Source organism: Gopherus evgoodei, chromosome 7, assembly GCF_007399415.2.
Source record: "Gopherus evgoodei ecotype Sinaloan lineage chromosome 7, rGopEvg1_v1.p, whole genome shotgun sequence".
Taxonomy (NCBI): domain Eukaryota; kingdom Metazoa; phylum Chordata; order Testudines; family Testudinidae; genus Gopherus; species Gopherus evgoodei.
Window position 1 is genome coordinate 49,427,242 of NC_044328.1, and position 267,668 is coordinate 49,694,909.

The 267,668-nt window shown below is 40.3% G+C and overlaps 1 protein-coding gene across 2 annotated transcripts; it reads right to left on the reverse strand.

Moving 5' to 3' along the window:
* Positions 1–50,335: 50,335 nt before the first annotated feature.
* Positions 50,336–195,472, reverse strand: ARID5B (AT-rich interaction domain 5B). Of its 2 annotated transcripts, XM_030570593.1 has the most exons (10): positions 195,318–195,472; positions 194,701–194,955; positions 176,312–176,537; positions 132,700–132,930; positions 93,669–93,781; positions 86,225–86,429; positions 83,636–83,688; positions 74,328–74,425; positions 60,708–60,906; positions 50,336–56,279 (listed from the first exon to the last, which is right to left on the reverse strand). In XM_030570593.1, the coding sequence occupies exons 1-10, from the start codon at positions 195,336–195,338 to the stop codon at positions 54,117–54,119; spliced, it is 3,564 nt and encodes a 1,187-aa protein (XP_030426453.1). In that variant the 5' UTR covers positions 195,339–195,472; the 3' UTR covers positions 50,336–54,116. The 2 variants fall into 2 exon arrangements, with proteins under 2 accessions (XP_030426453.1, XP_030426455.1); XM_030570595.1 differs by lacking the exons at positions 132,700–132,930; positions 176,312–176,537; positions 194,701–194,955; positions 195,318–195,472 and adding an exon at positions 95,161–95,252.
* Between the last annotated feature and the right edge of the window lie 72,196 nt (positions 195,473–267,668).

The window sequence follows — 267,668 nt, forward strand, 5'->3', positions numbered from 1 at the left end:
TCAGTAGCGATTCTACAAATACCATGTACAGAGTCATATTTCCTTCCTACTTCTACTTGATATTCCCAAAGGATCACATTGTCTTTTTGCCACAGCATTTCACTGAGAGCTGACGATGACCAAAGTTGTCTTCAGAGTCACTGCTTTCAAGAATACAGTCCATCATCCTTCAATTATGACCTACATTATTTGTTCCTAGACCTTGCATTTGGCTACATTAAAACACTCAAGTCCAACTGAAAAAAAATCTAGATTACTCTGTAAAAGTGACCCGTACTACTTCACCAATCTTTGTGTTCTCTGCAAACTTCATCACTAGAGATTTTACATTTTCTTCCAAATCATTAATTAAAAATATTGAGTAGTGTTGGGCTAAGAACTGATCCCTTTAAGATGTCACCCACTCTGATTGAATCCCTATTAATATTACATTTTGAGATCTTTCCGCTTGTTTTTAATCCATTTTATAGGCCATATTGATTTTATATAACACTGTATTTTAATCAGAATTTTGTGCAACTAATTCACCCACCTTACAAAATTTTTAACTATATTATATCAGTTCTTTAACCTTTATCAACTAAACTTTTTCATATCAAAGGTATAAAGCTCATTTGACAATACCTATTTTCCATGTAACCACGTTGACTGGCATTAATTACATTTCCATCTTTAAATGAATCCCATATCAGCTGTTCCATTATTTTCCTTGGGATTGGCACAGCATTGTTTTGTTTTTATTGTTTTTTTTTTTTCAAGACCTCTGGAACTTCCTGACTGTTACAAGATGTATTAAACAATAATTTCATTGGTCCAGAGAGCTCGTCAGACACTTCTTTTAAAATTCATGGGTACAAGTTATCTGGATTACCTGTTTCAAAAGTATTCAACTTCTGCAGATGATTAATGTCGTCTTTATCTACCGTTGGAATAAAAAGGGTTTCAACGTTGATTATGAACTGATATCACATAATATCCTTTCCAAACACAGTACAAAAATAGTTAATGTTTTTTGCATCATTGGTAATTTTATCATCTCTATTAATGGATTTTTGCCATTGTTTGAATTTTTTTGTGATTTCTTTTTAAAAGAGTTGTCTTCATTGCACTTAAATCTATGGCCATAGATTTTTTTATTCATACTTTTAGCTTGTCTTGTCAATTGCCTACAATTTAACTTATATTTATAGCCATCAACTTCTATTTCCTTTCTATTATATATTGACTTTTTTATTGCTGCTTTCACATCCCCCTTTTAATCACATTTTTTTAATTAAGTAAACTCTGTGTGTGTGTGAGAGAGAGAGACTGAGGAATTGTAGCAATTTGGGCATCTAGTAAAGTGTTTTAGTATTTTTTCACATTACTTTTGACATTATTATTCTCAGTCAATTTTGTTCACTTGCACTTAGGCAAACACTGCTTTTTATTTCAGTGATCAGTTCAACTTTATCTGTCAGAATAAGGTCCAATATTTTTTAAAGAAATTAGCGTCTAATTGGTAAACTCCAAGGTCATTTTAGTACTGGCAGGATGAGTCCTCCAGCATTTATTCCCCCAGGTTGTAATCGCTCATGGTAAAGTCTTTTTTTTTTTTTTTTTTTTTTCTTCTTCAGGTTGTAAATGCTTACATCCTGTTTTCTAGTCTGATTTGACCTATAGCTTCCCTCATGAGTATTTAATCTTGTACTTTATGAGTGGAAAACAATTGATGCATAAACATTTCAAAAGCCTTTGCTTCCATGGTTCAATTCTAAAACAGGGAAGGTCTCTTGTGTAGAGCACCAACCCTCCTCCTCTTTCCAATATAGATTAGCCAGTAGCTAAGGTATGTCTACACTTACCGTGGATTGACGCTGCAACAATTGATCCACTGGGGGTCGATTTAGCGGGTCTAGTATAGACAGCGCAATAAGTCGACCTAAGCTTCGCAACTCCAGCGACGTGTATTCATGTAGCTGGAGTTGTGTAACTTAAGTCACTTCACCTGTAGTGTAGACCTGCCCAAACATTGCAATCTGTGAATCTCCTCCATTAGATTTCAGTAATAACAACTATGCAATCTCATTACTCCTATTCGACTATTTTACCAAACAGATTTTTCTTCATTCTTAGCCCACGTCCACACTACAGGGTAAAATCGATGTTATTAAAATCGATTTTATAAAGCAGGCTTTATAAAATCGATTTTGCGCGTCCACATAGGGCTACTTACATCGATGTTGAGCGTCCATGTTCCCTGGCGTCCATGTTTTCCCTGAGCGTTGCACTCTGGGTACCTATCCCACAGTTCCTGCACGGGTCCCTGCCCTTGAATTATGGGTTACTAGCCCAGTGCATGATGGGATCAAAGTCCCCGTCCTGGGTGGTTCTGGATACAGCCCCCCCCTTCCTGTAAACGGCACACAGTCAGTTCGCGCTGTTTTTACTGGCTGCAGTGAGGGAAACGCCATTTTGCAGCAAGCATGGATCCAGGTCTGCTCTTGTCCTTGATCGCGAATGCTGTAAATAATTCACGCATTCTCGTTCTATCACTGCTGACCCATGATGCAGAAATGCAAGAGAGAATGCTTGAATGCGGGGACGACAGCGATGACGAACTGGAGAACGAGTTTTTCTGACACCCCGGGGCCCCTGCACGTTGAGCTCCTGACGGTTATGGGTGAGGTTCTACCCGTTCCGCGCCACTTTTGGGCACGGAAACAAGCACTGACTGGTGGGACCGCATAGTCCCTGCAGGTGTGGGACGATTCGCAGTGGCTGCGGAACTTTCGCATGCGTAAGAGCACTTTCTTTGAACTTTGTGACTCGCTTTCCTCCTGTCCTGAAGCGGCATAATACCAGGATGAGACCAGCCCTCACAGTGGAAAAGCGAGTGGCAATAGCCATATGGAAGCTTGCAACGCCAGACAGCTACCGTCAGTCGGGAATCAATTTGGAGTGGGCAAATCTACTGTGGGGGCTGCTGTGCTGGAAGTATCCAAAGCAATCATTAAGCTGCTGCTTCGAAAGGTTGTGACTCTGGGAAACGTGCAGGCCATTGTGGATGGCTTTGCTGCAATGGGATTCCCTAACTGTGGGGGGGCCATAGATGGAACCCACACCCTATTTTGGCACCGGAACACCAGGGTGCCCAGTACATTAACCGCAAGGGTACTTTTCGATGGTTCTGCAAGCCTGGTGGATCACAAGGGACGTTTCACCAACATCCACGTGGGATGGCCAGGAAGGGTTCACGACGCACGTGTCTTCAGGAGCACTACACTGTTTAAACGGCTGCAGCAAGGGACCTACTTCCCTGATCAGAGAATAACAGTTGGAGATGTCCAAATGCCTATAGTTATCCTTGGGGACCCAGCCTACCCCTTGATGCCCTGGCTAATGAAGCCATACACAGGCAGCCTTGACAGTGCTCAGGAGTTGTTTAATTACAGGCTGAGCAAGTGCAGAATGGGTGGTAGAATGTGCATTTGGCAGGCTTAAGGCGAGATGGCGAACGCTTCTCACTCGCTCAGATCTAGCCAAACCAATATCCCCTTGTCATTGCTGCTTGCTGTGTGCTCCACAATCTCTGTGAGAGCAAGGGGGAGGCCTTTATAGCGGGGTGGGAGACTGAGGTAAACCACCTGGCCGCTGATTATGCGCAGCCGGACACCAGGGCAATTAGAAGATCTCACCAGGATGCTGTGCGCATCAGAGAAGCACTGAAAGTAGCTTCCTCATGGGCCAGGGTACAGTTTGACTGCTGATTTTCCTTTCAATTGATTGCTGCCCTCCCCGTCTATGCGGTGTTGCTGCTGCAAGATACTTTGCCTGCAGCATTCCTCAATTGCTTGCTTAGGTTACTTGCGAGAGCTGTCCATTGGAAAACAAATAATTCTGTATTTCCCAATTATTACCTACCTCCACCATTAGCTGCTTCCGTCTGCTGCTAGGCACAGGACCTGCAACCTTCCTTAACTGCTTTTTTATTGAAAATAAAGTTACTACTATGTGTTACAAGAATTGTGTTCTTTATTTAAAATCAGATCCTTTCAATCAATCAAGCATCATGCTTGTTGTTACAATACTGTGCTTGAAATTTCATAACTCAGCGTTCTATGGGGGACGGAGCGAGGGAGGTTTGGAGGAAGGGGGAGGGGAGGTTTGAAAGAAGAAAGTGCATCAGAGTAGACAGAACAAGAATTCTCATGGACCAGGGTACGGTATGGCTGCTTTCTTTGTTTCCCTTTATTACCCATATCCCCAATTGTCAAATCCTGATGCTGATAACTAGCTTCCATGCAGCTTTCCAAAGCTGCTTGCTTCAGTTCATTACCAAACTACAGTCACACTTCCTTAATAGCATGACCTGAGAGTAAAAATAGGCAAAGGTGCCATGGGAGAAGTTTGGATCATTAGAGGAGGGAAAAACAGGACACAAAGGGCTTTTCAATCTAATGAAAGCCTTCTGGTTGGAGTGTCCGCAGCAGTGGAGGGGGCTGGTGTAGAGAGCCTCCCCCACGCGTTCTTACACGCCTGGTTCTGGAAGGTGTGGGACAGGGTGAGTACTGAGGGAGGTTATACACGGGCTGTAGGGGCATTCTGAAACCACGGAGCTCTTGCAGCATATCACGGAGGATGTCAGTCTGATCACGAAGAAGATCCAGAGTTGCTGTTCGCCAGCGCTGATCTTCCTGCCACCTGACATCATTTTTTGGCGTCCCTCCTGTCTTCGCGTTGGTCCCTCCTGTCTTCGCGTTGACTGGCAGCCTCCCTGTACTTTGCGACCAATTGCTTCCAGTCTCCCTGCTGAGCTCTCTCTGTACGGGTCACTGCCATAATTTCGGTGAACATGTCCTCAGACGCTCCTCCTTTTCCTCAGTCTTCTTATGATACCACCCCCACGTGGATGAGAAGCGAGAGGGAGGCTGGAGAAAATGTGCAGCTGTGTGTGGGGGGGTGGGGTTTGGAAAGAGTGATAAAAGAATCATGAGACACATTTCACACAACCATTCATACAGTCTTTCTCCTCACTGACCTGTGCCTGTTACCGAATCTTGAACATTTTACTTTACCACAAGGTCACCTTAGGATTCCTTTAATACTTATTGCTTGTGGCTGAGGACAGAGAGTTCTGCTCAGACGCAGGTCAGGGAAGCACACAGACCTTGTCCGGAGAAAATGGGAAGTTAATAATGGCTAGTAATCCCTGTAGTAGATTGTACTGGTAATCAAGCTACTGTCCTTCCCTGCTTTGCTCTCGCGTTCCCCGAACAAGCAGGTCTCCTTGCCTGCGGTTTGCTGGGTGGTTCGGGGAACGGGAGAGCAAACCGCGGCGAGGCTGCTCTCCTTCCCTGCTTTGCTCTCGCGTTCCCCGAACAAGCAGGTCTCCTTGCCTGCGGTTTGCTGGGTGGTTCGGGGAACCGGAGAGCAAACCGCGGCGAAGCTGGTCTCCTTCCCTGGTTTGCTCTCGCATTCCCCGAACAAGCAGGTCTCCTTGCCTGCGGTTTGCTGGGTGGTTCGGGGAACGGGAGAGCAAACCGCGGCGAGGCTGCTCTCCTTCCCTGCTTGCTCTCGCGTTCCCCGAACAAGCAGGTCTCCTTGCCTGCGGTTTGCTGGGGTGGTTCGGGGAACGGGAGAGCAAACCGCGGCGAGGCTGCTCTCCTTCCCTGCTTTGCTCCTCGCGTTCCCCGAACAAGCAGGTCTCCTTGCCTGCGGTTTGCTGGGTGGTTCGGGGAACGGGAGAGCAAACCGCGGCGAAGCTACTCTCCTTCCCCGGTTTGCTCTCGCGTTCCCCCAACAAGCAGGATGGAGACTTTTCTAAAAACCACCTCATGGGTCAGTGTTTTAGGAAAGGTAAAAAAAATTACACTCACCAGAGGACGGTCCCTCAGCTTCATTTTCTGGAGTACTGCCTTGAGATGGCTGGCAGGGAACCTCAGTAAGGGTGAGGAAAAGATCCTGGCTGTTTGGGGGGATAAAATGCTCTGTGCTCTCTGCTGGAGCCTCCTCCTCTTGGTCCTCATCATCCTGATCATCGCCATCAAATAAATCTTCCGTAGTTGCAGGAATCACGACGCCCACCTCTGAATCAACAGACAAGGGGGGGGTTCGTCGTTGCGCTGTTCCCCAATATTGCGTTAAGCTCGTCGTAGAACCGGCACGTTTTGGGGGCAGAGCCTGACCTGCCCTTTGCTGCTTTGGTCTTCTGATACGCCTGTCTGAGCTCTTTCACTTTCACTCGGCACTGTAACGAGTCCCTGGTATGTCCCCTCTCCCGCATGGCATTAGAAATTTTTTCAAAGGTTTTCTCATTTCTTCTGCTCGAGCGCAGTTCTGAAAGCACCGACTCTTCTCCCCATACAGCTATCAGATCCTGTAACTCCTGTGTGCTCCATGCTGGAGCTCTTTTCCTATTTTCAGGAGACTGCATTGTTCTCTCTGCTGCTGAGAGCTCCACGCTGTGCAAGCAGGAAATGGAATTTCAAAGTTCCCGGGGCTTTTCCTGTTTACCTGGCCAGCAGAAGAGTACCTTTACCTGTGTAGAGCGGCCACTAGAGCACTGTGGGATACGTCCCGGAGGCCATTAACTTCGATGGCCGTCCACACTATCATAAAATCGATTTTAAAAAATCGATTTTGGGGTTACTCCTCTCGTTTTGATGGAGTTCCAAAATCGATTTTAGGGACCCTTAAAATCGATTTTATGCACTCTGTAGTGTGGACGGTTACAGCTTAAAATCGATTTAAAGCTCTTTAAATCGATTTAAAGCTCTAGTCTGGACCTGGCCTTAGAGAGGCAGACTCTCCTTGTTATCAAGGACTCAATGGTGGGTCAGAATGACCTGCTTATCACAGAAGTAGTGTGGAAAAAGGAAGATGGATGGAGAGATTATTAAAAAAATGCACAGGTATTTATTTCACCAGCAGTTGACTTTAGTCACATTTTCCTAGTAAGTTTTCAGGTCTTTGACTGTGCCCCAAGCATGCCCAAAGTTGATTCTCCCTCTTTCCCGTGAGGAATTTTTATAGTCTCTTTAAGGAGTCAAGTCCTGCCATGTGTGTCCAATGTCCCAAATCCAGTATCTTCATTCCAGGTGCTTTTTTTTTCATTTTGATGGCACACTTTGACCTTAGAAATAAAGCCATTTCCAGGGAATAAAGTTGTAAACAAAACTTTTGGTGCAGGAGAACAGAGGGGAAGGGAGGGAAAATAACTCTAAACAATGTTTTGAGGGGCTTACTTATTAAGTTTTGTCCATAAAAGAGAACAAACATTTCAGTAATACACCTGAAACAAAGTTTTTGCAACATTACTTTAGTTAAAAATTTAGATATGGAGAGGAAATGTTTATTTGTTCTTCTACATTATGGATGATTATATACTTGGTTACCAATACTGAAAAAGTTGCAAACTTCTCTTTATCATACATACACTTGCTAGAAATCTGACCTTCCTCTTTCTTCCCCCTTGCTTTTTCTGAGTTTCACTTAAATGTCTTGAGTGGTTAGAATTGTAACGTGAATGTTTGTTTACTTTTATTGCTTTTTGTTTTTAATATGTTGTTCAACACCTCAAATGCTCCAATGTCCTTTAAAAATGCAATTATATTGTATTTTTAATTTCATCATTTTACTGAAGTTTGGTAAGGTACTATTTAAGATATTTTGTCAGTTTATTTCTCAATATGTGAATATATGGTACAAAATACATGCTGAAGCTTTTACAACAGTAGTTCTGGATTGGAAAAATTGTAATCTGCTTTCTTGTTTACCTCTATCTTCCAAGTTGTTTGTTGAGGAGTAAAGCATGTAGCAGAGGGATGGTATTACTTAAGTTGTCTGATACCTGAATGAATATAGTGGAATTCTCTTAATTGGCACTTCCTAGTACTCAGACTTTGCCAGTTCATTTATCTTGTCAGTTATGAGACTCATAATACATTGTAATGATATTTGCTTTTATTTCATGACTTGAACTACAGGTAAGCAGTGCAGAAAGCATTAAAAAAAACAACCCTAAGTCATATTTGATTTAACATCCATAACTGAACAGTAAAGCAACATGAAATAAATAAAGGTCCACAAAAGAGGACATTTTTTAGCTAATACAAATTCACACATTTACTTCTGTGACTAGGTTTACTACACAGCACCAGGCATGCAGCTTATCCACAGTCACTGAAATTCGTTATCCTGTATTTATTTTTGGGCAGTCAAGCAAGGGTGCTATCTATCAGGGTGCCTATTAAGTGGATTCTACTATCCAGAAAACAATACAACTCATTTGAAAACACGTGAACCTTTGTGTTTTAATGTATTGCCAAAACATTTTGAATGTAGCACAATGAAAAGAGAAATGGATGAGTTTTATGCATCTCATTTGTCACTTAATCATATTTGTATTGTCTAAGCACTAAGTCATTTTTTTCAGGAACTTTAGCTTCATGCTTAGGTTATGTTTACGCTATGAGTGCTACAATGACACAGCTGCAGCCCGATAGCGTAGATGCTTCCTATGTCAATGGAAGGGCTTTTCCATCATTGTAGGTAATCCGCCTCTCCGAGAGGCAGTACCCTAGGTCAACAGAAGAATTCATCCATCCACCTAGCCATGTCTACACCAGGGGGTTGGGTCAACCTAAGTATGGTGCTCAGGCTTGAGATTTTTCATAGCCCTGCATGGCATAGCAAGGTGTAGAACAGGCCTTAAAATTAATCAGTACATCCCAATCTAGAGTTAAAGAACAACCTGGTACAATTTTATATTAATGCAATTTTTAAAAATTGTATGGTTGAGACCTTGAGGACGGGTGCTGGAAATAGTCCACAAGCCCTATATACTGTGAACTACAATTCTGATGTCAATGATAGCACAATCTTTCATTTTGTGGAAATTTACTAAAAGTATTTCTTCACTGTGATGCTTGAACCACTGGCTATGAGAAGATTAATACAGTAGTAATCTCTTGTACTGTACAGAATGTCCTAACTATTTTATGTGGGTTTTGTATGTAGGTGGAGCTAATTTTTGCAATTGTATCTTAGATGTTAGCTTAACATGTTTACATTTTTACTTGTATTGTGATTTAATTTCATCTATGCTAATTGTTTTAATACTGAATAGGTATTTTATTTTGATTGAACGTATTTGGAATTACTGCTTTAGTGTTCAGTTGATTTATAATCTAATGTAAGGTGCTTTAATAGAAAAATACAAATTTGAAAATTAATGTATTGTGAAATGTTAGAGAAGGATCTTAATTGTTTGCTGCTAAAATGTGGATTGTTTGCAACTGGAACTGTACATCCAAGATAAAACCACGTCTGCAATAAAAGGATTCTGTATTCTAATTTTCTTTAAACTGGACTATATATATAGTTCTAGGATTATAAAGAATGTGGCTCATGGCTTCTGTAAAATCCAAGAACTAATTTATGTTTAACTACCTCTTAGCAGACAGAACAGAATGTATAGTCTGAGTGCACCCATCTAGGCTAGCATTAATAATAGTAAACATCTTGATCTCAATCTAGTAATCAGAAGAGATGATAAAAATATCCACTAGCTAATGTTAATTGCAATACTAATACCCTGGTATATTCATTATGTAGATATTTATAAACTAATTTGGACATTATAACCTGACATTCATCTTGTTTGTACAGGCATGTGCTAGTGCTATATTTCCCATGATGTCATACTGCTTTCTTTATTCTGAGCGTATCCTATAAATAACACTGAGTAAACAAAGATTTAAAATAAGTATGCTCCTCAACCTGGCCTTCCAGACTTGTTTGGTGACTTTATTAGTGAACCACTGTCTTTATTAAAACTGTTATTTTTTCTTGGATGGAAAGTAAAAAATTACAGTTCTGTTTACTAAATGAAACCCTTCATGTAGCTCTGCTAATTTAAAGTAAAGTTCACTATGCAAATAGTGTACTTTTTGTCCAATTGTAACAGTTTTACATTTCTTTTATAAGGAGTTAAATATTTTAAAATTGAAATGTCTGAGTGATGGGTTAATGGAGTAAAAAGCCCATGATTCATTCTCTCTCTCTCTCTCATATGAAGAGCCAGTGTTTTTCCGAAATGACTTCATTTCCAGAATTGCTGATCAGAGGGTGGGTGGGGCATGCAGAGTCACACCTCCAAGATTTCCTCCTGGAGACCCCTGACTATTCCCCATAGCACAGGGCAGAGGTGATGCATGGGTGGGACATGCAGGGTTATATGAACCCCCCCCCCAGATTTCTGCCTGGAAACACCTGACTCCTCCCCAGGGTGCAGGGCAGAGGCTGCGGGCTGGCTGCTGTTGAGACTCGCCACCAACTTCTCCCCTCCTCACACAGACTTTGGCTCAGCAAAAACACCACCAAGCTTCCCTTGGGCAGATAGGGCACTTGGCAGTGGGGCACCAGGCTCCCTTGCCATGCTGCAGAGTGGACAACACTCATGCCTGTTTTCGCAGGATCCATAGCACCTCTCCACTGCTCACCTCCCCTACACACAGCTGCCTCCTGCTTCCTCCTTCCAGCACACAGCTGACTCTAGGCTTTCAGTGCCCAGCATCTGTCCCCCACCTCCCCTGCACAGCTGGCTCCTGCTCCCTCCCGCTAGCACACAGCTGTCCTGGCTCTAGCCCTCAGGGCCTAGCCTCTGTCCTCCATCCTCTGCACACAGCTGGCTCTAAAACTGACAATTTCCATTGTAAAAATAAAAATGTACAGTGTTTACAGACACTTAATGTAGGCTACTGCATTTTTGTGCTATAAAGGATTCATATTGTTCATGTTTGTCAATACATGTATTTTTGTATTAATGTAATATATATCCAAAATTCCCAAAATATACAGCTTTGAAAATCCAAAATTACTCTGTTTCCATTGCTGGAAGACACTGGCCCTATTCATATGGCATCTGCATCATATTCTATGGATGCAGTTGTAGGTCCATAAGCCATTTCAAGGCCTCCTCTGTGATGTGGATATCATCTAGTTGAGTTGGGGCTCTGCATTTTGATGTTTTGGATGTTCTTACCACAGTTGCACAAAGGGGAGTCTTTTTGATTTTCCATTTATGCAGTAAGTAGCCCATCTTCCATGACTTGTGCAGATGCAGTTCAATGTGGTCCAAAGTCAGTGGCAGGCTAAAAATCGGATGGATTTTGCTTGCTAGGTCAGTAACAATGTGCTTATTTGGAATGGTAGATGAGATCCAGACACTTTGTGATTCCCTGGCCTGTTCCAGACACATGACGAGGTCACAAGTGGTATTGGGGTATGTTATCTATAACTGCTGAGAAGCTCTGAGTAGTCTTCACTGCATTTAAATTCATGCTGTGGCTACATCTCGATGGGTAGCTGGAGGTTTGATGTTTGCTAATCCAGAAAGCCATGGGGCAGGTATTGATTTTAAAGTTCCCATGATGATTCATATGGTCTGATGCAGCTGTCTATCCACAGTTGAGTATGGCAGCTTCTTGTCCACAGTGGTGCACAGTATCTAATACACCAGAGCCAAGGCTGATGATCATAGCACCAAAACAGTTGATTCCTAGCTTGTTCCTGCTCAGTTTTCAATAATGTTGTACTCCTGGGGGAATTCTGTGCCAAAGAATTAAAAATTCTGCACATTTTATTTGTCAAAATAACACAGTATAATCACAGCAGTTTCAATTATTATTGGTCATTTATTTCCCAATACACTAACTCCCCACTTAACGTCCTCTTGCTTAATGTTGTTTCGATCTTGCATCCCTGCTTGATTACAGAATATGCTCCATTTAAAGTTGTGCAAAGCTTCGCTATAATGTTGTCTGGCTGCCTGCTTTGTCCACAGGTGGCAGCGCTCGCCTACTCTCCCCCTCTCCCATAGTGCCTCCCACCTGCTGGCAGACCCTGTGGATGGGAGGAGTGAGGATGCGGCATGCGGAGTAAAGTGGGGGGAGAAGAGGCAGGTTAAGGGTGGGGACTTGGGGAAGGGGGAGCATGGGTGGCCCCAGGGTTGAGCCCCCCATCCCTGGTACTTGCAGAGTAGGGAAAGCTGCCGCCGCTGCTGCTGCTGTACAGCATGCTTCTCCTAGCCTACAGCACCTTCAGCCTCCTTGCCTGCCTCATTGTCTCCAGTGCCAGTGGGCTGTGCCTGTGTGGGGTAAGACTGGGACACCTCCCAACTATAGTACTGTACTGTATGGCAAAAAAAAAAAATTCCATGGAATCTAACCCCCGCCCCCATTTATATTCATTCTTATAGGGAAATTGGATTCGCTTAACATCGTTTCACTTAAAGTTGCATTTTTCAGGAACATAACTACAATGTTAAGTGAGGAGTTACTGTACCTGTCAGTAAATATGTCTGTAACAATACAGACAGCAAAAACGATTCAGGAATTTTTTTTGACAAATAGATCCCTTACTAGGCATATTAATACAGAACTCTGAGTAATAATTCATTTAAACTACACTTAAGAACCGTATTTCCCGCACCCCACAGAAGTAGTGCAAAGGCTTGGGAGAGTCAGGGGTAAGGGAGGAGCTGAGGGAGAGGGAAGTAATTGCTGGGAAGAGAAGCCTGGGTGTGAACAGAATGGAACATGTCCTTTAGGAGGCGGGGAGGGATTGTTAGGGAGCTTTCCCCATGCAGACCCTGGCTGACTCCTAGCCTCTCTCATTCAATCAGGCACGTCTGTCCCGTCACCATGTGTCCTTGCACCCTCATCCACATGTATCCCTCTACCCCCATTCAGACCCCCACTCCCCCATCCCCATGTGATGCTGCATCCCCTCCCACTACCCATATGTCTCTGCCCCCACTCAGCCACACCCTGTTCCTATGTGGCCCTGCACCCCTGCCCCATCCCCAGGTGGCCCTGCGCCTCCACTCCCTTTCAGTTTATGGCCTAGTCTGTCCTCCTCCACTAACCCTTATGAGCCCCTGTCTGTGACCAGCCAGCAGTCCCACGCTGTCTGTCTCCCCATAAACCCTGTCTCCTGACCTGGCCCGACAGGTACTGTGAAAAAGGTACTGCAGGCTCATTCTCTTCCCTGGTTGGCTGGGAGCTGCTGCTCTGTTCTATTGTCGCAATGCCTTCTCGTGGGCAAAAGGCAGAACTGCAGCAACTTTCCATCAAAAGCTTTTTTTCTGCACAAAAAAGTTAAAATATGCATCACTCAATTATGTGTACATGCAGTGGCCCAGAATTCCCCCAGGAGTAATGTCAACTTGAATCTTCACTTTAGACGGTAGTGGGCAACCTGTGGGCTGCATGCAGCCCATCAGGATAATCTGATTGCGAGCCACAAGGTATTTTGCTGACATTGACCATCGCCCCCTCAGCTCCCAGTGGCCTCAGTTTGCAGTTCCCGACTAATGGGAGCTGCGGGAAGCAGCAGCCAGCACGTCCCTGTGGCCCACTGCTTCCCGCAGCTCCCATTGGCCAGGAAGGGTGAACCACGGCCACTGGGAGCTGTGGGGGGTGTGTGTGGACAGTCAACATCAGCAAAATGTCTTGCGGCCCGCAATCAGATTATCCTGATGGGTCACAGGTTGCCTACCACTGCTTTAGAGGTTACTGTTTGAGGTGGTCATGAAAGATTAATGTGCCTTCAAGAATGACACTGTTGCTTTTGGGTCATAATGCACAGTTTCACCACAAAACTTGATGGTGTACTTTGTGTCATTTCTGTTCTCAATGCAGAAAGTAAAGACTACCTATTTGCTCAGATTTGGTCTCAGCTGCCACTTCTGGAAGGCACTCCTCCATGATTTTAAGATCAGATGTAAAGGTCACTTCAAGTTTTTTAAAGCTATAGGCCTGAGTTGCAAGTGCCAAATCATTCACATATGCAAACTTCTGCTCTAGAATATCACCAATAATTGCAAAGTAAGCCAACACAGTTGAGTGATTTAATGAATCATGTTGCAACAAAAGTTGCTGCGGTTTGCTTTAAGGGAACATATCAAAATAAGATGATCTCTTACTATAACCATTACCAAAATTGTTATATTGAGTTCTCCCGTCTGTGTATTATATATTCACATAATCTGTCTGCAAGACATCAAAATAAATTGCTCCTCAAGGAGAAAACATCTTTCAATATTTTTATATATAGATAGTTTTCTACATGTTCTTTATGTGCATCCCCAACACAAAACCGTAGTAACTTGTGAAATGTGTTTTATACTGTAAATGCAGTATAGTTGTAGCTGTGTTGGTATTAGAGGCTATTAGTGAGACAAGGTGGGTGAGAAAATATCTTTTATTGGACCAACTTCTATTGGTGAGAGAGAAGCAGCAGGTGTCGATTTAGCAGGTCTAGTGAAGACCTGCTAAATTGACGGCAGAGCACTCTCCAATTGACTCCTGTACTCCAGCTTCATGAGAGGAAGGTGGACAGGAGAGCGTCTCCTGTCGACGCAGCACAGTGAAGGTGCCGTCATAAGTCGGCCTAAGCTATGTCAACTCCAGCTACGTTGTTCACATAGCTGGAGTAGCGTAACTTAGGTTGACTTACCCAGTACTGAAAACAAGCCCCAAGTTTGGAGTTTATTAATACGAACTTGAAAGCAATTTAATTGCCAGACTTGCATAATGCAAATCCATCAGCTTTGAGACTTGATTGACAATGTGCTCAAATGCCAGTTTCTTTTTCTTACTGAACAATGAAGACATTGGACATTTTTTCCTGTAAGAACAATTTCTTTCCTTTCTCTTTTTTTAAAAAAATTGTAAGGCCAGCCCCTCAGCTAATATAAAATGTGTAGCTCCACCAAAATGAATAGAACTGCATTGCTTTTTGTTAGTTAATAATCTGTCCCGTAAGTTCTTCAAGTGCTTGCTCATCTCCATTCCATGTTAGGTGTGAGTATGCGCATGCACCATTGCCGAAGATTTTTCCATCAGTGGGAAATCCCACCAGGCGCTTCTAACGAGAATTGCAACTAACCTGGGTCTAGAAGTTGAGGAGCTCAAGGAATTATTGACATTCTGGCTGCTGGAGCACCATCTAAGGTAAGCCTACCCATTAATGAAGCTGTAATGGGTCCAGTCAGAGCCCTGTGGCAGACCCCATCTTCTCTCCCTCCCACTTCGAAGAGTGCTGAAAAGAAATATTACGTACAAGTACCTATCCTCTCATCCTGCCCTTGGGTCCCTAGTTGTACTGACAGCTAGTGAGTGGTATAGCTAGGGCCAAGCAAGTGCTACCCCAAAACAAAAGGACACATAAACTGGATCTGTTTGGGAGAAAAAATTATTCGAATGGTAGACTATAGCTGCATATCTCAAACCAGCAAGCCCTTTTGGGGAGATATGATTACAACTTGTAGGGCTCCCTGTTGAAATTTAAAGACTCGTTGCCTTAGGACTTCTCTGCCTTTTAGAGGAGGGAAAGAATATTGCCAGAGCCTGACGACAGGCATCACAAGATGCAGAAGCCAGAACAATGGCCTCTGCATTGGCCATTAGGTGATGCTCTTCGCTGCAGTCCTCCAGGCTACCTCAGGAGATCCAGCAGTCGATTCAGGACATCCCCTTTGAGGGTTCCTCATTGTTTTTGGAGAAAATGGACACAAAGCTCCATGGCCTGAAGGACTCAAGGGCTACCCTCCAACCCCTTTGAGGAAGCATTTCAGGCCTCAACAGCTGGCCTGCTTCTTGGCTCCACCACCAAGGAGGACCTATTCAAGAGAAGGAACAGAGGTTACAAACACCATCAACTGCTTACATTCACCTCAGCCTCCCTGCCAGGGTCACATAGGTAGATCCCTGCAAATCCATGGATATCCATGGACCATTTTTGCAGACCATTTTGAATCCATGCAGGCCTCTAAACATAGGATCTCAAAGGTGGGGAAGCAGCAATTTCATCCTTCCATCCCGTCAGTGGGCGGTAGGCTAGTTTTCTCTCATGAGATGACAATCCACTTTCTTAAAGGGTTAGAGAGGCTTTACCCTCAGGTTCGCGAACTGATTCCACCATGGGATTTAAACCCAGTCTTACTGAAATTCAAGGGTGATCCCTTTGAGCTGCTAGCTTTGTGCCCTCTGTTGGTTCTCTTCTGGAAGGTTGTATTCCTGATAGCCATTACCTCAGCTAGAAGGGTCTCTGAAATCAGCGTCCTTAAGTCAGAACCACAGTACACGGTGTTCTTCAAGGACAGGTTCAACTGTGCCCCCATCTGGCCTTCCTGTCAAAGGTGCTCTCGCAGTTCCATAGCAACCAAGCCATTTTCCTGCCAGTTTTCTTCCTGAAGCACAGAAGAATTCCGAAGAGTGGCGGCTTCGTTCATTGGATGCTAGGCACACCCTCACCTTCTACACTGAGAGGACTAAACCGATCTGCAGGTCCACACAACTCTTCGTGGCAATAGCAGAGAAGATGAAAGGCCTCCTGGTTTCAGCCCAGAGAAGCTCATCCTGGATAACCTCCTGCATTCAGGCATGCTATGAGCAGGTGAAAATTCCACCTCTGGCCATCTTGATCACTCAATCCACAAGAGCCCAGGTCTCTTCAGCAGCATTTCTGGCCCTGGCCCAGGTCCAGATCCAAGACATCTGCAGGGTTGAAACCTGATCATCAGTACATTCCTTCTCCTCTCACTATGCCTTCATTAAGGCTGCGAGTCTGCCACAGTGGCCACATATCCTGGGACTTTCTGGGACCTCTGTGACTTCTGCAGTGACAAGTGCAGCTGACCCAGGGACCAGCTGAGCAGCTTGGGTAGCCCGTGGGCCAGCTGCACCAGCCACTGCTGAGGCAGTCTCAGGCCACCCTGCCCCCAGACCCGCATGAGCAGCAAGAAGTTTGGGTGTGGATGGGGCTCAGGGCTGGGGTAATGAGTTGGAGTGCAGGAGGAGGTGAGGGGTCTGAGTGGTGCTTACCTCAGGGGGCTCCCTGGAAGCAGCGACATGTCCTTCACTTGGCTCCTAGGTGAAGGTGCAGCCAGGTGGCTCTGTACACTGCCTCCACCTACAGGCGCCGCCCCTGCAGCTCCCATTGGCTCTGGTTCCTGGCCAATGAGAGCTGTGGAGCTGGCACTCAGGGGGGAGGCAGTGTGCAGAGCCTTCTTGGACATGCCTCTGCCTAGGAGGCAATGGACATGTTACCACTTCCAGAGCCACATGGAGCCAGGTAGGGAGCCTGCCAGCCCCACTAACTCTCCCCCCACAGCAGCAGCAGGGATCCTGGGCTGTGTGCCGCCATCCACCACACACCCCCGATAACCCATGGCACCCCTGGGCCACCCTCCTCCAGAGCACCCAAGATTTAGTCAGGGGTAAGTCATGGACAGGTCATGAGGCCATGAATTTTTGAATAGGCTTGAGAGGATGTCAGGTTTAAGAGAGCTGAGTTGCAAACCATGTGTCCATGAACTCTGAGCCCAGCATTTTGGATACTATTTGTGAGTCACCTAACATGGAAAGGACATGAGCAAGCACTGGAAGAAGAAAAAACAGTTACTAACCTTTCGTAACTGTTGTTCTTTGAGATGTGTTGCTCATATCCATTTCACGACTCACCCTCCTTTCCCTCTATAGGAATTAGCTGGAGGGAAGGAACTGACAGTGTGCAGAGCCAGCTGTGCCCCTTATACCGGCACATAAGCACACAGAACCAGAGGGCGCTAGAGCAGCCCGACAGATACCAGTGAAGGGAAAATCTTGGGCAATGGATCATGCAGCACGTGTACACCTAATGCAGAATGGACACGAGCAATACATCTTGAAAAACAACAGTTATGGAAAGATTAGTAAGCGTTTGTTTTTTTCCCCTTATTTGTGGAGGTCTGGTATCTTCTTTTCCTGTGCTTGTTAATTCTGTTTATCTGGATATCCTAAACACTGTCTTTGCAGGAGTTTCCTTTTTAAATTGAAAAGTATCAGTTCTATGCAAACTATTTTTTGTGTGCTGCTTCAGAGGGTTAAAATGTTGCTGAAGATATTGCTACAAGGAGTTATGTCCTTGGTGAGCATGGGAAATTGTTTTCCTGGCCTTACTTGAGGTTTCCATTAAGTATGATTCATTGGCATGGAATGTCTTGGAGCTGTGGAGAAAAACCAGTAAGATGAGGAAATCAGTACTCTTAGCTTTGAACTAGCCTCATTAGGCTCTGTATACAACTGGTGCTTTGATAGTAAGAAAGCAACAGTAGCCAATTGGAGTTTGAGTGAGGAGCCAGCTTCTCATGATCAAGCAAAAGCAATACAATAGAACTTCAGAGTTAAAAACACCAGAGTCTTGAATTGACTAGTCAACCACACACCTCATTTGGAACTGAAAGTACGCAATCAGGCAGCAGCAGAGACCAAAAACAAAAAACAAAAACAAATTCAGTACAGTACTGCGTTAAACATAAACTACTGAAAAGTATACAGGGAAAGTTTAAAAAAAAGATTTGACAAGGTAAGGAAACTGTTTCTATACTTGTTTCATTTAAATTAAGATGATTAAAAGCAGCATTTTTCTTCTGCATAATAAAAGTTTCAAAGCTGTATTAAGTCAATGTTCAGTATAAACTTCTGAAAGAACCGCCATAACATTTTGTTCAGAGTTCCGAATAACCTCCATTCCTGGGGTGTTTGTAACTCTGAGGTTCTACTGTACACAATATTCATGAAGGACTTCTAGACTCTTGTAACAGGACCAAACTCTTTGTTTGGGGTAAAAAATAAAGTCTGAACCAGTAGCTCATCAAGAAGTATTTGTATAGGGCGGCATCATTGTGGTACATGCTGTACAAATGCAAAGCAAGAGACAGTCCCTGCCTTGAAAAACTTACCATATAGAATCTGCTTTCTGTCTTGAAACTAGCTCATTGCCTATCTTGCTATATTGGACTCAGTGTTGTGGCACTTTACCTTTGCATTACTTCATGCAATTGAAGACCCTCAGTTCTGGACCCTGACAACAGCAGTCAGGTCTCAAATTAATTTAAAGTAGGATTGGAGTACATGAGTTCCTGCTGGCTGCAAAATTGGTAACGACAGTTCTGTGCATCCACCACAAGTAGGTCTTAAAAACTATTCAAATCTAATCTGTGGCATAAGGATTAATTAGAATGGGAATAAAGAGGTGTGAAAATACTGGACAGCTGAGTACTTTGATCCATCTACTATAATGAACTAAATTAGGAAGGGATTTAAAATATTTGCACACTACTCCCTTATCTCTTATAAAACATAAAGTGGGTTAGCCATTAGATGAGGTATTGCTCCTTGATCAGCATAATGAAGGCCATATTAATGTCCCATAACAAGAGGTTTCCAAATTCTAATCCTCGGTGTTGTGATGGTCTGCAGAGAACTAGCTAGTCATAAGGTATTTGCTCCTTACTTCCAGCTGCTAAAGTGCTTTAAAAGACAACTAAAAATCCTGTGAATATATTGGTATTACTTTTCCATGGTAACTGGTTTAGTTGCCACAGGGATGTTAGGTGATGGTGAGCAGGAAAGCATGGTCCACAGAATCACAATTGAGAGGGGAGGAAGCCCAAGAAAAGCTCTGCAGTAAAATTGGTGCAAATTATGATTATTGAAGAACGCCAAACAAACATAAGATCTTCCAAAATCTAAGCACCAAGAACTGAGTGACAGCATGTCTGATTTAGTTCTGGAAAGCTGAAAAAGTTGCCAAATTAACTCTAAGGTAGTAGTCTAAAGTAGACAGATATTTAGAAAATCATCAAGTACATCTTGTACAGGCCATGTGAAAAGTTTAATGCTGCTGGTATCATTGTTTTTGATTTTTTTATATTATACCCCTCTCTGCTAGACTCCATTCTAGTTGGTAGGAAGACTTGAAATAATTCTTATTTCTCTGTAGGACACAGTAAGTGGAGGCAAGAGTCTGAAGACAACTGTTGATCAACCTCACCACCCTCTTCTTTGACAAACACATCTATCCTTGATCCATTCCCTTTACACTTTGGCCATTATTATTAAGTCTAACTTAGCCCATTATAGCTGACAGCCCTGGTCATCCATCTCTGAAAGGCTACACAATTTGTCTGACAACAACATTTACCTTTAAAAGAAATATGACTAAGTGCACGCCATGCTGGGGCAGGGGTGGGCAAACAGGCTCGCAGGCCAGATCCAGCCTGCTAGCCATTTTAATCTGGCTCTTGAGCTCCCACTGGGGAGTGGGGCCTGGGCCTTGCCCCCACTCTTGCACTCCAGCCAGGGAGCAGGGTCAGGGGCTGCTCCACATGGCTCCCGGAAGCAGCGGCATGCCCCCCTCCAGCTCCTATGTGTAGGAGCAGCTGGGGGCTCTGCTCTGCACACTGCCCCCGCCCCAAGTGCCACCCTTGCAGCTCCCATTGGCCAGCAACTTCAGCCAATGAGAGCTGCAGGGGCGGTGCCTGGCCTCACCTCCAAGTAGGAGCCAGAGAAAGGATATGCTGCTGCTTCCAGGAGACGTTTGAGGTAAGTGCCCCCCACAGCCTGCACTCCTGAGCCTTTCTCCATGCCCCAACCCCCTTCCCCAGCTCCTGATCCCCCTCCCACCCTCCAAACCCCTCAATCCCAGCCCGGATCACCCTCCTGCACCCCAAACACCTCATCCCCAGCCCCATGCCAGAGTCCTCACTCCCAGCCAGAGCCCTCACCCCACCATACCCCACTCCCTTGCCCCAGCCGACAACCCCCTCCTGCACCCTGGACTCCTCAGTTCTGGCCCTGCCCTGAAGCCCACACCTTCAACCAGAGTTTTCACCCCCTCTTACACCCCAAATCCAATTTCATGAGCATTCATGGCCCACCATACACTTTCAAAAAGTTTGCCCACCTCTGTACTGGAGACTAATGGATAATAGCGGTATGGACTCTTATTCTCAAAATGGCCTCACTGTCCCCTTTTTACAGGTCTAATTTTGCTCTCACAATTAATTGTGGGCACAAGTGATACCACAGACCTCTAGCATTTCAATTTTTAAGTACTGGCAGTTGCATGTGCTATTAACGATAGGTGCAAAATTGTGTCTTTGGAAGCAGAGACTGCTTTTAAAAATCAGGGCACAATTAAGTCCTATTGCTTGGGCCTGCTCAAACTGGGAGTGATTAGACAATGACAACTTAGAAGGTGCTCAGAGTTTGTTACAATATTTTTTTTCCATGCAAGAGATGTAAAATAGTAGTTCTACTCAATAAACAAGTTGTCAAATGTGATTAGTTAATGGACCTGTAATCATGTAATAGTATAAAGGTCAGGTATTGGTAAATACTAAGTCAAAATACATATTTAAATAAAAGCCATAGGGAAGGGAGGAATTTAAATGTCACTTTAAAAATGCCCATGGCAGGAGAGATCTCACTATTGATGCTGAAATGGTCTATTTACAATTCATATGATTAGCTGTAGATCATGAATTAAAAGAAAACACAATTAATAATCATGCTTTTTAAATTAAAGATGCATTGATTATTAATATGGTACACTTAGATCCATCTGGGGATCAGGTTAACACACGGTTCCTTAACCATAAGTAGGGCTTCCCATGTAAATTGATATTTAGTGGTTAAAGCCTGTCAAAATTAAGGTCAAGATTTACTGGCAAGTATTAAGCTCCAAAAGCCTGAAATTTTATCTCCATATTTCTAGCCATCAGCTTTGTAATTCTCCATATCATTCTTAGTCAATTTCATATTAAGAAACAGGACAGGGCTGACAGACAGAAATAGGGCTCTTCAGTTAAATATTTATTTGCCAAAAGCCTAACTTCTTTGGCCAGTAAATACTAACAAGGCCTAAATGTAATTAGTGTGAATGTTTATTGTAGTTCAAGGAGTTAATTAGCTTGTTTCTTTCATCATATAACACTGCTCTACAGCCAAAATGCTTCTGAAATAAATGTAGTCCAATTCTGGCTCACTGAGAATGAAAATGATGCTTAAAATTGTTGATTGGCTCTAGTTTTCAAGATATGCTATTGGGTCAGTATATACGACCCTTGACTTGGGAATGGCGGAGGATAAGTGAGTTATAAAGGGAAGGGATCTCAGTTTAAACCAGAAATGACTAAAATAAATCTTTGACTGGATCTATGAATAAATCTATGATGGGGTTTGGACAGTACTTCCTTTTGAGGCAAAACAATGAATGATGCAATCTGAAGCTGGTATTGCGTCATACATGATATGAATTGCATCATGTTATTCCTAGAAGTCATGGATGATGCAATCATAATGAAGCTTACATCACTCTGCTGAACAAATTGCCCTATGTCAGCTCTAGAAATCATACAGTGTCGTGCTCTCTTATTTGTCAGTGTTTGATTTTGCAAAGGGAAACATTTCTGTTTAGCCAAAGTGAGCAGAGATGCCTCGTACTTGTGTGAACAGTGCAGATAACTTCTGCTATGTTTGTGATGAAGTGACTTTTGCATCACAAAAGCACAGTATAACCACTATGGTTAAGAAAGCCTATCACCTTTATTTTGGCTGCAAAATTGGAGATCAGGACAAGAGGTGGGCCCCACACATATGCTGCAACACTTGTGCAACAAATCTTGGCCAGTGGTTGAACAGGAAAAGGAAATCTATGCCTTTTGCAGTGCCAATGATTTGGAGAGAGACAACAGATCATACCAGCAATTGTTACTTCTGCATGGTGCCTCCAGTTGGGAAAGGTGTGTCAAAGAAGAAAAAGTGGACTGTGCATTATCCAAACATTCCATCAGCTATATGCCCAGTACCCCACGGAGAAGGACTGCCAGTTCCTGATGCACCAGAATCATTCTCACTTGAGTCAGATGAGGAAGAGGAAGAGATGAAACTTCTGGTCCTGAACCATCTGTGTCACAGGACCCACATTTTCTCCCATCCTCCTCCTCTGAACCACACCTCATAACACAAGGTGAACTGAATGACCTTGTCAGGGATTTGGAACGACCCAAGAGTAAGGCAGAGCTGTTGGGCTCCAGATTACAGCAATGGAATCTCCTGGCAGGCTATCAGGGCAAATGGAGCCCATAAATGCTTGCAGACTATTGCTGGACAGTGACAAGAGATGCTCCATTTAATGAATACAAGAGACAAGCCAAGAAGCGCCGAGTAGACACTGACTAGGACTAAACTATGTACATAATAGTTTTTTGCCTTTTGTTTCATAATAAATTTTATTTATAGAACCCTTTTGCTGATTTTTAAAGTGTTATATAAACAGGACAGGTGAAATATTATCATGTAAAGCAACCATAAACACATGAAATGACCTAGGTTTACAATTTATGATTAAAACGCTACTATCTACACAATATACATAGACATAAAATGTAAAAACTTAAATATCTTAGAAACAGTAGCCAATCAGTTGTTTTAATTGTCATATTTGAATTCAGCACATCAAAATACATAATAAATATCACATTTTATCTCTGAAGCAGACGACTTCTCAAAAATTGTAGACCAGTGTAATAAACATATTTTCTTCATAGTACAACCAGGACTTGGGGTTTCTGAGAAACCTCAAGCAATCCTGCAGTGGCATCTGCTGAAAGTTGAAATCCCTGCAGAGAGAAGTCTTAAAAAATGTTGCAGGGAAACTTATATCAGAATGTATCGTTTCTGGCAAGGAATAATTTCTCAAGAAACTCCACACGTTTTAGCTGCCCCAACTACAGAAGTTTAATTCTCCATTTGGGAGTTACAGGGGGAAAAAACCTTTGAAAAGGGTTATTGGCTGCCACACAGTCATAAAGAATTACCATGACTTAAACACATTTTTGTTTATGTAAATCGAGGACATTACTTTGCTGCATCTGGAGTATTCTAAGCTGCTTCATTCTTCTTTCTGCGTAGCCTCATTTAGTTAGCATTAGGCTCCAAACTAAGGTGAGATTAAAAAGTAAAGTTTAACAGGAAATAGGGCTTAAATTTGTAAAGATATTTAGGCATCATTCTGCTGAGTGTTGCAAGGCCTAGGTGATGTAGACACTTAAGTCACGTGTGAAAATAAAACTTAGGCTTTGCAACACTGAGCAGAGCAACACCTAAGATACTATGGTGACTGGCATCATGGAACGCCTTACGCACATAAAGCATAGAGATTTAGGTTCAAAATCTATGCAGCCACTTCCACTTGTAGAACCAAACCTTGCAGTCTCTAGGCAAAACTCTTATAGATATCTTGAAGATCATCTCCCCAAACCTTATGGAAGAGTCCTCTTCACTTTCCCCAAGTGCATGCATTTCAGTGCTTCAGAGCATGTGATAGAATTTTTGGGTAAGCTCTGTCTTAATCAGTAAGTGCTACTTAGGGAAACAATGTATGGACTCAAAATTATTTGACCTCCTTACTTCTTGACTAATCCAGTTGTAAAAGTAGCTAAAAGCTGGCTCTAAATGAAAAACAGATGCTGTTTCAGAGTAGAACTATCAACTGTCAATAAACAGAAAACAAAACAAAAACTCAAGTTGAAGCCACTAGAAAGTAAGACCAATAGTTCAGTTTTATCTGAATAACTTCTGTCTCCTACAGTGAACAGAAGCCAAAGTTTCAGAGGAAAATGCAAGAATTGCCAGTCCAGTGACTTCAAGACTCATTTTATGGTGGTGCACATGGGGGCCATAGGGTTCAGGTAAATGCTAGGAATGCTATATAGAACTTGAACTGCTTTTGCATGTGTGGGTGTAGTAAAATGAAAAGTGATCATCTGTGTATATCTCACTCCATCATTCTTAGTTTCCAAAAACAAAGCCCACTACTGAGAAACATTTAATATCCTTCTATTGAGTAGGTTTGTACGACACCCTGATCCCAGACTCTTACCTTAGAGCTCCATTTCTCTACCACTGAAGTGGATGGGACTTTGGACTTTTAGACAGCCATATGTGGAGAGAGTGGTGGTGGTGGCCATTTTAGACTAGCTTTGCAGATCAGATCTGATCTGATTTTGTCCACACATTAAATGGATTTGCTGCTCTCAATGTGTTTGCTGAAGAAAAAACATCTCACAATTTATAACTGGTAAAACTTCTTTTGGGGAGACCCAGCTGTGGGATAGCACTTGACTGAATCACTATATGGGACTGTGTGGGAAAACTTAATCCTTTCTATCCATTGCTCTATCTAATATTGTTGACTTCTTGCTTTCTTAAAAAGTAAATTGAAGCAAATTTGCTGACCTGCTTTCACTAATTCTTTCCTCTCCACTTATTATTCAACTGAGAGCATATTTTTGTAATCAAGTTATAAAATCTTTCAACAAAGGGTTGATAATGGAAAAGCAGACAGACCCTTAGCTATAGTGGAACTCAACAGTGCTTGCTCTTTAAATTTGGCTATTGTGTGATGCTTTCTTGAAAGAATTAAAATATGAAGTGTTTTAGAAAACACTTCATGAAATATTTTTCCAAAGGCTTTTTGTTTGTTCAAGGAAGGACGAAGTACACAGCGCCATCTTGTGGCCAACTGGTTCTATGTGTTTGTTCTTCAAAAGGAACAAAAACATTTCAGGCTGTTCCCATGGAAGCGGAGTATGTAGACTTTAACGCTGCACAATGTGAGTGCGTGCCAGATAAGATTAGAAACAAATGTTTATAGTCCTTATATTTGAAGCGCTGTACACAAGAGGACAGATTTCATGTTCGTCATTATGCAAAAATTAGACAAACCCAGAACCTTTTATCAAAGGCCTCCCCATCAGCAGCCCCTCAACTTTGGCTATTTGGAACTGTAGATCCCAGGCACAAACCTTGCCAGCTATTGACTTTGAAAACCCAAAACCAGAATGAGTCCTTACCGGCTCTCTGAAGATCAAAAGCCCTGCCATTTCTGTAGCTTTATCTAGCCTCTAGATTAATTTCTCAAGAGTTTAAAGTGATGTGAGTTTAGGGCAAAGTCAAGGGGGAAATACAAATGCAAACCATGATTGCTTGTGTCATTTTTGCACAGGTATCTTAAAGCAGCCTGATTTTTCAGAAGTTGCTGAGTACCTACCATGGAAAAACAGAACCCTCTCAGCTGTCTGAGACTGGGCTTCCAAAAACAGAGGCATCCAAAATCATTAATCACTTCTGAAAATTGATGCCTCCAATATACAGATGAGACCTCAACAGGAGATCAGCTAGAACAAAACCCCTAAATCCAGTTCAGGTCTTGATACCAACTTAATTCTAAGCAATCATCTCTGTAGTGCTCTAAACAAAAATCCTGCATCCGGCTATCCCTGGGTTTTGGAGAAGTTGAGATGCACACCTGAAACTTTTGGCCATGTTCATTTTACTGTGCAGATGATGAACGGAACTGTGCATGTCCACCATCAGCTGAGCTGAGACATATGGTCATAGATCTTCACTTGAAATTTGGGGATGTTAATGTGCCTTTTTAAGAAAATAATTGCTGAAAGAGTTACATGCTTTACATTGGAGAACAACCAGCCGCTTGGCAAGTCATATAAACATTTGAGAAGGCTTCAAAAACACATCGCTGCATTTCTACTTCCATCTCTTGTGGCTAAACACTTCAGTACAGATGAACATGCGCTAATGACATCTCAGTTTGTGAAAAGTAACACTGCTATGGAACAGATCCTTAGAGAATCTAAATAAATAAATAAATGCAGTTTTAGATCTGAATCTCTGGGAATTACTATTCTGTATTAAAAACCAAAATACACTTTTCTTCCCAAGAAATCTGTGCAGCCCATTTTAAAAACCTATTGATGTCTTTCACAGTCAGGACCTTCTGTGCTGGGTGATGAGCACCAGCACAAGGTGCTGACCTCAGGTAGCACCCATTGAAGTTAGTGGCATTGAGTTCACACTGACTTAGATTAAAAAAAAAAAAGAACAGAAGCTTCTTACATATTACAGTACAGCTTTTTAAATGTTGTTTTTTTAAAATGTGTGTGTTAAGTCATACGGGCCTGCTGCAGATCTACAGCATGAGTGTCATTGACTGACAACTTTCATTAAAGGGTGTGATCCCCAGTCTTCAACTTTCAACTCTGGCAGATCTTTTTGGATTTCTTTCACCTGTTCCATCCCATGCTGAGATGGGTGTGTGCTATCTCTTCTTCTTCAAACTACTCTGCAATTATGGGTGGACAGCACTGCCTCATCACAGGTCTGATCCAAAGCCTATCACAGTCAATGGAGAGACTCCCATTGTTTTCAGTGGGCTCTGGATCAGAGTCTGTTACCTTCCTGGCTACTGCTGGGAATGAAAACTAAGCAGGAGATAGTAGAGTGCAGCCAGCTAAGGATTCATGGCTGACTCGCCAAAGCTTTTCAGTGCATTTGCTGCTGGAAACTGAAATGGTTTAAGCTCTGTATATGGAGATCACCACTGATCTGAGGGAGGAGCAGGAGTGGACATAGAGGTCACCCTCTTTCTGGGCAGCAGAAGGACTAGAACATGAGGACATCTATAGTTGTTCTCACCGCTCTCAGGATTAAAAATGACACATTCTGCCATGTTGTATAGTATTGTTCTCTCTTCCTTGTAATGTATCCTTAAAGGTAGTTGAGCAACTACTGGCAATATGTACTCTTGGAAACATACCATAGGCCCATTTTAAAATATCAACATTTGCCACTTGGTAGTGATTGTTTTTTACATTAGAAATTCAAAGCTTGTCTAGGCTGCTTTTCCTCCAAGGCTGTAGATGTCTGGAAAATAAGTAAGATTATGACATCAACAAGGGAATAAAACCTGAGCAATTGAGAAGAGAAACAATATTTATGCAAAAAGTGACAGAGTCCTGTGGCACCTTAATAGACTAACAGAAGTATTGGAGCATGAGCTTTCGTGAGTGAATACCCACTTTGTCAGACGCATGCCACAGGACTCTTTGTTGCTGTTTACAGATCCAGACTAACACAGCTGCCCCTCTGATACTTGACAATATTTATGCAGAATGCTTAGTACTCTTGTTTTGGTTTTGTTTACTGGCTTAACTCGAACACCTAACAAACTGTTGAGAGAAAAACATTTCTAGTGAAAGATTCAACTCACCACCCTTTTAGCTGAGGACTGACAACTTCCACTCCACTTTTCTGGTCTTCTAAGAAAAGACCTTCTAAGGTCTGCAGCAAAAACAGAGAAGACAAGACTTGATACTTGCAATTAAAGTAAAAACCAAGCAGCATTTCCAGCTGTTCTACATATATATGTACTTTTCGGGGGGAGAAGGGATGAAAGGAAGAGAAGGTTTAGTTTATTTCATGTTCTTGCTATACATCAGATGGAATGAAAAAATGACACGCAGAATTTTTCCTGCTTTGCGGGTAATCTTTAACAAAAAATGTTTATAGCTGTTGTTATCTATGTAACTGAACTCTTATACTGTAGCTCTGTAATTTGGTGTCTATCAGCCTTCTTTAATGTATAATTTAATGCTTATATAACTACTCTGTTTTGGTACAACACTCAAAATTACAACTAGAAAAATTTGTATGCTAGTTTAACTACTTTTTATGGAAAGTATTACTTTCATCTTACTTTAAAGTCTTGGAGCCTGGGGACGAACGTTATGGACCACAAAATCTTGCAGGGTAGTTAATTTCTGTCTGAGATGGTTTCTCTGCTATTTTAAAAAGTGCCATCAAGAGCATTACTATTTCCTTTGGTTAGCTGCCAGCTGAATAGTATGTGATTGAAACACATTCTTGTGCTTTCATTAACGCAACCAAAATAGCAAACATTGGAGCTAAAAGTTGAACTAAACTACAGTACATGTAAATGAGGTCACATAATAACCCTGTCTCCTTATGCATTAAGTTAATATCATGATTTGAATGAGTGATTCAGTCAATCAGTGTAAGGAAAATTTGATCTATATTTAAAAAAATGCATTGGGCTGATTTTACATTCCTATGCCATTGAGCAACTCACGGCAGGGTAAAAAAATACCAACAGTTCTCCTGAACACATTCTATCACATTAACCAGCTTTGGCAAGCTTGTTGATACATCTGCCTATATCCCATCTTTTGTCTCCTAATGCTCCTCCTTTGCTCTGCTAATTTCGTCTCCCTTCATCCTACCTTTGTCACCTCCCATTCATGATTGTCCGTTTTTTCACTCTGCCTTCGAGGCCTAGAACATCCCAATCTCTCATAGGGCACTTAGCCACTCATTTACCTCCTTCATGTGCCGTCTGAAAATTCACTGCATTTGGCCTAGTTTTCCACCACTCAGCTCCATTGTGGCACTCCCAGTGGCTGACCAAAATCAAGCAAACATCCGAGAATTCAATTGGCAATTTCCCCCATGCTGGGCTACTTTTGAAATGCCCTTGGCGATAGGCAACTATTGGGGGTACAAATTGTTTCTTGTAGCCAATCTGGGCAATTCAGACAGTCCATGTCCCTTTGCTGCTACCTGGTGGCCTTTCAGATGAGCAGACACAGAGGCACGTGCGCACCTGGACCAAATCCTCATTTGCTAGCCAGCCGAAGCCACATAGCATATGCAGAGCCCCCCTGGCTAGGGCAAAGTGGGGCTTCCCTTGGCTATGATATGTATGCAGTCAGGCAGGGAGAATGACAGTGGACATCTTGGTGTTGGATATAAACCCAGAAGTGGCCCACATGTGAGTGAGCAGCTGCTGCCACCATGATGCCTCCCCGGGGCGTACAGGAACAGCCGCTCCCAGTGCCTGCTGTATCCAGCCAGTACCTTTTCTCCCCTCCCCTTGGAAATACTGCTGCTGCTGCCACCAATCTGTGCCCTCCTTACCCCCACTGCATGTCTGGCTGGCAGAACCTTGCCCCCTCAACTCCTAGCCCGGCTGCCCCATGTGGTCATGGCTGTGGATAGTTTTGGCAAGATCCAGACTGAGTTTGGTGTAGATACCAAGCGCAACTATGGTGAGTGAAGGGGAGAGGCTGCAGCCCCTAGCCCTAGAGGTGCCTTCTTTCTGTGATCTGGGGAGGCTATGCAGACAGCCTGGGGAGGGACCGGGATTGATATTTGCTGCAGTGAAGTGATGGCAGCCTAAAAACAGCATGTGCATGCATGCACTCTCTTTCTCTCTCTTTCTCACAAACAGCTTTCCAATAATTCTTCACTACACACAATATTTTGTCACCGCATTAATTCCCTCTTCCCCCAGACGCATACATTGCCCTTATTCATTGTAATATCAGTATCAATTAAATTGTGGCTTCTTCAGGGCTAGGGAACCTTACTATTACATGTATTACAGTACTGGTTTTCAACCTGGGGTCTGGGGCACCCTGGCTGGAGGGGGCAGCAAGCAGGTTTCAGGTGGTCTGCCAGGCATGGCCAGTGTTAGAGTCTCTACAGCCCAGGAAAGGAAGCCGAAGCCCCACTGTACAGGATTGCAGCCTGGGGCCCTGAGCCCTACCACCCGGGGCTGAAGTTGAAGCCTGAGCAACTTAGCATTGTGGGGCCCCATGCAATTGCCCTACTTGCTACTCCTTAATGCCGCCCTGGCTTTTATATGCAGAAAAAAAGTTGTGACGCAGCTGGGCCATGGAGTTTTTATAGCATGTTGCAGGGGCCTCAGAAAGCAAGAGGTTGAGAACTACTGTATTACATCATAGACAGTGCAGGGTTCAGGCTAGGTGAGTGCTCATAAATGCCTCTCGATGCCTTGAAAAGCACTGACTGGCTTCCTTGCTAGAAAAGAAATCTTTATACAGTGACTGTAATAATCAATCTTGCTGCACTTAAATCAGCCCCAAAAGGTGGCACGGAAGCAAATATGTGCTGGCGAGATGCCCCTGGGGAAATCCACCCAGTGCAGAAGGCTGGCATGGGCCCCTGCATCACTTAAATTCTCAAAATGAAGCATATCTGGGTCACAAACGGTGCATAGACCTTGTGCTGGTCCACGACATGGTAGTGAATCTCACCCTCAAGTTGTTCCTGCTTTGAATGTCATCTTTTTATCATGGCACTGTTTATTTTAAATGATCTGTGTAGAAAAATATTTCCCTGCATTCAGGAAAAGTGAACAGTGTGCAAATCGGCAAAAATTTCTTTCACTTCTACTCTGTAGCAACCTGCATGGAACTTGGAGACAGGAACACAAGTTGCAAGAGAGAAAAGTTTGGAGGAGGCACAGGCGTCAGGAGGAAGCCAGTCTGTCTGCACATGGCTTGAATGCTAGCTGCAGTTCCAGCACCTCTGTAAATATGTCTCTTACTAAAGAACCAGTTTAGTTTCAGAAACATGGTGTCCTTATGGTATTACTCAGCAAGTGGTACGAGAAACATGGTGGCACTAGTCAATCTAGTGAAAGCCACAGCAAGGGGTGAATGGTCATCAGGAAAACAAAGCATGACCTAGAAAGAGAGCAAATAGGCAGCATGGAAGGAGTCACACCACTAGGAATGCTAACAATGGATTTCCAAATGCACAGAAACCTTGCACAAGCATGGAGGAGGGGAAGCAAGAATTGATTCTGTATACAGAGCTGATCCTGGGGATAAAGATGAAAAAAATGAAGGTAAAGTTTTTTTACTGTCTCACTGGGGGAAAGGATGAGTGAGAGAGAGACGCTGTTGCCAGGAATAATGCCTGAAACACTGGACCAGCTGACAAAGGTTTTTGAGTATAATGACCCAGATAGAAAGAGATTTCAGAGAGCCGCTGTTAGTTTTACCCAAAATGAAGAACAAGAAGAGGGAATTGATACATTAGAGCTGAGAATTCTGGTAACTTTGGAGACATCAAAGGTGTCTAATTAGCGACAGCATAATTTGTGGGACATGTGGTTACAGGAGAGATCAAGAGCAATAGATTTAGCCCTAGAGAAATGCCTCTAAATAGCAAGGGCAGCTGAACCATCATGTGAAAGCTTCAGAACAACGATACCCAGTGCATTTTAGTTTACCTGTGAAATTATCCTGTCGGCCTGCATAGAATGAAATCAAAAGGAGGCTATGGGGAGGGGGTGCAAACAGGAAATGAAACTGGCAAGGATAAAGTGTAGTCCATAGTCCTTGAAAAAACAGTGGGGAAGCTATTGATTGGGGAATAATTCCTAGTAGAACAAGGTTTACTTTTCCTGTCCCAGAGCCTAGGATCAAAGGAGATACTAAAACCTAAAATGCTGTTGGCCTAGGGAAGACGTGAGTGATGGTTGAGTGAGTTGCTGGGGGCTACCCAGAGAGCATGCTGCAGCAGAGCAGGCTCTCTCTCCCAACACACAAGTAAGTGGACTGACTAGAACTCACCAAAGCTTGCAAGGAAAAATTAAGATTTAGGTCAAGGGGAATGTGCATATGGGCCTGTTGTTTTGTTCTGAGTGCTATGTGCCTTCAGGTGAGGGAATGAATAATACTTTGTTTTAAAGAAGCTGGTTTTGGGTCACTAATCACCTGCCATCACAGGCTCCCAGAAGAAAAGGGCTTATGGGTGCCAAAGCCTGCTGGGGTTGCCAGGTTAACCTCTTGACTTTTGCAAAAAAAATAGCTTTGGAATGATTAGCCTCAGTTTTTGGCTGACCTTGCAGCTGGGCAAAGTCGGTGTTAGACTTGCACAATTCCTTTAAATTAAGGGCCTGAACTTCATCCTGTATATATCAGCCCAAGCTCCTTGACTGCAATGGAGCTACCCCATTGTATGCCAACTGAAGATCTGACTATGCCTGAAATTCTTATTTTCCACATGCCTGAGTGAAAGGAAAATCTCTTTAACCACCCGGCACAAGATCCGAAGCAAGTCCGCCACATTCCCCTGTGCAGGGGGCAGGCCAAGATCCCTTGTGCTGCTGAGGACCATTGAGGAGACTGCAGACAGAGCAGCCAAAAAGAGGTGTCTGTGGACTCATTCTGTGCAGCGGGGAGGGCCTCCATACAAGCCCCAGATAGGCCAACTCAGAAGTCCATTATGAGGGTAGACAAGATCTAGCGGCTCCAATGGTGGCAGTAGGTGGAGAGAACAGAGGCTGTTCTTCCATCATAGCTGCAGGGCATGCTGCACAGCAGTCCATTCACTGGCTTTCATTTGGGGAAGCTGCATTTCACTTGTCCAACAGCTCTGCATTCCCTCTACTGCTGTACATAGTCCAATTACTCAGGCCTAACACAGATGGCGTATGTCTATCTGTTAGGGCTGTCGATTAATCGCAGTTAACTCATGTAATTAACTCAAAAAAATTAATCGCAATTAATCACAGTTTTAATAGCACAGTTAATCAATAGAATACCAACTGAAATTTATGAAATATTTTTGGATATTTTTCTACATTTTCAAATTACAACACAGAATACAGAGTGTACAGTGCTCACTTTATATTATTATTTCTGGTTACAAATATTTGCATTGTAAAAATGACAAACAAAAGAAATAGTATTTTTCAATCCACCTCATACAAGTACTCTTTATTGTGAAAATGCAACTTACAAATGTAGGTTTTGTGTTTGTTACATACCTGCATTCAAAAACAAAACAATGTAAAACTTTAGAGCCTACATGTCCACTCAGTCCTACTTCTTGTTCAGCCAATCGCTAAGCTAAACGAGTTTGTTTACATTTACAGGAGATAATGCTGCCCACTTCTTATTTATGTAAGGGGACTATTGTCCCCTTACTAACACTTAGTGGGGGTGTTTTGGTTGGCTAGCTCCCAGGACCAAAAGTGGAAGGGTCGATGGGTAATCAGGACCCTGAGACTGACAGGGGCAATGGAGAGAGGCCAATGCTCCAGGTCAGCCTGATTGACAGGACGGGCAGGTTAATCAGGGGGTCAGGAGACCAGGATGGGTCCCATCCTCCATGTGAGCTGAAATTGCCTGGGTCAGACAGAGTAGGGCCAAACTAAGGAGAAAGCAGGGGCCCAAGCTGAGCTGGGGAGCAGAGCTGTGCCAAATCCAGGGGGGCCAGAGGCTCAGTCCAGAGAGAGCAGACCCTGTGCTGGGAGAAGAGCTGCAGCAACCAGAACCAGAGGGGCCAGAGAAGCAGCCCAGGGAGCTGGAGACAGAGCAGCAGCAGTGCTGAGGCAGAGTGAAGCTGGAGCTGAGACAGAATGGTGGAGCTGGGGCTGGAGCAGTCCGGACCCAGGTGTGGTGAGTAGCTGGGGAGAGCCAAGGGGGGACCCTGGGCAAAGGGCCCAGCGCAGAAAGGCACCCCCAGCCAAGGGCCCTTGCAGGCCAGACTGGGAGGGGGATCTTAACCCAACAGGGGGCTGATGCTGAGAAGAAGTTTCCCACCACCCAAAGCCTGGAGGTGTGTGGCCACCACCAGAGCAAGTGTCCAACTCACAGCATCTTTGCAGCACAGCCAGGGCCTGAGAAGGAGGCCTGGGACCTACAAGGAACAGACTGTGAACTGCCCTGACATTCCAGAGACACTGTTTGTGATGTTCCCTGTCACAGAGCAGGGTGATGTGTTTTCCTTCAACCTTTCCCATTTTTCCTTATTCCTTCTTAAACTAATTGCTGATTAAATAAATTGTATTTGCTTTTAATCATTATAATCATTGGGTCAGGGAAGTGCCCAGTGCAGAGAGAATACCCCGGAGTGGGGACACCTGAGCCCCTGTGCTAGGTGACCACAGCAAGGTTGGGGGTCAAGCCCCCCAGGAATCCTGGGCCCAGCTTTGTTGGGGTTACAAGAACTCTGCCAGACAGGAGAGTGGAAGAGGAGTCCTTGAGGGCAGGGAGGCCTCTGGGCATAGGTGCCGGCTCTGTGGGTGCTCCGAGGCTGGAGCACCCATTGAGAAAAATTGGTGGCTCCCTGACACACACCCCCATCTCATTCATCTCCACTCCACCTCCTCCCCTGAGTGCGCCGCTGCCGCTCCGCTTCTCCCTGCTCCCTCCCTCTCAGGCTTGCCACGAATCAGCTGTTTCTGTGACAAGCCTGGGAAGGAGGGGGAGAAGCAGAGTGGCGGCACACTCGGGGGAGCAGGTGGAGGCGAGTTGGGGCAAGGAGCGGTTCCTCTGCACCCCCTGGGTTACTTCCTTTCCTGCTGCCCTCCCCCCTCCAACTTATCTACACTCCACCTCGTCCCCCAACCGCACCGCCGCTCCGCTTCTCCCCACTCCCTCACTCCCTCCCAGGCTTGCCGCGAATCAGCTGTTTCTGAGACAGGCCTGGGAGGGAGGGGGAGAAGCGGAGCGGCAGCATGCTCAGGGGAGCAGATGAAGGTGAGCTGAGGCAGGGAGCGGTTCCTCTGCACCCCCCTGGGTAACTTCCTTTCCTGCGGCCCTTCCCCCGCCAGCTCATCTATGCTCCACCTCTTCCCCCAACTGCACCATCCCTCCGGTTCTTCCCTCCCGTCCCTCCCTCCCAGGCTTGCCACAGAAGCAGCTGATTCACAGCAAGCCTGGGAGGAAGGGAGATTGAGGGGAAATGCGGCACACCGGGGGAGGAGGCAGGGCTGAGGATTTGGGGTGGAGTTGGGGCAGGGCTCAAGGCGGGGCGGGGCGTGAGTATCCACCGGTGCTGGGTAAAGTCAGCGCCTATGCCCCTGGGTAAAGGAAGTGGGAGCGAGGACTCAGATCCTTCTACTAGCCCATTTCACTGAGGTAGTGCAGAAGCCAGGAAAGTTCCCCATGATAGCAGGACCATTCCCCAACTTACATTTACAATGCCACCAGAAAGTGAGAACAGGCGTTCACATGGGACTTTTGTAGCCGACATTGTAAGGTATTTATATACCAGATATGCTAAACATTCGTATGCCCCTTCATGCTTCGGCCACCATTCCAGAGGACATGCTTCCATGCTGATGATGCTCTTTAAAAAATGAACACGCTAATTAAATTTCTGACTGACCTCTTGCGGGAGATTGTATGTCTCTGGCTCTATTTTATCACATTCTGCCATATATTTCATGTGGTAGCAGTCTCGGATGATGACTCAGCACATGTTGATTTTAAGAATGCTTTTGCTGCAGATTTGACAAAATGCAAAGAAGTTACCAATGTGAGATTTCTAAAGATAGCTACAGCACTTGACCCAAGGTTTAAGACTCTGAAGTGCCTTCCAAAATCTGAGAGGGACGGGGTATGGAGCATGCTTTCAGAAGTCTTAAAAGAGCAACACTCTGATGCAGAAACTACAGAACCCGAACCACCAAATAAGAAAATCCTCCTTCTGCTGGTGACATCTGACTCAAATAATGAAAATGAACATGCGTCGGTCTACACTGCTTTGGACTGTTATCGAGCAGAACCTGTTATCAGCATGTATTCATGTCCTCTGGAATGGTAGTTGAAGCATGAAGGGGCATATTAATCTTTAGTGCATCTGGCATGTAAATATCTTGCGATGCCAGCTACAACAGTGCCATGCAAACACCTGTTCTCACTTTCAGGTGATATTGTGAACAAGAAGTGGGCAGCATTATCTCCTGTAAATGTAAACAAACTTGTTTGTCTGAGTGTTTGGCTGAACAAGGAATAGGACCGAGTGGACTTATAGTCTCTAAAGTTGTATATTGTTTTATTTCTGAATGCAGTTATTTTTTGTACATATTTCTACATTTGTAAGTTCAATTTTCATGATAAAGAGATTGCACTATAGTACTTGTATTAAATGAATTGAAAAATACTGTTTCTTTTGTGTTTTACAGTGCAAATATTTGTAATAAAAATAAATATAAAGTGAGCACTGTACACTTTGTATTCTGCCTTATAATTGAAATATATTTGAAAAGTAGAAAACATCCAAAAATATTTAAATAAATGGTATTCTATTATAGTCTAAAAGGGTGATTAATCACAATTTTTTAAGTAGCGTGATTAATTGCGATCAATTTTTTTTAATTGCTTGACAGCCCTACTATCTATCTATATACATTTAACTAGAACAAAATATTCTTCATAATGAGAAACATTTTTCCTCTAAATTCAGAACTACCAATGGAAATGGATGATATGCACCAACAGTGTTTCTTTAGGCTACTTTATTTGGCGGTAGGAGACTTGCTAATTTGTTTAATTTAAAACTGGTCTGAAATTTGACATAATAATGGCAATTGGCTTAACTAGCTTTAATTTGGGACCAGACCTCACCAGGTGTAAACTGACATAGGATCATTGATCACAAGACCTTTGTGTATCCACAGAGGTACTATTGACCTCAATGAGGCCATGCCAATTTAGACCAGTTGAGTATCTGGGCCTTGTTGTTTGCAGAATTTTTTGTTACATGCATTAAGCAAGAAAAGTATTGATTTTGATGATACCTGTCCCCTGTTAACTGAATTGGACCTCCAACTCATTTCACATAGGCTAGGAGGTGGTAAAGACTACTAGTCACTACTGACCTGGGCCAAGCTTAGCCTTATGACCTATGCTTGCAGCTTGCTCCATGCATGTCAATTTCATGACATCGGTGGCTCCACAGAGCACCTGGGACTACCTATGTGGCCTTCAGTGTGGGACTCAATCCCTTGAGCAACCTGTTCCCCAGCTGTCCTCCCACATTGGCAGCCTTGGTGCCATGCTCTACAGAAAGGCCAAGGAATATGAGGCAGACTAGCCTCTTGCCTCAAAAACCAGCCCAGATCTATGAGCGCTGAAGTCTAGCAGTGGGGAAGCTTACCACAGTACATTCATTACATTATGTGTGTTCCATAGGGGGTATAGTGAGGGAAATCTGGTGCCTTTCACAAAGACCTAAGTTCAATTGAAAGAACCAATGGTGAAACAGCAGCCCAGTAATGACCATGTGGGTTTGTGTGTGTGTGTGTGTGTGTGTTCTGATGAGCATTAAAACTCCCTTGTAAAGAGAATATTGCAATACAAATGATTCACATGCATCATCTGACATCGTAATCACATCATAACTGTTCTATTAACATTGGGTGGTGGCCAATAGACCTGACACAAATCAATGGAAGGTACTTTGGTTTTCTATGTAGTGACTGGGTCTCAGTCACATAGGTCATTGTGAATTCAGTGGCCAATATGGGTCTTTTGTTTGTATTAGACCGGAATACATACTATGCATTTTAAAACAAGGCATTGGCCTTGTTTGGCCAGCCCTAGGCAAGCCTAAGTCATCCACTAAATATTCTGCCTCTTGTTTTGGAACCAATTATTTTGTAAATCTAAGGAGAAGATTTACAAAATCTGTTTGTGCTGTTTGTTCCTTGCCTACTTGGAATGGGAGGAAGGGGGTGTATTGAAACCCTTGCCTCTTACTTACGAGGTCAAGTGTTTTAATCACGAGCAAAAAAATCGCCTGCTGTAGTCCTCAGCTCTGTGTGTGTGTGAGTGCTTGCCAAGTATAATTAGAAACAAATGGCTTTATTTCTCATTTTACAGCTCTGCGGACATTTGTAAAAGCAGCTTTTTTGCAAGCCAAAGAAGCCCCCAAAACTGTAATCAGTGTGTACTGTCTGTCACCCCATATGGTTATAGGTGCCAGGCTGCTGATTTCATGGCATTAGGTGGAGCTAGTGCTGAGCACCCCATTCCCCATGCTAGAGCTGCTGCAGGCACAGGGCAAGGAGCAGCCGAATCTAGCCCCTGGCGAAGGCAACAGCAGGACTCCTGCTGATGCTACTGGTGTAGGATCAGCCCTCAGAGCAGCGCTAGTCCTGCTATTAGAGTTGCAAGTAACAAATTAATTCACTTATTTATTTTCTGTCCCTGTGGCCAGAAATAGCTGGGGGCAAAAGGAGTTCTCCTAACTCCATGCCAGAGCTCACTGTTGGTAGAGGGTGTTCCCTCCTGCCCTCTGACAGGAGATAGATGTGGAAGGTGTTCGCTCCAGCCCTAGGAAAGGGGGGAGGAGGAAGGATCCATGTCAGGCCTGAGAGGCTGTGTGCAGCACTGTTGAGTTGGTGAACAGGCACGAAGAAGAAGGAACACAATGTGCTCTCCTCTACCTGCAGGGAGCAGCAGCTGCGGGGGATAGCAGTTGCTGGGTTTATGAGGGCCAGAATTCTCCATGACCTGGGATAACTTCTAATAGTTAAATATTGCAAGAGCACCTAGTGGCCTTAATCAGGCCAGGTCCCCATTGTGCTAGGCGCTGTACAGATAACTAGCAAGTGGAAGTCCCTGCCCTGGAGCATTTAGAACTGGTGAGACAAACTAGTTGGCCAGACAGGGAGGAGTGGGATGTGGTCAGGGTTAACACAAAGTAGCAAAACTGCAATTCTGAGCTGATGGAGCGCTGCTATGCAGACAAAAGACATCTTCCCACACAATGCAACTACTGTAGACGTTAAGAGCCTTCCTGCCTTTGGGAGGAACAACAATCTAAGCACTAATCTGGTCTGTAACACACTGCTACTGACTTTTGCACATCCTGGTTAATGGTGCAGAGCCTCTTGCTTTAATGAACTGCTCATTCATTATTGGGTTGTACTCTAAAATGTCACTGTCAAGTACTTTATTGTTTTTCCTTACACCACTGTATTTGTAATCCCCTAGTAGAATCAAGAATGCTTCAGTCAACAAAGAATGTCCATTCCCAATTTACTCACATTGACGTCTCCCATCCCTCACTCTTGTACCTCTAAGAACGCTTGAGGCAGTATTGTCCAGTGGAATAAGGTCTATGACGAGAGACAAGAACTCCATTGTTTGCATTCCATTTCCATATATGAGACGCTGTTTGACTATAGGCAAGTCACCTAATGCACTCGTGCCTCAGTTTCCCCATCTGCAGCACAGGAACAATGCTGTAATGTTGGCTGCTGTGCCTCATAGTGTCTCATTAATGTTTGTAGGATGCTAAACTTCATTGAAATGCACTGTGTTTGGGTGTTTACTAGAGTTCTAATTCGCTGCCAAGTTATTTCAGCTGCCAGGCCCTTTCCTGCACTAACCATAACTAAGTTGACTAGTTTCAGAGCAGTAGCCATGTTAGTCTGTATCAGCAAAAAAACAATGTGGCGTCCTTGTGGCACCTTAGAGATTAACACGTTTAGTTGGGCATGAACTTTCATGGACTGGAACCCATTTCATCAGATGGATGGCGTGGAAAATACAGGAGCAGGTATAAGTACTTGAAAAGATGGGAGTTGCCTTACCAAGTGTGAGGTCAGTCTAAGGAGCCAATTCAATTAACAGCAGGATACCAAGGGAGGAAAAATTACTTTTGTAGTGGTAATGAGAGTGGCCCACTTCAAACAGTTGACAAGAAAGCGTGAGTAACAATAGAGGGAAATTAGGTTTAGGTTTTGTAATGACCCAACCACTCCCAGTCTTTATTCAGGCCTAATCTGATGGTGTCCAGTGTACAAATTAATTCTGGTTCTGCAGTTTCACGTTGGAGTCTGTTTTTGAAGGTTTTTTTGTCGAAGAATTGCCACTTTTAGGTCTGTTATTGAGTGACCAGGGAGGCTGAAGTGTTCTCCTGCTGGTTTTTGAATGTTATGAGGTCTGATGTCAGATTTATGTCCATTTATTCTTTTGCATAGAGACTGTCCAGTTTAGCCAATGTACATGGCAGAGGGGCATTGCTGGCACATGATGGCATATATCCCATTGGTAGATGTGCAGGTGACCAAGCCCCTGATGGTGTTGCTGATGTGGTTAGTTATGATGGTGTTCCTTGAATAGATATGTGGACAGAATTGACACTGGGGTTTGTTGCAGGGTTTGGTTCCTGGGTTTGTGTTTTTGTTGTGTGGTATATAGTTGCTGGTGAGTATTTGCTTCAGGTTGGGGGGCTGTCTGTAAGCGAGGACTAGCCTGTCTCCCAGTTGACTAGTTTTCTTACCCTGATGAGGAACAATCCAAGAGGAGAAAGGAATGGGTAACTTTGTAAATGTTTTCTCACCAACTATTGGGTATGGAAAGCAGAGCGGAAGGATGGTTTGGGCACTAGGATGGGATTCAGACGTCATAGGTTCAATTCCAAACTCTACCATGGAGTTCCAAGTTACTTAATCCCAGATTTCTAAAGGTATTGGGGCACCTACAAATCTGGTTGTTGGCTGCCTGAATACCTATGATGATCTTACTCCTTGTGCTCAGTTCTCCATCCCCAAAATGGGGATAATGGTACCTCTCTACTTTTCAGGGGTGTGGAAAGACTGACCACGCTGAAGACTGAGTGGTGCTCAGATGCTATGGTAAAAGGCAGCAGCAAGAGTCCAGGTGAGGAAAATGCACAGGAATGGGGAAGGTGACAGCACTGGAAAGAAGTGACTTGGTGGGAGGCTTGCACAGAGAAGTGGGAAGGAAAAGTGCTAGTGGTTGTGAGAACTGGATGGAGCCACAAGGAACTCAAAGAAGGAGAAGAATCTGTCTGTTGTCCATAGAAGGGGAGTGAAGATATAAGGAGACACAGTAAGATGAAAGTTGATTAAGTAGGTGGCAGTGCCTGTGCCTAATATCAATCCTGTGAAGGGTTAATGTAGCTTTGTGGTTTCCTTTCTTAGTGGTGTATCAATATGTGCTCCAAACAGGCCTCCTTTCTTCATGTCAGACTCTGAAATACACAACTGAGCTGCATTCTTAGCCAAAAGAAATGTTTAAGCTAAATTGGTGCCTTAACACAGCTTACTTTCCTTACACAGCCAAGGTGGTTTTTTTTTTATAGTTTTAGGGCAAGATACTCAGATGATGCAACTCTGTTGGAGCTATGCTGACTTTGATTTCTTTTAATTCTCCTTTTTTCATAGTCATTTAGGAAAATAAAAACAAGATTTCACTTCCTTCCACCTGTGGCCTCTTCTCCCAGTTGCAAACTTTAATCGTTTCCCTTCTTGTGTTATTTACGGCGCTCAGCTCATCCTCACTCTAATTTACATTCTTACTGATGCACTAGCAACATTAGTGTCCATGCTTCTCTGGGAATAGGTTTGTTAATCACTCTTCATTATTGCTGTGGCAGCAGAACACTAAACACTGGAGGCCCTAAATAATAGGTGGTATTGTTTGCTTTTCCATCTCAGGGGGATAGAGTAATAAAAAATATTTCGAATTCCCAACCTCACTATTTTTAGACAGAATAAATTTGGCACTTAAATTACTGAACATCACCCCTTTTATTGACTTGATACCAGACATCAGGTCTCACTGTATAAATATCAGCACAAAATGCATTTGATGGGTGGGATTAGTTTCAGACCATCACTGCCAAGTGACTTATTTTAGTCACAGAAGCGTCACTGCCTTCTATGGTATTTGAGGAATTTCAAAGAAAAGTGGGAACAGTTGCCAAAGATTCTCCCAGAGGGGTGCTCCATGAGTCGGAGGACTGGAGGCAGTAGAGAAATGAACATGAGCTCACTAGTCAGAAGGTCTTGAGGTCTCAGCCCAGGTCTGTCGGTGATATGCTGGGTGAATGGGGACTAGTCAGGTCACTTCTCAGCCTCAGTTTCCCTAGCTGTAAATAGTGATCTCCCTCTACCTTATAGGGAGGATTAATTCATTAGTATTTATAAGGCCCTATATAAATTCCAACATAAAATGCTGTTAATTTTGCAGGGCCATATAAGTGGTCTGAGAGGATATTACTTTAAGAACATTAGTTTTAAGTAAACCTTAGAAAAGCAGAATAAAATCTGCACTTTTCCAAAAAGACACTCAAGTAGCTGAGCCCCACAGAGAGCCTGGCATCTTCCCTTTGCACACATGCTCAGATGTGCACCACAGAATATCATCATTTGTTTCATACATCGACATCTCTGATGCCACATGAGATTTGTCACCACATGGACTTTTACTTTTTTCAAGCTAATGCTCAGACTTCAGGCTGTGGATGGATGAGCTATGTCTGGAGACCCATGCAAGGCAGTATCTAAGGGCACTGAGCTAGCTGGCTGGCACATGCAATCAGACCCTGAGCACTGTACATGGGTGCAGGGATCTGAGAGCTGGCAGTACCTTGGCAGTACCTTGCAGGATAGGCCCCTTTGTAAAGACAGAGGAATGATTGGCTTGAGTCTGCTAATTGTCTAATCAAGGATTTGTAAAATTCTTGTGTATATGGCCATAAAAGCAGCTGGAAAGCAGCCCAGCTGCTGTGTGATTAAGAAGAAGGTATTCTAGTTTTGCAGTCATTGATAAAATGAAACTGTTATGGATGGATAACAAATGTTACATTTTTCTTACTTTCTCTGTGTGGGAAAAACAAAGGTGGTTTGGCAGTTGCTTCATTAATTTTTTAGCACCAGTATTGTTGTATTGTCACCTACCTCTCACGTACTTTTCACCCATAGATCTCAGAGTCTACACAGGAGATTAAGTATCATCACCATTCCACAGATAGGGAAATCGAAGCCCAAAGGCGAGTTGACTTGGACAAAGTCGCACAGCAATGTCATCAGCAGAGACATGTCTCTTGACTGCCAATCTAGTGCCCTATTATCTGGACCACACTGCCAGCCCAATGTGAAGTCTTCAAGCTGAACTTCTTGGGTTTCTCAACCCTTTAGAGGGGATCCTATCACTACCAGGTGCACATGGTAAGGGAAGTGCATCTAACTACCAACGAGTCGCATGAGGCTTTCAGGGGCATCCCTCCCATAGGCCTTATGCTTGTGAGACCATAGGAGATTGGGCATTATGTGGAAGAACAACTCTCATGGGTGTTGCTGCAGCCAAGTGCCTAAAAAGAACCTACAGCAGGGTTAGCTGGGAAAGCTGATGGGAAGTGTACTACTGCTGAGGTGTCACAGGGCTGGAGTATTAGCCCTTCTCTGGCTTCTGCAGCTAACAAACAAACTCCCCTTTGATAGTCTCTAGGAGGTGCATCAGGTGGAGATGGCAGACAGAGGACTTCAACCTTCACAGAGGCCAGGCAGCTTGCTTAAAAGGCACTTCAGCTCAGCTGAATGAAATGCTTTTGATAGCTAAGTTGCAAATGCAGGGCTTGGTACTGCAGCTCTGTTTTAGTGTACTTTGACTACATTGTAAGCTATTTGGGACAGGGACCATCTTTTTGTGTGTCTGTACAGCACCTAGCACAATAGGCCTGATCCTGAGTGCAGTCTGGGATTGTTCTTGTTTTTCTGAACCAGTTTTAAAAAACTTTACTACAGGGAGGAGTGTTTAAGTTAATTTCCAATTAACTTCTGAAGTGGCTAATTCTTTTCCAAGATGTCTATAAAAAGATCATCAGCCAAAGCACTTACAGGTTCAGTCCTTTTATATGTAAGAAAGAAGGGTCAAATTATTCAGCCAATATATATATATCCAAGGGACGCTGGCTAAAATGGCATTGAGCTCCCCATACAGGGGCTTTCCCATCACATTTCAAAGTCTCATTCCTCAGGTAAAACACTAGATGGAGTATGTAACAGTTTTAACATTAAAAACACTTCCATTAATGCAGGATAAACAGAGCTAGGAGAAAACAAGCACTAGGGGAATGCATATAAAAGTTAGGTATTATGAGATCATAAGCCTAATTTTCACTGGCATTCATTTTGAGCCAGCTCTAAGGTATGTGGGAAGGTATCTTTGCCTCTCAGCTACAGAATGGGAGCAAAGCTACTCTGCAGCAGATTCTTCAGTCTCAGTGGATCTGAATAGTCACAGACCCAGAAATATATTAGAAAATAGTAGGGAAAGTTTGTTCTCATAATTTGGGTAGCATCCTCATTATTCTTAGAAATTCAGCACCGAAATTCTGCTCTTCAGAGCAGAGGGACAATATTAAAGCTACACATAGGTCTGGTCTACACTAGGGGGAAGTGTCGATGTAAAATACACAACTTCAGCTACATGAATAGCGTAGCTGAAGTCAAAGTATCTTATTTCGACTTACCTTCCGTCCTCACGACGCTGAATCGACATCCGCAGCTCCCCCGTCGACTCCGCTACCGCCGCTCGCTCCGGTGGAGTTCTGGAGTCGACGGGAGCGCGTTCGGGGATTGATATATCGTATCTAGATGAGATGCGATATATCGATCCCCGATAAGTCGATTGCTACCTGCCGATACGGCAGGTAGTCTGGACGTACCCGTAGTGACATTGACTGGCTCATAATACAAGTGCTGTTATTGTCTCTTTCCCCCCAGCATCCCATTCTTTGACATGTCTGATTCAGTTTCCCAAAAGCTGTCTCCCCCAACACTGTAAAGGTTCTCAGCTCCTCCCCACTATGCAAAGTGGAGCATGGAAAGGGGCAGAAAGGGGCCTTCAGCCAGGGATGGCCTGGAATTTACTGGAGGTGGTTTTTACTGGCCCAGTATAAGGCATTTTCCATTTTAAAAACTGTTTTGTTAATGGACACCACATTACACTTTGTTTTATTAACATATTCATTTACATACTGTGGTTACATAAAGCCAGAGCTTAATTTAGGGTTGTACAATACAAAGTAAAACTGCAGTGGGCATAATATGAGTATATGTAATTATAATACTGAAGATCAGAATGTCTGCATACATTTTGGTGCAGTATTTTCACAAGGAAGTTATACATGTCATGACTCATATTTCAGTGTTCAACGTTATGTAAACAAAAGTTGGAAACATTTGATTATAGGAAAATGACAATAATGCAAAGCTGCAGGCTCGAAGCATTAAGCAATAAAAGCATGTGGAGTTGCAGACTACCAGTCCAGGTCCATCTGGCCAAGCAGCAGTCTGTAGCAGAAGACCAACGCTGATGTAGTGGACAGATCAAGGCTATTCCTCAGTTTCGAATGGATATATCCAAAGTTTGAAAAGATTTATTCTATGCTTGCTGCAATTGCTGGACACTGATGCAAGTACTTTTCCCAGTTTAAACCAGGTTTAAGCTGGTATTTACCAATGCCCTATCCTAAACTAGTTTTTCCTGGGAAATTGTCAACCCTGCCTTCAACAAAGGACATTTTTAAAAACTCATCTTTTCATTTACTCTTTTCCCTTCTTTCCATTTTGCTTGCTTGAGGCTTCTCTGTAAGAAGCTTGAGGGTCCTCACACTCTAAGAAACACTGGGAACTAGCTAGTAGTTTCTTAAAGTAACTAAAGAGACAACAAAGATTGCATGTGAGAAAATGACTGGGCATAGCATGGTCTTACCAGCCGCGGTCTCTCACATTTCTTTGGATACTATTGCAATGACCATAGGCACAAACTACCAGATGCTTTGTTAAAAAGCAAGACCTGAGAGCTCTTAGAAATAGACTCTGATGCTATTCCAGGCAGTACTTGGGCCTATGCTGGAAACTGCAACTAGCAGTATAAGACCTTCCTATCCCAGGATCTCATCCCATACCTGGCATGATGGTGGTACTGGCTCCTGGGGTAGAACTCTGCAGGATCAGTACATGGCAGTGCCTTTGTACCGCTGGAAACTTCCCCAGTGCCTGTGTGGGGATCATCAATGTGCACTGGTCACTGATGCATTGAATGGACAATAATAAGGTTTCTAACACAATTACTTTTTATGTAAGATATAAAACAGAAAGCCCAGATCATTTAGAAAACAACCACCTCCCTGAAGGCAATGCCGCTCATTCGAGAGAGAGAGAGAGAGAGAGATATTAGGTAGACAGCATCCTTCCCTGCAGCTTCTCTGGTGGGGCTGATGAAAATGGCTAAACATGCAGAGCCTTTTTATAACCTTCCAGTCTCCTCTGCCATGTGACCTCCTGATCAGCCTCAACAGCTGTGCACAGATCTAGATCAGGTGACTTCATTGCCAGGTGACTCCTCCCCTCATAAACCAGTTCTTCTGAGCAGGTGCCTGCTTTCTGGCTCAGTGTTTGTATTTGAACAGAGGCTGACCACCAATATTAACAACACTTGCTAACCTTGGGCCAACCTATGGAGGCAAAACTACAAGAGAAACAAACCCACATTCATAATGGAGTTTGCAGTCTGATAAAGCTACATACAGAGAGTTCAGTAGATGAAACAGAATTCTTAAGCTGTACAAAGACAAAGTCCCTAGATAGTCACACTGTGCTGTCATGTCTGCATTAACTGGAAAATCCTGTTGCAACATCGATGTCCCTAACTGGACCAGGCAGCCCTAGGCCAGGGCAGTTAGACTTGTAGGCCAAGAGTTTCAAAAATGAGCGTCTACCCCTAGGCTCCAAGCTCCAGAGGTAAGCTCCAGTTCTAAATATGTTTGACCTCATTTGCCAAAGTGCTGAGTACCCAGAACTCCCACTGATACGGTGAAAGCAGCACATCTGAAAAGCAAGCCAACTTACTTAGGAGTCTAAAGATGTATTCAGGAGCCTGACGTTGGGCCCACATTTTTGAAAAGCTATGGTAACGTTTTCAAAAGTACCCAAGTGATTTAGGCGCTACACACCTTTGAGGCTCTGAGCCTAAGTCACTTTTGAAAATAGGCCTTAAGAGTCTATGCCCTATTGATTTCAATGTGAAAAATCCCTTAGGCACAGGTTTTTAAGGGCATGTAGGTGCCTAAAAATGCAGATAGGTGTGTAAGGGCATTTTCAAAAGCAGTTAGGTACCGAACGCCCATTGAAATTCAATGGGAATGAAGCTCCAATGGTTCAGCTGCTCAAAGTTATGTGCTTAAGGCTCACTGAGAGGTAAGTGCCCTGGTACCTTTAAGGAGCTGGGCCTAAGTGCATAATTTAGATTTGAAAATGGGACCTATGCTCCTAGCAGGGGTGGCTCTAGCTTTTTTGCTGCCCCAAGCATGCAGGCCACGGTCCTGTGGATTTGGCGTACTCACTGCTGAATTACCACCAAATCCATGGGACTGGTGGACCTCCTGCAGGCAAGCCGCCGAAGGCTGCCTGACTGCCGCCCTTGCAGGGACTGGCAGGGCTCCACCCCCCGCGGCTTGCTGCCCCAAGCACGCATTTGGAGAGCAGTGGCCTGGAGCCACCCCTGCCTCCTAGATCACGTAGGTATTTTTGAAACTGCTACCCCATGACCATATGTCCTTAGGGAAATGTGCTTGAGTTAGACAATCCTGTGTAGGCATCTGGGGAGCTAACATTGAGCACCCACCTGAAAACTTGGCACTGAGTAAAGGGGAGAAAAAGTGCTGTGCCCTTGCACTTTGTAACAGCTTTTAAAAACTTTTTCATGTTGAATAACCAGCCCTAGCAGTAGCGCCTACTGTCTGCCACGGAAGGCGAAGTGGTGGCACCACAGGGGCCCGTTCAGTCTGCCAACAGCCCAGCACAGTGACAGTTACAGTGGAGACATGCTCAGATTTAACTTCTGAAGGGTTGGGTTAGTCCGTCAGCAGAATGAAGCCACTTAAAGGGGAAAAACAAAAAGGAGCAAACCAGAACGTGTGCCTGTTTTTGTAATTGTTCACTGTTAGCTGCGGTATGGAAACCTTGTGCAGGAACCTTGAATAGTTCCTCTTGCTCTTTTTCTTTTCCTAATCTCCTGCTGAATTTTAACCCTGTCATTACAGCAACCCAGAACAACATTAAGCACATTCTACAAAAAAGTACTGACCCCGAAAAGAAGAATTGAAGCACCCTAATAATAATCCTCTGGTGTTCAATAGCACCTTCCATTTTTAGATTCACAAAGCAATTACCCATTAGTTACAGCTGGGGAAACTGAAGCACAGCATGGTGAAGGGGCTGACCCGTGATAATGCAACAAGTAAGTGGTGGAGTCCAGCTTTGGGCTGAAATCTCCTGCTGCCCAGTCTGCTCAAACGACTAAACATGCTGCCTTCAAGTTGACCCTAAATATAAATGGTTTTGCATCATTTACAAAGAAAAGATTTTGTTTTTCAAACTAACCTACATCATTTAATTTGTAAGCCCTACGGAAACACATGCCTTGGCTACACACAAGCGTGTGCCAGTTTACTTGAAGCAGTGTTGCCCCTGCATGGGTGCACTGATTGCATTTGAAGGGTGGTTTATAAACGTTCCGCTTAAACCACGTTAACTGGCCACACATCCTTTTGCACTGGTTTAATGATATTGCTATAAAAGCTCAATACTGTATGTAGACACGCCTTTAGTACTGCTCATATACTAACTCCTTGGTCCTGTTGGCTCCCTCAGCCTTCTGAATCAAGCCTGCATAGTTTACTGATAAAAAGGGTTCTACTAGTGTCAGCACTACCTTGGCACCATAGTGGCAGAAATTCAAACTGCAGCACAGGGGATGAGCCCAGGAAATGCAGATGCCCCTTTAGTGCTGTGCCATGCACATCTCCTGTGGGGCTTATAGCGGTAAAGTGCTTTGAAAAAGCCTTTGCAGCTCAGTCCAGCTCACCCCATATGTAAAATATGCATAGAAAAAATTTCTCCGTATTGATGTCAGCTGTTACTGCTCCCTAGGAACTGATGCCTTGAGCCACTTAGTAGCTACCAGGATAGCTCCATTGAGTTCAGTGCAACTGCACTGATCATCTAGACTCTCAGCCTTTCTGGTATTGTCTCATTTCCCTAATGTTTTTGATTATTTTCCTTTAACCGCGAGGTATGTCTGGCAGCCTCATCTGGTGCTGCTATCAATGTAATCAGTATTTGTTCTGTTGTACTGATGATTGATGAAATACCATTCTCTCACTTTCTGTGCTGTACATGGAACTAGTTCCTTTGGGTGGGAGCTTATTTTGTTCAGACTGTCAGTACGCTAACTCAGAGTTTGCAGCATGCTTTGCGCTCCTCACCTGGAAGATGGCATGTGAGTGCAATGCATCATCATCATAACTGCCAATAGCTTTACCCTATCATACTGTAGGGAAGCCCTAGCATAAAGTGGCATTGGCTCTTGGGAATTCTGATGAGTTCACGCTCACTTTTGCTTCGTGCTGGGAATTTATGGGTGTGGGGGAGGTTTCAGTGTAGTCTATGCATAGGATGACATGCAGCCTAGTTCTGAGGGCCCATGGAATCACTTAAGCCATTAATTGGGACTATGCACTGGCCCTAAGCATTGTGGAGAATTTGCCCTTAATGCTGGGGAGGTCTGGTGTATGACTGCAATGTAAATACATGCTGAAAATACACAGTAGTAATTGATGTTCTCCAGCTAGACAGGTTGGGAATGTAACAGGGTACTGGCATATTTTATTGAAAGGCAGTTTTCTTAAAGGGCCACCATGATTTTTGGATGGAGCTGGGAATATAACTAATGTGAGTTTTAGTTAGAGGTTGTTTGTCATGAGCTATATTGCTAGCTAACATCTGACTCCAGAATCTTTATTGTTGGTTGAGCCACAAAGAAGAGAGATTGATTTTCAGATGCCACCTTGAATCTGCAGTGCTAGCAGTTAGAAAAATCTCTTTCTGAAATGCAAATGGAATAAATGTATTATGGAAGTCACTGACTGAGCCTGAATGTTATCCAGTGAAGGACTATTTTTACTGGCAGTCTTCTGGCCAAAGCCCCACTTTAATGAGAGAGAAGTGCACCTATGGAGGAACATTGAAGATGCCTGTCTCTACCTTATTTAGTAAACTGTAAACTTCCAGTTCTTTAATCGAATCATTAGCGGGAGGGGATATTTTCTCGAGAGAAGCCAATATAAAAGGGTTGAAAGGTTGGCTAGGATAATATGTAATCCCTTGTGATAAGAGCTGTTTACAGAATTAGTAATCAAACACAAACAGGAACAGATAGTAGCATTTTTTATTAAATATTACAGTGGATCAAAAAGTACAAAATATCTTTTGCCTGCTATGTGATTGGGAAACTATTGACACATAATACAGTATCAAAAGCATTAATAAGTACAATTTGGAAAACATACAAAAATTGAGTGTTTATAGTTGGCTCAGCTTTACTTCTGGTAGTGTTTAAACTAATGCAAAGGTTACTCAATAACCTTTTAAATGGGATACTATATAATATTACTGGGCCATTTTGCTATATACAGATAATCACCTTACAGAGCATATAGGCTACATAACTTGAATCACAAAAAGTATACAATATTTACAACAAATGAAAGTTAAAAAAGTATAAACAGCTAGTAGATTATGCTGCCATTATTAGAACATATTTAAAACTGGGGGAGAGGGGAACAAGTGAAATATCAAACACATTTACAGCAAACACCTAGTAAGTGCTCATGATAATAGTTTCAATGATGTCAGCCTCACATAAGTAAAATAATTCCCATTTCTCATTAAGATCATGACAGCTCTGACCTGACTGACCACCACCACCACAAGAAAAAAAAAGTGACTATGTGGAACAATGATTTAAAGAAATGAACCGTTCTCTTTGAAGGCACACTGCACAAAATGTTTTAGTGACCTCACAGAAACTGCCATTAGACGCATCAACATAGTAAGATACAGTACTTAAGGACTCATGCACCAATTCAATAAGTTGTAAAGTAAATACTTAGTTGCAACAAACTACTTTGTAAGCTCTGATACAAATGGGACCTTATCTTGTCCAGTAACTAAATAAATAAGACAGATCTATTGCGAAATGCAATCATGACAGATTTTGACCCTTACTAGAAACATATTTTGTTGCGAAAGTCAGTTAGGTTCTGTTTTAATTTCTGTTTCCTAAAGTCAAACTCAGGTCTGTAACCAGAAGTTACACCAATATTGTTTTTGTTGGGCTTTTATAGTTAATTGAATCTCACAACCTTCAGAAACTGTAATGAATCTTGAACATAGTGCATTTGAATTGCAACATTTCTTGGCACTGATTCTTGGTAAATATATTTATGACTCTATTGCCAATTAGATTCCACTGTTTCCTTTACAATCCTACCAATAACAATGGTTTTGATTGCACAAAGAAAGGCTTGTGCAATTTCATTCAATAATAAGGCCCCTTGAACTCAAACAATGCAAACAAAGCCCCATTTAAGACATTTTTTTTAAAAAAAGTTCTCAGCCAATGGAGAATTCAATGGTCTTTCTGAAAGATTTCCCAGATTTCTGGTAAGAGTTTTTAAACAAATAATGTACCACTTCTGTTGGGGAGTTATGCCACCATTTCCTTTTATTTGTCCTGATGTTTTGCCCAGTATATTATGAGCTTCCTCAGACTGAAACAGCGAGTCTCCTCATGGAATAAATGAAGGAAAAAATCCCTCCTCCCCAACTCTGCACTGTGTTAACATTGTTTTAAAATGCTGTGATCAAATTCCAACATGTCATCAAAAGTGAAAGAAGAGACTTGTTGTAAACAAATGCATGAATCCAGGATGTACAGAATATTATAAACAAGTAAGAGAAATGTTCAATTTTCTGATTAAAGGACAGGCACATACATATTTGTGTTTGCTGTAGCTTTATACATTTCCTCCCAGCCCTTGATTCTTACATGATTTAGGTCTCATGCAACTTCACTAGAGATGCCTTGTATACTATGGCCTGTGACCAAATGAGCTTGTGATTTTTGTTTTCTGTACAGTATGTGGAATAGCAGAATAATCTGCATTGGCACATTTATGTTCTAGATTCTACTAGCCTGTTTCTTGATCAATTAAATCTTGTTTTGCCACAGAAATATAAAGTATTTAATTGAAGAAAGTGGATCTTTAACAGTAGATGACTTCATAATTCTGGTTTCCACCTTTAGATATTAAACATGTTCCATCATATATTGTAGTTGGCATTATATCCTGGGAGGTTCTAATAAGATGCGTGGCATGCACGGTGTTTCCATTTGTATTTGTAACAGTTTTGATCATGCTGCATTTGAATAATAACTGAGATGGTTTAAATCATAATCCATTTTCACATTGTAAAATACTTCCAAGTTTAACCTCTGTCTCAATGTCTATATTTAGCTGCAGAGTGGTGATGGCTCTCAAGTGACCATTTGCTTTGGAAGGTTCTTTCATTATGGAAACTCAAAACCTGCACTCATGGGCTTTTTATACTTACAAATTATTCCCAGTGACTGGGTTTGGTTGTTCAGCATGAGTGTAGAGGGCTATCACAAAACGTGCGCAGGCTTTAAGTCCCACCACAGCTCCTTTGACTTCAGTGGAGCCATGCAGATTTTTGCCAGCTGAGAACCTAGCTCTCTGAATAGGGTTTACTTGATGTGTAGGCTTTGTGCTAGCTGGGGTGAGTTTCACTTGATGTGAACTAGGAAGAAGGGGCTGGATAAGTGAGCATCACTGCTTGACCCACTATTCAGACTACTGAACCTTGGGCTACTATTTAGTGGTATTCTTCTTTGTGGGGGGAGGTGCCTGTCCCCAGCCCATCCCTATTTCAAGGCACAGGACTCAAAACCTTTTGATTAAAAAATAAAGGTTGGCTCCTGTTCTAATTTTTGACATTCTTGACATATTCTTACAACCCACAAATCCGTCTTCTGGACTCTATTGTTATTCAGCAGCTTGTTGCCAGTAAGATTTTGTTCTTTATTTCTCTGGTATGCAGGAGGGTTTCACAGCCTAGATAAGGTAAGTACAATTGTTAACAAATTCACAGACCAAAAGCTTCTGTGGCCAGTAAAGCAGTGTATGAGCCATTATGACAACACCAGTGGGAGTGACAGGTGCTCAGCACCTATCAGGAACAGACCTTAGAAAAAAAGAACTTTCTTTGCATCAATTGCATTGTTGTATAACCTACAGTATGTTTATAGCCTGAACCAATTGCTTCAGTTTGTAAACAATAATGTCACCACCAAAAAAGCTGCTCAAAAGTATAAGAACTGGAAAAATTACAAACACATACACAGACACACACACACAATTAGGACAGCCACAGCCTTTAAAATAAGTTGCAGATAAAATGATACTGTTTAATTTAAAAAAAAAAAAGCACAGGATATACTGGACAAATGAAACTATATAAATTATATGACCAAATGTGACACTGATAGTTCTCAAAGCGGATATGTACAGTCAAATTAAACAGTGTTTACCTTTCTGTTCTAATAGTGTTAAAATGAAGAATCTATTGCAGTTTTACTATACATTGCATTGATTGAACCTTTGAAAATCAGGAAAGTTACCCCAAAAAGCACATCTATTGATTGTATGTATTCCCTGCCTCTGCCTCTTTTTCAGATTCATCTTGAGTCCTTGACTGAATGAAACGATCTAAGGACCCTAATCCTCCACTCCCTGAAAACAAAAAGCAAGTTTTTCCACTGGCTTCAAAGAGATCAGGATCTCTCCCTAAAGTTCCATTGGTTTGCTCTGATCTTTGCTCTCAACATATGTCAGACCTTTCAAAAAACTAATATGCAAAATGAAATGATTTGGGGAGTAGGTATGGAAGCTGAAATTACAAACTGTAAAGTAGTTTTGTCTCAGTCAGATTTGAAGCATTCAGCTACATGGGATGAGACTACTTACTGGTTAACAAAAATATTGATTTCTAATTCTGCAAGACATTATCACAGGGAAAGGAATGTAGCTAACAACATTTTTTTCTCAGATACTTTTAAAAAAAGGGATTTACAGTTTTGTGCTCGGATGTACAGAAGACAGCTGGGAAGGTGGAAAGGCAGCTTGAGGATTTATAGCAGCTAAAGGATAAATGCTATTGTGCAAAAGGTCACCGTATGAACTTCCTACAGGTGTTGCTGCAGCTAAGTGTCTATAAAGTTGCTGAGAATTTGCAGGGGATGTAAGAAATTGTCTTTGCACCATGAAGGAATGAAGAGCCAAAGGCTGCATTAGTGGAGAAAGCACAGTCTGATTTTTCAAGTACTGCAAAGGATGAGAGTATCCAGCTGGGATGCGATTGTTCAACCCCGCACACAGAGTTCCTGGGTACAAGCCTGTGAAGATAGGAGTTGAGAGGGGAAATTTGTGGCTTTCCAATGTGTTGCCAGAATGTAGACCATGAACTGATTTGCTGCCTTCGCCCTCTCGGTCGGGAACCTTTTCCTTTGCAGGTACCTCCTTTGGTAAGTGCAGAGGAGAGACAGCTCGGATTTTTTTTTCAGAAATGACTTTGTCCAAACCGTCTAGGTTCCGTTTCAAAGGCCGAGCTGCCCCAATGTTTTGGGGGCTGCTTTTGCGGCTTATAATTGGATGGACCATTCCTTCCATCTTTCTTAAATTCTCAAGTCTCTGATTCTGCTGTTTTCCGGACCTGTGAAGGGATTCACCATGTTTTTTAGGTGCTGACATGGTCATCGGAGAAACACGGCAAGCTTTGGGATTACAGTCTATGCTCACCCCCTGACTGCCTGATGTATGGAACTGGGAAATACTTTTGCTTTCTTGTGGCACCATTGATGAATGCGGGAGACTGGACCCTGGAGTCTTTGCAGTCTGTTTGTGCACGCTCTTTGGAAGACTCAAATCTGTAGGCTGATCATCTGAAGAGGCTTCCACTGCAGTCTTTTTTTCTTGCTGATGCAAAGATGGGTGATAATTTAAATTAAGTTTTTCTTGGTGTTTGTGTTGAGTAAAAGTAGAAATATTTTCTGAATCTCTGAACATGTCTCGAGGGAGGTACTTTGATGTCTGTTCATTATTAAGGTGGTGTTCTGTGTGCCTATAAAGGCTGTGCAGATGAGGAGATGAGTAAAAGTCTGCCAAGAAACTGGGCACATGGGAATGCTGCAGTGCCCTTTTCTCATTCATTTTATCTTTGCAGTCCTGGATATCTGGCTTCAGTACATAAGATTCAGCAAGAGAGTTGAGGTGATGTTTTGAAAAATCACAACGCTTGGGATCTGGTTTACTTAACGTGTCAGGCTTAAAAGCTTCATTAATAGATTTCCTTTCCTCTGAATTCTTGGTTTTAAAACTCTGCACATGTTGTATTACAGATGGTCTATTAACTGCCACAGAATCAGAATTGGGGGCATACGGAGCCTGAGATATACTTGCAGACAGTTCATCTCTGCTGTTTAATTTCTTTTTGCTAATCAAAGGTGGAGGTGACCCATAAGCATAACTACATGACAGAGTTGCCCCACTGACCTGTGACAGAAGTTTTTTCTTTGCCAGTGGTGACATGATGCCTGGATTACCCTTTGAATAGATTAGTGGTGTGTAACTAAAACTGGAATCATCGTTAATGGAACCTGGAAGTTCCTTTTCTTTGAACATGTCAAAATTCTGTACCACAAGAACTTTGGGTGTTTGCTTTAGTGCGTTGTGTATGTCCTCATTACCTAACTGATCCAGTTTCACTGTGCAGTTTGCAATATAATCAGCCATCTCTGGCAATTTATCATCTTCCATGTCGTTTTGACTTGGTAACTGTACTTGTATTGCAGGGAAATTATTAAAAGGCAGTTCTTGGGGTTCACTTTCTAAACTGCCTGTAAAACTGTGATCTCTTTGTTCTTGCTTTGTGTCATCAAGAGCATCTGTTGGGGTGTGCAAGTGTTTGTTGACTGTTGGCTCCAATATGACATCCTCTTCAGGAGGCACTGAAGCACTTGAAAAAGAGACTGAGTGCTGTACTTCCTCCTTAGGCTTTTCACTGCTGGAGCTGCTTTCCATCAAGTCTATCTTTTCCAGAGATACTAGCCCTGTTGCCTCTGGCAGAAGAGACTGAGGCCCTTCAATGGGCTTCTTCGTCTCCTCCACTGCAGGATGCTCAGATAAACTTTTCTGGTCTGAAGAGTCTTGATCCTTCTCTTGTTCTGATGAAACCTAATAAAATGTTTCAATAGACAGTAATAAGAATGCAGTGCGTGTTGACAGATTGCTTATAAAAGCAAATACAGTACACAGAAGCTTCTTTTGGAAATATTCTTGTCAATCATCTTGTTGAAATCTGAAAGCTTTAATACCATGTATCAGATTTTAAACAAAGCAATCTAACTCCCCAAAATACTGGGAAATATACCCATACCCACATTAATGACACAATTAAAATAGCAGTGGCTTGTAACCAGACTATAAATAATTGGATCATCTGATGATTTGACCAGATAATTTAATACTAAGGTTGTCTTCCTTCTGAATCAATTTCCTAAATAGATAATTGCACTTTTCACAACACAATTGAGAATATAAAATATTCTCATTATTCAGTCCCACCTATGAAAATTATAGACCAGTCCAAGTTGGCTTTTCTTATTGTGTCTATATTGTAGATATTATCCCTCCAGTTTGGCTATCTTGAAATTCAGTGATTACAGAACAGATGAGCTACATTTGGTTCTACTTTAAAATGTTAAAAATTCTAGAAATAGAATGCTAGAAATCAATGCCATAGACTGAGAGATCACTGGTATAGCTTAACTGGGGCATGCTTTTTTTATTAATGGGTTAAAATGAAGTTGTCAACATTCAGTGAGTGTGTGCGCGCACCATTATAAATATAGCTTTTATAAGGTATAGTCAATGAGGCTGCTGCTCTTTATACTTCTCCATTAATAAAGCTTGTGTGCACAATTCACACTATTCATTCCATTATGTAGACGAATGAACTGTGACCCTGGAGGTCATTATAACGTTCCATCTGTGATACAGCTGGCTGACAACCCTTTTCAAAATTGCTGTCATTCTCCTCTGACATGCCTTAGTAGAAGAGAGTCAGAAAACAGCAGCATTGTATGAGCCTTTTATTATTTTTTTTTCTTACTTTCTTAGTTGTAAAGATAAGAGGCACCAAGAAAGTTCTTATCCAAATGCTGCATTATGGTCTATCATGTCAGGGAGGGATATAAAAGGACGTAATGAATCACAACCATCTTAAAGATTTATTTCTTCACAGCTGCTTTTAAATATTCCTCTGTGTTGGGTTTTCCTATTAGTTACAGTGTCTGTTAGTCTTCATAAGTACTATTTTTAAAAAAAAACTAATAGTTGCCTTTTCCAGTTCAAATACCATCATTAGTCCTTCACAAAGTACTATCACTGGTCTCCTGAGATTATACAATTACAGGAAAATACCAGACAGATGAGCAAAGCAGGGGGGAAAGGCAAATCAAATGTAATATTTGTACATTCTGCTCTTTGTTTTTGTTAAGCAACAGTTTGAATGAAGTTTTAGCTATTTGAGAGACATGCACAGTGTAAGCTAATAACATTTTTTTCTATTTCATTACATTGAACAATGTCATTAGGACTCCAATAGAATAAAGGAGTCCAAAACTAAGTGATCAGCTAAAGACTCTAGTCTCCCAGTGACATCTCTGTTCACGTTTATATCCAGGTGAGTGGTGAATGTGTATTAGGAAGGACTGTATTCTTACATCTTTTCTTTACTTTTATAACTAATCCTGGCACAGACCATCCCATTCCATGGAAAGCCAGCTTCCTTGGTGGTGGGGTTTGACCTCCAAACCCCAGATGTGTTGGATCCTTGAGGATTTTCAGATGGCCAGAGCCATCTAGTCAGAGGCCGTGTGCTTCTGCACCTGTTTAAGCTCCAACGACCTCTGACTGCCTAGCAGTGAGGTTCCTTTGCAGACATGCTACCAAGGCCTTTCCTGGCTGTGACTGCCCCCACAGGTGAGTTCACTGGAACCAATATACCCTTCAGCTGTCCTATATGTTCTGATTAATGTTGCTGGGGACTGAGAGAGAGAGATGGTGTACATATTCTCACCCCAGCTCTTGCCCAGTCCTCCCATCTCAGCCTGGACTCTAATCCTATCACCCTCAAATGTAGCTCCTCAGGAGCTGAACATACAGCTGAGCTCCTCTCTCTCATGGACACTGTAGTGGCATAATCTGGGAGCCTATGGCATGGAGCCCTCACTAGATGCAAAGCACAGATGAGTGCTGCAGCTGTGGATACTTCTATGCTAGAAAGCCCCCCAATTTAGGTGGTTACATAGTGCTTGTGCAGCTGTTCTGACCCTGCACCAACCCCAGGGATACAGTCCATTATGTCATCAACCCAGAAGGCCATGTATAGCGGCTGGTCCCTGGGTAATGTTTTCAGGGGAGGAAGAGTTTCCCCTGAATCGCTCAAGGTGGATGGATGGTTTATTGACAACTAGGAAGGCTAAGTGGACTGTACAGGCTTGGCGTTTCAGATCTGACTAGAGCTTCTTTAGGGGAGTTCAATTCCATGAGCTATTGCCATCACTGAAGACCCACCCATAGAACAGGTGCATATACCTTGCACTCCAAGTTACGCACTGGGCCCAGCCAATCTGTGGATAACTTGGCCCAGTAACATAGCCATTGCCAGAAAGAGGGACAGGATTTGGCTGTTAGTATTAAAAATATCCAAGTTACAGTCAGACAGCAGAGAATAATTCTGATACAGGAGGTAAAATTTTACCGCAGGAAACCACTGTCATTGTGCATTACAGTGTCTATGGCTCTAATTCTTACACATTTCCGATAAACACTGCTAAGAACTCTTCCTGAAACTCACATACAAAAATAACTGCAGTTTAAGCAGCAGGAAGTTTGAGATACAAAACAACAAAAGCAAGGAAATTCAAAGTTAAGTCTGACACTCCATCCTTGGCTCGTTATGTTGTGCTTAGCTGCTGCAGTACATATGGTATGTAACATAACTCACTGATCTGAGACCAGGGCAATAAATAACCAAGCACAAAGGGATGACTGAGGAAAGGAATGCTAGCCTTAACTTCGCATTTCCTTGCTTTTGGCAATTTGTGTCGCAACCTTGCAGTTACTTAAGCAGGTTTTTGTGTGCTCTTTTCTTTATATATTTGTAATTAGTAGTGGAGATTTTTACAATGTTTCTTGCTTTAAAACTGAAAGTCAAGGAAAAGTCTCTCTCTATGAAGTGTCAACTTTAAAGGCTCTGTTGATCAGCTCAGTATAAAACACTATTCTGAATCAGGCAGTCTCTTATGGGTCCATTGTAAACCTGACTTTTGGTTTTTTTTTGACATGATTGGAAAAATTCACTGTACTTGGAACTTCGCACACAAGGCCTCAGCCATGTACATATTTAGCTGTTTTGCTATTTTTAAGCCATAGAAAGGAGGATTTTTGGTAGCCACGTCAAACTAGATTTTCAGATTGGTCTAAATCCTGCACATCTGTACATGCCAGACAGCAATTGCACTGAGGGGACAATAAATACATGTCTTAAAAATTCTTTAAATATTTATTTCCAAGAAGGGTTGTAATGGCTCCAAATGTAGCAATTGTGATTTCCAAATAAAGGGGGACACAGTGTATTTTGAATGCCATAGACAACAACAGCTTGATTAGGTCAATGGCATAGCGTGTACAATATTGTATGAGAGGGAGTAGGATTTTCAAAAGTGTCTAAGAGATGTCATGGCACAAGTCTCAGTGACAGTCAATGGGACTTGTGCTTCTATGTCACTTGCGTACTTTTGAAAATCCCACTCACCGTGTGCAATACTAAAAACTCTTATGTACATGACTTAAAACAGATGAAAGTGTGTTCTAGTGACTCCTGGGGGCTGGCCTGTTGCAGGCTCTGTCCTGTAAGCTACTCCATGGAGCACCACTTAAATGAATAGGGCTCTGCATAGGTGTAGGGGTTAGTCCATTTGAGAGAGCTTGCAGGACAGGGGACTATGGCAAAACTCCCATTGACTTCACTGGGAAATCTGTCAAGGGCTGTGACCCTTGAATTTTAGATTTCAACCCAAAGGGGACATTTAGTCTTGTTAATAATCCAGGAAAAAATAGTTTTTGATGGAACTGTGAACACATCTATAAGTGTGGAAGTGCCATTACAGAGATTGCCATTAAAAAGTCTGCATTTGCCAACAGTTACCACAATGTTATCAGAGGTATTTCAGTTCCCCCTACCCTTTATTTAGTGTAGGAAATCACTGTGGAAACTGTGTGGTTTCCTGTTGGCTAGTGTTGACTTTTTAATGGTGACCACTGTATAATACAATGAACAGAAACTGTATTTCCTACATCCAGTCTTGGTATTCTGCATCATTTCTATGCAACATGGAACTTGCTGGTTGCTGTTTATAGCCCAGCACAATCATAATACTCAGAATGCCAGCACAATTGGATTTCAGCTACTAAGCAAAGGAAGGCCAACTAATTTTGAAATTGTCAGGTTTAAATGATTTATTTTATCATTGGGGTTTATATTATTAAAGCAGTACACTATTAATTGAAAAGTTAAAAAGCAGGAAATTAACTAACCTCAGATGCATCTTGGGGTTTCTGTGCATTATCTTTTTCTTTCTTGCTCTTTTGGTTTTCATTTTTGATGCGTTTTGTTCCAGACACTTTTGTTTTAGTTTCGCTCTCCTGGGAACTGTTATCCTGTTTTCGAGGTTTCACTGGAGGCAATGGCTTATCTTCCTCTCCTTTAATAAATCTTTCATATGGCAGGATTAATCTAAAGGATTAAGGAACAAATAATTGATCAGTTTTTGCAGTTCTAGTAAAGAAAAAATGTAGCAGCTCTGAGCAGTTTATTTAATAAACCTAATTTTTCTACAGCATAAACACAATTCTGTAACCTTGCCCTCAATATTTATCCCACATATGATAAAGCAACATATTTGGCAAGATTCTCAGCTGGTGCCAATCAATAACATTCCATTGATGCCCAAAGAGCATGTTGGTTATGGAGCTGAGGATCTGTCCCACAGTGTTTTCAACTGGTTTCAAAGTCAATCATATCTTTCTTTTGACGGCCTACTCCTAAACCTGTAGAGTGAATGCCAGTAAAATGGTACAGAGCTAGGGCAACCTAATATATTTCCAGCCTGGTGGTGAACGTAAAAGCTGTAAATTTACGTTTAGACTGAAAACTTGGTAGAGAGCAGAGGAGACATTATTCCACCCAACCTCCAATGGCGAGTGTAGAACAATTTGACTAGCACAGAGCTGCCTTTTCTGGCAAATCCACAAAGTGAAAGGTAGGTTGGTCCCTGTTCTGGAGGATGTTCCTTTGCTCTTCTGTCAAAGGGCAAGAGAGGTGGGGGTTGCTGCTAGAAGAACAGTGGCAGGAAGAGCGTGGCAAAGAAAATCACAAGAATTTAAAAAATAAAGAACTTTGTTGAAGAAAGTTCTGCAATTAAAGTGTGAGAATTCACTTTTTAAAAAAGATAAACCTCAAACAGTTTGAGTTTTAATCTGTTTTCCTTTCGCAATGTAGCTCTTGATCTAAAACGAAAAATAACTGATGTAATTAAAAGGGATGGATTGCATTACAAACTCAGTTTCAACTTCAGTGATTAAAGTTTTTATAATGCATTTGGTATGATTAATGACTCACTGTGGGATTAATACAAGACTCAGACTTTAAAAATATGAACTTTAATACAGCAAACATAATTTGTTTTAAAAAAAGACAAGCTGACTCAATGAAGAAAATGTACTTTGCTTATAAACAACATAAATCTGTACAAATGCTGGGAATCCTTAATTATCTTTAATCTAAGACTCCAAGGCAGAAAACTCTTTGGTTCAGATATATGTTTGTTATCCTACAATCAGTTTCTAACCATGCAATTTTGATTTAAATACTTAGATGCTGAAACACAGTCTGGGCTTTAGAGAGAAGAAATTAGATTGTTTGTGATCTTAACGTTTCACATTTTAATAAAATACAACATAATTCATTAAAATATAAACCTAATTTACGCCATATTAGAAACAAAATTTAGTAACTGAGCATGCTCTGACATGGTATGTGCAAAGAGGCGTGAATAATATTTTCTAGCCCTGAATTTGGCAGTGCTCCAGTAATGAAGCTAAGCAGAGCCCACAGGGAATATTCATCTTCAGATCCCATTACAAACTGAGTTTAAACATGTTACAGCTGCTAAAACTGGAAACTGCTCCTTCTATGCAGCCTTAGCAAAATAATATATAGTTGCCAAATACCTGCTTCCCACTGTAATATTACAGTTAATGTTTATATAATAAAAAGCATAACTAAGCAGAATAAGAAAAAATAATCTTGTTCATACTTGAGGCTGGTAAATTTCATTTGTAAAGCACAAATATTCATGAAACACTTAATATCTCCCTCTGCTGCATGCAGTATTTGGGACTTTACTAGAGAGACAAGTTTTGGTTTCATACTGGGCAATATTTATATCTTGCTGCCATGTGTTAAATATTTAAAGTCACTTTTAATAAAAACACATTTTATTGCTATAATTGTTCGCACTGTGATAGGATTGTTTGACTTTGTTTTGTTTCCATGGGAACATGTCGTCCATTTGCAATCTACATATACCATCAGTAAATGTTTCAATAGCTGTTCATAGCTCTAAATGAGATGAAGATGATATTGTACCATTAGTGGTCCTTTTAATAAAAGATACTATGTGATTATCCTTCTGGTTAAGGCAGAAATCGGAATAAGGATGGGCCTGACAAGATTAATCACTGTTAGCATTCTTTCCATTGAGTCTTTTATGGCACTTTCTGACAAAGGTTCCTCCTCTTTGTTGTCATATAGAGCACCAGGACTCAATAGGTTTGGTGCTAATTAAGAACCACAGCTTAAATTTCCTTTTCTAATCTTAAGAGTTCATGTGGGAGTACAATATTTTCATTTCAGTTCTTTTTCACTGAGTTCAGCAGTTGGCATTAAGACAGCAGTAAAAAATACATTTCACATAGCTGGTCAAAGGCCTAGAGCCAGCAGCAGGAAATCTGGAATTAAATGTTTCTTGTATTGGGAAAGAGGCATGACTAAGGTAAAACTGAATCAAAACACAAGGATGGCTTGTTCTAGAGGTTCCCCCCCACCCTTTTTTTAAATAAGGCCCAATGTGCTGCTGTTTCTCTACTGCACAGAGATAATTTTTAAGGGCATGCATACATACATACACACAGACACAAAGCAAAAAGGAAGCATATATGAGTATGCACTGTGAGGCTCTAGAGAAGCCTAACACCATGAACAATTACTGCTTCATATAGAGATTTCCGTTTGTTACAATTTACACTGAATGTTTTTTCAGTTATCCTGTCATGGTACAACACGATTACCCACAGGATATGATCTTATCATTTGATTATTAGAAGTTTTTATAGTACAAGAGTAATAAAGCTAATACGGCTTTCAGAACATTTAAACAACCAGCTAATATACCATTAAAATACACTGTACTTATCCAATTTAAGGTCAACGTTGCCCAACACAGGAAAAATGTGGTTATCTATTATACAAATAGTTTAGCAGAATGCAACATGCCTGGAACTAGCTCAAGATTTTTGTCAAATATTTGCAGCACAGCTAAGATTAAATCAATCTTTAAGCATGTAAAGGTAAAGACATATTAAAAAGATGGCTACCTAGAATGCATTAAACTTTGAAAACAACAGCTAAATTTTCAGCTGCTTTGAAATGTAGCTGTTTCTCACATGGCAGGGCTAGGGGAAAGTACCAGTGTATTCATAAGAAAAATTAAAAGAATATTTTGTGGTCTAAAGAATATTTACTCCTAAAGATTGCAAACAGCCCAAATAAAAAGGCCTTTATCATGATCAAGATTCCAATATTAAGATTAATAAAATGTATTATTTATAAGGCAATAAACATAAATAGAATATGTAAGCAGGAGTGTATTAAAAAAATCTTTCCAAAGGCAGCAGATTTTTAGCAGCATGAGTTTTTTTTCCCTTGGAATAATACAAGAATAACATTTTCCAGCCAAGAGCAGAAACAGTAGGGGAGTCTTTGCTATCACAGAGCTTCTTATTAAATTCAGTCACTGTGAAAACCGAGACTTTAAAAAAAATAATAAAGACAACTTAAAATCAATACAAGTTAGATTAACAAATCAGTGCTATACTAATCCTGATTTATTACAATCAGCAATATTAAGTTTAATCACGTATAAATGGCTAGTCTAAAAATATGCTGCTTTACTGAGTCTTGAATTAAATAATGGTGCAGAGTGTACCAAGTTTTTAGATCTGCATCATCTGATATTATGAAAAATTCAATGTACTGCTCTGCAGCAGATGTCAGAGGTCAGCAAATCTATTACAGTAATGTAAGTAATCTGGCTTTCTGCCAACTAAAAAAAAAACCCGAAAAGAAACACAGAGGCAGATAATTTTATATTTATAAATTCTAAAATCCTCCAGGGACTGCATCTTTTTCCCAACAAAAAGCAAAATTCACATCAGAGAAATGTATTTCACAGTATAACAAACGTCTTCATCACAGGCATTTCATAAAAAGAAAAAAGAAAGAAAAAGCCCTTAATCTTTATAAATCAACATTTTTTCCAGCTACAGGAAAAAACAATGCAAAATTTAATCGGAACCAGTAACCATTAATGTTTCATGTATTGATTAATGCACACACAGAATGAATGAGCTTTTTAGCCAAACTCTGCTTCGTAGGACATGAGAGAGTGTCTATTTATAGGAACAGCAATAATAATTAATAAAATGTTTAGAATAATGTATAGGGTCTGACAAACCCAGGAAGAGGAGGGAAATTAGAAGTTAAGGCTGCCAATTCTTTCTTTAACTCTCCCCACTGTGCTGGGGTACTACAGGGCTCGCTGTACACGATGTGACCATATGTACAGTACACGATGCTCTGTCCACAGGCTCCATAAGGTGAGTTATGGGCACAAAGACAGCTTAGATGCTGAAGTCTAAACCCTTTCACTATTTTAACATAGCTCATGCCTGTGTTTAATTCTTTCATTTCCTTCTTTGTGAATGGCAGTACAGAAATTCCCCAATGTCTACCCCTTTCATATCTTATTCTCTTCTCTAGTGCTCTAGACTCAACACAATGCAAAATGGAAACTTTGGATTTTTTTAGGGATGATTTAGAGGTCTGGTGACCATGTTTTTTCCATTCTCAGCTAAGGGTTCAGAAGGCTGACTGAAATTGAAGGGCAGAATATGTCAATCTGATAAATGAAACAATTTTTTTTTTTTTTTACACAAGGCATAATTAACCTGTGGAACTATTGCCACTGAATATCATTGAGGTCAAGAGCTTAGTATAATTCAAAAAGGATTAGCCATCTATATGGATAGTGGCAATGTCCACAGTTACAGCAGATAAGATTTAAAAATACAGAGAAGGGATATAAACCCTTGTATTTCATTCAAGGAATAAAGAAATTCACACTGACAGCGGTTTGGAAGAAACTTCTATTTCCATCATTGTCCACTATGGAGTTTCTTGCATCTCCCTCCGAAACACCTGATCCTAGCCATGCTTAGAGACCAGATAAACTGGACCACCTGTTTGATTCAATGTAGCAATTGCTACGTTCCTAAAATAACAGCCCCATCACATAAACAATAGCAGCTGGGTAGGGCCACCTGACGCTTCTCAGGCAAGAACCTGAGATTGGAGTTCAGAAGGTAGATTAAAAATGGGAGGAGTGAGTCTTACCCACTCACGGTTCTCTACAATAAATTCAGTACATTTATGCTATGGTATTAGGCATAACAGAAATGCCAAAATTTATATTACAGCCTCTGAATCACCCTGGCCTGATTTTGTTCCCTAAGAAGTTCATGGCAAAACTTCCATTTACTTGAAGGGGAGCAGGAATGAGCCACTGTGATCTCAATGGGACGTGTTTCTTGTTTTTTAATACGCTGCTGTTGAAATGAAAACCCATAATTTCTCCAAGCCATATGGCCTGATTTTAAAAGCAGAACTATCACTAAAGGCATAATATCATGCCACCACTTTCACTAGAGGTTTTGTCATGGGATATAGTGCTCAGCTGTTTGAATGGGTAGGAAAACTGGCCCAAGAATACAGCTCCTAATGTGCAGTAGAGGAAGGGGCAGAAGAGAAGTTCAAAACCAAAGGCCTGATCTCTGAATCCAAAAGAGGAAAATGAAGTGTGCTGGGGGAACCAATAATGTATTCCAAAAGGCTGATTTCACTTGTACTGTGCAGGGGTTCCAAAAGCAAGCGTTGCACTCTTTTGTGCAGAATACAATAGCAATCGCATCATTTGCATTTGTCTGAAGTACAAAACGGGTATGTATTTTATCAGCACAGACAAAATTTGTTTGAGTTCAGTTTTGTTCCCAGAGAACTTTCCTGCCTTACAGAAACAGATCTTTCATCTTTTCATCAACAACTTGCCTTACAGCCCACTGGGAGTTCTGCTGGGTACTTGAGTGCTCTCACACCATTGAGAGGTGGGAACTGCCTGTGTGTAAGAGAGTTCAAAAACACTTTGCTTTAAATAAACTGGAAATTAGTGATATTACAAACACAGCTATTGATTTAGCTGAGCAGTCTGAGGATGAAAGCTTAGGAACTCTCCATACTATAAAGCAATAGGGAAAGATAAAGGACCAAATCCTCTCCCCAATGACCAGCCCAGGTAGATGGGCTGGATGCAGGGGATGGGCACTGGTCCAGGGATGCTGTGGGAGAGAATCCTCCAGGCCACTCCAGAGAAGCTTCTTTAGTCTTTGCCTCTGTTGCAAACACCATCTTCTCCACCAAATGCAACAGTAGTAGTACTGGATCCACACAATTGCTCACCCATCAGCCCTTCCTGAGCAATGCCTACCTACTAAGGTGCAAGGAGCTTTGCAGGGGACAGCTTTGCAATGTGCAGCCTTTCCCTCCCCCTTCCCCATGTGCTCAGTCCACATCAAAGTCGGGTGTAGAAGAGGGGTGGCACTCAGAGGGAGTTGTTTCTGTATAGGGACTGCAGTTGGCCCTCATCCTTGTTTGGGGTGCCCAAGGGATTGAGAGAACAGGTCTTTGTGATCCCTCCTCACCATGCAAGTGACAAAGACAATTTGTCCTTAAGCATTGGAAAAGAATGTCCTACTATCAAAATACATTTACATGTAAACTATGCCTATTGACTTCAGTGCTGGCCAGTAAGTCTCTAAAACTGCAAAACAAGTCTTGAGTAAGTTCTGCAAAAACACAATGTTCTGAGATATTTTGAACGGGCAGCTAAGAATCTGTTTTAATGGTAAACAATTACATTCTTCTGTCATCTGATACTTTATTTTTAAAAAATTTTGTGCGTGTGTGTGTGGGGGGGAACTATGCTTTCTGAATTTTCAATAGTTCCTTTGTTAAAGCATCTGGTACTCACATAATTGAAAAGATGTTTGTTCAGTGGCATGCTTGAGAGTACAGTTATTTAATCTTAATGATAAAGCCCCGAGGACAGAAAATCATAAGTAGAAACCTCTTGTTATTTATCAAAAAAGAAAAAGGACTAAACACACCTAATCTAGCCTCAAATTTAAATTCATGCTTGATGGAAAACTATTGATACAATTCGCAACTTGCAAAGTTTTCTTAGAAGCTATGAACAGTTAGGATAAAAAGCAGGGCGAAAAGCAAAACAAAACAACAAAGCTAGTATGACAAAGAAAAACTGCTGTTTGGCAAGGGGTTTGGGTCAAACAAAGAACTAGCTGTAGTTTACAGAATGACATAACACTTAATTAATTTTTGCCTGAGGATGTTTTCACACTCAGTGTAAACCAAAACCTTTTATTAATTACAACTTGTATTAAAGACAACCATAAGCATTTTTATATAGATGTTATAATAGGCTCCTATTTTTCTATCTAGGAGACTGGCTGCTGTTTCTTACAGAACACTGCTGAAATGCCCACACTTTGCAAAGTGATCTAAACGCTTTAAGAAAACCAAACAGTATTTGTGTGGGAACGCTAGACTCTTGCATATTGAATTACTTTACAGTATCCTTAGAGTAGAAAGTCTTTATAGCTGTTAAAGAAAAACCTTTTAAGGGCTTTATTTTGACCTGGTTTATGTTTTCATAACACAATGATGAGGGTTGTTTTTTTTTGTTTTCTGTTTTTTAATTTTATATAAGAGCTGCCATACTGGGTCAGATCATAGTCCATCTTGCCCAGTATCCTCTCTCTGGTAGTGGCCCATAGCCTTTTTGACCACTGCTGCATACTGAGTGGGAGTTTTTGGAGAACTATCCGTGGTTACTCCAAGATCTTTCTTTGGTTGGTAATAGATAATTTAGAACTCACCATTGTATATGTATGCTGGGGGGAGGGGGGAGAGAGAAACATACATGGAAAAATCAGTAGAATGGGGCTCTCCTACTTAGCTTTTGCAAACTTCTATCACCTAGATTTTTTTGTTGTGCATAAGGATATATACTTAGTATGTGCTGCAGATCTCAGATATTATAGTGCCAAGTACAGTTTTAAAAACCAGATAAACTAACAGACTGTTTCTCAAAGTATGGGACACACCTTCCCTGGTGAGTCAAGAAGAACTACCCAAAGAGGTACGAACAGACCTCTCAGTTGTTCTCCAATGTTTCAGCATTCATTTCTTTAAAAAAGCTGTCACAAACTGTTATGGTTGTGCAGAAAACTTTCCAAATGTGAAGCGACCGTAGCCGATACCTGAGTCTGCAGAAAGTCTGAAACAATGACTCTGAGGTATGAATTGCCCCATTCATTTCAAAGGATGCTAATTCAGATGCCAATGAAATACTTGCAACGTCAACATTGTTAACTATTTCACTGCTCATCAAAGCATGTCAGGCAGAAGTATCGTATTACAAATACCAACTGCAGCATTTCCCAAGTTGTATGTGTGAATGCTCTATGTAGAGACTACTCTGGGGAAAACATAAGGGCTGGCAGTCAGAACAAGGCCTTTCCATTTTATTGCTCATATTTTACTTTTTTATTACCTTTTGTTTTGGGCTTTTAAACATATCACAAAGTGATTTTCTTGTAACCCTTATGAAAAATCCCTAATGCAACGTCACGAGCATTGTAGAAATGGAGCTTCTTGTTTACCTAGGACAATGAAAGCCGTCAATCGTTCGTTTTGTGCGAAAGCAAAAGAAACCCCAAACCCTAGGTGTGAAAACCACATCTGCGTTATTACTAATATCCTAGAACACACTGTGAAGAATATTGCTTTGAAGAAAAGTAGCCATTTCTGATTGTTGCGTGTACCAATGATCAAAGATACAGATTCTGACAGTGAACTGTGAGAAGTGTAAAGTTGTGTAGGTTGGGGAAGAAAGGCTCAATTTGAACCAGATAATGTTAATAACACACTCAGACTGAGCGTCTTTCTGTTATCACCCAAAGTAACTGCATTAAAGGATTCAAGAAAAAAAGTAATGACCAAAATAACAACAACTTGTAAGCTCTGTACAGTTCAAGTCATCTACATAGTAACAGCCCCACAATGGGAAAACATTAATGCTTTTTATATTGGTAATCATCATCTGTAACATGAGCAATTAAGAACAATACTAATGGACTATGGCCAAGAGCCTGGTACTAATATTAAAAACTGACAGAGATGAATAGGTTTGGAAGCAAAACTAAGCTGACAAAGATATTTTTATGAAGTGCTTGGGCCTATTTGATTTAAACCAATCAGAGGCAGGTTCAGACCAGTCAGGCCTACAGCGACAATAATGCATTCGTTGGCATTATATGATTCCTGCAAGGCTTTAAATAAAAACATCCATTGATTCTATTTAGCAACCTGCACTTTCATTATGACACTCATTAATAAACCAAAAGTAGCCTAACTAATACACAAATAACATGTACTGAAACACTGGCAACCTTACTTTGTTTTAAAATGAAAAAATTTACTGGAAACATGAAGCACATTACATGAAAAATGAATCACTTGATAGTGCATAATAAATCTTTCTTCCTCTTCCAGAAAAACAAAGCAGACAGACTCAGTGTTAAAAGCAAGCTATCTTAGTCATAGTGATTACTATGTGCAATGCTGAGGTAATAGCATTAGAGATCTGTTCATTCCAAGCTGTTGGCTACACACACACACTCAAAGTTCTGTGAGCTGGCATCCATGCATCCTAATTCAGACTAAATTCTGCAGCTGTGACCCCTCATAACTCTGTCTTTAGATGAGGTGATATCGTCCCGAATGCCACTGGGTTTCAGGTGATGTTTTGGCCCTCTGCCTATGCATTGTTAGTTTTAAGCACCTACTGAAAGACAACTCTCCTCCTTAGAGTGATCAGAAGATTCAGCTCTTCTCTTTAGAACAGCAGTGGGCAACCTGCGGCTCATCAGGGTAATATGATTGCGGGCCACGAGACATTTTGCTGATGCCCCCCATATCTCCCGGTAGCCACAATTCGCTGTTCCCGGTCAATGGGAGCTGCGGGAATGGGAGCACCATTCCCAGTCAATGGGAGCAGCTCACTGCTTCCTGCAGCTCCCACTGGCCAGGAATGGTGAACTGTAGCCACTGGGAGCTGCAGGGGGCTGTGCCTGCAGATGGTCAACACCAGCAAAATGTCTCATGGGCCACAATCAGATTATCCTGATGGGCTGCAGATTGCTTACCACTGCTCTAGAACCAGTTCAGAACTTTGTGAAACTCCACCCAACAGGAGGGAAGACTTCCTGGGCACACCTGGGAGCAGGCCTCCAGCCTGGGTAGACAGACTTGCATTAGCGTTGCTGTAGTTAGAGTGCTCAAAATAGCAGGGTAATGTCATGACACTGGTGGCAGCTTGGATTAGCCACCTGAGTCCAAGCCCATCCCACTCCCTGGGCCCAAGTTCAGGGCGCTAGCCAGCTCTGCCACCCAAGTCACAACATCTACACTGCTGTGTTTTGTGGATTAGCTTGAGCAGAGCTAGAGCAAGTCTGTCCCCCTGGACTGGGAGACATGCTCCCAGCTGCAGTGCAGAAATACCCCTCCTCCTCAGCATCAAGAAGGCGGGGCATTACCAGATCAATGGCGGGGGCAAGTACTATTTCATAGAATCATAGAATATCAAGGTTGGAAGGGACCTCAGGAGGTCATCTAGTCCAACCCCTGCTCAAAGCAGGACCAATTCCCAACTAAATCAGTTGGGAAGTGATCAGAAGATTCAGCTTTTCACTTAAGAACAGTGGTGGGCAACCTGCGGCCCACCAGGGTAATGTGATTGAGGGCCGCAAGACATTTTGCTGATGCCTCCCATATCTCCCGGTGGCCATTATTCACTGTTCCCGGCCAGTGGGAGCTGTGGGAATGGGAGCACCATTCACAGTCACCATTCCCAATTTCACTTCACTGCTTACTAATGCTGTCACTCAAAGGTCATTCAAACCAAGCATTTTCAATATTTTTAAGCCAGTGTGTAAACTAGTACTAACTTTTTCATCTTAAGAAAAACTAGTTAAGACAACATGACTGCCAGTGATTTCCAGTTTTAAAGAACAGCAAGGCTAAACCAAACAACAGTGGTATCAGAGAAGTCAGGGAATCATGCATTCTGTCTCTAGTAAACAGGAACAGGCCAGCAGATTTCAAAGAGTAGAAAAGTAAATTATAAACCTGTACATTTTTCTGCTGAATGTCCCACACAGCCTGAATAGTGAGGTCATTGAGTGCTACTTCCAGGCTTAACTCAATTTCCAGTTATCTTTACAGCTCACCTTTAATTTAAAAAGCATACATGTGTCCCGAATCAGAAATTCTGATCTATTTCTGTAGTGCAGCACTATTTTAGATTAAATATCATCAGATCACTTTGGCTATAAATGAGCATTACATTTTCAGCTGCTGTAGTCAGACTTACCAACTGAAACAAACCTAGGCAACTTTGTCTTTTTCAAGATTAATACCCTTTTTCTCTGGTGAAAAAAGTAGCTAATACTCTAAAATCCAGAGATTAGCCTGGACCTTCTCTTTTTGAATCAAGATTTGGTAAAGGATAGAATTTCAGTTTCATGCCTGAGGCTAAATGAAGACTAGACTTCAGATTTAATGGTGCCAAATCTGACAAGATTTCAACACCAAATGCCGTCTTTTGATGGCGTGCACATGAACTAGAAAACAGGCCTTTTCTGGCTTCAGGTTTAACCCAGAACCATAATTATAAGAAAGAATTTGAATTCGAGCATTCAAAACCAAGCCACCTGAAATATGAAGGCGTTTGGACCATAGGAGTTCCACTTAAGGCCCATCTCAATGATAAACCAAAAAAAAGTATTTTCTTCTAATAATAACTCATTGAGATGTCTCAGGGGGAAGTATATTTGTCCTTTGGTAGCCTAGTGAATGCTTGTGAATCCAAGGAGTGTCAGGAATCTAGTTCACTTTGCTATTAGTGCACTGGGTTGGAAATACACAAGGACTGATGTATTTTGCAGCATATCCTCATTGAAGTACTCAAGATGTCACATGAAAAGCATCTCTGTGTATCAAGAGCAGAATATATGGTTTTATATGCAACATAATAAACTACTAACATGAAAGGGGAAGGAAAGAAAGGGGTATTCCTGGCCTCACATTTGTGTCTGGTTCATTCATCTCTCCACAACTACAGTGGACTCTCTCTTAGCAAGCCTCTCCTTTCCACTTTTACGATTTCATACTAAAGCCCGGTAGATCTCTATGTCTTCTGGGCCCAGCCAACTGTAATGTTTAAATCTCATGTGCTTCTCGGGATTCCCTGTCAAATAAACAATATGCTATAAAATACATCTGGTGAGGGGAGTCCCAGGCTGCTGGCCCAGACACAACAGAAAGACAAGGAGCCTGTTGAGGTGCAGTAATGGAGAGGCGGAGCCTAATGTCAGTTCTGATTAGCACACAATCTGATCAGTCAATTAAGCATACAAAACATGTGTTCATTCCCCTTTCATATTAGTGGTTTATTATTTTACACATACAGCCCTAGAGTATATTCTTCTCTTGATGCACAGAGATTTACTCATGTGACTTCTTGGGCACTCAGATGAGGTTGCACTACAAAGTGTGTCAATCGGAATTTGCCCCTGTGCACTGATAGCCAAGCAAAACATCTTACCCTGTTGATCCTGCCTGTTTGGGTCGGACTCCAGAAAGTTTCTAACTCTTAACTTTTGAGAGGGTTATGAAGTAGCTTCTTCATAATAGACCATAGGGCCTTATGTTGGGGGTACTGATGTTGGAGTTTAAGATTAGCAATTCCCCCCATCAGTTATGGTTTGTATCCAGCAGTATGCTGAATATCTAATGCTCTATAGGAAGTTGCAGAACTCACGCTCATATAGCTTAATTGTGCAATGCTTTGCACGGGCAAAAACAAATGCTTTCCTCCTGACCTCCACAGGCAGCCACTTTATAACCTGGAACATGAGGTCAGATTTCCCTTATTTTAACTCAAATACACACACACACTTGAGTAATAGTAACTGTATAAAAAAGAACGCCTTTCAAAAAATTCTAGCTACAGTGTTTTATTTAATGTGTGTTGGCTTCCTAAACCCTGGAAGTTATCATCTACATTAGAAGAACAAGAAATCTGCAATTCTAACCAGCAACACTGGCTGCAGAGAAAAACAAGAGTGTTGGCAGCAGCTTCTGTGCAGGGAGGAGAGGAAGAAAGTACCGAGGAATAGAAGTGCAATGCTTTGCATGACCTGCAATATTAACAGCATCCAATAATGCGAGCCACCCCATTATTTTGGATCTTGACAACTCGCCTAATTTGTATTCCTGAAAATTTTTGAATACAAATGGTAGACTATTTAGTTGTCATTTAGTATTTTCTCTTTAATATGTTTTGTTCAATTTTGCAGCTGCTCTACTAGAAATGCTATGGTAAAATATAGGTATGAAGCAAAAAGCAATCAGCTGTGTGTTTTGTTTGTTTTGCCATTGGAGACACACACACTCTGGTTTAAATTACAGTGGATTATAGGACTATATTGTTGAAGGAATATTTACTATGCCTTTAAGAGAGCGCGCTCTCTCTCTCTCTAAAATTCTTTACAAAATGGTTTGAAGGCTCTCCAAATTAATTTTTTCTTTATTAAACAAGCATTTCATATTAGTTATCTTACCTTTCATAATGTCTGCGAGTACATGTAGCAGCACTTGTGCTTCCAGGGTTACCACCTAATTCATCATAAATATGTTTCCATTGTCGACGAGCTGTTATCTGTAAAAATGGCAATGGAAAATTTAATCTTGCATCTTTACAGATTCTATAGCATTTGAGTTCACAAATACATGTGTGGTACTTAGAACAGCATGCAATACAAATACCATAAAAGCCCTTGCAGAATGTATAGTGTTCCTATGCTTTTTTAGTAAGATTACATTATATTAATCTGTTTTCTTTTTTCTAAAATGGAGTTTTACTCCTAGTTCATTGTCAAATCACTTGCAATTCAGTCTTGCAATAAAGAATCTCAATCAATATAGGGTCATTACCATCAGAAGTTATGCAGACAAATCCCGTGGTACATTATGAAAATGAAGCTAGAACTAACCACAAATAATGATTATGTAGTTATTTTAACTGAATTAGAGAAAATAAATCTGTTGCTAAATCCAAATCCACCATGGACTCTCTAAATCCACAAAAGCATAGGCTGTAACTCTATATGTTACAAGCTGTTTATTTTTATCCATTTATGTCAGTAAAATATATAGATCAAATGGTAATGAAATCTTAACTTACTCCAATATTAATATTTGAGCTATGTATTTTATTGGACTAAGTCGATGAAAATAAACATCTTGTAACATATTGAGCTGCATTCCATGCTTTTGTTTTTTGTACAAAAATTAGGATTCTGCAGAATAACAGATGGAAGACCTGGCAAAAGAATTGTTTCTGAATACCACTTCGTTATTTTATATATTTTGCTATATTTAAAACAGGAAGAAAAACAGGAATAGGACAAACATAATAGATCACTCTCTTCTGCATGCAGCTCATAAAGAGGGCCAGTGGGAAATTGTGGGGAAAAGATTGAGACAATTGTGGGGGAATTTTGTCATTTGCTTTGGAATGCTGTGGAGCTTAATATATTCAGACCCAGAGGCTTCTTCAAAGTTACCCACAGAGCTGTCAATAGAGTTCACTTAGGAGCTAACGGCAGCAATCAGAAGAAAACAAATATCATAACTTGCAATCTGGGGCCTATAATTTTAATCTAAAGAAGAAGAGATTCATATGGTAGTTAAATATTACAGGCTAAACGGTGCCTTCTTGTGCTTTGCATAAAAGGAAAACCCTTCCTTTGCAAACAATATGCTCTGAAAGCAAAAGGATAGCTGGAGATATGTTATTTGTAATGTTATAATTTCTGTGAAGGTTTCTGACATTTATCATTTGTCTAGTTCTCATTAGAAATAACCGTCACCTACTTCTAGCTGCAGGTAAAATTAAAATGCTACAGTACTTTATTCATCAGTAGCTTAAGCTTGTCGCAGAAACTTCTGTGAACGTATTTAATGCATATATTGGGGTAAATTCAATATTTAGCTGCAATCTTCATCCAACCTTTTTGTTTTACATAAAGAAATGACTGCATTCACTCTTTTCATTTCCTTCTTCCTTAACCCACACAAAGCCTGCACGGAGGAGGGGAATAAGAGGTGATATATCGCAATTAAGGGACAAATTTTGGCTAAGTGGATGATTTAAATAGGAGTCATACCCTCAACTGAGGTCACAGTTTGGTCCCAAGTATATTTTGTTCAGATTCTTATATCAACTCACCACCATAGTATCTATTTATCACTACTGTCTGTCATCACCATGTTAAACTCGCAGCTCAAAATGCTGAAGTCATGAGTTTAACCCCATAGTGATGTGAGCATGTGAGCATGAATGGATTCTTCTTCTGCAATTAACTCTTTGTCAAGGGCCTGCTCTTACTTCCAGTGGACTCAACAGGAGTTTTGCCATTAGCTTCAATAAGAGCAGGATCTGACTTGATGGGGCAAATGCTTGGCTCTGATGAAGCTGTTTTGCACCACTTGAGCAGCACAAAACCACCTTAAATCCAGCCAAGCTGCTAGCTCTGGATTCTCCTCCTATAGAGGAATCTCTGGATAGTGTTGCTGGCCCTTTTCTAATTCCCTTAGCATAGGAGTGTGCTGTGGGTGAGTTGGAAGACGGTGATCCCAGGGTACTGCAGTGGCACCATAGAGGTTGTTGCAGGTGGCTGTAAATTAGAGCAGCTGATAGGCCTCCAGCAGCCCAGCGTCTGTCCTGAGCCAAGCACAGCTAAGCTGAATCAAAGGATTGCGGGAGTGTGGGGGGGGGCAATGCTTGTTTGGCTGAGAATATTTACACTATTTATAAATTATATGTTAAAACAGAAAGAATCAGCAACAAAAAGATTACAGGTTCCATTTTCAAAAATGCCTACATGACTTAGAAGCCCAAGTTCCATTTATAAAAGTGATTTGGGCACTTAGGAGCATAAGTCTCATTGGAAGACAATGGTAATTAGGCTCCTAAATCACTGTCACCTTTGAAAATTTAACCCTATAACTGAAATGTAACAATTTCTTTAAATTAGTAGAATATGCTTTATAGATTTCTGTCTCATGTATACTAATAAAAATATTATTATTTACATAATATGTTCATTAAATTATTTATTTCTACTACAAATTCAACCTGCTGTAAGGGTCAGTACACCACTGAAATCAATGGGATTGGGCCTTCTTATGCCAGGGCTAAATTTAGCATGCTGATGTAGCGAACACAGCATGGCACTGAGTACCTTTTGTGCTTGAAAGTCTAGTTTTTATGATTAATACATTTCAAAAAGGCCCAAAAATGTGATTATAATTTCCTTAACCAACCTGAACAAAATACTATATTGTGAAAACTTTACAAAACAGAAGCTATAGCTACTGTCATTCAGGGTAATGATCATTCAAATTTAACAATTCAATAATGAAAATTCAAATTTAACATTAATATTGACCAGGTCAACACCAAAGCTTCCTTTGGTCCTTCTCCTTTAATTGAAGTCACTCGCATCTGCCTTCAGTGATGGACATCCTAATGTAACATGGGAAAGACGCTGTTTGGTACTGTTGTTATCCAGCTACAATATATTCTACACAATGATTAATCAAGCTAGGTCAATACAAATAGTGTCCTGACTTGGAAAAAATGTTAAATGTATTCTTGAGTAAGGGCACGTCTACATTAGAGCATTAGTTAAAGCGTATTAAACCCATGTGGATGCTCTCATTCTGAAGGGAAGTGGTGGCAGTTTTTGAAGGGGATTCGCGAAAGCTAACTAAGGCTACTGGATGAGAGTGTCCACATGGGGGTTTGATGGGCTTTAACTTGTGCATTAAAATCACATCTTTTGTTAATTTGGCTTAACTTTCCTGAGTGCCATTTGTACAGGCCTACTCTAATGTTGAATGCTTCAAAGGCTGAAACTACCCTGGTGGATGAAATTTCTTGTTGGTCCTTTCTCTATGCTTCTGTCAGTGTTCTTGATAAACTTTGCTCCTAAGGCCAGAATGCTTGGAATCCCAAATCCCTACTCTACACTTCAAGGAAGTTGCATCACATGTCACCCTCACCTTCACCTGCAGTGGCTTTTCTCACCAGTGCTATATTTAGTTCCAAAATGCTTTTCAAAACTCTCCAGACATTTGTTCCATTCTATCATTCCAAGCTAATTTACAACAATGTGGCTCTATTCATTATAATGTGCCTTTACATGTTTAAGTTAAAAAACTAGTTTCCAAAATATATTCTGTCTCTCCTCTTTTTGAATGCTTGAGTTCTTTACATAAATGGCCTGATATATGCATGCAAGGTTGTGCGTGTGCAAAGATGTAAGCGTGTCCTGAAAGGTGCTGAGTCTATTGTGTATACCTTCCATGCTGGGCATCTTACAGGACTGAACACACAGAGGGCTACTTTTCAGGCACTTCAGACCAAATCTCCGTGGTAATTGTAGAAAACATTTAGGAAATCCTAGGGCAGTAAAGAAAATGAACTCTTTGCAGTATCCTACCTTCAATACCTACTGTTAGCTACCTAACACAAAGGCAGTATGTTTGAATACAATTACTATGAAACATACTTAAATAATGTTAGTTCTTGTGCTCCATTCCAGGACCTGTAGCTTTTCAAAACTCCATGACATAATTCCTGGCCAACAGAATTTAAAATTAAAAAAGAGATGAGTCTATGCAGATGCGTGAAGTCAGATTCAGATATCATAAGAACAAAGGCAGGCAATGATCAGTTACACATTACAATGTCAGCCACAGGCTGACAAAATTAAAAGCAACAACCTTATATATATAAAGGAGAAGGCTGCTTATAGAAAAGCTTTTAACAGATGCTTCTACTTTAAAACGTTTAAAAAGTCTTTTGCACAATAATCCCCATCACCAGCTATCGCTTTCTCACAAAGTTTAGCATTTGTTTATTTCATGCTGCATACCTAACAATGATTTAATGGCCATGATGCTGACCTCATGTTTGTATGGCACCTTTCCTCCAAGCAGTATCTCAAAGGCCTTTAGATACTGATTTTGCACAAAATATATACATTATATATATCTATATCTATATATCTATATAGATATAGCTTCGCATCCCACTGCTGTATAGGCATCTTTGGGGTGAAAGGTGGCAATGGTTCAATAGCATATAGCAATACTATGCGAACAGTTAGGGCACAGAGTAAAGAAGAGTATCACAGCTAATTCGTAACATAATAATTAATTATGTACTTCGGATTTTAGCCAGAATACCAGTGACTGATGCCTTAGGATCTTGGGTAACATTTTCAGAAGCTCCTAGGCTACTTAGGGTAAGTCTCATTTTCAAAAGCAATTTAGGTGCCTATGTCCCATCTGTATGATAGTACATCCAGCACCACGGTGTCTCCTTTAAATATGCTGATGTAATGCTCTAATGCTGACTCAGAGAAAAAGGTGTCACTTCCTGATTCACCAAAAATAGCTCAGTCAACACTTCAATTTCCCTGGAAGTCTCCCATCTAAGAACTGCTCCAGCCTGACCTTGATTAGCTTAGGAAGAGTGACAAGATCCCACTTCAAGGCAGTAGAGCTGCAGTGACATTTAATTCACTAGAAACTGAATAATTTTATCTTTCTCTCAGGGGTGTTGTGAGGCTTTAATTCATTTATGTTTGTAAAGTGCTCTAAGGTCTTAAGGTGAGAAACACTATGCAAAGTACTGTAATACAGTAAAAGCTTTGTTACTGAGCATGTTGAAGGAATGGGGGGTACCTGTTAGTCAAAAATTCTGATTAACTAAGTTACCAATAAAGGGAGGGAGTTCGGGTGCAAGAGGGGGCTCAGGGGTGGAAGTTGGGTGCAGGAGGGGTTTCGGGGTGCCAGATCCAGGTGGCACTCACCTCAGGTGGCTCCCTGCAAGCAGCAACATGTTCCTCAGATTCTAGGTGGAGCCTCATGCCAGCGCTTGAGGTGAGGGCAGCACATGGAACCACCGTGGCCATTCCCCCACCTAGCAGCAGCAGGGACATGTCGCCACTTCCAGGGAGCAATGTGGAGTCAGGTAGGAAGTCTGCCAGCCCCGCTCCAGCTGGACTTTTTATGAGATATCAGAAATGCCGGTTTCTAGAGCTTTCCATTTGGTAACATGCCAGATAACACAGCTTTTACTCTATTACTATGGTAGATGTTGATTTCAGCAGCTAACCTAAATGCTTGCTTGAAGGGAAGTGGATCCCCCATGAGTTTCAAAAGAGATAGTTCCATTTTGTGAGGAACTAGCCAAGCCTTTGTTTTTTATTTAGCTTGCACTATGAGCCAGGGAGATTCATATGGCACTGGTAATTCTGTGACTGTGATATTATAAAAATATTCTGACCCTTCACTACAAATAAGACACTGAGAATCTTTAGCAGAAGCACAAACATAAATGACACATTGGGACTGACAATGATCTGATGATACTAGCAAAATACCTGGTGTTATGCTGGTTTTACAGCAGTGTGAGATCAGAATCAGGCTCAATGGGCTTACACTGATGTTAAGTGAATGTGAGAGCCGAACCACATCAGTTAACTGCAGCCCATTATACTATCTCTGCTTTACCAATAAATGTGTGTAACCACTTTTAGGACTCTTTAAAAGAGTTTGCATGCTGGAATAGGGAGGGTAGGGTGGGGAACATAAAATCTGCCAGTTTTAATTATTCCACTGAATGTGAGAATGTAAACTTTACAGCTATTTCAATTAAAAAGTATCTGCACATTCTAGTCAACAGCAGTCAGGCAACTTGCCATTGTAAATGCAAAAGGGTAATTTTAATTACACTCATATTTGCTTTCTGTTTGTAAACTGCATGCTACCTTAAACCACGCCCATGTTCTATAGCTATATATATTTCTAAGTGTTCTTTTCTTTATGACAAGAAAACCCCTATTTCTAGGCAAAAGAAAGTTTCCAGTAGGAGTATTGCTAGTTCTTATTGCCCCCAAACAGAAAGGTGAACAGAAGGTTCTTGCAGCACAGAAAGCCATGGAGAATAATTCTTTCATCCAACCTCTACAATCATTTACTCTGAAGGCTCCATTTGGCCTGATTTTCAGAAAGTGTTGAACACTCAGAGCTCCCATTGACTACAGGGAGGGAGCACATGCTTAATACCATTTGGGTCATAGATTTCTTCCTGTGTGTGTGATTGTGCCAAAACTGGAGCTGTAAATGGCTAGCCTGAAATAATCCCACTATCTCAAACTCACACCACAAGTTTGGGAACATTTAAAGGTGACAAACAAAAATAAACAAATTCAAGTGGACTACTTAATAATCAGAATACAGATTTAATTTAGATCTACTTATACTTTATTTAAGGACAAATTCTGCCACTCTTTAAATTGAATAGGTCCCTGCCATGCAGATAGTTCTATCAGTGCCTATGGAGTTATTTGCATACCAGAATACTCTGAGTGCACATAGGTGGCAAAATCTGGTCCTTAAGAAATTACACTATCACTAATTTGCCTGAGATTTTACACTTGGGAGTGAATAGGTTTATCCATGATTCTAGAATAAATATTTCCATCCATCCCATTCTAGCCCCATGGGGCCTTTTTTTATCTCTCATCAATGCACACAATAGCACAATTAATTACACTTTGCTAAATTCCATGGTGATGAGTAAGGGTGTGAATGGGTCAGAAAATGACTGAAAGTGGTTGAAAGGGACAAAACACTCTAACAGTCTCCAATTTAGCATTCAGGATTATGAGTGTACTGTAGACGCTGAGGGTTTGGACAGAGGAAGAGGTGTAGTAGGAAATGCAGCTAAAGCAGCACCCCCCACTACATACCAAATTTAATTTATACCCAAACCATCCTCATCTGTCACAGAGCAAGACAGTTCTTCAATTCTGCTATAAGAAAGTATAAGTCTCACTGATTTCAAAAAGAGTGGATCAGGCCCACTGGCTTCAATGGGAGTTATTCTAGATTATGCCAGAGCTAAATCAAATATCAGAATATGAAACTTGTGTAAAAATTATATTCATTTTGCACATCCAGTTCCTAACTACGCTACTTTTGTGCTTACACATTTTTTGTGATCAGCACACACCACCGTTTAAGTTTCAGTTGAATAATCCCAATGAGCCTGTTCTCCTGGAAATGAGGAATGCCCCCATCATTTGAAGACATCTATTAATGAAAAAGAACAAGAGGTTTGAGAGAGGGATGTACTGCCACTAATTTATATTGAACAGTGATAGGCCTCATATTTCCCCTCAGACTCTCATTCCCCTTGCCCCTTTCCATTACTGATGATAATCTCACTATTTATTTTACCTGTCACCCAGGCTCACAATCTTGGTATCCTAGTCAGTGCCTTCCTTCCGCTCCACACATCAGAATTTCCCCAAATCCTGCCAGTCCACCTTGTTTAACATGCCTAAATCCATCCTTTCCTCTCTCATTCTGGCACTAAAACCCACATTTATGTCTCGCTTATCCTACTGCAAACTCCTCCACACTGGCCTTCCCTGCCGCTAACCTCATTCCCTGCAAATATATCCAAACCATTGCTGTGAAAATTATCTGCCTCCCTGAGCTTTCTGAACGTGTCACTCTCATATTCAAATCCCTTCGCTGCCTTCTCTTACATTCTGGATCAGGTTCAAGTTTTCAGTCCTTACCTTCAGCGCATTTTACAACTTGGTGCAATTACTCATAGCTCATGATTACTGTAGATGTATATCTATGGTAGCTATTTCTGCATACACACACACACACACCTGGGTGTATTTAATAAAGATGTTACATGTATATTAATGAAAGGCAGCTAAATCATAAAAGCCAAATCAGACATTTCTATTGTGAACACTAGATGCTTGGTTTCACAAAATCTCCACCACACCCACCCCAGTATAGCGATTATATTAATTAATAGAACAATATGCTTTATTGTGTGGAAAGAAAGAGTGTTTATTACATGTTGGCTCAAATCAGTTTGAATTTCTTGATTTTGTGTCTCTTGTCATTTCTCAACAGTACAGACACATCCCAGATTACTTCGTAAACAAAGCAAAAATAATTTCCCCCAACCAACTGCAGCAGGAACTGCACAACTTAATCAGATCATTGTGTGCAAAGAAAATATTTCCAATGACGACATCTTCCTATGCCAATTGGCTTTTATTACAGATGTCATCTCTATGTGCAGTATTAATGCACTCTTTCTTCTCATTTCAAGATTTTAATCTTAGTTTGTTGCTCTAATATTTTATTAGTTCAAAATACATGCTCTAAAATCCATGGCCATCAAATTTTCCTGTGAGCTAAAAATAAACTGCTCTTGTCAGATATGGTTAGCTGATAAAAAGTGTCAGAGACTTTTCTGAATTACTCTGATAACTTCCTGTTTATGTGGTACTGACCCTTGTCTAATAAAGGTCTTTTACACTAGCATAAAGGAGAAGATACAGCAACATACTATCCCTTAATGGCAATACTGATTACTTTTGAAAGCCTTTAATACATTTCCCATATTAGACATGAACAGATGTCAGAGATGTTGCCAAGTGAAATTTCTTTTATGCAATCTTGGCTTGTTGTACAATAATAGCCCTTTCTCAACATGGGAAAAAATTACAGACCCAACTAATTTCCTTGACAGGGAAGAGTTACATATGTTTTCCACTTGTAGCTTTTACGACAAGTTTACAATTTTGCCAAACCTGGAACTAATTGGGACCATTTCCAAAAATGGTCCAATAAACCCACAATGTGTACAGCTATTCTAAAATGCAGTAAATGATTGTTTGCTTTTACATTTTTTTTTCTAACAGGGGAAAGTTAGATTGCACAATTATTCCATTTAAGTTACTTAAACACTTACTGTTTCATATCCTCCCAGTTTTTGAGCAGCTTGAAACATAGTCCAAAGGTTAACTGTTAGAGGGACAATAAGTATTTAGATAAGCATTCCATTAACCAACTTATTTCAAAGAAATGTAAATTAAACAATTATTTTAAAGAAAAATAGAAAAAAATGTTCACAAACCCTGAAAAAACTTTTGAGAAACAATTTACAAAAGGTATTTACATAATTTGAAGAGTAAATGTTACTCCTAACTATATATTTAAAAAAAATACATGTGAAGGAACAAATTTAGGAGTGAAAATTACATTTAGACAGAGTTATGGAGTTTATTCTACTTTTCTAATAAGAAACACAGTATAATAGCTGCATTTTACAAGTTTCCATAACTCTGACAGTAAAAACTAGCACAAAGACTATTATTTTTTTAAAACAGTTTGAGTTATCAGTAAGAGCTGCAGCCCACGTGATATACAGCGACCATTCTCTAAACAACGATATCTTATATCTACTGTAGCTCAGATAAGGGCCTCCATAATCAATAAACCGTAGGGCCATGTGAGAATGCACTAATGGAGGGAGAATGCACAGACATCATATTTGTCCTAGCACATCAGCACACATGTACAATAGACAGCCATAATTTGGTTGCAAGTGCTGGCAAGCCCAAAGGTGGAGACAAGATAGAATTACCACTATATTTATTACTTCAGAGTTGCGGTGGCCCTGCCTTGCCTTTTGTGCACTGTCAAGCACTGACAGGACTACATGGTGGTGGAAGTGGTGAGAGGGGACAGAGGAAACACCTTCAATACAGCCTAGCAAGAACCACTCTTCTTTGCACTCCCTCCTGCATAATGCCTCCTTCCACATGACTGCCTCCCCCCTGTCCCGAGCTGAGCAGGGCCATAATGTGAAGTGTTAGTTCTTTTATTTATTTATGTATTTTTAATTGATAGAAGGGTAACTGATGGTGATCCTGTATTAAAGATCTATACAGGATTTCAGCAACACATGGTGACTTCCAGTGGCATTAATACAAATATTTCAAGCCAGAGTCAGCAATAACGCAGCAGATCAAAGAGGACAGAATTTGTTCTCTTACAGGGGAAATCTCTGTTGTAGTGTACATACTGGTTCTCCCCTCTAACCTATTTATATTGGCAATATTTACACATATAATGTCAGACAAATATAGAGCCAGTCCTGCAAACACTTACACATGTGAGTAAATTTACTCACAGGAGTACATTTACTCATGTGCTTAAGTACTTGCAGGACTAGGCCTATCCACTGTAATAATGTATGTCAAGCAACCCTATGCAGTTCAGCTAAATATTATTGATCCTATCACAGACCTGGGTATTTTGGAAATAATGGCTTTTCTTACCATTTGAACTGACAGTATCTACTGGTTTGGGGCGTGTGGGATAAAAGGAAAATAAAAAGGCACTCTTCCACATAAAATGCTCAGAAAGTCTCATTGAACCCTGAGCTATTTCAAAGCTATTGAGAGCTTTGCTTAGGCCTTGATTTAATCTGAATCAATGCATAATGCAACAAAGCTGTTCATAGTACATTAATTTTACTTCTATTTCAAGCAGCCAAAACATTGTAATCACTCAGAGTTATATAAGTTTATAATGGCTGCTAGAGGTCTGTTGCAATCAGTGCCAATTGCTATTAGGTATGTAAATTGTTATGTAAAACATACAGGTTTGACATTCATCAAAATAACACGTGGTTTTAATCTTTGGAGATAAATTCAAGTAAATAGTATTTCAAACCATGGATTTCTTACTTTGAAGTAATTTAAGTACCATTCAGTCTATATATATACACACATACTGTATATATAATGTATATGTATGTGTGTGTATATATATATTATATATACACACACACACGTAGATACACATACACACATTTATATTTAGACACACACACACATCCCAGGTATAGCTTTTGTTGTAAACTCTGAAACAGCCCTACTTACTATGCAATATTTATGCAGAATGTAGTTACAACTGCATCTTCTCTACCTACAATTGTTTTACAAATTGTGTCACTAAAAACTGTACATGCCAAAGCAATTCTAAACATTGTATTCTGTATTAAACAGATACAGACTATTTTTATAGTCTCTGAAGTCAGTAATTTATTACCTATAAACAAATTTTTAGGCTTAAAAATATGATCCCTTTTGTGCCTTTCTTGACCTCCTTTAAATGTCTCCCTTTAATATCTGTCTTTTCATAAAGAACATCTGGGCACAATAAACATACGTCACATTATTAACTCAGAAGAAAGGCATTACAGATACTGCAGATTTACAAAACAGAAAACTAGAGAGTTTTCAGCATGCCTATTTCTAGTCAAAATCAGTGGATTTAAACCTATAAATATCCTGCAGCAACTGCCCCAGAAGGAAGAGATGCAAATCTAGAAGTAAGAGACAGTAAAATGTCTGGAGTGGAAAAATGTGTAAATATAAACACAGTCACAAAACCAAAAAGGTTTTAAAATAGTCTCAGTGTATGAATGTTTTCTACAAAGAAGCCAAACAGTTCTAAAATGTCAACAAAATTTGATAAAAATTATACTTACTCTGCTTAAAACCTAAATAGGGTATTCGTTCAATGGGTGTTTTCCTTTCTTTCATGTATTTATAAAGTGCCACAAGGAAAGCCTGCTCATCAGCTCTACACTCTTCACCCACAGCAACCTTTGATTTATCTTCACTTATGCCTTTTTTACAGTTGCTGTTGTTACTTTTGGATTTGGGCAAAGCTGACTTAGCCTCACATTTTACCTGGAAAACGAAAAGATGTCATATCAGATCTGGGTCATTGGCTGACCTCTAATTTGCATTTAAAAGATGAACAAACTGCTCCCACACCTCACTTAACAAGTGTGTTCTTTAATAGGAAGGCCAAACCACACAACTGACTTGACAGTGGTAGGGGGAAGCTATTTATAGAGCTAGTGCCTTGCTCTGAATCTTAATCACAACATTTTAAAATGGCCACATATTTAAAAAACTGTTGTAACCCAGCAGCAATGTTCTCTCCAAATCTGTATTTTTATTATCATCCATCACTATTCCACAGAGAGCTGCCAGCCCTCACAGACAATCAAACAACAGCAAGATGAATAGCCACCCTCCTTTAGGGCTTGATGCTGTGATCCTGGGAGATAGTGAGCACCCTCAACTCTCACTGATTTCAGGAGGAGGTGCGGGTGTCAGTACTGCACAGGAATGCCTAGTACCTGACAGCATCATGCTCATAAAGGCCACAACTTTTTTTCTGGCCCATCAAAATATTAGGCCAAATTCTACAGGCCTTACCCAGTCAAAAGTCCAATTCCGCAGCAATGGCAGGTCTATATGATTTTGGACCTAAGGCAACAGGACTTAAGAATGTGCTCAAAATTAAATACTTTGTTGAATCGGGGGACATTTAATGTGAGCCATTTTCTCCCTTTTCCCATGTATACCATCAGCAGCCTCCAGACACACACAACTCCCACAATTGCCCATTTTCCTGCTGATACAGCCAACAATATTAGTGTGCCAATAAGGGAGTAAACAATATGGAACCATGTTTATTCTCCAGTATTGGAAACAAGAAAAACAAGAGAAGAATTAGACTAATCCTGCAGTCTTTATACAGATATGATATTGCAGCTGATGAATAAAATGTCAACCTGCTAATAGTTTATGTCTCTAGATAATGAAGAGTACAATGAACATTAAAAACTAGTTTTGGAAGTTAGCCAACCTGGGTTATTTTATAATGTGTGACCAATACTTTTCCAGCGAATACTGGTAATAAAAAAATACTCTGCTACAGGGGGTGATGATGGTTACATGATTTATTTTGGAAACTGTTTTCTTCTACAGAGGTACACGTTACAAGAGACTTTCTGATGTTTCCATTACCCGGGTGGAACTCTTCCTTGTGTCTTCAGAAAGGGATAAGGGATATTATAAACAAATAATTTCATTTCAGTGCCTGGAGGAAACAGCATGGACTAGTAGCACAAACATTGGACTGAGAGTCAGGAACCCTTGGATTTTAATGATTAACTGGCACTGATTCACTCTGTTGCTGTGAGTTGCCAGGGATAAGTTATTTAATCTTATTGTGACTCAGTTTCCCCTCTTGCAAAATGGGAAATTTACACACGTCTTCTGTTTTGGGAATAAGTGCTTTGAAGCTGAAGATTGTTAGGCAAGTGCCATGTAGAAACAGAAAATAAACTAGAAAAGAGTCAAATTATCAAATGTTTTAGTTATGTCAAATGAAGTCATCCTACAAACACTTCTGCATTTTTCTACCATTTTTTAAAAAGCACAGAAAAGTTTCTTTTCCAAAGCATTAAAACAATGATCGAGGGCAGGAAGTTTTCTTCTTCTTATGTGGGCTGAGGATGGCTGAACTGGGAGCATGAAGGAAGGAAAAGGTGGCAGTTTCCCCAACATGGTACCTATCTTCTTGGAGAAACCTCTCTGTGCAAACTCAAGGGAATAGCCTTTTGGAGCCTTACGTCTCCACAACAAAGAATCATTGGGATTAGAAAATGGGGTTTCCCTGAGACGATTTATTTATTTATTTATTTTATCCATCCGTCCATCCAGGTGCTTTCCCAGTATTGCTCAATATTCTCTGGTCTGATGTTAGAAAATATTCTTCCTATGATGAAATATATTGTGTTTTGCCTTTTAGTCATATTTACCGTTACTGATGAGATGTCTGTAAAGATCAAAGCCCCATTGAGAGCACAGTGAAACTAATGGAAGTCTTTTCATTAACTTCAATGGGCTTTAGGCCCTTATTTTTTTTGGTTTGGAATGCTAATTCCCTGGGTTGTTTTTTTTACTCTGGTTACCTGGAAAATTATTTAAAGGCACCCCCCATACAAAGCTGATATTACATTATCATTATCAGTGCTATGCAGCATGCTAAATTAGATCTTCCAGTATAATAATTTCAATAATTTCTAGGGTTTTTAAATTGAGCCATAAATTTGTTGCAGGATAAAACTTGGAATAAACATTCTCAGACTGGAAGCATTTTTAATTTTCAAAACACACTTGCTAGAAAAAAGTCCATCGGCCCATTTTCAATATGTTTTATTTTAATATAGGGTGATACAAGCAAGCAATGATGGCTTACACATAAATTAAAAGTCAGAATAAGCCTTATTCACACAAAAGCAAATTAATGGTAAGGGAAGTTATTCTCTAGTAAACAAGAGAGGATAAAGAAAATAGGATGAAAAAAATAAATTGGAAGTGGGGAATCCTTATGTAATACACAGCTTCCTCCACCTCACTACACAGAGCAGGGAGGTCAAAGTGTCTGCAGAACTCAAAGGAGCCAAAAAATGCCAAGGAAGGGCACATGAGCAGTCTTAGATTTGATGATCCCTTAAGAAAGTCTGCGGTGCTTCATAATCTCAATGTTCCAGGCACAAGCCTAGTTTCTGGAACTTCATCTCCATGTGACAGGCAATATGAATTGACCCACAGAGCCAAAATCTGTTCTTGATTAAACGGGTATAAATCCAGCATAACTCTACTAAAGTCAATGGAGTTACACCATGTTTACACTGTCATAACCAAGATCAGAAACTGACCCCAAATTCTTATCCCTCTAAACCAGTGGTTCTCAACCTGTGGCCCACCGACCTCTGGGGCTCCCCAGACTATGTCTAAGATTTCCAAAGGAGTACGTATACCTCCATCCAAAATTTTTAGGGGTCCGCAAATGAAAAAAGGTAGAAAACCAGTTTTCTAAACACAATTTTGGATCCAATTTAGTAGGTGTTTGCAAGTGTTGGCTACTTTTTTTTTTAAACTTCTCAGAAGGCATAAAGAGATGAACAAGGACAACAAACGGGGGGGAAACCCTACTTGGCGACATTCTCTGCAGCATTCTTCTCAGTGGACCTTACTGATTCTGTTATAAAACCAAAGTTATACATTTCTTCTGTAGGAGTTTAACTTCTTTTCATTATAGCCACCCTGGATAGTCTCCCCCATATCTCTTTCTAAAAAATCTGAGACATTTCCTCATACCACATTTATAGAAGGTGAGTGAAGGTGGAATCCTCACACACTTACTTTGATGTATCTCCTTCACTATATTTGAGACCAGACTCCACCTGGATGCAGTAAACTATCAGTTACTTTCCAGATCCCTGGGAAAGCTATCCCAACCCAGTTGAACCAGCTAACAGTAGTTCATTTGCATGATTGATAATGGTTGGCCCTGGGAAAATCATTTACCTTTTGAGTGTGTTCAGAGAACTTTAAAATCCTTCCCTAATCATTCAATTTTATAGTGAAGATTGGGATTTTCAAAGTGACTTTCAATTGGAATTGGGTGCCTAATTCCCATAGGCCTCTTTGAAAAATCCCAACCTAAAATAAAGCTTGATTCCCCTGTGGCAAAAATGACATCCACTGCCAACAGGACAAGGCTGAGAATAGAGAAAGTGGGTATAAGGAATGGGGATGTGTTTCTATGACAACTCTGGAAATGTCTATCCATGTCTTTATTATATGCTCTAGTACTGGATATATCACTCATGGCAAGGAGATCTTCCAATTATTGACAATGGGGGCAACGCTCATGGATAAAATCTTACAGTCATTTTGTTCTGACAGAGTCCACATATGCACCTCACAGTTCCCTTAAGAACCAGATTAAAGTATTTTAATTAGATAACGTTGGGGATCTAAGAATAACTCTCCAGGTCTGAGAGTGTGCCAGACCACCTGTGGCTTTAGGAAGAGCATATGCTGGTAACATAAACGTATTTCCCAGCCCTTGCCACACAAAAGAAGTGAGAAATTGATTTCAGCATTTGCACTACGGGATGTTGTAATAAGTACATTAATTTAGGGAACAATTTCCATGTTTAACAAATTAATCCTTCCACCTCTTGGAACTGGCAGATCAGACCATTTTAACAAATCTTATAACCTATTTTTATAGACATTGAATGGGAACTTCTGTGGCAGCACAACACCAAGAAAACAGGCTGGTTTAGTTTCAGATGAGGTTAGGTTCGAACTATATGCCAAAATTGTGGAAATCTGTACAGCAAGGATAACATATGAAATATTGAAACCTCAGGATTCTTGGGAGATTTTAGGCCACTGTTCATAAAAGAGAGAGTCTGAGATATTTCTTCCCACCTGGGATGAAATCTTGGCTCCACTGAAGTTATACGGGAAAACTTCAGCGAGGCCAGGATTTTACCCCTGGTATCTTTCAATCCAAGGATACTCCTAGTTGGTGTAAGGTGGACAAAAAGGGCAGCACAAAGATCAAATGAAAGAACAGGCACATTGCCTGGTGGATGGGTGGATTTCCCAGTACAGAACTCTCAAACCCTGGACTGTTGATATAGTGTTGTAATTCAGTTTTTAAAAGGCTGCCTGAACTGAAATTTATTCAGAACTGAAACCAAATCAAATGCCTTTGTGTGTCAAGTAATAGAAAAAGTCCACACTCTTGTTTGCTCATAGTTAAGATAAACAGGCTTAATGAAAACTAGAGCCGTAATGGCTTTGAAAGCTTTTTAATCACTCAGTGACAGCTAAGAACATGAAGTTTAGCAAGTGGTTATTACTATGTGGTCTGAGCTGGTCTTGTACATAATCCCGACAGGATCAAAACTCAATGTTCAAAATCCCAGCACTTTTCCCATTTACCTCACCTGTGGGGCTCCAGATACGAAAGAGATGAATTGTGACTGACACTGAAAGTGGTTTTTTCCCATCCACACTAGCAGTTAAACCATTCTCAACACTAGCAGTTAAACCATTTTCAACACTGGTTTAGGTGGACCCATTGACAGCTACAGTTAGATATGGGCCAATTTCCAAGGACAGAGGGGGGGAAAATCTTCAGGGGAACCCAACCTGGATCCAAATGTGACATCTGTGTTAACCAAGCATCCGACAGTAATGGTGAGAAACTGGGATGGTTTCAACCCTCTCCACAAAGAAGACACAAAGTGCTAGGCAAAGACTCAAACAGCTTAAAGTTCAATAAGCCCGTGTTTGAGTCACTCTGATTTGCTGGGCACGCATCCAGTGTTGAATAAAATATATACTCAGTCCTGCAACACATATTCATGTGAAGAGTCCCAGTGAAGTCAGTGAGACTATAGGCACGTGTAAGATTTTCAGCATCAGGGCCTATATCAAACACTTATATTATTTATAATGAAATACAATTGGACAGGATAATGAATGTTACTAATGTCTACACAATGACGAGCACAGTATGGCTAGATAAACAGGTAGATATTTCTTCTTATATGAAATATTCTTATGTTTGATGAGTAAAAGCATCCACATTGATAGAATAGTGATGATCAGACAGAATAGAGAGAATCAGATAAAGTGGGTTTTATACTGTATACACATTGTATACAGTATAGACCGTAATTACTTGTATGGTGCTACATTCTGTTGTGCTTAGAAAATGCAGTCCATGATGTGCTTTGTAGTACAGTGCTGTAACCCGCAAAGCATGGGGAATTTAGCCAAATTGGAATATTTGCATTGCAGGCATTGCAAATGTGTATATATCTAAAGCTACAAAGGTCTGACAAAGTCCTAGAATAATTTTAAGGGTCCTGAAAGTCAAAACATCAGGATCCAGTTCCTTTTAATTGATGCCTGGGCATAACAGGGCACACAAATGAGAGTAATGCTGACTTAAGGACCAAGTTTCATCACTAACTTTGGATTTCTTTGCTGTCACCATGATTTTAACATAACTGAAAGCCTAGGAGTAGGATTTACCCTCCTATGGGTAACACAGAATACAACACTTTCACTTGACCTCTTTAACCCCGTAATCTCCCCAGGATATGAAGCATGTAAAACAAAAAAGAATTTGGATGGCTCTGTAAAGGTTCACTGTATTTCCCAAAGAGATATTCACTACAGTGGGAATTCCTTTCAGATACACATGCATAGAATTTGCAGAAATGTAAAATTCAAGGAGTTGGCATGGAAATTAAATCGATGCACAACTACTTGTTCAATATTTAGAGTATCATGGTGACAGAATTTGTGCTGCAATAGGTAGGAGCCTATTGGTATGTCCCTCTCTAATTTTCTGTCTTTGCATCTTACAGCTTGGCCCTGACAATTTGCTCTCAAATTTAACTTGCCATTAATGTCTTGAAGGAGCCTTTAGTGCAAATTATTATTTTTTTTAAGAGAAAACCAAACTCATATTTAAACCACACAAACACTGAACAAAATACAAAGTAAATTAATCTATAGAAAATTAGTTTTAAAATAATGTTAGCAGATGGACTGAAACCCACAAAAGCCTAAGAGTTAAGCGTAAAATTACAGACTGACAGTACAACCTTCACTCATGATGTGTAGCTAGGTACCCCAGCCCACACAGTACACTGTGTAAGAACATATACTATTCAAAGACCCATGGAATGTCTAGGCACAATAGCATGTGTTAAAGATCCAGTCCAGACTTTTAGCTTTCATTCTGAATTTCCTTCCTAGCCTTCCTTTTAAATCAGAACCTTAACATTCCTCCTCTAATGTACTTTTTTTGCTTCTTGGAAATCATTATTTAGAGGCAGCTCTCATTTCAGACTCTGTTTATCTTCAAACGTATATTTAGAATTACACTGTAATGGTGAGAATGGCCCTACTGGTTTATTTTTAAGATGAAGATACTGTCACAAACTATTTTGTATGTCACAGAATGTGAAAACTAGCACTAGATGCCATAAAAGCGTAATTACTGCCCTTTTCCCAGCCAGCCCATAGCCTTAGATTCTGAGTGATTAGGTTCTGGGTGATTATTACTGTTAGTAACTTCTAAAGTGGAGGCAGTCTAAAGTAAAAAATACAACTTCTTGAAAAGAATCTGCACTTATTTACATGAAAAAAATATACTTTAAATTTGAGATAGTCTATTGGACAACAAAGAGGACTTTATCTTAAAAGAAAAGAGTGTAGTTAAGAGAATACTGCTAAATGATTTACCTTGGCAACAGCTTTGCTTTCAGAATTATTGTTGGAATCTTTAACCCCATTTAATGAATCTCTTCTCTGTGGGCATGGCTTCTTTTTGCGTGGTCTGCCTTTAAGATTTGGCGCTGAAAATTAATTGAGAACAATTTGAGCATATTCTTTTATACAGGATTTTTAACAGCTGAAAGGATAATAAATCATTACAATAAAATCAGTCACAGATATGTACACATCTATTTATAGAAAAGGCTCATTATGAGGTTTTCATCTTTTATGGGTTACATCTAGATATACTGTACTGTACATTTCTATATTATCTCTCTCAAGGTGTATATATTATATTTTAACATATCTAATTAATATAAAGTCAAGCATTTGGCTCCAAAGAACACGTCCAGAAAGTACAAGTATTTCTGCATGGTATCAAAAGACCAAAATAGAACATTGATACAGAACTTTGCATTAATCAGCATGATGCATCTATTTTATCCGAAGTGTAAGTACTAAGTGGTGTTTTAAATATTTGAAAATATCGGTCCTTCAGAAGAGCTTTGAAATCTTAAAATTCCCAACAAATATAACGAGTTTTAATACAATATATTATTCCTATCAAAGTTCTTTCATTAAGAAAAAACCCCAAAACTATTTCTAGAAGTACAAAAGTATTAACATAATTGATTGATGGTTTCATAAAACATAATTGTTAGATACAATACATCTAAATTAAAACGAATGACTTCCAGTTTTATCCAATACTTAAGATGTTTTGGTAAAATAGCTGTGAAATACCATACTGAATAAAGCCTGGCCATTCTGAGCTATATTTAGAAAACTAGTATATAGGTCATACAAGAGAAAACAAATATCAAACTTCTCTTCCAATTGTTATAGCACGAGACCACTCATAACCCACATACAGAAATAAAAAGCAAAGCAGATGCTTCATTCAATATTAAAAATGTCCTGCATATACTTTAAAATTTAGATCAGTCTAAGTCACTAGACAACTCCAGCAACATTAAAAATATAATAATTAACTAATGACTATACTGGAGAAGATAATTTGCTTTAAACCTTTAATTACTAGGTAACCATTGTTTTCATTACTTCAAGGGATGATTATAACAATGTCAGAAATCTAAACACCACAAATCTCTTGTGTGTCTTCTAACTGTTTCTAATCTTATTTGTTACTCAGTAAGCCAGTGATTTCAGGACATTTTACATTTAAACCAGTTTGTAAACACAATAAAGGGTGCTTCTTTGATTTTACACTTTGAACAACAGTGTCATTTTTGGTCTGTTTAAAAAAAAACAAAATATAGCAGTTCTAGATTTAAAACAAGAAGTCCAAAAAACATCCTTTTTTGTTTCAGTACCGACACACTGTAAAACATCCTCTGAAGCACATTCTGCTTATTGAAAAGTACCAGAGAAAGCAAGGCTGAAATTGTCCTCTGAGGCTAACATGCAAAATCAAACAAAAAGATAAAGAAATTATTACCCATTCCAGTCGACAAACATCTGTCAGATTTATATCTGTACTCATAAATGCGACAGCATGTGACTGCACACTACATCCCTGGAAGTCTTGACTTGGTGTGGATGTCAGTCTTACACAAAATGAGCACTAAGAGTATTTGCTCTGTGCTTACAAATCCCCTCCCCCTCAGCTGCTCCATTACTCATATAAACACAGATGAGTGACTAGCACAGAGTGTGGGATGAACTTGCTGGACTTCAGCTTTTGCTGCCAGGCTGCCAGTTAGTGCCTTACTATTCCACCTTATTTATAACTGTGGCTTGTGTTTTCATCTTAATTATTTTGCTGATCCTGACTTCTTGTACACTGTTGGGACGTCATATTGAGTTCCACAAATCCTAAGCTACGCATAGCCTTGAGCCAAGGTGTTAATATCTTGTTTAAAAGACACTGTGTAAAGAAAAAAGTTTCTTCAATTTATAAAAACTTGGCGCAAGTACTAAAATATTAATGACCACTGCAGAATTAATGGACCAAATTAATCCCTGGCATAATTCTATTGAAGTAATTAGAGTTACAGAGATGAATTTTAGCCCAATATAATTTTATTTAAACCACTTTATTTTTATTTATTTATTTATGTTTCTTTCTTTTTAGAAAGAAACAAGCAGGACTAGTGCAAGGTTTGATGTCTTTCAAAGACATTTTTTACCCTGAGTTTTGGCACTGTGCTTTTGTTTCATACTAAAAGCACTCCTAATGTTTTGTTAAAAGCTTTAAAAGCAAAAAAAAAAAATTGTTACTAAAATTCCAGATATACCGAGCTTGCATATAAATACAGTTTGAATTGGAACATTAAATGGTAGGAGTGAAACAAAACTATTATAAAATCAGGTTTTTTGCATCATTTCAGTTGCTACGGAGTTGCAGCAGAAAAATGGCTCTTTCTAGAATGCTCTAGAACTACCACACACATGACATACTAGCATTTTACATCTAATTCAAATTCACAAGTAATGGAAAAGCGTCACTATAAATTAATACTGACAATAGCTTTCATTCTGATGGCTTAGGAGAAGGCATTTGCCTCTAAGATCCGCTCCACAGAAGAAAATATTTGAAATATTTTCATTCACACTTGAAACATATACATTAACATTTGCTCCCAAACCCATTACAGATAAAGATATTGTTCTAACATTGTTTAAATTTCAACTATATCCATTTTGTGCTCTGGAGGCGTGATAACTGACTGAAGCTGAGCGAATCATGTATTTGACTAATTTAGCCTCCTTTTAGGCTTGTGGCATGTTCATGAGCAAACTGCTATTTCCTTGAAGTTGTTCATTCATAGTTATTTCTACTGCAGTTTTTAAAGTACTCTGCAGTTTGATTATGAACAGTTTTCTGAGAGAATTGGATATTCAAGATGTGTTGGCTGGTTGTAACTGATCAGATAATTCACACGATTTTTTTTCCTGATCCCTGACTGGATAATAAATTTTGGCATGAATACTCACGTATATATGTGAATGGAAAATTTGGTTTCTGGGAATACTCACGCACATGGTTTTGAAATTTACTTTCTGCAAACATTTATGCCAGTGAGATCTGATAACTTGAGTGGTCACAGGAAGTCAACACAAGCAAAACAAATGAAAGTGAAACTTTGAACAAATAGTTAAAGAAAACTGATGGCACTTATTTGTCACCATTCTAGTCAATGTGACCTGCCCTCTGTCCAAAAATGAAGGCTTGAAATACTGGGAGGCTTGAAATACTATCAGTTTAAATAAAAGCCATTTTTGCTGTAAACTTGACAACATATTCCTCTTCATCTACCTGGCTGTGTTTTATTCTCTCCTCCTTTAGCTAAGGGAAGGAAGCAAACTCAGCCACTGAAATGCCACTGGAACCCTTGGCAGAGTGCAGCACACATACATCAGCATGGTGTAATATATCTTAAGGGCTGAAAGGTGCTTGGAATCTCTCAGGAAGTGCACACCACAATGAACCCAGAACACACAGCCCAAATTCAAGCGCTTCAGTTTCAGCTCTGAACGTCACTGTACTAAGTTGTGAGATTTTCAAATTGAGATCTAGGCAGATTCTTTCTTAAAGTCCTCAGCGTCTGCACACTTGGAATCCAATTCAATCTTCAGTTCCAAATAAAATGTATTCCATCAGGTCATTCTCATCCCCATCAATAAGTTACCACACAGTTTGGAACAATTCCATAGCACTGGAGATCTCTGCTCCACAGGGTCAGGCATTAGGATAATAGATGTGCTGAAGTTCAGGATGCATGTGCATTGACGGTGCTGTGTGGTAAAACTTGCACAGCACCTGCTCACAATATGAAAGGTTCAAACCTGCTTGTCTAGGCCTTAATTCAACAAGGTACTTAAGCATATGCCTTTCTTTTATGCATGTGAGTGCCTCCACTGAAGTCAATGAGATAACTGAGATTACTCATGTGCTTAAAAGTGTACTCTGGTCTTCAAGATTAAAGTTTATTTCAAGTTTAGTAATTCAGCAAGAGGATTAAATTCACTCACAGAATGTGTATAAATAAAAAGAAGTTATCTTGACAGTTACAGTTGTAACTCAGACAGCAATCTAAAACAGAGCAGGGAAAGACTGGACTGGAGAATGCTATTTCAACTGCCAAAATCTGCCAGACATTTCAGGTATGTCCAGGTAAAACACACCCAACTGTGCTGCAAAATGTAGCAGGTATAAGCTAACATTCCATAGATTTCACTGGTGTGGCTAATGGGCAATGGCCACACAGATGAAGTAAAGGACCCATGGCAAGAGTCTTAACACCTTAGATCTATGACTTTCACATGCATTTAATAATTTTGCTGGCCACTTTTGCTAAATTAACAGAGAGAAAGGGGGCCTAGTTCATCACTCTGTTATGCCATTTTGCAACAGTGTGATTTCATTAACTAAGTGGAGAACCAGACCATTGTTTCTTAATATCTGATTTTTCTCCCTCACAAACCATCTGCTCTTTCTACTTGGTCATGCAATGAAGTCATAACACTGGCCAGAAGTCTGATGCCATGGACACAGGATTATGACTACACCGCAGAATCAAGCAAGAGGTGCAGATGAAGAAATGTCTAAATCAAACACAAATATTTGTAATAGTAAAACAATAAAAGGGAAGTATAAAAAATTACTGACAAAGTAAATGGTATATGTATTGTATGAATGATCTTGTTTTTCAGGTCACTACTTCCTGATAGTAAAGTCCTGTATTCTTGATTAGATGAAAGAGCATGAAATGGAAATAGCATGAATGTCAACAGTTACACGAGCCATGATGACAACCATCCCTTGACAACTCTTCCCATACAGGAAAACTTCTTATTACCATTTTGGCTGTAAATTCTCAAGATAAATTATTTATAGGGATCTGCTCAGAGATGGGAACACTTTTTCCCTGTGTGTGAGGTGGGATGAGATTTGGCAGCACAGTAAAAATCATACACACAGATTGCAAGAGAGTATTTCACAGAGTTTGATATCAGAGGTCAGTGCCTATGGGAAGATCACGTGATTAAAAATTTTGCCACATGGCAGGAAACAAAAAGATAGCAAGTCATTCACTGATGCTAGGGTGGGGAAGCAGAGAATGTAGACTACTTATCTCCTTGCCATTGAGGGGAGAGGGAATGCACTCCAGGGGACATTCATCTTCACGGAGGCTAGGTGGAGTTATCGTTTTCTCCTTCCTTTGGAGTTAATGTTAGGAAGGGAGATGGCTTTCATTCCCACCAGAGTCTCTATTGGAGTCCTGCCAGTAGAGGCTCCTGAGGAGATGCTCTCTATACTCACATCCCCCACCTTCCTGAGCCATACCCATCCACTTTTTGTGCTGCACTGGCAAACTCCTTCCATAATGACAATCAAACAAAAGAAACATCGCACAATCCAGCTCCTGGTAAGTTTATCAGTGCAAAAGGAAACGTTATGTTCATAAATTTCTGTCACTTCTTCCTCTGTCCAAAATGCACACAAAACATGTTTTAAAAAGAAAATTAGGAGTTAGTTCTTATCACGACTAACTAGCTCTTGGTATCTTGAAAATAAGATTTAACCATTCTGTCCTTCTAGCTAGCCCACCTCCTTCCAGACTTTGGCTGAACATTATATAGCTTTAGAAAATAAATCACAACAAATGCCACAAGAGTTTTTGTTACATAGACAGACTACAATTACCCCATATTATATGTGGCACAATAAAAGAGGGCCAAATTATCAGTTGGTGTAAACTGGCATAGCTTCATTGACTTCATCTAAAAATTTGGCCCATGGTCTGTTAGGCCCAAAGCTGACTTTTAATAGAACTGCCACAGACTGTCATGATACACATCAAAGCTCCAAAGTTCCTGTTACCGTGAGTGAAATATATATGGCCCTGTGCTCTGCCTCCTTCCACATCCTTATGAGGGTGCAGTGCATGGGTGAGCAAAATGGTAGAAAAAATATATGTTGGAGCCTCCAAAAGGAGGATAGTTCTACAGGCTGCTCCCTCCATGTGGTTACCTCTCTCCCTTCCACCATTCAGAAAAAGGAGACCTGGTAAGGGTGTAAGAGAAACCACACTTAGCAGCATGTTCTCAAGAGAACCATCGAAAAAGGGGGGCATCAAGTTAAGGCTGATCAAAGCAGCATGATCATGCTGTGTGCCTTGAGACCTTTACTCCCCCCTGCCCAGAAGGCCACAGATTGGGCCAACAACCGATGACAACACACTTCCTGGCCCTGCCGTACTGTAATAGCTGATTGGGACTGCAGAAGGAAAGTCCCTTTGCATGTCTGGCCAGAGGCAGAGCCACAGATCCCCTACCTCCATTGGCTCTACCCTCTGTAGTCTGTAACACTGCAAGTTCATCAGACCAAAAGAAGAAAGCATCAGGTTCAGACCTCACAGAGCTGTGGGCTTCACTGCCTTAATTTGTTCCTCCCCATGCGTGTTTGCGCATAAGGGAAAGTACTGGACATGGATTTTAAGAATTATTAAACGGCATTTTGAACTTTGGAACTATTATAATATATTCAGTAAATGCTATGCACTGAAGGCCTGTTTCTTGCTATATACTGAGGCAACAGAGCTATGATACGACTATGTACTACATTTATGTACTGTTAAAATTCTGATCCATATACAAACCAGACTAGTACACATCTAAGCTCTCAATCTTTCCTTTCCTCACAGCACATTCCCAAAATACTGGAGAGATCTCATGGCACCGTGTGGGTACAGCCGTGCTGGAGTGTAGGTACAGACAAAGGGATGGCAGCATGCCAGCCTTGGTGTTGGCCTGACTGGGTTTTGTAGGATAGTGTTACAGTTTAAAATATTTTTGGACATTGATTATAATAACAAGTCCAACTAGTTGAATCCTCGTGATAATACTGTTCTCTGGATTCATGTATTTTGACTGACATAAAAGACATGTTGTTATAGGGAGGGTGAGAAAAAGTGGCTTTTGCTCAGTTGAGATCCAGCAACACTGGCATTGTGTCAAAATTGGTGTTGCAGCCAAGAGTCTTTAATGAGAGTGGAATGTATTACCTCATTTGTCATACCTGGATCACTTACGCATGCTAAGTCCAAAATAACCTTGGACTTTGCTGGCTGCTCAACAAACCATGTAAGTAAACAGTCCTGTAGTAATGCCTAAAACATGTACCCTTTCTTGATCACTCTACATTACTTATTCTAGCGACTGTCTAAGCAATTGTAATGCCCATGATCAAAGTCCCAGACTTTTTCAGGGCTCTCTGATCTGCATAACTATTTCCTGATATGACTTCTCATCCTGGCCTCTACGTCTTAACTGTTTCTCAGAAATACTTTAAAAGAACAAAAAAGCCTATCACCATTTCCTTAAAAGAGGTATGTGCTAGGGTAGCTGTTCTGCATTTCAGCTTCTACTAACTTGTAGTGCCATACTGCTTCTTGCAGCTGGCGGAATTTATTTCCTTGTTATTGTGGAAGGATTGGGATGGAGGAGAAGCAACGGTACTTTTGCCTACAGCAAGGATGCTTAGCAATACCAATATAGAAACCAAGTGACTTTGTAATAATATTGAGGGCCACAGTCAAATAAGGGGAGGAGGAAGATTTGGACATCTGGCATGGGACTGAAGGGGTGATTTAAAACTGAACCTTGCAAAGAGTAGTGCAGATGCACTCAAGCCTTGAATCCCAGAAACCTCCAGAGCTGATCAAGCATGCCTGAAGGGGGCAGACAGTCACACACAGAGTAGCCTGGCAAAATGTAGCTCTTGGCTAAAGATTATTATTACATGTTGCACCTTTTAAAACATAATTACTAGAAAGCCAACCACCTTACTAAAGAAGGATCCCTACTATTCACCCCTCAAACAAGGGAGCCTCTAGCATCCTACAGTATCTGGAAGATAAGAATAAACATATCGCTGTGTTTACGTGAAGTCATAAAAGCTAGCCTAGGATTAGAATTTGTCTGATGTTATTTTGGACTCATAGCTGCCTCCTGGACTTCCTCTTTTTCTTGGCCTTCTCTTTTTATATCTCTCGCCTCATCCTCAATCCCTGTTCCACATTCCAAGTTACAGGTTTTGCATTTAATTTTTGAAAAGTCCATGTATTAGCTCCTGCCTCCTGGAAGCAGCACCCACTGCACACAGATTGATAAAAGCACAGCTTCTGATGAGCTGAGCCCATGTCATGAGGAGAGGGTGAATAGTCTGCACACAGCACAGCATTGTGCAGATGAGGGTGAAATGAAAGTGGACCACAATGCAAAGCAAAAGCTCAAATGTTAGGCTAAGGTGGAAAGTCATACCCTAGTTTAGAAAAATCTCAGTCATTTTAATTTGGGGAAACTTTTCTATAAACCAAGATATAGGGTCTCCCCCATGGAAATCAATGGCAAACTCCTACTGATTTCAGTGGGAGCCAGACTAGGCTCCTACCTTTTTCAATATAGAAATTAATATTAACCCTTCTACACAATCTTCAGAACAATATTTCCCTTTATAATATGATTTAATTGCTATTGCTATAAACACTAGTCAATATTTGTGTATGTATCCGTATACACAGACTCAAGACAGACAGATATTCTGAGTTTCCAAAAATTTTTAATACTAAAGTATTATTTTCATGTTTTTCTAATCCAAGGGCTTGCTCATTCTTTTCTGTAATTTATATACACTGTGGATTTATAATGGAACATGTCAGAATAAATCTGAAAACTATTGTGGACTCGATATCCTTGAGAGAGGCACTAAACATCTGAACAATTTTCTAACTCATAAGTATACAGAGTGTACTTGTGTAACCATTTCTAAAGGTTTTGTTTTGGAAATGAGATATTCTATTCTCAATGTGGGGAAAATCAATTTGCTGCCTCTCTAAAGAAAACATTCCTCATTTGGAAATAAGTGGAACAGACACTTTTTTGTGGGGATTAATATGGAGACATTTGACTTGTTGCAGATTGAATTTGGGTTTCCCTTTCCCCCTCCCCAGACTACCACTTAATAAAAAGCAAAGACCACCATTGTGTGGATGACTATTTTAATTATTTTGTTAAAAATAGAAACACTGGATGTATTGCACATATCATACTAGATAATTAAGGGCCTGATTTTGCAGAAGACTGAATGTTTTCAAATTCCACTGAACACAATACAAATTGAAGGCACTGAACCATGCAGGATCAGGGGCTTGGACTAATTTTCTTCTCTGCTATATGGCTAGAGTTCAAAACTTTTGCTATAAAGGCTTCTTGCTTACTTTTTGCTATGTTAGCATTTAAGAAAAGGGTGAGTTTTTGGAATATTTACAACAAGAAGATGGACATTAAACGGTAAGGCCCTGATTCAACAAAGCACTGAAGCACACACCTAACTAGCATGTAGGTAGTTCTATTGGACTTCAGGGAGACTAGTCACCATGCTTAAAGTTAAGCACATGTTTAACAGCCTTGCTGAATTGAATCCTACATCCAGTCCAATAGGATTACATTTGTGAGGAAGGGGAGCAGGATTTAGCCCACCAAGAAGAAGCTATCAGACTTAATTATAAAGTAGGACATGTCTGGACTGTGGTAGAGTATCTGACCCTTGTTCATTAAAGTTTTTCTTTCCCCCAATGTGAAACTGACTTTTAGCCGCCACACCCACAAACTTCAATGGACACTTCTGTATGTTGCCTCCAATTACAGTGGACTCTGAACTTGGTATCAGACAAAACTGTATGCAGATCACAGCACTTGCAAAAGAAAATCTGACTCTTTAGAATATTCCGTGTTAAAAACCAGGGCAAAAGGGTGAACAGGAACAACTGATTATGTAATAGCCAAGACAAAAGGACTGCAAACACAGCAGTGACAAGTGGCAATGCACTGCAAACTCATGTAAATCAACTAATCTCATCCAAACTGGGCAAAACACACAATGTACTAATAGCAACTAACTTCTCATTAGGAACCTTTACAAAATAAAAGACAAACAAGAACATACAGCACATTTTAAGGAGGTTTTCCTGGCAGCATTGCCTTCTATTCCTGACAAAAACTAGCATTCATTAAACTGCTCTCTAGCAGAGTCAGCACTACTCAATGAAGACATGACCTACATACCTTGATAATAAGATAGCTATATACCCAATCATTCCCACACAGATAGAAAGATTAGACAGATTGGATGAGCTGACAGACAGGTAAGAAATGGTCATTGTATAAGAACCTAAATAGATACACAGAGATTCACACAAGAGGAGTAAAAAGGAATGTTTCCAGGAACCTTGCTTTTGGGATTGATAGTAAGAGCTATGAAGCCATGAACACCTTAATGTTTGCTTTTGGAAATGACAAATAAGTTATTTAAGCCCATTATTGCATTACCCATTTGCATCACATCACTGTGGCAAGTAAAACTGCTTTACTTTAAACATAAGAATGCTATGGGTTCAGTTTCTCCCTTTCCTTTTCTCAGCACTCTCACTGCACTGGGATGTCATTATAATTTGCTAGAGACACTCACATTGGATAAGGATGCAAGCAGCGAGATTAGCAGGAACTATGGTATGTACTCCGTTCTTGAGATCTAATGTAACTTCCATTAGAATGAATAGGGCGAAAGGAAATCAGGTGGAAAATGCACCCAGACAGCAAGGGTGGGATTTTCCAAAGCGCTCAGCCTTGGCCTAACCCTGCCCCTATTGAAGTCATTGGGTTACTGGTGAACATTTTACTCTAGGTGCACAGTATCCCCACTGTGCAACATTGTGATCAACTGAAAAAATATTATTGGGGCCACAATGATCACAATTTTTCTCTAGCTGCTTTACGAGCCAAGTTCTAAAAAATGTGTCTATTTATGTGAGTTCATGTTGGTGGCACCAACATTCTGCCTTCTTTTCAGCAATTTTCCAGACCCACATTTCTTTCCAGTAATCTTTCTATATCTAGGTATGTATATGACCATCTTACGACAGCAGTGGTTCTCAACCAGGGGTATGTGTAACCCAGGGGGTACATCAACTCATCTAGATATTTGCCTAGCTTTATGACAGGCTGCATAAAAGCACTAGCTAAGTCAGCACTAACTAAAATTTCATACAGACAATGACTTGTTTATACTGCTCTATATACTATATGCTGAAATATAAGTACAGTATTTCTATCCTAACTGATTTATTTTATAATTATATGGTACAAATTTGAAAGTCAGCAATTTTTCCATAATAGTGTGCTGTGACCCTTTTGTATTTTTATATCTGATTTTGTAAACAAGTAGTTTTTAAGTGAGGTGAAACTTGGGGTATACAAGATGAATGAATACAACCTGAAAGGGGTACAGGAATTTGGAAAGGTTGAGAAACACTGTCCTATAGTATCCCTACACCTAACAAGTATTCTGAGTTAGAAATAACAATCCCTCACCCTCTCTTTGTATTGTCCCATCCAGTAGGAGATGGATCTTCATTAGTTTATAGGAGTTTTGTTTGTGTGTATGTGGGTAAGTGAATGAGTGAGTCTGCGCACTTTGTGTGCGCATAGTTGATATATTTATTGAGAGAGAGCCACGCCAAAGAAATTAGTTTTGTAATTTCAGTTCAGAAGGCAGAGAGGACCACAGTCATTCTTATCTCTTGCAGGAACGATTTCAATAGTCCAGGTCCAGCTCCTGTTACAGTTTGTGGCCCACTCTCATAAGCCTCCCTTGGCAGTTTCATCGAGCCCCTGTAGTATAGCTGTCATGAGAGGCCGTGATCACAGAATGAGAAATTATCTTTCAGGTAGCTAGAGCTTTGAGCCTTTGAATAGAATAACAGAGACCTTGAAGTGGATCTGCATTCCTGAGGATTCAGACTTGGAGCATGGAGAGCACTGGGGTGATGTGTCCACAGTGACCTGAGTTACTCAGCAAATGAGAAACTGTATTTTTAACCAGCTGGAGCTTTTTCAGGGAGTGCAAGAATGGAAACAGTAACCATAGACCTCACCATAATACCTGAGAGGTTTGTGGTTTTAAATATAACAGCCCTGATGGTAATCTCATTTACACTAGTGTAAACCCACTGAGTTCAGTTTAATTATTCCCAATTTACACAGGTGTAAATAAGATCAGAATCAGGCCCATCTTTGTGCGATTCTTAAGCACTTAAACAAAAATCTATATACAGTGAAATTATATTATTCTTTACATTTTAGTAACAGAGCAAGTTTTAACATTAACTGTGAAGATGGCTGTGTAATGTTCTTTTGCTGTCAGTGTTGATTCTTAGGAATTATCTGGGTGGATTAAACAGAAACACTATTAAACAGTTTACACATTTCCATGTGTTTCTGATGTCTAACTGTAGCCGTGTTTGTCTTCATCTACAGAACTGTTTTATACCACATGGTATGCATATTTCAGCATCCAGCATTATTAACTCATGACCAACTGTCAGTTGATCATTATCTAACACATGGGGTCTCCAAAAAATCCTTATTTGGGCAAAAGCAGCCTTCTCAACCACTCTGTCTATATTTTCCCTCAGAAGAACTTTATTTGGATTATTATTTGCTGTCAATGGAAACTCAGAGGTTACATATGTAGAAATTTGCAGACAGGGAAATAAATCCTAACTGAGTTGAAACACTTAGTTGATATTAAAACCATCTCCAGCTTTGTTAGTTTAAAGAAAACTCTCAGTTGCCCTCTAGCGTTACATGAATGTCATGCAGAATAGCAGTAAGAGAGAGGGAAATATACACAAATTTGTACAATCATGTTAAAAATATGCAGGGATGAACATTGTCAAGAATAAAGATCACAGAACTTATCCTAATTTAATATTACTGTGATTTACTGTACAGATAATATTTCTTATAAAGAATGAGGGGAAGTTCTAACTTTGTGGAAATTACAATTCTTTGTTTGAAACATGATGCCTGGATTATGTTTACCACTATAATTGCAGTGTATGGCACAGTGATTTTATGAGTTAGAACCTCTGAAAAGAGATCACAGTACCTACTGCATTCTATACTCCATAGTTCATTCATGACTAAAAATAGACTGGTGTATAACCTGGTTCAGCTATTATATGAACCTAGGGAACACGAGTCTGTAGAATTCCCTAACACAGAAGAGAAGTTGAGTTTGCAAAAGAATCAGTTTGTTCTGAAAATGGACAACATACGTAAAGATTTAATATACAAAACCAGGTGTATATATGGTATATATCTTCATAGGTACCCATTTTCATTCTATACAAAGCAAGAATACCATATACAGCCTGAAACTATAAATTTAATAATAGATTACCAAATTAAGTCTGCACAATCACTTCATTAAAAAAAATTTCAATGTAAAATACAGCTGTAGGGATTTGGACAATTTCCTGCATAACAGGCCCATCCCTGAAATGTAAATAACACCGGTATTAAAACAAGCCAATAAGGGTACATCAGGAAAAAAAAGAGTACATGAAAACATAAATGCATTTTCCAGCCTATCCTGCCAAATCTTTATTTAATTTGAGTGCTACTTTGATAAATCACTATTGCTTCAGTCAGTTTTTTCTTAAATGTCCTGTTATTCTTAACACAACTCCAGGGCTGATTACATCTTAACATTTGAAATATAACAAACCAACAGAGTTTTGAAATTAGAATTATTCACTTATTTCCTGTGTATCATCAGCATTCCTGAAAGAATGTTGCTATAACATTAAACAACAGTGTGATCTTTAGAAATACATGATTTGCTTGTTCTGTTTTTTTCCCAATGCAATTGTGCAACTTTAAAATCCTCTTCTTTCCCAATTCCTTTCTCTCAAACTTGATAGTGACTTATAATGTTTATAAAAAACAAGTTTGAGGAATTTTTTTTAAAAGGACTTAAAATCCACCTACAATATTACTCAATGTTTATACATTAAAAAAAGATAAATATAGCTCTATCCGGGAATGGAAATCCATAAAAAGTTAATTATAAGGATCTCTCTTTTTAGTTTGACAAGACAGAAATGCCACAAGTAGTACATATGGCAATTCAAAAAATATAATCAGGGAAAAGGCAAAATGAACATTTGAAAGATGAATAGTTTAGATTTGCATAATCTGATATTTATATAGCACATTCTTTCCAAATGGATTGCAGTGTTTTTCCATTTTTAATCTCTCTCAGCATACAGATTATAGGTATAGGAATCACCTTTTCCATCAATAAAGTGCAGCCACCTCTGAGGTAAAATGGGGAATTTGTTGAACAGCACACAGCAACACTACACAACCATGTTAGCACAGGCAAAATTACATGCCTGAAACTAGAGTGGGAATCCAGGCCCTGATCATAAATGAATCATGTATGGGTCACAGGTGGAGCCCTGCACACTTTGCAGAGCTTCAGTGGAGCTGACTAAAGGATCCAGGCTCCTCAAGGTAAAGCTGGTCTCTTACCATGTATTTACACAATAGTGGGTAGTTCCTAGGGGCCTCAATTTCCACCAAGGCTCCTAAGTATTACTGCAATAATATGTGTATAATTACCTTATTCTAAATTGCCGTTTGGCCAGATACAAGGGTTAATACCCCATGCCTTGAGAAAGATGCCATGGGATTTATAATGACCACAATGGGTGAGGACCTCACGTTTACATATCATCTGGAAGGACCTCAGCACAGTGTTTTAACACCACCTTGGGGCAATGATTCTGTTCTGGCAGAAGGAAACACAATACTCACAAATTAACCGACTATGTATCTGGATTTTCCCACAAAGTCTCCCATCCAAGTGCTCATATAGCCTGATGCTGCTTAGCTTAGGAGACATGACAAAAGTTACAGCTTAGAGAGAATAAACACCAGCAGTGTCTGTGTAGCTACTTTTCACTAGCTTAAAACAGTTTGAGCTAATCCATAAGAAACGAGCACTTCTACCAGATTTCCATGTATCGTATTAAGAAGAGATGGACTTCTGCTGAGATGAATATCAAGATTCATCAACTCAAGAGGTAAATATTGACTGAGGCAAAGCAAAGGTCAATACTGGTCCATATTTACTCAAGACACATTAAATCTAGACATAATGTTACATACATTCTGAATGGCTATCAAATCTCTGGAAGTCTTCATTGTGGCTAAGGATTTTAAAAATGTAACCGTTTCCTTTTAAATCAACATTCTAAATGAAGAAGTTAGAGAGAAACTATTATTTATCTAGTGCAAAGTGAATTATAGCTGTCACTGACCACAGCTGTAGCCAGAGCAGAGGCACATACAGTATTTACATACGCTATCTGCCTGGTTTGCATTCCAAACGTCAGTATTACTGACCTCTGAGGATATGAACAATAAAACTTTACTGATTCATCACACAACGTTATTTCAGACAACCAGGATTTTCTTCTTGGTAGGAATGTACCCTGCTCCCCTCCCAAATATACATAAATTCAGGCTGAAACTTTATCTCAGGGTTCTGCTTCCCATGAGCAAACTACTTTGAGGATGCTGTCAATCAAAAGTGTTGGGGAAGTTAGTTACAGCCCTATTATTTACTGTGGCAAGTATATTAGTCCTAATATTTATCTAAGATTTCAAGCTTACTCTCATTTCTGAACAGGTCTTCCACCTGGCCATTTTTGTTTGAAGCCACAGTGTACTCAACTAGCCTACCACAGAGTAGGAATGTTTAAAATAGAAATTCCAAATAATTTATAATGATTAGATTAGATTTTCAGAGGCACTTGAGGAAACTCTTCACATAAATTCCATAGAATTTCAATCGGATTTGGGATCCTACCTCCCTTAGGCAACTTTGAAAATGCCAGCCAAAGTAAACAACAAATGAGTAGTTCCTCCTCCTCTTTCATTCATCCAGATTCAAGTACCAAAACATAGTAATGAACACCCATTTTCAACTTTGTGTCTGTTCAAATGTAGTATTTAGTAGATCCTATGACCACTGATATCAATGGGCTTTGGATCAGACACTAATTGTTTTATTCCATTCATATTCTTATTTTGTTTTGTATTCATTCCGCTCTTCTCTCTCTAGTATCTTTCCTCTCTACTGGTGAATGGTATGACTTTATTTTGCTGTGAAGTCAAAATGAAATCAGCTATACCCCAAACCTTTGATCAGGACTGATCTACACTACAAAGTGAGATTGGCTTAACTAGATCACTCAGAGCTGTGAAAACATTCAAACTCTGTGTGATGTAGTTAAGCCAGCCTAAGCCCCGGTGTAGACACTGCTAGGTCCATGGAAGAATTCTTCCACTGACCTAGGTAGTGCCTCTCAAAGAGGCAGATTTACTACAGTGATAAGATGAACCACTTCCATCGCTGTGGTAAGTGTCTACACTACAATGTTATGAGTTGCTCTGCTGCAGCTGCGCCTCTGTAGTGTTTCTAGTGTAGACAGAGACACAGTGAGTAACAACAGTGTTCTGTCATTCTGAATCTTCTTCTTCAGGCTTGTTGAGACCAAAAAAATTCTGGAAAGATGAGATTCCAAATGGGCACAGTTCTAAACTTCAGTGATGGTGTAAGCTTAGATGTAAAAGATTCACTGTTTCTTATAAAGCAACTTTAAGTCTTAGCAAAGAACTAAAACATATCTGCTTCTAAAATAATATGGAATCCATAATGTGGACCTGAAGTTTAAATTCAAATATACATTTTAAAAAAATCAATAAAATGCTTTTCTAAACCAGGAGATACTGGTTTAGAAACTTGCAGTAATATAATATTTTAGAACTTTAATAAATAATGTTACCACCTTGATTACAAAATAATATCCTGCCATGAAAACCTAGAGAGTAGAGGTAGGAAATCATTTGACAAAAATTAAAATGTCACACTTTTCATAGAACTAAGCATTATAATTATTGGTGAAATACACTTTTCAAACTTGTTAACACAAAATTAACAATTACATACATCACTTAACTTTATAAGTGCATGTCTCTTGAAGAACCCACTAGCTAACCAGGCCTAGCTCAGTTTTAATATATACATGCAGTACTTGTAGCACGGAGGGGATATAACTATGTCAATGCTGGCACTGTAAACCCTGAAATGGCAAGTGCTATTAAACTGAGATGTAATCATGTTGAAAGGGAAACATTAACAAACAGCAGACAATTGAGAAGAAAATACAGTGTGCTTGTGTTCTACGACATGTGCTTCAAAACCTTATATAACTATTCATTGTCTATTTCATCTGGCTATGGTCCCGGTTTGTTCTATTCTATGCTATACTAATTTTACAATAATAAACTATTACACAAGCTTTATGCAGTCATGCATAGGAAACGGTTGTGGAAGACATTATATTTGATTATCTTTCTACCAAAGACACCATCTTGAAATTAAACAATAGCCTGGTAGAAATGTATAGGCGTTAGAAGGAAAAAAAAATAGATCTTTACTAAAAATTAGAGAGAATGTTAAATCTCAGAAGTGCAGCCTTTAAAAACAGAGATCTCCCCCCTCCAAAATTCACACTCCAAACCCTCCATGAGTATACTACAGATAAACACTGCTCAACTGACAATATTACATGAGAGTCAGCATGGTATTATACCATATTGAGTTGATGACAATTAGTGATGTTGGAAATACAAATATTTGTTATAAACCACCTTTAGGTAAAAATGAAACAAGGCAGTTTACAAAGACAAAAGGAATGTGTGAAATAGTTTGGGTGTAAAACAATGATTGATTGATTGATTTATGCTTCAGCATGAATCAACATGAATTGATGAGATGCCTAGGTTAACAGTTGTCTGTAACAACAAACTATAGTATCACTGACATATCTACATCCAATATCTCATCAACCATTAAGGCCAGAAATAAATGTCTTTTACCATTGGAAAGTGTGGGATTCTCAGACCTCCAAGATATAAACGATTTATTTCTGGCCCTGCCAAGTCACAAAATACCAAACTTAAAAATCATAGTATTTTGATTACCATCTTGCTTCCCCCACATACTTTGATTACAACATTTTAGCAGCTAATCTCTCAAACCACTAAATCTAGTAAACCAATGTTTTATATGGGCCCCAGGGGCCCTACCACAATGCAAATAGCCACAATCCTTGCCAAAAGCTGAGACTCAGCTTTCAGAGGACATAGGGTCTGATTCTACACCACTGAAATCAATGTCACTTTTGCATTACATCAGTGGGAGCAGGATCAGACCCAGGTAGCTTTAATGCCACATTTTGATCTAAATTACATTGGTGTAAATCCAGAATTACTTCACAGACGCCTGTGGAGCGCCTTTTGATTTACATGAGAGAATCTGATATCAGAATCTCATCATTAACCTTCACCTTTGAAGAAGAGCTTGTCAAAACTCAGAATTTCTGTCCAATTCCAGCATTTTGAAATTTGTTTCATCCCACATCAGGACAAAAAGTCAAAATATTAATTTGTTTTTATGGAACAGACAGTTCCGAAAGATGTTGGTTTGGAAGACTCAAAATGTTTTCTTTTGACATTTCCAAACAAAACAAAATGTTTCCACATTTCCAAATTGAAATATTTCATTTCGATCTGATTCAGCCATAGTTTGTATTCCCCTGAGCCGCCACTGTGCCTTGTGGGAGTTGTTATTTGAGTACCTCATGCACCAGGTCTCCTCTGCGGCTAGAGCTCCTTTGATAAACTAACTCTCCCATGATGTACCATGTCAGCTCACCAACGGGGGAGATTGTGGAATATCACGGAAGATGTAGTCTAGCCAGGCAAACCAGCCCACAGGGGCATGAGGCACCTGAATTAAAGCTCCCATGAGGCCCCACAGCAGCCAGGTGAACACAGATTATTGTTGAAATGACTGAACATGAAATCTTTCAATGAAGTTGGACAAACTAAAATATTTTGATTTGGGCCAACCCAATCCCAATTAAAATGTTTCATTTCAGTTTCACTGATGGAAAATAGAAGCGTTTCAGCAAAACTGAAATGCCCTCTGGAAAAATTTGGTTTTGGGGAAATAGCATTTTCCATAAAAGCATTTTGGTGGGAAATTCCCAAGCAGCTCAACTTTCAAGGCTCATGAAATAGGAGTAGCTAAACTCATGTCAGAATTAAAACAGAGGAGGAAAAAATACCTACCGCTAAGTGGAGAATCAGAACATGGAAGGAGAATGGTAGGAAAGGTCAAAGTCTCATAGTGAGGGTTTATTTATGTGTTTAGACTTGGGTCTAAAGAGCCCCCCGAAACCACCAGAATTTTGAAGTGTTGAAGGCTGTCCAGCTGCAGGTGGGATGTGGCACATAGGGTGCTACAGAGCCTCCCACCCACAACTGATGAGGTCTTTTGTTTAGTTTACTAACAGACTCCGGCCTCATTTCACGGTGTGTAGATGAAATCCTATATCTTGTTTAGGCTATCTTTTTATTTGGATGAAAAGACACATTGGATATTTGTTATCTCAAGACTGCCATGAATATTAACTTTTGGAGCCAAATATACAGCACAGCCTTAATGCCTTTCCTTAACTCACCTGAAATGGAAGCTCACATTTCTATTCATTCATCCTAGCCTCTCTTGCTCTCCAGAATATTTTTTGCTGGTTGCTAGGCAGCTATTGTTGAAAATATGCATGAGGTATTAATTGACTGAGCACTTAAAAATTCTTTAAAATTGAGAACATCACTATACCTAAAATAGGACATTTCCTTATATCAGGCAACTCCAGATACAATGTTGGGAATGTTGATGGCTGCAGTGTGTCAGGGGCTGGATGAGTCTCGAGAATTATTCACACACAGTACACGTCGCAGAAACAAACAAATCCAAAAAAATTAATAACCTCATTCTATAACAGAGCCTTAGTCAACAGATAAATTACTTCATGTTTTGTTAATCTTTTTGCTTATTGTAACTTTGTTTACAATTTTCCATACTTTTCCTCTGACATGTGCATTTCATATTTTCATTTTTTAAGCCACTGATGACTTCGGGCTCCTCTGTTATTACAGTTAATTTTAGAACTTGCTGAACATATCAGCCAATTATCTTCTAAACTCAAAATGGAACCAGCAAGTATCCTTATTTGCTTCACTTCAAAGAAATACTGTAGCCTCACTGCGATGCCAAGTGCTCTGTGCTTCTTACCAGTAAATGCAGATTTCACTTTATAGAGTTTTTTTTTTTCCAAAAAAACATTCCACTGTCATGATCAAGCTCGAAAGACAGTAAACACAGACTTCCATAAATTGACTCTAACTTCTAAACTAAACAACTGAAAAGATTTGCAGCTAGGTAGGTTTTTCAGTTCTGTCATAACTGAACATACACAACAGATATCCAACATAATTACAGAAACTATTTCATAATTACCATCACCCAAAAACCTTAAAGAGCTATAATTTTTGGTAAATCAGTCAAATGACTGTAGTCCATTTTGATACAATCTAATAAGGGTAACTACATTGCTGATACTTGAATGTGTTATTCTGCTACAAAAGGTTGAGGGAAGATATTCTTCCTGCTTTTCAAACTTTGATTTTTCATCCATAACTATTATAAAATAGGCCATGGGCCTGTCTTGGTATATTTTAATAGAGCCAGTACAGTTAGGGCCACAAGATCATGAGGTACACTCCATGTTGTGCTTAATTTTACCATTGAAATGAGAAGCAAAACCAGCAATGCCTAATTAAAGTACACAGACCACATTATAGTAAGGAACAGTTTTCACTGTTATATGAACTTTTATTTTATTCCCACCTTCCCTGCTGCTTTCACTGTAGCCTATTGTAATAGCAAGTCTGAAATTAAACCCACTTTGGGCTCCAACAATGCTAAGAGCTTCCTTATAGCAGTACCCCGGTCATTGGGACACCAGCTGTTGTTTGTGTATGTCATCCTAATTGACAAGGTTATTACAATTGCCCCTTTCAGTTTCCTTCTTACCCTTTCTGTAGGCTGAAGCCACCTGTTTAAAATCAAATTCCTCCTCTTCTTGTACTCAGGTGTTGCTAACACACTTTTTAATTAATACAGTCTTTCAAACTATTATACAAAAAGTTCAAGTAACTAGAGATATGCCTAAAGGATGTATAAAGAGTCACATTAAGTCTGTATGTGATTTTGGAGCATGTTATTAGTTAACATATTTAAATAAGATGCTGTCAAGTTAGATTTTCAAATCCTGCCACAACCAAAACACAATAGGGCAGTTACAACACTTCCTATGTAGGGCTAATGTATTAGGCACTATCTGTGAAATTAAAACCCAACAATTATGCTTCAAATGTACAGATCGCTAGTACAAATTGAAAGGTATGTGTATATGTCTGAAGAAGGACAGAGCTCAGTCAATTCTCCAAACTCCACCAAACATTGGACCACACTTGAATTTGTCTAGCTTCAGCCACTAGATCTTGTTATGCCTTTGCCTGTTAAACTAAAGAGCCCCCTACTATCAGAAGTCTTCTCCTCATGTCGTTACTTATAGACTGTGCATGCAATTCACCTCTTAACATTCTCTTGGATCAGGGCCGGCTCCAGGCACCAGCCTACCAAGCACGTGCTTGGGCGGCACCTTGGGGTGGAGTGGTGCTTGGTTTTGTTTTGTTTTTTTGGTTTGCTGGGACAGTGCTGGAGGGGTTGTTTGTTTGTTTTGGCGGCGTGGCGCTCGGGGGGGGCAGGGGCAGGCGCAGGCGCAGGGCCGTAGCAACAAAGAACGTGGCCCCCTCCGAACATATGTCCGGGGCCCCTTACAATGCAGAAACTGGAATGCGGTATTTATTTTATACAATATACAGGGTTCATATTATGTATACATAGGCCTACAGTGTACATGTATTCCGCATTTACGCAAAGCGCTTCTTTCGAGTCTTGTTCTCCGCAAATTGGTTAATCAATGCGTCATAGTCCAGAGATCTGGCAATCTTGTTTTCGATTGTCAGCGACAGTAACTGGTATGGTCAGAAGAATTCTGATGCAAATGCAAAGATTCAGATATATCTCCTGAAGGCTGTTCTTGTATATGTACGTTAAAAAATTGTTTGCCGTGACAAGTCCTCTCTCTTTCTCGATGACAAATAAAACGATTCAATTCCATTATGAGTTCGTTGGCATCAATGTCTCCCATTTTTCTGTCAAAATTTTTGCTGTGATTCTCCAGTTCATTTTCTCTGTGACACTGCTTCAGGCTGTTAGCATTGTACAGAAATCCAAACAACTTATACCACTCCACAAGTTGGTCAAATCGCGATGAAATAGAAGATATGGCCTGATCAGTGAGAACAAGAAAGAACTGCGATTTGAATTTTTCTTCGGCAGAAAGATGACTCGAATCATCAGCACATTCGTAATCAAACATTCTCTTCTTACGTCGCACCCTGGTTTCTGGAAACACCTGCTCAATACCCATATACTCTGCTGTTTCACTTGCATTTGTGGCCACAGAGTTATATCCTGTATTTCGAAAGTCTTCCAAAAACTTCATTGTAGCACCGACTTCTGCCTGCAGTACGTCAATTGACGCATCTGGTGACTGAATTAATTTGCTGGTTTTATTGACGTGAAATAGTATATCGTACCACGTGTACACAGTCAGAACAAAAGGCCACGTAGTAACATGGTCTAAAAGTGCACCGGCTTCTGTTGCTGTATTGCCATCTTTCTTTTCGAGCACATATTCTCACAAAGATGACAAAGCATTGCACAATTCTTCAAGGTGATAACGCAATGGCTTCACAGCATCAATTCTCGACTCCCAACGAGTGTCCAATAACCCTTTAACAGATATTGGCATATGTTCTTGAAGTATATCCCAATGTGAAGGTGAAGAAAAGATAACGTATATTCTGTTAATCAGACTGAAAAAGTCAACGGCATATTTCGATGACTTTGCTGTGTCTGAGATCACAAGATTCCAAGTGTGAGCTCCACATGGTACATACAAGGCACGGTCATTTATTTCTAGCATGCGGGCTTGAACTCCTTTATTCTTTCCTCTCATATTTGCGCCGTTATCATAAGCTTGGCCTCTCATGTCAGCAATGTCTATTCCTAAGTTGTTTGCCTTTTCAAGAAATGCTTCCAATAAGCCCTCGCCAGTTGTATCATGAACATTAATAAAACCAACAAACGCTTCACGAATATTGACACCATCCTCACCGTTGCATTCAACAAAGCGTAACACCACAGACATCTGATCTTCATGTGACACGTCAGGAGTACAGTCCAAAATAACTGAATAATATTTTGCTTTTTTAAGCTGCGCTATGTTGGCTTCTTGAATGTTACTGGCAACACGTTGAATCAGCTCATTTTGGATCTGTGGACTGAGGTACTGAACATGTGTCTCTGCCTTCTTAATCCTCTGTAAAAGTTCGCTGAGGACAGTATCATACTTTGCAAGCAATTCAAACAGTCCCAAAAAGTTGCCGTTCGAAGGATCGCCGAGCTTTTCATTACTTCTTCGAAATGCCAAGTTTCTTTCGGACAAGAAAATAACGACATCAACCATGCGTTTGACAACATTTCTCCAGAAATCTCTTTCTTTCAGAAAAGCCTGCAATTCGAGTTGGTCAATAGATGTACAATTTACTATGCCTGATCGAAGGTCAAACCACTTCACCATACAGTCTTGATGACCTTTGCCTGTTTCATGCTGCTGAAGTCTTTTTGACAGTGCTTTCCAAGCAGATGTTCCATGACGTAGCGGTATGTCGCCAGTGCCAAATAATTTACAACAAAAACAAAAAATGGCATCTTTCTGAACTGAGTACATTAACCATGAACGTCTTATTTTCTTGCCATTTGCTATGGTTCGATAGAAATGAGTACTTGTGAACCTCCAACTTTCCTCGTTAAATGGAAATTCGTAACTTTCATTCTGCTGCGGTGGGCCACGTGCAACAATGTCACACACTTGCCTGTCCGATATTATAGACGGCCAATCTCCTGGATCATCAGTCAGTGGTTCAGATTCAGATACTTCTTTCCCGGCAGCAGCTGGAATATCTGTCACAACTGGCTTCACCTTCGACCTCACTTGAAGCACTTCTGGATATGATTCGTCGCTGCTAGCGCTGTCCATTTCATGTGCCTATACCTGTACGTTGGATTGCAGCACAAAATACGTTGACAACTTTAGAATTTTCTCAAGTTCCTTCTCGGCATCTTTTGCTGCCTTTCGTTTACTAGCTCCACTCTTATACATTCTCTTAGACATCACAAAGCATGCTTCTGCATTGGAAACGATAAAAACTAAACAACTAAATTAATAACATTTATCCGCTGACCGCCATTATGAACGCAAATACACATTCTTTGAATGGGTCCAACTAAAATTCAAAACTGACCGACAGACAACTGATGTAGCCAATAGCATTATGATGCATCATAATAACTTCACGATTTTGTCAGTAAAACCGACATGGATTGTGCAATAGCGTCAATAAATGTCACTTACTTAGTTACACCTTACATTTTTTTTGCCACTTTTAGGGGCCCCCTTCTTTGCGGGGCCCCCTCCGGTCGGAGGGTACGGAGGGTGCTCGCTACACCTCTGGGCAGGGGCTTCGGGCAGCGCAATGCTGGGAGGGTGGGGGCTTGCACGGCGCTCAGAGGGGGGGCAGGGGCTTGGCGTGGCGCTTGGTGGGTGGGGGCTTCGGGCAGTGTGGCGCTGGCGGGGACAGGGGCTTGCACCACGCTCGGAGTGGCAGGGCTTTGGGCAGCATGCACTGGGGGGGCGGGGCTTTGGGCAGTGTGGTGCTCGGGGGCAGGGCTTCGGGCAGCGTGGCGCTGGGGGGATTCGGTGGTACGGCGCTCGAGGGAGGAGGTACAGTGGGGCAACACTATTCTTTTTTGCTTGGGGCGGCAAAAAAGTTAGAGCCGGCCCTGTCTTGGATAAACTAATACATTGAGCTTCTTTAGTGTCTCAATTTAAGGCAAGTTTTCCAGACATGAAATAATTCTTGAAGGTCTTGTCTTAACCCTTTCGAATTTTTCAACATCAGTTTTAGTGTAGAACCAGAACTGCACACAGTGTTCCAGTAGCAATTTCTCTAACACTATATACCGTGCTAATACCACCGGCTCTGTTTCTATTCGATATTCTCCTGCTTATACATCTAAGGATCATGTTTGCTGTCTTACCTCCTGAATCACACAGTTGGTTATCCATCATTATCCCTAAGTCTCATTCACAACAATAAGGACCAACATAGTTGCTCTGACTCACAGACAGGATGTTTGAATTAAAGGACTACGGTCAAGTTACACGTATTAAAGATCAAAAAATCATGCTTCCATTGAAGTCAATGTCAAAACTTCCATTGTTTCATTGGCATTTGGTCTTTAGTGTACAGACAGCCCTTAAAGTTTCACTGTAAAAGTTCTAATGCCTATTATAAAGCTCAGAGAAGCCAAACACCTTATTTTTTCTGCAAAAGGTAATTACTTTTTGATTTTTGTCTAGTTAGCAAAATATATTCACTACTCATCCATAGAATCCAAATATGAGAAGGAACAGTGTATCCACTGACTATTACTGGGAAGAGATCGTGGTCAGAAATGTTCAGGTAACGTCTGGGGAATAAAAAATAGGTTGTTGAGGGGTTCTTTTGTTTTTAGCTTGAATTATGAACCAGTCATAATGCCGACATTCTCCATACTTCTCTCTGATCAGGTTTGTAACGAGTGAGTTTGGAGACTAAGGCCTGATCCAAAGCCCACTGATGACAGTGTAAAGACTTCTGTTGCACTCAGTAGGCTGAGAATCACGTCTTTATATCCTAGTGCCTAATATCAGAGAGCAGATCATATCACAATTCTTTCAAGTGGTACATGGGTATTTTGCAAATCCTTTAAAAACTACAATCATGTCAACATGACATTTAAAACATCTGCAGAAATCTCAGTCTCTCTCCAGATCATATAACTAGGATATTTTAAAATATAAAAACTACTCCAATTTGCTATTAATTTTCTTCCTCTCTTAATATTGCTGGCCTATTTAAAATATAAACTACTGAAATTTGCTATTAATTTTTTTTCTTTGACTTGTCTCTACATTGCATCATCTCCCAATTACTGTGATTTTGCTGAGTATGCCAGTTTCTTAAAGGCCCAGCTATAAAATGTATGGATTAATTGTTGAGCAGAACTGAGGAGCTATTAAAACTGTAATAGTACAGCACTTCCAGTGGTAGTCTATTATTTCTACATGATTGGTTTTGTACAGTTCTAACTCATGCATTGAAACTCTTAGATAAATTAACTCCTTCATTTTGACATAAGTATCACAGAGAGAATTAAACATGAATGAACATTTTTCTTCAGATATTTTATATGTAGTATAGATAATTTTAATGCATGTTACTGAAGATTACATATTATTTGAATTGAGAGCCATTTGCTGTTTTATAAAGACTATAATAAATTGATTTTGATTTCAAAATTATCCCATGTTCCTATTTCATGTTTCTCTGTTATATACATGTTAGAGTATGTTTATAGAACTTTATGAACTATAATATACAACTCAGGCATTTCTAAACAGCCATATAAGAGTGGGTCTGAAATGTACACATTTTAAAGATTACTTTGCGAACACCAAGCTCTTTTCCCAGCTGTTTTGCATTTTGAATTTCCCAATAAATGAATAACATACTAAAAAAGCAAACAAGATCTGACATTATTTAGTCTAAGTTTCTAAAATGGCGTAACATCTGTAGCTAAAAACAATTTTGAATAACTATATTTAACTATCATCAGTATTCAATTATTCAAAACTAGTTTTCTTTACAGTCCAGCTATGTGGCTTAACAATGTGGTATTCAAATGTTTCATTTAATTGTTTTGTCCTTCCAACAGCCACAATACAGAAAAATTTAAAAGACAAATCTCCTATCTCTTTTATATATATTCATGTGACAAACCCATGATCTCAGTTAAGTGCCACAACTGTTCATTAACACGCATCACAGTCACACAGTCAGTTTTGCAAGCTTTGATACCATGCCAAAATGAGGGGCTCAGCAAATGGCACTTTGACCTTTTCACTGCTAACTTCAGTCTTTATTAAAATCTCTGAAACTTTAGGTCTGTCTCCTGCTTTACCATCTTTCATCTGCTTTACAAATACCTAATATTCACTCATTAAACAGAAAAATTTGCTACATTCTTATGTAATGCTAGATTCCCTTTCCACTCACAAGTGGCTTGTGAAATGCCTTTGATTAAAAAAAGTAAAGAATTCTAAATCTGCATTGCAGGCTCATTTCCAGAGCACTCAAGCATGTTGTCCAATTTTGGAAATCTATCAGGATACATGTAAATTTATCCAAGTTTCATAAAAGTCAGTTTTTCCTGTTGAATTTTAAGTAACAATACATTAAATGCTCTCTCTCTCTCTCTTTTAAATTATGTTTGCATTGCTGAAGTCTTCAACTTGACCATTTGGGTTGGGACAGAGACTGATTTTTTCCCCCAGCAGGACATCCATAGCTAACAATAGAGTCACCAAAACCACTAGCACCAAGGAGTTAAATGTTACCCCAAGTGAGACAAATAGAGGCTTTGATCATTTTTATGGTCCTCAAACAAAGATAGTGGGGAAAATCATGCAAATTATTTTGGCTAACAGTAACTAACTAATTACAGGTAAGAAAAATCAGAAAATGTTCACATGAGTCATTCGTGTGTTTTCATTCTTTGTGAACTTGCCGGCACACCCTGGCTGTTTCATTTCTTGCTTTAATGAAGTAAGCACTGGAAAATATGTATAGTATTTGGAACTACAGGGAATGACATATTAATTCAAAGGTTGCTTTGTATAAATTTACATTTTCCATATTTGAAATGTAGCTTTAAGGAAACTCAAGATCTGCCTACAACCTTTAATTTATACCACCCTTCACCCAAAGATTATCTAGACTGTATGAGCTACTTTTTCAAGTTACACAATGACAAGGCTTAAAAAACTGAAGCATCATCATTAAGCAACTCAGTAGCCTTGGCTGCTCCTATTAGCAGTACCATTAGGCAGCCCAGAAAGCCCTACGCTAAAAAAGACTTAAACAAGGTAATGGGTATCAATTCCAACTCCTTGAAATGTGTACATTAACCTTGGTATTAGGAAAACTATTTGCTCTTAGACACATTACTGCAGTCCGATTAAAATAATGACAAATATTTTGGAATTTCCATCTGAAGCCAAAATGAAATTATTCAAGTGACCTCAAGAAGAAACAAAGCTTTTTAATGCCTTCAAATTAACAGGTAAGTTTACAAATGGCCTATACGTAAAACAGCATTAACTAAAATTACATTTGTTTTTATTGAAAAAGAGCCTCAAGTGCTGACATGTAATGTATGACATGTGATACATAATAATTCTTTTAAACCAGTTCTGACATAAGATCTCCCAAGGCATAATAACCACAAATGACTGCTTTAGTTAGGGAACTAGCCAGAAGCAAAATAGATCCATGTAAAAGTAGCTTTAACCATAAGTACCTCAACAATATTTTATGTCACTTTGTAAAAAGTTAAAGGAGTCCCATAATAATTAACAACAAAAACTTTATGTTCTTTACTATTGTGTGGTGATTGTGAAAGGTTATTTCATAGCCCCACAGCTGCCAGTGCTGTAAATTATGCAGGCACCATGAAGCATTAAGAAGAAATAATAGCAATTTAAACTAAGGCTGACGTAATTCATGATAAACAGTCATTGGAAAATATTACAATGTTGTCTTTTTTTGAGTGGGTTTAATCAGAAGAATGTGACCATATTCTGACATAAACCACGTCTCGTTTCCATTGTACTGGCCTTTGGAATGTTGGCACTGAGACTGGCTGCAAAGTTCTCTTCTCTTCACAATAATTACTGATTCCAAGGCTTGAACACCTGAGGGAATGTAACGATGTAAATTTGGTATTCTGATTGATTGAAAACTCTTCCAAGACAAAGCTCAAGAGCTCTGGCATGCATGGTGGTCCAAGGGAGAGACTGAAATTGGAGAAACATTAAACAAGGATGCTCTAAAGAATACAGATCAAAAAGAGGGTTCAAAAACAGCCAACGTATCCAAATGACTTTGTTTTCACATTCACCATGAGCTTAACACAGTCTCTGTTTTACTACCCTGAAAATGTGGTTCTTAATATGGTCTTGTTAGTTGAATCACAAAAGCAGCAACACAGTGAAAATCAAATATGAGAATCAGTAATTTTAAAAACTGTATCTAAACCCACTTAATTAATAGAAACCAATCCATGGGTACACACAATACTTATATGATAAATTACATATATCACACACATTTGTGCACCTCACCAGTACTCTGCCCACTAATCTTTCGTTGCTGGAACTATTTCTGACATTATCATTGTCCTAAATCTAAGCAGATAATGCTTTTAAACCACATCACACTATCATGTATTCCCTAAAATAAGAGAGAAGAATGATGGTTTAATGGTTAAGGCATTGGACTGAAACTCCAGAGACCTAAATTCTTATGCTGCTGAGCCACAGACTTCCTCAGTAAAACCTTTGCAAAATAAAACATATCATGTTATGTTACAGTAGGTGATCATGTAATCAGTCTAATTGTAATGCATACACAGGCAAGGCAGAGTTAAAGGTGCATGTGAAACTTTAACTTGGGAGTTTCTTGATTTTTAAGTGCTTAACACAGCAACCTTAATGCTTCTTCACTACAGTATTTTTAAATGGAATTTCTAAGCACCTAGATGATGGGGTTTTTGTTTGTTTGTTTGTTATTCACAAGAAAGAAAGATGGGGGGTGGGAGAGGAAGCTCAAATGCAACCTCCTTAAACGATCCATAGGAGGGAGCCCTTCTTCTCCACACCTCAGAAGCTGCATAGTTTTACCTTTCAAACTGACAAGAGATTGAGGGAATGATTCCTGTAAAGCACAGAATGAGGAGACCTGCTTGACTGACAACACACTGTGCACTATCAGAGAGGCCAGGTGAGCACTGAATGGGCTCTTACAGAGCTCTGTCTCATTCAATGCACAGTTTACAAGTGTGCTTTGGATTATGCTAGCTTTCATGTCGTGGACTGATGCACACATATTATAACGTGTGCATACCTCAATGCACATTTACTAGATACTGGAGGCCCAGGGAATGAGGCACAGGTTGAGGATGTACAGTGCTGCCTACTGTACTCTGAATGCTGGTTTAAGAGCTTAAAAAAAAAGCCAATGAGATTTCACATAGCATTTACCCCTCCAATAGGCTTTACTGGGGAGGGGGAGGGCGTGAGCATATAAACCTAAAAAAATTAATTGCTCTGTAAAAAGTGACTACAATAGATATTCTATAACAAGGAAGTTTTAGATTCTGGTTTTGTTCAGTAAAAATGAATTTATGGAGTATGTGCAGAGCTCAAAAATATTGTTGCTATTGAAAAAATGTACTTAGCAAAAAAAGGAAAGAAACATATTTTGCTTCTTTTGAGTTTATATGGATCACAAAATAATAGAAATGTAGAGCTGGAAAGGACCTTGAGAAGTCATCCAGTCCAAGTTTATCTCACTTTACAACACTTTACATACTTCACTTAACAACTCACTGCTAACGATTCTGCTTTCAGTTAATCTGGTGTAAATCTTGTGTAACATCCACTGAAGTGGATGGAGTTATTCCAGATTTACACCATAGTGAGACAGAATAGTCCCATTATCAGAGCTTTTTGCTTCAAGTATACAACTATTTTACCCTTTACAATGAGTGACATAATGCAAAACTTGCAAATATTTATTTTTAGATGCGGGAAAAAAAGCAATTAGAGCTAAAACTGTTAAGAATGAAGAAATCACTTAACAGAAGCAATTAGGCTGGGCATATAAACAGCTCTGCCTTCAGATATTTTATTCAAATGCTGCAGAGCATACAAGGAAATATCACTTGTTTAAGAAACTGGAAGTATTATTTCACAACTGAAAAATCAATCATTATAAACAACATCTGGGGATCATTAATAACTTACTCTACAGTTGGATTAACAATTTTTTTTTAAAAAAAGATCTGACCAAGAATTCAAAACATTTCCAGATTTTCTCTTGAAAACTAAAGGCTTATGTTTGCAGAGATGATAAATTTATATATTATATATATATATATATATATATATATATATATATATATATATATATATATATATATATATATATATACACACACACACACACACACACACACACACACAAGATATAATTCTGTTATGCATTAATCATTACTACTCCTCTAGCTACGTCCTGTTTTTTGTTTTGAGAAAATTAAAAATTACAATATTTAGCTAAGCCACTCTACCAGAGCCATGGAAAAGATTTGCATATTTTTCAGACTGCTGAAGATGCAACTGTAAAGCTGCATCTGAGGAGGTCCCAGCATCCATGCTAATACAAAGGCTTTCATATACCCATATCACATTTTTAAGAACACATATAAATGCTAAAATGTTCTAGCCTTACCACTGGGATACTAGCAACTTTCTCTCTGTAGTACCATACTTGTGTTAAAATACAGTACTGGACAGCATACCCTGGGAACATTAAAAATGGTGGTGGAAAAAACTAAAGATTCTAAATAACATCAAAGAATATATTTTTCAAAATCCACTACATGCCTTGAAAACAAAAAATGAATTTTCTTCTTAGGGGGTTGCAGGCTTAATCTGGCAAATTGCTGAGCCTTCTGGTCCCACTCCAACAAAACATTTACACATAACCATATCTTTAAGCACATGAGTTGTTAAGTTTACACTAATTCCTGTTATACAAGCCATAGGAACAGACCAGAAGCTTCAATCCCAGCAGGCCAGGTTACACTCACTATTACAGGGCATGAGCAGGACACAGGCAGAAATGGCCTACTGTTCTCCACAATGTACACCTTTTAGACCAGTGGGTTCAAGCCCACTGGCTGTATCATCAGCTGCCCTTTTCTGACAGGGACCTGTGTGGTGCATAGGATGGGTAGACTCCTGGGTGTGGGCCTTCCACAGCCTAGATCCCCTGTGACTATATAGCAAAGATATTGGGCCTGATTCTGATCTCACTGAATGCCTAAAGTCAATGCAAAGACTACTTCTACCTTCAGGGGGGTGTATATCAGGCCTTGACACTGTGGTAAAGCAGGAATAGCTCCACTCAAGTAAATAAAAGTTACACTAGCATAAAACTGGTGTAAGATCGGAATCAAGACCATTACATTTTCCCCTTCCCTGGATGCATGAAGAAAACTGAAAGGTATCACCTCACCCACCTTGTCTCCCTACACCAGGCACTCGCACTGGTATATTATAAGAGGGTTGTTATCCATGGGTGTGGGCAAGTACATTTTTCAAAAGAGAACAGAACACTGAAGCGCTTCTTTTAAAAGAGTAAAATAATGCAACATAGAAGAGTCTGGGGAGTACTTGAGCACGAAAGAAGATGGCATCTGTTGAACTTGTCAAATCTACCAACACATTCTGGTGCTGGATACAATCCCCAGAAGACACAGAATTTGGGGCATGTTGAGGAAACTCTTGCTTTCGATCACAGTTAACGCCAGCTAATTAAGCTTCAGTAGAACTCTTTTGATTGAGTCCAAATGTTGGTGTGGTAAAGCATCCTTCCCTAGACAAATCTTCCGGATAATGAATGCAGACCATTCAGGAGAGCTGTTACTCACTGATACAGACTATGTCCAGGCTGAACCAAGAATAACATGCATCAAGCTCTATTAATGATCCATAGAAAGCAATTACTGATTAATATTGAGAACAACAAAATCAATTTAGATGAAAGAGATAAATACAGAGTGAATACAAAAAGAAGGGAAAAGACCCCCAGATACCTTTCCTGAGGAAGGAATAGCTTTTTTCATGATAGGAGGAAGGATAGCCCTGAGATTAAAATACACTCCTGGGCATCAAGAAATCTTAGCTCTAGTCCTTCCATTGAAATAAGTTACAGTGCATGTAAAGTAGCCAAATGCCAGTAACTTCAGTATTTTACTTTATTAAAAATGTTTTAGTCCAAATTGAGACCTACGTACTACGGTTAGGTTAAAAAGGAAGCCGCTTTTGAGTTATAGGAATAAAGAAGTGTCACCAACATGAAAGTTCTCTATATTTTATTGCACTGGAACTGTGCATATTTTTAAAGTAATATTATATGCCAGTTTTTTCTAAACAGTTGATTTTATCTATGAGTCACAAAACTCTGGACGTGAAGACATATATTGAAAGCAATGACAAAACTTCAGTTACACTAGTACTAATGGCACAACTGCAATTTCTACAGTAGTCTGCTTTTATCCTGCTCAATCTTTATGGAACATTAGCTAACCCCCACAGACCTCTCTACTTTACAGCCCAATCCTGGAGCCCTCATCTCAGCCACAACTTACCTGGCCAAAGAAGACCAGCTAGATACCATTATGTTTTAGGCCAGAGGGCATCGTTCCGTTACCCCATAAGCCCAGGAGGGTGATCATAATGCCTTATACGGTGATCCTAATTTTGCTAATCTAGGAAGTGAGAGACTCTGCTTTCCACATTGTTTTAGGGAGAGATGTGGATTCTTTTAAGGAGATGATTATTCCTAATGTAATTGATATACTATTGGTTTTTAAGGCAGGAGGGAGGGAAATGGGTACTGTAATGACTGTACGCGCCATTTTCCAATTAACTGTTTTTTTCTCTACATTGCTCTTTTTATGTAAAAGGAATCAGTTTCATTTTTCAGGGGAAAAATTGATATTAATAGCATAACTACATACAGCTCTTTCACTTTTTGGTATGAACTGTTTAGTAAAAGAATGTCCTTTACAGACACTAATAAAACTTTTAACTTTCTTTGGGGGGGTGAACAGGTGTTTATTGTAGCCCAGGGACCAAACAGCTTTTTTAACGGTATATTGGGCCCAACATGCTATAAAAGTAATCCAGAATGATTTACAATTTACCAAGCATATTTGAAAAATAAAGACGAAATATGTTATCCAGCTTTCTCTCACACTCTGCTTATATTTAGAGTAAGCACACTCACAAAACCAAGAAAAGTCTCCCTGTTAACTCTAATAGCCATAATACTGTATGTTATTATCCACCATGTTGTTCTGATGAAACATTCTGCACCAGCTTCTCAGCTGGTGAGGTCCATGGAGCTGTACTGATCTAAGCATCTGATCCTCTGGCCTTTAAGGCCTGGGCCCAAACATCCTTATTTTCTTGCTTGCTGTTTGCTGCTTGTACCTGAAGCCAATTTGATATCTTGTTCATTACAAGCAACAGAAGAGACATTTGAAGACAAAGTTTCCAGAAGCTAGAGGCCTCTTTTTGCATGCAAATGTGCACATTGTGTGCACATCTACTGCAACCCCCCATACAAATATGACAGTAGCACACAAACAGGTAATTAGACATCTAACCATCTGCACAGACAAGGCCTGATCCTTCTCTCACTGTCATCATTGTGCATCAGCAGTAGCTCCAGGTGTGAACCTGGCATGACAGGAGAATGAAGCCTATCCTTACCTGATGTGCACAGACAATTATAATAAGTGCACGTGCAACTCTAGGTGCATGTTTTCACCACACATTTCTGCACACTGACCTGCAACTCCCATTTTCAAAATAGCAGCCACTGAAGTCTGTACAGACAGTTTTACCTATGGCTAGTCCACTGGACTTTATAAGGAAAATTAATAGAGGCCTTTACTTTTTTGTTCATTTCTCTTCTGCCTAGCACTAAAACTAAATGACATGGCCTTTACAAAAGTTACTCAATTAGAACAACCAAAAAAATGAATCATATGCAGTGTGTACTTTACTGATGGTTTTCTGTTTAAGAGAAATTACTCGCTGGCCCATAAGTAATCTTTTCAGGGAGTTTTTTTACATTGATGTGGGTGTTTAGAGGGATGTGAATACTTGTATGCAGTCTAATCATGCATGCATGAATATACAATGGGATCAAGATGAAGAACCAGTCGCCCTTGATCCTTTTTCTCTGGGTTATTTGCCCCTTATGGAAGGATGGCGAAGAGGGAAGATGTAGCAGGGATTCTGACACTGGCCTGCCTTCTGACTGGCTGCGTGAATGCCTGTTTTCAGACCAACCTTTCTGTTGGCCATCTAGAACCATAGGGGACCTAAAAGTAGTCACAGATAGGGATCATGTCTCTTGTTTCTGCCCCGTACTGGACAATGGTGCTCCTGCCTTTTTGCTCAAGTTCAAAATTTCTCAGTTCTTTTGTTTGTAACCACTATTGCAGCTCATTTTCTGTATGGATGAAGCTTGTCTGCAAGGGTATCTAACTGATCTTCCTTGAGGGGTGGAGGAGACATGCTGTTTAACCAAGGCTGTTTCCATTTACTTTGGGTATCAAGAGATGTGAAGTCAGTTTGATGTCTTCTGTTTCCTGCACACATGCAAGCTCACAACTTTTAAGCCTGGAGTCTCTAAAGTGCCACAAGTACTCCTGTTCTTTTAACTTTTAAGCCTGTTTGCTTTTGAGAAGGAGATCCTTCAAGCCAGTTAGATAAGTTAGTAAGAATTTACCACCAAGAAGGGTGAAACTTCCAGGCTTCCTCATCATAGCAATCTTTTCCCTGGAAAATTTAAGAGAAATTAAGGGCTGGATATGAGTGGGTTCAGTCTCACACTGCAATTAAACACTGGCGTCAGCTGACCCAGGCTCGTGGGGCACAGGCTACAGGACTGTAAAGCTGCCATGTAGATGTTTGGGCTCGGGCTGGAGCTTTGGCTCTGGGACCCCGTGAGAGGGGAGGACTCCCAGGGCTCAGGCTGCAGCCCAGTCTTTGGGACCTGGCAATGGAGGAGAGTCCCATAGCCCAAATTTCAGCCCAACCCTAACATCTACACCACAGTTTTACCGCCCCGCAGCCTGATCCCAATGTGCCAGCTACAGGTGTTTAATAACAGCGTATACTTACCCAGAGTGTCTTTGGAAAAAGATATGGAGAAGAAGAAATGGATGTGTTTATACCCAGACTCAGCTTGCAGTGCCTGTGGGCATTCATTGCAGTAATTTATCTGAATTAACCTGAAGCCAGACCCTGGTGGCAATCCTGCAGGAAGCTCTGTGTGAATGTAGGGGCCCACCCATGTGGAATTCCTCACAGGATCTGGGTCTAAAATGGTGCGCAGATATTCTTCTTCCACCCATGTCTATGATGATTGACAGACACAGTCTAGCTGCCCTTGCCACTTACAGAACAATTTCCCACCTTTCTTTTTTTCATGAAGAACACGGAGGCAAGATTGTTTTCTCCCGTGTTGCTGTTTTTTTTCCCCTTCACTGAACAGAAAAAAGGATAGGAAAAAAGGTCATACATAGCAGAACAAAATGTTCTTGCTAAAAATGCATAATAACTGGGAGAAAGCTTTATGGAAGAACATTTCTCTCTATTAAAATGGTCTAATGTACAGTAGCTCCTATGTTATGGTGAATGGAGTTCTTTGTCTAAGTGTTTTTGCTATCTCACTTGTTACACACACTGTATCTAACACAAGGTGTTGCAGTTCCCAGAATAAGTGTAAGATTTTACTGAGTAGCACAATAAGTAAAGTAGCTCTTGCACCCACATCAGAAATCAGAATGGGTAAGAGTGTTCTCCTAAGGAGCTGTAAGATACCCTCTTAAAGGTTTCCATTTCCTTTGTAATTAATATAGATATTTTAGGAATGGGAGAAATATACATCTGTACCTTTTCCTTGGCCTTTTGCACCCTTTTCCCAACATTATCTTTCCCAGTGTAAGAAACATCCACGGCTGTCTGGATTTTTTTTAACAAACACCTTTTAAGAATTTTATTCACATTTATATAATCTAGTCTCCTTCTCAGATTTGACTGATAAATACCAGTGCCTTAGCTTAGAGTAATCCATTTATCTACAGTCCCACCCTGCCTCTGTTTAGATTTAGCCGTCATTACTTTACACATGTGACATCAATCTACATGATATCAGTGTAAACAGTTTGTATAACAAAGTGTTGCACATTTTATTGCCCTGCCAGGAAAAAAAAAGGCACTTTGTGTACTGCATGCAATCAAGATAATCTAACTGACACTATACATTTTACAACACAGACACAGAATTATATGTAGCCCACTTTGCAACATCCTAACACAGCAGGTCTTGAAAATTTTACCACATCATTAGTTTTGTAAATATATTTACAAAGACTGCCACTTTTTCTTTTAGTTATTTAAAAAAAAACCTGCTGGTTAAATTAAACTGAATTTCCAATACACATAATGAATTTGGGGGAAAAGATTTCTTTGGCTCTGGTTTGATAATCAGATAATTGTCTTGCAAAGGTCAAGAGAATAGCATAACTTTCAAAGGCTGAACAAAGGCACTAGCTGTAGTTCACCAAATGTGGTTCCTGTATCCCTCCAGTTCTCTTTGACTCACCTATTACTAATATTCCATGATATACTTACATTATTGGTCCAATTATTTCAACAAAGCTGTAATCAAGGAATGACTCTGATTAAAATACAATGCAGAAAAAAGATGGCATGCTCATCAAACTCCATCAAGCTTAAAATAACCTTCCTAATGTAAGAAGGATCGTCAGTTAAACCCAAACTTTATATTCCTTTCTAGATATCTCAATATAAATAAAAATGAAGATGACACTATTGTGCCATTGGATGAAAAACATGATTATGACCTAAATGGATAAACATAAATTGTCTTTCTAAAAGAAACAGATGCTATCTTGCAGAGATTTATGAATTTCATGTGTCAAAGGTATAGATGCTTAACGCTATAAATAATACTTTTTGCCATCCGCTGCAGTATTCATCCATCTGGTGATATGGCTATTAAAATGTAATTCTCACACCACAGGTAAGCTGTTCTGGAAATAACCCTGGACCACTTATTGAAGTTACCCAGTGTGTACACAGAGCATGTACTCTGCCACAAATTCAGTTGTGCATCCTCTGACACTTTGGTTAATCTGACAAAAGTGTTAGTCATCTGGCAGTCTTAATGGGCCAGATCTTACAGACTTTCCTTATGGCTTGAACTTGCAAAGTTCTGAGTGCCTCCTAGAAACTGCTGAGTATCTTCTGCTCCTACTGAATCAAGAGAACAATGCACAGGAAGGATTTAGCACTTTTAGAATCAAACTCTTAGCTTTGGCAGCACAACCATTGAAGTTACCATGACCATCATTCTAGGTTTGTAGCAATACATAGTGTATGGTTGCTATTTCTTCTATGCTCTGTTAGAAACAACTAGTGTGGGTCACGGGTTTGAGCACCTAGTTAGAAGTCAGGTGCTCCTGAGTTCTAATCCTAATCTTTTTCTTTCATATGGAACAGTGAAAGCAACAGTGTGACTACAAGCCTTGGGCAAGTTACTTGGTCTCCCCCTGTAAAACAGAGATGATAATAATATAGTTGACTACCTCCGGGGCTGGTGTGAGGATTAATTAATGTCTGTAAAGCATTCTGTAAACTTAAAGAGCTGTATCATGGGTAGGCATAATTACTATTATGAGCACTGTGATAAGAGACATGCAATAGCTGGTTTACAATGGGACACCCAGAAAGTCTTCTCTATTTTGCATTACTTAGCATGTTGCAGCAATGATTCCTTAAAAAAAAAAAAAATAACGCTTCATAAAACTAGAATCCTGAAGGGAAAGCTTAAGTATAGGTTAACTGTCAAGGTAGGTAATTTCAAATCCTAACAAGTGTCCCTTTAATTTACACTGAATAATTGTGCTATGTACTCCACCCTAATAACATTAACCTTGGGTGTGATAAATAGAAGTTGTAATATGGAGATTGCAAGTAGATAAAAGCCCATTACCAGAGCCTTCCATCTCAGAAATAGTGAGCAGCACATTTGGTACTTAGCACTTCAAATGTAAATAGCATTGCTCTTCTTTAAAGGATTCACTCTACTATCATTTTTCACTTGGAAACGTAAACTCTTAAATGGGGGAAAATGCTTTTTCTTGTCATACAAAGTAGGTAGCTGCAAAATGACTTACCAAACTCATCACATACGCTTTCATTTTCTATAAGAGTCGGGTGATCAAACGTATCCCGACAGTAAAGGATTTGGGGGTTCTTGCTGATTACTGCAATGCCACCAAGGGCTAAAATGAACTGGTCTGTTAGTATTGAAGATGGCTTGTCTTGAACACGCTTTAGCATGGAACGATATCGACAGTACTGTGGATAACTGAGGATTAGCAGATTTGAATCTTCGTCATCCTCACCTGGAAGAAAAATATATAAATTACATTTAATATTACATGAGAGATAATGCAACCCTTCCCCCAAAAAACAAATAAGGGAATGTACCGGTCACTTCTGGGGCACAATCCAGCTCGCATTGAAGTCAATGGCAAAAGTCTCATTGATTTAAATGGGAGCAAGATTAGGTCTCTGCTCTTCAAAGTTCTATCTTCTGCAGGAAAGTATTTTTCAAAAACAGAGAGGGCCAAAAATAATACAGACAATGATACATTCAGAAACTTTTTTTTCTTACAGATTTAGGTCTGGACTCTAATACTGTTATTCACAATGAGTCTGACCTTATACCACCAGAGTAAGATACTACTCGGCTTAAGTGAGGGTGGCAAAATCTGTCCTTAGTTATTCTGAAAGTGATCTCACATTTCATGTAGTTTGTTGTAAATGCTTTAATAGAGATATTTCATAACCATTTGTACTAAATTCCTAATATAGTCTTATTAAACTAGTCCTTACACCATTTAAAGTCTTTTTAAAGGCAAGTAATTGATCACTATGGATCTTCTTGCACCCTCCTTTGAAATATCTAGTATTGGCCACCGACAGTGACAAGATACTGGACTAGACAGGCCATTGGTCTGATCCAGTCTGGCAATGCCTATGATCCTAAGCAATCCTACCAGATGGAAATAACTTTCCTCACATGAACTGTAAAGGTAGTAGTTCAACAAAACACAAGTATAGTACAATGCAGTCAAATGAACTTCTCCATAGCTTCTTAACTGCAGATCCAAAATGGAAAACATCCAGAATAGAGTGTTTTCTATTCTGTTATGTTTTAAACAACATCAAGCATCAAGGCAGCTGATTTAGAAATATCACAATAACATTTGATCATCTGGTAACCAGTGGGAAATGTAATAGCAAATGATAGAACATGTGAAGCAACAGAAAGCAGGCCACTACCCAGCTGTACTTCTCTTCATGTTCACGTAGGTCCTCATGTTAATTAGTGGGATCTATCTTTCTATGCATATCTACTGAGATGTGCTATAGTCTGTAGTTTACACTTTCTAGTCTACTACTTCGTTACTGAGTAACCTAGCCGCTATTTCTGTCACCGACCAGATAATTAAATATTTAATCACGCTACCAGTACCCACATCACTTAAGAAGAAGAAAGGTTAAGAGTATACTTCAAATGTTGGAAAGAACAGTAGGTGAAATCCTGGTCCCACTGAAATCAAAGGTAAAACTCCCAGTGAGAGGATTTTATTCTTCACATCTACAGGTAATGCTAATTTTGATTAAGATTCTAAAGCAGAATACACAACTTTTTTAAAAATACGAAATGAGTGTTTTGAGTGGTTATATGGAAAAAATATATACTAACATACTTTAGACTTTCTCCAAAACTCTGCTGTTATAGATGAAAGCATTATTTGAAAAATCAACATTAAATGTTAAGCTGAAAATAGTAGTTTTACAACAGTTCTTGAAAACAATCACTTTTCTAAGCACTGAGCCTTTTCCTCTCCCCTTGAGTCAACAGAGGAAACCAAAGCCATTTCTTCTTCTACATGCATGGGTAATACCTTTTGATACACACCATCTGAATGACTGTTCTAAGAAAGGTAGACTTATACCTTTTGGTCAGTCAGGATGTGGTCATTATCTTTTTATTTATCCCGTGAGCCTATGCAACAACATGACTGTGAAAACAGCACTTTGCTGTATGTGTCTTTTCTCCTCATTCCTAAGAGCCCCTAAATCAGGTTCAGGGGCCAGAGTCTTCAAGGGACAGCAAACACATGATCTATCCTTGAGGTATAATGAAAGTTTAATGTAGGCCTGCTTCTGCTGCTCTTTCTCTTCATAGAAATATTGGTGAATTGAACCTGTCGATCAGACAGCACTTTTCTTATGCCAGGATGTGGTCAGCCTTTGTAACAAGGTGTATATAAATATGCCTCCCATAAGTCTTTGTAGCAAACCATTTGTTTCCACTAAAATGTATGATAAGTCACTACACAGAATTCTGTATGCTATTCTGGGCTTGATGAATGACATTTTAACTCAAGCTGATACCATCAATTAAAGCCAAATCACCGTTTACAGAGCTGTTATAGTACATATTTGTCGCTTTAGCTATTTTTTTTTGCTTCTTATGCAATTCGTAAGCATAAACAAACTTGTATTGAAAGCAAACCATGCAATAACTGTCACCAAGAATGCTTTGTAATGCATTTTTCCCTTCCCTATTCACAACAGGCTCAACAGATAAATCTAAGAATGAATAAAGAATGGATAAACTGCACATTTGTTTAGCGAAAGACAAACACTGTTCCTAGAACAAAGATTTTCTTTCAACCACACCCACAGGAGAAAAGAAAATCAAAGTAGCTCTAACCCTAACAAAATAGGCCCCAGAGGAAAAAAAAGGAGTTTTCTTCTAACAAAATCTAGTAGGTGTCATCTGATTGCATTAGTGTATTTGGCTGTACTTGTCTGTATAAAATAATCAGAATGAGTTTGTTTCTATAAACTGATATTTAAACTGTGATAATCACTTACCCTTAAAATACAGAAAAATAATTTTATTTAAAAAATATTTCATTAAGATCTTATTGAACAGAAGACGCTAAATTACTGAAGCTAATTTTAGTTTCAATAACGAGAACTGTACATAGTAAAAGATTATACCTACAATACATTGCTTGTAAGGCTTAACTGAAAATACTCTAATCCTATGCTTATATCATAATTACATATTTAATAACCTCTTTCAATGTCAATTTTTCATTTATTTATATATTTCAAGTTCAAAACAGATTTCTGTAGAGAAATGGTAATTACAACGTGCAGTTCCACCCATGCTTTGCAAATACTAACTATATATGTATAGATTTAATCCATATAGTTTCTTTGAAGTGGTGGGGCAGCTTTGGCATGGTCTGGCATTCATGTTGAATTGCATGTTGTTCAAGTTGTCTTTGTAAGAGCTTCAGGGAACACCAAACACAATGAATCTATGCAGCATTGACTTTCCAAATGAGTACAGCCATTTTTGATCTTTCAGATCAAAAATTACTTACAGAAAGAAAAGAGATATACAGAAACTTGCTTTTTGTTTGCTTGTTTCGGAAACATCAGACTATAATGGTTATTGCTAACCACCATAATCTACTTCTAACATCAGTAAGCTTTTTTCTTTCTTTAGAAAGACCTTCACACCAGGATTTTATAGAGTTTGATGGAAAAAGTATGCATGTTCCTTCCTGCACCTAATTGCCTCAACTGCAAAATCTGCCAAGTATTTTGCCCTTTAGTTCTTTTAATCGTATTAGTGTGAATGCATTTTGATGCCAATAGAAACAAACATTTAAAGATTTTTGCTTAAAAGATTCCAAATATGTATTAGGCCTATGTTAGAAACACAAATTCTCCATTTCCTCCCAATGTAGATATAGTTATTTTTCAAATGAAAATGAATTTGCTCTTCTCATAGGACTAAATGTCTAGTTTCAACCCAATTTAAGCAAAATAATGTCAATATTCACTGCTCTCACAATGATTTATGCTACCTTCTGTTACTTTATTATATTAGACATTCCTTTCTCTAAGCTTTATACTTTCACTGTGCTCCTAGCAACCAAGCAAAGGCTGAGCACCAACTTTATGTACATGGCACAACTCCAGATTTCACTGTTATTGATAATTCTATTGAAGTTTCAATTTAATTGCTACTCTGTTGTGACACAAAATATTTTTCATAAGACATTTCTCATTTTCTGTCCATTCATTTCTGATATTACTGAAAATGGATTTTTATTCCAGAAAACATAAGCAGAACAATGATACAGATAAGAGTACATACATCTGTTACTATCATTACCAACACTGTAATGTGAAGCAAAAAAAAAATTGTGAATATAATTTCTCGGAAGGTAATTTTCCTTTCAGTCTAAGTGCTCTTAGTCATCTTGCAGTTACTCAATGATTTCCTGTTTTAATTACAAGACATTATACAGAAAGACATTTGTAAAAGGGAAATGTGCTTGTGCATAAGACTCAATAGCTTGAATTGGCTGGTAGTATTTAAAATTCCAAACTTGTGCATCAACTTTATCAATTCTCTGTTCCAGCTTTGTGCAATGTACCCTACCACAAATCTAAATATCTCCCCCAAGGCACAAATGTATACATCAAAAAGAGGAAAATATACTCGCAGTTAAACTGCTGAAAAAAAGATCAGTTATTTTTTTCTCACTGAAGCTGTTAAATTGGAGGCAAGCCAGGGCAAGGAGTGGAAAATATTAAAAAGTAAAAAGCTTGATTAAAAAGAGACAGAGAGATTCAGTCTTAAATCTAAATGAATATGCCACAAACTATTTCATAAAAAAATACTGTGACGTAAATTACACATCAGTATTGTACTGTTGTGGTTATTTTGAGAAATGGTTTGTACTGTAAGTCAGCTGGTAAAGCCCCACCCTTAATGATTTTGTAATTCTCTACACAGCATTCAACTGAAGCAGTCATGAAATTGCAAAGAAGGAAAATAGACAGAGCTGTAGAGTCTGTAATAAAAAGATAATGTACTTTTAACATAACAGAAATAGAAGATTGGTTTTATTAACTAAAAAACTACTAAAAGGTCCCAGGCTTGCCATTTGTTTTGATAAATGTTAACACAGATCTTCATAAGATAAGCATTGAAAGTATTAGAGGAACTAAATAAAGTGGGACAATGCATTGGTGTATGAGTTGCAAAGTGAATAAGGCAGTTATTTTGAAAGCACAGCAAAAATAAAGAAAGATGCAAGGCTTTGACCATCAAACTTTTTTCCTGAATAATCTGCAAAGGAAACTATGAAGAGCACTAACACAGCTGCTTTCTTTCGCTGCAGATTGTTATGAAGAAGGCCTCATGGATGACATGCCTATCTTAACTTATTTACCGTTTTCTGCATAAATTGTTTTGGCTACATTGCCAACAAGAAGCAGAGAATCAGTAATGGATGAAAAAGTCAGAGACTTTTAATGATAAAGAATGGACAGTGCTAGCCATGTCAATGACTGGGACTAGGGCTTTCAATGGGAGTTGAGTGTAGGGTGACCAGACAGCAAGTGTGAAAAATTGGGACAGGGAGTGGAGGGTGACAGGAGCCTATACAAGAAAGACCCAAAAATCGTGACTGTTTTTATAAAATTGGGACCTCTGGTCACCCTAGTTAGGTGCCTTTCCAAATCCCAGCCAGCATCCCTACAGCCCTGCAGCGAGACTGGAGTCTTAGTTCAAAGTCACTAGCTATCACCAAGGCCAGTTAAAATGACAGGTCCCCACCTGGGGCGCCTGGACCTGCAAAGTGGATGCATCCATCCACATGATTCTCCTTTCTGGCACTGCCAGTAGGTGACACAGTAGCCAGCCTGACCCGTTATGCAAAGCTGAAGGCCCATATTTGTGCAGGAAGTAGCTATCTTACCTGCACCTACTATCTGAGAAGATGATAAAGCTTTATCCCAGGAGTGCTAATGAACCATAGAGCTGCCACCCTTGAGAGAAGGACTCTATCCTCCTATCTTTACCCCTCTGTAAAATCACACGTGTATGAGAAATGGAGACACATGTGGCTGTTTCAACAAAAACCAATGACTGTAGACCATAAAGGAAGTAAAAACAAACATACACCGTGAACGTGTCCACTACAATAAAATCCAAGAGCCGTAACACAGCTGTCCAACTGAGATAAACAAACTATACACATAATTATTAAAAAGAGTAGAACTGTGAAAAGGGAGGGAGAAGAAAGAGTCGGTACCTGGTGTGCAGAGTTTTAAACAGACTCACCAGGTGAATAAGGACCACCATTCCTCACCAGCCCCTTCTACCACCATCCAGTCACAACTTCCTTGTCCATTGTCAGGTGTGTGCAACTGATGCAATTTCAATATCAATAACATGCTAAATCTCTGAGTAATCCAGTGCGGCATAGGACATTTCTCTTCACCAAATAGCCCTTGCAGGCGAGTTATTGTTGGCTGGGTTGGGAGAATTAATCAGTACACACTGCTGTCCTTTCTGGTAGTCATGAAGTGAAAGGGTGCCATAGGGACCATTTCCCTTTGTCCCAAGAAATAGCTGTGATTTCAACTTTATCACCACGGGCTTCAATCAGCTATGCTATGAGGGCAGAGCATCTTCTGCATTCTATAGCATACCGGTGATCTCCCCCTCCCACTCACCCCCAGAGAAGAGGGAGCACATTGAAAAGAACTCTTAATTTCCAGCCTAACATTTCATTTCTGCTGTCTTCATTTGTTCTTGTAAAACTACTTAGTATGCCTTGGCTAGGTAATTAATTACAACACTTTTTAAATATTAATGTTTGAATTACTGTATTTAATTCATGAAGAAATGCAAATAAAATAATTAGTTAACCCTGCTAGATGAACCTGCAAATCTTTGTTTTCAGAATTAAATAAATTTGGGTAAATTATCCACACAACAGGGATACTGTTTTGTTGACAGGATTTTTAGGAAGAAAAGGCACCCATGTTTACATGTTCCTGTTTTATGCAACTCCCCTCTCTTTGAATCCTAATACAATCAAGAACAAAGGCAATGTATTATAGTATATGGCATAACGTGATTATTAATGTGTTTACTAGATAATGGCAACATTAACAAGTTGTCCATTACAATAATTTTCCATGGATATTTAGCTGTCCTATTTTAATTTTAAATCGATAACTTCAAATAGAAAAGATATATGGCCAATATACAGAATGAAATACAGACAAAAATCTTTCTAGAGGTGTCAGATGTTTTTCCCCCCATAAGGAGAAGAGGGGACTAATTCACAGAGTCTTATGTCATTTCCACAACCTTTCTGTTTTCTGTAAGAACATCACCAGTTCAGAGAGTTCCTAAAATTAGTTTAACATCTGAAAGAAAGAAAACACTTACAAATCTACTGGAGACTGAAACTACTGTTCAATCCTACGGCAATGCAGTCATATAAAACCCCCAGAACTATCTAATATGTACTTAAAGCCTTGGGCTGAAGAACATTATTTTATAGCTAGTGATCTGGATCTGATCTGTTCTAGTCCTACTTAACAGAGTCAAAATTGAGTATGTTGATCAACGACTGACAGGGGATCCACATAATCAAATCTTCCATAATATTTATCTTGTTAAATCATTTTGAATTCAAATAATAAATTCAATTTTTGTAGAAGATGAAAGAGATTTAATGCTGAAAAAGAGCATTATCTATACAAGTTTCCAACCATACAGTCTCATCATTTTTTATACCATGAACTAATATTAAGCTAATTTGCCCTCTCCCCCAACCCAAATCTTTTGTATATCTTGGGAAGCAGGTTATGAGGTGCTTCCAGCATTTGAAGAGGAGTTGCTGACAAGCATAATATTCAGCTCTTATATAAACTTTTCATTCATAGCCCTCAAAGTGCTTTACAAAGATGAGTAAATACCATTATCCCCATTATATTGATAGAGAAACTGAGAGAGGGCTTAAATAAAATGTATCCAAGGTCACAAATTCTAGTAAATGACAGAGCCAGAAAGAGAATTCAAGGAAGAAAACCTAGTTAATGGATGTTTTGCCATTGACTTGAATAGGGCCAAGATTTTCACCCCAGTTTTTCCCAATTCTTAGTCCAATGTACTATCCACCATTCGCTAACATGCTTCTAAGAAAGACCAAAAAAATTGGCAAAATTCCCCTTGGACATAACCGAACAACTCTATGAGGTTGTTCCTGCCTATTCCACAGGCAAATTAGATTGAGAAAATGAGAGCTGGCTCAAGACTCTCCACACTTTCCATGTCAGACAATTGCCAGCGACTCCCTCGAAGCTCACAAATCACACACGGAGAACCACAGTTTTCTTTCTTAAGGAAAAAAAAGTCTGTTTGAAAATTATTTTCTGTGTCCTATCTCACCCTCACTTTACAGAATTATATTTTGTGTCTTCTTGGTGGTCTCCTCCACACTATCTTCCTTCTCTCTTGTCTGATATTTTTCAGAAAATTTAGCTTTCGCAAAAGGTACAGCCAAATTCAGAAACGGGCTCTGATATGCTCTCCTATCACCCCCCAAGAGATTAGAGTGGTATGACCCAACCCAAACAAAAGTGAAACTAAAAATTTGTTCGCTCTCTATTTTTAAAGCTATAGGACTAGTGTTGGGAATGGGTCAACCCAAATCCTCAAGATAATGGATCATTTCAGGGAATCACACACTGTGATACAAAAGGTTCTGTCATCTGCCTTAATTAGACCTCTAAAGAGAATGTAGATGGTGGAAAGGGAGAGTGAAAATAGACCCAAGCAAAGGCTCGCTGTTCTCTTTAGCACGTTGAATGTTCTGTAATATGGAACATTCCAGTTGTATGGACATCAGCTTTGAAAGAAATGTTTATCCTGGTTGTCTTGGTTACTGATAAGACACTTTAATTACACTGATAATGAAAAGAATGAATAAAAAAAGGGGTAAAATATAATTTGAGAATATGACAAGGCTAAGAAGAGGAATCAAGTGACATCAAACAATCTGACTGACTGTAATCTAAATGTCTTTATTTTTCTGTATTTGCTTTTAAACAGTCTAATGCCCTAATATGGCAGCTGCTTCAGTTTTAGCAAACAAACAGTAAAAATCCCTTTTAATAATGAAGGAAAAATAATATATTTTGCTTTAACTGAATTCAAACACCATTTCATTTTTTTCCCGCCATGGGATCTGCACAGTGAACCAGCCAGATAATAAGTGTTATCATTCACACAGACATAACGGAACCAGCACTTTGTAGTTAAATGCAATTCACAAAGTGCAGTTTAACTGCACCATTTTCAACAGTCACTGAACACCATCCAACGCACCAGTGAAGCGCAGTTAAATGAAGGCCCTGATTCTGCAAACACTTAAGTAGGTGAGTAACTTTACTCATGTTAATAGTTCCATTGACTTGATGGGACTACTCATGTGCTTAAAGTTGTGCTTATGCTTAACGGTTTTCAAGACCAGGGCCAGACATTATACTTTAAAAAAACAACAACGTATGTTTTGGTCTCCTTCCTTCCAGGATGCAACATAGCATCTTCGTTGCCCTGTCCTGACAAAGCAACTTTAATTTTGAGGTTCTAACTCAGTGTCATGTGGCTTAGTAGCAAGGCTTTGGGAGGAAAATGGAAAACCCAATGTTTTTAAACCATCGGTCTTTCAGTGTCAAGGCATTCTGAGCATGCCCAGTGCTGTGGCATGCACTTCACACTTTCACTAGTTGCTACGGTTTTAGCTACCTACCTCAAGCTGAGGAAAGGGCACATGTATACCTTTCCCTAAAGCCAAAATCAAAATGTTTCTACAGAACCTCCTAAGCCAGTTATTTGACCAGTAACAACAAATTTCTGCCACTTCTGGGTGTCCCCGTGTACCCTGCCTTTGATGTCTGACCTGAGGAAACTGAGAAGATGAAGACCCACTACCAGTCCCACCAAATTCCATTTAGAGGTCCCAACCCTCGATTAAATAGGTTACGTTGCCCTTATTCTGCCAGTCTGAAACTGTCTGTCTGTCTCTCTCTCCATTGCGCGCACACACACAAAGAGAGAGACATTTATGCACCATTAGTTAAAAGGGACCGTTATCACCACCTTTTCCTATAAGGCATATTGAAGTGCCTTCATTTTTCAATACCCCCAAAAGTATGAGTCAAAAGCCTTGTCCTTGTTTTTCATGCAAGAGCCCTTTCACTATCACGCTGAAAAGTCAGAGGAACTTTGGCCCCCTTGAAATAGCAAGTTCAGTAGCTGTCACTCTCAGAAACACGTAATGAGGGGTGGAGGGTGGAAACAGTCCAGTGATTTAAACAGTTAAGCTTTGCTCTTGACATTTATGCCCTCTTTGAAACCCTTAATGAAATTACAACCCTGTTAATTCTTGCAGGGTATAATTTATTTAGTATACATTAAAACTGCCTTTTACATCATTTACAATTTACAACACACAGGCAATATCTGGCTCTGTATAAAAATAACAAGCTCACTAGAGTGATTTCTCTGGCACATGGAGAAGTGAGAATAATTACATTTTACTGAGTGTGTCTCATTACATTGATTTACGTAAGATTTTCAAAGCTGCAAAAATATTATTTTCAGTTTCATTTGTTTCTAGCAATTTTCTATGAAGGTGGTTAGTAAAACCTTCAGCAATCTTCATCAATATGGACCAATATTGTACCCTTCTCATGTGACATGTGACAGAGGGATAATAGGGTCTAGTAACACCACAGTCAGGCGTTTCTTTTCTATTTAATGTTTCCTTGTGTGCCAAACATAATGTAACAGACAAGTGTAAGAGAGACATGCAGGGAGGAGTATGAATAGAGAGCTTTAAAAGAGATCCTTAATAGAGACGCAGTATGCTTAATCTTCAACAACATTCAGTAGCAATTTATTTGCAGCCATTTTCTCTGTTAACCTTTCACACTAGAACAGGTAAGATAGAGCACAAGACAATTTGTCAACTGCCAGATAAGAACAAAAGAATCAGCCATAAGAAGCTCCAGTATTCTTTTATATTTGTTTTGCAACATTTTAATAACTTTTTTTGGAAGCCAATCAAAGAAAAGCAAAAAAAAGCAAGCCAGGAAGCAAAAACTCTGTTAAAAATATTTCACAGATAAACTCAAGTTATCCTTTGCAGCGTAATTACACATTTCTGCTCTTAGAGCCCATAGTGAAAAATGCATTTAATGCTGGGAAAATGTGATTGTTTTTAAAATAAGAATAATCACACATTTCCACTTGTTAATTATTTTTTTTAATCTGTTCTGTCCATCAACCAATCTCTATGTAGCAAGTGTCTGTTACTCACTACCACCTGGGAGCATCTTTCCTCCTTCTCCATGACTGAGTGAAAATGAAGATGAGATGGAAGTGGAACATAAATTCATAGATCATAGGGCCAGAAGGAACCATTGTGATCATCTAGTCTGACCTCATGTCCCAAGGAATGCCTTATCTTGAAGAAAAACAATAAAAAGGAGGAACAGAGGAAAAAGATAACTAACATCTGCCCTCTCTTAGATAACACTGAATACTGAAAACTAAGGGATCTCCAGGAAAGAGATGAGGGAGGAGGGAAAGGTACTGGACTGGGATTCAGGAGACCTGGGTTTGATTCTCAGCTGGGCTGAAGACTCCCTGTGTGATCTGTGCTAAGTCACTCTGGGACACATTCTCATTTCTTTGGGGAAAGGAACTCTCCAGGCATCCACCCACAGAGTTAGGAAGAGGCAGTTCCTGCATCTAGATTCCTTCCTCTGTCAAGAAAGGGGGTGTAAGGGGGTGTATTGGGAGGAGCAGGAGGCATGCTGGGAGGGGGATGGGGATGAGGTAGAGCAGATTTGTGCTATGCCAATTCTCGACCATTAAAGCTTATCTTTGGTAAAAGAAGAGCCCTCAACCACATTTTTTAAGGAATGTTTCTGCTGAATAAACACAACCAGAGTGTCTGATGAGCAGGCAATGAAATATCAACAACCTGGCTGGAAATCTGATAAAGTGTTAAAAAAAATGATTAATTGTATTAAAAAGTTAGAAAACTTCCTTCTAAATTTCCTTGGAAAATGTTGTGCAGGTTTTCCCACACTATTGAACTTCAGTCATCCCCTGCGAGAAGTTTTGATGCACAAATGGAGAGAAATAAGCACCTGACAAGTTCACTTGGATCAAGTCCTGGTCTCACTGAAAAAATTAGCAAACCTCTCACACTTCAATGAGACCAGGACTTGCCCCCTTCTGATCTGATTGTTAATGGCATCTTTAAGAGAAATGCATGAATTCATGGTGAGAGAAGATGTGCAAATGAAGAAAGAAACTGTTAGGTCAGCCCTAGAGGTAAAGACTGCTGGTTAAGGGATATATGTCCTTACTGAAAGCCAATTGAAATCAATGCAAAGACTCCCAGGACTTCAGTAGACTCTGAATCAGGCATATACTATACAATTCGCTGTTCTATCCAAAATCAGTTTTTTGGGGGTGTGGGGTCTTATCAGAAAGTGATAGACTGGAGGATGAACAGGGAGAGCTGGAACAGACTTCTTCTCCTGCTCTTTAAGAAAGGAGAGGTGTCCCCTTTCAAATGAGAACGGATTCAAGGTGACAGGTATTAGCCATTCACTTCAGAAGAGATGGAAAGCTTTCAGAGATCTTTCAGGCCTCATATCCTAACTGAGTACTGTTACAGTGTTACCAGTGGCACTGGAACACTTCTTGGAGTGGGGGCGCTGAGCTGCACCCGTCTCACCCATCTGCGCCCCTCACTTTCCCCTAGAGCTGGGGCCGGGAGCAGGGCCATAGCTCTGGGAGGGGGGATGTGGGACCAGTGGCTGGGATGATGCTGCTGAGCAGGAACCTGGGCCAGCAGTAAAGCCCCTAGGCAGCAGTGAGGCCGGCGGCCAGGACCCTGGGCACAAAACCTGGGGGTGCTACAGCACCCCCCCGCACCACTACTTTCCATGCCTATAGTTTTACCTTATTTCTGCAGAGCACCCTGAAACAATTTCCTGGATTGGAGGAGAGGTTGTGGTGTCTAAACAATCCATGCATTTTATATTCCATGCATTTTATATTCTCAGGCACAGAGAGAAAAGGATTTCAGGACTGGTTATGCCTGGAGGATGCAGGCAGCAATTGTTAGTCAGAATCCATATTAAGGTGAGATTCTTCCTACTTTTCTCTCTAGTCAAGTAGTTCCTCCAAGTCTTCAGACAGGGAGGAAGACTCTAGTGAAATATGCCCAGGAGGGCCTGGTGGGCAAGTCTATTGGCAAAGTGAGCATGAAGTCATACCATACGTGTGTTGAACTCATCCAACAGTGAGGTCTGGTCTCTGGCAGAGAGGAAGGCCAAGGAATAGACAATCCTTCCAAAATGCTATCTATTAACCGGAAGTGTGTTATAACAACACATAGTGTTGTCTATTTTCAAACCACTAAACATACACTAACTAATCCTCAGAGCATCCCTTTGAAGTAGGTACATAGATAAATATTTTCTTAATTTTACACAAGATAACTGAGTCAGAGTAATTTGCCCTAGGCCACAAAAGGAGTCAGTGACAGAGATGAGATTAGCTCTCAACAGTTCCTGGCTCCCACTCCCACTCGGACCTCTAAATCATAACTCTTTTACACATGTAACTCCAAATGCTTGAGAGAAAAGGGGGGAAAAAACCATGGAAAAATACTTTTGTGAGGGAGGCTGCCACCAATGTGCTAGGACCAATTAGAGGCCGGGAAACAACTGATGAGAACAAATAGGCAGCTCTCAAGGGATTGGCTATCATTTGTGTGACAGAGCCGAAGAACTGAACCTTGTACTCTACTGGATCCCAAAAATCAAGCCTCACACAACTAAAGTGATACAAGATAAGCATATTTGGATTCCGCGACTATAACTTCTCCTTTACATGTTTGCTTTAAGCAGTGGTAGGCACTCGTGATATGTATTCGTTATTGCTTTAAATGGGGCATTACAAAATTCTTTGTCTGTTTTATGTAACCATGAATGTTAATGAATTTATAAGATAAGCAGCTATTTTCCACAGTTATACTGCAATCTATTTCATTTGCAGCAGATATAACATGAAACATTGTTTTAGAAGAAACAAATAGACAACAATCCACATCAACTCTGCCTGCTTCCCAGCTGCCACTTAGACTATTGGAAATATTGCACCAAAATTATATTCTGAATAAGACAAATAGCAAGGACATTTTGAGACAAAGCTGCCCTGCTATCCTTATTTCAACATTGCCAGCTCTTGTGATTTTATGATGAGTCTCTAGGTAGTCAGTGGGAAGGGGTTTGAAGCCCCAGCCTACTGGCATCATGCGATTACATGACAGTCTCAGCACTTCCTCTCTCACTCTTTTCTTTTCTTTTTTAAAGTAAGTTTCTAGTCCTGGTGGTTGTGGAGAACTGATTGAAAATGTGACTTCATGGAGCCAAAACCTGAAGGGCCTCCCCTCCCCACAAAACACCCCAACATTTCTTATTATTTCTAAATCTCCTGGTTTTTAAGCCACTCATGATTTTGGGAGGCTGACTCACGGTATTTGAATGAGGGGGATGACAGCAATGTATCACTGTCCCTCAGGCACTACAGCACACATTGCTGTCGAAGGGTCCCACAATTGCAAACAATGGTACTTAATCCTGGAACAACTATATACCCAGAAACATGCAGTGTGTGTGGACATAACTCACACTAGAGATGCTCACTGTAGCTGGGATCTCAGAGGGCTTCACAGAAGTCCGGTTCCCAACGTCCACGGAAAGCTTCCTCAGGGTTACAATGTACCCTCATCATCCTACTGGAAACAACCAGGACCAGCGTGAAAAAGCCTCAGCTCTGCAGGACCTCATGCCTCTTAGTCTAGGCTCCAGGGAACTGACTTCAAACTTGCTGACACTGTTGCTATTCTGGGACTCATCTATGTTGCCATACCTCGGGGAGCGCGCATGTGAATAAGAAACACACTGCCTGACCATTGTGAGTGAGGGTTCCACCGTCAGGCCCAAACATTGCAAATGCATTTAAATTACAAACACATGCTCTGTAAAGGTTAAATTGAGGCCTTTCTCCACTCCAGAGGACCCTGAGGTGCAGGATGCTGAGCTGAGATAGGTGAGCGGTGGTGGCCTGAGAGGTAGGTGGGAGCATGGTGTACAATGCTCTTTGGAAAGCAACATCAAGTGCTTCAGACAGCATCTGCGAACAGACATTAGCAGATTGACTTGGGGGCCAGGGCCCTGACTACACCCTGAACTTGCCCTTGAAACCATGGAGTGCAGATGCACCAGCTGGTCACCTAGCTTAGTAGACAAGGCATCAGTGAGTCTGCATGGTGTCTGGTTCCTGCTCAGCAGTGAGGGAAATGAGGAGACTCTTCTATCATCCTCTTCCCTTCCTACCCAGAGCACCAAGGCATGGGCACAGAGAATTTTCCCAATAACCTTTGAAACTTGAGTTAAACATTTTCTTTGAAAGTTCTTTTTTAATATGTCTTTTTCACCATCATGCTTTTCCTATTCCTTCCAATTTGCCCTCTGGTGCAGGTTCAGCTCAGCCTACAATCACCAATTTGTTCATGAACATTACCACAGGTTACAACACCTCCAGAATGTTGCAATGCTAATTCTTCTGCTGGTTTAGATCATGAATGCAAGGTGGTTCCAATGCCCACCCCGCCTCTCCCCACAATGCATGCCTTCTAGAAGCCCTATTTTTCTGTAACATCCTACACATTTCAGGCTTTAATGTAATTCAGAATGGAGAGCTGATTTATGCGACTTTCATTTACATCATGGAAAACTGTTAATCTGACTTCAGCAAAACTGGGTCCATTATTATTATTGTAAGTAGTAGTAGCAAATATTTATTTTATGATAGTGACAAATCAGGATTATGACCACATTGTGCTAGGTGTGTACAAACACACAATCTCTGTTATGTTCCTTTTCTTATGAAAGGAGCTACATGAATATTGACACCCAAAAGATCCAGGCAGAACTGAAAAGATGGATATACAAGAGCAGTAACAGCAATGGCCCTGTGTTTCTTCATCCAGAAACTCTCCAGTCAGTGTATTTCTGACTCTAACTATACAGTTAAGTGAACCAGGGCCCTTGAAAGAAGCGGGTGTGATGTGCCAGTCCCCATAATGTTAACTAATCACTTGTGCCAAAGTAATCATAATTTTTGCTGCTATAATATTCAAGGACTAATTTTCAGTAACTGTAGCCTACACAAAACATTACTAATTTATCACAGAAAAACTATTTATGCTGTGCATTATCAATCTCAAATGGTGATGTTTAAGTATAGGTTTGATAAACTGTACACTGTGTAATGCAGCTGCTTTGCATTTTGAATCCTTTATTTATAGAACAAGTCAAATTAATAACTCAGAAATGTTGTTTCAGGCAAAGTAATGGACATACAATAAAACTATTCATTTCCTAAAAGGTCACTCTAGGAGAAGCATACATTGTTTAGAAGTGTACCAGCAATGCTATTATTCCACAGAATAGTGAAAATGTATAATAAGCAGTTAGTGCGTATATTTGCATTGGAGACCCTGGGCTAATTTAAAGTACAATTTCAAGGCAATCAATCATACTCTAAAATTACTTCATTTTCCAAACTGTTTACACTTTTAAAGTTACAAATCCACTTTCTGCTATTTCAACTCACGATTTACAGCTACAGATTTAGACTGCCTTGGCTTGCTGCCAAACTCTAGTCATGAGGGAACTAATGATATGAACAGATCAGTGTTTTATAATGGAGAAAAGCGCATGTAAATTTCCAGTATGTCTGCAAGTAATCAAGGCATGCTGACTATAAATGAGGCAGTCTGAAATTTATTTTAGGAGAAATATCTTAAAGCTTCACTTTTTATCTTGGCCAAAAAAAAAAATCTTTTAAAAGGAACTTCAAGATTACTCCAAATTATTCTAAGTAAACTCTTATACAAACAATATGTTAAAGAATAGTACAATAGCTAATTTCCTTTAGTGGGTCTATCTTAAACAGATCATATCCTTATCATGACAAGCTGGAACATTAAATTCTCTAGTTCATGGAATCAAAACACAAGAGTGCTTCATATTACATTTTACAAAAATGAGCCATTCCCTATAAACAAGGTCAGATTTCTGGAATGCCAGAGGTCTACATGTAAGTGGGCTGGGGAGGAGGGGAGGATCCATTTATTCCTTGCTTTAAAAATAGTGGGAAACTCTACTAGCAATTTAAATGTGTTTTAGTAGCCAAAACACTTGAAAGAAAACATGAAGTCCCTCAGGCAATGATTCCTAAATTAAATATGATCTTTATTGTTTCATTACAGTGGTGTAGCCAAATAACGACTTTGTGTTATTGTACAAATAATGCAGGATCCTCATTTTCTAGTGGAAATAATTACTCTATTCTATCATATTCTGCTTGCCGTCAAAATGTCCTCCTTTGTTGTCACTGGGCTGTGGCTCCATATTAGGCTTAGAGCTGGATTTAGCAAAGGTCCTTTCTTCAAAAACCAAACCAAACAGGCATATTCTAACCAAACAGTGGCTTTAAGAGTGAAGCTAGAAATATTCTGACATCGTACTTCATGAAATTCAATCCACTACGATGGATATTTCTGTTATAGCTTTATTACATGCCTAACCTCGACTGTATAATTGTATGGAGCCAGAAACAATAAGCTGGCATTTGCTTTGTTATAGCATCCAATAGCTTAAAGATACCTGTAATCATAAATCAACATGCTTATTTGACATACTGTCATGAACTAAAAAAATACAAGAAAAAATAAAATAAACTAGCTACATGAGAATCTCATTTTGCTTTCTGGGGACTAAAGCTTTTTGCTGGCATTGATTCCCAGCAACATTATGGTTAGCAAAGCCTTTTTCCTTTCTAGGTAAAATATCAAGCACAAATATAAACTATTTCAGTGCCAAAGATTAAAAGGCAATTTCTCCATTAACAGTTCACTTGTAGACTTTCAATACAATGGTCTGTGCTATATAAAGGAATCATACAACTCTAGATTATAATGGATAAGTTTGCATTACAATTGCTCAGGAATTTTCAACATGACTAGGGTAACTCAGTTTTGGAAGGCGGGCTTGGAATTAGAGAGTGCCTGATCCAAGCCCATTGAAGTCAATGGGAAGACTCCTTCTGCAGTCTTTGGATCAGACTCAGAATATCTAGCACCACTACTGACATTCAAAGTAACGTTTGTGGTGTTGGAGGGATATGTGTCAAGACCCTCCTTGCCTCAGAAGTAGGGCCAATCTGAGCATTTTTTCCCAGGCTTGTGAAATATTTTGCAACCAACCTGCCCCTTACCCCACAAAAAATAATAATAATATAGCACCTCCTGGCCAACCTTTCTCTGACTCTCGTCCACTATACTTATGCCCCACTATGCATTAATGTAAAGGAGCAACACAGTCTTATCACCAAATAGGTAAGAGAACTGGGAATGTCCCTCTTTTCATGGACTGTCCTTGCTGGTTTTACAGAAGACTCTACTGGCTCCTCGTTTTTGTCAACGCCAGCAGATTGGCTAGCTCAGGGTGCCACTGGCCAGCTGAGCTGGGTGAAACTGACATGGTTGAGCACATATGCACCTCAGCTAACTCAGATACTAATAGTGCTAAAGCCACAGCAGCATGGGTAACAGCATGGGCCAGCTACTCGAGTATAGTCCCGCCTGGAAACATGCTCAGGCAGCTAGTTCATGCTGCAATCCATGCTCCTGTGGCTTTGGTAGTCCCCAAACTAGCTAGATTAAAGATAGCTCAGGTATGTCTACATGAGTGTGGTCACACCCACAGTTGCAGCATAGACAAGTACTAAATCTCTTTATGTGCAGCACCTACCACCATCATGGTAAGTTTATTTTATTTGTGGCCAACTCTCATATCAGACACTACACTTATGATGGAAAAGAGCAACAGTTCTTTATGTTTCCTCTTCTCTTTGCCCCAACTTCCCCCCCTTAAATAAAACTAAAAAAGCAAAACTAAAAACCCTTTGTAGGAAAGTGCTTGAAATAACATTAACGCAAAGCTCAGTTTGAGACACGTAACACCCAGCATTCAAATGCTGACCACCAGCTGCAGCTCAGCCTTGCTTGAACCATGTGTGTTTAATGTCTCAGACGTGAAGGGACAGAGTCAACTTGAAATTTTTTTTTTGAAAGCTACTAATGATTTTTAAAAGTGTTTGAAAAGATTCTGGGAAAGGACCCTTTAATCAGCATGCGCTGACTTTTTTAACGAACAAAATCCCCTTATTTCAAAAGGAGACACAAAAGATTACAAAATTTATCACAGACAGACTATTTATGCTGTGTAGTATCAATCTCATATGGTGATGTTAGGTGACATAGAACCTCCTCCTGCTCTCCTTGAACCCCAGCACCATGCAGGGGTCCAAGGAGGGATGAAGGTGGCTCCCCTGGCTCCCTTCCCAGGCTTCCAATGCTCCTCTGTCCGAAGAAATGGCCTAGAAGAGAAGAACAAGGCCCTTCTTGACCCCAGGTTTCAGTTATTCTATGGCTCTCTGCAGGGGTTCAGTTAGTGAAGGGGGGCTCCCTGGCCCTTGCAAACTGAAGGCGGTTTCCTCAGCCAATTCCGGCATCCTGTTCTTCCATAGCTCTTGCAGAGGCCCTGAGTAAAGACAGCACCAATCACTACCCTAACCTCAGAAGCAGCAGCAGCTCCACTACTGCATTACTCAGAAAACACCTTCTTGCAGAGCCCAGGGAAGAGCGCATATGTGAGCTCCCCACAGCGGCAGGGCATGGAAGTGATGTAATAGACCGTCACAGAAACAGCGAGACTGCCATACGCATAGTGCCATGAAATGCACCTTATAAACTAACTGGAAAAAGATTCCCCTTCTGCTGACGTCTGTCATTTATAATTACCGTAGGTGTTACTTGTACCAATAATGGGTAAAATACAGCTCAGATGGAAAAGTGATTGATTCTCAGGTTGACAGAATCAATTTAGCCTTTCATCATTAACACCTTCACCTCTGATTTTTTTTAAAAATTTGGGACAGGGATAAAAGACGTTGAGTGGAGACTAGCAGGGGAGGCATTAAGAAAGACATTCAAACATGGAAAACAAAGGCAATGGAGGGCGAAAAGTAGCAGCTGCAGCAGCACAGGCGGACAGAGGTTGAGTGCCAGGAGCAGAAGAGGAGATTAAGTGAAATTGGAGTGATGGAAAAGGGTGACTCAAGGAAGGCAACTCAGGAAATATGAGATCTCTGAAACACTTATTTTACAGTCACTTATTTTCACTGGCTGCGCTCAATCTTAAAACCAATGAAAGTTTTGCAGTTGACTTCAAGGGAACAGAATCAGGCTCTCCATTTGCTGCAATGCCTTTCTTCGTATGGCTACCAATTTTGTGTGTCTGGGTTAAAGGGTTCATGTAGTTTTTTCCACAGAATATTCATTTATATTAGGCTTAGTTTCCAGCAGCAGTTTAACATGAAGTAATTGGGATCTTCAAGTAGCAGTTGGGGAGATACTAGTCTCAAAAAAGGAAGACCTTATCAAAAACATGATTTGCAGCAAAATGGTGAAATCAATCAAATCATAATAGTTGCCAGTAAAGAGGGAGGCAACTTAGTTGAACTCATTTCTTGAGTGGGCAGAGACCAGGAAAATCTAAGAAACATTCCTGGGGTTCTTAGGATCATAAATAAAAATGAATATGACATTAGGGATATGGAAAAGACAATATTTTGTAACCAGCTTGATACTGACCAGGAAAGTGGAAGAAGCTGTTCAAGAAAATCTTCCTTTGGTTCCTGAGATTTGTTAAAACGGAACTGTTCAGGATGCTAAAAGTGTAAAACCAATAGATATAACTACTTCCAGAAGTAAAGAGTTAAGGACAGAAAATAAGCCTAGCCCTTTAACCAGGAGATTTTTCAGAGTGGGATTTTCAAAAATATTTTGCATTGGCTGAAGTCTGCTTCCACGGAAGTCAATGGTAAGGCATCTATTCCCCTTATGGCAATGGTAAAGCTTCTATTGAATTTTATAGGAACAGAATTAGCCCATCACTGAGCACTTTGGCAAATCTCATCTTAAATCTTTTTATTTTACTTTTCCCCAAAACTGAAAAGACAACCCGCAAGGAATTTTTTAAAATGTGCTTGTGCCCTTTTATTTTGCTTCTCTGTGTTGTATGAAGAAGGGCTGAAAGTTTGTTGTTGTTGCTGTGTTTTTTAAAAAATTCTTTTTCTACTTGCTTTTTTTACCCTTGCAGGTCTCAGATAATGCATACTGGTAGTTCTGACACCTTAACTGAAGGGTGTTGAATCTTTAACAAATACATTCTTTTGCCTGAGTGCCCAGCAGGCATCAGAATTCAATGGGCGTTAACAAAAAACATCTTTAATGATCTCACTAAAAACCCCTTCTCAAATGCTCAATTTTTACTATCTTATAATTTCATTATTTCTTCAGCTGGCATAGAAAAGGTAGAGAAGCCCATAACTTCCAAAATAAAGAACAAAAAGGGGCAGAGAATTGGAGGGGATAAGGAACACCTTTCCTTTTTTGGTTCAAAAACCTTGTAGGCCTTTTTTATACATCTTAAAGAAGCAATTGAGGTCACCAGCCCATCTTTTCCTCATTGTGGATCACCTTTTCTGTTCAAAAATTCTGCTTAGAATTTCCAAAAGATGTAGATTCAAGTCAGTTTTATAAAACAATTTTAGAGGAGGGAAAAAGCATTTTGTGTAATCTCAGTCTATGTCAAAGTGTGGCTATTAAAAGGCATAAAGATTCATTTTCAGGCACTTTTCTGACTCATATGGAACAAAGAGCTCTCAAATAATTCAGCTGGAAGAAGGAGTCCAAAGCCCTGCTCCACTATTCTTCACTCCAATTTAGAATTACTGTACAATTACGACACAGAATGTCATAATACAATAAACAGAACTGAAAAGGGGAAAAGAAAACAATTTTTTCTACAAGTGAAGTTCGGTGCTTTTGCCTATTAAAGTAACCAAATATGTTTCTCTCAAAAACCAAAGCCAAAAGGCAGCATGCCAAACACAGTTAACAGATAAATCACTGTTCTTGAAGTTTTTTTTTTTTTGCCTGACAACAAACTTGCAACAAGCAAACAGAACACCCACTACACATCTTGTCAATCTAGTCACATAAAATTGAAAGGGGAAAATGTCTATTTTTGAAGATCAATGCACTGTCTGGAAAAAACTTCTGAAGTTCTAATCTCTCTGTCAAAGGTCAAAGTTTTCATAACTATGAAGTCTTCAGCTATTGTAAAGCTCTCTATCTATAACTTGCAATTTAAGTTAATTTATCACCAAAGGCCATTGTAAACTAGCTGGGAGTTTGTAAACAAGAATGAATATCAGGTTTCATTTTTGTGTCCCTTTCAAACTGGAAGACAGTTTCCTGTTTCAACATCAAAATAGTATTGCTTCTATAAACCTCCTCCGGTCTCCTTGCCAGCAGTTTCCATTTAATTAAACTGACAGCAAAACAGGGCCCTCACTAATGTGATCCAGACCAGTTTTCCTTCAATGTAAATTCTCAGGCATGAAATTACATCTGAAACAGACACAATAATCCTTCTATATCTTAGATGCAAGTTTAATCTACACTAAAATAACATTTCCTTTGTCTATTTTGAAATCTGTTTTAGAATTCAATGATCTTGAAGGTCAGGGAATTATTCAACCTGAATGCACTTTACAGTCAATTTAGATTTTTCTTTTTGCCCGTTACTTATTCATTCATTTTTGGCTTGTGGGTCCAGGGTAGCAGTGCACAATGATCCACTATGTCAGAATCCAGATTCAGGACCTAATTCAAACTTTTATTGCCAAGAAATGGAATACACTGATAGATAAAGCTTACTGCTGCTTGGGGCAACCTATCCTTCCTAAGACGCTTCCTTCAGGAAGCGAAAGCACCATTGGCACAGACCCTTAGTTCATATAGTTTTAAAGGAAGACCTTGGATCAGATGTCTGCTTGTCTTCTCCAAGAAAATGTTTTTAAATGATCCTATGAAATAATAGCATTTTGTGACAGTCCAGTGACTCTGGTCACTAGTAATGCAATATGCAATCCCCCAGTGCCCAGAAAGGCTAGCATATGCAAAAGAACGATTACTTACCCTGCAGTAATGGTGGTTCTTTGAGATGATGTCTGCATGGATCTCACTGGAGCCTGCACTTTGTGTGTGCAAGTCCAGATTATTTTGAACAGCGGTGTCCACTGGAGCTGCGCATGCCCCCTGTGCGTCCTCAGGCTCCTGTGCAAAGATATAAGGGGCTGAGCTTTCCCCTGGCTCCCTTACAACCTGAAGCTCAGGTGACTGAGCTACAGGGATGGGGGGCAGGTCATGGGATCCAAACTGACTGCAACATCTAGAATAACCACTGCTGCTGTAGGGTAAGTAACCATTCTGTCTTTGAATATTGGTCAGTGTGGATCTCACTTTAGACGACTGGCAAGCAGCATCCCCTCAGAATGGTGGGAATGAGGAGTATCCACTGCACCAGTCGTACAGTGACTGTAGTACTGTTCCCCTGAACTTGGCATCTGACCTAGAAGCTAAGACCTAGGCACACAGTGTTTTACAAAGGTCAGCAGGTTGCTCCACGTCCCTGCCAGTCTGACTGCTTCATTACATTGACAAGGTCAAGCCAAAGTTCTGGAGATATCTAATGTGCCTAATTTCCTTTATCCTATGCTGCATGATTTGGGAAGAAGATATGTAGGTAAGTTGATTGGTTTAAATGAAGTTCTGAGACCACCTTGGGGATGAATTTTAGGTGAGGTCTTAGTACCATCTTGTCTCTATGTAATGTTGTATAGCAGGGCTCAGACATAAGTGTCTGAAGGTCTCTCACTCTTCTGGTTGAAGTGATAGCCACAAGGAAGACCTTTTTCAGAGTGAGGTGGTGTAAGGAGAGCTCTGTGAGAGGTTCAAAGGGAGACTCCATGAGTCTTAGCAGGATTAGGTTGAGGTCCCACAGAAGAGAAAGTTTTCTGATTTGGGGTCCTCTGGGAAAGTAGGTAATAGCCATTTGAGGAACTTTGATATGCCGAATGAAAGAAGACTCAGCACAATTGTACCAGAGCACGGCAAGGTGAGATTGCTGCAAGGTGGACCTTACTAGAACTGAATGAAAAGCTAGCCTGCTACGAGAGCAGCACAGAGATGAGGATCTTCAGTACTTAGGCATGAACTGGGTCCAGGCTATGTTAGGCTGCACGTATTGAAAATCTCTTCCATTTAGATAAATACATCTGGTTGATGTTTTCCTGCTCTGTAACAGAATTTCTGGGATCTGTAGGAAGCAATTATTTCTGTGATACTCAACAAGCCAATAGCAACACATAACTGGCAGTGACTTTGGGTCTGGATGGAGTATCAACCATGGTGTGATGAGAACAGCTCTGGGAAGTCTGGAAGCTGGATTTGTGGCTGAATGGACCTCTGTAGCAGATCTGTCAGCCAGAACTACCTCAGCCGGAAGGGAGCTATGAGAATGACTGAGTCTTTGTCTCTTCTGATTTGGAAAACACACTTGGGATCATGGGAATTAGTGGAAAGAGGTACAGCGGAGGCCTTGGGATCACTGCAGAAGAAAGGTATCTGGTAGTGAGCCTGGGCTCATGCCCCCTCTAGAACAGATGTTCTGTCACCTGGTGTTGACACTGGTGGCAAAAAAATCTATCCCAGAGCTCCCCCACTGCAGAAATATTAGCTCTATGAGGGACCTCCACAGTGACCACTTGTGAGGGGGCCACAGATTGCCTGCTCAGGAAGTCTGATAAGTTGTTGGTGACTGCTGGGAAGTGAGGAGGTTATCCTGTGTCAATGGTACCAATACTAGAACTGGTTTGCTTCCAGATAGATAGGAGATGAGTACGCATTTTGTTGCTTGTTCATATAGCGGGTTCTCATGCCTATGTTGTCTGTCAGGCTCTGCACTGTGGAGTTCTGAAGAACAGATAGGAAGCCCGTGCAAGCTAGTGGGTGGCTCTGAGCTTTGCAATGTTGACATGGAGCTTTAGGTCTTCTGGGGATCAGATCCCTGGCATGTGTAGGTAGTCCAGGTGAGCTTCCCAATCTTTCCCTGGCACATCCATAATTAAGAGTCCTTCTTGTAGAGGGACACAAAATGGTATCCTTACACACACATTTGTGGGCTCCTCCCACCATCCCAGTTCTTCAATGATGTAAGGTGTACTATGACCTTCTGACATATTTAGTGTTTCACTGGGGAACAGACTGATCTGATCAGCATTGAAGTCATCAGTTTTGGCTCTGTCAGCATCCTCATTGCCTTCTTTCCACTACCCAAACCCAAGGTATGATATGTGTCTGAGGGAGCGCTGGCCAACACTGATTTTTCTAGCTTTGCTCTGGAAGTGGCCATCACTTCTGGGGCCAAAGTCACCCACATGGGCTGCTCCAGCAGATGCAGCTTGAACTGAGTCTCGATGGATTTGTGGGTCCTGGAGGAAAAGGACTTGCACACAGAACATTTGTAGCTCTCCCTGGGCAGAAAGGACATCAGCTGTGTCTGTCCTTGGTGGGGGTTCAGTGGACAGGATTTGAACCCACTCAGGTTTTGGAGTTCACCACAAAGTTGGTGCAAAGTGCCAAACCCTGCTATACAGGGAAAGGGTCTGTGAGTGTTTCCTTTTTTCTTTTCTTTTTTTGGAATGTTCTTCGATGTTTTAGGAGTGCAAAGATAAGATTTTGTCACAAATTTGGTTGAAGAAAACAGTTTTTAGAGTCTCTTAAGAGAGTAGCAGGTTGGACACTTGCTGGGTTCCATTTCACTGCCATGTGGTAAGAGGAAACTGAGGGAGGGTCATGGCTGCTCCCCCGCACCCCGCTCTCCCATGGGAGCAGGAGCTATCAGAAGGTCTGGCTCTGACAGGCACTGCTATTCGAAAGAATTCCATCTCACACACACGAGGCACATTCACACCTACAATGGGATACCTGCTGACATATACTCAACACAGAAAAATGTGATTGCAGCCTCATTTTTTTATAATTACAAAAGGCCCAATCCTATATGAGGCTGAGGCCCTCTTGTGAAATGCGGAGTGCTCTTAACTCCCATTAACTTCAAAGCATTCTGCACCTCACATGAGGAATTCGGCATCTTGCAGCATCGGACCCAAGAGTAAGTATTGCTTATAAGTGTGCATGCATCGTTTGTAAGCAAGTAATCTCATAAGCAATCTGTGTGACAGAACCCCCTCAGAAAAGGAAGAAAACAGAACCACAGAATAAAAAATTTCTCAAAATGTAACCTGCCTAGTCATGCATTTTGTAAAACCTTGGTATGTGCTGAACCAAAACATCACTATTGCCATGAACTTTTCAATGTTTTACATGTTCAGAATTATTACATGCCTTATCAGGTATGTGATACAACCTTTGACATGCTCACTCAAAATATTTACATGGCCAGGGCACTTCAGGCAATATAATTTCCAAGCATTGTTATAGCGGTCTCTCTTCAAATAAGAGAATTAATTGTATTGTTTTCCTAGAAAGTAGAAAGTAAAATGCTAATTTAAGAAAAACAACCATACACCAAATAGTCTGACAGTCTTGGTGAGAATGGAACATTTCATTTACACAGCAGAAGATGACAGTGATGGCAGGATTAGAAATCATTTCAGGCAATCAGACTACAGTTTCATTGTGCACGCAAGGGTGTCTTGTTTTACAGAGAATGCTAAACAAATATACTATGGGTAAAAATATGAAAACCATCTATTATTGATCCACATAGTGTGGTTATAAAATGTAAGGGGAAAGTACAAGCAATATAATAGCATTTCTTTGTCTCTGATCTTTAAAGAGAAGTTCCTCTTGCATCCTGAAAGAGGAAGCAAAGGTGTGGTGCTATTCATATACATATATGATTTTGATACTTAAGAAGGATCTGACTGCTAGAAATGAGGTAATGATTTATAATATTAATTTATATGTAGATTTGTGGATGACTCATCAGATAAGTGTCATCTCCCAAGAAAGCAAAAGAACTACAAATGAAATGCCTGCTGTACTGGAGAAAATACCTCCATTGCATTTGTGCAAGTATGTTGGACACCTGGTAACACACATATGTATTCCCATCCACACATGCTGCATCGCTCTCTGTGTCTCTCTCACACACACCCTTCTATTGACATATCTGTGACACCCAGAAAGCTGGCCTCATTTCCTGCATATTTCATATAGCTCTAAATGTACACAGAGCATACTATCAATGGCTATATTTTAAACCTGGCATGCTCACCTCTGCTTTCCTATCATATACGCCTGAGATATTAAATAGACCTAACCCAATAAATTACAAGCATGATGGGTTGCCCTCCTTTGGGATGAGCCTATAGTATTTCATAATATACCTTTGGGTCTGCACTCCAAGGGAGGTGGACACCTGAGTGCTTCTATCGTTCTGCATTGGGTGTGGCCCTGCCTGTGTGTGTGCTGGAGGAGGCTTAATAGCCTGGCTCAGCAAGACAGGGAGAAAGGGTGCCCAGGCTGGCAGAACAGGTGGGCTCAGTGGTATCTCAGTAAATCAGGTGGCATCCTAAGGGGGGGCAACCCATCACAACAAGTACACATGAATTCCATGTTATCTCAAACAGAACCAAATCATGGACCATCCATTCCACATGAGTCAGAGAGCCAAATCCTAAAAAAATGGAATAAAAATTGAGCAACAGAAGTTTACTCCAATGTAGCGAAGCAGAGACGGTGGAGTAAGCAGTCCTCAGCCCCATTACATGCCCCAGAGCCTTCTCATCAATGTAGCTGGGTCCAATTACTGCAAGAGCAGAGATGGCAGACATGGTCCAATGTAGGGTTTGACCCTGGTTGTTTTGTGCTAAGCATAATCCCAACAACCATGCCCTTTGAATGACCATTCTCCTGCCTCTGAGCTGCAGTGTATGAAGCATCACAGGGGCTACTTCTGTAGCATGGGCGTGGTGGGGGATTGGGACAAGGATCCCCTGGTACAGCAAAAATAGATTTGTTCCACTGTGTTTGGTCCTGACATGGCTATGGAAAGACAATGGGCATCCCACAATACACTTGAAGTGCTTCCTCCAGTCTAGTTTTAAATGTTAAAGAATAACAATAGGGAAGAGGGCACTGACCTCTTGAAAAATGGAAGGACTGAATAGGTTGGAAGTTAAATATGGCACATAAGTTTAAATTAGAATCATGCTTCCTTTTGTGTTAAACTGTGTTGTATCAGGGCAGGAGAAAGAATTGCTCCAATTTTCCTTTGTTTCTTGGATTACTCATCCTTTAATACATACAGGGTCTGATCCTGCTCCCATTATAAAATTACTGGAAATTTTGCTATTGAATTCAAAGGGAGCAGGCCTAGGCCCAGTGACATAGCTTGAGGGCTCTATATAACTGTATTAAGAATCACTATTAAAAAAAAGGACGTCCAAGTTTTATTGAAATGAAAGTTGGTATGTCTCCTTCCTCTGTCACATGGAATAGTCAGAGATTTCCTTTGGGTAGAAAATTACAAGGATCAGGGTATTTAGCCAACTGTATGACCCAATTGGCTGAATATCTGTAAGCATCCAATCCTAAAGCCCTAACTCAAGTAAACTAATCCACTGAAATAATGGGACTCATGCATGAATAAGAACTATAGGATCTGACCCCTGATGCTTTACAATAGCACAAGGACAATATATAAAAAATTCAGGAAGAAACATGACAAATACTTAAAAATTTTAATAGAACATTCCCTTTGGAAGTGAAGCCTTTTTTAGCCAAACCACAGAGTGATTTTATTTTAGTGACTCACACAAATGGATTCTGGATTACAGTTTTAAAACTGGATATTTTCTCCTCTACTTTAGGTTCAACTCACAACGTTTTAATAAAAAAAAATAGCAATAAGAATATGAGTCTGGGTTTATGTTCACCAACAGCCTTTAAATAGGGATTTTCTAAATCTGTAAAGCTTAGCAATTCTGAATAGTTGGACATTCATAATATATAATTCTGAACATACAACTCCCCCTAAAGAGAGGCTAGGCAAGGCTCATAAAACTATAAAAAGATACTTTGTCCCTTAGAACTGAGAACAGCTAATCATTAGCCATCCGTTTATAGTGTCTACCTGTTTAGTACATTATTTCAAAATTTTTCTTCATATGCACTAGCCATTATTTCTCCCACATGGATAATGAAACATATCCTCTACCCATCGGCAAAATTATTTTAGAGCCAAAAACATGTGGTGGTAGAAAAAAACCAAAGCTTGTATCCATTATCGTTGGGCATCTGGAATTGCACACTTTTTTTTTAAAGAATTTCCTTCTTTCCTACATGTGACAGTAAAATATGTACCCAAAAGCTACACAAGAGGAATAAATTAAAGAAAGCATTTCCAAAATATCATTTGCATTATATTATAGTATTCTTAAAAAAAAAAAAAAGTTGGGGGGCGTGTACTGATGTTTTGTAATACTTTACATTCTTTTGCCTTTTAACATCAATATGAAAACAAGGTGTATGATTGTCTGGTAATTTTCTAGTGAAAAAATATTCAAGAGCTACAGTGAAGCTATTTAAAGAATAGATATTCAACTCATGAGGCCAGATACTAGTATAAATATTAAAGTATATTCACACTGGCAGATTAATTATTTTTAGTTTCTGCTTTGAATTACCAAAATTATTTGGTTGATGCTTGATACTATCCCAACCACATTGTTATGGGACAGGAACAAAGTTCAATGGGACTTTTGCACCACTTTTTTTCATTCTACGAAAAGTGCAGCTTGCTGCATATAGGACGTTGAGTGTCACTAATGGAGTTAGAAAATTCAAAATGAAGACCTGATTCTGCATTGACCAGAGTTGTGGGAAACCACCTCCTCAAAAGAGGCATTTAGCACTTTACTGGATAAGCCTCTATATTTGCATAAAAATTGGAAGGCAATGGTAATTGTTTGGTACTCCCAAAAGGCTTGTCTGGGATCATTTTGGTAGCATTTTTCCCCCAATGTTCACTTCTGGATATCTCTTATGTGGAAATTCCAGATCCATAACTAGGAGCTTGTAAAGCTGACGTGCAGAAGGCTGGAGAGCAAGGTGGTGGGAAAACATTTTAGATTCTTTTGGGTTTAAACTGATCTTTATAGAACACAACAGTTTAATTGTGGAAAGCTTTTACTAGAAAATAATGGATATGAAAGAAAACAGAAGGCCATGGTTATAATTTTATGGAAAATACCAATTGTAACTATAAGGACACGTGAGTTTCCAACAGAAACTCACCTATAGCCTGTTTGAAATATCAAGTTACAGTCATCAGTAATCAATGAAAAATAAAGAACCAATGATCTCATGACCTCGCAATAGCACCAACATTTTCCATTGTGTTTGCTCTGTTACAAAGGGAAGCTATAGCATATAACGCATAATTTGCAGCGATCCAAATAGAGCTTTATTTAATTGATTAAATCAGAGAACTAGCCATCTCCATAAGTATCCTGGCCTCTCTGAAGGTCACTGGCAATGGGCCTCCCTCCATTATTTATGTATGGGTAGTTATTCAATAATATTTTCCTTCCTCTGCCCTGTTTAAAGCAGTTGTTATAGACAATAGGCCCAGCACACATGTTAAGGGACTGATCCAGTTCCCATTGAGGGCAATGGGAGCTGGATCAAGCCTTAAATGAGTAAAACAGAAAAAACAGGAAGAAAAAGTGTGCATGTGTGTGGGAGAACTAAGCACACCCCATTGCACACACAACTGAAGGCAGAATGGAGATAAAGCCTGAATGTTCATGTTGGCCAAACTTGGGGTCAATCTGGTATGCAAGGGAACAAAAGAGAGACTGTGAATCAACATGCCAGTAGGGGTGGGCAGAAGGAATGCCTGTTTGAGCAAGAAGCTGGGACTGCATGTCTTCATGGCATCAGGTAGCATTAAAGAATGTGTAGAAAGGTGAGGTTTTACAGTGACAATGGATCTGGTAGAGGCACTGATTTGTGCTGCCATATAACTTCTGAATTGTGAAAACTTTTGCAGTGGTTTGCATATACTCTGAAATCTGCCTTAACCCAAGGACCCACACACAAGGGACCAGCAAAAACTGGTTATTCAACAAAGGTGGCCTTCTAGTGAAGGTGGAGCACAAATTGAACTCAGTACATTTGGGGCTATTTTGGTATGGGGTTTTTTTTAGATAATATGTTGTTTAATTAAGATATTAAGGATACCAGTATAGGATTCACTGTACCTACTGTTGTTATCATTTCAGTCATGATTGAAGCCTTGTACAGGGTGCTATACAAACATACAAGACAACAAGAATCCTACAAATCTTGGAGTGGAATTTGTACATACTTTGGAAGGGACGGCATACAACCATAAATAATTTGGGGTGGATTTTTACCCATACATCAGGAGCAATCAATTACATTAAAAAGACTACAATCACATGATTACTTGTTATATTTACGTACAAAAACAATACCTAGTGCAGCCTCAGTTCAGCAAGGTATTTTAGAACATGCCTAAACTCTGTGTGTGTGTGTGTGTGTGTGTGTGTGTGTGTGTGTGTGTGTGTGTGTGTGTGTGTGTGTGTGTGTGTGTGTGTGTGTGTGTGAGAATCCTCACTGGACCTACCCATGTGCTTAAAGTTAGGCATGCGCTTAAGTATCTTGCTGACTTGGGCCCCCAATAGCTCTAATTTTCAATCTATTAATTAATAGCTTTTATCATGCACAAATCTGATACTACAGCAATGAAACCTCCCTTTTACCAGAAATGCTGGTTATTCCTACATTCCCTAGTATTTAAAACATGCTTATAAAATGCATCAGTCTCTACTTTAGATAAAACTGGGACCAGAACATTTGGGTTTTGATTGTTTTGTTTTGCAATAAGAGAGAGTAAAAAGGTGAGTAGAGTGCTAAGGAAAGCAGCAGCCACACTGTCGCATTCTACCTATTTCCCTTTACTAGAAGAACAGGACATGAGGGAGCTCAAAGGAGATCTGGGGGTCACATTTTCTATTTTAATTATATTTTGGATTTGTTGTAACATCCTTATGTTATACAACACACCTGGATCTATTCTACTCTAGATACACATGCATAAAGTCCCTTGGCACAAATGGAATTCATGAGCATGTGTTGAGAAAACTGTCCCCCCAAAACTGTAGGACTGTGAACAAGGTTATACATATATCTCAAGGTTCTGGTAACTTTTAGAAACCACTTTAACCACTTTCTCAAGGTTTATTGTGATATCAGCAAATCCCTCTCTCTGTATTTATAGCCTTGTAATTCACAATTATTCTGGGCCCATCAATGTTTTTGGCATCTGAGCATAGAACTGATGTTATTAGTTCATGTATTATGGTACTGTCCATGAATGCTAAACATATTCCAACACAGATTCCTGGAGTTCATTCATCAAATATTTTATACTACTGTTCTTTTAATGATTCATTTATCCTTAGTAATATTTGCATTCTGGAATGTGGTGTCTCTAGCCGACAGCACAATGCTCTGCTGAATTATCTTTTTCTTTCACAGCATAACAAAATAGAGCACAGTCAAACTGAAGATGGCCTTTAGTTCATTGTCAGAATAATACTGCTTACCAAGCATATCCAGACACATTTCTTTAAACCACATGCAATGCTCTGACTGCCAACGTGATCATAAAGTCATTAACCAGCATCTTAAAACGAGGGTGTGATACACATATTTAAATGTTCAGGAAAGCCAAATGTATGCTTTTGTAAAAGCATATTCCATTTCAGCTCCGGCTTATATCAATTCTGCAACATTGCACAGATGTGAGAATTCACCTTTATTTTTCATGAGCTACTAAAATACACTCCTTTTAAAATAATATACATTATCTATCACTAACAGAAGCTTTTTTTATGGTATTAAGTATTTGTCCTTCACAAAATAAGAGTCAGCTAGATAGAGATACAGGCTGAACAGTCACAATATTGAGGATTTATATTTACTAGCAAATTATCATTAGCAATAAAATGAAGGAGGAACTCATTTTACATAGTACAGCTTTCACTAAAGGAAGTAAATAAAGGTTATGCAAGAATGAAGCCATCCAGAAATTAGAATCTATGGCATTTTATATATTTTTAAACACACACACAATTCAGATTTAGCCATCTACTAGGTTAAACAAAACTATCAATTACTTCCATCTCCTGCAAACATCATCAAGCAAGCAATGACAAATATAATCCAATTAATTTAAAGAGATTATGAAGTCACAATACTAATAAAGGGAGTCTTAAGACTTCATTTAACAGGGCTAAATGCTCAGAGTCCACTGTTCTCTTGAGGGGTGTGTGTATATAATTCCCATTAACATTAATAAGAGCTATGCACACACTAAGGCAGATCTCTGCTCCTCACATCCAAGGGGGAGGCAGGTTTGCCAGCTGGCTACCACATAATCTATCATTGAGGAGTTGCAATTGGCAAAGTGAGGGGTCCCCCACCCATTTCTGCCCAAAGGCTAACACCAGTTAGCTAGTTCCTACTGGACTTTCCTCCTTCCAGTTGGACGAGTCGGGGGTCATGGGAAATGATTCAATTGTCGCATGCTTATCCAACCATAGAGAGATTCTTAGTTCTTTTCCTGCTTTTCTCACCTGCCACTCACTCACCTTTTCCTGCCTGCCCAAGCGAAGATGTGCTTAGCAAAGATGATGCTCAGCCCTTATGCACTGTCCTGGCATTCGCTGCTGACATTCGCATATGTATGATGGCTTTATAACATCACATGCTTGGTGTGTACCTCAAATTTCGTCCCCGTTTTCTCTCTCTTTAGGAGCAGACTGGCCCATAAAGTGGAGGCAAGGAGGAGACTAAAGAAAAAACAAATACTGGCAAGTGACCTCCTCAGGCTGCACATGAACAAGGGAGGCTTATGCTGCCAAGCATCCATGAAATAAGGTTATGCCCTCTACAAGAGACTGAAGACTGAACTCGTTTTACACAAGGAGCTTGGTTGATCCTTTCCTGAAATAGGAAATGGTGGTGCCCAGAGGAGGCAGAGAAAGAGGGGGTCAACCTCTTTTGACTGGTTGTTCAAGCTCCTATATGGAGCACCAGTTTTTCAGAGGAACGATAGTGTCTTGTGTGGAGACTATGGCAAGCATGTTGGGTTTAACTTTGAAGATCTAATTAGATCACCTTGCCATGGGCTAACAACCTGATATTGTTTATGTTTTCCACATTCAACGAGTCTCGATCATACGCTGTGGCAAGCCATCCATGACAGACCCCCTCAGTCCCTAATCTGTGATGAGCCACAGGTGAGAAGAAAAGCAAGTAAATGATTTCAATTCAAACTGTATCTTAGGAAACAATTAACAGTCCTTCAACAGCAGAGCAGAGCAGACAGAGGCTAGACACAAATGTTTTGAGAGATATGAAGATGATAGGCCACCCTGGCAAAATTGTACATATGTAAGCAAAAGACATTTAAAACCAATCTACTTTTCCTCACCAAAGGGCAGTGAAGTTCTCTGGGCACATGAGTAATTCATTTATAGCTCTTGATTCTGAAGAGCGACGTGGAGGTGAGGTTCTGAATAAGCTGTGTCTGGCTCTTCTCCTTACCCCCACAAAAGGAATTACATGATCTGGTAACAAAGTCATCAGAGGGCACATAAGAGCTTCAGCATTTTAGCAAGGCAGCATAGGTCACAATCTGGACTGATTTGTGAACTGTACTGAGACAGTTTCTTAACTTGATTAATAGAGGTTTGGAATCAAAGATGACGGCAAGACTCCAAGTTCTAGACTCTGGCAGAGCAGAATTACTACAGAGGAAAACAGTCAGGCAGAAAGAAAAAGATGTTAGCAGGGCCCAATCAACAACAATGCTACTTTAAAGGTCTTCATTTAGGGACGTTAGCAGTCAGCCACATTTGGTTATGTGATACAATGCAGGAAAAGGTGTCCCCTGGATCCATAAGGGCCAGCAGTTCCAAATGACAGCTAGAGAATCATAGAATCATAAGACTGGAAGAGACCTCGAGAGGTCATCTAGCCCATTCCCCTGCACTCATGGCAGGACTATGTATTATCTAGCCCATCCCTGACAGATGTTTGTCTAACCTGCTCTTAAAAATTTCCAATGATGGAGATTCCACAACCTCCCTAGGCAATTTATTCCAGCACTTAACCAACCTGACAGAAATTTTTCCTAATGTCCAACGTAAACTTCCCATTGCTGCAATTTAAGCCCATTGCTTCTTGTCCTATCCTCAGAGTTTAAGAAGAACAATTTTCTCCCTCCTCCTTGTAACAACCTTTTATGTACTTGAAAACTGTTATCATGTCCCCTCTGAGTCTTCTCTACCCCAGACTAAACAAACCCATTTTTTTCAATCTTCCCTTATAGGTCATGTTTTCCAGGCCTTTAATCATTTTTGTTGCTCTTCCCTGGACTTTCTCCAATTTGTCCACATCTTTCCTGAAATGTGGTGCCCAGAACTGGACAATACTCCAGAATTAGAGGAGAGAATGCTGATCACATCCCTGAATAGTACTAAGCAAAGGAAAGAGACACAAAACAGTAGAAGACCCAGTTTAATCCCTGAGGGATCCAGAAACAATATGGGCAGTGGTGACAACTGTGGTACTGGGCCCTGAGTAAGGACAAAGGTTCCCAGACAGAGAGTTTGGCTGAGGCACTGTGATGCCCTAGTTGTTATGCACAACCATTTGAACCCATCAGACAAGAGCAAAGCAAATCTCTTGAAAGCTCCTTAAGCACTGAGTGATCACTGATCACCAGAAACTGGATGGCTAGAAAGAAACCACCCTAAAAGCCCAAGAGAAACTCACACATTAAAATAGGTGAGATTCAAACCATACAAGTGCTGCATCAGAAGGCAGAACACAAGTTTTCAGTTACTGGAACAAAATCTCCTGGTTAGTAAGATTTAAATGCAAGATCCAGCAAAGACTATAAGGGAAAAAAAATCCTGGATAGCCAACGTATTCGGGCCCAGGGAAGATCAATCTTGGTGCTAAGAAATAAACAAAAATCAGACTAAAACCTGTCTAACACTTTTAAAGGGCCATGGTCACATAATAGCTGGCGTTTTTTTTTATTGTTTTATTGTAATACTTTCTTAAGAGTTTGAGAATTCTTGTAATGATTTGGAACTAATCCTGCTCTCATTGAAGTCAGTGGCAAAACTCTTACTGCTGGAGCAAACTGGCATTGTTTCAGGTTTACACTAATGTAACTGACAGTGCAATTTGGCCCCAGTGGGACGAGAATTTAACTTAATTGACTTCAATGGGACCAGAATTTGTCTCTTTGTCTTCTCCCACTTAGCAACGTTGATTTTCCCTAATGTTTGGAATGGACCTGAAATGAAAATGGCTGTACTCAACATTAACAAAGTGCCCTGTCATACTGATACGTAATTGAAAATGCTGACACAATGATAACTGATATCAGCACATTCAGAGAATAATGTTAGTTTACTGTTGCTGTAGGAATCAACACAGGAAAAACACACATCATTCCTGTAGGGTCTACAAAAAGAGTAGTTATTTGGTGTTTGGTTAAATTTCTTGGTGAAGAAATGGCAATTAAATAACAAGTCAAACTAGTTAGGATCCAGAGGATTTTATCCCCCAGTTTATAACATTGTTGAAGTAGGTCAAAGTGGGAGATTAGATCCAGACAATGTCTCTTTAATAAGGTAAGTTGTGTCATGTTAAAACTCTCTTCTCAATAACTTGTGACCACAAACAGAAAAGAGGTTCCAGACAAACCAATGATAACAGAATGGCTTCAGTAGCCAGCCCATGGCAACACCATAAGCTTCAAATGTAACAAATTGTGTGGTCCCGGGAGAAAAGAAGAAATTAACAGCACTTAAATCACCCAAACACTCCTTGGGCAACCAAAGTCACCCAGGAAATTGAAAGATCAGGTGGTCAAACATAACCTCCAGAAAACCCCATCAAAGTCCTCAGACTGTGGCTGAAGAAAGTTAGGAGGAGAAAACCAGCTGAGCAGATTGGGGAAAGGGAAAGCGAGGGGGAGAAAAGGACCACTAATGGAGAGCTAGGCAATCGTCTGAGAAAGGAAATAGTCACAGAGCTATTAAGATATGCCAACCCCAAGAATAGCACTGCCACTTGGCATTTCAGGGGCACCAAGGATTCTAAATAAATCAACAAATCTACAGATCCTGGTTAATCTTAACTTAAGAGTACAAAAATGCAGTTAATAAAATTGATCCAGTGGACACAAAAAAGAAATAAAGAACCCTGGAGGTTGCGAGGTTAAATCTGTGTACGGGTCTTGAATGCTGTGTGAACTCAGCAGCCATTGGGTTCAGTGGGAATTTCCTCAGTATCTTGCAGGATTGGGCCCTTGCTGTGTGACTTTGGTCAAGTTAACTGTCCATTTTGTGCCTTTAGAATCCCAATTTTAAAAAGGAGTAAAAGAACTAAATATTAGAAATTGTAGGTCAATTCCCTAGATATGACCAAAAAAGGCCTAACCTTCGAAGTAGCTCCATATAGCGATCACTAGAGTACTGTACATCAGCCTGCATCTATTGTTATTTATAAGGCAGTGGTGCTCAAAATGTGCTAGAAGCTGTAGAAACGCATATCAGGAGACAGTCCTCTTCCCAAAGAGCCATCTTTCTTTTATCAAACTCCTCAGAGCACCACAAACAAGCCAGGGTAATCACCCTTATCCACTGAAGAGTAGATGCATTGATAAGGCCAGCTAAAACAGTGTAATAAGAGATCACCTAGATCCCCAAGAGAGGACAAAATAAGGAGAGCTGGGACAGAGGTGGCAGCTGAGTATCAAAGGGAAAATGAAGTGATGTGGATGGGATGCTCACACAAGGTTAACCAAGATCAAGATGGTGATTGATAAGAATGAGAGAGACAGGAAACCATGGGGAAGACAGAGGAAAAAAACCTATACTGAATGGGAGACATTTAGCTGATCAGAAAATGAGCACAGTGAATAAAGTAAGAAGATTCAGAAGTCAAAAGAATGTGATAAAGGACGAACAAGAGAATTGATGTCAGTTCTAAAGTCATCAAGAACTAGAAGTTCAGATGTCCCGATAACCAAAATCAACTCATAATATTCACTGAGAGAAATCATAGCTGTTCTCCAGTTATTGGAAAGTGAAAGCATACGACCATGCCCTGGCCCTGCTCTCACCAGGACACAGACGCCAGGTGGAGCTGGGCACCACAGCAGTGCTCCATGCCACCCTGGCACTACTCAGATTCTGAGAACTCTGCATCCTCACCAAGACAGTTGCTCCATTCTTCTTTCCAAACCCATTGTGATGTGCTGAGGATGTTCAGAACTACCACATGTGGCAGTAAGAGAGCTCTCATGGAATTATGGCCACTCATTGGCCCAATGCAAATTAAAAGATAGGTCAGTAAAGGGCAAGGCGAGTGATTCACCACCATGCTACGCCAGCTTTAAGCCAGTGTAACTCCATGGTAATCAGACCCAAAGTGTTCACAAGAAAAGATTGTCAGAGAATTGACAGAAAATCAGAGGGGGAGAGGAAATCTGATATTGCCCCTTATAGTCCATCAACAGAGGGAAGGGCTGCTGAAAGATGAGCCTCACTTAAAGTAGTGGTCAATGCTCCTGGATTTTTAAAGGAACAGCAAGGATATTAATATTTTCCACATAAATATGTATTAACCTCAGGAATGTATTATCTACAGGCAGTGGAGTTTTATTATCTAAACTCAATTTAGCTTCCACATCACTATTTTGGAGTTCAAAGCCAAAGAGCCAAAATAATGGGCACCGGTTGCAGTAGAAACAGAACCTGATGACTCCTCCAAACAACGTCACTGGATGCAGACTTTAGGGGGTTCACAGTATGGCAACCTGAGTCGCAATTTTTGGCATAATAAAAAGCCAAATGCCGTGCATACAACCTTAATAACAGGTATGGGCCCAGATCCCACAGCTTTGTCCTGAAACACGTAAGAGATCCTAACTGATCTATTAGGCCAAGAAGGACAAAAGTCAATAAAGCCTCCCCTGAGTCAGCAGTCAAACCATCCCATCCCTACTCCCCAAAAATCTAAACACCCTGCAAGCTCCAATCAGCAACAGCAGAAGAGGTGAGAAAACAGGTCATTTCTCAACTAAAGACAGGCAGTGCCACAGTACTGTAGAACCCTAACCAATGGTGCCCTCGAGAACTAAATTCAGTCATTTCCCCCCTCAGTCTCGTGTCTCAATTTCAGCTCCGACTCCTTTATCTTTTATTTCTTTTTCCAAAGACACACTTAGAGATGAACCCATTCATAACTGCCTATCCACAGACAGTTTGTGGCAGCATAATTGACAATGAGTCTGCTGCAAAAATGAAAATGCTGTTTTAATAACCTGAGCCTAAAATACATTCTGTTGTATGCCTCAAAGGGTTTCAATAAAAAGTCAACCTGTACAGACATATTTTCTTGGCTTAAACAACAATCCAAAGCGTATAAATGTAGTCCAACTATAATGACATATTTATAGGCCAATAAAGTTTACATTGCAGCTTTCATACTTCACTTAAAGGAACTCTGTAAGAAGCAGTGTTACATAAAATAATTTGAATTTTTTTTTAACTATAGCCCAAGGAATACAAATTTGTAACTTACCCATGTTTAACTGATAGTGTTTACACTGCTTAATTGCTAAAAAAAAAAATATATATGTAAAATGAAGTGACTCCTCATCTGGCTATTTCCAACTGATTTACCAAATATGGGTATTGAAGTCCATTTATTACAAATAACCCCAAGCTCCTAAATAATTCTAAAGACAAAAATAAATAACTAGAAGCCATAGTGAATGATTTTGTCAGGCCAATTCTTCTGGAAAAATAGGTTCTCATGTTTATTATGAATAATACATTACTCAACTATTCTATTTTTATATACTGCATTGTTGTTATTCTCTATTTGTATCAACCTTTAAAATAAATAGTCAGAAAAATATAAATAGACCTAAGACATTAATTACTCACATTTGATGCTAACATATTTGTAAAAAAGAGAGAGAATGTATAAAATACACACCCTGAAAGGCAGGGATATAATTTTTGGAATCATATTTCAGGCTGAAAACTTAACCTCAGAAATATGAGATTTTTATATATTTAATGCACTTCCTAAGGAAAAGACCTACATAATTTAAAAGGGATGAAAACAATAAGTTTGTATAGAAATGTAATCTGTTTCTACAGAAATTACCTTTAAAACCTATTGAATTTAATAGAAAATTATACAGGTTTTTTGAGCCATCCTTTAGAATTCCTTAGCAGGGATATAATTTTCTATTAAATTTTAGAGGAAGGTCAAATATGTCCTATAGGAAAGTAATAATTTTTATTCAACTACATAGGGCTTTTTCATAAAGGAAATACACATTTCCACAAGGAAAATGGTTTCAGGCAATCACATTGTTTATCTAGGTACTGCCAACAAAAGAATCAGAAATTTGCTAGCCTACAACCAGCGTCAAATATTGGTATTGCTAGCAGAGTTCATGAATCATTGTCCTGACTAGTTCAGGCAAGGGTTTGTTTCTAAGAACTAGACTACAGACTATGTCCCCTAAAAACCAGTCTAACACTAGGAAACTGACCATCAGTTCGCTCCACATCATCTATAGAAAAGTTTTATAACACTGTTTTAAGACAAGAAAAACCTTGCCCACAGTGATTTGAAAGACCATGCTTGGAACCCTACTAACCATGATTACAACTAGCAAATTCCTAACCACAGTGTTCACTGTTTTGTTGGCATGATGCGGTGTTGGAAGAGTTCTATGGGCGTGTACTGTACGCTCACTAAAGGTGCTATTTTGACAAAACAGAAGTTACAGCACAGGCAGGTCAACAGCTCAAGGTTCCCTACTCTAAGTGAACTTATCTGCATTACAAATTTTATTGTGTTGACCTGACCTATGATTGCGATGAGTATATTTAGATGACATAATGCTCTCCATGAATGACCAGTCAGTGCAGGTCAGAGAAAATTTTGTCCAGCATCCTTTCAACTAATACTGATTAAATCCTGATCCCAGGTCAAACCAAATGGCAGGCTTAGGTCCCTGGTACTGCCAAACATAGCTGTTTCCTTAGCAAGAAAACCATAGTTCCTCCACATTATTTACTGAACAGGAAAACTACAGTAGAACCTCAGAGTTATGAACACTAGAGTTACGAACTGACTGGTCAACCACACACCTCATTTGGAACTGGAAGTATGCAATCAGGCAGCAGCAGAGACAAGGAAAGGAAAGGAAGAAAGACAGTACAGTACCGTGTTAAACAAACTACTGAAAAATAAAGTGAAAATTAATTTTTTGGGGGTCACGCTACAGAAATTGTTTCTGTGCTTGTTTCATTTAAATTAAGAGGTTAAAAGCAGCATTTTTCTTTTGCATAGTAAAGTTTCAAAGCTGTATTAAGCCAATGTTCAGTTGTAAACTTTAGAAAGAACCACCATGTTTTGTTCAGAGTTACGAACAACCTTCATTCCCGAGGTGTTCGTAACTCTGAGGTTCTACTGTACATTATTTAATCAATTTAATGTTAAAATTACATTTAAATAAACCAGGCAGTAACAGGTTTTCTCGTCTAACTTTCAGCAGTTGGACCCATTCTCAAAAGCAACATGCCCAATGGCTAAATGTTTTCTTGTGCCTGTGGGTTTCAAACAATCATAACCAGTCGCAGAGAGAAACTTTAAAAAAAAATTGAGTCAACTTTTTTTTTTGTATAGGCAGTGGCAAAGCAGCCTGAGTCATGAACTAAAAAAGCCACATGCAATGCTCTCATTGTTGGGTTTTCACAATTACATTGTTATAGTTCAGATACCGTATGCATTTTTAGTGTAACCCCTCTTTTTTAAGGTTTAACATGCAGCTCTGAACTGTGCGTGCTAGGTTTCAAGATAATTTTCTTTGGCTCTTGAGTCAATAATACTGGTCTTATAAACTCTGCACAAAAGATTTGTTTGTTTATTTGTCAAAAACAACAAGAGAACATTAAAACCTAAAATCTCTGCCTGAGAAGCATTCAGATTCTTTTGATACACCAAACAGATGCAAGGAAATGTACAAGGAAAAGGCCAATGTAATATGAGATTGTCTAATTACTGCATCTAGTTATAAAGAAGAAGAAACCACTAACAAAAGTTTTGCAAGTGTTTTACTGTAGATATTGATTAAAAATATCAACTTTCAATCATTATGAAACATCATCCTGACTAGCTGATGAAGTAAAGTAAGACTGACGAGACTGACCTCACCATTTGCTTATATGGGAAATGAGAGATTCAACGCTGTTGTAAGGTAAGTTCTACAAGGCAGATCCTCAGCTACTGTAGGTAGACATAGCTCCATTGCAGTCCAGGGAACTATGCTGCTTACACAATTGAGAACTTGGCCCACCCCCATTATCTTCAATTCATGAAGATGAGAAAAAAATTCTGCACATGGAATTGGCAGAGTATCAGCCTTAACTTTTGATTTCTTACCTTTCATCCATTTATGTGCTAATCTTGAAGCTATCTAAGCTTAGTTTAAAAAAAAAAAAAAAAGTACTACAGGAAATAAATTTCACTGAAACACATGTTGAAATATATTTTCCTGTCAGCAAATGTGCATGCCAATCTCCCAGTAAAGCTAATGGGGGGTAGACATGTTTACCAACAGAAGACCAGCTGCCTCAGACGTCATCCTACAGCCGTTGCATAAGAATGTGTCCCATTAAAGGAAATAGGAGTTGTATGTGCACAGCTTCTACAAAGTTGGTGGTTTTAGACCCAAATTCTGTACCCACTTAGGCTCCAATTCTGCAAGGTGATACATGTGGGCAGATCCTGAATCCACATCCCATTGATGTACTGAAGTCAAAGGAGAGCCAGGCAGTGCAGGAGACCATCTATGTGAACCAACTTGTAGGACTGAGACCTTATGTGCATATGAGGAGCAAGAAGCATCCCCATAACTGTAAATGTGATTGCAGAGATCCAAATCATTAGCCCGTGCAGCAGAAAAGCTGTCCACATGAGTTCCCGTGTCTCTCCATTTTTGCAGAGAGGGAAAAGTGAGAAAGAAAAGATCCAATGCACCATGAAACCAAGTGATGGTACAAATGGGTGTAAGTACGATTATTTAAAACATAGGCTGAATGTTACGATAAACTTTAAACTAAAATGTATTAGACTGTGGAACAGTGTCCCAAAGGGAGTTGTGAAACTCTCATTACTTAAGACAATTAACACTGTATTGGACAAAGACTGGAGAAGCACTAGTGATAGGCAACAACCCTACGTTGGCAAGAACATAGGGAGTATGATCTAACAGGTCTTTGACCTCTCTCTTTCATCTGTGATTCTAATTGCATAGAGAGAAGGCATCAGATTCAATCCCATATGATGTGTAGCATATACTTGACCCCAATGCCTACATAGTTTCTGTGGGAAGCCCTTGTAAATTACCTTTGCTTGCAGCTTCAGGATTTGAGCCTTAGTGCTTACAGTCTCAGAGTCAATGACAGTTTTGTCTGAATAAGCACTGCAGGATTGGGCTTGTTCCCCTTAGAAATACAGTCACAGGTAGGCAAACAGCAATTTTAGAAAAGGAAACAATATTTACCAAGATCAGCTTTTTCCTTTAGAATGTCTTTGAAGTTCAGGCCACTGTTGAGTGTGGACTGCCTGTATCTCATCAAGGCTTCCTTCTGCCCATTCTTGCCCAGTTCCATGGGTATGACTGGGTCAGCCCGGAGACCACACTTCCACTTGGAGAAGTCTGAATGTGCCCATTTTGCCAAGTCTTCAAGCTTCACAGTCACCTTCTCTGAAACGGCAATAACTTCATCCTGCAAGATGTAGTCAAACGAGAACAGAGCGTGTCATGTGTGGCTTATGATGAACGATAAGTCTGTAGCACTGCCTCTTTGACATGTTATTGGAAAAGTTTATCTTGCTCTTGGCAGATTACTTTTTCTGTGATACAGAATATCCAATAACTCAGGCAATTTGCATGCCATTTTAGTGTCACTGTTAGTTGTTTATTTGAAGCAAATATTTATGTGATAAAAAATATCCAAGAACATCAAGGCAGTAGTCCTAAAATGCATTTTAAATGTGGATTGCCAAAGTGCATTCTGTATATCCCAAAGGCTTGGATGAAAGCTTGCTTTTTAGGTGCAATTAACTGCAAATGTAAAAACTCATGGCTGGATGACTAATGGTTATAGCTAGTCCTCAAATAAATGGTCTAAGTAAATCTTAGATTCTTGGAACTCTGACTCACCAGAAAATTCCTGTGTTTATGGTACATTTTCCCTTGGCTTATACACAAATATTGAATTTAACTTTTGTCCTAAAAATTAAATAAAACTGTGATGTAATCCCAAAAGAAATACTGCATAAATGTTCTGCGTTTCCCACAGAAAGAAACTCACATATTCTCATGTTTCTTAAAACTTTTTCAAGAACAGAAAATAACTATTTTCCCCTCCTCTTAAGCATACATTCTATGAAAAAGCAATTTAACCTTAGTCTAGCCTGCTGAACATATACTTGAATTAAACATCTCTAATTGCTACATTTTTATCTTTCCAGGAAACAATCAACTCTTCTCAGTCATGATGAATAAGCAGAATGTTTTATAGCTGCCTACTGTAAGCAGGCTTAAGAAGGCTTCAGCAAAAGAAAAACCTAACCCCCAACTCCTACCAAGATAGACTTGAGATCTTTAAGTTAAATATTTGAAACAGTTGATGTTTTAACTTGAACTGACTTACACCACACATTTCTAGATAAAACATGGGTAGCACAGTCACTTAGAAAGAATTATGGTTAATATTTTTATTCTCCAAAATAAACACAACTATTTAGGAATAGAGAAAAATTCCTGCAGTTATTAAACAAATAGAAATGCATGGCTGGTTCTGTATTTTTTGCTTAACACATTCCTCAGGAAATAAAATACTGCTCAATAGTCAAAAAAATAAGAAGGGAGGGGAGTGGGTGGGAAGTGTGGGTAAGTTTTTTGATAAGTTACACGCAACATGAAACCTCCATAGCGGCTTTGGTAAAATGTAGATCTGATATTCCACTCTTCCTTGTATAACACAAAGATGTTTTATAAGCAGTCATCTTCTATTACTTTTAGTGCAATAACAAATATTTACTCAAAAATGAACCTCATACTTGTATGCTACGTAAATGTTAGCAATGGAATCTTTTCCTTTATCACTGTGCTGAATATGAACTTCCATTGAACAACAAACAATCAAGACAATGTTTTAACTTTCTGCTTATGACAAATGTTATTACTTTGCAAACAATGCTGCATACTACACCGTACATTTTCAATGGATGGTTTCACCCAATTTCATTACACCATCCACTTGAAATAAAAGATCTGTAGTTGCTATGCATTTTATAGCTATTACACGGTGATTATTAAATGTCAGAGTGAAAAAATTGAGTCTGCATGAAGACAGACAACAGCTTCTGGATGGGGTCTTCTGTATAGGATGTTGAATGGAATCATTAAGTATCACAATTTCTAATACTGAGTACTTAGAAACATTCTATTTAGCAGCATCTTTCATAGAAATCTGACTTCCAGATTAGTTATGTTTTTGGTTAAAGTGTTATTTTCAAAATAACTTTTATGGCCAAATGATTATGATTTCAATTACCAGTTTCTTCATATCCTTTCCAAGAATTGGTATGACTAACTTTGGCTAGCAAACAAAGTTAGCCAAGCAAACAATCTATTAACTAAAAGAAAAGTACAATCACTGTTACATCTTCAATGAATAAACCTGTTTGAGACTACAACCTTCACACACACAGTACATACAGAAACCATAAATCCAAGAATAGTGGTTGATAAACAACCCATGTGTTTTACTAACAATTCAGCAGCAAACCCACTTTGCAATATAGTTGTATGCCAGGATTTAGCTGGAAATTTGATAAGAAAGCAGAAAAATATGGAATATGTAAGAATCAGGAAACACAAAAGAGCACAAATTACGCCTTCACATTTAAAGTTGTGTGTGACAGCAAAATGATCACACACGAGCAACCAGGGGCGGCTCTATGTATTTTGCCATCCCAAGCACGGCAGTCAGGCAGCTTTTGGCGGCGCGCCTGCAGGAGGTCCACTGGTAACGTGGATTCGGTGGCATGCCTGCGGGAGGTCCGCCGGTCTCGTGCCTTTGGCATATCCGCCGTGAATAGCCACCAAAACTGTGGCACCAGCGGACCTCCCAAAGGCATGCTGCCAAAGGCTTGGTGCGCTGATGCCTGGAGTCACCCCTGCCAGCAACCATGACCACCAAAGTATTTTATGCTTAGTTTTGCCTACATCAGTGTGAATGGCTAGGAAAAGGATCTTTGAAAAAATTGTCATGTGATCATATTAGCAATTTGCAAAATGAGTATTATGACCACAAATATTGTTGTGGAAGCTAATGTAATACAAAAGGTACGCACAGAAAGGCACTTTGAATCAGATTAGCACATAAAACCAAGTATATGAATACAAACCATAACAAAAATTTAGCCGGTTACTGTGGTAACAGATGCAATGAAGGATGTCTCATTTTCTAAACATTTTATAGATGGGTGAGGAGGAGAAATAGATCAAAATGCAACTAAATACACTGGGTGGAATTTTCAAAATTACCTAAATGACTTATGAACAAAAATCTTTTGAAAGTCAGGGGGACTTATGCTCCTAAATCATTTAGCTTCTTTTGCCTATAAAATGATTGTTTGCGGCATTAACTATAAAATTTAGTGTGAGATTTTCAAAAATGGTCTGTGTTGGTCTAACTCTGCTCCCACCAAAGTCAATAGTAAACTGATTATGTTGGGAGTAGATTTAGACCAATGATGAATGCTTTTGGCATGAATTCAGGAAAGTTCCTTAAGTGCACATGTAATTTTAAACACTTAGGATGGGATTTTCAAAAATGACAATGGGAGAAAGGCACAAAAGTCCCACTGAAGTACCTCCAGGAGACTACTCACATACTTAAAGGTAAGCACGTATATAAGTATCTTTTTGAATCAGGACCTACATTGTGAATGTCATAGGCCAATAGCCAAGGCCATATCATCCCACAATAGAATCAGTAGAAAGGAGACAAAGCTCCTTGTTGAGTTTCCTCCAAATACTTACTTAGGGGACTGGTATCAAAGGGATTGCATCATGCTCCTGAATTTGTTGGGAACAAGAGATGACAATGGTTCAAAATTGCAGCCAATTGCATTGCAAGGCCCTGATTCTACAATCTCTATGAAGCAGAAACGCCCATTGCCTTCAAAACCTCTTCTGACTTCAGTAGGAGTTTTGTCTCAGGTTAAGGATACTGGAGTCAGAATTTGGTGGGGGCCTAGAGGAAAGCATGGCAGAAGTAGGCAGAATGGGTAGAATGCTTCTGGTGCCCAGATGTGTCAGAACACTAGCAGCCATTGGTAACCCCATCTAACAGATGTGACGTGATTGTTCCAGGAAAAGTCTCCTGGCGCTTGCCATTGTGTATAGGATGCTAGCCTTGCCGTGACTCCAACCTGCCCAAACACACCTCCTCTGACAATGCTAACGCCCTCACAACTACACTTGGGGATCTATGGATATAGCATTCTGAGTACCTCTGGTGAAGGACTGCTGGAAGTGGAGGGGCTACCCAGTGCATAGGCACTGGAGCAGCTATAATTTGTCCCGTTGTGTTATTAATACATAAATACTATCACCTGAATTCTGTCAAGCAACATTCTCATTGAACTCATCTGAGAGTTTTGAACGATTCTGGGTGGCAGAATTTGTCCCTGCACTAATCCAAACCAATGCAGACCTCCATGTTGCTACATTATCCAACAGCACATTAAACTGGAACACAACCCTTCAAGTGGGCTCATGAACCAAAATTTATGTTCAGGCACTCCCTGTCTTAGTGCATTCTTATTCACCAAGCAGTTAATCTTAAAGTAAACCAAGGGAAACAACATCTACAGCATTTCACTGACTTCATTGCAAATATTTTTATAGGGAAAAGGGTCATTTGTGGACAAATAATTATTTTGTTCAGTGCCCTGTTAGAATAAAGATATCCTGAGAAGTTTTTAGCAGGGGAAATGCAGATCCATATATGGATAATTTGGTCTTCTGATACTCTCAGTGTTTGAAGCCCTTCTCTGTTTGTCAAGAAACAAACAAACAAAAAAAGATAGGTAATTCTCCATTGGGACAGCAATGGGGTTACAAAGCACAATGGTTAAAAACAAATAAGCCTTGTCTACACTACAGCTATTCCCAATTCAACTGGCAGAGTTGTGCTGGCAGTGAGTTACAGATCTGACATTTACCACTGTAGAGAAATCCTGTTTTGTGATGGCGGCCTTCATGAGCATTGCAGAGTTTTCGAGTCCGCAGCCCTACATGCTGACGCAACAGCATCACCAGAGGTGTGACCTTTCCACGTGTATCTTACTGGGGGTATTAACTTCAAAGCCTATTTGTGGCCATAAAACAAAACACAAACACCCATCTTGACCATTAAAATATAAGGATAAGGAAACAGCTGGATCCAGTTTTGGTTTTGAATCCGACACTCTTGCAAGGAAAAAAAAAAGAAGATTCCTGGATTTTTTTCTCTTAAGTATTTAAAATAGCTTCTAAGACTCTGTTGCGCATTTAACCAATATTTTGCATTCTCTTGATGTATCATTTGTAGTGCCACCTTAGAAAAACAGTGCCTTGGGCAAACTTGTATTTTGGCACCCCTGGCTTCCACTGCCTCCCCAGGCTCCCTTCCCCATCATCCTTGGTCCCCACTGCTTCCCCCATCACCTTGGCCCCTGCTGCCTCCCCAGCCATCTCCTGATGGCCCTGGGCACCCACTGCAACCCCCATTGCTCCAAGTTCCCTTCTCTGGCCTTGCAATCGAGGCCTACCCTGCTCCTTGCCTCTTGACCCTGGCACCCTCTGAACCACAGTGCCTTGCACAGTTGCCCACATTACCCACCCATAAAGCCAGCCCAGACCATTTCTCATGAGAACATTCTATGAGGAAAATAAATTTTAATTAATTTTAAACTGAAAAATACAAAACCCTCTGTCTGTATATTTGAATGATTCCTTCCCAGTTTGGGATAATCTGACAAGACACACAGTGGGTGTTCAATGAGCAACACAGTAATATTTGCACAGCTAGTTAATGGCAAAAGATACCACGCTATTTCATACTTTAAAGCACAAACCAAGTACCTCTTTCTGTTTTGTGTAACCTCCTCTTAAATAAAAACATAATTTAGACATGCTCCCTCTTGCTGTCCTTTCTTTTTTTTTTTTTACTCTGTTCACTGTGATTCAAAGCCATTGAAAGTCACAAGAGTTTTTTCATCAAGTTCAGTAGGCTCTGGATTAGTCCCTTTGCACACTTATGTTGTTAGCCCTGACACGTGCAATGCCAGCTAAGGGCCAGACTTCGTAACTCTTACTCATGACGGTGAGCACTTACTCACTCATACAAGTAGTCTCAGTGACTTCAATCAAATGAATAAGTGCACACCAGAGTGAGTAAGAGCTACACAATTGAATGACTGGAACCACAGCTTCAGTTAGAGTGCTTAGAAATATTTATCCTGGATGAGATGGTTGAAAAAGTGCTTAAGTCTGAGTTTCTCCACAGTGGTGTTATTGATATGTTCCACTGTGGTAAATAATTCAGGTTATAGTCTGATAGAACTAACTGAATAAACTTAAGCCCTGATTCCTGCAATTAACTCCATGCAGATAGATTCCTTTACTCATGTGGAGTTACTTCAGTGGGAACCAACTCACAGTTCCATCCACACAGTGTCAATTAGTTTGAAAAATATTAAGACTCTCTCTCCTCTCAGGCAGAGTAAACTAATATTAAGGGAAGAGCAAATTTACAACCCAGATTGATGATTTGGGTACGCATATGCTTTAGTTTCCAAAAAGCACATTTGGTTCAAAAGTCAGCTTATGTGTTTGTCCCATAAACATTTTGAAAGCTGAGCCTTGTGTTTTATGTCCATTACCAATGTGGAATTTCTTCCCAAAAAGGCAGTTCGGGCCCCTGGGTAGGATACTAGCGTAGCTGACATGGATTCTAGTCCTAGCTCTATCTTTGACAGTGCAATTGCCCAAGTTCACACTGCCTCCGTCTCTTCATCTATCAGCTAGGGATACTAATCATACTTATCCACCTTCGCGAAACACTGAGTTTTATGAATGAAAAGTCATATTGGTGAGAAGTGCCAGTACTTATGCTGTGTCCTGGGTGTGCCCAGTGCTGTGTGGGCCAAAACTTCACTGTATCTAACACCCAGACCCTTTAGGGGAATTTCAAATTGCAAAACAGATAATCATCAGCATAACGAGTTCTAAATACTAAAGAATCAACATTTATCCTTAAAAACAAAATAGATTTGATTAACATTTCCACAAATTGACTAGTGATTTTGGAGCTTCACATGCTGGGTGCTCAGTCTGAGACAGCTTAAAGAGGTCTGATTTTCAAAGGATGAGTGCTCATTACTTTCTAAAAACAAGAAAACCAAACCAAACAAACAAAGAAAAACCAGGCTGCTTTAAGGTTTCCCAAATTGGGCATCTAAAAATGGAGGCTCCCCTAATCACCAGTCACTTTTTAAAATCTCGGCCTTTGGTTTTACATGGCATCTTTCAATATTTCAGTACCCAAACCAACTACACATATTTCTGTTCTCTGGTATGACATTAAAATCCAAACTAGAAGGAACATCTTTTGCGTAAGAAAATGAAAATAAACAGGACTATTTCTTCAAAGGAGTTGATTTCAGCATGATGCAAGTAATAGTAGAGTGCCCCTTGTGACATTACAGCACCTCCAGGCTTTTCAAGGTACCAGGCACAACCAAATTATTAATCTCCTGAGGGCATGGATTCCCTCAGAAAACCAACAAATCCTGGAATCACTAACACAGTGAAGCCTTCTTAACTATTTGTCATACATCATTGTATCTCTCTTTCTAAAGATTCCCTGGTTATGAAGAAAACCTTAAAACAAAGATGACAAATGAATAGACATGTTAAATAAATAAAAACCAGCTATGCAGTGACTGACGACTACCAAACCTTTAGAAGATTAAAGAAATCTGCTGTATACCATTTATGTCATCCATAATTATATCTCCATAGAAACATGAAAAACCACCCAAGTTGATTACAGTATAAAAATATTCAACTCATACGAGATTAACTATGCTCTGAAGAGATATATTTATGAGATCTCCATTGCATGGTAAGACTTTAATGAAGGCAACATTTACAAAATTTTCCTGCTACAATGAAATTAGGTTTGTGATAGAAAGAGGTGAATTTCAACTCTGCTTGGGAATTAGATTTATCTCTGCTGCCCCCTTAAGAATACTGACCAGCCAATGGGAATGTTTCCCTTGCCCACACAGTTATCTAAATCTTGAAATAACTGCCTATAAAAGGAGTCACTTTTTTCTTCTATTCCAATAAAATGTGGCATCTAGTCAGCCTGTAATTGCAATACGTCTTACAAGACTCCAGAGTGAAGTAAAATATTTGCCACTATCAAGCTGAGGTGTGGGAAAAGGGTTAGAAAAGACACTGATACAAATTATCCTTCTTGTATTCTGTTTTTAACCCAGCTGAAGGTGTCAGATGATCATTTTCAGAGGAGAAGTTCAGTAAAAAGGGATGGTACCTCTTTGAGAGCCATTATGCTAAATATGTCATTATTGTCAAAGCAACGATCACAGCCTCCTGAAAGCACAAAACCCTATATTGCCTGACTCAGCAGATGGTTGGAATGCTTACATCCAAGGAAAGAGAACAGGTAGTTAGAACAGTTTAAAGCAGATTATTTTTTTAAAAAGAAAAATTAACTCTTGGAAGGCAGATCGCCACGGGCCAGCTGGCACAACTGTACAACTTTATTCTAAGCAGGCACACAGTGCATCACAACTTCTTGCTCGCTGCCAATAACTAGTTTTTCTTTTAAAGAAGCAAAGGCAGCTTTTAAAAAATTATGGCAACTAAGATATCTCAAAACTTTGACATGCTGAGAATGTTTTCACTCCAGTGCTTCCAGGGGTCATTTAAAGAATTCTGGAGGTCAAGAGTGATTTGAACACCTGCTCGGCTGTCTATTGAATTACTGATCTAGTAACATCAAATATATGGCCTAGAGAAACAGGAGACATACTGTAAAAACTGTTGATGATGATTATAGGAGACACTGTGTGCCATTTATCTGATCAGTATAATTTGCATGAGAAAAACATCTTTGGCCTTTTTATTGAAACCTTTACTACAGTAGATAGCTGGGGATGCATATTTTACAACCCAGTGCATTGTTGCTGAAAACACATTCACCCACAGGAGCACAAAACACAATTAGACTATTATGGACTACATTCACTAAGGATAATAGAACTGTATATTTCATTTTGCTACAAAGGGCTCTATTATCCTCTTTATTTACACCTCATGTAGTTTTGATTTTTCTGTAATTTAGATGGGAATTTGATATTGCATGACCCTCATGTAAATTATACAAAATTGTTGTTCTTGCCCCTGGAATTGGGTGCACATCTTAGACCACTTGGCAGATGTTAGGACCACAATGCATGTCCAAAAGGGGGGAGGGGGAGAAATTATCTTAAATGATCAAGTTAATTTATAAACAAATGGAAATCTCGAAATTTGTTATGCAGCTTTAACTTCAGCTACCAATGCTCAGCAGATTACTACATGTCCCTGCATATATACTCATATGGGCCCAATAACCATAGTGTCTGAGCACCTCACATATATTAATCATTAACTTATCCTTGCAACATCCCTGTGAGCTAGGGAAGTCTCATTCCCATTTTACAGAGAGGAAACTGAGGCACGGAGAAATTAAATGATTTACCCAAGGTTACACCTGAAGTCTGTGACAGAGCTGAACCCAGGTCTTCTGAGTCCCAGCCAATAGCTTTAACCATAAAACCATGCTTCCTTCAATGACCTTACTAGTATTAAAGGGGCAAGGAACATTTTTATAGCAGAAAATTATTCTTAAACAACCTCTCCAATGTAGGAAGCATGTATCTTTTTCCCCCTTCAAGTTTATTTACTGTGGTCATTGTAGGCAAATACTATTTAAGACAATAAGGCCATAAATCAGCTAGTGGAGTTTATGGCTCTATTCCTGAAGGGTTTTGCTTTTTGGAGGGACCAAAATTAACAATCCTCATCTCAGAATATGAAGCTCCAAAGTATGTCCTCATCCCATCTACCATTAATATGCAGGGACAACAGCAGCAGAGAACACTGGGCATTGGGAAGGCCACAGAAGAGGGCAAAGCTGCCTTACAGTGGCGAAATAGATACCACATTAAATCTCTAGAGCACATGAAGGCTTGGGCTGTCATTTAATCAGTAAAATACTTTGCATTTCCACAGCATCAAGCTACAAATTAATCCTCACAGCAACTAAACGAGGTAGGTACCATTCCTCCCATTTTGCAGATGTGTTTAGTGAGACACAGAAGTTATGTGATTTGCCCAGGGTCACAAGGTAAGTCAATAGCAGAGCCAGAGATGAACTGACTGACCAGTAGTGTGCTTTATCATGCAGAAAATGCTTTCAATTTCACTTTCCACCTTAAATTCCTCATTCAGCACATACTGCCCAAACAACCCTCCCACTGCCTCTGGCACACAGTGATTCCAGCACATGCTCATGCATTCTGAAGGGCATCTGGGCAGACTGCTTTCTTGACTAAGCAACTAACTTGTCAGTCGCTCAGAAGAGGCAAATGTGCTGGGAGTGACGACACCTTATGCACCTCAAAATTACATTTATATGGCCACCATTTTTCATTCAAGCACTATATAAAGTCTAACTGTAAATACATATAGCACAAGAAATTAAGTGACACAGGAGAATTTTAAAAAGCTAGACTAAAACCTTTAATCTGTAATCCTTAGCCAATTTTAAAGGGCAAAAGATCTTATTTAATACAGATTACTGGTGTTGCTCCCATTTCTCTAATCTGCATACTGACATGTGTTTAGTTTACATATTTGTTTGCAACTTAATTATATTCAAAAATGCAAATCCTGGGAGCATTAGGACCTATCACGTAGCTCTTAATCTACTGGGGTCCATAAACAAGGCAAAGAGACAACATGAGGGATCTGAGTAGAGTAACATAATTAAAACGATGTGGGATTCTATTCCCTTGGCATTAATACATCTTTTGTAGAATCTCCTCTTCATGATTCAGCATTTGTAAAAGGAATCACATAAAATGATAAGGAATGGAGCGTTACCGGCTCTTTGTGGGGTACTAGTAAATTTGGTCTGTGAAGGGAAGGGGGGCTTCTAGAAGGATGAGTGCAAACACATTGATTTCTGATGTCTATAGCAACTCCTGTTTTGGGGGGTTTGTTTTTTTTTGTTTTTGTTTTTTTTGTTTTTTTCCTGAACAGAGGTTCAAATTGAATTTATATCTGCTAGTGCAGATAGAAGTTATGACCAAGGAGAAAATAGGTTTCACTCAAAATATTTTCTGATCAGATGGCCTATAGATCTCAGGTAGCTGTTTTAGTTTAGGCAAGTTGACAAGCATTTAATTGCTAATTTTGCCTAGGACTGTTACAGTTTGAAAAGCTTTCCTTGTAGATTACATAATTATATTTTTCTAAACAAAAAGTACACAGCATTAGCAGGTTTAAATTATGCAAGCCTATTCTTTTGTCTTTTGTTGTATTGTATTCTATTGTCCTGGTAAAACAATATGTGCTTTAATTAGCAAATATCAGTAAATAATTTACTTGCTTTTCATACAACGGAACAATGGAGCCGATTTTCACATACATCTACTGAGCATGTACAGTGGGTTTCTTGCCAGAATCTTCCATTGTTCAATATCTGTATCAATTTGCCCATCATTCACAACCAACACTGTGTAGTGGAGAAAGAAACTAAAGTTCTTAGCTCGCCAGTGGCAGCCCCATCACAATACACCCCAAAAGAGGCTAGTTTGTTCAGACAGAATAAAATACCTTGAAAATGAAAACAAACTCTATTATGTATAACCCTGGCACCTTCACATAGAAACATGGATGACTGCCAAATATTAATGTCACTGGATAAATGCTGTAAGATACCAATGTCCTTCTGACCTTCTGACTACATTTTAGCCACAAAATAAAAAGCTCAACTTGATATGACACTATCAATCCCACATATGTCTGGTCTCTACAGGGTTAAAACAGGGTGTGAACCCACACACACCAACACAAAGAAAAATCTCTTAAATCAAATATGTATGATTGTTTTAAGACGGGAAGCATTGTTATTTTGAATATGAATGAAAGGGCCAGAATAAGCATTTCAAGAATATTACAATTATGCATTTCCCAGAACTACATCTCTGGCAACTAATGCAAATATCGCTCCCATAATAGTAGAACTTGTTCATGAATAAAAGCACATAAAGAACTTGAACCAGAACACTTTCTATATCATAGGCATATTGTTTAAATATTATTAAAAATGCAAAACCTATGTATGCTTCACTCTCCTGAGCCAATACAGTAATTATGATTAAGGGACAAGCAGCACAAAAAGAGCCAATTTATCTTACTTGTGCTTAGGAATACTATTGTGTAACTAAGCAACTACAGACAAAATATAGTCTAATTAATTCACTCCTATGCTTATTTAAAAGACACAATTAGAACATTTTTATTTTCCAGCCTGCACAGTATCTCAACATGCTTGAGGGTGTACCATGTAAAGCCTATTATTCTCAAAAGACAAGAGTTTAATGTTTAGTGCCACAGATCAGGCTGGGAAAAGCAACTATGGAGCGCAGTGGGTGCATTTTACAGGCTGAATACACTGAGAAATGAAAGGTAAGGGGGAAAAAATCTGCTTAAGTGACCATAGACACCAGATTCCTGGCTAATGGCTAGCAACATGTGGCTCTACTGAGTAACGCCATTTCCCTCTTCTTTCTTTGCCAATGTTACTGGTAGTGAGAGAAACAAAAATATAAAGAGTGGATATGCAACTACCAAAACCATGATCTTTTATGATGAATGTCATATCTCTAACATTGCTATTACAGTGTACCTGATTTCCAGCACTGCATTGATTTGAGCAACAATACTTTTCAAAATCATGCTCATAGCATCAATTGCCAAGCACCCTTTAATAATTGTACTCTGCATATTTGTTGACTTTATTGATGTGGCTAGACCTGTGTGCAAGATACCCCTTCTGAAGCCTAAGAGAGGACTCAGTTCTAATTTCAACTAAGAGAACACTGATCCCTACATATCTTGAAAGAAATCCATAAATATGCAAGCGACATAGCAGGTTTTCCAAGAAAGGTAGCAATACGTGACCATGCGTATGAGACTGCAATCAGTTGCTTAAGGCCCAGATTCTGCCACCCTTACTCACTTGAGTGGCACTTACTCATCTAAGTAATCCCATTGAAATCAAGAAGACTCTTCAAGGAGCATGTTACTGCTCAGCATCTGTAAAGGTGAAAGAATCTGACCCTCAATAAAAAAATTATAAACTTAAGAATGTAAGAACATAAGAATGACCATACTGGGTCAGACCAAAGGTCCATCTAGCCCAGTATCCTGTCTTTCCACAGTGGCCAAAGCCAGACCCCCAGAGGGAATGAACAGAACAGGTAATCATCAAATGATCCATCCCCACTTAAGTGATCTACTTATTCCCACCTTCTGGCAAACAGACGCTAGGGACACCATCCCTGTCCATCCTGGCTAACAGCCATTGATGGACCTATTCTCCATGAACTTATCTAGTTTTTGTTTGAACCCTGTTATAGTCTTAGCCTTCACAACATCCTCCGGCAAGGAGTTCCACAGGTTGACTTGCGCTGTGTGGAAAAAATACTTCCTTTTGTTTGTTTTAAATCTGCTGCCTATTACGATTTGGAAACTTGTTGCTTTCCAAAACAAGTCAGCCTTCTAATTATAAATTACACCTTTTCTTAACAGAGTAAAATTTAAAAAAATTAGTCTGAAAATGCAAAATACTGTCTGATGTGTAATAACAGGGTGGTGGCACTGCTCCCCTTACTCATGTGAGCAACTCTTACTTATGCAAGCTACTTGTGTTAGTAAGGGTTACTTGCATGAGTGAAGGTAGAAGATCAGAACATCATTTGGTAAGCCAGACTGAGACAATGATCTCTAGTAAGACTAGATTTAGATAAATTCACTTAAATTAGTTTATAATGAATGGTACCATATAAGTACAAGTAAAATTAATAACAATGTATTCAAAAGAGTGATATTTCAGACTAAGAAAATTAATATTTTTAGCATGTACACTCCCTATCAAATACCATGCCTACATTTAATGAGTTCTGCTTTTCATATTTTTTTTAAGAATAGGCTAATTAATGCTGACAGGTTTAAAATCATGAAAATACAAGTTGTTAACAAGCATTCTACTCTAGAATATCCTCCCCAAAAGGGTCAATAGTTTTACAGGGCCAAATTGTCCCTGCTGTGGCTTCTATTGGAGAGGGTTAAATGAGCAGAAAATCTTCAGAAACATTTAGCTACAATTCTGTTGGGTTTGTGGGGTGTGATTAAGCCAATGTGGCATCATCCCCAGTTTCACCAGACTCATGTGAGCACCACCCATTTGGAGCTACATGGTGCTGGGGTGTGTGTAAACTGAGCTTCGGAGCGCTTGAGTCAGGGCTGTAGATTTGGTGGCAGGAAGGGTTTGGAGGGGGTAGAGTCAAGGATGCTTTCATGGCATCAGTTCTCTGCAAATCCATTGGGAACCTTCCCTCCCCTGCCCCATCAAATTACACTGATCCAGCCTGCACTGTTTTATACAAACCCCCACATGACACACTCAAGTGTCCTTGAGGCCCCAATCCAGCAAAGCGCTTAAGCACATGCTGAGCTATCATCATTTGAAGCCAGTTGGACTAATCACAAGGACTAGTCCTGTGCTCAGTTAAGCGTGTGCGTAAGCGCTTTGCTGGATGGGGCCTAGAGAAGTTGGCTGTGAGGCATTTCCAGAACTTCTGGCAACATGACTCCCTATGGGGTATCAAATAGTAGTGTTGTGAATGCCCCCAAAACCTGAAAGCTTTCCCCATGTGCAGAGCTGGAGGACACCACCTTATACTATGACAGAAGGCAAACCTCACCCATCCTGCCCAGCTGATGAGAGAAAATAGTGGTGTGGTACTTTCACACAATGTCAGCCCTCCCACTGCTCTCACTGACATACATCAAGAGTGCACAGAGAGAACATCAGCATAAGCCTGACCTACAAGCTCTGTTCTGCTCTCATTTCCATGTCTCTAAATGGGGTTTCATGGGTATAGCCACAGAGATTAATTTTGTGACGTTAATACCTACACTTGCACCTAAGGAAGAGACTGATCCTGCATTTGTTACACATTCAAAATTCAATTTGTGGTCAGCTGAGTTTTGTTTGCTTGATAGTATGATGGTGCTCTACTGCCCCATCCAGCATGCTTAACTATAAGCATATGAGTAGTTCTATTGGCATCAAGAGAACTGCAAACATGCTTAAAATAGAGCCTGTGCATTAGAAAAATCCAGTTTTACCAGCGCAGATGGTTAAATATAGATATGGCTGAAGGATAAACGGGATGTTAAAAGCCTTTTGTATACACCCACCTCTGATTAACTCAAATATTTGGCAATCAGATAAAATATGCCATCAGTAATTTCTGAATAACAGAATCATTACACACCCACTTCGCGATTTCCTGTATGAGTAGCCACTGACTGAATATTACAATGGTAAGAAATTGTTCATTAGTAGTGCGGACACCACATTTCTAAAAGGCTGGTGTTACTAATCCTTAACCTAGTGAGGACATCTGCTCCTGACAATAATTATACCTCTGACTGGCTTGATCAACAGTTTAAGATCAGACCAGTTGCTCTGCTAATCAACAATTTTACTCACAGCAAGTGCCTCTGTTGACCTTTGACATCACAGAAAACCTTTGATACAGCAGATTTACAATACACATAAAAGTGCAACCTCACTTTATACCAGTTTTCCTAATGCAAGATAGGGAGTTTAAATCCATACATTTTCTTAAACCAAGAAGGATGTCTTCTCTATAGTTATAAATTACCTGTATTTCAAGAATAGCATTTCCATACACAGAAGACATATAAAGGGTTACAAAACATCTCTATTCTAAACACAGCCCTGCCTGTGCTTTAGAAATAGATGTTGCTGTCATTTACAAAAAAGAATTACTACTCTGGTTTAGTGACTTAAAATAACTGTGCTATATACTAATACAGTATGCAAAATGTTTCCTTAAGTAACACATTGCCAATCAGTATGCAGCCTTTTGTCTTTTAGCTGCACATTTATGAACAGAATTTATCATTCAAAACTATTTAAATCAATGATAAAAATCATGTCAATGTATATAAACAAGTTAATGGAGTAAGTGAAAACAAAGCACATTTCTTAATGGGAGTGTTATGTTGCCCTCTCTAGGCCCTGGCTCTAAATACTAGTTTCTGTAGGCTCTCTGCCAAAGAAGTATCTCTGTGAGCTGTTGCTATTTCTTGCTGCTGCTGCTACTTTGCTAATGAATGACTAACTTAGGCCAGGGGGAAAATGACATCACTGGGGTGTAAAATAGTACTGCATTAGGAAACTTTCTACCTGCTTTACATTTGTCATAATTATTTTATACAATGCAATAACCATTTGCATAATTCCAAGGCATGCCATTATCTCAATTGAAAATTGTTTTCATATGGTTGAATAATTCAGAATGACATCAGTTAAAGCCCTAATGAAATATACAAGTATAATCATACAGCTAATTACTACCAGTGTTTGCATTTTTAAAAAATCAAATCATGCATAATATTATGAATGTACATGCAGCTGAGAATTACTGCATAGAAAGAACATTCTTACATGTAATGGTAGGATTAATTTTCTCTGATGTTCATACCACAGTAACATGAGCTGATCATTAAAGCATATTAAAATGATTTGTGTCCCATTTCCCACCCCCTCTCATCCAAATCTTTCATTTAAAACACTCTCACACACAGGAGTATGGCTTCTAAATATTCACCACCAGCAATTTTAGAGCATCCATCCTTCACTGTCATCTTTTTTTATCCTTAAGAAGAGGGTCTTCAATTTAAATTGTGAACACAGAAATTAAAATAGGTAAGTGGTAAACTGAGAAGAGGATTAAAAGAAATGTTTCAAATACATTTTCAAAAGAAGTTACCACAAAATATCTAATAAAATTCAGAATGATTTCCTGTCTGGTTTAGCAGAATGTCTATTACACTTGTAGTCTTTTCTGGATATTTAATCCTTGCCTTTTCCAGATTACAGCCCATGCTGAAGTAATAAATTTGAAAAGCAAATAATAAGTAGTAGTGAGGGGGAGGGGAAGACAGACAGCTGCACAGGAAAGTTGGACAGGGGGAGGGGGCAGAGGCACTTTCAGTAGAAGAGAGGTCAACCTGTTAATGTTTTTCAATACTCTCTCCATGCTCCAAAATGTCTTAATTATTGACATCAGAAAAGATGGGCAATTTAAAAAAAAAAGTAAGACAGCAGAACTACATATTTATCTCAGAAGAAGCAATTTATAAGGGAATGTTTGAGAGGTTACAGTAATTAAGTAGCATGTAATAGGAATGGGTAACTCGATACTTCGAGGTGGAGGGGAGAGCTTGAGAAAAACTACAATTAACTCCATCAGACTATAGACTGTTGAAGGAATTGGCAGCTCAGATTGTACAGGGGCTTATAGTGGAAATAAGGAAGGCTTCCCGTCATTTCCCCTCATGCTTGCACTTTAGGCAGCTGAAATATTATTGCAGCCACATCTGGCTATTTCTGAGCGCTTTTGAACTGGCCATCTCTCCGCATAAACAGCGCCGTTTGAACACCACACTGAAATAGTTCCTCAATAACACAGTGCAGTCAGCTGACTAGAGTAGCCAGCAAAATTGCGGTCATACATGAAATTACAGAGCTAGAAGAATACACTCTAAACGCAATCGCAATCTGGGCTCCAGACCTTGGCTTTGCACTTCTGGGGTACTTCTAATCAGACTTTCCAGGATGAAATTGACAATGGGTTCTCCCTATTAGAAGTAATTCAGGGGGACTGTAAAACGAAACAGCTTGACTTCAGCATTAGTCTTTAACTCATTCCCTTCCACGCACCCGCCGGTCTTTCTGGAAAATGTCCACTTTTTTCATAGTAATTTTAAACTAGAACATCCAGTGAAATACACCAGAAAAGAGAGATCGTTGTTAATGCTTAACGTGTTTGTGCTGGTTACATGACTGCTTTGAAATACGCCCAGGCATATCTGCAAGTTATTTGAATGTATTATTCCAGTACCTGTCATTTATCACTTTATACAACACGTCTTTGCCAGCTCAATAGCTTTTGATCTCACTCAGCCTCCATTTCGTAATTTCCGCCCTCTTAAACATATCAAATACTGAAAAAATGTTAACAATATCTAAATCCACCAAATCCCCCACTCCTCAACCAGCCACTGAAATCAGGGGAAGGAGACACAAAACACCAAAGCATGTGACGTTCACACAGCAGCAGCAAGAAGTGGAAAAAAATCATTTAAAAAAATCCTTAAATCCCCCCCCCAAGTTATTTGATTGTGGCTTTTTTAAGAGCATTGCCCCCCCCGGGTGGAGCTGCCATCGAAACTCTTACGATGGCAAACAGCTCAAGTCCCTGTTTGTGGCACTACCCCTTTAAAAGAGCCTTACGTTGCCTGCAGAAGGGAACATTTCAATCCTGTCCTTTAATAAACATTACGGGAGGAGGGGGAGGAAAATCTGTACAGATACACACAGACGCGCGCACACACAGACAGACAGAGTGAGATATGTTTACCACCTCGCCATGGTCACTATTTCTGCCCTGGGGAGTATCTTCTGGGAGGAAATAAAGTTTGGAGCTGGATAAAAGTTGCCGGGTAGTCCTCTCTTCCCACAACAGCTGGAGCTCCGCTATGCAAATCGGATCCTCTGGCTTACATCTTACAAAGAAAAAGTCGCCAAGGGACAAAATTCTTGGTCTGCCTTCAAGGTGGAACTGAAAAGCCTTGTAGAAAATGTAAGGACCGTGCAAACCACACGGAGAGCCGACCCACTGCAGGGAATTAAAAAAAATCAAGTCAATAAAATAAATAGAACCATCATAATAAATGAGAGACACTCGTATAGAGATCACACACACACATACACAGAGGTTTAAGGTGGGAATACCATTATCTAAAATAAGGAGTCTGACAGTACCCAGCAAAGAATCCCCCCACGGGAAAAATAATCATCATCACTGTAATAATAATAATCTGTGCCTATGTATGATCAGTGAAGGAATTTTAAAAGGGGGGATGTCATTTGGGGGTGCAGAGGGGGAAAGTTTGCTGGAAAGTTTGTGGGCGGGTGCCGGGGGCTGGGGGGTCAGGGCTGGGGGGGGCCAGGGCAGAGAAGCGGAGGAGAGACGAATACCTGGACTGAGTTGGGCTCCATCTCGACGTTCTGAATTGATTGAACTCAACATTCTCTCCAAACTTGTTGGCTTGAATGGATTGCATCAGGTCCTGGCAGGGTAAAGCTCTCTCCTCCAGCAGCCAGCCCGAACCCTCAATATAAAACCTGAACCTCGCCTTCCCAGCTCACCCAAAATGACCAGAAAAGCAGCCCAATATTTCTCCTATCCTCCGATTTCCAAGAGGTGTGGAAACGGCGAGTTTTTTCACCCAATTGCTGCCGGATCAAATTGGCAACATGGGACGGGGCTGAGTCAAAGCATAGGACAAGGGCGGATGGATCAAGGCAAAATTGAGATCTAAATCCTGAAAAAAATATTGCAAAGCTGGAGCCTGTGTGGGGACTTGAATTTATTCCTGCAAAGCCCCAATGATGATGGATAGGGCCATCGTTTCATTTTTGATAGGCAGAAAAGCTGTCCTGTTGAGCTGCGGATCTGACAGGACCTACTTGTATATGTCTAATATAAAGAACATTTCCTGCAGAGATTCTGGGGCGCAGCTCGTCTTTCTAATTCTGTTTAGCAGATTTGCCTTTATTAGACATGTAGATTTGTTTGATAGTTAAATTACGCTCTCTCACTGCCATATTTTCAAGGAACTTAATCTGTTACATTAGCTGCTTGATGCCTGTTTTCTGTGGGAAAGGGAAGAAAGTGGGTTATCGATTATATAAACATATAAATATTAATGCATTTGTTCGCTTTGGAAAAAGAAGACTAGACTAATGAACACACACACACACACAGAGTCACTGGATTTTGCAAACAATATTGAACGGGCAGCTACTGTATATAGGGGATGGAACAATAAACGAAGCATGATAAATCAATACATGGGAGCAGTGGGTCTTCTCGGAATATGAATTCAGGCTGCTCCCAGCTCTGCGTGTGCATTCTTTAATTTTGATGTATATACATTAGTACGTGTTTACAATGCTGATCTCTGCCAAGGGCGATCTCAAATCATAATGTGTTTATATAACCAAGTGCTGCAGAAATACTGACTTTAACACACACACTGGAGAGAGCTAGAGCGCTACCTCAGTAATAGTTTGGAACCGGGAGGAGGGGGAGGAGAGGGAAAAAAATCCATTTGGAAACTAGTTAAATACAACTCGAAATTAAGCTGTTTAAAACCGGGGGCATGAACCGTGAGACAATAAAGGCTTTAAACGTGTATATTTATTGTTCTGGAGCCCTGAAGCATTACGAGGTTTGCATGCAGGGTTATTATGCAAACATTGAGAAACTTAAGAGCGACAGAACAAGGAAAAGGCACAGTGAGCAATGCAATCAAATGGCAAAGCCCAGCACCAATCCAGCAGCCTATGTTTTCACTAGCAGCCTTTAGATGCATTTTCGCAGTGTTGATGTAAAATGGTGCATTCTCGCTTTCTCTCTTCTAATGTTATTATATTGGCACCGATCCTACCAAAGTAGGTCTGGCATGTTAAAAAGTAAACATGTAATATATGGGAAATAAGCTCTGTACAGTATGACAGTTGAAACCTGATCTGTGATAAAATTACAGGATGTTGAAATTACTAGTAAGCTATTTTTAACGCTTTCGCAACATTTCACCTCTAGTCACAGCGTCTAGTTGAAACAGGATTACTCTAATGAAAATTATATTCACATGGTTGAAGTTAATCGTATGGGGCGGGGGGGGGGGGGGGAAACCAGGGGTGATAAATGTGGATTCTCAGTGACTTGAGGCTTAGAGCGTAGATTTTTTTTTACATTTTCATAATGCATGCGCTCATTTCAGTGAGATTAGAGTACTTAACATTATCTAAACCACATTTAAAAAAACATGGTGAAGTAATAAAAGCAAGATCTAGCTTGTTTCTATACATAGAGAAACGAAAGAAAATGGCAGATCCTCAAATTACAATAAGAAATAAAAGCCCCTGCCAAAGAACTGAAAGCTGTCGAAAACTATTTTAATAATTTAAAGTAATATTACAACTCTGCCTGATGTAGGAGGCTATATAACCATTTACACTGTTCTCTTCCATTCTTCAGCATAGCCACGTTAGATGATCTGTGGGCATCACTCTTTAATGAGCTTTTCTCGAAATTTCATCTGATCGTTACAGTCTATACTGTAGAGAATATGGGGTTACTGAATTAAATGATACTTCACTGTTGCTTTCCTTTACTGTGCAGTAAGTATAGTATACATTTAATTAAATTAACCTACTTTATCCATCTTTAAATAGTATGCCTATAGGTGGCCAGAGGGCATTTAAAGATTGCTTTAACATTAGAGGTGACTGATACGTGTATTAGGCTGTGCACTGTTCTGGTAAGCATCGAGTGTAGTTGAAGTAAGCTTGTTTTAAAGAACTTGGGCTGCAGTATTTTGACAAGATCATATTTAAGATTGACTGAGTCAGTTTCCTGTATAAGCAATGCAGCAACATTTATGCAGGAAACCTCAATAGAAAGCCTCCGGGCATTCCTCTATTGTATATTAACCTTCTCCCCCCTCCCCATGCACAACGTTTTACAACAGCTGAGCAACTTCTGTTTTGTTTGAAGCTGTGGTCTCCAAGTGTCTATAAGATACTTTATCTAATTGGAAACACCGTATCACTGTCTGTTAAAGGTAGGGGCTCCACAGTACTGCATGCTGCGTAATCCTTGCAGGGAGAAAAAAAATCGTGATAAGGTTTTTCTGATGTTAACAATTGCAGTGCAATGTCTTGGATAGTTCTGAAAACCTGCAGTCCTGTAACCAAATTCGTGCTGCAGAGATCCAACCCGCAGGCACAATGATAGCTTCCTCCAACCCAAGAAACTACCTCAAATAAAATCTTGCGTCCAGTTCTGTGAATGGCTTTTAAGAGTGTATCTTAAAAATCATGGTATAAATCCACCTCTACTTTACCTTCCCTTAATGTGATGCTTCCTACACACCTGTAAATTATCTCCTCTGCAAATATCCATACAAAGAAAGTCTCAATTAAGATAAGTAGATTGTATTGAAACTGTTCTTTGAAGTAATGTAGTTAATAGCCTGTTTGATTTCTGCTTGTGAAAGAGTAATAACGTGTATTCAAGGCTCCATCAATCACAGAGCAGATGTAAGGCTTCAGACACTGACACCCAGGGGAAAAGAAGCAAACTCCTGCAGTGCAGGGTCTCTCTACTAATGTAAAGTAAATACTCATAAACAGATTGAATGGTGTAGGAAGACAATCCATTCAGGACAGTTATAATCATGAAAGCAATTGCTTTATTTATCTGTCAAAGCCTGTAGCTAGGCTTTTCTGAATATAATGAGTGAAATAAGCAGTTTTTGGTGTTAATATTCCCAGCCATTTCTAGTCTGTTTCCTGGTCTGAGATTCAGTCACCTGCAGCATCATGCCTCTATTATTGATTTTCCTATATATCTAAAAATTTTTTTTTTAAAGTCCCGTGTCAGCTTTTTAGCTGGTTTCTTGGAGAAGGGGGAGGAGGATGGTGAGAGGGGCAATGTTATTCAGTGTGTCTGTGAATCGCTTCATAAAGGAACTGGCGGATTAAGTTAGTTGCAAAACCAGCAGTGAAACAATTAGGGGACCTTCATCTGTAATAAACACTGTCATAAAAAGTACAGTGTGCAGAAATTGTACCTTCCCTGGAAAGTGCAAGTGTCCCGCCCTCTTTTCTTTCTCCCCACTCTTTTATTTTGCAAGAGAACTGAAGCATTTTTGACCTTGACTTCAATAATACTTCATGTTTTAGGACTTTAGTCAGCGGTTTATCTACTAATTGCTACACACTACCGCATGTGGCTTGAATCTGCAATTGCAGCCTTCTTTTATTGGTGAGCGAATGCCTTGATAAAGCCAGGAGATTCAAGCTGCTGTGCAACTCCCACCCCTTTTCGCTGCTTATTTTTCCAGCGACACAAGAGATGAGAACAGAAAGAAAGCAAGTTGTCCCGTAATCTCCATCCACATGTCAGGCACGTCAGTGGGTCCGATCGGGGGGAATACAAAGAGAAAACATATTGGGGGTAGCCAGGGCCTTTCGCAGACTTGATGCAGTGATTGTAATCCTACTGGCATGGCTCCTTTCGGGTGTGCGGGGCTGGCGCTAAACCATTGTTCAGACCCGGAGAAGCTGTTCCTCAACAGCCAGCGATACTTCTCTGTAATGATCTTCGATCTGAAGCGCTTCTCCCTCTCTACCCCCGAAAAAGGCTATCTGAGCAGATGTTTGGACTGGGGAATTTGTGAGCTTGATTACAGCTGATAATAGAATGTTTTACAAGCCAATCCCTCTCCGCAGCAATTATATTCCAGCCCTGGAAGAAAAAAAAATCAAACTGCTGTCCTTATTAATGACTATTATTACGGCAGGAGTATTTACATCATGATCCAGGTTATGCTAATGAGAGGCAGCAACAAGTCTATTGGTTCAGGAGAAGAAATCAGACAGGTTACAGTACTCTGGTCATTGCTTTTCTTGCGACTCCTAGCGCTCAGAGTGTGTGTAGCAGCGGGACTGTGTTTTGGTTGGTTTGTGGTTTTGATCTCATTTTATTATAAAGCTTATTTGTTGTAGCCAGCCTGGTTATCCAGTAAACTGCTATTTTCAGACACTTACAGCCTCATGGAAACATAGCTTTTAGTAGCTGTTAATCGATCCAAAAGAGGGTCTTAAGATTTTTTTAAATTTAACTTTTTCACTGCAAGCTTTTAAGGCGGCAGAAAATATCTTTTTCTATGTCTTCATACAGCCCCCTAGAACAATGGGGCTCTGATCCTAACTGAGGATTTTGTGTGTCACTGCCATACAAATAATAGAAAATAATACACTTCTCATATTGCAAGCTTTGGAGGGCAGGAATGTCTTTATCTTTGTGTTTTGTAGGGGAGCTGAGCTCACCGTTGATGTGTATTAATAATAAACTTCTCTATAACTCCATTTGGCTGGTTTTGAATTAACCAGTATGGGGAAGAGGTCTTTCTGCTTTATACTGTGTGTGTGGCTTTTGTTTCCTGGCCAGGGATGCCTTTTTAAAGTTTAAATTATAAAGCTTTTTAAGAGGCAAATTCTGCTCTCCAAAATGCACATGATGCTCCCCATGAAGTCCAGGAGTACCTCGTGTGCACATCCATAGGCAAAACTTGCCCCAGTGGTTCTGATGTGGCAAGCACTTATGTACATGCTAAATTTCCATGTCATAATGCCATTGGCTTCAATGAAACTATTCACATGCATCAAGTTAAGCACATGCCTAAGTGCTTGCAGGATCAGAGCCTGGGTGAGGGCAAATGTATGATTTTGATTATATTTGGTTTAGAAATAAGTATTCCATGTTTAAAATCATATGTTGTGCACATGTAGTACATTACACTACATTTTATCAAAGCAATGTTTTATTTGGGACAACAACTAGAACTCTGAGTATCTCAGTCTTGGATTGCAGGGTACTGCAGGAATTGATGGGGGTGATTTTTATTCATGGCTCTCATCCATCTAACTCTGACCTGAATTAATACCTTAGCATGGTGCTAGAGGGCCCTATTCTGTTGGAAGCCCCATTCTTTGAAAACTGAGGTTCTGCCCACTTGTGGTCAGTAAACTATAGAAGTTAGTGATAGAGGGAGGCACTAAAATGGGCTAAGGACTGAGGATGTTCTAGTGCTGCTTTCTGTGTGTAATTGTAAGGCATGGATGATGCTGAGTATTTGCAGGCTGTTTTATTGGTGATGAAAAATAAGGAGCAATTTCTACATATCTAAGAAGATAAAAGAAAAAAAATAAGTGTGTGCCTGGGCTTTCAACTAAAAGGTGTAATATTATGTGAAAGGTAGCTGCAGCCCTTGGGTTCCAGGTATGTTGCCAATATGATCACAACAGTTATGCATCTGTTAGATCATCCAATTCATACTCACCCAATGTAGCATACTGCCTAACTAAATTCCCTTTGTGGTATTAAATCAAGCCACTGAAAATCCCAAAGCTCTGCTTGTAAAAGGAGCTGGTTGGTTCAGGTGTCTTGGACTCATTCCAAGATGGGCAAGTTGGTATTATGCGTACCTAAATTCCCCTGTAATTTCAGTTGGAAACAATATTATTAATTCCCTGTCCAGCTTTTCATAGTGTTGCCATGCCCTCATTCCAGCTGCTGATCAGTTAGGAAGGTTTGGTTTCCAGGAATAGGTCTGGGAGAGAAATGAACTGACACGAGATACTATATTCTCATCAATTTATTTCAAGTAGGCACATCTTTAAGCAGAGCTATTTGATGACAAAAGCAAAGCGCACCTTATAACTCATAGATCTAACATACCGGAACTCTGGTAAACTGTTCTGTGTTCAAATGGTCATCTCAAAAGTTTCTCTACCCCACTACTTCAACAGATTTGTAACTCCACATTCTAACTCATCTGCATTACTGTCACTCACAATCATCACCTTCCCGACCGAGGCATCAGGAAATGCCACATGAGCTGTGGGCCAAAATGACAGGCTTTGTCCCGCATGGGTTTATCTCCAGCTGTTTGACAAAACAAAAGAGAGCCCCCTGGAATGTAATGATTCTGTCTTTTAAAGATAATCACAAACCTTTTTTGAAATAGGCCTTGCCAAAGCAAGGAGTCTGGCCTTTGCTCTACTGGCTGGTAAGGAGAATCTCCTGTGATGACTGCAGGCTCTTTGCCAAACTTGCACTCTCCACAACCCCCAAAAGATTCAGGGAAGGAAGGAAGGTCTTTGAGCAAATGCACTGGATTAGGATTCAAGAGACCTTGAGTTTAGTTCTCAGACCTGCCACATACTTCCAATGTAACTGGGGCAAATCACTTCATTTCTCTCTGCCAGTGGTAAAATGGGGATACTATTCCCCTTCCTCACAGGAGGGGTTAAGAGGATGCATTAATTAATGATTGTGATGAACTCAGATACTAAGGTAATGGAGTCTAAATAAGTATCCACACAACTAGTAGCAGTGGCCATATTAACTTGACCAGAACTTTGCAATCTTTTCTCTCATATATGGACGTTGCCAATGTGATTCCTGCCATCGTCATGGCTAGCCTAGATTGTTGTAAAGAGTTCTGCATGGGGCTGCACCTGAAACCACTTGAAAAGTTCATGTGGTGCAAAATGACACTGGTCACTTCAGTGGTGCTTCTCCCAGAGAACATGCTGCACTTGTTCCCTGAGCTGCACTGGCTTCCAGTTCATTCACTGGGGAAATTCAAAGAGTTGGTTTTAACCTACAAAGCTCTAAATTGTTTGGTTCCTGCACATTTCTATGACCCCCTCTATCCTTATCTCATGCATCTGGTGCTCAGGCTAACAGCCTTTTGGCTTAAATAGGAGGGGGCTGGAGGCTGGGCACTTTCATTGAAGGGTCCTTGAACATGGTTCTTGCTTACCCTGTTGTTTTTCTAGAGACCAAGACTTTCAGGTCACACTGGAGAGCTTTTTCACTTTCCCAAGTTGTTAGGTTATTTGGGGGAAGAGTTGAGTGGATAAGGAAAGTGATAGGAAAGCTTAGAAGTGGAGATTTAGTTGGAAGCGGGGGAGAGCTTTAGTGTTGGATGGGCACATTTCATGCTTTCATTTCTATTCCATATAGCTATCTCTTATGTGGACCTTACATGGACAAAGTGGGAGAACATCTCTCACTCTCATTTGAATTGCATGTAGCTGATACTTTTTCTGCTAGAATCTGGTGCTTGTTACTAGTGAGTGTTGCCATTTTAAAGGGGCGAGGATATTTCTTAAAGGGGAAGGAGATAATGTGAGTGAGAGAGATGTTGTATTTAAATACCATTGAGAAACTGGGTGTGTATGTTAATTTTGCCCACAGCAAACTTCTAGCCAGTGTAACTTGCATTTCTGCCGCATTTTCACCCTAGGTCTCACTGACCTTGAAATATTTATTGGGGTTATATTCTCACACAGATAAATTAGCCTTGGACAATTGTTAGAAGGTATTTGGCACAAACAGGTTTTTATTTATTTGTTTTACTTCAGGCAGGTTGATCTTCTTGTTCCCATCAATATTTCTTCAAAAATACTTTGTGAGCACTGCAAGAAAACCCCAACTCTCCATCCATGTTTGAGTTCTTCTGACTCTTTTGCATTATCTAAGTAAGCCTGGAAACTTGTTCCATTCTGGTCTGTTGGATTGAGTCTCCTTCAAGCCTCTCTTGCTGTGGAGCATCTGCCAAAGATCAAAGTCAAGGACCAGCATCTACAACATCTCCAGATTTTGGGAAAGTTCAGCTCCAAAATTCACAGCTGATCCCATTTCTATTAAAGGTTAATCCAAAAATAACATGTCCAAACACCTTCAAAAGTGGGGTTGGCCCAAATGTTATAGGAGTTTTATCTTTCAGGATGCAGACCCTTAAAGGCAAATTTAACACCAAAAATGTAATGTACTGCATTGTATTCTAATTTAACATACACAGTCACACCTTACATGAATGCATGCAGTCATGGATGAAAAATGTGAATACCTGGTATCAGGTTATTTTGCAATAGCATTTTCCCCCATAGATCCCTCTAGCATTTTCTTTTCATTGTGTCAGACTAAAAAGCTGTCTTTTTAGAAATCAAAAATGTTGTGAGCATTGCAAAATTGAGTTTTTGGAAGGCCCTCTTAAAGGAATACCATCAACTTGAAAAATTACACACTTTTCTGAAAATGCAATACTTACTAGCAGGCCAGACAGTGCTACTCATGTGTGATACTCCTCAAGTAGTCTCATTGATTTAAATAATAGTTATTAGTAACACCTAAATAACTGTAACTGAAAGAAGTAGGTGAAAACATATGTCTGTCGTCTTCTAGTTTGTTTAGGGCCAAATTGTGGCTCAGCTGGCACTGGGGCTACACCTTTCCAGCCCATCAGTACCTGCATTACCAGGAGCAAGGTGAGAGGAGTGGAGGATCTTCACAGGGGGGAAAGGAACAGGTGGACTGAGGTGGGACTGGGGAGGGTTTTGGCTCTGCCATTCCAAAAATGCAACTAGCACAGCTGTGCCAGTATACTGGGGAACATATGCTGTGTTGAGTTGAGACCCAGGGTAGTTGACTTCCACCCTGGAACAGCAGGGGAACAGGGAGGGAAGTTCCTCTTCAAGCAGCGCACAGTCAACTTGTGGAACTCCTTACCTGAGGAGGTTGTGAAGGCTAGGACTATAACAGCATTTAAAAGAGAACTGGATAAATTAATGGTGGTTAAGTCCATTAATGGCTATTAGTCAGGATGGGTAAAGAATTGTGTCCCTAGCCTCTGTTTGTCAGAGGATGGAGATGGATGGCAGGAGAGAGATCACTTGATCATTGCCTGTTAGGTTCACTCCCTCTGGGGCACCTGGCATTGGCCACTGTTGCTAGACAGGATACTGGGCTAGATGGACCTTTGGTCTGACCCAGTATGGCCATTCTTATGTTCTTATGTTGCGATTTTCTGAGCTGATAGTGACAGTGTCTTTTTAACCAACTCTATTTGTTCTTATGACTGTTGACATCCTGTTTAAGTTTAAAATGTATTTAACATTTCAAATGTGGTATCAATAGCATCTGTCATGGTGCAATAGAACATTTATTCCCAGTAACAAGAGAATATATATTCATATTGCACTGTTGGCATAAGTTATATAGCCTTTTTTTTTTCCTAAACTCCATACACTTAAAATAGTTTGTTTATAGCAGGAATTTAAATTCCATGTATAATCAGAAGTTGGATTTTGTCCTGCAGGCACTGGCTAAATTTCTCTGTATGAATATTTTCTGTGGCCAAAAGAAATTTGCAAACTGTTGTAATGTTTCTGCACTTTCCTTTGCACATTCCAGGCTTTTACTTAAGCTTCTCATAAAAGGCTATTTTCAAAGGGGTGGAGGGAGGGGAGGGAGAGAAACTACAGTGCAATGAGTCAATAAAGTAATGCAAAACCATAAAACATAGCAATGATAACGGAAGATCTGTAGATTACATGAAGGAAATAAGATAGGGTACAGACAGCGTAGTAGCTGGAACTGAATACATAAAAGCCAAAATAAGACTGTTTATTAAAAACAGTCAAAGTTGAACCAAAAAGCATTTAAAGTGTAAATTTATTAAATAGCTTTATTTTCATGGCTTACAATTAAAAATATTTGTGGTTAGGAATGGTAGGAGACAGGAAACAATTTTAAATGGAAGTCTTCTAAGCCCATTTTTATACTTAGAATAAAACCCAGCCGAGATACAATCCTAAGCCTTGTATGTTTGCATGTGTGGAGAGAGCAGGCTTGTTGCTTTATTTCATTTATTTATTTTCTGGTTAGAGCATCGCTCTGCCAGGGATTTAAATTGTAGAGGAGCTTTGGGGAAAGTGCTCAGTTTGTTAGATCAAGGAACAATCAAGTTCCTGAGCACACTAGACCAGAGAGAAGGGCATGATCCAAACCACACATTTACTTCATTGGGCTTTGGGCCAGGTGGTGTGTCATGGAATTCTTCAGATCACAGTATCAAGCACTGAAAATTCATGAGTCAGGCTCCCCCCAAATATGATTGATTGTTTTTCTATGTTATGATTTTTAAGACAGACAAGTACATTTAGCATTCTTTTAATTTACCCTCTCATTTTTGAGCCTTTAGGCATCATGTTTTCCAGCTTTTCTTTGCAACCAGGAGGATTAAAAATTTACTTTTCTAAAAACCATGAATGCTGAGAGTCTCATATATAGTTACATGACTCCCACAGCTGAACACTGTGACACTTGAACTTAAATAACAAGAAGTTGGCAACATAGCAGCGTACATGAAAGTTTCTAGGACTGGCAGAGTTGTTGGATGTTCAAAGTTAACATAGCCCATAACAGATATGTCACCATTCTGAATATGTGAAATTCTTAATATGGGCTGGACCCTCAACAGTTTAACAAACTGTTTACTTAGTCCTATGCAAAAATTAAGTTTGGGTAATCTTCCCCATGCTAAATGAAGACCGGTTCCCTACAATAGCACAGGAAGATCACTCAGCTAAAATAAAATTCATGAGGTTTCCACCTGGCCAGCTATTAACCAAGGTACACATTTGAGATGTTATTAATGTGGGTTGATGAGTGTTGCTCCAGAGAGACCCATTATGGGCAAACACACAAGTAACATCAGAGCCATAACTCATAAAAATCAAGTTCCTAAATTACTTGCGAGAGAGACGTGAAAATACAAGTGGGGTTTCAGATGGTATCAAATAACTTTGTCATACCTTATTAATACCACAACAGCTCATAGAAGCAGCAATATTATCTAAAATGTCATTAATAGTTATATAATTATGTTCATGTAATTATATTAACATTTTGTTCATACAGCCTGAAAAAATGTGATTAGACAGCAGTTCTGAAACAGTGATATTCAATCAGGTATGACTTGTATACCGGCTCAGAGCACAGACTGCTAGTTATGTAAAATTATGCCTTGTTATGTGTGGCATTAGTGTGGAGAACCTGTGAAAAAGAGACAAAGCGAAGACCACTGAGTTCATTTTATCTTGAGCTGCATGAGCTGAATTGTCATTTCAAAGCCATCACTTTATCCAATAAGCTATCTGAAGCTTTTTCTATTTCTATAACTACATGCTAATTTCCCTGCTGAAAATAGTTGCTCTTTCACAAAACCCAGAATAAAACCTCTTCAATGGAAACAATAATAAATGCAACCAAAAGTTTTTTATTCATAGCTCACAGAAAGGAAGTATGGCTGTTATGGCTTTAAATATCATTGCGTTTTCTAAATGATGCACAGGAAATATGCACACTAACCATTTCACATTCATCTCCTGTCAAATAATTTACCTCCAACTGTTTTAGTGTGTGTTTGTGTATATATATATATATATTCCTCTGCCATAGGGACAGCTTGGAGTTGTAAATATCATCATAAGAATCCCATGCCATATTTACTTAAGTTAGCGGTCAGAACAAGTTGCTATTCTCACTATGCCAGGTTGCAACCAGTTCAAGTAAACAAATTGTCTTCTTTCCACTTAATTTTAGTCATAGAGGTTTTTATTCAGAGCAAAAGGAATACTCAATTTGTTATGAATTAGTTGATCACAGTGGGAAGCATCAGTTACGAGTGATCAGATGTCCCTAAGTAGAAAGCCACAGTTCTAGATATTGGAACAATTCTGGGAGGGAAATATGGGATTCTTTGCTGGTAGAGTTATGATCCAAGCATGGGTTTTTTCTTTCTCACTGGCCCCCAAATGGAGACCCTAGGAAGGGAGTTCTCATTTCCTTATTAATTTTGAATGGTTTTACCACCATTTTGTGTGCCTTTTGGTGACATTTTCATTTACCCCTTTATTTTGGACAGAACTTTCCCTTTACATTTCCATTTTTGCTTACTTCATCACATCTGACTTTGTGGTCATTACGGGTGATTCACTCCTGCTTTCGAATCTGCCTGTAGAGTCCTGATTACACTAGGAAATGGACCTGCTGCTGAAAAAGGTTCTCAGCAGGGGGGTCCCCTTTTACTAGTTCTGGAAAGAAATTTAAATACCAGTGTAGAGAGAACAGGCATGCTTTCAGGCACCAGTATAGATGGTATGAATGAGACTTGCTTCCACCAAGATTTCCATTGTGCAAAGGCTTGCAAGAACCCACTGCTTGCAATGTCTTCATATACAGTACTTGTACAATACCTTGTATTTACATATAAAAGGGATGTTACAGTCTCTGTAATAGATGGTTGTCACACCTATGAGCTCAGATCTGGCTGATTTAGTGCAGTCTTCTACAGTGCTTTGTTCCCAGTGAGAACAAGGAGACACAAATGTTGCAAGCTGCAGAATGTAAGCTAGTCCTCAATATCATTCCACAATGCAACACTTCACTTATGAAAACTATTTACAAATCTCCTGTTCCTAGCAATGGTGTTGGATGCTAGATCTGGTGACATTGTGTGTGTTAAAACCATTATTTTTGCCAAAAAATGTAGATTTGGGTCAACTGAAACAATTTGTAAGTTTGTGTTGATTTTGACAAACTGTTTTGGTTGGCAAAAGAGAGAAAAATCAGAAGTGTTAAAGTGGTTCATTTCAGCATTTACAAAATGAAATATTTTGACTCTTCACTTTGGAAAGACTTTTTTAAATTTTTCAACTTTAATAAAAAAATTAAACTCAGAATTGAACAAAATGTTTCTTTTTAAAATTGCACTGGAGCCATGTTGGTCCCAGAATATTAGAGACAGGGTGGGTGAGGTAATATCTTTCATTGGACCAGCTTCTGTTGGTGAGAGAGAGAAGCTTTTGAGCAACACAGAGCATCTCTCTCACCACCAGAAGCTGGTCCAATGAAAGATATTACTTCCCCAACCTTGTTTCTTCTTGAGTCAGCTGAAATGTTTCAACCTTTTTAGTTAACCACAAATTTCAAAATATTTGAGTTTCATGTTGATCTAAAGCATTTTTTATTTAGGTTTTTCATTTTGGTAGATAAACAGAAAAAGTGGTCGTTTGCACAGCTTTACAGGGCACTTTGAGTCACATGCTTGTGTGTCACAGATTATACTATACAGCAGGCACAACGGCTGTGGAATTGATCCTACTTTGGCCACCAGTTGGGTTTGAACTTGACCGGCAGTACTAAAGCCTGATCCAAAGTCAACTGAAATCAATGGAAATTCTCCTATTGATGTCAGTGGGCTTTGGATCAGGCCCTAAAAGCATGAGCCTTTACTATTTGAGCAGAAGGACTGAGTTCTCCAGCTGGCCACTATAGAAAACTCTTTTGGACAACAGTCAGTGGGGGACAAAAAACCACCACTCCTGTTGCAAGTATCAGCTATCAGGAGTTCCTTGTATGGAAGCACCAGAACTAATCAGCTGTGATTTATGACAAATATCCACCTACTTTGAGAGTTGACCAGTGCACTCTGTATATTTTCTGTAAGCCTCTACTGTGGCTTGTATTTGTTCATATGCACAACCAAGTACTTGGGCACACTGTGTCTGAAACTTTAATAGTCAACATAAGTGCTATCTAAGGGAACAGCTCAGCTTATGCCCGCTAAATAGCACTTAGTCACTCAAATAGTCCTTTTGATTTTAGTAAGACTGCTCTCATGAATATGCATAATGGTTGTAAAATTAGAGCTTTAACAAACAGATTGTTCCAGTTCTCAAAGGAAGGTAGATGCAGGGGCTTGGATCTCTGTAGGCTCCTATATAAGCTATGCATGTAAGGTAGTATTCTATTTAACACACACGTTTTTCCCTTTCCCAAGTTAATCTGTGTCTATGTTTAGAAAGCCACTGGGTTTCAAACATGGCTTTCCCCTTTGCCATGGTGAGAATGGATATCCCCTGGGGCATGGCAGAGCCAAACACCCACTGTAATACAGTATGGTAGACAATAGATTCATCAAGAGTCTGATGCCTCTTTCTTACAAAGAGGTGACCTTGGTTGAACCAGTCAACACTAGCAGGATGATAGTGTTCAACTAAGGTTGAGGGGAGGAGCTGTGTTTGACAACCAATGTCAAATATGGTTCTGTTTGTAATAAGAGAAAAGGCCTAAATGTCTTACAGTTTACAGTCCTCATGGGCTGTTATGATTTTTATTTCATAAGAAAGGACAATCAGTTGGAATCAAATACCACTTAAATATTAAACACATGACTAACCTTACTGTTTGGAGTAAATTAATTAAATCAAAAATAAGAACATATGGAACCCTCTCCTCCCCCATCTACCCCTTTAAACTATACAGTGTCAGTGCTGCGAGACGAAACAAGAAAAGTCAAACATGTACTCGTAATAGGAATCACAATTTTCATAGGGAAATCCCAAGAGAAGGTATGGGGAAGGTGGAGGAGTTCAGGACTTTCCATATGAGAACACTCTCTTGTGGTGCCCCTAGTTTATACTTATCTTGTACTCAAAACCATCTCCAGGAGATCATGTTTTAATACAAAGATATAATGAATTCTATGTTATTGCTGGACAAATACCCTGTGGTTGGTTACAACTCATCTGGTCATGCGTTCCTTTTATTCTTAGCAAAAGCTTTAGTCACTGTCTATCTATGGTACGTCTATTACCCCCATTTGTCTGGCATGCGAGTATCTGTGTTTCACATATTTATCCTAATACCACCCCTGTGAGGTAAGGCAGTGCTATTATTCCCTTTTTATGGATGAGGAACAGAGGCAAAGTGACTTGCCCAAGATCCCTAAGAGCAGGGAAATGAACCCAGGCTTCTTCAATCCCAGGATAGTGCTCTAGCCACTGAACTTTATGGAAGTTTTGTTTGAAAAAGGACTTCAGGATCTGGCCCAGAATAATGAAAGGGTAACTAAAACAAAGTCAAATATCAGTTCAGCACTTGCCTCGCCCCCCCACCCCTAAATCTCCAGGTTATATCCTGCATAAGCTGGGGAACAGATTCGATAATCTAATAGCTCTTTTCTATCCCTGAGTACTATGATCCCAAATGTTGGCAGAATGATTGATTGGCATTGCTCTGTCTTTCACTAAACCTTAGTTAGAACCAGGTTGACATGCCCGGCTATTTTAAATAGATTTTTAGACACATCATTTACCTAATAAATACCAGAGACTGTGCAGAAATAATTTTCCATTCTACTGGTTCATGTAAGCTTGTCAAATTAAACCACTGGAAGGGAAATGAAATTGATTTGTAAATCCAGCTCTGCTAAATGTACTATGCTCTCTAACTACAGTTTATATGGGACATGTAAACCTCTTATACCGAAGAAAGAATGTTCTGCTTTCTCTTCTGTAACACATTTCTGTTCTTACTGAAGAAGACTTTAGGCACTTTTCTAGGGACAGAAGGGTCTTTGAACTCTAACCACTATGGAGCCAAGCCTTTGGGGGATGATGGACTCTTTGTAATCTTCTAGAGAGACGGATGCTCTGGCTCCTCTTGATTATACCTAACCTAATTTTAACTGCCCTGGATGTCCTGCAATGATACAGTTGCATAATCCTATGTGCATACATTTAAAAGGAATGGCTAGAGGAGGTACTCAAAGGGCAATGTTTAATAAGGAGATCGCACCAGAAGAAACGTTCATTTTGGGAACCCAGTGGAAAGGCATCTTTGGGTCAGTAATGTCTACACAAGAAAAGTCATAGGAAAGATTTAGGGCACAATGGTTAAAAATGACTAGTGATTTTTGAGTGATTCACCTGAGATATCTTAAAGGGGTCTGACTTTCATAAGGTGCTGAGTATTCACTGTTTGAAAATTAACCCCTCTTAAAACATCTCAAGTTCACCACCTAACAGTTGAGGCACCCAACTCACTAGGCACTTTGGAAGAATCTTAGTCTAGACATACTTGAAATGTTAAGATGAAGGTGGGTGGCTCTCTGCAAGCATATCTCTGATCTATGGGTAGTCATAGACCTCACAGAAGCTGATGAGCTTGTTAGCCCTCTTCCATTCAGGCTCAATTCAGGAAAAATTCAATAGGGTTATAGTTGGTGGAGCTGTGTCATAAGCAGTAAGACAGACAGGAGACAGGAAGAGAACCATGTATAGTGTGGCCTTGAAAGAAAGCCCAGAGAGGTTTTTGGGTAGAGTGCTAGCTAGAAAGACAGGCTTGGAATTATGAGCAAGGAAACTGCCTCCTGTTGCTTCATCCCCTACTGCGTTCAGAGAAACAGGACATTGTGCAATTTACTTACAAGGAAGAGAGATTTTATTAAAGAAATGCCTGACTCCATCAGTTTCTCCTTCTAGCAGGAGCAACTTGCAAGACCCTGAATATTGGTTAATCTCTTGGGCCAAAAAGGGTAACAAACTTTCTTCCAGTCAAGATAAAATGAACTTTAATGGCAAATCAGCATGTTCTCTGTTAAGGTGTTCTGTCAGAGTATGTTCCAGTCCTGGAGAAAGATCTTGTTTTGGACTACATAAATATTCATTATAATTATGTATGTTGTCTTTCTAGAATGGCATCTGTATCTTACCTTTTACACTGCATTACTCAGTCTAGTGGACCAGAATCATCACTGGTATAACTACACTCTCCTAATCTCTGAAGCCAGTGGAATTACACTAGGGAGGAGCTTGGCCAAATTTTTTTTAATTGCCCTCACTTTCTGGAATACTGAAATGCTTCTGTTTCTCGTGGAGGAAAGAAATTCCATAGACAACCTCCATTAATTTCAATGCATTCATTGTTTAAAAAAAACAGGTGAAATTTGTCTAAGATTAATTTTCATAGTTCTTTACCATGTTAAATTTAATCCAGAGCAAATTTGTCCTTGCAAAGTATACATCTTGACATGTGGTGTCAAATATTATGTAAGACCTTTATCCCAACAAATGGCCTGATCTCATATTCATTGAAGTAAATGATAAAATTCCCACTGATTTTAATGTGTGTTAGGCCAGGTTCATAGTCAGCAAGGTTCTTCTGGCACCTATCAACTCTTTTTCAATCTACTTTCTTCTGCCTTCTAATGGGAACAGTACAGTATGTTTAATTTGATTTCACTTTGTATGATTTATGAGTGGGACTGGATTCAGTTAGATTTTGGATTGTTTTATTTGAAACTAATACTCCAGAACTGCCATCAGCACTTAGAAACCAAGAGGTTGCAAAATGTTGCACTTACAGCTCTATGGCTTAGGAGGCAAAAACCTTAGTGCACAGGCAGTTGGACCAGCAAAAAAGTCCTTTGGCAATATAGCTTACTCCCTTTGGAGAACTGGTTTAAGCTACTGGCAAAATAACTCTCTGCAGAGAGGGCTTGCTGGTATATTTCTACCAGTATCTCTCTATTGGCAAACCCCTTCAAATGTAGATAAGGGCCTTTGGTTGGGCATAGTTTAACTACCACTGTTTAGTGTACTTTAGAAGTGGGGCTTGTCTTGAGGAGCTTTTTTGAGTGTTATATTTAATTAACGTTCCGATGAAAAGTTATGCTTAAAGATAACAAATGTTGTTTAGAAAAGCATAGGGGATTCCCTCAGAGACCTGACCAACATTCCTTCACCTGTTGTAGAACACTGATTAATCAAAGGAAATGCTCACAGCCGTTGCTTGCTAGATAACAGCTTTGGCATTTGCCTGTGTCTAAGTATTTACTACTTTATTGATATGTTATTTATTTAAGTAGTGTTGGTTTCACATAATTAAACATCCAAAGTGCAAATGCAGTGACTAAAAGCTACAGGAAGATCTGGACAGAGCTAAAATCCAACAATAAGCTTTGAAAAAGGCATTTTAAGAAAACCAGGGTGAGAAACTGTAAAGGCACCAATGTCTGTGTCACATTCATACTGATTTGAAATCTATCTGCAAGCAAATAAGTGATGGTCACATTACCACCACCCTATACCGAAAACCTACTGACCACTATGCCTACCTTCATGCTTCCAGCTTCCATCCTGGGCACATCACACAATCCATTGTCTACAGCCAAGCACTGAGGTACAACCACATCTGCTCTAACCACTCAGACAGAGACCAACACCTACAAAATCTCCACCAAGCATTCTCAAAACTACGAGGAAATAAGGAAACAGATCAACAGAGCCAGATGTGTACCCAGAAGCCTCCTACTGCAAGAAAAACCCAAGAAAGAAACCAACAGGACTCCACTGGCTATCACATACAGTCCCCAGCTAAAACCTCTCCAATGCATCATCAGGGATCTACAACCTATCCTGGACAATGATCCCACACTTTCAAAGGCCTTGGGTGGCAGGCCAGGCCTTGCCCACAGGCAACCTGCCAACCTGAAACATATTCTCAACAGTAACCGCACACCGCACCATAGTAACTCTAGCTCAGGAACCAATCCATGCAACAAACCTCGATGCCAACTCTGCTCACATATCTACATCAGCGACACCATCACCGGTTCATTCACCTGCACATCGACCAATGTAATATACGCCATCATATGCCAGCAATGCCCCTCTATGTACATTGGCCAAACTGGACAGTCACTATGGAAAAGGATAAATGGACACAAATCAGATATTAGGAATGGTAATATACAAAAACCTGTAGGAGAACACTTCAACCTCCCTGGCCACACTATAGCAGACCTTAAGGTGGCCATCCTGCAGCAAAAAAACTTCAGGACCAGACTTCAAAGAGAAACTGCTGAGCTTCAGTTCATCTGCAAATTTGACACCATCAGCTCAGGATTAAACAAAGACTGTGAATGGCTTGCCAATTATAGAACCAGTTTCTCCTCCCTTGGTTTTCACACCTCAACTGCTAGAACAGGGCCTCATCCTCCCTGATTGAACTACCTCATTATCTCTAGCTTGCCTGCATATACATATATACATATATACATACATATATATACACACACATATACACACACATATACACACACATATACACACACACACCTGCCCCTGGAAATTTCCACTATATGCATCTGATGAAGTGGGTATTCAACCGCAAAAGCTCATGCTCCAAAACGTCCGTTAATCTATAAGGTGCCACAGGATTCTTTGCTGCTTTTACAGATCCAGACTAACACGGCTACCCCTCTGAAGCAAAGGACTGTTTACTTATTTGAGATTTTTAATAAAGTTTACAAGACAGACATCTCTATATTAACCTGGGCAGCTGAGCAGTTAAAATAAGGCAAACAGAAACATTAGCAAACTTATTGTTTGCTCACAGCAACAGATCCCCAAACATTAGCGCCCAACAAACATCTTTCCCCAACCCCAGATTTTGGTATCCCCCACCCCCACTCAGACTGTGTAAGACCTTACTCCAGGAGAGAGCTGGTTGAAACTGTTTTTCAATGAAAAATTGGGTTTTTGATTAAACACTTCATTTTGCAAAGAGTGTCTGCTTTCCACAGAAAATGTCTAGGTTTAAGAAAAACCAGAACACATTTTGGTCAAAACCGGCATTGGACCAACCGTTGTTGGTTTTTCAAATAAAAAAAATCAAAATTTTCTGGAGGAATTGTAAGCCATTAGGGGCAGGAGCCATCTACTGTTTGTACTGTGTCTAACACAATGGGGCCACATTCTTGGCAGGCCCTTAAGCCCTGCCATAAACATGGGTATTTTTTCCATTTAATAACAAGCAGGTTCTGATGAAGGCAGGGAAGCAGGTTCTAAAGCTGAGGGCCCCTCATGGAGACTGCTCTCCTGCCAGACTCCTCCTTTTAAAACTGAGCAGAGTCCAGTGTGAATGCATGAACTCAACTGATCTGAATTATGGCAGAAGGGCAGAGGGAGAAAGCGATTTCTCAATAAGGTAGTTCCTAAGACATTGAAGTCTTGTCTAGACTAGAAAAAGCAGTTGAGTTTAGGTCAGATTTAACTAATATGTGCTAGCAAAGCCAGCCTACAGCTAAACAGAGGGAAACATTTTGCAGCTTGATTTTAGCTGGTGGAGTTGCAGCCTTGGATAGACTAGAACTTGGACCAGCTAATGACAGCTACGGGGTATTCCTCTGCATCTAGGAAAGGAAAAAGGTCATGCTTAGGTTATGCTTAGCTAGCATATGTTCTATAAGCCCAGTCTAAACTCAGCCACTTTCACTAGTCAAGACAAAACCTCAAGGATCATAGATTAAAAATCAATGTATTAAATTCCACCCAGAAATCAATAGGTATCCAGTGCAGATAAGATTTATTGTGCCTTTTAATAATCCCTTGTTGTTTACAACATTTTTAGAAAGCTACATACATTACATCAAATGTTCCATAAAACAATCTACCCAGCCTTAAAACAAAATAGTCACCTCATGACCCCAGCTGCCCCTTACAGATCATGAACAGAACACAAATGGGGGGTAACTGCCAAGGTAGCCCAGGAGGGGTGGAGAAGGAGAGGGGAAGCACAGGGGTGGGGTAGTTGTAGGAGCACCCCGTAGAATAGTATGCAGCTCATCATAGAAGCAGCATGTTTGGGGCTCTGACTCAGAGCAGCCATTTGCCTCTCTGGTTCTTTGAGGCTTCACGTGGTACTGCTGTGGGTCCCTGTTATGACCTCTGTCCTTCATGCCCTTGGAGTTTTTTTTCAAATATTTTGTCTTTTGGAATGAAGTTCAGATAGCATGGATTTGTCTCTCCATACAGCAATCAGATGCAGTACCTCCCGTTCGATCCATGCTAGAGCTCTTTTGCTATTCTGGGACTCCGTGGTCACCTGTGCTGATCAGCTCGCTATACTGGCCAAACAGGAAATGAAATTCAAAAGTTCACGGGGCTTTTCCTGTCTACCTGGCCAATGCATCTGAGTTGAGAGTGCTATCCAAAGCGGTCACAATGAAGCACTCTGGGATAGCTCCCGGAGGCCAATATTGTTGAATTGTGTCCACACTACCCCAAATTCGACCCAGCAGGGTTGATTTCAGCACTAATCCCCTCATCAGGGAGGAGTACTGAAATCGACTTTAAGAGCCCTTTAAGTCAACAAAAATGGCTTTGTCATGTGAACGGGTGCAGGGTTAAATCAATATAACGCTGTTAAATTTGACCTGAACTTGTAGTGAAGACCAGAGCTTAGACGCATAGACAGGCTGCCCAATACCCAACCTGCCTGTGGACACCCTGAACTATAAGGGGTCCCCAATTTGACTGCAATACTATTGCACAGTGTTAAAGCATCATAGCCAAAGCACCATTTTAAGGAATTTTAGGAATATCAGCAGCAATGTACAACAGCATGGCATGTCCACCAGGTTTACCCAAATACCTGCTGACTGAACTGAATCTCTGGGTGCCTCTTCTAACAGTGAGATGATAGACATTTTATACTGTAGGTCCTAACACAATTGCATCTGCCCCCTTTTTAGCTGAATTATAATTTATATTGTAGTAATGCTTACTAGGATTGTGCCCATTGTGCTATACAAACAGGGCTGGTTCTAGGGGTAGCAGGCAGGCAAGCAAGGTGGGCCCCTGGACATCAATTCTTCCAGGGGGCACTGAACTGCTGCCCCATTCTTTTTTGTTGCTCTGCTGTTTGAGGGTGAGTGTGTGCCAATAATGTTTTCTGCCCTGGATGTGTACCAACATTAGTAAAGAAACAACCCCTACTTTAACTAGCTTGTAAGCTCCAACCAGGGCAAAGAGGATGGAGCTAGGCTGTTCTCAGTGGTGGTAGATGACAGAACAAAAAGCAACGGTCTCAAGTTGCAGTGAGGGAAGTCTTGGTTGGATATTAAAATCTATTGCACTAGGAGGGTGGTGAAACACTGGAATGGGTTACCGAGGGAGGTGGTGGAATCTCCATCCTTAGAGGTTTTTAAGTCCTGGCTTGACAAAGCCCTGGCTGGGATGATTTAGTTGGGGTTGGTTCTGCTTTGAGCAGGGGTTGGACTAAATGACCTCCTGAGGTCCCTTCCAACCCTATGATTCACATTTAGAAAGCACCATATTCTGGTGTCTGGCCAGTAGGTCAGGGGTAACAGTGGCAACTGCATATTTAATCTAAAGGTGGCCGTGAATTTAGGACAGGAGATTGGAGGAAATAGGAGAGCAAAGATGAGGGATCAGAAGGAATAGTGAGTAGAGAAAAGAATGGTGGTAGACCAAAAAGAAGAAATCCCTCTCTCTCTCCCACCAACCCTATTTTTTTTTAAAACTTATTTTCTCTACCCTTTGTTCTCCGTCCCTTCCCCATCTTTTGCTAATAAAAAGAGCCCTTCCTCAATCCTGTGAGATAACAAGCCGACAATAGCAGGAGCATGATCTGCCCTACACAGCAGGTTCCAAACACTCTTCCAATCCAGAGGGGCTCAGTGCTTTGATACTATGGTGGAATTTGCTAGGATCCCTATGGGAGTCTTAATGGGGGACTCAGTGGGAGCCAGGCACCTAACTCCCTTAGACTCCTTTGAAAATCCCAGCCTGTGTTCCAACTCTGAGAGCATCTCAGCTATTTGTTTAAATGGGATATATAGCGAATGGAAGTTTACTGAAACTTGGGACCCTTTGAAGAAAGAGAGCATGAAGAAAGGGAGAATTTAAAAGTCAGATTCTGCTACTCTTGCGCTGAGCACTACCATGCTCTCAAAGAATCCTTTTAAAATGTCATAGCTAGATGGTAACACCCTAAACTCTTTTTTCAGTCAGTCTAGCTTCACCTACTAGTTTGGCATCTTTGGCCTCTTCTGTTTTTAAGACCATAAGACAGGTCTTTAAATCTACAATATGTTAATGTGGAATGGACCACTGTGAGCAGTGCTTGATGTTTACTCTTTCTTCAACTATCCAGATTTGTAGTGCAACTTAAAAGTCTATAAGGCCATGCCACATTCAGTTCCCAATGCCCCAAAATAAACAATTTCAATTATGTTTCATCTCCACCCACATTATTAACAGCCCTTCTAGTTGCTTGCTAGAACTATTACTTCTTAGGCTGCGACTGTCACAGCTTTGTGCACGCATGCTTCCTGTGAATGTGCAAACCTACGCAATACCACAAGCTGTGATGTGACAGCATTTGAAATGAGTAACCTATCAAACCAGAAATATTGGGCCTGGTGGTAGGGAGGGGGAGGAAAGAGTTGGTGCATTTTAAAGCTAATAAAGTATGTGAGTGTGGCTTGAATTGTTTCACAGACACAAATGTAAATAGCCAAAGAAATATTTCCACTCACCTCTATACTGATTTTTGATAGTTTGTAAACTACAGCTGAGTGAGATGATCCTAACAGAACCTGAAACAGGAGAGTTGCTTGGTTTCAGCTTTTGTTATGCACTTAACACTGTCTAGGTTTGTTAGAAAGTTAGTTTCATGGATCTTTCCTACAGACATGGGCCCAGTTTCATCCCTGACTTAGGCAACTGTAAGGGAGTGGACTCATCCCTGTGGTGCCTCCTGCTGGTTGTCTCTGGGAATTAGCTCTTCCAGCATTCTGGAGTGTCCACTGCAGGCTGGTGATCCACCTTACTGCTGGCCCCTGTGTCCCTCCCAGGACTTCAGTGTCCCTTTCTCTGGGTTGTTGCCCCCCCCCAGCAGTACCCCCACACTCTGGGTCTCCCCACCCACTAACCCCACCCCACCTCAGTGTAAGACTACTGCCAGTCACCATCTAGCCCCACTCCCTGGAACAGACCGCAGTATACGCCACTCATCACAGGCAAGGTTGGGTTGGACCTGCTGCCTCTCTATAGCTGGGCTGCCCCTCTGCAGCACCAGTACTGATCTTAGGCCCTCAGCTAGGCCCACAGCCTGGGGCTTTCCTAGGCCAGAGCTCCCCAGCTCCTCTAGCCTTTCCCCAGCCCTGCTCCACTCCCAGTACCCTGCTCAGCTCCCTAGCAGCCAGGCCCTTCTCGCTCTACAAGCAGTGAGAGAGTCCGGAGCTTCTAGCTGCCCTGGCCTTCTTATAAGGCCCAGTTAGTCTGTTTGGGGCAAGGCCCCAGCTGAAGCCACTTCCCCCAATCAGCCAGGGCTTTGCTCCCTGCCCCAGCCCTCTCCCAGGCTGTTCCAAGCCCCACAGGGCAGGAGCAGGTAACCACTCCACCACAGCAACCATAAATTTTACAAGATGTCAGTTAGGGGACAGGTGTTGTCTTAAGCTTTCACTGTGAAATCAGGAGAAATTTGTCCATTTTGACTGAGTTTTGCATTCAAAACCTAAAATTCAAAGCCATACTGGGGGAAACTAATCCCCTCAAGGACCAAACCCAAGAGAAACAGGCCCAGGAAGCAAAGCTGCTGAATATCATCCGAGTCTCACTTTTATAAAATGAGACCACTGGATTTGTATGTAGCTGAGGGTGCACTCCCAAAAGATCTCAAACATAAGGCAACCTCTGCTGCAGCAGAATCAGTGCATCTGCCTCAGTTTCCCCTTTCAGAGTTCCCAGTAACTCCACAATAGCTCACTTACCTTAATAATGCCCCTCCTTGGAGCTAGTTTATTATCAAAATGCAGACTAAATAATCTTCAACACAAGAAGTCTTAAACATAGTCCATTTCCCACACCTAGTGGATATAGTCCTTAAAACTCTGCTCTTCCCAGCAGGCACCTCTCAGCAGCCTCTCTGCTGGGAGCCCTTCCATATCATACTCTGGTATCTTCTGCCTCTTTTGTCCCTCTGCCAAGACAGCCCCCGCAGCCTGTCTAACTAGAGTGGAACCCCACTCTTCCTAGTGAAAACCCCCATAGCCTGCCTGCTGGGAGAGCCTCCCTAACAATGAGTTCTCTCACTATTCTCCTACAGCCAGCTGTCTGGCATGGAGTTATCATCAGGTAAGCGCCTCCAGTGCAACTCTCTCTGGTCCTTGGCTACAGCTCTCCAACTTAAACATCACCACTCCCTGCTGCTCTCTGCCTTCTTTGGCTCTGGCCCTCTGTCTTTCAGAAGTCAGCCAGTAAAACCACACTTACTTGCCTGCCTGCCTGCCTGCCTGCCTGCCTGCCTTCCCTCCCAAGCTACCTACAGCTTCCTTTCAGGATCTTCTACAGTTCCCCTAGTCTCTAACAGCTCTTACCTGCTCTTGTCCTGACTAACTCAGCCAGTGCTATAACCCTAACTCACTAGGTCTCACCCCCTTTTGGTCCCACTTGTTCTCTTTTAAGCCCACCTGGGGGGTCAGCTGACCAGTCATAGGTACACTAGCCTCTTTGCTCTTAAAGGGCCAGTGTCACCCTGTGATAGTATCCCTATCTGAACTGACCTCTACAAGAGTGCCCCAGTTGGAAGGCTTGGAGAGTTGTACCCTAAACATTGCATCAGCGCATGCAAAAGCATACAACCGTGACATCTCTCAGCTGGCACTTCAATGAAACCTGTGCATCTGTAACCTGAGAAAACATAACAAAAAGAAACCTGTGCTAAGCACAATATGACTTAAGAAAACATTATGACATTTCTAGGCTTTAAGCAACAAAATAAACAAACAAAAAAAATTAGGGGACATGGGCCTGTTCCTGCTCTTTTTGAAATCAATGGCAAAATTCCCATTGGCACCAGGGGGAACAAGGTCTGGCCCGACTGTTGTTCAACTTTGCTTCCAGGCTGTATCCCTGTTTTTCCAAAACTCACAAGAATTTTAAATTTTGGGTTTGAATGATAGTTTATTTCTGGCTGACCTACTCTGTTTGAACTGTAATGTGTTTTCAACTGTTGGATTTATTTTTAATCTACTGTATTAGTGCACAAACTTAAGAACAAAATGTTACCAATGCTGTTTTGTTCCTACATGCGCATATCAGTTCAAAGTTCCCTAATTTTATAAAGATCTCCTTCTGACATCTGACTCATTTCTGAACATTAGTACGTTCTTTTCACTGTAAATATACTGGGGGTGGGGAAGTGGGGTGCAGAAGAGACAAACATGAACTCACATTAAATACAACTCTCTTGCTTATAAGAAATACTACAGTGCAGATTCTAACAATTAACATTCCTGCCATGTATGGAGCGATGGATGAAGCTAATACATTTTTTTCAGAACTCCTCACTCAAATACACATTTGGTTTATTTTCTATTATTTGATGTCAGTGGTGGGTTGTGACATACCTCTTTCCCTCTCTCCCCCCTCCTGTCCACCCACTATTCAAAGAACAAGATCATATCTCTCTCTCTCCAATCCCCTTCCTTTACCCCATGCCTATTTTTCTGAAACCTGACTTTCAGGTCAGCATGCTCGTAACAGATTAAATTTACACTGCAAGAAACACTAAGCAAATAATTTCTGCTTTGACATATGAGAACCCTATTATAATAGTACCATTTTTCTAAATTAAATATTAGGAGAAATTAAATCCAATTGTGGTTCATACTCCTATGGAAAATATTTCTGTTCAAAACAGCCCTCCATGATATATGCCTAAGTAAGTGAAAACAATAAATAAACAGTAAGTTAAAAACCCAGATTATTCAGATTTTAAGGTTTATAACTAAAAGTGGTTTAATGTTTCATGCCTAATAATAGATTACTCCTATCACATTTCTAAACCTTGTTTCTACCAGCTTTGAAGTTTGGCCATATAAAGGCTGTTTGTAGAACCACACGAAAGTTAAAGCAAATATTACTCAGAGTGATTCATATGAGCAAGAATTTGCAATGAAGGAAGAGGGGTTTTTGTGTCTGTATCAAAGGAAATGAAATGTTTGCAATATTTTTCAGCTGATAAATTTACTAAAACATTTTAGAGTTACGTACTATGAACATTGCTGACATAAACAGACTTTGACGTGAAACAGATTATGTTAGACTCTGTGGAGGAGGCAGAATTTAAAAAATTCCTAGATTTCACAAATTGCCACAAGGTCGCTGCAATCCTTAATTAACTGAATACATTAACAGAAGCTATAACAGAGATGTAAAAAAGAGAGCGAGAACATTTAATCCTCTGCTCTTCGTTTACAGTCTACCCTTTGAGAATGAGTAACCTTATTTTCTTTTTAAGTATCTGTTTACCTTTTTGAGCTTTGCCTAGCAAAACGTTTTTGCATTGTTGCAAAAGAAATTAATGTGTTGCTAGTTGCCACACATTGGCAGGATTTCTGCATAAAGAATGTAAGCAATCTATCTTTGTGTTCAAGATATAGTTAATCTGGCAGTTAAAATACTTTGGAAACATTTTGATGACTTATCTAGAAAAGTAGCTTTGCATTTTCAAAGAAAACTCAGAACTGTATGCAGGGGAAGATAAAAGATATATGAAGTGTTTGTTCTAAGCGATACTATTCATTTAAAGATCATAATGTAACCCCACCCAAGAAATTATTGTGGAAAAACAAGACAAATCTCCTTATATAGCTTTCTGACACAGTCTTGATTTGGAAACAAAATAAGTACATTACTGTTATAGTCTAATGGATTGCAAGCTGTTTTATTAGAGTCAGCTGAATCCTGTTTTGCATAAAAAAGAACTCTGTTTGCTATCTAGAACATATTTACATTAATAAGACTTTGACAAAGTAAAATAAAATTGCATTAAGATGATGTAAGTAGATAAGACAATGAAATCTCTTTGAGATAGTTTTGGCACACCAATTGTAGTCAAGTCCTTACAGGAAAGAAATGTATTTTTTACACCAAGTGTCCATGTGTTTTAAAGTTGTAGAGTGGCCAAAATTAAACTGTTGTTTAAAATATTTCCAGGAAGGAGGAAAAAAATGGATTTTGATTATTTCCCCTTGAAAAGATAGGATGTCTGATAAATTACAATTTTATTTTGCAATAATACAAACAAGTTTTGTTCTCCCCCTAGCCTGTAATCATCCTGATTATTGCAAGGGACTTTCCAATACAGAGCAGCTGAAAACAAGGTTTTAGATTACATGGTAATTTAGGAATGCATGAAAAGCCAAGCAGTTACCATAATAGAGCTCTGCATAAACTTCATGGCTTTTAGAGCAAAACATAACATATGTTTTGTGATTCATTCAAATGATTTTTCTATTTTTTGGGTTAGGGTTTTATCAAAATATTTTGGAATCTAGTATTTGTCCAGCATTTATAGAAACTTAGTTCTTTAAAACTTTGATGTCTCTCTTTTTAGTTTAGTCATTAAAAGCAGGCAGTGATGGATGATGATAATGCTGTGGATTTTATGACTAATCAGGCCTTGGCAGCCATAGTATTTCTTCTATAGTGAAACTTTAATATTCCTTTGGCTTTGTATAAACTCCCCCCACCCCTTGGAACTGTGTTACACAAGCTACTTATTAAGTATTACAAAACAGTTATTACACAGAAGTTAACACTTTGACTTAATACGTGACAGAAGGAGGCATTTTCCCCATTAAATACATGCAGTATCGGTGGGTGTCAAAGCACTTATCTATTCATATTGCCTTTTTAATTACACAAAGAATGCAAGAACAAACAGGCTTGCGGAAGACCCATGTAGATAGATTATTTTCCCAGATACATTGGGAGATGCTCTTTCCATGGTTGCCCAGTTGACAGCATTACACTTCTGCTTTCTGATCTTTGATGTATTAGTGAAATTGCAACAACAAACACCAGGTGTCTCCACTTAGCTGAGCTAAAGCTTTAAATAAGGGCAGGTAAAGAAAAAGCTTAGATTGTCCTTAACTTTGCTGTTGCAGAATGGCATAAACAAGGATGTAAGTATTTTCAGATACTCTTACACCTGGATCATATTTTATTTTGTTACTTGATATACACCAGTCAGACATGGTTTGGTATAATCTTAATTCAACCATTTGCTTTAAAGCTGCTACATTTTGCAGGTCCTGGCAGCAGTTTTAAATTAAGGCAACATCAGGATGTGTCCTGATACTTCTAATTTCCTTGGGCAAGTGAAATTCTGATATCCTGTGGTGAGGTGTTAACTATCAGCAAAAAAATCATGTCATTATTTGTCTGGTAATGTACAAAAAATGTATTTCATAATATTTTTTCTTATTCGGGATTAACTTTCTGCATTATAAAAGTATATAATGTGGATGTTTACATTGTTTTAATGCTTTAAAATAATGGGCTCTGTACAAATTGATACATATGAATGGACATAAGCAAAACTTGAATAAACCACAAAATTGCTTTTACTTTGTGCTCTATAAATACAGGTAAAGTTCTGTATTTATTGTCTTTTTATGTGTTTGCCATGTTATCAGTGAAGAATTAGAATGTCAGTAGAAAATATGACCAGTGAAAACACAATCAGGGCATGTAAAGGGATTTAGGCTAGAACTAGAGAGAATCTCGCTAGCAAAATCCCAACCCATGCAAAACTCACCTCGTTTGGGGGCTTGTTTTTAAACTGGAAATGTTCTCTGGGTTTGTCAAAAGGTTTGCTGACTTGAGAAACGAGTTTGACCAAGGCTTAACTTTTGTTTTGAGGAATCTGGGGCTCAGTTTATGGTTTTGGATGAAATTCTGTAATTTTTTTTGTTTTTGAAGTACAAATGAACCCAAAAAAATTTAATCACAATTCAGGGGGCCCTGAACCTGCATGAACTAAAACATCAAAAACTCTTTGCACCAGCCTGTATGGTGTGAAATAGTGAAGTTTTGCTGAACTGCAGGGTTTGTTACCTAGAGTCTCTGGATCATACCTACAGCTTCACAAAGGCCCACTTTCCTGACACAAAAATATGACTGTCATCAACTCTGAGTCTCTAACTTTGATTTTTCTGTTATTTGTTTTATATTTTTGGTGCGTGTCTTTCTCCTGTGATAAATTCAGCTCTTGCCAACACCCAGTGTGCTGTGACCTATTTAAAAAATGCGGTGTTTTTGAGGGTTTAAAAATCCTTTTATATAAATGAAAATAAAATCACACTTCAGACACTAACTGGGACTTTTAAACCTGATCTGGTAAGTTCAGTGTAGGATAAAAGAGTTCCCTAATGCCTCCACCTTCCTACACTTATCGTTTCTTGACATGTATATTGTGATAGCATCTAGAGGCGTTAGCGAGGTCAGGGTCTCATTGTACTAGGTGCTGTACAAACATCTAACAAACAGCAGTTCCTGCTCCAAAAGCTCACAGTCTAAAAGACATGATGTAATCAATAATTGTTACTTATCATAGCCTTGCTATTCTTCTTAGTCATAAATTACACTTCAGGCAAACACTGTTTGGGCCTAGTTTACAAAACAAACAAAAGATGCCTCCAGGTTTGTAGGGGCAAAATTATGCCTATATCATAACTGGGTTAATGTCCCTTTGAAAATCTGGACACCGTTTTCTGTTATGTGATAAAGCAATAAACTCTAACATCACCTAAATGTTGTATTCACAATCCTATGAGAAACCACCTGCTCCTCTAGCTCTAGAAAATGCAGTTGATCGTTCTTAGTCGAGTATTTGAAAAATGTATTCCTGTCAATTTAGTTGTCTGCCATCTTAGATCAGCTTTTCTTAAATTGCTGAATAACAATTTTGATTGGATGCTAAATCAGGACGTCAGATTCAGCTATTTCTGGTACGGTGGCACCGTCCATTCTTAAAGGGACAATTCCAGGTGCTTTCTTTAGACTCTAAACTGTGTGAGGGTAACACTACCAATGTTGCTACACCAGTGCAAATATCTCTAATACAGATAAGTCCTAAGACAGTTATATTCACCAATGCATCTAATAGAAGGTTTTGTGAGGCAGACCAACAAAGAATATTGGTATAACCAGGATCATGTTTACTAGCAGAAGAATCAATATGGGGGAAATTTAGCCTCAAATGCTTGCTAATTTTCTTTTATTTTGGGGACAAGATTTTATCCGTCTCCTTGCTCATACATAGTGTCTTTTCTTACTGAACATGGTCTTTCTTTACTGAACGTTTTTAGATGCAACATCTCAAAACATACATTAAGGATCTTGCTACCTGTAAATCTGGGACTCTTGAATCTAGTTTATAGTTCAACCTATGCTGCCAAATTGTGCACAGCTTGGGGGGAGCCCTCCTAGCTCTAGCTGAAGTGCTTTAACCCTGCCACACCAGTACCACCCCACAGCCCCATTCCCTTTCCTGCTTCCTCTGCCATGCACTGAGGGCAGGGAAGTTTCCTGCTGAGCGCTGGTGTTCCTTCAGTTAGAAATGCCTCCCAGAACACACCATGGCATCAAAACTGCAGCTCAAGAGAAATAGGAGTGATTATCCAGGATGTTCCGTTGGACTAGGCTATGTCCATTCCCTGATACGGTATTCCTACTGTCATAAACAAATGGTTAAGGGTTAATATCTCTTTTACCTGTAAAGAGTTAAGAAGCTCAGTGAACCTGGCTGACACCTGACCAGAGGACCAATAGGGGGACAAGATACTTTCAAATCTTGGTGGAGGGAAGTCTTTGTTTGTGCTTTTTGTTTTGTTCGTTGTTTGCTCTCAGGACTGAGAGGAACGGGACATCATTCCAGGTTCTCCAATCTTTCTGAATCAGTCTTTCATGTTTCCAAATAGTAAGTAATAGCCAGGCAAGGCAGATTAGTCTCATGTTTGTTTTCTCAACTGGTAAATGTTTCTTTTTGCTGGAAGGATTTTTACCTCTGTTTGCTGTAACTTTGAATCTCAGGCTGGGGGGGGGGGATGTCCCTCCAGTCTCTATGAATCTGAGTACCCTGTAAAGCATTTTCCATCCTGATTTTACAGAGAGAATTTTTACCTTTTTTTCTTTAATTAAAAGCTTTCTTTTTAAGAACCTGATTGTTTTTCCTTGTTTTAGAATCCAAGGGATCGAGTCTAAACTCACCAGGGATTGGTGGGGGGGAAAGGAAGGGGATGGTTAAATTCTCCTTGTTTTAAGACCCAAGGGGTTTGGGTCTTGGGTTCCCCAGGGAAGGTTTTGGGGGAACAGAAGTGTGCCACACACAGACTTCTGTCTGGTGGCAGCGTACCAAATTTAAGCTAGTAATTAAGCTTAAAAGTGATCATGCAGGTCCCCAGTTCTTGAACCCAAAAGTTCAAAGTGGGGGAAGAAACCTTGACACCTGCTCTTTCCTCCATTTTAGAAGAAACAAGGCAAAACATTTAGCAGCTTAGAACTGAGGCTTCCCAATTAACCACCTAGCACCAGATTAACAGATGGGTGCCTCAGGGAAAGGAACTTTGTTTTATTTTACACCAGTCCCATTAATTCAGTGATGTTTCCTTTAATTAAATATTAGCAACTTTCATTGTCATTAATGGCATCGAATGAGATCGCTAGTTGTGGTAAGATGCTTGCCTGGCTTTTCTGTACTGCTTCTTCTAAGAACAGCAACTGTAATCCTTCCCCCAAAATGCAATTTACAACTGCATGCTGGGGGGATTCTGAAGCAGGAACAAAACAGAGCAACGGGCAGGGTGATCTGTTCAGCAGGAGGGCATCTTTATCAATACAACTCACAACAAGGTAGCATTAGCAGGAGGAGCATCACTGCATTCTGGGGCTCATCCCATGGTTGAGCAGGGAGCCACTGTCCCACAAACACTCCTCCTGCAGAGTGGCTGTGGAAGCACTTATAACCCTTGCCCTGAATGCCTCCCTGTAAAGAGACAGAGGCTAGGGAAGATGGACTTCACTCTTTGTGTACTGCAGAGCAGGCAGTTCCTCTACACTCTGTCAGTGTGCCTTGCCTTTTCCGGTCTCCTGCGGGGCACAGAAGGGGGCTGATTGCCTGGCCTGGTTGGGCTTGAAGAATATTTGAATTTTTCCTATTCTGAGGGGCTATGAATTTGTAGCACTTCTAGACTAAGAAGCCCCAACTTATCACCAACATTTCCCTGCTTATAAACAAGAAGTAGGTTTGATATAGGGTACTGGCAGGAAAATGACATGCCAGCTGTTGAAGGCAGATGCTTTTATACTCATACTTGCCTACAAGAAATCAGTTCTTGGATGAAGAGCAGCTGGCTCAAGATGAACCCAGCAAGATCAAAGCAATACTGGTCAGAATGAAAAACCTCTTCAAAGAACTGGCCCTGAGGTTGTGGCCATTTTTTTTTCAAAGTGTACAGCACAGTGGTGTGAACCTCAGGGGTCCTGTTTGACTCCTCACTCAGCTTGGATGACCAGGTAGCTTCTGTTTCCCAAAATAACTTGTTCACATCCAGTTTGCTAGGAAACATTGTCCTTTCCTCATGGATGAGGACCTGGTCACAGTGGGCCATGCCTTTATCACCTCCAGGCCAGTGGAGTAAGGCCCAGAGGGTCCTAGTGCAAGAATAGGTTCCCAGTTCCAAAATCAGAAATGTTGCTTGCCCTCAACATCCCCCGTTCACCCTATACCCTTCTTTCCCCCCTCCCCAAACACTCCCCACTTCACCCATGGCCCACCCACAGCTTGCCCTGCAGCTCCTGCCCCACTGCCACCAGGACCTTCCTGGCCACTCATTGGCACCTTCACACCCAGGCTCAATGCTCCACTCCTGTCCTGGGTTACAGTGGCTCCTTCCAATCCTGGTTGCCTAGTGCTCTTCTTGGTCCCATCACCCATCTGGCACTCAAGTGGAATGGGCCAAATTTGAATGGTGAGTAGTGTTGTGACCTGGTGAATGGAGTCACAGTGCCACTTGGCTTTGGCCTGTCCAGCCACCCTCCTTCATAATGGAGGGGTGATGGGGCCACCTAGTAGCACTGTGGCCCCCATGCACCAAGTTGCAATGTCACTCACTCAAATTTGACCTGGCCACCCCTAGGTCACGATGGAAGAGTGGCAGGGCCAAATTTGATTGAGTAGCATAACAAGCCCATGCACCAGGTGAAGTGCCAGAGTACCATTTTGTCTGGTTGGACCCGAATAACCTTATAGGCCCTGGCATGACTTCAGTGCTTGGACCATTGTAGCTTGTCACTGCTCTAGGCTGGGTAACTTATTGTATCTCAAGCTGTGTGTGAAAATGATACATGGGCTCCAGCAGTACAGAATACACCTGCCTCCTTTCTCCATGGCTTAGGTGGCCTTGAACACAGGAAGCCTATGCTGAAGTCCCATCACTGATTACCAATGCCCATGTAAGGCCTCAATCATATTTCTCAAAGCAATTAACGGATCACATCCCCGCTACATCAAAGACTGAATTATGCTCTATGAACCACCCAGGACACTTGTACTTCTCAGGGACCATGTGCAACACTAAGCTCAGGACAAAGCATGTAACAGAGAACTCTTTGGCCCCAGCTATCAAGCAACTATGGAACAATCTTCCAGAAGAGAGCAGGTAAATCCCGAGTCTGTCCTTCATTAGGAAACTTTGCCCAAACTACTTCTTTGAGAAAGGCTTTCCACCATAAGTGATGCTCACAATAAGACCACCCTTTCTATTCCCAACCCCCTTACCCCACAAAAACCACCCTCCACCCCAAGGAGAGTTTTCACCCCCACACAAGGAGAAGGGACAGAGACTCTAGAAAGTCCACGAGGGACTTTGTTTTTGCTGCTGATTTTATGTGGCAGGTGCTAAGTCATTACTGACTTATAAAACCCCAAGATAGGCAGACAGACAGATACTGAATAGTTGCATAGGGCCAAATCCCTAACCAGGCCCCTATTTTTGTGTTGCAAAGAAATGCAAATATGATTTTTTAAAAAAAAAATGGATATGTATTTGTGCCCTCAGAATAGGTCACTGGGTCACTCAACTCAGGCACTTTGCTTGCTAAGTGACTTAACTTGCACAAAGAATTGCAGGTGCAAAATTAGGGCCAGTCATCCAAAACTTCCTTGATGATGATCAATGTATATTTTTATTGACACATAATGCTCCTTTGTTGACTGCATGCTGCCTTTTGTGGGAAAGTTAAAGAGAACAGTAGCAAATTCACACACAAGGTTTTTATTCAATTTGTATATCTAGGAATTTCTAATGCACCATCACCAAAGACTCTAAGAGCCAAACACCTCATTTCAAAAGCTCAGGTTGTCTCTGAAAGGTTCTCACTTTTGACTCCTCCTTTATTACACTGCTTAAAGAAAATTGTTCTTGATCATTTATCTCTGGAAGGAATGTCAAGTTTAACCTTAATTTATGGTCTTATTGAAAGATAGCAGTAACAATGAATGAACAAGAAATGACACAGTTGTAGCTTTCTGGCTACAGATCTAAGTGAAATCCTCAGATGGCATAAAATTGCTCTAGCATCGTTAACTTACATGGAGCTACAGTGATTTCTACCAGCTAAGGATCTGGTCCAGGTTTCATACCATTCATATAAAAAGTCTTGTTATAGTGGCTGAATTTACAACACACAGTAAGTACACTATTCAAATAAATGTGTGGGGATTTTCACACTGACCAGATGGTATGTGCACAGTTTACTAAGTTGGGGGTGAGGGTGCAGGTAGAGAAACTCTGTCACAGAGAGGCTGCTTATAGTTGGGTGTCATACAAAATACGTGCAAAGACCTGGCATAAAATCTGTGCACTAACCAAAGCTTTCTGAAGTGTTTGCAAGATGTGAAAGTTTGTCCAAAGGTGAACAGGCAGTGCCAATGACATATCAGATGCATATGTTTCTGAGAATGCCAACTGTCAACCTGGCATCCAGTTTAGGGCTGGAAGTTGTACCAAGCGCGCGTGAGCGCTCACACACACACACGACAGCTGTCAGCATTTTGTTGTTTCAGCATCTGTTGCTAATTTTATTAATTGCTATATACACAGTTTAGTTCTGTTTCAGGTTTTTAATTAAATACTGGTACGCTTTTGCAGAATCAACCTTTGGAACTCTGGGAAAAGGCTGAAGCACAGCAAGGGACAATCCCCAGGCTAACAGTGGCTGCTGAACCCTATGGGGTCACCATGGCAAATTTTCTCCAGATTTAGAGGTGTGGCTCATTAAGATGGGGTAGCTAGTAGTTGTGTCAAAACAGAGAAATGAGTATTCTCCAGCTAAGGGAATTATCTAGCTAATAAAATCACAGTGTGAATGGGGTAAAAACTTTTGTTTTCATTTATGACACGGAGGTGTGAATGTTCTTCTCGGCTTGACTGCAGGACTCCATGGCTGCAGGACCAACAGAATTTCTTGAGAATTAACTTCTACTAGTAGGCTAGATAGTGACTGAAGGTTCAGGCGATTAAAATCCAAAAGATCAAAATGCATTTAGCTGATCAGAAGAAAACAACTGTTGATGTCGCTATGTTGGTGGCCTTTTTGAATGATGATAAATATCAAGTAATACATTTAACTCTCTCCCTAGTATGTAGTATTCCAGCAAGCCTGAAATTCTTAGGCAAAAAAACTATATGTTCAGGGCACTGAATTCTTTCTTTCAAATATCTGTAGATATTTTAGTGCTTCATGCTCTAATGGGCTCAGACTCTTTGGCTTTGTAAAGAAGGTTACCACCTGGCAAAATCTTAATCTTCTATACATTCCAGAATCATGCAGTGGACTTGTGAAAACCCCATAATTCGAATAAAATATTTAAGGTGGGAAAGGTGGGTGAATATAATCAGGAAAAAATAGAATAGCAATTTGTGTGGGTGAGTCAAGGTAAGCAGAAAGACTGGTGGGGTAGGGGTGTGGAAGGAGAATCTGTTCCTTCTCAGGAGGCTTCCAATATCTAAGCAACATGTTTACACCAACAGTAAATCTTCCCTGCAGAAAAATCCCATGCTGCCATGCACAGTGGCAGCAATGAGACATAATGATGGCCTTCACAGCAAAGTGAAGGCCAAACAAGCTCGGTATGGAGGGACAAAGGCTAAAGGGCTGATCACACTCTAGTGGTGGCACTTGATGACTTCTGTGCTGGTGCTTCATCACTGGAATCACAGTGCCTGCCCAGATATTGAGGTTATTCTATCCCTCTTCTGCTAAACGTGCAGCAGCAGTCAAAAATGCTAACAAAAAGTTAGGAAAGGGATAGAAAATAAGACAGAGACAAATATATTAATGTCACTATATAAATCCATGGTGCACCCACACCTTGAATACTACGTCCAGTTCTGGTCACCTCATCTCAAAAAGGATATAGTGGAACTGGAAAAGGTTAAGAGAAGGACAACTAAGCTGAACAAGGGTATGAAATAGCTTCCATAATAGGACAGATTAAAGATTAGGGCTGTTTAGAAAAATAAGAGGGGATAGGACAGAGGTCTATAAATCATGAATGGTGTGGAAATGGTGCATAGAGAAGTGTTATTTACCCTTCCCCACAACACAAAACACAAGGGTCACCTATGTTTAATAAAAATAAGTACTTTTTCTACACAATGCACAGTTAGCATGTGAAACTCATTGCCAGGGGATGTTGTGAAGGCCAAAACTATAATTGGGTTGAAAAAAGAACAAGATCAGCTCATGGAGGATAGGGCCATCAATGGCTATTAGCAAAGATGAGCAAGGATGCAACCCCATGCTCAGGGTGACCCTTCTGACTCCCAGAAGCCAGGAGAGGAAGATGGGATGGATAACTCCTCTTGCTCTGCTTTGTACACTCTGCTGAAGCTCTGGTCCTGTCCACTGTCTCAGACAGGATACAGGGCAAGATAGACCATTAGTCTGACCCAGAATGGCAGTTCTTATGTTCACTCTCAGAGCTACCTTAAAACTGGGATTTTTATCTATGGACCTGGCTGACCTCTTCTATGCCTGCTGTTGTGTTCTTCCACGAGCTTGGCTCCAGCTGTTACAAAGCAAGCATTTCTCAAGTACAAATGACTACTTCATGATGACATCATTCAACTGTGTGGAAAAAACGCAAAGCTACAACTAGTTGGGCATGTGACAAAGTATAAATAGGAAGGACATAATATTATAAAGGGTATTGGTACAGCAGAGCTAAAAATAGCACATTGCTGATTCATCTGTGATAGGTGCTGTTGAGATGGTATTAAAATACTGCTATTTTAGCAATTAACCTTTGAAACTGAAAGTTCATTACTTTTCTCTATGAATCTGTTTAAATGTCTCATGCTTTTCAGATGTCATTTGCCCTTCAACTACTTATTCTTTATGCTTCAGTCATCTATCATTGAACACAATATATAGGGCCTGAGTCACCTTTTGTGTATAATTCTGTTGAAATCAGTGGATTGGCTCAGTGTGACAGAAAGCAGAGAACAGGCTCCAGTGAGGTGTTTCAACCCTCCACCAGACATGAAGGGGTTAGTGAGGGCCTGTATGTTCAATTGGCCCTCACCTCAGTCATGGAGAGAGGGAATCAAAGATGAGAAGCTCAGCTCAGTGGGGTCTGACTGAGAGAGGGAGTAAGCCTGTCGAGCTAGTCCTATGAAGGAAGGCCTGCCTTGAAGCAACCTGGAATAAAGGATCAGCTGAGGCTAGAGCCTAACTAAGGAATCTGAAGAGTCAGAGTCTCCTTGAGGCAAGTAGACCTGATGCAGAACTTTTTTGTTCCTCAACTAGTTTGGATCCTGCAGAAGAGTCAGCCTAGAAAGAGACTGTGAGAAAAGCCTAGCTGTAGGCCACTGTAGGAAGCAGCTCATGGATACAGCAGAGGTTCTGAACAAACAGATCTCATCTGCTTCATACAAGGTCCCTGAGCTGGAACCCAAAGCAGGGCACAGGCCTGGGTTTCCCTCTCCTCCCTCCCCACTCACCCCCTGCTGCACGCCCAGAGCATGGGGCCTTGAAGACCTCAGAGCCAAAGGCTGGCAGGTTCCAAAAGCCTGATATTGAGTTGAACCTCTGGTGTGATGCTGCCAGACCAGCAGCATACTGACCTTGGGATTCCTCACAAGAGGCCGGATTAAAAGTGATCTGGCTGGAGGGCTGAGGTGCAAGAGGAAGTGGGCCACCAGAAGGCTGGACTGGCTGTCAGCAAGGGGTGCTAAGGAGGAGAGGCCTCTACACCATGCCCTGCAGGCAGAGGGTCACAGGTCTCAAAGGATTTGGTAAACCCAAACCCTTCTGAAATGCAGAGTTATTTTCTGCCATGTTATTTCTCTGTTGGGTCTACTTTTATAAATTCTTTTAAAATAAGTGACTGATCATTACTTCAGTAATACAGAGAAAGTGGAGCAATTCACTTATAATATATTAATCAATATGATCTCTACCTCATTTTATAGTCTATAGCTAGAAACAGTCACAATAAAGAGAAGCACATGCTCTTGTACATTACAAAGGGACATTTTTTAAGCCTTTGAATGGATGAACTGCAGATCCCCCCATCTCCACCAAGCCTAGAAATATATTTTAAAAACTGAAGCAGAAATGAAAAGAGAACAGAAAGAAAAGATAAATTGCTTTTCAAATAGAGTGACACATCAGAAACAATTGTCTGAATTTCCAAGGTGTCACAGATAGCAGAGTGAATTCTGGATTATTATTTTTTTTGAAAGATTTGAGGATCATAAGATCAGTCCTTTTGGTGACATACTTTCCCCACCGAGAAAGATTCACAAGGAAAGTGAAGTGTGAACAGTAAGGAGTTGGTGCTAGAGAGACAAGTTTAGAGTCAGTTGGCTGGGGGAACAAAAACTTTGTTTACTTCCAGAGTACACAGTACAGTAAAACTCCATTCTACAGAGTCAGAGCACCATGCTGTACAATGTTTATTAGCCAGACCCCACAAATAAACATGCAGCTTCAAGAATTCTCCTCCTGGGGTGGGTTTTCGTACTTTGACAACATTGCGGGAATTATCCCCCACCAAGGCCAACATTCTTAGACATGTTTGAAAGAAGGGATCATAAATGTTTACAGCTTCAATGTATTGTCTTTTTAACACCACATTCTTGTGGCAAAAAAAACCCTGAAACCACTATTCAAAATAAATACAGACTTGTGAATAGGAAGAATCTCAAATGGAAGACTCTTGTGCCTGCTAGGGTTCATAAACTCCAAGGTACTCAAACACCTTGGCTTGGGGCTACTGAATTGAACTGAAAATTCCAGTGACCAGTTTGTTTCAGCTCCTGAAAGGGCTCTGGACTTCTCAATGCCTACTATCATCTGCAAGGTGACTTCACAACCATTGCCAAAGGATGCAGAAACTATCTGATTTTAAATAAATAATCCAGGGCTTTAAAAATATTTTCCCGGTAGACCCTCATAGATGGTGGGGAAGAAGGGACCTTCTTTTAATTTCTTTGGTTTTATATTTCTCCAGAACTCCAGCTTATGTTAGTTATCAATTGCTTAAGACCGTCCTGAGTATTATAGGACCAAGAAGATACTATGTTCTCCAAGAACATTATCTTACACAGCAAGTCCTTTGTCCTGCAACACACTCAACTGGGGAACTACTGTATTGAAACAAATGCATTGGAACCCATAGAGCTATGCAAATTTACATCAGTTGAGGATCTGATCTGATCTGTGAAAAATAAACTACACAGCAGTGGCATTTTCATATGTAATTTTAAAAAAACATGGTCCATGTAACAATCTGAATGTTTATTGTTGCAATTTCTTACTTACAAGTCAGTACACATGTAATGACATCCTAAAAAAAAAGAAAAGTGACAGACCTGGTATAAAGACAACATTAAGAGTAAGGCGGTGCAAAAAAGATAAACAACAACAAAAAATCTTCCAGGAATTGTGTGTATCTGTTTTTTAGTACACTCTCTCCCATATATTCTTAAAAGAGAACCAGTCACTGGTTTAGTTAACACAAAACCAATCACATTTGAAAAAACGTTATTTGATGTCTTATTTGATCTTGATTTATTTTGATAGCTCTCCTATTTCTTTCCTTGCCCACTGTAGATCTTGGCTGAGAGCCACCTCACAGGGCAGCACTCACAACTACTCCTTGTAGTCCCCATTTGTGTCAACATTCTTCTGTTGGCCTAGTTTTGTCTTTGAGGAATGCCCTTCTGGATGTCATTGTGTTTCTGCTGAGCCTCTCAACAAATGTGACTTTACAGGTCTGGCTACACTGCAGCTGAGAACGTGCTTCCCAGCAGGAATAGCCAGACACATGCTAGTTCCGCTTGAGCTAGTGCATTAGAAATAGCAGGGTGGCTGCAGTGGCAGCTTGGGCTTGCTGTCCCAGTACATACCCCAGAGGGTTGGCCAGGATTGTACTCAGGCAGTTTGCCCATGTCATGGCAGCCATACTTCTATTTTTAGCATGCTAGCTCAAGCAGAGCTAGCACATGTCTGTTTCCTCCCAGTGTAATCATACCCTATATGGAGTAAGGGGGTAAATTTGACTCTATAGTGCAAGTACAGAGTAAGTTCAGCAGTGAATAGATGGATTCTGGAATACTGACGAATTGGGAGTATCTATTCATCTAAAGCTACTCTGAATGTCCTATAATTACTTTTTCATTTACATTTTTATTACATTACACTTTTTCCATGTTTCATAAAAACATGCACCCGCCTTAACATCTCCTTTCAAAAGATGTCATTCTTCCAAATTGGTTAACATAAAAATAACTCTAATCTGTAAGTCATTTGCACGTCAGTGTTTCATATTTTAAAATAAACATCTCCTACATGCAGTATTTTCAGCTTCATTACAAGTTTTACTAGTTCCTCTTGAGTCATATCAATATTTACCTTAGACACAGTTTTGTATCCTTTTGTTTGTAATACCAGAATTCCCCAAGACAAACTTATTGTTCCTGGCTTGGCTTCTCTCTGTCACAGCTTAACACTTCCATTAACATATTATGGATAGCAAGGCAAATAATCTGGTGAATTGGTATCTGCGGTTGGATAATCCTAATCCAAATGACTAACACAATTACACATCAGGACAAAAATCTGTTCTCTGTACACTGATGTAAATTACTCAATTTAATTGGGCTCACTGCAGTTACTCTGGATTTGGGCAGGTGATCAAAGTCCACAGGTAAGTCAAGAACATGGAGACCAGGGAGAAAGTTTGGAATTTGAGGGGCGCATGGGCTGTTACAGCAGGGATAAAGGAGAGACAAGACAAACTGGGGCAGGGGAATCAAATCGGTATCTTAGATGTCTCTATATAATGCAAGAAGTATGGAGAATAAGCAGGAAGAACTCGAAGAGCTAGTAAATAAACAACTATGACATAGTTGGCATCACAGAGATGTGGTGGGATAATACACATGACTGGAATATTGGTATAGAAGGGTACAGCTTGCTCAGGAAGGACCGGCAGGGCAAAGAGGGAGGTGGTTGCCTTATATATTAAAAATGTAAAAACTTGGACTGAGATTGAGATGGAAATAGGAGACAGACTTGTTGAAAGTCTCTGGGTAAGGATAAAAGGGGTAAAAAAACCAAGGATGATGTCATGCTAGGGGTCTACTACAGACCACCTAACCAGGAAGAAGAGGTGGATGAGCCTCTTTTAAAACAGCTAACAAAATCATCCAAAGCACAGGACTTGGTGGTGATGGGGGACTTCAACTACCCAGACATCTGTTGGGAAAATAATACAGCAAGGCACAGATTATCCAATAACTTCTTGGAATGTATTGGAGACAATTTTTTATTTCAGAAGGTACAGACAGCTATCAGGGGAGAGGCTGTTCTAGATCTGATTTTGACAAATAGGGAGGAACTGTTTGAGAACTTGAAAGTGGAAGGCAGCTTGAGTGAAAGTGATCATGAAATGACAGAGTTCATGATTCTAAGGAATGGTAGGAGGAAGAACAGCAAAATAAAAAGAGAATGGATTCCAGGAAGGCAGACTTTGACAAACTCAGGGAGTTGGTAGGTAAGATCCCATGAGAAGCAAGTCTAAGGGGAAAAACAATAGAAGACAGTTGGCAATTTTTCAAAGAGACATTATTAAGGGCACAAGAGAAAACTATCCCATTGCGTAGGAAAGATAGGAAGTATGGCAAGAGACCACAATGGCTTAACCAGGAGATCTTCAATGATCTAAAACTCAAAAAAGAGTCCTTACAAAAAGTGGAAACTAGGTGAAATTACAAAGGATGAATATAAACAAGTAATACAAGTATGTAGGTACAAAATTAGAAAGGCCAAGGCACAAAACGAGATCAAACTAGCTAGAGACATAAAGGGTAACAAGAAAACATTCTACAAATACATTAGAAGCAAGAGGAAGACCAAGGAAAGGGGTAGGCCCATTACTCAATCAGGGGGGGAAAATAATAACAGAAAATGTGGAAATGGCAAAGGTGCTTAATGACTTCTTTCATTCACCAAGAAGGTTGGTGGTGATTGGACGTCTAAGGTAGTGAATGCCAGCGAAAATGGGGTAAGATCAGAAAAGGCTAAAATAGGGAAAGAATAAGTTAAAAATTACTTGGAGAAATTAGATGTCTTCAAGTCGCCAGGGCCTGATGAAATGCATCCTAGAATACTCAAGGAGCTGACTGAGGAGATATCTGAGCCATTAGCGATTATCTTTGGGAAGCCATGGAAGACGGGAGAGATTCCAGAAGACTGGAAAAGGGCAAATATAGTGCCCATCTATAAAAAGGGATATAAGGATAACCCTGGGAATTATAGACCAGTCATCTTAACTTCTATATCCGGAAAAATAATGGAACAAATAATTAAACAATCAATTTGCAAACATCTAGAAGATAATAAGGTGATAAATAACAGTCAGCATGGATTTGCCAAAAACAACAATCAACAAACCAACCGATAGCTTTTTTTGACAGGGTAACAAGCCTTGTGGATAGGGGGCAAGCGGTAGATGTAGTATATCTTGATTTTAGTAAAGCTTTTGATACTGTCCTGTGTGACCGTCTCAGACATAAACTAGGGAAATGCAACCTAGATGGAGCTACTATAAGGTGGGTGAAAAACTGGTTGGAAAACCATTCCCAGAGAGTAATCAGTGGTTCAGAGTGTTGCTGGAAGGGTTTAATGAGTGGAGTCCCCCAGGGATCAGTTGTGGGTCCAGTTCTGTTCAATATTTTCATCAATGATTTAGATAATGTCATACAGAGTATACTTATAAAGTTTGCGGACGATACCAAGCTGGGAGGGGTTGCAAGTGCTTTGGAGGATACGATTCAAATTCAAAATGATCTGGACAAACTGGAGAAATGGACTGAAGTAAATTGGATGAAATTCAATATGGACAAATGCAAAGTACTCCATTTAGGAAGGATGAATGATCAGCTGCGCACTTAAAAATGGGAAATGACTGCCTAGGGAGGAGTACTGCAGAAAGGGATCTGGGGATCATAGTGGACCACAAGCTAAACTAGAGTCAACAGTGTAATGGTGTTACAAAAAAAGTGAACATCATTCTGGGATGTATTAGCAGGAGGTTGTAAGCAAGACATGAGAAGTTATTCTTCTGCTCTACTCCGCCCTGATTAGGCCTCATCTGGAGTATTGTGTCCAGTTTGGGCACAACTTTCAGGAAGAACGTGGGAAAATTGGAAAGAGTCCATGAGAAAAAACAAAAAAATGATTAAAGGTCTAGGAAACATGACCTATGGAGGAAGATAGAAAAATGAGTTCATTTAGTCTGGAAAAGAGAAGACTCAGAGGGGACATGATAAGAGTTTCTAGTATATAAAAGGTTGTTCACAAGGAGGAGGAAGAAAAAATTGTTTTTCTTAACCGCTGAGGATAGGACAAGAAGCAATGGGAGGTTAGGTTGGACATTAGGAAAAACTTCTTAACTGTCAGGGTGGTTAAGCACTGAAATAAATTGGCCTAGGGAGGTTGTGGAATCTCCATCATTGGAATTTTTACAAGTAGGTTAGAAAAGCACTGTCAGGAATGGTTCTAGATAATGAGTCCTGCCACAATACAGGGAACTGGACTAAATGACCTCTCAAGTTCCCTTCCAGTTCTATGAATTACTAAAGGCAGAATCTGGCCTTTCATTTTTGGTACAATTAAAACATCAGTGGTAGCCTTTTCCATTTATCTTCTTAACTTCTGAGCATAATGGTTTGGAATCAGGAGGCTTTGCCATTTCCCATTTGCCTTATCTCATCCTTGACATTTTCTCTTTTGTCCACCTGCTATGTTGCATCATGAAAAGGCTCAAACCTTTCCTGGGGAAGCTTACTGCATTTCCATACTCCATCACCCCCTTTCCTACCCTTCCTGGAATCTCTGCTCTTTCATTCCTGCTGCAAGCTGACCCTGCACTTGCATTTCTGATGTAGCAAATATGCAAAAAAAAATCTTTGAAGGTTTTCAAGCCAGGAATCCTACAGTCTTGATTCAAATGCAAGTAAGGACAGAATACAGTACAGAATCTTGCAAAATGGCACCCTGCACCTGATTGGGACCTCTGGACACTACTGCAGTATAAAAAACAACTACAGGAAGTTTACGGGGACCAATAATGTACTGTGAAGGGACTCAGAAAATGCTTTCATGTTGAACGCTGGAGCGTGATTAAGGGTCTCTAATGCCCTATTAGACTTTTTCAGTGAAGGATGGTGACATCTACAAATGGATAGATAAACTGACATGTTATTTATTGCACTTCATGCTGGGGGATGGGGCTCCTTGCTTTTCTCTTTGAGGTTTACACAGACCCTGGAAAAATAGAGTAGGCATTGCCTGTCCTGCCTTCTCTGGATCAGCTGCCTCTGGAGTAACTGAAGACTTGTTATTACAGGACTTAGACAATCCACTTGCATTTCAATAACACAAAGGTACTATGACTTATTAAACGCTACTCAGTTGTTTCACAGAGAGTGGTGTTCTCCTGGAATCTCTGAGACTGTTCAGAGTAAAAAGAGAAAAATTGGCATCATAACCACAGCAGAGATATTCTTTTCGGAATATGGCTTCATTTACAGAATAAGTCTCTGGTCATGCAGTTCAGTGCGTTCAGGTAGACACCTGAACAGAGCCATCCCCAAAGAGTTGCAGGGATTGATACCTAAGATATAAGATCTACCAATGCAAATAAAAGATGCAGATAGACCTATAATGTGAAGATTAAATCTTAGAGCAACCTGTCTGGAATGGGGATTGAGGGTCCCAGGTTGCAGGAGGCACCAGGAAGCCAGTCTGTGTGCACATGGCTGGAATGCTAGCTGCAGTTGCAAAGAGACAGTTTAATTTTAGAAACAGGGAGACTTTCATGTTATTACCACCCAGCACATAGTATTTGAAACAGATCCTGCTATGTACTAAGCATCTCATGCAAGGAGCCCTGAACATCTTTAACTCCAGCTGTAGTCAATGGGAACTGAGAGTACTCAGCACTTCCCAGGATCAGACCCTTTATTTGTAAATCCTAGTGCAGTAGGGATAAGTGTTGTAAATCCATTTGAGAAAAGTATATTCTAAATAAAGATGAGAAAACAGTTAAAAGTTTGGCACAAAGCAATGTAATTTTCTGGACACTTGTGACTTGTTCAGTTCATGTTCTTGCTTAAAGCGTTAGCACTAAAATATAGCACCAGGTTTGATATACATGTATTGTATTGAAATAAAACATTCTGAAATTTATATTGGGATATGAAAGAATCAAGCTGGCAAAGTGCTCCAAAAATAAAAACAAAGGACTTTCATCTGGGTTTGTTTGAGGTCATTTTATCTGTTGTTCTTGACAGTTTTTAAACTACTTTTAGATTGACAGAAAATGCACATATCACTCACTGAGACGTACAATCCATAGGGGCAGGTCGCTGGGCACAAACCATATGGAGACATCTGGGGAAAGAAACTCACAACTTTCTGAGCTCTTAAGAGCTATCCTGGGTGCCCTCCCCACCCAGCCACATCTTCTAGGAGGTGACAGAATGACCTCTGGATAGTCTCCATCATCAGCCAACTTCTTTCTAGCTGGTTGAGAATGCTATTTTGCGCAAACTCTCCTTTTAATGAAGTGATTTTAGTAACAGGTCAAGGAGACCATATTTAGAGCTGGGTCCAGATGTGAATAGATTTGGGACTAAAGGTCACTGTTTGTCTGAGGCTGAATCGGGGCTTGCAGTTGAGTGGTGGGTAGACTGTGCTTAAATCTTGTAAGATGTTCTCATGTGATTTGGCCAAAATGGCTGTAATCCCCTAAGAACAGCCATTTTTGCAAGATCTTAGTCACATCCAGGTCAGAAAGAGGCATCTTCCCATTTTGACCCAATTCAGAATCAAGAAAAAATATGGCTTTGAATCTGGAGATTTAAACCCAAACCCTTTGAGATGCTCCACACCGATAAAGCCAGGGGTTTGGATCTAAGGTTACAGTTCTGGCCCATCTCTCATTGACGGTCATAGCTGCAAAACATTTCCCAGCATCGAAAAAGGGAGGGGATGCAACACCTGCACACACAGAGAAGATAAAAGGGAAGAGTTCAATAATAAATTAATGAGTGTGATGTAAATTCTCACTTACAGAGTGATACTGTGCAATATACTGTCAGCTTTTTTTCACTGTCACTTTTGTTTTGTATTTGTCCTTAGAACATTTTCCTCCATAGAGGATAATGTTCAAGTTTTAACATGTATAAATCAGTCAGTAACTCCTTGTGAAGCAATTGTTATATGAAGTGGCTCTTTCTTTTGTTTTAATGTGTTAGCTTATTATAATGGAATATTTAGGTAAAGGTGCTTTCATTTTGCAGCATTGCATACAACAGGGGTGCATGTGCAGAAACTGAAAAAAAACAGGATTAATAAATCACAGAAATCATAGTGGGAAGCAATATTTTTAAACAGAAGATATTTTAAAAATGTAGGAAGTGCCCAGCTGACCAATCCTACAAACCAGGGGGCAGATCCCCAGTTCATATCAATGGCCCTAGACTCTGTTGGGCAGTCCATGCACTCCCCTTGTGGCCTGATGCAGTACTGCAGGAGCACCTCACCTTAATCTCTCCCCTGATTGGCATCAATAGATTCACTTTAACAGCTCAGGCCAAGCAGCTCCCAATGCACATTAACAAAACAGCACTCCCCTCTCTCTCTCTCTTTTTTTTTTTTTAATAAGTAAGGCTTCAGGACAGAAGCAATTATGAGAAATAGTTCATAAGGTCTGTCACAGTTTCACAGGTGGACACTCCCTGTCCTGGGTCGTCACTTAAAGGTTTTACAGTTCCCAGCCACCACCTCTCTTGGACTGGAGACCTATGTCTCTCTCCCTACAGAACAGGGGGCTTAGGCTTGGAGACCTCCTATATCTCACTGCGACTTCCCAGCACATCTGATCAAGGTCCAGCACCTGTAGTTAACCTCTCTCCAGGGGCTAGAACAGTGTACAGCAGTTATCAACCAACCTTCACAAGCAAACTGCTTTTGGTCTTAGAGCAAAAGCATGACAAAGATAGACAGACATATAAAGACCAATAAGCCTTTGCGTATAGGTGCTAAAAGCTTACCAGAGGGCACTCCTCAGTTTTATGGGGCCCTACAATGTAAAGTCTTTCCAACCTTCTGCAAGTGTACCCTGCCCACCCCCCCAGACAGAGGGTCCTGCCCATTTTCTGGACTACCAGGAAGTCCACACCAAAAGCCCCACGTCTCTTGGTCTCTGCAAAACTCAGTTTGAACCAGTATGTGCAAGTCTCTCCATGGGGGCAGTACCTCTCTGGAGAGGTTTGCCACCTGGGCAATTGACCTTAATGATCCCCTTTTCCCTATTTTCAGTTCTGGGCAGAGCTGTGCAACTCTCCCCACCTAGAGTTGCATTCCTGACCTACAGTGATCCATCAAACCATACAACATGGTCCCCAGAGATATTGCAATATCTGTCACACGAGATCCTCTCCTCAGGACCGTGGTGCAGAGCTCCATACCTGACAGCTAAATCACCAAGTTTCTGAATTGATGAGGCTAGTCTCCTGGAACCTGACAGGAAAATCACCACCTACTATAGCCTGCATAACTTCTACTCTCCCTCTCCCTTGCTCAGTTTCCCCACTTTCCTCTTCCTCTTTATATAGCCCAGCCCTAAGGCTGCGTAGGGCCACCTTGATTACATGCCAGACTGTCTCTTAAAGAGGCAGTACACTCCTTCACAGATTCATTTACTGCTATGGAGCTAGGACAATTTACACAGCTAAGAATCTGCCCACAGGTTACTGATAGACCTCTCTCTCAGGTATAGTTTACTGGCCACATTCCCATATGAATTTTCACACCTGATCTAGGGATGAAAGTTGCTGTAAATGCTAAGTAATGTTATTACCCATATTATGCTTCACTGAATGCAACTATCATTCCGATGGAGATCAAAGGCTTTATAGTTACACTTATTATTTCTTTATATTCCATCTGGTTCAGTCTCTGCTGATAAAGTCTGTCATTGTCCTCCCCACCCCTAAAACTTGTATATAGTTAACTTCAGTAATAGAAAATTTACTAGCAATAAATCTTTAGACATGGTTTGTGTATTTAATGTAAAAATGAGCACCAGTCCCGATTCAACCACTGGTGAGAAGTTATAAAGAAAAAACAAACAAACTGAAAAGAGACTGAAAACATGAGAAAGTAGCAAACAGTATGGCAGGCAGCAAATCACATCACAGAAGCCCTATTAAAATTAAAATTCTAAGTGAATGACTGTAACAAAAAGGACAACACCCATCTGACAAGAAAACATAACATTATTTTTACTATTGCTATCATTCCCTTTTCTAATTTGTTCCAGTTGCGACCTTGATGAAGTTAGGAACATAGAGATGTTTGAGATGGGAGGATATTTTAGTATGTTTCTTTTCACAGAAGATCTCAAGAGCACAGATAAGGGAATGCAACATTGCACCCACCATGCCTACATGCCCCATCCTTTCAATGCTTTATACGTAGTTTGTTGTGACTGTATGCAGTTTAAACTTAATTGCTTGAAACACAGATTGGAATTATGTGGTGTTAAATTACCAAACTAAAGGTCATACATACACTGTCTTTACAACCTTTCTTATGGTCAGATTCTGATATCCTTATGCATGTTAGGGTGCACCTTAATCCTGAAGTACTTCCGTGAAACTGTGTGGGGGGTAAGGTGCCACCCACCATGAGCGAGTGTATCAGAATTTGGCCTTAATGAGGAAACATTCACTTTCTGGATTAACTGGAGGCAGGACAGTCTCCCTTTGCCTTTAGTGCTTTAAATGGGGTTTGCATGGTGCATAGGCTCTCGTGTGAGCCCAATGCACTGGGTAAAATCCCATGCTCCAGAAATACCCACCAGGCCTTCTCTGTGCTCCCGAAGGTTGTGTATTTGGCAGCTGATTTTTGGTTAGTTCAGTGTGTGGCAATAACTGATTGCTTTCAAGGTTTACAACTCTGTGTCTCCAGTGATTTCTTCCTAAAACTGTTGCCCCCAAGGCTATAACACCAAACAACATGACACCGGGGAAAGAAAGAGAGAAAAAGGGCCATTGACCTCGGGTATGGAGAAGCAGGGGAGGGATTAAGCAGAAGAAAGAGGATGGAGAAAAAGGAGGAACAAGAGATTGAGGGGAAAGATGACAGGGGAAGGAGCCTGAAAAATCCTAATGGAACACTAACTGCTATAAATGCCTGAGCAGCTTTTCTCATCTTTTATTTAAACAACCATAGATGATAATATAACCCCCACCCACCAAGGGGCTAGCACACAAAGAAGTCACATATGGAATAGTCTCTCCTTGGTACCCCATGAGTTAAGATGAGGAGCTAAAAGTATCAAAAGAAAATTTAAAACTTTAACAGAAATCTGGAAAGTGCTAAGTGATTCTTTTGCTATGGGCACTGTAGGGATGAAGAGAAACTAAAACTGGGGTTTTTCTATTGGGGGAAGGAAGGGAAGGTCTGGTGCAAATATTTCCAGAGCGTGAAATTTACCCCAGTGCATCGGGCACACATAAATTCTATTGCACCACGCGAGCTCTCCCAGGACAGGGACTGTGGCTTCTGTGTGTAGACACAGGGTATGTCTACACTACGGGATTATTCCAATTTTACATAAACCGGTTTTATAAAATAGATTGTATAAAGTCGAGTGCACGCTGGCCACACTAAGCACAGGTTATTTAACGGTGTGCGTCCATGGTCCGAGGCTAGCATCGATTTCTGGAGCGTTAACTGTGGGTAGCTATCCCGAGCTATCCCATAGTTCCTGCAGTCTCCCCCACCCCTTGGAATTCTGGGTTGAGAGCCCAGTGCCTGATGGGGCAAAAATCATTGTCACGGGTGGTTCTGGGTACAGCCTCACCCCTCCCTTTGTGAAAGCAGCAGATACCCATTTCGTGACTTTTTTCCTGGGTGAACTGTGCAAACGCCATAGCACAGCAAGCATGGACCCCTGCTCAGATCAATACCGCAAATAGAGGACGTTGTAAACACTTCGCGCATTCTCGTGCTGTCTATGCTGTAACCAGGACCTGCAAAGCCAGGCAAGGAGGGATGGCGGCGGCTACGGCAGCGCGGCGACGAGAGTGATGAGGACATGGAAGCAGAATTATCTCAAACCGCGGGGCCCCTGCACTTTGAGAGCCTGCTGGTAATGGGGCAGGTTCTAGCCATTGAACGCCAATTTTGGGCCCAGGAAACATGCACAGACTGGTGGGATCGCATAGTTTTGCAGGTGTGGGACGATTCCCAGTGGCTGCAAAACTTTCGCATGCGTAAGGGCACTTTCATGGAACTTTGTGACTTGCTCTTCCCTGCCCTGAAACGCCATAATACCAAGATGAGAGCAGCCCTCACACTGGAGAAGCGAGTGGCAATAGCCCTCTGGAAGCTTGCAACGCCAGACAGCTACCAGTCAGTCGGGAATCAATTTGGAGTGGGAAAATCTACTGTGGGGGCTGCTGTGATGCAAGTAGCCAAAGCAATCATTAAGCTGCTGCTATGAAAGGTTGTGACTCTGGGAAACGTGCAGGTCATAGTGGATGGCTTTGCTGCAATGAGATCCCCTAACTGTGGGGGGGTGATAGATGGAACCCATATCCCTATCTTGGCACCGGAGCACCAGGGCACCCAGTACATAAACCGCAAGGGGTACTTTTCAATGGTGCTGCAAGCACTGGTGGATCACAAGGGACGTTTCACCAACATCCACGTGGGATGGCCAGGAAGGGTTCATGACGCTCGCGTCTTCAGAAGCACTGCTCTGTTTAAACTGCTGCAGCAAGGGAATTACTTCCCAGACCAGAAAACAGTTGGGGATGTTGAAATGCCTATTGTATTCCTGGGGGACCCAGCCTACCCCTTGATGCCATGGCTCATGAAGCCATACACAGGCAGCCTGGACAGTGGTCAGGAGCTGTTCAACTACAGGCTGAGCAAATGCAGGATGGTGGTAGAATGTGCATTTGGCCGTTTAAAGGCACGCTGGCGCACATTACTGACTCGCTCAGACTTCAGCCAAACCAATGTCCCCTTTGCTATTGCTGCTTGCTGTGTGCTCCACAATCTCTATGAGAGTAAGGGGGAGACCTTTATGGCAGGGTGGGAGGCTGAGGCAAATCACCTGGCCGCTGATTATGGGCAGCCAGACACCAGGGTGATTAAAAGAGCTCACCAGGAAGCAGTGCGCATCAGAGAAGCTTTGAAAATGAGTTTCATCACGGACCAGGGTACAGTGTGACTGCTGTGTTTGTTTCCCCTTCATGAATGCCCCCCATTTATTGACTCCTTCCCTGTAAGAAACCCACCCTCCCCCTTCGATTACAGCTTGCTTAAGGAAATAAAGTCACTATCGTTTAAAAATCATGTATTCTTTATTAAAAGTCATTCCCTGTAAGCAACCCACCCTCCCCCTTCGATTACAGCTTGCTTAAGGAAATAAAGTCTCTATCATTTAAAAATCATGTATTCGTTATTAAAAAGTAATTATAAAAAGAGGCAGAGAACTGAGAAGGTATCCCAGGTGTGGTTTGGGAGGAGCACAGGAGGGAAGGAAAAGGCCATTAAATACATTTCAATGTAATGACAGCCTTTTGGTTGGACTGTCCACTGGGGTGGAGTGGGCGGGTGCACAAAGCCTTCCCCCACACGTTCTTACACATCTGGGTGAGGAAGATATGGAACATGGTGAGCGGTGAGGGTGGTTACACAGGGGCTGCAGCGGCACTCTGTGACCCCGCTGCTCTTCCTGAAGATCCACCAGATGTCGGAGGATATCAGTTTAATCACGCAGCAGCTCCAGCACTGCATCCCGCCACCGCTGATCTTCCTGTCTACACCTCTGATCTTCCTGCCGCCACCTCTCATCTCGAGAGTCTCTCCTATCCTCACGTTCGTCCCTTCTATCCTCACATTGGTCCCTCCTGTACTCACGTTCACTGGCATCTTTCCTGTACTTTGCTACCACGTCCTTCCAATCATTTAGATGAGCTCTTTCATTGATGGTTACTTCCATGATTTCCGAGAACATTTCGTTTCGCGTATTCTTTTTCCTCCGCCTTATCTGAGAGAGCCTTTGGGATGGAGTAGGGAGGCTTGAAAAATGTGCAGCTGCATGAGAGAGGGAAAAAAGGGAGAGAAGTATTTAAAAAGATACATTTTACAGAATAATGGTTAAACTCTTTCACAGTGAACAACACTATTCACCTTACGTAGCACATGTGATTTCACGACAAGGTCGCATTTTGCATCTTAATATTGAGTGCCTGCGGCTCTGGTGTTACAGATCTCACAGACGCAGGTCCGGGCATCAGAATTCAGCTTGCATGCGGCCATGGTAAGCCATTGTCTTTCGGCTTCTCCAGCCTTCATATACACAGTGCCCTCTGATGCTTCTTTCCTGTTAACATGCTGCAGCAGAAGCCTACCCTCCCATCCAATTCTCTAGGATGATTGCTTTACCCCTCCCCCCACCGCATGGCTGGTATCATGGAAGATCCCTGCTAATCACCCGCCTTTCCGCCCCCCACCGCGTGGCTGGTAGCTGGGACGAATCCTGCTAGCCAAACGCAAAAAAGCTTAGCGCCATCCTTCCTCCCCTCCCCCCGCTTGGCTAGGTGCAAGGAAGGATTTCTTTTAAGCAACAGCCCAGTAGGAAAATGGCCATCTCTGTCCCCTTAATTAAATTCCTGAATTTCAACCAGGTTACCATGAACGATATCACTCTGCTGAGGATAATAGAGCAAGATAAAAAACGGATGTTTCTTGAATGCCAGCAGTCACCGGGACCAGACGCAGCTATGCTTTGTCATGCAATGATACCCGATTACTTGCTACATGCATGGCGTGGTAAAGTGTCCTACTATGGTGGACGGAACAAGGCTGCCTTGCCCAGAAACCTTCTGCAAAGGCTTTTGGAGTACCTCCAGGAGCGCTTCACGGAGATGTCCCTGGAGGATTTCCGCTCCATCCCCAGACATGTTAAATTTTTCCAGTAACTTTACTGGCTGCGAATGCATCCCAAGCCCTCATGGCAAATCAATCATTAAAAAATGCTTGCTTTTAAACCATGTTTTATATTTACAAAGGTACACTCACCAGAGGTCGCTTCCATGGCTTCACTGTCTGGGCTAGTGGCTTGGGAGGGCTGTGAGGGTAATTCTGTCTGAGTCACAAAAAGCTCCTGGCTGTTGGGGCTAACGGAGTCCTGTGTGCTCGCTGCAAGGTCGTCGTCGTCGTCCTCCTCCTCATCATCATCTTCCCCCTCCGCAGAATCCTCAGCCATGGTTGAGATTACAACCCCCATCTCGGAATCCACGGACAGGGGTGGGGTAGTGGTGGCGCAGCCCCCTAAGATTGCATGCAGCTCAGCGTAGAAGCGGCATGTTTTCAGCCCTGACCCGGACCTTCTGTTTGCTGCTTTGGTTTTCTGGTAGGCTGGTCTGAACTCCTTAACTTTCACTCTGCACTGCACTGAGTCCCTGCTGTGGCCTTTGGCCATCATAGCCTTGGAAATTTTTTCAAATATTTTTTCATTTCGTCTTTTGGAATGGAGTTCTGTTAGCACTGAATCCTCTCCCCATATAGCGATCAGATCCAGTACCCCCCCATGTGGTCCATGCTGGAGCTCTTTTTCGATTCTCAGGAGACTGCATTGCTACCTGTGCTGATGAGCTCTGTGTGGTCACCTGTGCTGATCACAGCTCCACGCTGGCCAAACAGGAAATGAAATTCAAAAGTTTGCTGGGCTTTTCCTGTATACCTGGCCAGTGCATCCGAGTTCAGACTGGTGTCCAGAGCGGTCACAGTGGTGCACTGTGGGATACCGCCCGGAGGCCAATACTGTCGATCTGCGGCCACACTAACCCTAATCTGATATGGTAATATAGATTTTAGCGCTACTCCTCTCATCAGGGAGAAGTACAGAAACCGATGCAAAGAGCGTTTTATATCGATATAAAGGGCCTCGTAGTGTGGACGGGTGCAGCGTTAAATCGGTTTAACGCTGCTAAAATCGGTTTAAACGCATAGTGTAGACCAGGCCTTAGCATATTGTTGGTGCTGCTCGAGCACAGTAATACCTTGTACAACACAAGAGCTTAAAGTCAGGGTCTCTTTCACTTATCTGCTAAGATGATTTCTAGGCTCTCCGGATATTAAGGGAGTCCTTTATATCTTTACTCCATCCATATACCTCTGTGGAGCTCCCTGTTGCTCTCTCAGGCCTTGATTCAGCAGAGCACTTAAGCAAACGCTAACTTGGCTTCTGTGGGACCTAAGCATTTACGTGTTTAAAATTAAGCAATGCTTAAGGGCTTTGTGAATCAGAGCCCGTTCCTCTTATTTTTGACTCTCTCCCTTATACATTTTATCCTCTTTGTCCCACATACCGACAAAAGATTTCAAGCTATTGAGAGAATGTTTCCAGTAGCCAGGTTGCCCTCTTTTCCCTGAGGCGAGTTCAGGTGGTGGGAACAGCATCTGTAACACCAATAGACCTGTTTTATGATCTGTCCTCCTTTCTCTATTCTACATATGCTCTAGGCAGAGAGGAGAGCAGAGCACCAATCACCAAGGGCAGAGCTGACCTGACATTTCAAGGAGAGGCTTCAGCTTCTACTTCAGCCTCATCCTTAGCTACTCTTGATTTCTCCCACTCCCAACCCCTCCCCCAGCCTCACTTACCTCAGTGTTAGTCCCAAAAAGTAATAATCCCCAAGGATATTAGACAGTATATCCTCTGCTCCCCGCTTCCCATCCTAGGGATAGGTGGGTTTGCAGCAGCAGATCTGCTTCTTCCCGTTCAAAGGCTTGGATGGGGATTGTTTGCTGCATGGGATTATCCTCTCTGATCAGCACCACCACTGCTCCTCCTGTTGTCAGCTACTCTTCATGCCTCCTTTCTCTGCCTCCCCACTGCACAGTACAGAGGAGGAAACACCTACCAAGGGAGACCATGAAGAGTGGAAGATGCGGTGGGGGACAGCTGCCGCCAACCATAGATCAGAATCAGCCAGAGGGCAAAACAGCAGAGAAAAGGGTTTGTTCTTTCCACCCCAGCCCTCCCCCTGCTCTCAATATTCCAGGGCAGGGTTAGATACCATGGTGATAAAGCAACTAGAGGTCAAGGAGGCCAACAGTAGCTTGTTTCTCTTTTCTTCTTCCTGCTTGGATAGAGTGAGGAGATCTACAGGAGCTCTTTCCATGCTCCACGGAAGGAGAGAGAGGGAAAAGGAAACTCTGCAGTATCCCTTGACCCCTCTCCTTTGTGGAGTAGACAGGGGAGCCAAGCAGCAGCAACAGTTTCTGCTTCCTCCCTGCTCTACCTCTAAGAGATGGAAAGGCACTGCCGCCCTCCAGACCTGCCTCTGCAGCCAACGACGAATAAGAACATTTTCAGCTGCAAAAGAGTTAATTTAGGCCCAGATTTTCAGACATGCATTACAGACAGTTGCTACATTTGAAGGCTTGGAAGGATTTGCTTTTTATAGGTAAATGTTGATTCCACAGTACACGCACAAACTAACGAAAAAATATTTCCATGCACACTAATAAAAATTTTCAGATAAGCGAAGAAAGAAAAATGCTGCTTGAGAACAGGAGTTTGTGTCAAGGATATTAATATTGTATATTTGGATATGTGATGGTGATGATTTATGTTTTAGTGGTTATAAAGCTTTAACTTTTTGAATCTCGCCATTCACTCTTATTAAATAATTATTTTCTGACAGCCCCCTGAATTTCTGCAACTGTGAAAAGTTAAAGTAATAGTTTCAAAATTCTTAAAATCTGGATATTATTCAATGAAATTATTAAAAAAAATCAAATTCTGCCAAGCCTGTCTATCACAAACACAGTGATTACATTTAGTCATCTGTTCATGAGTTACACCCACTGCATTTACATGTCAACTGGTCATCTGCATGTGCGCTTACTATGGATGTGAAGGCTGGGATCTGGAAATTAGGTTTTTGAATTTCTCACTGAATAAAGTTCTTCTCCAGGTCTTTTGACCCTCACTTCAACTCACTTCTTGATCTCTCCTTTCCTCCCTGCTAACATTCCTTCCTCATGACCCTCCACTTTCAACTGTTCCCTTCCCCAGCCTCCCACTCCTTTATTCTGGAGAAGGGGATGGTTGGATTGAGTGTATTTGTGGGCAGGGATCTGGCTAGATTACCCAGATTCAAGAAGAGAATAGAAAAGAACTCTACAAGAGCCAGAAAGCACAGGACTTCAGTTGTTGAATTATTGATTAAAAACATAACCAAACAGAATATAAAAATAAAAAAACCCATGGGTTTGATTTTAACATCACTCACTCCAGTGGCAATTCAGAGCAACTCCAATAAAGTCAACAGAGTTACACTAGTCTGACGTCCCAATCAAGATTGCATGTGTCAAATCAAGATTGTGTGTAGCACTGAAAAAAATGATCACATACATCTCATCTCTTGCTTGTGAGTTATGTGGAAGGCTTACAGCAGCTACTGTATTTGCGAGCATAGCAGAATTTCAGATTTTGAACTTTGATTGCTCATGGTTTATTCAGTATCTTTAATAAAGTTTGAAAAGATTCCCTTCCATCAAAGAATGTCTCCTTTGATTAATCAATTGAATCTGATATTTTCTCGACGGGGAATGCAAGGCAGTATATCCCTTTGCCAGTTGTTTAGAGGCAGCTTCTCAGCACACAATAGAACACTTATTTTCTAAGTCAAAGAGCTGTGATTAGAAATGTTAATAAACCACTTAATAGCGTAGCATCTTTCTATTCCCTTAAAAATACATAATAGGGAAGTATCAAGTCATATTTGAATATAATCTGCATAATTTCAAAACAACATATTCAAGTGAACAGATCCTTTTAAATGCCCCTCTTTGCATTTACATCTGGAACAGCTGCAGTAGCAGGCAGCTCTACTGGAGCTGACTTTATTCATTGCTTCAGAATCAACATAAAATCTAGGCTGAAAATTAAGATGAGTAAATTTACCTCTGACATTCAAAGAAATGGTTTTGGCCCCCGAGAGTATTTCTGACCACGATGCATTTCTGAAAGCAGCATTGAACTTGCTTTGTCATTTGTGCCTGGCCTAGCTCCAATAAATGCTTTTACGATTGGTTACATTTTCTATAGAACCAGGAGACCATTTATTAGCCTGATGGTTATTGTACTGTGCTTCAGTTATAGAATAGTCATTATTCTGCCAAATAGTGATGCTTTGTAAGAAAGTTAACCTACTAGAAAGAAATTTAGAAGGTTCTCAAATAAATTATTTTGAGGAAGATCAAACTTCCCTTTTTTGCTAGTTGAAAGATAGAAAGGTCCCTTCTTGATATAAATCATGAGTAATTTGAATAGCCTTTTTTCCCCCAAAGCAAAACTCCTTTTTCTTTTAAGGGCATTGATAGCTTGGGATTCAAGCAGAAGAGTATGAAAAAGGAAGAATAGCTTATTCCTAGAAGAGAACCTGACATGCATGCTCTCAGATGAGCAGGATTTTAATTTAATTCTAACTGGGAGAATATGTGGGTAAATGAGCACAGGGGAGGAGGGGAGAATCTTCCCCATACTCACTTATAGGGAGTGACGAACATAGGGGAGAAGCATTGGTATGGGGGCAGACCCTGAGGTGCTGTAAAAAAACTGTCATGTTCCATTGGTGGAGCTATGATAATTTACAGCAGTTGACGACTTGCACTATATATAGTTTTTGGCGGACCATCAGCAGCCCAATCAGGCAAACTGCTGAGCACCTGATGTAAGATGCTGAGTGATTTCCATTTCTGCTGAGTTATTGTCAGACAGCAGCTCACAGGATTGAACCTCAATTAACAAGCACCCCACTTCCTCCCTTCCCCCAGCAATACCTGCCAGAGGTTTCCATGCATCTCTCTCTTCAAGCTTAATTTCATCATTTCTCTTACTGTTTCTTTTTTAAAAGAATATATACATTGAAATGAAAATTTAGCAGTTCTGAAACTGATCCCAACTAATTCTATCCCTGGAACCTCACTGTGGGTGCTGCTGTCTTGCGCTCCTGCAGGAAGATCAAAGTGCATGTGGAATTTTCTCTGCACTCGTTCATTGCCATTCGGTACGGTGCCTCTGGCAAACAACATACAGGAGAAACACGTATTTAGCTATCTTACTGAGTTCTGGGAGGCAAGAATATGGACCACTCTACAAATCATTGAGTCTGAGAGTAACAATACTTGAGTGTTTTCAGCAATAAGCAGGGGAATGGGGTGGAAAGGAATTGCCTGTCAGGAGTGATGGGGTTCAGAAACACAGACTGTAACACTTTCTTACCCTTTAATATATATGGCCAAATTTACTCTCAGTGGAGATTCTCTGGATTTACTCCTGTTTAAATGAGAGCAGGATTCAGCCAACAGGCCTTTGTTGACTAACATTACACCACTTTATTAAAAAAAAATCACAATCAGTGTCAATTTGTAACATTGATGCCCCATCTACACTACAAAAAGAACCATGTTAAACAAACATGGTGTGACCATAACCATGGTGTAATGTATTTCCGCCCCTGTTAACACAAGCAAAAATAAACTCTGTTATAAAATGGGCTGGCCACAACCATGTTATCATATGGTTATTTCTGGAGTGTCGAGAGATTCTCATTGGATCAGCTATGCTTACTACCTGGCTGATAAAGGAGGTGCTGTTGTCATCATGAACAGGTCTGACTACCAAAAGGAAGCCACCAGACAACTCTCCAATACCAAATTCTACAGACCACTTCCCTCAGATCCCATTGAGGAATACACTAAGAAACTGCACCATCTACTCAGGACACTCCCTACACTAATACTGGAACAAATCAACATACCCTTAGAGCCCCGACCAGGGTTATTCTACCTACTACCCAAGATCCACAAACCCAGAAATCCTGGACGCCCCATCATCTCAGGCATTGGCACTCTCACTGATAGGACTGTCTGGATATGTGGACTCTCTACTCATACCCTATGCCACCAGCACTCCCAGCTATCTCCGTGACACCACTGATTTCCTGAGGAATCTACAATGCATTGGTGACCTTGCAGAAAACACCATCCTAGCCACCATGGATGTAGAGGCTCTCTACACAAACATCCCACACACAGATGGAATACAAGCTGTCAGGTACAGTATCCCTGATGATGCCACAGCACAACTGGCTGCTGAGCTCTGTGCCTTTATCCTCACAAACAACTATTTCAAATTTGATGACAAGATATATCTCCAGATCAGTGGCACCGCTATGGGCACCCGCATGGCCCCACAATATGCCAATATTTTTATGGCCGACCTGGAACAACGCTTCCTCAGCTCTCGTCCACTCACGCCCCTTCTCTACCTACGCTACATTGATGACATCTTCATCATCTGGACCCATCAGAAGGAGTCTCTGGAAAAATTCCACCATGATTTCAACAGCTTCCACCCCACCATCAACCTCAGCCTGGACCAATCTACACAGGAGGTCCACTTCCTAGACACTACAGTGCAAATAAGTGACGATCACATTAATACCACCCTATACCGAAAACCTACCGACCGCTATGCCTACCTTCATGCCTCCACATTCCATCCCGGGCACATCACACGATCCATTGTCTACAGCCAAGCACTGAGGTACAACCGCATCTGCTCTAACCCCTCAGACAGAGACCACCACCTACAAAATCTCCACCAAGCATTCTCAAAACTACAATACCCACACAAGGAAATAAGGAAACAGATCAACAGAGCCAGACGTGTACACAGAAGCCTCCTACTGCAAGACAAACACAAGAAAGAAACCAATAGGACTCCACTGGCCATCACATACAGTCCCCAGCTAAAACCCCTCCAACGCATCATCAGGGATCTACAACCCATCCTGGACAATGATCCCACACTTTCACAGGCCTTGGGTGGCAGGCCAGTCCTCGCCCACAGACAACCTGCCAGCCTGAAACATATTCTCACCAGTAACTGCACACTACACCATAGTAACTCTAGCTCAGGAACCAATCCATGCAACAAACCTCGATGCCAACTCTACCCACATATCTACACCAGCGACACCATCACAGGTCCTAGCCAGATCAGCCACACCATCACCGGTTCATTCACCTGCACGTCCACCAATGTAATATACGCCATCATATGCCAGCAATGCCCCTCTACTATGTACATCGGCCAAACTGGACAGTCTCTACGGAAAAGGATAAATGGACACAAATCAGATATTAGGAATGGCAATATACAGAAACCTGTAGAACACTTCAACCTCCCTGGCCACACTATAGCAGACCTTAAGGTGGCCATCCTGCAGCAAAAAACTTCAGGACCAGACTTCAAAGAGAAACTGCTGAGCTTCAGTTCATCTGCAAATTTGACACCATCAGCTCAGGATTAAACAAAGACTGTGAATGGCTTGCCAACTAAAAAACCAGTTTCTCCTCCCTTGGTTTTCACACCTCAACTGCTAGAACAGGGCCTCATCCTCCCTGATTGAACTAACCTCATTATCTCTAGCTTGCTTGCATGTATATATCTGCCCCTGGAAATTTCCACTACATGCATCTGATGAAGTAGGTATTCACCTACGAAAGCTCATGCTCCAAAACCTCTTGTTAGTCTATAAGGTGCCACAGGATTCTTTGCTGCTTTTACAGATCCAGACTAACACGGCTACCCCTCTGATACTTGATACCTGGATTTTATTTTTCTATGCCAAAAAGATTTCCTATTTTTCACAGCAAGAGAGAAGAATTCAGATACAAATTTTAATGTAAAAAATTTTATTTGAAGTAAAAGTATTTGCATGTTACACACACAGTATTAAATGAAAAGTGCCAGATGCTGGCGTCGTGCCCCTATGCAAATGACGACTGACTACACAAAGATCAATAGTTACTGCAGATCCACATGATTCAGAATGGAGTTTGACCCACCCTTATCACAGAAAGTGTTTCCTTCACCGATAAACATACAACTGTGTTGCTTTATGAAAAGTTCTGTGTTGAGTTCTAATAGAAGCTTTCACCATCAATAGTGTTGAGCTCAAGATAATTATAAAAGCAAAGGATAAACAGAAAGTAGATAATCTACTCTCTAATAATCTATTTATATTTATTGAAAACAGCAATTCTGATATTTAATACTTACTGCCTTCATCTTGCAAACAATGAGCCAACAAAAGTCCCATTGAAATCAGTGGCAGTTCTGAGTGGGCAGCAAATGAATAATTAGGCCTTTACTTAGCAGTGAAAAAAAATGGCCAAATTTTCCTGTCATCCGCATTACTCAAACTCTAAAATGGATTTGAAAAGTAAAGTTAATCTCATCAGCAGAATGGGAAGCAGAATTGTCAGTCTAAAGTGCAGAGAACACCATTACAATTTTTAATTGATTTTCATACAAGTGTTCCTTTCAGTATAAAATAAGCCCCTCTTCCCTCCAGGAATGGTCAATGGAAAGCATTAAACTAAGCTATCACTTCTAGCAGTAGAAAAATATTTACAGTCAAAAAGCCAGAAATCAAGCTGACATCCCACCCCTGGACTCAACCAAACGCTAAATCAAATAAATGCACCTTGCATCATGTTCTGATACACACAGTGCTGAATCTGGAAAAGAGAACATTTAGCAGAGCTGTAAAATCAGTAGAGATGGGCAATCAGGGATTTTTTTTCAATGGTGTTTGTAATTTAGTCATTTCACAAAGACAGGTTCAGGTGGGCTGTCTTAAAACTGCTTATCTGGTCTGGCCTTGGAGAGACATTTGCTCTCTGTGATCTGCTAAGTATTGAATTTGAAGGGATTTAATAATTCTTTATGAGTTTCTCTCCAACCTTTCCCCTCTTTTCTCTGGAAGCCTGATTAAATGAATATTATTTCTTCTTAAGTAATTTTACAGGTCATTATCTTAGATTTATAGGTATCAATCTACTTTAGAAGGTATTAGATAGCTTTAATGTTTGACACATTCTCTAAATCATTTACTGTGCTTTCCATTTGCACTAGATGATCAGTATTCTTTTCAATATTAGATTTTATTGACAATGCACAATACAGAGTTCTATTTCATTATATTACAATGATGTAAGATAGGTGAAAGATTAGGAATTAATAAATCCAAAGGTTCACTCCTGATTGTTGACACAGAGCACAGGAATAACATAAGTTCTTTCATATCAAAATGTTTCTCACTGATACAAAAACATGTACATTTCTAATCCTGAGTGTAGAACAGAAACTTGAAATAGTATACTAGAATTTCTGATTTAAGATTGATGGACCAAATCCTGAAGTTCTGTTTTTACTCAGATGAAACTCATTGAATTCAATGGAGATTTTGCTTGAGTAGAGATGTTTTTTAAAACCAACACCTACCAATCAACAAAAAATACCCTCTTCAGAATCTGGCCCCTTAATTTAAATGTCATTGACAGTCAACAAAAACGTATATAAAACATGACCATGTCTTCATATAACATTATCCAAAGGACCAGATCCTCAGTTAGGGTAAATCAGTGTTATCCATTGACTTCAATGGAAAATCTGGCCCTATATTTATACTATACATGGAAAATTGGAGTTGACTGGAAGAGTGAAAGTATACAGGGCCAGGTCCTGTTAATGTAAAATGGCGTATGTCCATTGAGTTTTGTAGAACTATGACTCTTTATACCAGCTGAGGCTTTTCTCCTCACAAGATATATTTTTAATACTCTTTGCTTTTGTAATGTTTTGCTGCAAATTGAAACTACCTATTGACATTAGAGCTGCTTTAAATGTTTCAGAATATAGATTTTTGGCAATATATTTTGTCGAAACCTCAACTAAAAAAAATAACAGGGTGAATTTTTGTTTTTAATATCAAGTCAAAAAAATGTTGATGAAACGATCTTTGTGTGTGTAAGAAAAATATTTGTATTTTTCCAACCAGCTGTAGCTGATGTTACAAAATGTAGGAATTGGCATACATTTGTGTAATTGTGAGTAGTAACAACATTACAGTGGACTCACTGTTTCTCACTTTGCTAATTCAAAGAATCACTAGTTGTGACAAATGCCATGGCAGGCTCACTCAGCTATCGACCCTGATTTAGTAGCAGAGGCTCTGGTCTTGCAAGATGCCTCGTACTCTCGACTCCCACTGAAATCAATATTGGGCCCCGGGTGAGATAGTAAAGCAATGCTGCTAGGTTGCATTATTTCAGAAACATTGTGCAGACAATTAGCTAACATACTATGAAATATTACAAACATCCCAAGTCCCATTTTTTCCTAGTAAATGAACAAAATGCTTCTTTTAATGCAGTACCTAGATTATTTTGGTTTTATTCACTCACTTGCCAAATCTGGAAAATGTACTAATTCTCTACGGGTCTCCCAATCAATAGTACAAATTCATTAACTACTGCGGGAGGGGTCAAAAGGCTTGGGAAAATTTGTTAGCATGATCCACAACGTTTATCTGTCAGAGAAAGGAATTGAGGACATTTCTTTGGAAAGCAATCAAAGGGCAAAGTTCTCTTCTCAGAGCTGCCTGGTAATTCTTGATTTAATGCTGTGCTCTGGGGAAGGCTGCAACTCTGAACAGTAGGGAGAGCGGAATTGCTGGGCTGAGGTCTGCCTAATGGATCAGATAGTAGGACTTTTTCCCATTGACGGCAGAAATATATTATTGTTTATACAGTACCACAGGTATGTATGGCAGTTCAGATGTGATTACAAAATAACCTTTGCCCCAAAGATTATAATTTAAATTAGATATAGAACAACAAGGAATGACAACAGATAAGGATAGGGCTGAGGGGAGAGATATAATGCTGGTAAAAAAGACAAAAAAACCCCAAAAAACAGATTACATTTACCAGAGATGCCTAAGAAAGGACTTGTCTTACCTGCATGTTGGTATGTATCTCATGCAGAAGGTAGGTCTATAACTTGATGGATTTTTTCCTTCATCATACTTGAACAGGCATATATATAAATCCATGGTACATCCACACCTTGAATACTGTGTGCAGTTCTGGTGCCCCACCTCAAAAAATGTATTTTAGAATTGGAAAAGGTACAGAGAAGAGCAACAAAAATGATTGGGGGAAGGAAGAGATTCCATATGAGGGGAAATTAAAAAGATTGGGCCTGTTCAGAGGGGATATGATAGAGGCCTATAAAATTGTTAATGATGTGGAGAAAAAGTGATATTTACCTCTTCCCATAACACAAGAACTAAGGGTCACCCAATGAAATTAATAGGCAGCAGATTTAAAACAAACACAAGGAAGTATTTCATCCAATGCAGTCAACCTGTGGAACTCGTTGCCAGGGGATGTTGTGAAGGCCAAAAATATAACTGGGTTCAAAAAAGAAATGGATAAGTTCATGAAGGATAGGTCCATCAATGGCTATTAATCAAGATGGTCAGGGATGCAACTCCATGCTCTGGGGGTCTAGTCTACACCACAGACCTAGACGGTATAAGGACATCACTCAGGTGTGTGAAAAATCCAGTCCCCTGAATGACAGTTATACCAACCTAACCCATGTAAACAACACTCTGTCAACAGCAGAGCTTGTCACTGACATAGCTACCGCCTTTCAGGGAGGTAGATTACTAAGCCGATGGGAGAGCTCTCTCCAGTCGACAAAGAGCAGGGGTTCTCAAACTTTATTGCCCCATGATCCCCTTCTGACAACAAAAATTACTACATGACCCTGGGGGGGGGGAACTGAAGCCTGAGCCCACCCAAGCCCCACTGCCCCAGGTGGGGGTGCAGTCAAAGCCAAAGCTCGAGCCCCACTGCCCCCCGGGTGGCGAGGCCAAAATCGAAGCCCAAGGGCTCAGCCCCTGACAGGGGGCCTGCAGCCTGAGTACAACTGCCCAGGGCTGAAGCCTTAAGGCTTTGGCTTCGGCCTCAGGTAATGGGGCTCAGGCTTCGGCTTCAGCCCCAGGCGGTGGGACTTGGGCTTTAGCCCCGAGCCCCAGCAAGTCTAAGCCAGCTCTGGCAACCTCATTAAAATGGGGTTGTGACCCACTTTAGGGTCCTGACCCAGTTTGAGAATCACTGGCACAAAGATTCCTCATTAAAGTGCTACAGTGGTGCGGCCGACGCAGCGTTTTAAGTGCAGACGTGCCCCAGGTGTCCTAAGCCTTTAACTAACAGATGCTGGGAGTGGACAACAGGAGATGGCTTAATTTAGGAGAAATTAAGCCTGCCAAAGCTTAATTAAATGTTCTAGAAAGAATGCATGGAAGCTCAGAATTCATGGGGTCTACTTTGTGTGCACAAGGCAGAGCAGGCTTGGATTGGTGCCCCACAACACTATAAATGACCCAAACGAAAGCTCATTGAGTTAAAAGATAAACCTTCTCCACTCAAAGAAGAATTTAAAACTTGTAGGTTCTGTCTTATTGGGAAATAAAAATGGTACTCCTCAAGCCCAGAGACTTCTGGGACAATGGAACTGGCATGGTTCTACTGCACAAAGTGTGTGTGCCTTTTGGAATTGACAGAATTCAAGGAGGCCTTACAGGGTAAGGGCATGTAAGGAGTCATGTAGCCTACTACAACCATTGAACTGTAGGAACTTATAAGGAGAAGCTCCATAGCTCCTCTGGGAGTCCTCCTCCCAACTCCTCTTCCTCCAATCTGCCCTACTACCTGGCCTGAGGGTTTGACTCTACATGTATTTTTAAGTCTTCCCCAGACTATACGTTACATATCAAGAAGTGGTTCAAAAGGAAATGTTATAGTGATTCTTGCTCTAAAGCCACCTCAGCATGGGTTTTAGATTTGTTCCTGCTTACATTAAATTCCACAATAAACAAGACATTGCCACACTCATGCCAGTATTATATGCACATTCCTTTCAGGGAGGAAGGACTTTACTTTCTAGTCTCCAACAATCTGACTGTTTACTATTCAGCACTCCGTTCACTCCACCTTGAAAGGATGTTTGTTACAACTGACATTTTTTAAAGAGACTGTGTACATATGTAAAACAAACACAACTATCAGCTGGCATAGCCAACAGTGCAAGTGTAAAGCTTTACGTCAATACAAAAATATTCTTCATGGAGTTATTGTGCAAACTTTCAAACATCAGGCCACTGCTTTCAAACAACAGGCCACAGTGTGAAGAGCATACTACCCTCAAAGTTGTTTGCCCCCCTGGAAATATTTCACATTCTGTTCTGAATTCAAGTGGGACTATATTCATTTATTGGGAAAATTAAATGATTCACAGACTATAGTTTGATTTTAACTGCCATGTGTGTGTTGTCTGGTTACCCAGCTGCTGTAATTTCAAGCTTACTATATACAATGAATACCTGAAGAGACATCACCAAATAATCAGAAGCTAAATAACTTTCATTTTTGACTTTGCTCATTTACAAACATCAAGTGTTTCATTTGCATGTTTCATGTTCTCTGTTAGAGCTCCACTCGTTCCTCAAAAACAGGGCAAATTTGGGCATTTAGTCAAAGTAAGGAGTAGGGCAGAGCTGCTCTGCCCCAAGGGAAGTTTTAGACAGGGATTTTACTTCAAAGAGAATTGCTGCCTGAGCTGCCCCACGTACAAGGGGACTGTGCAGGTTGCACTATCCTTTCTGGACTAATTGTGAACTCCTTGCTAATGCTGATGATCACTTAACTGACATGAGAACCCTTCAGGTATCTCTAAATTTATGCCAGAGGACAAGCTGGGCACATAGCCGAACCAGGAACAGGGCAGTAACAAAGATAATGCAAAGATGAGCCAAACCCATCTTTGCAACCTCACTCCTGCGTGGCTCTTTGTGTTTCTGGGCTCCAGCTAAGGATCACAGCCGTAGTGGGTAGAACAACAATAGTGGCATCAGGAGGACTGGCGTTCAGAAACAGTGGTTTCTGCAAATGGCACCGGAATGAAAGCGAGGGATCACACAGGCCACTCTGGGGTGTAATTCCAAGCAACTTTTACATGGAAATGGGCAGAAACAGAGACTCAAAGTTCTACATATCCTACTGATTTTTCAGATTGAGAAAGTGTGACAAGACAGCTAAAAGAGCATAAATAATTTCTGAAAATCACAACACAAATGGCTAATATATTTAGGAGTGTTTGTAGGCAACCCCATTACACAATTAGTACAACCTGTGACCAAAAAACCCCAAGGCCCTATGCAATGAAAAAAATATATTACACTTGGGGTAAAAGTCAGCAGCGTGGGTGCACTTGGAAAAACCTGCCATAGCACACACAACTTGGGCTCAACTGTACAGCTGTGCTTATCTGTCTGATCTGCATCAACATATGCTGATTATGTGGGCATAATGGGTGAGTGGATTTTTTGCAGGTACACTTACGTCCATTTGGGAAAATTTTAATTTCACATCTGTGAAAAGTGGCTTATAAGTAACTATTCTGAAAATGTAGCCAACAATTTTAGAGAGGAAACCTAATTATTTGATGCATTCCAAATTCAAGTGCAGTCTTGGTGCAGAGGGACAGAAGGATGATTCAATGAGAGAAGCTGATCAAGATATTAATAGATGAAAGAAACCATTCTCTGTCTCCTTCTCCCACTCTACCTTTTCTAAGTTCAGTCTCCCTTTCCTTCACATTGCTCCTTCCTTAACCTTCCATGTTTGCTTAACCTTCGGTATCTTCCCACACTAAGGCTATGTCATCACTGCAAAACAGATGTTTTTTAAAACAGCAGGATAACTAATGCATATGAGCTATCCTACTGTAAAATCCTACTGGAGATAAGCACTTATTTTTATCACAGGGCAGGCAGGCAAGGTCAACACTGCACCTCTGCCTGTGGTTGACCTTACCCAGTTACCTTGCAGTAAAACTACAGGTGCCTTCTTGTTGCCAGTAGGATTTTATAGCAGGGTGGCTAAGGATTAAACAAAGACTGTGAATGGCTAGCCAACAACAAAAGCAGTTTCTCTTCCCTTGGTGTTCACTCCTCAACTGCTAGAAGAGGGCCTCATCCTCCCTGACTGAACTAATCTCATTATCTCTAGAATCCCTCGAAGTGGGCATTCACCCTCGAAAGCTCATACTCCAATATGTCTGTTAGTCTATAAGCTGCCACAGGACTCTTTGCTGTTATCTCTAGACTGATTCTTGCCTGCATATTTATACTTGCCTCTGGAAAATTCCACCACTTTCATCTGAGGAAGTGGGTATTCACCCACAAAAGCTTATGCTTCAATATGTGTGTGTTAGTCTATAAGATGCCACAGGACCCTTTATCGCTTTTTACAGATCCAGAGTAACATGGCTGCCCCTCTGATATAAGGCACATTTGTTATCCTGCAGTAAAAACACACCCTTTTTTTTGGCAGTGAGGACAAAGTCAACCACCTTTTCCTTTCTTTACACTGAGTCTCTCCAACTTCTATCAAAAGCTCTTCAGGGCAAGGACTTGGTTAAACCATTTGAATTATGTCCATTGGAAAGTACTGTGTACATCTATAGTATAACAAAAGTAATAAATAATGAAGTCTAAGTATACTGAAAGTTGAAAATAGTCCCATTTGTTTGCACAATAAATGACAATGTAAGCTACTTTTAGACAGACACTAAGGCCTGGTCTACACTGGGGGCGGGGGTGTCAATGTAAGATACGCAACGTCAGCTACGAGAATAGCGTAGCTGAAGTTGACGTATCTTACTTCAACTTACCTCCTGTTCTCACAGCGTGGGATCGATGGCAGTGGCTCCCCCGTCGACTTCGCTTCCACTGCTCGCCTTGGAGTTCTGTAGTCAATGGGAGCGCGTTTGGGGATCAATATATCGCGTCTAGACGAGACGCAATATATCGATCCCCAATAGATCGATCGCTACCCCTTGATTTGGTGAGTAGTCTGGACATACCCTAACACAGGAATGCAACATGACAAGGGATCTTAAAAACAATAAGAGCCAGGAATCCTTAATTCATCATATTGTACCTACATAATGTATTAATACCAGTACATCCACATCCAAAGCATGACCTGTTGCATTTCAGGTTAGCATTTTAAAACACAAAATGATTTTCCATTTTTAAATTAGGGCTGTCAAGTGATTAAAAAAAGTAATCATGTGATTAATCAAACTGTTAAACAATAATAGAATACCATTTATTTAAATATTTTGGATGTTTTCTTCTTTTTCAAATATATTGATTTCAATTACAACACAGAATACAAAGTGTACAGTACTCACTTTATATTTATTATGAATATTTTCACTGTAAAAAACAAAAGAAATAGCATTTTTCAATTCCCCTATTACAAGTACTGTAGTGTAATCTCTTTATCATGAAAGTTGAACTTACAAATGTAGAATTGTGTACAAAAATAACTGCATTAAAAAACAAAACAATATAAAACTGTAGAGCCTACAAGTCCACTCAGTCCTACTTCTTGTTCAGCCAATCGCTCAGACAAGCAAGTGTGTTCACATTTGCGGGAGATATTGATGCCCGCTTCTTGTTTACAATGTCACCTGAAAGTCAGAACAGGTGTTCGAATGGTACTGTTGTAGCTGGCATCACAAGATATTTGTGTACCAGATGCACTAAAGATTCATATGTCCCTTCATGTTTCAACCACCATTCCAGGGGACATGCATCCATGGTGATGACAGGTTCTGCTCGATAACAATCCAAAGCAGTACAGACTGATACGTTCATTTTCATCATCTGAGTCAGATGCCACAGCAGACGGTTGATTTTCTTTTTTGGTGGCTTGGGTTCTGTAGTTTCTGCATCAGACTGTTGCTTTTTTAAGACTTCTAAAAGCATTCTCCACACCTAATGCCTCTCAGATTTTGGAAGGCACACCAGACTCTTAAACCTTGGGTCAAGTGCTGTATCTTTAGAACTTTCACACTGGTAACTTATTTGCATTTTGTTAAATCTGCACTGAAAGTATTCTTAGAACAACATGTGCTGGGTCATTATCTGAGACTGCTATAACATGAAATATATGGTATAATGTGGGTAAAACAGAGATATACTATTCTCCCCCAAGGAATTCAGTCACAAATTTAATTAACACATTATTTTTTCAACAAGTGTCGTCAACATGGAAGCACATCCTCTGGAATGGTGGCCGAAGCATGAAGGGGCATACGAATGTTCAGCGTATCTGGCATGTAAATACCTTGCAACACTGGCTACAAAAGTGCCATGTGAATGTCTGTTCTCACTTTCAGGTGACATTGTAAATAAGAAGCAGGCAGCATTATCTCCCCAAAAAGTAAACAAACTGGTTTGTCTTAGCAATTGGCTGCACAAGAATGGGCTGAATGGACTTGTATGCTCCAAGGTTTACACTGTTTTGTTTTTGAGTGCAGTTATGTAACAAAAAAAAAATCTGCATTTGTAAGTTGCACTGTCATGATAAAGAGAATGCACTGCAGTACTTTTATGAGGTGAATTGAACATTATTTCTTTTATCATTTTTACAGTGCAAACATTTGTAATAAAAATAATATAAAGTCAGCACTGTACACTTTGTATTCCGTGTTGTAATTAAAATCAATTTATTTGAAAATTTAGAAAAATATCCAAAGTATTTAATAAATTTCAATTGGTATTCTATTGTTTAACATTGTGATTAAAGCTGTGATTAATCACAATTAATTTTTTTAATCGCAATTAATTTTTTTTTAGTTAATCACGTGAGTTAACTGCAATTAATCCACAGCCCTATTTTAAATCAGTTCTTACATTTTGAGAAGCATATGGTATGTCAGATCACTCATCCTGGTGTCTCCTTACAGGACCCGTGGGTGAAAACCTGGCCCTA

Bases quoted from the DNA above. Each gene is read 5' to 3' on its own strand.
- ARID5B (XM_030570593.1), bottom strand. From the start codon at position 195,338: ATGGAGCCCAACTCAGTCCAG. The intron at 176,538-194,700 runs GTGGTAAACATA...TACATCTTGCAG, and splicing joins GAAATAGTGACCATGGCGAG to GATGAAGTTATTGCCGTTTC. The intron at 93,782-132,699 runs GTAAGTCATTTT...ATTAATTTTCAG, and splicing joins AAGCGTATGTGATGAGTTTG to CGCCAAATCTTAAAGGCAGA.